Source organism: Bactrocera dorsalis, chromosome 2 (genome assembly GCF_023373825.1).
Source record: "Bactrocera dorsalis isolate Fly_Bdor chromosome 2, ASM2337382v1, whole genome shotgun sequence".
Taxonomy (NCBI): domain Eukaryota; kingdom Metazoa; phylum Arthropoda; class Insecta; order Diptera; family Tephritidae; genus Bactrocera; species Bactrocera dorsalis.
This window is the reverse complement of record NC_064304.1, coordinates 22,573,616-22,822,840: the sequence shown is the minus strand read 5'-3', so window position 1 is coordinate 22,822,840 and position 249,225 is coordinate 22,573,616. Positions and strand designations below refer to the sequence as shown.

At 35.5% G+C, this 249,225-nt stretch overlaps 1 protein-coding gene across 4 annotated transcripts; it reads right to left on the bottom strand.

Moving 5' to 3' along the window:
- Positions 1 to 78,801: 78,801 nt before the first annotated feature.
- Positions 78,802 to 208,671, bottom strand: LOC105231100 (GATA-binding factor C). 4 transcript variants are annotated; one of them, XM_049447244.1, is made up of 9 exons: positions 207,543 to 208,671; positions 197,282 to 198,010; positions 147,992 to 148,272; positions 145,551 to 146,538; positions 123,889 to 124,034; positions 95,271 to 95,414; positions 82,421 to 82,607; positions 81,849 to 82,036; positions 78,802 to 80,120 (listed from the first exon to the last, which is right to left on the bottom strand). In XM_049447244.1, the coding sequence occupies exons 2-9, from the start codon at positions 197,571 to 197,573 to the stop codon at positions 80,094 to 80,096; spliced, it is 2,253 nt and encodes a 750-aa protein (XP_049303201.1). In that variant the 5' UTR covers positions 197,574 to 198,010; positions 207,543 to 208,671; the 3' UTR covers positions 78,802 to 80,093. The 4 variants fall into 4 exon arrangements, with proteins under 4 accessions (XP_049303201.1, XP_049303202.1, XP_049303204.1 ...); XM_049447245.1 differs by having other exon boundaries at positions 208,127 to 208,671; XM_049447247.1 differs by having other exon boundaries at positions 146,376 to 146,538; positions 207,543 to 208,663.
- Between the last annotated feature and the right edge of the window lie 40,554 nt (positions 208,672 to 249,225).

The window sequence follows — 249,225 nt, the reverse complement described above, 5'->3', positions numbered from 1 at the left end:
GGTTTTTACGATGAGCGAAATTATTCAACAGAGAAATTCCATTAAATGTTGTATGCGGTATCAAATCTCAGGTGCCGAAATGTCCAAATTGTTGGAAAACGCCTTCGGTGATAATTGATTGTCGAGTACAAGGGGTTTTGATTGGTACAAATTATTCAAGGAGGGTCGAGAACGCGTTGACGACGAACCACGTCAATAAAATAAAAGAATAGGTGCTTGATAATCGACGATAACAGACAAAGATACTGCTGGCGTTGTTGGAATATCGGAAGGATCCGTGAAAACCATTTTAGGGGGGTATTCTAGTCTCGAAATCAAATTTTGGGCAGTTTTTTGAATTTTATTAAAAAAAAAACAAAAAATATTTTTACATTTAATTTTTTATGGTGTTTTTACTGATATCTTAAGAATACAGAAAAAAAATTTTACAAAAAAATATTAAAAATTAAAATAATTAGAGGGGGAGGGGAGAGACAGGTGTAAAAAAAATGGGGCATCCTGGTGACATTGATCGTGGCTCTCGTGGTGGTCTGAAAAAAATCGAAAGAAATTCTTAATCATTAAGGATGCTGTCGTAGTCCCTACCTCAGTGAACACGAAAAAAAAAATTTGAAAAATGGCGACTGCCTGAAAATAAAAATAATTTTTTACGCTTTTTTTCAAATTCCTGAATTTTTTTAAATATTAAAAACACAAATTTTGACACGATGCTGGTATGAACGATAAAGGATTATATAAAGAAGGTTGACACAGGTAAATCGGTTGTATAGAACTTGAGATAATGCCGGTACCGTGTGGAAAAAAGTAGTTTCGAGAAAAACGCGTTTAAAAAAGTGAGTCTATCTACCTACCGGGCTAGGGACTGCGTCACTAAAGTAACTGTAGCTCTTAAAATAATTTTAATTTTTAAAAATCCTTTGGACGATAAGTTCTTAAGGGTCTAAACTTTAAATATATGAAAAAAATCGATTTTTTTTAAATTCTAGAGTAGAATACCCCCTTAAAAGATCATTTGTGCCTAAGAAATTTGAAAACACGATTGGTCCAAAAATCATTAAATTTTTCGAAAAACAGCGTCGCGTTAACATCTGGTAAACATTGCTTTCCGGCTACCAGGTGTTATGAAAGTTATTAATACTGACGATAAATCTTGGATTTATGCTTACGTCCCGGAAAAAGACGATCAATCGGCCGAATATGGTGGCAAAGTTGAATCGAAGCCGAAAAAACTAAGTAAAAGCAGGTCAAAAATAATTGATTATGTTGACAGTTTTCTTTGATTATCGAGGTGTGCTGCACTCCGGATTCCTTCCGACTGGCCAAACTGTCAACAAGGAATACTATTTGAGTGTTATGCGTCGTTTGCGCGAAGCTATTCGTAAAAAGCGGTCGGAATTGTCGGCCGAAAAATATCATTTGATACCTTCCTCCACAAGTGCAATAGCGGCTTCGGTGCGTAGTGTAAGGCGTCTCAGAGCATTGCGCATCATCCAATAGAGTAAAAATGTTGCGACTGCTATCCATGGTTGCGCCAATTAACGACTCTGCTGGGCGACCGAACCGAAGCATTATTTTGGTAAGAAAATTTCACCATTTGCAATCGTTGTTTCAGAATAATTCTGTTCATTATGAAATGGCTATCCAAAGGGTCTATAAATCAAGTAATAATCAAGTAATAACCCGTAAAAAGACCAACTCCGAAAAAACTATTGTCTCACTGAAAAACACACGTGAAAAAAACACCCACTATTTGAAGCTGGATTTCAAGTAGGTTAGAAAAGATAAAATTACGAATATACGCATTGTGAGTATGACTAAAAATTATGGGTCTTTTTATAAACTTTTTTTGGAGAAAATAAACTTTTTATAAATGATTTTGAGTATTTACACAACGCCTGCCGGCGTAAGAAAATTTAAACTAAAAATTAAAATGCTATTTTATTTAAGAAAAGCACAGACTTTGCCAAAAAGCCTCGTTAGCTTACTTATGGACATACAGACTCTTATGTAGCTGTAGATGTCCTTCCGTATAATTGTGTCCTAAAAATATATTGATGTTTCCTTTTATCGCGTTGCTTCTGTTTGTTGGCTACTGCAGTTAACAACATGCCAAACAGCACAACACTCGTACAAACAAGTGCCATACGAGTACGTTCCAGCAAAGCACTTGCCAGCGAACAATACATGACAACAAAATACTCACGTACATACATACATACATACATACATACATCGGGACGAGAACATGAATATGCTGATATAACATGCAATGCGAACAAACGAAAAGCACCTTGTTAACTAATTAAAATCGAAATATATGCAAATCAAATAGAGTAAAAGCAACTCCAAATCGCCAGACTTTCAACAACCAGTTGCTGGACGGGACAACAACGCGAGTTCGCGATCCGTAAACGTTAATCGCGCGCAAAATTTTCGCTTCAGCCGCTTGCAGTGGGAGCTGAGGATATTGTGGCTATTGTTGTTATTGCTGTTGCATTTGCAGAGGTTTCCTGTGCCCTGTGCACGAGACTGCGCTCGCGATGTGACAAAGATATTCAATCGCACGCCTGCGCAGTGCGCAGCCTATCCGCTTGTTCTTGTTGGGAAGTAGCGAAGGCGCTGTTTGCCAGATCGAAATCCGATCAATTAAGGATACCTGCATCTCTTTAGTTAAAGTCCTCATTGTATCTGCTTATTTATTTATTTATTTTATATTTCGCTTCTTTATTTCCACAGTTTGCCAACGTTCAAGTTGTTTATTTATTTTTTTGGGAAAATATTTTTTTTCTGGTTTCAAATACCAGGAATTCGGTTCATTGTCTTAATTCAAGTGCTGTGCGATAGGTCAGGTGTATCTCAAAGAAATTTTGCATTATATACATGCATACATATGTATATAGAGACGTGTAAATAAGTTAGGTTATGTTTGTGTAAAAGCGTTTGCAAATTTTTATAAATTTAATATTTTCTATTGCGCTCGGATGACTAAAAATGTCAATTATTAGGTTAGATTACTGATCTACATATGGAGATCATACCTAGACTGATAGACTGTAGTCTTTTTTGAAGCCATAGAATAGAAGAACTCCTGTGTTCGAACTAATCAATTAGCAAAAGGCTTAGTGGGAAATAAATAAATAAATTAATAAATTTGCACAGGCTTAATTTCCACTACCGCCAGTTGAATGGGATGTTTGAAGTTATGCGATCTCAAGTTTTAAAGTCTTGAACTCCCAAACGCGGGACAGTCAAGAAGAAAGTCTTGTTTCCACTTCATCTTCTCCCATATAGCTTCTGCATGTGGCATCTGGTAACATTCTCAACCTTACAGCATGGACGCCAATACCGCAAGGGCCTGTTAAAAGCTCCACAACTAGGGAGAGGCTAGCCTTACTGAGCAAAGAGATCACTTGATCTCTACCGATCGATCTTGGACCAAAATCTTTTGCGACAGTAGTAAAACATAAAATGATACGGTAGCACCGACCCGCTCCCATTTTACCGATAGTGGTGCTAGGGTGCTTTTCTTTGCTAGCTCATGAGTGACAATTTCCTGCTCTTCCGTTGTGGCCTGGCACCCGGACCAGTCGTATCACCAGACGCTATTGAAAGCGATGTTAAGCACTCCTTGACCAACCCTGAATACACTTTTAATGAGTTCAAGGCTGGTATCGTGTCCCGAGTGGATGGTCACTTCTCTGAAGGAAGCTACAATCCGGAGCAGTAAATCTACTGTTACTCTAATGACTGCAACCTCGGCTGGGAAGACAGCACAAAAGTCAGGAAGTCTGAAGCTGGATTTGATAAAGAGCTCTTGACACTAAACACCTCCAGCAACCTTCCCTCCTAGTATGTAACGGGTGATTTTTTTGAGGTTAGGATTTTCATGCATTAGTATTTGACAGATCACGTGGGATTTCAGACATGGTGTCAAAGAGAAAGATGCTCAGTATGCTTTGACATTTCATCATGAATAGACTTACTAACGAGCAACGCTTGCAAATCATTGAATTTTATTACCAAAATCAGTGTTCGGTTCGAAATGTGTTTCGCGCGCGTGTTTTGTTCAGCGATGAGGCTCATTTCTGGTTGAATGGCTACGTAAATAAGCAAAATTGCCGCATTTGGGGTGAAGAGCAACCAGAAGCCGTTCAAGAACTGCCCATGCATCCCGAAAAATGCACTGTTTGGTGTGGTTTGTACGCTGGTGGAATCATTGGACCGTATTTTTCAAAGATGCTGTTGGACGCAACGTTACGGTGAATGGCGATCGCTATCGTTCGATGCTAACAAACTTTTTGTTGCCAAAAATGGAAGAACTGAACTTGGTTGACATGTGGTTTCAACAAGATGGCGCTACATGCCACACAGCTCGCGATTCTATGGCCATTTTGAGGGAAAACTTCGGACAACAATTCATCTCAAGAAATGGACCCGTAAGTTGGCCACCAAGATCATGCGATTTAACGCCTTTAGACTATTTTTTGTGGGGCTACGTCAAGTCTAAAGTCTACAGAAATAAGCCAGCAACTATTCCAGCTTTGGAAGACAACATTTCCGAAGAAATTCGGGCTATTCCGGCCGAAATGCTCGAAAAAGTTGCCCAAAATTGGACTTTCCGAATGGACCACCTAAGACGCAGCCGCGGTCAACATTTAAATGAAATTATCTTCAAAAAGTAAATGTCATGAACCAATCTAACGTTTCAAATAAAGAACCGATGAGATTTTGCAAATTTTATGCGTTTTTTTTTTTAAAAAAGTTATCAAGCTCTTAAAAAATCACCCTATATTATAACATAGTATATCATCATTATCTCCGTCATTTGCAGTTTTTATATACTTTTGTGTCGCAGAGCGTAAAAAAAAAAATACCCGAATGAGTCTAACCACCATTCCGCGCAAAAACTGAAGCTATGCCCATTCATTTTATGGAAGATTTTGCGGAAGGATCTTGGTTTGTGGGCTTGCAAAATTCAATTCTTGCAAGAATTGAAGCCGAACGATCATCAAGCATGTCGTATGTTCGGTGACCAGGCCCTGAGCAAGATGACCCGATTTTCACAAGAATATCTTGTTTAGGATTCAGGTTCATTTTTGGTTGAATAGGTACGTTAATAAATAAAATTGTGACACTTAGAGTGACGATAATCCACAAGCCATTGTTAAGACGCCGTTACATCGTCAAAAAGTCACTGCTTGGATTTCTCTATAAGCAGAGGGAATCACTGGTCCATATTTCTTCAGAAAAGAACAGTCCATGGAGTACACTATAGAGCCATGATTAATGTTTTTCTTACACCTGAATTGGACGATGTTGATGTGGACGACCTTTGATGAAGAAAACTTTTGGGCTTGTAGGGTGGCCCCCCAGTTATGTGTATCGCTGGACTAATTTTTGTAGGCTTATGTGAAGTCGGTCATTACAACTGAGCTGTTTGTTCTGCTTTCTCCTGGTTGGACAAAGAAGCGAAGTAAATGGATTCGGAAATGAACGAGGGTAAGACGAAATTTCTCCGGTCATCAAACAGTCGTAGATTTCGACTATCTTGGAACCAGCAGCAAAAAATGAAATACCGACCGATATTGTTCGTTCCCAATTGCGAAAAACTCAAGACCGATTCGGTTAAAAGTAACTCAAAAAGAAAGTAAAAAAATTCAATAGGACATAGACAGATTCATTGCTTATAAAAATTTGCTTTTTGTGCAAATTTTTGATAGTGCATCAGAGGTCAGGCATTGCGAACCGAAACTGGCTTAATTTGGTCTAATTAGTTCGGATCTCACATCAAGAGACAATCAGTTGAAGTATGGAGCGTAAGAGCTTTTCTCATATCACCAAGAACTATACAAAATCTTGTCCTCCCCCTACTTGGGGATCCACCATGTAATCTAACCTAACCTAGTTATAGCGCACATTCGCTTCCATCAAATTAGGGCGCCGAACATGGTGCTATTGATCTGCGAGACCACCTGAAAATCGAAATGTCGCGCAGATAATTACGTTCGTGTGGTCCCATCACCTTCCGTACACCGAGTACCATATCGAGTTAATACGCGTGCATTTCGAAGAAACCATTGTTCGAGGCACAAACGTATGAATATTGTCTAAAGCGAATGAATAGCTGTTGGGACTACCACAGTCAATAAAAGGGCAGCAAGTTATTCTTCTCCTTTTGGCTTAGCAATGCCTGCCTTTTTAAGGGATTCATTTAAGTTATTGCCCGCGTCTCTGGGGAAAGTGCGGTCAGTGGAGGCGACGCCATCAGCGTACCATTCGGCCTATTGTTATATTGTTTTGCATAGAGACGAGCGTTGAACGCGGCGCGACACGATCGCGTGGTGCGTACACATGTAAAACAAGCAGAAATACGCGCATGCGCATGCGCACCAGCATATGAAAGAAATATCGCACAAGTAAATACAAATAAACACATGGAAATGCAGCGCGACACTGTGATTAGGAAGTGAAATATATTGAATTTTGCATATCGGAGTTCAACGACGCTGCGGCTGCGCAGTCAAGAGCAACGGTTGTTGGGCAAAATAACCTTTTTTCCGTGTCGAGGGCCGCGTTGTGCTGCAAGTGCCTTTGTTTTCGGCTGCCTCATTTCTGTTTACTCCACTGCATGTGGCAACACTTTACCCAAAAAACTCGGACCCTGTGGGATCTTATTGTTTTGTGGGTAAATGATGCTCATGGGAATGTGCGCACCACCAGCATATATCAATCGCGCTGCAGCTGAAACGCTGCAAGTCAAAGTAGACAATTTCGCACAGCGCGCAGTAAAAGGAGGTAGAAAAGAAGTAAAAAAAAAAACTTTCGACGTTTCATTGTGCGTTTCAGGAAGGAGTGTCCTTTTGGCTGTGCTTTGTCTTCTCGCGATAGCCACGGGAAATTATCCAATTTTCTGTGCGTATTCAAATTGAGTTCGCGAGCGCTCGTATTGTCTTCGCTTTGCTTGCAATTGCTATTGTTTTTGTTGTACTTTTTATTATATTTCACATATACATATATATGTAAATACATATATAAAAGTGTGGAATCATTTCGTTTGTGTGTCGGTATTCGTTCGCTGTCAATTTACTGTTCGTACGCACATATAAATAAAATCGACGAGATCCGCCGAGTTGCTTTATTGCCGTGACGTTCGCAACAAGCTGTCAACATGAGCGATTCAGTGTAGATCACAGCTGATGGGTGGTCACAAGTGATGTGCGCTGATGAACCTTCACTGCAGTTGCGCAGCACTTACTACACATAAACATATCACACACTTACATACATGTATATATGTATGTAGATATATGCATGTGTTGTGGCGCATTGTGGGTGAGCCTTTTGAAGCATATGCAAATGCAGTAATGAGCTAAGCGGACATCGACATCGCGTTTGACATCAATTTATTAGAACTGCGACATATGTTTTATTTTTTATCTCTTCAAATGTCAGACTTGGACTCTATCCAAATTAGGAATTCAAATGTATAAGATGTAAGTGTGTGTATAGGCCATAGAGAAATACATACCTAATTATATATATATGTAGATATTGAAGCTTTAGCCGCCTAACTATTTGATGGTGTTGTTGAGTGATTTTTAGAGAAATCCGTTTTTTTTTGTTTAAAGTTGGTTTTAGGGCTCTAAAAATATGCTTCTTCTACTTTATTAGCGGAGACACCGATTACGCGGTTTTAGCCGAGTTTATAACGGCGCGCCAGTCGTTCTTGCTTTTCACTGTTTGGCACCAGTTGGAGATTCCAAGTGTAGTCGGGTCCTTCACCACTTGTGCTTTCCGATGGAGTGGAGGTCTTCTTCTTCCTCTGCTTCTCTCAGGGAGTACTGCGTCGAATACTCTCAGAGCTGGGGTATTTTCATCCATTCGGACGTTATGGCCTAGCCAGCGTAGTCCCTGTTCTCTTAATTCGCAGAACTACATGTATGTATGTAAATGTTCATCGTACTCATCGTCCCACCGACTGCAGTATTCGCCTTTGCCAGTGCACAAAGAACCATTAATTTCCCATAGAACCTTTCTCTTGAAAACTCGTAACGCCGACTCATCAGATGTTGTTATAGTCCATGCCTCTGCACCATATACAAGGACGGAGCTGATGAGTGACTTGTACAATTTGGTCTTTGTTCGTCGAGAGAGGATTTTACTTCTCAATAGCCTATGCAGTCCGAAGTAGCACCTGTTGGCAAGAGTTATTGGCAAGAGTTGGTTTTCGAGGCTGACGTTGTTGTTGGAGTTAATGCTGGTTCCAAGATAGACGAAATTGTCTACGACTTCGAAGTTATGTCTGTCAACAGGGACGTCGAAGCCAAGGCGCGAGTTCGACGACTGTTTGTTTGATGACTTACTCTCGTTCACGGGATGGTCCGCAGAGACTTTACATATCCTACATCTCTCAATAAATCCATTCATTGATGCGATGTGGGGAAAGTGTCGCCGCCTTATTGAAACCAAATGTCGCCGAGATCACGAGCTTTAATTTTAGGCAGCAAATAGTCGGTTATTATGGCGCGATAACGATCGCCTTTGACGGTTACGTTCTCACTGCCATTACTTTTGAAGAAATATGAACCGATAATTCCACCGGCCCACAAAGCAAACCAAACAGTTGTTTTGTTTGGATGAAATGGCAGCTCTTGAACTTTTCAGGCGGCTTCAGTTCCTACACAAGCTATATTTTGAACGCTTTTCCGAATCGACTCTTCAAGGTATTCGTGTACACTCTCAGCTACGGTTGCTATATTTTTTCCACTGCGTGCCGGATGTGGACCGTTCGGTCAAATATTACTCAATAATTAACGCTGGGTCTCAAGATGGGTGATGGTGTTGCGGATAGTACGCTCAGTAGGCCGATTATGTTGATTTTTCGTAATAAAGTTGAACGATTTGTAAACGTTATTCAGGTGGAAGACTTTCCATGTTGGTATGCCAAACAAACGGAATAAAAGTAACATGACAGCTTGACATAACTCACGCATGTCAAAACGACTATTAAAAACTACTACTTCACCCATCATAAAGAACTTTGCTTTCTCTAACATCTGTTTGCAATCTCAATCTCTCTTTCTCATCTGAGGTCATTGTACGCCACGTTTCAGCCGAGTGATTTCTATATGGAAAATCAGCCTACTCTATACAAATTTCGAAAATTTCTATCGCCGCTAATATGTGGTTCACATGCGAAATTCGATAATACAATTACAGATAATCAGCAAAAAGTTTTTATAATACCAAAAATATGATATGTGCATTTCAAACATACTTTAATACGTAAGTGAGCCCTTTGGACATAGCATTTCCGCATAAATACGTGTATATATGTATGTACATATGATCGTATCCTCCAATAAAAACAAAACTATTTAGTGTTCGTACAAACGTTTATTGGCCATCGGTAGCCCGTAGCAGATTGATTAAAATTATGAGCGATCAGCCGTTAAGTTTTCGTTAATTTCAAACATAACATCAGAATTGTTGCTGTCGATCGGAAAGTTGCGATCATCTGGGCAACGAGCGAACGCTTGTTGGCCGCTAATACCCAGGCGTCTGAGTGTGTGTGTGCATGAGTGTGTGGAGGCAGTAACAATAAAAGATACAAATCTAGTTTTAAGCATTTAATACTCATATATAACCATAAGACTTAAGTATTGTGTATGTGTGTGTGTGCGCGCCTGCGCCCTAAAACGGGCCATTCAACTTGCGGCTTGTTCGATCAGGATATTGAACTGTGAGAGGCGAAGCCGCGAAGGCAAATACTCATTAGCGAAAATTTACTTACAAATATACCTACATACTTATACACATACAAAAGATGTTAAGCTGAACCGACGTACTCCTTCCCTCACCTGCCAACTTTCATAATTTTTCAAAATTTTTTAACGCCACATAAAAGTTGAGCGTCCATTTTGTTGCAAGGGTCCCACATAGCATACTTAAGTGCATTCATGTAGATGAATATATGTATGTATGTGTGTGTGTGAAGGCGAGTGGAGGCGCGTACGCCACTTTCATGCACTGCCCAACACAGATCACTTTGAGCGATTGCAAAGCCAACGATCGTTGAGCGCAGCAAGCCACACCACAGCCGCAGCCGCAGCGACGAACTGACTTATGGTTGAGCGGCCCAGCGGCGCAATTATGAGGTTACAACTTGTAAAGTTCTCGCTCTGCCCCCGTTTGCCGGTCATAGGTGGTGTCAGCAGCGTGGCAGCGGCGTCAATCGATAATAATGACGGCGATGATCTCGATGCAATTAATAACTGCCGCTGTTGGCGTGCAACATATACACACACACACACACAAACACGCTAGGAAATCGCAAAAAATATCGAAATATTGTATGTACGAGGACGCAACAAAATGTGCAACAAACGCTCTCTGCAATGTGTTGTGGGATTGAGATCAAGATTTTGAATCTCCGGAAGCGCAATGAACGCTTGAAGGTGGGCAAATCGTAATTGGGCGCTCAATGAGCGTATAAAAATGCAACAACACCAACAAAACAGGCCAATAACACCAAAGGCATTAACACAATAACAACAACAACAACAAAATGTTGATGTTCAATGTTAATAAACTGTTTGATAATCATGCCAAGTTCAGCGCGTCGCTGAAGCGGCGATTAAAAAATACCACAGAACCGCACGTAGAACGAACCGTGTGCGTGTGTGAAGTTTGTTGTGTTTGTCTGTGTATGTGTGGACATTTTCATGAATATTCTGTGCAATATGGCAGCACATTTGTAGCCTGCAATGTCAATCGGTTCCGACGAGACACTAATTAGTTGCGCAGTCTATGCAACAGTGCTGAAAAAGGGCTTAACATATTTCAAAACAGTCGGGTGTATATTATCGGAATGGACACCGATATACTATATATCCGACCATAAATTATAAACTTAGTATTAAAAAGGACGAAAAGCGTGCTGGGATATCAGTCCGTTCCGTCCGTTGATAACTGCTACTACTGGCAAGCATAGTGCGTCTACTTGAAGTTCATAGAGGTTGCAATGTTACTGCCAAGCCAGAGGTGCCACGGTCAATGAAGCCTCGCACCTCGAAAGTATTGGAGGCGTTAACACGATGGAAGAAAAAGCTTTACTACGCTCTTCGGGGATGCCAAGGATGATGGTTCGACATTAAAGTCCAGGCCCAGAGCAAAACCCAGCAAGCAGGGGTTGATGGAGAAATCTAAGCTATATACAAAGTGGCGGTGAAAGTCGATGATAGACTGAGCCGCAAGTCCAACTGGCTTGGGCTAAAGTAAAAATAGAGCTAGGTCGATCTTACTTCGCATCGCGACCACAATTGTCATCGAAAGGATCTGAAATTGCGAACTGCATCGAGGATGCGATTGCGGCCAAAAGGCAGTTGTCTATTGACTGCGATATAGCAGAGCCAGTCAAATGGCCGAAGTGAAAGGATGAAACTGTAAAGCTTAACGCCAAGCGAGACCAGGAGGTACCGTCAACCTCAAGAGCGACAGCAGCGGTCAGTGAGATAGCCAAGAGACACTTAATCATAGCGCTCATTGGCCAGAATAATCCCCTTGAGCAAATCACATAGGGGCAGTGAAACTGAAGTTGCTAGATGCACTTTTCCCGAAAATGAATATACACCTATGGCAACCTTTGTTGGTGTGAATTGCCCGAACGGAGTCAAAATCCTGAAATGTAAAGACGACCTCTCTATACTATGGGTAAAAACAGTTTGGTAAAGCTTCAAGGCCTGTGGGGGGAACCGTTCTCGAGACAGTGGACTGGAGCTGCATCGCGACCATTCCGAAAGCGAAGGTGCTTATACCTTGCGTACTGCGACTCCATCCAAAGCAAAATCCTGATTTGGCGACGGTAGATGGGAGAGTGTTGAAGGTCACCAACTCGGGCAAGAACGATGGCAGTCAAAACTACATCCTCTAAATAAAAAAGGCGGCCGACGATATGTTGTCTGGTTGATTCTGGAAGATGTTATGTACCTTCGTCTCAAAAAGCGCAATCCGCCCAATATTAACGTAAACACGCAGGAGGAGCGAGAGGTCGAGAAGGATCTGAGAGATATCCTAAAAGCCACCTTGAATCTCTAAGATGCAGAAGCGGGTGACCCGGAAATGCAACCTGACCTCGAGAGAAGAACGATCTTAGCAGTGAAGATTTTTCAAATAAACTTGTATGAAAGCAACTCCTTCTAAATTGAGTGGGAATCGGCTACGATGTGGCTTTAGTTTAAGAACCTTGGTTAGCTGAGGAAAGCATAGTATCGGAACTAAAGCCGCCGTTATACTACACACACATCTTGAGTGAAACAAAGAAAGTAAGGTTTATTTTACTGGTAAGGAAAAGTATACATCCATATATTAAGTAAAATTTCTACTCAGATGACCTGACGGTAGTGGCTGCAAAGGATTGCTAGAATGAAACAATACTGTTTGCATCGTGTTACATGCGTCATGATGATGAAGCGCTGCCAACGAAACTCCAGAAGTGGATAGATGCGGCTGAGAAAGCGAAAAGATCCCTGGTGCTAGGCGCTGATGCCAATGCGCAAAATACGGTATGGGTAGCAACGAAACCAAAGACAGGAGTGAGTTATTACTAAACTTTATTCTGATAAGCAATCTTACTCTAGCTAACAGAGGAGAGGAATCAACATATAGTATACATACATATGGGTCATACGTCGAACAACGTTCTAGATGTAGCTGTACACACTAACACAACAATCAATGGTGAAGATTGGGACGTGCTTCGAACACACTTCTTTTCTGACCATAGGCATGAAGGATTTCAAGTGAAATTCTTGGCTCTCAATAAATGTGAAACATTCCGAAATCGTGAGGACACTAACTGCTTTTGAATGGGAAAATGGTAACAGGGAATTTAACTAGACTGAAGGCATATGATTCAACCTCTAAATTGGAGGTGGGGACCATCGTACTTAAACTAATATTCCCAATAAAGCATGTTGACTTAACATGATTTACATCTCATGCCTTTTATCATATTCAAAGTATGGTTCGAAGTCGTCTTTCTGAAGCAGGAAGCCCAGTATTCAGAAATTCTTCAATCTGGCCAAATCAGCCGATGAGTAGCCCCCCTGGAGCAAATATAAAGATGTCCTAAAGGAATATAAAGAAGATTCGCAAAGTCAAGAGGGAGTCGTGGCAGAGCTTCTGTGGTAAGTTAGAAAAGACAACCGAAGTATCTAGGCTTAGGAAACTACTATTCCAGCACCTGACTCTGCTGAGGCTAATAAGTAAAAAATTGGAGAGGGGACTGATTACAGTGAGAAACCTCTGGAGAACTTACTGAATACGCGTTTTCCAAGGTGTAAAGGTGGTACTAACTTCCAACTTGTGGCATATATCGTAGAAAATATCTTGTTATACTTTGATGAATCTTTAAACCCTAGTTTCCAACTTTCGGGTATATTACCGAGATTAAAATTCGTTAGAAATTCCAAGGCGTTATTCAAAGTAAAATAAAGACATTTCTTTGTCAGAAAAGTGCTAAATTATTACAAAATAAATATTTCATTATAACAATATGAGTGTCTTATCAGATTTTTTTGTTGTAAATTTCGTTGCAAATTACGGTTTAGGAAAACTTTTTTCCAGCGAACAGTACATAGCTGTTAAAAAAATCACTGCCATAAATGAAATATTCAAAAATAATCCACGCGTCCACCCAATAATTTGCTACCATATATTTGACCCTTGATTACTTGCGTAAATTTTTGCAGTTGAGTGAGGTAATAACATTTCTTAATGCAAGACAATCCGTTACCTTGTCTTTAAATGCCGCCATTGAACCCTATCATTTGCTTGCTGCCGTCCATGTGTCCCGCTGAAGATAACTAATAATGGTGCGCACAGCTTGAAAATGTCAAAGTAATAAACATAAGAGAAATTGCATTCACTCAACCTGAAGAATTCTTATTTATTTTATAGCGCATTTGACAGAAAATCCACAAAAATAAAGCAAAATCGATTTGTGAGCATATAAAGTGGACAATTTGCCGTAACGTAAGCACACCAATCGCCAATGTGTGAGAGTGTGTGGGTATAACAGCGCAGTGTGTCCAGCGGCGATGTGTCACCCAATCTCGATGGGCAGCTGGCCATTGGAATTTATGTGGCGCACACAAATTGCCAATTGAAAAGTAAAATTCACTCGTAATCCCGACCAGCGAGCGAATTTACTTTATTTATAAACAACAACAGCAATAACAGCGCTTAACGGCATTTACTTTTAGTTACAACCACCTACAATACGAGTAACTGTGCCCTCAAGCGTGTGCGAGTTGCTGGTCAAAGTTGTTTCGTTGGACATTTGCTGCTGTCGCAAATCCCGAACCGCTTTGGCATCCTTTCGCTAGCGTTTTATTGCTTGGGATTAGCGCAGGATTCATGTGAAGAAGTTTGCTTACTTTTCCGTTCAATGCGCAGATAAATGCCGTACGATTTGCAGCATCCGAAGTGGCCGTTGACCAATGACCGTTAGTTAGCCGATTTGCTGTGCTTAGTCGCCGATTCGTCAAAGGGTTGACAATTCGATTTTGTTTTCATCTTTTTTTTCCAGCTTAGTCTTTGGCGTTCTTTGCTTTTCTTGTTAAATTTGTGTTATTGCTGCTTTGCGTTGGCGGGTATCAATGTGTTTGTGTGGGTAATTGAATATTGTAATGCAATATCTTTGCACGTGCGCAACTAATTTGCTTTGATGTCTTTGCTGGATTTAGCAGTTTGTGTTAATGTGACACAAATGTGGCATTATCCTTGGCACCTTGTAGCTTATTTTTATATTTTTATTAAGTCCTATATCGAATTATAATAAAATTTCATTAAATGGTAAAAAGGATAAATAGATTTCTTGTACTTTTATGACGAATCTTTGCATGTCAACAGTAAGAAATAGTAAATGTTATTATTGTCCTGAAAAAAGTGGATTTTTATACTCTGAACAGGGTACATTAAGTTTGCCACAATGTTTGTAGCACCCAAAACGAGACGTCGAAGACTTTATAAAGTGTATATAAATGATCAGCGTGACGAGGAAAGTCGATTTAGCCATGTCCTTCGGTCTGGCTGTTTGTCCGTCTGTATATATACAAATTAGCTCCTTAGATTTTGAGATCATCTTCTTCTTCTTTACAACAGCGCGCCAGTCGTTCGTTCTTTTCGTCGTTTGGCGACAATTAGAGATTCTAAGTTCAGCCAGGTTCTTCTCCACCAGGTCTTTCCAACGGAGTGCAGGTCTTCCGCTTACTCTGCTGATCCCGGCGGGATTGTTTTCATCCATTCGGACGACATGATGTCGTCAATGTCGTTGTATATTTCGTACATAAATCTTCCGCAGAACCTCTCTGTCGAAAACTCGTAATGTCGACTCATAAGATGTCCTCATCGTTTATGAATCTGCACCATATAGCAGGACGGGAATAATGAGTGACTTATAGAGTTTACTCTTTACGACTGGTGGTCTCTATGCCAGTTATGAGAAGAAGAAGAAACAGTTGTTAAAGTCAATTTCCGGAATAGTCTTCAATGCGCGTAGCGATTCACGTTTAATGACTTCAATGGGCTTAAAGCGGTTTCCCCGAAGCGGTCGTTTGAGTTTGCTGAATAGTTAGAAGACACTTGCAGCTAAATCAGACGAATACGGTGATTATGGCACAATATTGGTTGAAAATTTGCGAAAAACTCACGAAGAATCAATGTATGGTGGTGCAAAAATCGAGAGTTGTCGGTCCATAATTCACGCAAACGACGTATAACACACAAATAGTATTTCTTGTTGACAGTTTGGCCTATCGGAAGGCATTCGGAGTGCAGCACATTTCGATAACGCCAACATTTTCTTGATTTTTGACCTGCTTCGACGTAGTTTTTCGGCTTCGGGCCACCTTTGCTACGATATTCCGCCGATGATCGTCTGTTTCAGGGCCGTAAGCATGGATCCAGGACTCATCGTCAGTAATAAAAAGCTTCATGACACTCTGGCAGTCGAAAAGTTTCTTTCACAGACGTTAACCAACAGCGTCGGTTCGGTTTCGAGAAAATGTAGTAAACTTTAGTACCAATCGTGGTTTAACTTTTATTAGGCCTAAATGAACTTGGAATGGTTTTCACTGATCCTTCCGATATACCAAAGATGCCAGTAAGATCTTTCCCCTATTAGTCGTGAGAAATTGGAAGATATTCACTAATTACTAATTAATTTCCCTATTCAATTACCATTAATCCAAAATGCTGATTTCCAGTTGATCCCTTTGAATTATTGATATTGCCAACTAATGTATAGCGCACAATTTTATTAATTACTCAATTTGCTGTAAGTAGGTTAACGATTAGATATCTGTGTGTGTATGTGTGTGTGAGTGTATTTTACACAATTAATAGAACCACTCACTATAATCGAACTAATCAATCTGAATGTATGCAGCGCCACTAATTAAATAATCTATCAACTTTTTCATTTCAACTGAGAATGACATTTATTTGACGTGTGTGTTAGACGTAATGACAAATCTGCGAATGCGATAAAACTATGCAAAGTATCAAATCATCAATGCTGCAAGCGCTCAGTGCACACAACCACACACACACAAGTGAACATTTATCCATATAAGCTGGTTGTGTTACAACAACAAATAGTTATAGCACCAATTGTGGCGCTGCATTTTCGCCATATTTCAAAGCAAATTAATTTCAATTACAATAATAGCCGAAGCGGTTTGACACAAACGCACTCGAGTGTATATTCACATCAGATCCACTGGCAATAACAATTAATTCTTAATTAATATAACAAATGCAGTGGCAGTGCGAAATAAATGCGTATAAATATTGATATTTTTAACACTAAACATTATATACATACATACATACATATATGAACATAACTGTTAATGGGTTAACAAACACCACCAAGCAAAACGCGATGGTTTCAAAAACAAATGTTTGAAGATTTAGATTTGACAGCTTTGATGTACCATCTGAACAAATCCGACCCGGGCAAGTAAATTGATGAATGCAAGGTCCTCAGCTACGTTCTCAAGCATCTACTGTTAAGGTTTTTTATTATCTCTCTGATGCCAAAACAACAATTTTTAAGCCTCTTGTATTTAAATTTTCGATTTATCGTCATATACAGAAGTGGATGGACGGCACCAAAATACTTCTGCAGAATTTTCAATGATCCCGTAGCCGTGATTCTATTACAAAAAAACTTGTTGCTTAATTTTTTTCATGGTAAAAATCACTAGAAAACCTTTTACGTCGTAAACAGACTGTTGTCAAACGCTCACTAATTGAAACATGAAGATCAAACTTCACACGAACAAAAACAAAGTTGTACAGAACAAGTTTTTATCTATTAGCTTAAATGGTGGTTCGAGGATAATCTTTTCAGATTTTATATCCATATCTACAATATAGGATCCTCAGGGGGCGTCAATTCAGCGCTGTAAGCGCGATTTCCAAGCATTGAAAGAGTCACGGAAGGCATTCTCCGAAACAGCCTTGCGAATCGAGGTGCGTGCTGCTTGGATCCCCTTCATCGGCCATTTCAAATAAGGAAACCAAAAAGTTCCAGGGGTCACATCCGGGCTGTAGGGCGGCTGCGGAAGCGTTGCGTATATATTACTCTATAAACGTGCATTCAAGAAGCGCTTGCAGAACCTGTCGGAGTCACCCAAGCAGCTATTATAAAAGGTCTCAAAGCAGGGGGTTTGATGGGGTAGTGTTATGCTTTCGGTTAAGCAGTTGTGAGACTATACCCTATTCTTTCTCTTGCGTTCTCGTCGTGCACCCTGGAAATGCACCCTTGTGTAAGATGTGGTAGCTAACCTGTTTGGAGCCTGGGGTCACGGCTAAAAGAGAGGGAGCTTCAGTGGAGCCATTCTGACATAACCGGTTTAAAGGTTTGCTGAAGTATGTTCATCGAGGTACGGCTGCGAGCGGGCGTCGGTCTTAAAACAAGCGGCTCGTGTATAAAGCTTTAAACTACTCAGCTAGCGGGGTTGTGCACTGAGCTTGGGATCCACCATATACCTACTATTCCAATGAAAAGGAAATAAATTCCGATGCCCAGCTGGTTGATGTCCCTGTAAAAGTTAAGACTGAATCACTCTTGCTAAAAGGTGGTACTTTCGACTGAGTAGCCAATAGAAAAATAAAGTCATCATCATCAAAGTGACATCATTGGATGAGTCAGCCTTAGGAGTGTTCGAGAAAAAAGTTTTGCGAAAGATTTATAGTCCTTTGCGCATTGGCAACGGCGAGTAAGAAGAGTAAGAAGTGAAGAGAAGTTAAGACTGGCGCGCTGTTGTTAACCTGGCTATAACCGTGTAAGCGGTGTCTACGCCAGTAAAGAAGTAGAAGAAATCTTTTCAACTAGCCAAATCAACAACGAAGTCGAAAACTCCCAAGGCAATCCTGTGTACTTGGTGAGATCAAGCGCTTGCTGGATTATTATCTTCTCAAACCTGGTGAAACTATTAGTGGAGGACGTTACCGTCAACCCCCCATCACATTTACGCGAGTGATTGGCGAAACGCGCCCGGAATTAGCGACTAGATGCGAGGCAATGGTTTTCCACATTGAAAACGTTCGGCCTCATGTTGTAAGACCGTTTAAAAATTATTTGGAAAACAATTTCGGAGAAGTTTTGCCTCACTTATCCAATCTCTGAGCTAATGAAGCTTCTGGCAAGTATTTTTTCCGGTAGATGTAGAACGCACTCACTGACTTATGGTTCACAATAGAGTAACAAAAATTTGCTTTGATTCATTCTTGACCGACAAGCCAGAGCAATTCTTTTAGGATGGGTTCCACAAATTGTCAGAAAGGAAAGAAAAGTGAAGGCACGATTGGTTCCAAAATCGCTAACATTTTTCAAAAAACAGCGTCGCGTTAACGTCCTTGAAACTATGCTTTCCGACTACCAAGATGTCATGAAACGTATTATTACTGGCGATGAGTCTTAAATCTATGTTTACGACCCGGAAACAGACGATCAATCGGCCGAAAATTGTGGCAAAGGCGAGCCGAAGCGGAGAAAACCACATCAAAGCAGGTCAAAACTCAAAGTTATGTTGACAGTTTTCTTCGATTATCGGTGTGGTGTGCTTCGAGTTCTTTTCGATCAGCCAAACTGTCCAGAAGGAATACTACTTGAATATTATGCGTCATTTGCGTGAAGCAATTCGTAAAAACAGGGTGGAATAATTGGTCGATAGCTCTTGGTTTTTGAACCACGATAACGCACCGTCACATAGGGCATTGATTCTCCGAGAGTTTTTCGCTAAATTTTCACCGTATTCACACGACTGCTCCGGGGAAACCGTTTTGAGCCAATTGAAGATATTGAACGTGAATCGCTACGCGCATTGAAGTCTGTTCCGGAGAGTGTAGTCATTTAACTATTTCTAGAATTGGATTGTGTATTGGGGCTAAGGAGAATTAGTTTTAGGGAACGACGTAGATTTCGAAAAATAAATTAAAATTTCAAAATTATATGCAAAGTCTTACTATTTTTTGCTCATATTCGGTAAATATGTTAACTGGGTGTCTCTCAATACGTGTATGGGTGGGAGTTGTTGCACATATGTATGTATTTAACAACAAATGTTGATATAAAATAAAAAAGCAAAGTGATCGAAAATAATAAATAAAAATAAAAAGCAGCTGTGCCAACAAATTTATGAGCACACTTCGCTGGACATAAAGATCGTATCGCGAAAGCTGTGCTCGCTGCCAATGAATAATGAAACATAAAAATCGATACTAATTAAAATTTATGGCAAGTATTAATTTAGAAACGCATACAACTACACAAATCTGAATGCAAACATATGTACACATATAAAAAAGTATATAAACTGTACATATATAAATAATTTACTTATTTATTAAGTGAGTGAAAAGCGAGTTAGCGCGACATAACCGTAAAATGAATATTTGTTTTGACAAAAAATAAAAAACAAAGACAGAAATGCATTAGCGATTCGGCGTAAAATTGTTAGTTCATAACCATAAAAGCGTTTGGAAATTTTATTCCGCGCAAAAGCAATTGTCAAGCTGTCGCCAAGCAATGCGCAAAGCAAAAATGTCGTATTGACAAAAAGGAAAATCGAAATCCAATTCCAATTCCAAAATGCGATTTGCCAATTGAAAGAGCGACGAAAAAACAAATAAAACCGCTATTGATACAAATAATTGTTAAATTGTTTTGCAAATCCGATCAGTGCGGTTGAACGATTCCGGCGGCGATCAGTTACATTTGCGGTTGCCAGCGCCAAATCCGATGCAACGTTGTTTGGATGCGGCGCATTGTTGCGCATGCGCGACGGTGACGGCGCCGGCGAAGCGTAAAATCACCGAACAGGGAATACGGCATTTACTTAGTTGCGCATGTGTGGCAATCCCACGTATGTATGTGTGTATGTGTGTACAAATGTACTTATGCGTTTGTTTTGCGCCAGCTTGTGTTTCGCATGCCTCTTCAATCGCATTCTCATGCCCCATTGCAGTTCGGTTGCAAGCCACTTTTGATTTACCTTTGTTTGGTATAACAGTCTAGGCGACTATTGCAGTCGATTGTGTGACAATTTCAAAAGCGTTTTTGGGTTTTTTCGCGGCATTGTTTCTATTATAGTTGTTGTAGCTGCTCAAATTGTGTGTTGACATCAACTGAAGCGCAAGCGTTTCTGAAATCGACACTTAAGCTGATGAGGCGCCTAGGATTAGCTGGCGTTTTCATTTCCAATTTGGCGCATCAATTTCAATTGCCGACGGCTGTTGGATATTAAGTGCATACATATGTATGTATATATGTATGCATATGGTATATGACAATTGTTTTACATGTGATTATTTGTAGTACGTACTTATATAAGCGTTATATAATTAAATAAGTTACATGTTTGAGAGATAAATATCTTTTCTTTTTGCTTGCTTTTCACGCTCTAACTGCCCGAAATATTTGGAACGTTGCCACCTGATCTTTAACAATTAATCATCTAAATCGGAATTCCTCTTATTCTGCTATCATCAGTGGGTTAGTTGGAAACTGTAAAGCTTCAGTTATTTAAAAAAAAATCGAAGCGAGATTGTCTGGATAGACTTTACAAGGAATGTTCCAAAGTAAACAGGACTTTTTGAATCTGGCGCCCCTGGTGGCGGCCATACCGGCCAACGAGCAAAAACACTCGTTCGACATGCTTTTCGACCGTGCAAAAAGCTATATTGAAGCAGAAGGAGACTATTTTGAATAAAATAAATTGATTTTACCGAAAAAATCATTTGTTCTGTTTTTTTTTAAGTCCTGTTTACTTTGGAACGCACCTTGTAATCTTCACATATCCACACAGGAAAAACTCTAACGGTGTGATATCATACGAACTTAGTGCCCAATCGGTCGTCTGAAAGTGTGAAGTTATCTGCTCACCGAAGTCTGTACTCAATAAATGCATTGATGGTTGCAATGTCTAGGAAGTGGCGCCGTTTTGTTGAAACCAAATGTCGCCGCGATCACGAGCTTCAATTTCAGGCATCAAATAGTCGGTTATCATGTCGCGAAAGCGTTCGCCATTTACGGTTACGTTCTCACTGACATCTTTTTTGAAGAAATATGGACCTCTGATTCGGCCAACCCCATTTCTGGATGAAATGACAGCTCTTGAATCTCTTTACGTTGCTCTTCATTCCAAGTGCGTTAATTTTGCTTGTTTACATACTCATTGATAATTTGGCTCGAAAACGTCGGATCTTCATGGAACTTTTCAAGAGTCCGTCGCCATAGAGCAAAGCGATATCGCTTGGGAAGGCCGCACGACTGCAGTTTTTGCAAAATCTGTACTTAGTACATTTTCAATTTAAGATCTCGAGTCGTTCCATACGTCAGTACGAGTTGCTGCGAACGGCGCCGAATCGATTCTCCACGTTCTTCGCGTACACTCTCAGTTACGGCTGTATGTATTCTTCACTGCGTGCTGGACGTGACCTATTCGTTCGAATATTATCCTATTATGAATGCTAGGTCTCAAAATGAGAGATGACGTTGTGAATAGTACTCCCAATAGGCCGATAATGTAGACCATAAGTTGAGCGAAGCACGCAAAACATTTTCATTACAGAACGTGAATTTTCGTAATAAAGTTGAAAAATTCGGAAAAGTTGTTCAGGCGAAGGACTTTCCATGATGAAAAGCCAAACTATACTGAACAAAAACGTCTCAAGCGTGATCTGTCTTTTGACAGAAGAAAGCAGATTGAAGAAAATTCCTCTACTTGGATCACCACGTTATTAAATTTGTCACGAGATGTGTAACGTTCAGAGGGAAGAGTTGGATACCCCATCAAATATGTATACATATAAAAGATCAGCGTGACGAGCTAAGTCGATTAAGCCCTGTCCATCTGTCTGTATGTCTGTCTTTAGTTTGTTTATGTAGTTCCTTGGTTGATATGACACCGATATCGATCTAACATTTTGCACACGTCCTCTTCGATCCAAGATCATTCTCATTTGTTGGACCCACCGTTATCCGCCACTTAAATGCTAAAGGCGGCTGCTAAGCAAACTGAAGGATCAAAATCAATCCCTTGAATCAAAAACGTTTCTATTTAGCTAGGTGTTAGTCCATTTTAATAAACTGACAGTAATTTCGGTCAATATTGTATATACTTATATGATATTGAGAAAAGCGTATGATGCTTTGTGTCCTACTCGAAACCGGTTTAAGAACCTTACACTCTCAGATAAAGTTAAGTTCAGAAAGTTGCATATTTCCTGCATATCCAATTTTCCCTGTTTTTGGCTGCCTCTAAATCAACCCACTCTATGTTCGTACCGAACATACTCTTCGCCTATATTACAATGAATAACTTTTTAATTGGTCAAGACGTAAGCAATTGTGACGTTTCGAAATTAATGGAAAATTTTTACCAATATCTTGTTGAACAATGTTTTGCATACATTTACATGTTGTTAACCCATTCGGTTGCCAATCGCAACTATTTTTAGTTTTTTTCTCGCTTATTGTACTTAATATCATTACATATAAGCAATTTGCGTACGCTGTTGTTGCTGTCATTGCCATTGTTGTACAAGTACTTACTTTGTTGCTACATACATATGTGTGTACGAGTATGCATTTGAAATTGCAACAATGCAATTTGACCGCATCTGCCAAGTCGGGCGCGCTTCTCCAGCCGCCGGACGCTGAGACGCACAACGTCGCGATAGATGGACGCGTCTGACACATGCTGATGCGATGTGCGGCAGTGTGACATGTTTATTACCAAACGTGCCACATCGCATAAATAGTACGAGCACTTACATGTGCACCTACATACACACACACACATACATACATACGTGCATACCTAGTGGCGACGGTGCGCGCGATGGCATATCGTACACAAATTCAATTAAAATTGACATTTCGTTGCTTGTTGGCGCGATAGCAAGCAGCGGCGGGCAAGACGCCTATACTTATACTACATACTTGCATACTTATGTAATATGTAAATATGTACATGTGTAAGTCAGCAAACGAAGATTAATGTCGTGTATTTGCTTTTGCAATAAATCGCATGCATCTTATTATGTCTAACAATTAATTTATGCAAACAAACTTTTATAAAATAACAATAAAATTGAATAAATAACAAATACTTAATCGGCTAGCTAAACAATGAAAATACAAGCAAACATTTATGTGTATACATTACCGACTCGGTTCAGGTAACGCTGCGAAGAAAAATATATTTTTTCAATTTTTTATGGACCCGAGATCCAACGAGTTTCGCAGGCGATAAAAAGCAACTCTCACAAATTATATGAGTAGCGTTCAAAATTAAGGGGTTACATGGGCTTACGAGTTTCAAAAAGTCGATCTTTTTATTGTCTTATTAAATTCTACAACACGTCTAGAATATTGTCCTAAATTTTGAAGTTGTTCTGAGTATTAGTTTCAGAGATACAGTCTTGAGAACTTGTTCGCTCGAGGCTAGCTAGGCTAAGTGCGCCGTCTCTAAGCCCATTTTGCTCGAGACTGTGAGACTTTTGAAGTTGGTTGACAAGATTTTTTTAAACTACTCCACCGTTCTTCATGGAAAGTTACACAGGACTATTAGATACAATTCCTAAAGACTGGGATGAAGGATTTTTCTCGATTACAACTATTTGAAAAAAAAAATCTCATGAAATTTTTGCTGACATTTTAATTTTTTTGTAAAAATGTTTGCCAAATATCCACTTTTCAGTTTTTTTCCTTCGTCCAGGTTCTAAGTTAAGGTTTTAACTAAAATGCAAATTTTCTTCAGTTTAGATGATCCTTTAAGGAGTTATGCTACCAAAGTGGGCGCATCTTTTTTCCGAGGGGTCACCGGAAATGGCGTCGCAATGCCCGAGTTTGAAATATTTTTTTTTTTTTGAATTTCAGAATTTCTTTGCGAAAAGTGTAAATTTGTAACAACAAAAAATTCTAATAAAACATTTCATTTTTTATACGAGTGAAAATTTGTTGAAAAAAGCCCGTTTTTTACACGAGGAAACCTATGTAATACCTCAGTGACACATATCCCTTCCAAATATAAGTTTTATAAGTCCTCATACATTCGCAAATTTGAACCCAACAGACAAAAATTGCTAGATTTTCAAATGTGTTCGATGACAGTGCGGCTTTCTATATTGCCAAGTATCTCTTTTGCGACTTCTGCTCGACGTTGGTTTTACAAAAAATGCGGGTCTTTTGATACGAGTCTAGCATTGAAACACATAAGAAATAAAGCATTCACCAAAATGTGCTGAATCGACCCATAAGTAATGTTGAGATCTTCTGCTATATCTTTGATGTCAACACGATATCTTTCAAGTCTTGTTTCTTTAACTGTTTCGATGTTATCGTCATTAACAGAGATCGATGGACTACTCTCATTAGTTTTGCATGACTTCACGACCTTTAGATACTGCTTTGTGCCACTCAATTAGTTGTGTTCGTGATAAAATGGACTGCGGAAAAAAACTTTTTCAACATTTTTCACAATTCTGTAGCACTAATTTCATTGGAAACACAAAATTTCAAGAAACCTCTTTGTTTAGTTTAAAGGGACCAGTCATGAAGTCAGACTGAAGGTTTTTGATCATCTAATTGCCAGCGTGCTTTCAGTCAGGTCACTCATTTGCGCATTTTACCCTTCGGGACTATCGTTAGGGATTAAAGATCTCGAACCAAACTTTATCTCGAAAGATATAGTTTTAATTGGTATATTGGAAAGAGTGTTTACTGTAGAATGATAGCATTATAATTCTGCAATTGTTTTTCTGTGAATAACGTCGAATGATACTACAAATGGTTAAGACCGTGGCGAAATCTCCTCCATTTGGCAGAAATGCAATTTTTTTCAGACTTCACTTTGCATTAATTGGCTGCATTTCCTAAAGGTATGCAAAATCTTCATGTAGATATTGGTAGTCGAAAAAGTATTCTCGTATTTCTAATCAAACTTCAATTTATTTATTTTTTATTATATTTATAATGAACTTTAATGAACCAAATATGTACCGTTTTGGTCGAGCAATTTTTGCCATTTTTACGCTAGAGACATTATTCCATCAGTGCAAAATTTGTCTGCTTTCTTGGCGGAAAACTGCTACAAGTAATTTTCACAGGCTTCTCTTGAAGCCAACGTTACTCCATTAAGGGGGTTCTGCATAGACTGAAACGAGTCATCAAAGAAGTGCGTGGTCTAGCGTTGCCCTGATGGAAAACGATCACGATTCTTGTGATCAGTTCTGGTAGTTTGTGTCGATTGCTTGCTTCAATCTTATCAATTGTTGACAGTAGAATCAATCGTTCGACCAGGCTGGAGCAGCTCATAATGGATGATTCCTTCCAATCCCACTAAAAACTCATCTTAATTTTTCGAGGCGTCAATCCTGGCTTTGCGACCATTTGTTGAGCTACACCACGCTTGGAGCATGCTCTTCTTCGCACATTATTGTCGTATTTAGTCCACTTTTTGTCTCCTGTTACCATTCGCTTCAGAAGTGGTTCGATTTCATTTCATTTCGTCAAAGAATCGCAGATGTTAATTCGATCCATTAAATTTTTCACAGACAATTCATATAATAGGTACCCAAACATCGATCTTCTTTTTGTAACCAGCCTTTTTTAAATGGTTCAAAACCGTTTGAAGATGAATGCTAAGTTCCTTAGCGATGTCATGACTGCTTATGTGATGGTCTTGGTCAATCTTTTTCATAATTTCATCGATTTTTTCGATGATAGGTCGAATAGAGCGAGGTGCATCTTTCACATCGGAATTTCCAAAACGGAAGCGAGCGAACCATTGTTGTGCTACACGAACTGATGCAGCATCGTCTCCGTAAACTTCAAAAATTTCATTGCTGGCTTGCGTGGCAATCTTCTCATTTTTATACAAAAAATCAAAATATAGCGAATTTCTTCATTATTTTCACGCATTTTTGAATGCCTGTGACTTTTTTTCAACTTCACCGAATTTAATTTTTTTTTTATTAAATGAAGCTTAGAATCTCACCTTTCCAACACTATATAGTATGACACAATGTGATTGGTAGCACTGGAGATATACGACTGCAACGACATCTATTAACAAAATACGAAAAGACTTTTACTACCCATTATACAATATTATAAATCAGTATATGTATGTATGTATGTATATTTAAGTACGTTTATCCGTATCTGAATTTTATTTTGTACTTACCGTTAAAAAGTAAGCAATAAGTTAACAAAGGAATGCTATAATCATAACGTTTTTTCTTCTTTCGGTATTCGTTTATTTAATATACATATACACATGTATATATAATATGCTTTGTGATTTTCTTATATAAACCCTCCGTTGATAAATATTTGCTTCGATCACCTCTACACACACACATAATCGTACAAGATACAAGCAATATAAGATCAACTGCTGCTGTCATAGGTGGGATTCTACATGCATATGTGCATATGTAACGGGTGATTTTTTTGAGGTTAGGATTTTCATGCATTAGTATTTGACAGATCACGTGGGATTTCAGACATGGTGTCAAAGAGAAAGATGCTCAGTATGCTTTGACATTTCATCATGAATAGACTTACTAACGAGCAACGCTTGCAAATCATTGAATTTTATTACCAAAATCAGTGTTCGGTTCGAAATGTGTTTATCGACAAATTTTGTTCAGCGATGAGGCTCATTTCTGGTTGAATGGCTACGTAAATAAGCAAAATTGCCGCATTTGGGGTGAAGAGCAACCAGAAGCCGTTCAAGAACTGCCCATGCATCCCGAAAAATGCACTGTTTGGTGTGGTTTGTACGCTGGTGGAATCATTGGACCGTATTTTTTCAAAGATGCTGTTGGACGCAACGTTACGGTGAATGGCGATCGCTATCGTTCGATGCTAACAAACTTTTTGTTGCCAAAAATGGAAGAACTGAACTTGGTTGACATGTGGTTTCAACAAGATGGCGCTACATGCCACACAGCTCGCGATTCTATGGCCATTTTGAGGGAAAACTTCGGACAACAATTCATCTCAAGAAATGGACCCGTAAGTTGGCCACCAAGATCATGCGATTTAACGCCTTTAGACTATTTTTTGTGGGCTACGTCAAGTCTAAAGTCTACAGAAATAAGCCAGCAACTATTCCAGCTTTGGAAGACAACATTTCCGAAGAAATTCGGGCTATTCCGGCCGAAATGCTCGAAAAAGTTGCCCAAAATTGGACTTTCCGAATGGACCACCTAAGACGCAGCCGCGGTCAACATTTAAATGAAATTATCTTCAAAAAGTAAATGTCATGAACCAATCTAACGTTTCAAATAAAGAACCGATGAGATTTTGCAAATTTTATGCGTTTTTTTTTTAAAAAAAGTTATCAAGCTCTTAAAAAATTACCCTTTATATACATACATGTATACATAATACGTGATATGCATAGTATGTATGTACCACAAATGTCTGATCGTTAACGAATATCCCATACACACCCGTTTACAGCCAATAATATCCCAGAGTGCCGCTTCACATGCAACTTAAATCATAATTTATGCAAGCGGCGCATTTTTGTTGTTGTTCCGATGCTCCGCCTTAACAAATCAGGTGCTCTCACATCCCAGCATCGCTACAGATACTGGGGCATTCGCTTTAATAGTTTGCGTTTGTTATTGTGGGATATTGCTTCCAACTAAAATCAAATACGCTGACTAAATTAACTAGTGATGTTGGTATATACATATGTTTTATAGACTTTAACCGAAAATCTTCAAATAATCTGTTTCACACGAAGTTTTTGAAAGCCACATTGATTAACTCGCAGCCGTACTACTATGAGCAAAAAATAATAAGACTTTGTTTACAATTTAAAAAAATATGAAATCAAAGTCAATCCCCCATGACCCCAGGACACTTGGGCTAACGTTTCTTCCAATCCTTGAAACAGTTGTTAAAGTCAATTTTCGGAATAGTCTTCAATTCAAAGCGCGCATCGATTCACGTTTAATGCCTTCAAATGACTCAAAACGGTTTCCCCAGAGCGCTCGCTTGAGTTTTGCTGAATAGCCAGAAGTCACACAGGGCTAAATGAGGCAAATACGGCAGTTGCGGCATGATATTGGTTGAAAATTTGGCGAAAAAATCACGAACAATCGATGCAGTATGTGACGGTGCTTTATCGTGGTGCAAAAACTAAGAGTTGTCGGCCCATAATTCCAGCCTCTTTTTTAGTTTTGCGCCAACGACGCATAACACTCAAATAGTATTCCTTCTGGACAGTGTTGCCGATCGGAAGGAATTCGGAGTGCAGCACACCTCGTTAAACGAAGAGAAATGTCAACATAATCTTGATTTTTGACCTGCTTTTACGTGTTTTTTTTCGGCTTCAATTCAACTTTGCCTCGACAGTCGGACGATTGACCGTCTGTTTCGGAGTTGTAAGCATAGATCCAAGATTCGTCACCAAAAATAATACGTTTCATGACCTCTTGCACGCTACAAACAATTGTCATCGGGTTTCGCGCGAAAGTTATATTAAAAAGTCAAATAATATTTTGTTTTCTTCCACACAGCTTCTGCAGGTGGCGCCTGGTAAGATTCCCAGTATTACAGCATAGACATCAGTAGGGCAAAGACTTGTTAAAACTTCCATACCTGACAGTAAACCCCTCCACCAATCTTCCCTCCAGGCTGTGACCAATCGGTAAAGAAGCTCACTCCGTTTTTCCTCCAACGGCTTCTTCCCACCCACAACTCCATCGCCGGTATATGGGCAGTGAAGGAGTCGCTAGAGTTAGGTTTGGTAAATTCATGATCCAAGTGAGCTGGTATGAAGTCAATGTGTGTGAGGATTTCCGAGTGTTCATTTAGAATTCTCTGAGACTGATAGCAGGTTTCGCAGTGGTACACCTTCCGACGATGTCTACGGGCACCATGTTCAAAATGGGGTTAAGTGCTATGGTTGGAGTGGACCTTAGTGCACCACACATGCTGATGAGCGCCATCCGTTGAACGTTCTCACGTTTCTTTCCAAGTGTAGTATTTTCTAGAGCTCTCCACCATATAAAGACTACATAGAACACAATGGGCTTGACTATGGTCTCGTAAAGCCAGTGGACCACTTTCGGTGACCCCACCCCCACCTTTTGCCAATGGCTCCTTTACAGTGGTATAAGGCAATCGATGTCTTTTTTGGTTTCCCTTGATATTCAGCTTCCATGGAAGCTTTCTATCCAGGATGAGCCCTAGATATTTCACTGTATCCGCCGGTTGTAGACGGATGCCTCCGAATGGCCTTATTATCAATAACATCGCGCCACCGTTATCTTGTATCCGTACCTTCTAGAGAAGTTTAATTCTCATAAATGTGTGTTTTGGCTTCGTTGTATTTCTTCTGATAGGACAGGGTGACTGGAAATTGATTGAACAGCTACTTTCCACGATTTGCCCCATCGATGAAAGCTTATGCCAGTCTATTTCTTTTATACCGGATGTTTGTCGATGTTGATAACTCAGTTAATATTCAAGCTTCTGGTATGCTTTCAAAACGATATTAAACCCTTAGATGAGATCTTTTATAAATTTTCCGGAAATAGACCAGACATAATTTGATTTTCATTCATTGTCACAATATTTATACTCGTATACCAACAAAGCAATTTATGAATAAAAATGCAAATTTGTATGTATGGAGGAAAGTGCGTGGAGTAGTCTTAATTATTATACATATGTTAAATGTAATTAAGTACTTAGATAAAGTAATACATAGCACTGATTCTATATTTACAACTTATAATATACACATAAACAGCAAATGGGCATGCAACAGTTATTCGATGTTTATCGGCCGGTAAATAGGCATTCCGGACGAAGTTTTTAATAAAAGCAAAAATGACACGTTAAACACAAAATATTAGAGCATTAATTATGAACATTACAACATAATGAAATACATAATAATTTATGGAAAAATGCATACCAAAGAATGCGGCACACACACACATAGTCATATGTGTGCATGTGTGTATTGTGTAACAGTTTAACAGTGCATGTTAATGTTGCAAAGGTTGGCGCACTGACAGTTAATTGTTTTGCTAGCAACTGCTCGCCGGACATTGACAACACGAGAATGTAATTATGTTGTTGCGTCGGTGGCGCAGGCGCATTGTAATGACATGTGAAGGTGAATATATAGAACTATGTGACTAGAAAAATGTCCGAATGCCCTGTAGGAAAGCAAGAATTCGGTTGCGTCTTTTTTCTTATGGTTAGGTTATGTCAGGTTGGATTAAAAGGTCGTAAGATCATTTCTATAAACTCCTAAATATTAGATCATAAGACCTTTATAGTCCTTATTTCGTTTGCGATGGTCGTCATCAAAAGTAGGGTCTCTCATCCGAGGCTGTCGTTTAGTTTTCATTGGTACTGTTTTTTACGCGGCGTGTCCCAAACCCGCACACAATCCTGTGGAGGTGATGTTCTCTTCTCACTTTACCTCGCCTTCAAACGGATGTTCTTAGGCTACTCTGAGGTTACTTGGTCAAAGATCGGAAGTCGTGAGCTGCTTGAGTCATATGTAAAATAATCATCACTGGTCACTCCCAAGTGAATGGCGATCACAGAACTTTCCTCACTTGCGTGAACTTTTACACCTGACTCCAGCCCCCAGCGCTATGAACTTGCCACAAATTTATTGAGACGGCTAATATCAGTTTCGGCTATGTCTCCTGGTCCACCGAAGGGCAGATTACCGACATGTTTCAGCCTCAGTTACAAAGCTTGTTTAGTTGAGAAGAAAGTGTCTGGATTTTTGCACCTCATCCTCCTTCATAAAACTTTGACAACTAGCGTCCGACAAGATTTTAAGCGTAAGACAAGATTTACTGCATGAATGGCTATTGGACTGTGTCTAGTAAAAACTTCTATATATCGGCAAGATGAACTTTGTTCAGAGAAAGTAGTTCAGAGGATCTCTTGCGTTATACTCTAGGCCAGCAGAACTTCGCAGTCGCACAAGAACTGGGCGTCGAGCAGCGCCTGCTAAACGCACGCGAGGTCCAGTGCTAGAACGCAGGACGCCAGAGGAGATCCAACTCGGTTCCATTCCGATGTGAGTGGTGCTAGGGTGCCGCCTCTGGTTAGCTCAACGGCTTTGCAGTTGCCAAACAAGCCTGATTTTGAAGTTTGATGTTATTGTTAGTGGGGAAAGACACACCTTGACTAGCTTTGAACGCACATTCAGCGAGCTCAGCGCAATATAAGGCAACCGATTCCTTTCCTTATACTCTTATCAATATTTGAACTGCATGAAAGCTTTCTATCAAGGATAAGCTCTAGGTATTTAACCTTTTTAATAGAAAACAAACAGGTTAAAGACTCGAAGTCCAGAAAGAGAGGAGAGAACCCATTTCTGTTTTACTGTTTTACTCTAATTCGCCTAGGGTTATATCTGTCCATTTGGATACCACGTTGAGGTACTCTTCAGCTAGTACGCAGACGGTATTTAAAAATTTTCCTTTAATCGTAAGTATACCATACAGGTGCGGATCCACGGATCCCCCCAAAAGTTAAAAGTTATACATTATTTCCATGATAAGTGACACTACGCGAAGAAAAGGACTTTGAGTCGGAGTTTAAAATTATATAGTATAATGGATTCAAGTGCTTATGAAGTTAAATAATCTTGAAATTTCATGATATATAGTCAGAAATGACTTGGAAGTTTACCGAACTCCTTAGGACCAAAACGCTTATTCATAGTGGGGACCCAAACCATTAAGGAAGAGATCTGGAAAGAAAAAAGAGCGAAAGCATGATGAAAAAGAGGCAGAAATTGGCTACAAACTATCGGTCTGCATCATTCTGTCAGACTATAACTGAACCCTGAGCACCTACTAGTTAACAGTGTAGAACTAAAAAGGTTTAAAAACCTTGGTTGCATAAATCAAAGCAGAACAATTCATTCACGTTAGCAGAATTTACCCGGATTTCATCCGAGATAGGGCGTGTATTTTAGTGCACTAATCCTGTTGTAAACTCCGCTATAACCGCGTAAGATGTGTCTACGCCAATAAAGAAGAAGAATAATCCTGTTAGCGGTACGGTCAGTAGTATTAATAGCAAAGAGCGCATGGTCTCAGGACCAAGCACAATTTTTAAACTTATTAGACTGCTATGGCTGGACCTCTCTCAGTTATATACAATATTACAATCTATTCTATTCAGATGGTGGCGAGGATCTCATTTTAGCTGTCAGTTCAGGTGTTGACTGCGTGTAACCTAAAGCGCTCAGCTGTAATATTAGACTTTCCTTTAGGGTACAAGCGTTATCGAGCGATCTTAAATATTTTTCTATATGTAGTTGCATGTATATACAATAAAAATAACAACAACATACTACTGAAAATAATACATACAATATTAGAATAAAAAGTAAAAAAAAATAATATTTTTACTTATTCGTAGGAATGTGTAGAAATATTGTAAACGCATGAAATGCAATGGAATTTGATGCATTATACTATATGTATATATGTATATAGTATATATATTTATACGTTTCGTACATACAAGTACAAACGATGACACTGGCTGTTGTCTCTGCTAGCGGACAAAGCCTCGAATCACGCGCACAGGCGCTAATGATAGTGTGGCATGAGCTGCTACTAAGGGGCATACACTTTATAGTCTGCTGGACTCGCATGCAGTTCACTGGCTGTCAGCGACATAATTACACGTATTATTTGTAATGCGAGCGCGCGATCTGCGCAGAAGCAACAACGCTCCTGAAGGCAGTATATACTGGCTGCCGGACATAATTTAGGCGCAATGAATGCCAACGAGCGAAATGGAGGGGGTGTTTAGGAAAAAAATAAATAAATAAAAAAATTGGTAACCCAAAGCGATCCTGCAGGATTAATTATGTAGCGGTCGCTAAACTGCGCTCGGTTATATACACATATGTGCGCGCTTACCTGGCATGCATTTTTGCCCAAAATAAATTGTGGGTTACAATTGCAGCTTTGTCTCCTGTCTCTATAATTTCACAACACTTAATTGTATTTTAGACTTTACTCTTTTAATTGTTTGCATTTTCTACCACATGCATATACATATATGTATATATTTAACACATCATATGCATATATGTATGTATGTATATATACTTGCCTTTAGCTGTGCCATTCGCTGCCTTTGGCCTCACTCACGTTTTCTCGTTGAGTTTCCTCGCTTTTCTTTGCCTTCTTATTTGTTGTTGTCAGCGTTGTCGTTTTGGTGTACTGTTTAGTTTTAGCTTCTGGCCGTTTTCTGTCGTATTAAAGCAATTAAAAAAGGCCGCGTGTAGCCAAGTATGAAGATTACAACAGATAAGCGATTCACCGCGCGTTCTGTTTGCCACAGTGTCCCTGCACCGATGCACAGAAATATATCCAATGCAATATATGTATATATATATATATATATAAATATGTATGTAATGCACTCGCACCCGAAAGCGTCGTGTGAGCTACCTTTGCTTTTTTCCCAAACTCACGCACACATACATATACATACAATGTGTGTGCACTTACAATTTAGCAGATATATGGAAGTCGCCTATTAAATTCTACATTGAATGCAATTTTGACGTGTTGTCAAGTCGAAATTCTTATGTGTACTTATTGTATTTTGAGCAAGGTCATACTTAATTCCAATATACTTTCAATTTATGTAAGTAAATTTGGTTTGATCAAAATAATCGCTCTGAAAAGCAGTTAAATTGGGGAGAATATCGATTTGTTTAGACCATTTGGTAAAGGTTCTGTTAATTCTCCGACGGTAGTGTGAAGAATTGGGGTTTTTCAAATAGTTAGGCAGAAGTTTTACAGTGTACGAGGTGTGTTCAGAACAAAACGTAGGTTTTTAAATTTAAAATCTTGTGGGTTTGGAAAGTCCTATAATAAATTTTTTTTTATCATGTTGATAAAGAGTGATCCATTTCAAAGCTCCCTACGTTTTAAAGAAAAAAAAAACACACAGAAACTTCAAAATTAATTGGAGATGTTCATTATATTCGAAAGAAAAATTTTGGGATTTTTTTGACGATTATATCTCTTAAATGTTGACCGCAGCTACGTCTCAGACGGTCCATCCGTTGAGTCCAATTTTCGATGACTTGATCGAGCAGTTCAACTGGTAATTGGCGAATGACACGCGTAATGTTTTGTTCTAAGGCCTGAATCGAAGCGGGATTATCTGCAAGAACTTTAGACTTTACATATTCCCACAGGAAAGAGTATAATAGTGTGATATCACACGAATATGGTGGACAATAAACCGGCCTTAAATGTGACATTATCTGCTCACCGAGGTGTAAATAAATCCATTGATTGGTTCTAAGCATGGGAAGTGGCACCGTTTTGTTAAAACCAAATGTCGCCGCGTTCACGAGCTTCAAATTTAGGCAGCAAATAGTCGGTTAACATGTGACGATAACCATCACCATTTTGGAAGAAATATGGACTAATGATTCCACAGGCCCACAAACCACACCAAGCAGTTGTTTTTTTCTGGATGAAATGGCAGCTCTTGAAACTCTTCCGGTTGTTCTTCGTTCCAAATGCAAACAAAATCCTCATAGATCGACGAAGCGATTTTAAACCGTTACTACTGAAGCTTTCACTTCATTACTAAAGCTAACCTTATTGGGTTCTGGTGAGTACCTATCTATGTGTGTAAATTGGCATTGTTGTGATGGAATAAAAAAGCTCCTCTATTGGTCAAAATGGTTGTTTATGGGTGATTGCACCCTTCAAACGGTCCCGTTGTTGATAGTATAGGCCCTAGACAGTGGTGGACCATCTCATAGGAGATAATTCACTGTTAACCCTGCCAAGTACATAGCTAAATCTTTCTGACCGTTTGCTTCGGCTTGAAAACGTATTCCACCTTACCCTTTTCAACTGACTTTGTTGTAAGTGATTCACTATTCATCATAAGTAACTATCTGAATTTTGAAATTAGATCGGTTTTCTTACAAATCAGCAGCATTTTACAGATGGAAATTCGTCCATACATCGTTCTTTGTTTTGTATTAAGCAAAATTTAATTTGGTTTCAAACGGGTGTTTGAGTAGACGCACAGTATTTTCTAGACTATTTCCATTATTGTAGTAATTTTCTCGACCATCCAGTGACATATCTTGGACAACAAAATTACCAGAAGGAATCAATGAAATGAAAAACCATTAAAGCAAAGTAAATTATTTCGACATATTTTGATATTACTATTAAACATTGCCACTGAAGACTATCTACCGTTTATAGCAATATACAAACGTTTCGATAACTTTTAAGTAGAAGGTTTTTTTCTTTAGTCTTGGGGACTACTTCTTTATTGTCGCGAAATTTCAGAGGTTTGAGGACAAAACAAAGTCGCTGTAGGTCAAGTCCAAAGAATGCGATGAATGGAAACTTCAAGTGATATGTCTAGATTAAACAGTATTTTCTTCTTCTACACATGGGGTGAATTCGCCACGTTTTCGTTCCTCAAGGTAGTCACAGCCGAGAGCTATCCACACAAATAAGAGCTTGAAATACACAAATATTCGCAAACTATTTGCCAAATCTCATCTTTCGATATCTTTGGTGTAAGTAATTTCGATCAGTCAACCGTATAGTCCATATCCCGTTTTTTACGTTCATGTGTTCATCGTCTTCCGCTTACGAAGGATAGTTTTGTCTAAATCTGGAATCGGATAATACTCACAAAGCCACTTTATTGTTAAGAGCAGAATTATTTTCCAAAACTAATATTTCATTTTTATTTCATTCATTCGATTTTTTGACATACTGAAATTTTAGTCGAACTAAATGCCCGATAGCTTTAAAATTTATAACTGTCTTTATTTGAATATTAGTTCTGGCTAATCATCAATCTAGAGACGCTCTCTATGAATTCACCAAATAAAGAAGAATATGGACTTTTGAGATACAATTTTTTAATCGCGGAAAGACTATAGCGAAAACAGATACGAATAAACATATTGGGACGTTGATGATCGTTTTTCGGGATTAGACAACAAAACAAAAACTATTATTATCGAAAAAAGGCTTTATTTCTTGTTTTTTTTTTAATATACTCCAATAGGATCTATACAGTATTAATGTGTTTGAACCAATTGTCGAAGAACGTTTGCTACTTTGATTGAGGTATCTCCAAAACATGCATTCTGAACGCATCAACCGTCTCCCTAATAAAAAGCAGCCATTTGACGATTTATCAGCTGTCACAATGTTAAAGACGAGTTTCGAGGCAATGCAATCGTATTCTTTAACTTTCTCTCGACCAACGGATACGAGCCTTTTTCGAGCATTTGACACATTTTGTGGGATCCCACGCGAAAATTTTTTTTTCGCGGTCAAATATTCGTTCAATGTTGAACATATGCTGGTCCCACTAAATCCTATAGTTGCCTTGATCTCACGAAATGTCACTTGGCAATCTTGCAATAGTTTTTGGAACAACAACTGATATTGGCCACCTTCACGAAAGGCGTCTTGGAGTGATCTACGACTTCGATTCAATTTACCATAACATCGATACACACTAGCTCTTGATGGAGCTTCACGCAAAAATCACACTTAAGTTCTTGGATGCACTGTTGCTGAGTTAATCCATGTCGCAAGTTGTAAAAAATTGTCGTGCGAAAATGTTCCCGATTTTATTTCATTTTTTGGCCCAAATGAATATTTTAAGTTACTGTTAATAACACAAATTGTGCAAAAATGTCAATCTTTACGATAAAGTTGTCAGTTGCCAGATTGCCACACTAGGGTTGCCAAATCACGCCAAATAAAAACCAACCTTAGTATGTCTTAAAAAGTTTTAAACTCAAAATACTCGTATTTTCAAAAATCGATAAAAACTTTAAATTTCGACAACCAATCAGTTGCCGTTACACAAGCAGTACATTCATACATATATACGCTGCAATTGGCGATTATTGCTCTGGAAAAATTCTCAAAAATTTTACCGTTGCCAGCTAGCGCGCAATGAAATTTTGAAATAATGACACTTCAGCACTCATGTACAAATATTTCTATGCAGTTAGCGGTGGTAAGGACCTTCATTGGTCCGTAGCAAGAATGTTGGCACACTATTGAAATGAGTGTGAAACACAATCGGCCATGTTGATCTAATAAAATGTTAACAATTGCGGCAATAAGCCAGCAATTTTTCTATTTTCTACACAAGTTTTTATTACAATTATCTGCGCATAAGCATATACATGTGTATGTGTGTATGTGTGTGAGCACTTTCAACGATTATGCGGCTTGTTGCGCAGACGTTTGGTCATGACTCGTGCAGCGCATGGAATTAAGGGCCCCCCACAACAACAAGCTGCCACCGCTGCTGCAACAATTACAATAAAGATAACAACAAAAACAATAATGGCTTTATAGCAACAACAAATAAAATGCATAATAGCAGTAACAACAATAGCAATGGAGAAGGCAAATACAACAAAAACAAAACCAGTAAACCAGGTGAGGTAGGAGTAGAGCAAAGTCGCGTTGACGACTCGCCACAACAACCGAGCGCATTGCTGACGACTTCCAAATAATCATACGCCTGACTGCTAGATTCCATAGAATTTGCAATTCTGCGAATTTAAATTGCAGAAATATTCAGTATTTGGCTTAAATAGCAGCGCGGTGCTGCGATTGGACTGAAGGGCGCTGCGCTGGGTGGGCGGTCGTTTAGCTTGTGAGCTCGGTAGTCCCATCAATGGTTTCGTTGCGATCTAAGTTGAAATGCCAGGATCGCTGCAGCAGACAGACGATCACGCCAACAACAACAACAACAATATTAATTGCAATGGAGCAGCTGGCGCAACAGCAACAGCATCAGCAGCAATTGCGTGGTTGCAACGTCAACGTTGCAATTGCTGATCGCCGTTGTGGCGGTGGCTAGTTGGCTTGCCTACGTTGGTAATGATAAGCCAGCGTGCAACTGTTGTTGGCTTGTTTGTGCAACAGTTTGGTTTTGTGGCAGTAACCAGCAGCAGGCAAGTTGCTACGCTTATCTGTCGTTGTTGGGATCAAGTCTACAGGTCGCCAGCGTAGTTGCATAGTGGGTATAAAGTACCCCTTTTTGCAAGTTTGTGAATTTTAATTTATTGTGCGGTTGTCTTATTTTATCAGTAGTAAATAATAAAAAGTCCAACTAATAAAAGCGTATTAAAAATAGTGTCTTTTCCCAATTGGTTATTGGGATGTCAATATATCGAGAAAACAGTTGCATGACATCTACTGCTAACCTCAATCAGATTGACGTATCTGAAAGTAAGAGAAGCTAGTTCAATCTAACCCATGGAGCTGATAGTTAAAGCTTCTCCGGATAGTCGGGTCTACGAAATCGGATTAGATCTGGGTTTATTTTCAATGAAAGTATTTCGGGTGTTCTTAATAGTCGGGTTTACGAAAATCGGATTGGATCCGGATTTATATTGGAAGAAAATAGTTCGGGAATTCTCCCAATAATCGGGTCTATTGGAATAGATTCGGGTTTATTCGATGGAATAAGTAAGAAATTCTCCCAATAATCGGGTCTATGAAATCGGAATGGATCAGGACTTAACTTTGATTAATATAGCTCTAGTTTTCCGCTGATAGTCAGGTTTGTTCGATGAAGGATAATAGCATTTCGAGGTTCCCTGCATAAAATGAAGACACATAACTTCAATATTAATAGGGAATGTTTACTATCACTCGAAAGAGAATTCTTTGGCATTACTTCTTAGATGATCCATCCGTTGAGTCCAATTTTCGATGACTCCTTAGATAATTTCGATTGGTAACAAGGAATGACATGTTTGTTGCTTGATAAAGCGGGATTGTGGGCATAGACTTTAGATTTTACATATCCCCACAGGATAAAGTATAACAGTGTGTTATCACACGATCTTGGTGGCCAATCGACCGGCCCTAAACGTGAAACTATCTGCTCACCGAAGTATTCTCTCAATAAAATCATTGATTGATGATATGTATGGGATGAGACGCCGTCTTGTTGAAACCAAATGTCGCCGAGATCACGAGCTTCAGTTTGAGGCCTAAAAATAGTCGTTTATTATGCTGTGATAATGGTCGCCACTGACGGTTACGTTCTCACCGGCATCATGTTTGAAGAAATATGGAGCGATAAATCCACTGGCCCATAAACCACACCGAATCGTCCCAAATGTGGCAATTTTGCTTGTTTATATACCCATTGAGCTAGAAATGGACCTCATCGCTGAACAAAATTTGGCTCGAAAACGTGGGATCTTCTTAGAGCTTTCAAGAACCTATAGAGCGCAGCGATGTCGCTTGGGAAGATCGAGCGACTTAAGTTCTTGCACAAGCTATATTTTGTACACTTTCCATTGAAGATCTTGATGTAAAATGCGCCAAGTCGTTCCATACGTCAGTCCGAGTTGGTGTGAACGCCACCGAATCTCCACGGTCTTCGTGCACGAGTATTATACACTATCAGCTACGGCTACTATATTTTCTTCACTGATTGTAGGTCGTGATCTATTCGGTCGAATATTATCTAGTAATGAATGCTGGGTCTCAAGATAGATGAGGGTATAATACGCTCAGTAGACCGTTTGAAATTAGAACATGCTTCACAAAATGAAATGGCTGGAATTGATATTAGCCCCTCTTTCAAAGGATATCGTAAGGTTTTCACCAGGATTTGGAACATACATATGTGGGAATTTCAGCTTTGAGGTAGAGAACACAAAAACAGTGGAAACAGTTATGCAATCGCTTCAAAATGTTTTGGATAAATTCGCATGAAAACTTGGCCTTTTCGCACACTGTGCACGAGTGACGACGGACTGGCTGCTTGGACCATCTTCTCGTTGCTAGCCACATAACACGTAGAATTGCATTGCAGCTTGTTTGAAACTTGCTGCGTGCTTCTTGTTGTTGCTTTTATAGTCGCTTAGTTGTTGCAGATCGCTGTGGCACTGATCTCTGTTGGCTGTTTGTTTGTTGGATTGTCTGCTGGGTAGATGGTTAACAATTGTTGCAACTAGGCACTCGATTTCCAAGGAAACGTAGATCGCCAAGCTTTTGCCTTTATTTTTTATTATTTTAATTTCCTTCGACTATATTCTTATTTTTTTTTATTTATTTTTCGCTATAAAAGCAAAAGCCAAATGAGTCTTGCAGCGTACACCGGAGACAACGCGGCAGACAAACGGGTCAGCGTAGCAGCTCCTTGGACATTTGAGCCGTTGAGCCGCGCCACATACTCCAAAGCTTGGACTGTGGCAAGCGCAGGCGCTCGCCGGAATTTAATAGAGACCCCAAGCAGTCTGCGCGCACCATACTACACCAACAACTACAACAACAAAATACAAATATTTATACTTTTTGTATGGCCATGCGAGTTGCCAGGAGCCAGGAATGCCCGCATCGGATGCCAACTTGGCTAACGAAATGCGCTGTGAGTGGACGTCGCGCGGCGGAGCGACAAGCGCAATTGTCGAAAAACGCATGGCAATTGTAGTTATGAGTCTTGGGTTGCAATTTTGAGGCAGGCGCATGAAATGAATCATCGTTGGCACTCGCGGCACCGCCCCGCCGTGCCACCACACTGGCAGATGCCTGCTTTCCGGCTTCATTGGCGTTGGATTTTGGTCAACAATGTCGTCGTGCTGGCTGGCTGGTTGGGCATGCGCGTTTCGGCCACACGTTTTCACCCTTTCACATGGCAGTGCTCACTTGGTCTTTGTTTTTGTTGTTATTATTTTAATAATTTTTTATTGCAGACGGTTGGCGCAGCGTTGGCTCGTCGTTTAGTTGGAATTTGGTTGCGCTGTAAACGTGGTTGTTATTCCGCCCGCGCCGCTTTAATTTCTTCTGCAGCAAATTCTTGTTGTTATTGTTTTTGTTTGACTGCGTGGCGAAAGAAAAAGAATTTATGGCATTGTGGGCGCGCATAATTCACAGCGTCTATGTTTGGTGTTGTTGTTTATGTTGGCGTTTTGTCACAACGACCGCCTTCAGGTCAGCGGGTTAATTCGGCTTTGTGTCTCTTTGAATGAAGAGAAGACAACACGTTTGTCCTTTGTTATAAAGAGTGCTGTTGTTAGAGGTGTGAGTCAATAAATTACAATAAAATATTAATTTTGGGATATTCGAGTACAAGTATGTCTTAAAGAATTGTCGGAGAAAATGGGATATAGTACATCTCAATCAAAGAATTTTCAACACCGAGGAATATATACATATATATACGATCCTTAATCTTTTTTAACCCCTAAATTTTCCAGAGTCTTTTTTAATATTCCTTAAGTGGACATAATCTTAAGGGGTCTAACACCAAAATCAATTGTTGCTTTGAATACTTGTCTCATACCAAGGTTACCGTTAAGAACCAATCATGGTTCTGAGAGAAGAGGCATGTATGTTAGGTCAGAAAGAGAAGAAGCCACGGAAAAACTCGATATCTCGAGTGCGCAGCCTAATGATTATTTTCTAATATTCCGATCAAGAGTCGACCAACAGATATGAAAGTAGCATGCATTGCCAAAATTTCTATTAATTCTCCAATTCTGCAAGCCTTTAGTACATACATATATACTTTGTGGAATGCAGTCAAGGTCGTCTACGAGTTAGTTCATCCCGGTTCACGCTAAATGAACTGCGGCTTTTACGTCCTTTAGGTCCTGGAATTGCATAATGAGTAGGAGCAGCCCCGGTATCAGTATAAAGAGTACGGGTCAGTGTTCTCCTCTTATCGTGGACTACAAGCAGCCTATATAGTAGCCTAAGTGCGATCTTTGGATAAGCCATCAAACTTAATCTAACTTAGTATAGAAGGCAGGGTTGGATGTTGCCGCATTCTGCCACCTGAGTATGATAGAGGTAATATTGTAAAGCTCTCCGTGCCATTAAAACCCTGGTAGGCCTCTTAGCACGTTTCCTGCCGGTTGTCATTAAGTTGAGTTGACTACTATTTTATATCCTCAAAAGTGAATGCGTCAACTATGTACATATATATTTCTCTCGTGATTGAGATAACCGTGGGAGCATTGAAAACGACTACCTCTTTGGAAGACGGATAAAGGCCATGAGTGGGGACTGAATTATTATGAATAAGCAAACGAAAAAATAATAACAGTACAAATGATGACAGAAAGTAGAAGGGTCGGAAACCGATTCTGGTCCCAACTAGAAGTACTAAGTTCTTTCTTGTGAATTTTGTATTCTTATACTTCTTTATGGGCGTAGACACTGCTTACGCCGTTATAGCCGAGTTTACAACAGCACAGCAGTCGTTTCCTTTTCGATGTTTTGCGCCAATTGAAGATTCCAAGCGAAGTCAGGTCCTTCTCCACCTGGTCTTTTCAACGGAGTGATGGTCTTCCTCTTCCTCTGCTTCCCCCGCCGGGTACCGCGTTGAATACTCTCAGAGCTGGAGCGTTTTCATCCACTCGGACGACATGACTAAGTCTGCTTTGTCACTGTCTCTAAATTCGCTGAAATATGTCAATATCGTCTTAAATTTCTTCCATCGACTACGGTATTCGCCGTATCCAAATCGCAAAAAACCATAAATCTTCCGCAGAATGTTGTCTCTATTTCTCAGCACCATACAGCAGGACGGAAATGATGAGAGACTTGTAAAGTTTGGTCGTTTTTCGTCGAGAGAAAACTTTACTTCTCAATTACCTACTCAGTCCGAAGCAGCACCTGTGGGCAAGAGTTATCCTGCGTTGGATTTCCAGGCTGACATTGTTGGTGGTGTTTACACTGGTTCCAAGATAGACGTAATTATCTACGACTTCAAAGTTATGACTGTCAACATTGACGTGGCAGTCAAGTCGCGAGTGTCTGTTTGATGACAGGAGATATTTTGTCTTACGTCTATGTTAAGGGTTCCAAAATTGACACCAATTAAAGGTAGTAAAATAGTCGTAACGTCCCGAGTCTTAGAAATTTCGACAGCGGCTCTTCGAAGGACGAAAGTTTGGGTGAAGTCGGCGGAAAAATGCAAAGTGAGTTGAGAAGAGATGCGGCGGAGTCATCAAATTTAGTAAAGGACCCTCTGCTAAGTTCACGAGAGGTTCTACAGAGACAAGACTATGACAACACCAAAGGGCACAAGAAAAGATGATATTTGCTCGGAAGCACGGGTGAAGAGGATAGTGCTGTTCCATGTGGACAAATGGGATTTGTGTGATTTACGTTTACAATTTTTCCTCGCCTGTCATTTGTCGTTCCCATAACTGAAGGAATAGCTCAGGGGTTGTGTGAATATAAAGAAAAAGTTAACTCTATAATATAAATCTGTCCAGAGAACGTTAGCTGGAGAGAGTTTTGGGATAAGCTAATACATATTAGAACATTTTTGAGTTTCATTTTCGTAATTATTTCTTCAAAAAACTTAAATTTATATGCGTCTTTTGCAGACAAGTTTCTATCCGAATCCAAAGCATACTTATGATTAAAAATAGTATGAGAGATTCTCATATTTCACGGATTAAAACTAATTTTTTTCATTATAGCAAACTTTTCGCGATAACTTTTTTGATCTTATCCCTCAGCCTCACACTTTTATCGCAATTTTTACGAACAGCTTCTCGTATTAAATTATCACTTTCAACATAATTACAACAAAACATACAAATCTGTACATAATTTACATGAAAACATTGCAACTCAAGTTAACAACACGCAAACCCACACACACACACGCACGTCGCGCACGCACTGCAACCGAGAATGCAACTATGGCATCAAATTCTGCGAATGCAAATGCCCACCAAATAACTCGGATTGCCCAACGGAACGCAGTGCAAAGCGATTCGCGTTTATCGCACGCCATCAATGCGTCGATGCGACCAACTGTGCGAGCGAAGGATCACGGCGTCGAGTGCGAAACAGCCAACGACGATCGGCTGCACACTGACAAAAGGGCAACAGCAGCAACAACAAGCGATGGTCAGCAGTCAAGCAAATGGCAACATTTCATAATATTTACAACAAACAAGCAACTGTTGCCATTGCTTTATTGGTGTCTCTGTGTCTGCGACAGTTGAACGCTGCTACATGCAATGACAATAACAACAAAACAACAACATTTCTTATTTTTTGGTGGCCTTTTGCTTCGGCGTTGCTGTTATTGTACGCGGCAGCGAGCATTCATTGGTGTTGAGTGGTGTCCGCCAATCTCGGCGATACGCAGAATTCAGGTGAAACTTGACACCTCTACTGTAATGTCAGTTGGTGCTGTGGAACGGGTTTTATGTGGAAGTGTACATATAAATATGTTTGTTCATATATCATTTCAGTATAGTGACATTTCTAAATATATTTAATGTGAAGGACGTTACCAAGGCTGAAGGAAGGAAACAGTAAGTTGCCTCCTATTTTTAGAGTGATATTAGGTCCAAACGCGCATTATCACAGAAGGTGGAAGGAAAGAAAGTAAATATATGGAGGGTTTTGATAGTAACTAGACTTTCATTCGAATAACATAGCCCAGCCAGCATAACCGCGAATATATTTTATGCGGTTTTTGCGCTGCCAATGAGTGAGACCCAATCAATCTCCCACTGAATTTGTATCGAAAAACTGCTCGAACTCTAATTTTGGGTTAACCTTTAGGTCCTTCAGCGAAAAGCATCTATCTTGTATAACGAAGATCCAGATCCGTTAATGCTCCCTTTATTTTTGGAAATAGGAAAAAGTCACACGGAGTCATGCCTTTTAAACACGGAAGCTGGAGTATTGTCACAGTACTCTTTTTGGCCAATAATTTACGAAAAAACAAGGAAGTGTCATAGAACAGGTCTAACTTTAATGGGTGCTAAAGATAAAGTAAAGAAATAGGGAGACTCCATAATCTGAGCCAACTACCATGAGATAAGTCTCCTAAACAACGCTTATAAGGTTCTATCGAGGGTATTGTGTGAAAGATTAAAGCCCACTGTCAACAAACTTTATCAGTGTGGCTTTACACCTCGAAAATCAACAACCGACTAGATATTCGCCATGTGCCAAGTCTTGGAAAAGACCCGTGGAAAGAGAATCGACACACACCATTTCTTCGTCGATTTCAAAGCTGCTTTTGACAGCTCGAAAAGGAGCTGCCTTTATGCCGCAATGTCTGAATTTGGCATCCCCGCAAAACTAATACGGCTGTGTAAGCTGACGTTTAGCAATACTAAAGGTCCCTCAGAATCGGGTAGGACTTCTCCGAGCCGTTCGATACGAGGTTTAAGACAAGGCGACTCTTTATCGCGCGACTTCTGCTGGAGAAAATAATTCGAGCTGCAGAGCCGAGTCGAAACGAGAAGCTACAATCTTTTATAAGACTGTATAGCTGCTGGCGTACGGTCATGATATTGATATCATTGGCCTTAATACCTGCACCGTTAGTTCTGCTTTCTCCAGACTGGATAAGAAAGCAAAACAAATGTGTCTGGTGGTGAACGAGGACAAGACGAAATATCTCCTGTCATCAAACAAACAGTTGTCGCACTCGCGACTTGGCTCCCACGCAACTGTTGACGGTGCTTTGAAGCGTTGATCGGCGCAGATTGGTGTAAACTCCAAGGTCTAAATGCTCCCCGTGGTACCAGGTTAAAGCCTTTGGTAAGACCTTGTAGCTTTTGCTACTACCAATAGAGCCTCTAGAACTCAATGACTGATGACATTTGTTTCGTAAAATTAATGCCTTATACCGGGAATAAATATTATAGCACTATTTCTGACAAAGACTACATATGCTGACATTTCATGACAAGCCCAGAAAAAAAGTGCAGATGGGTTTTAGTCGCCTCTTACCTTTCGTAAGCCAAGGGTCTTACCAAGGGTAAATTATAACCCCTACCCACAGGGCGAGTAACTGTTAACAGTCATACCTTACAAGTTGTAGATAATTTCGTCTATCTTGGAACCAGCATTAACAGCAACAACAATGTCAGCCTCGAAATTCAACGCAGAAAAACTCGTGCTTCAAACTGAGTAGGCAGTTGAGTATGGTTCTTTGCCCATTGGCGAACGGCGAATACCGACGACATGGACATGGTTCAGCGAATTAAAAGACAGCGGCTACACTGGCTAGGTCATGTCGTCGGAATGGATGAAAACACTACAGCTCTGAGAGTATTCGACACCGTACCCGCTGGGGGAAGCAGAGGAAGAGAAAGACCTCCAGTCGGTTGGTAAGACCATTCATTTATTATACCCTGAACAGGGTATATAAAGTTTGTCACGAAGTTTGTAACAGTCAGAAAGAAGCGTCGGGGACCCTATAAAGTATATATACATATAAATGATCACTATGTTGAGCTGAGTCGATTTAGTCATGTCCGTCTGCCTCTCTGTCCGTCTGTTCGTGTCTCTCCGACTGTCTGTATATATACGAACTAGTCCCTCAGTTTTTAAGATATCGTTTTGAAATTTTGTAAACGTCATTTTCTCTTCAAGAAGCTGCTCATTTGTCGGAACTGCCAATATCGGACCACTATAACATATAGCTCCCATACAAACTGAACGATCGGAATCAAGTTCTTGTATGGAAAACTCTATCATCTGACAATGTACTACTGTACTCAAAAGGTGTAAGGTGACATTTGAACTTAAACTGCAGCGTCGAAGGATTTGGAGAATTATTTTTTTTTAAGGTTGGTAGTACTAGTCACATTTATGTCAAAATAGCGATGTCGATTTACGGAATACTATGTCTAAAAAAATGTTTACAAGTGGTATAGTGCCTCAACCGACGAATTAGAGACCTTGCTGATGAAGTTGGCATATCGAAAGGCTCAGCCAATACCATTTTGAAGGATGTTTTGGGCCTCAAGCGCGTCAAATCTCGACTGGTACCGAAAACATTAAATTTTGGAGGCGTCGCGTTGAAGTATGTGAAACGATGCTTTCCGACTACCAGGGTGTCATGAAATTCATTATAACTGCCGATGAGACTTGGATCTATGCTTACGACCCCAAAACAACCGATCAATCGAGCGAATATCGTAGAGCCGAGACTACAACCAGTGTTTCGAAGATTGGAAGGGGATTGCTTTGAAGGGGATGAAATTGATTTGGAACAATAAATAAAGAATTTTCAAAACAAATACAATTTCACCTTATTTTTGGGTACAGTTGGCACAGGTTATTTTCTAAGATAATAATGTAATATATGAAGAAATGGTTCAGATCGGTTTGCTATAGCATATAGCTTCCATACAAACTGGACGCATAGTTACTAAAAGAAATGCATCTATGAAGGATATATTAGCTTCGGCGTAGCCGAAGTTAACGTTTTTCTTGCTTATATTTATTTCAAATGTTGATGAATTCTATAAATTTCAATTTATTCTTGACATCTTGGCCTGCACTGAAAATTTTTGTTTGGTAATGAGAGATATACAAGTTAATAGATAACAGCTACATATAATGTATACTCTGTGTAGATATTTAAACTCCATTGCAATTCCAATTTGTTTATCAATTTGCAATCGCTTTGATATTTGTAATTAGTCGATGGCTTTTATTCAAACCGATGGCACCGAAATAAATTTTCATGCAACCGAATTATTTATTTACATTAGTATTAGTGCGAGTGTGCGTGTGTTTGCATGTTTGTGTTATTATTAATTTCCTAATGTGAATTAATGTAAAACAAATACCAGCACAAATGGAGAAAACCGCAATGGAAGCTACGGTACACAGAAGGCCGAAGGGGGGAATGGCAGAAGAGCAGAGCAGAGAGGACGATAACGGCTTTAGAGGTGTGTGGATAAAATGCTGTCAATGCATTAGTCGAACAAAAGCAGAGATAGGCAATCGAGAGTAAATACGCACACAAAATGCATTAGCATTTATATATACTAGATGTGTCTGTGTGTGTATGTAATTATGTAGGAGTGTTGTGTTTGTGTGTATGTGCCGCTGAGCTTACCAACCAGCACACAGACACCTGTTTCATTAACCCACCACATTAATTTTATAATGACTTTCAGTGAATCCAGCGAGGACATTCGCTCACACACACACACACGCATGCACACTCGAAATATTTGATATATACACATACATTCGCTTTTATTTATACATTATTACGTAAGTATGCAAAGTTAATACACAGTTGTAATTCTGTATTTGCCGTTATCAGCACACGCACACACATACACACATACACTTATACATATACAGTCATATAATGGTACACATATGTTGGTATTTGTTAATGGTTTCGCTATTGTTCCTTTGGTTTGGCTGAATGTTCGCCTATTTGTTGGCAGTCCAGCAGCGATTGTCCATCGGCGATAAGCCAACAGCGCAGCCATCATTCTAATTACAATAATTCTAATTAAATTCTAATGAAATTAAATTGCCAAACGCTTGAATGCCCTCACACATACACACACACATGTTTGCTTCATTTGTATTAGTTATGCGTGTGTGTGTGAGTGGCTTGTCGCTTCAATGTTTGCTTGACTAGTTGGTTATTAACGCAATAATGCAGCTAAATATAAAGTAATGTGCTGGCATTTATTTTAATTTTATTTTTCATTTTCATTTTCATTTTTACTTGTAATTGTGTTTTGTTTGCACAGCTATTAATTAACGAAATTGCATTTCAGCTGCATATGGATTTTTAGAATAATTACAAAACTCACCACAACACGAATATATCTCATATGTTGGCTGTCACAATTTCATGCAGCGTTTTTCATAATTTTCCACTTCATTCGCATTGAAGTGAATTATAAAATCTAAGTTGTGGAATCGCATTTAGAATGCAGCGCTGCAAGGTCATTCGAAAATTGAATTAAATTCTCAATAAAAATTGAAAACAAATATAAATTTGTGATAGAACAAAAATAGAGGTGAACTAAAGGGATAGAATAGCGTGGAATTTATATTATGAAGATTATCTTTTTCAAATGTTGGCCGCGGCTGCGTCTCCGATGGTCCATCTGTTGAGTTCAATTTTCGATGATTCGTTCGAGCATTTGGAGTGGTAACTGGCGAGCGACACGCGTGATGTTTTCCTCCAAGACCTGAATCGAAGCGGCATTGTCCGTATAGACTTTAGATTTTACATATCCCCGCAGAAAAAGTCCAATGATGCGATATCACACGGTCTTAGTGGCCAATCGATCGACCCAAAACGTGAAATTATCTGCTCACCGTAGTGTTCTCTCAATAAATACGAGGGCTGATATATATATTTCTGGCCTAATAATGAAAATAGGCATATTTATCAACGAAAATGTTTTTTTTTTTCGTTGGATTTGGCTCGTCTTGGAAGACCCACACGGTCGATTGCTGTTTTGTTTCGGGCTCATACGCATAAATCCATGATTCGTCACCTGTGACGATCTTATAAACGTCTTTTGAAGCACCGCGATCGTATTTTTTCAGCATTTCTTTACACTAATCCACACGAGCCTTTTTTGAACGATTGTCAAATTGGCCGGGATCCAACGAGAACAAAACATTTTTACCGCCAGGTGTTAATGCAATATCGAATGTATGCTGGTGGGAGAAATGCATAGGCATGCCTCTATCTGAAGGTATGTTACATGACGGTCTTGCATTATCAGTTCACGTACGGCATCGATGTTTTCTGGCACAACGGCTGTTTTTGGACGACCTTCACGGAATTCGTCTTTAAGCGAGCGTCGGCCACGATTGAATTCGTTGTACCAGTTTTTCACAGTGCTATAGGATGGTGCTTCATAGCCATACAAAGATTTTAGTTCATCGATGCACTCTTGTCGTGATAATCCACGTCGAAAGTTGTGGAAAATGATCGCACGAAAATGTTCACGAGTTAATTCCATTTTTGGGCCGAGATGCATTTTTTAATTCCCTGTAAATAAAACAATTCACGATTAAATGACAAAACGTTCTGAGTGATGTTATGCTAAAAAATGTCAAACTTTCCAAAGGAAATGTCAGATTGCACCTGGCAACGCTTAGTGTTCCCTAGGCCAGAAATATACACTGGTCGGCATATATATTTTGTCATAGCATTCATTTGACCTTTAGACTCTTGAACTAAGTACCGGTGCATTATTAGAACCGAAAATGATGATGAAAGAGAAGTGCAAATTAATAACTGTAAATATGCGAAATATTTCGTCAATTGTCTTTTGTTTTTTCGTTCTGCTGATAAGAATGCCGGCAAGCAACGATTTTTGCAGCGGCATATATATTTTGTCATTGCGTAATTTAGTTGTTTCTAGGCAAGCTGAAAGTGTGGTTCAAGAATATTATTACAAGTTTTCATTAACATTGCATAAAGTTGATCTTTTAATATTTAAAATGGTTAAAACATCTGAGCTGAGCACCAAAATAAGATCAGAAATTGTGATCAAATACAACTTGGGTTTTTCCGTAATAAACATCGCTAGGGAATATAATTTGTCTCGTCAGACCATTTACTATCAAATCAATAAATATAGAAAATGTAACGATGTCACCAATGTTCGCCGTAAAGGCAGAAATCGAAAGACAGGAGCTGATGCCGACCGTCTTATCGTCCGTGCTTTTAAGAAGGACCCTCTAAAAACACCAAAGGCTGTGTCCTTGGAATGGAATGAGACTGCATCCACTTCCATAAGTGAGAGAACAATACGCAGGCGTTTGATTGAAGCAGATATGAAAACATATATTGCAAAGCCAATACCTTTCATCACCCTAAAAAATAGACTAAAGCGTTTGGAGTTCGCGAAAAGGTACATCACCAAGTCCCCTTCATTTTGGTGTAAAATCCTGTGGACGGATGAGAGTAGTTTTGAATTCCACGCATCTAAAAATAAAGTTTTTGTAAGAATTAACAAGAATTATCGTAAAAAAATTGCTTCTGTGTGTCAAAGAGTAAGCCATGGGGGTGGGAGCGTAATGTTCTGGGGCGCAGTTTCATACAATGGTGTGGGAGACTTGGTTCCCATAGACGGATCCATGAACCAGAACCGATATTTAGAAACCTTAAACAATTATGCACTTCCTTCCGGCGACAGATTAATAGGAAAAGAATTTATTCTCCAACAGGACAATGCTCCATGCCATAAGGTGAGATTAATTACTAGGTTTTTAAGAGATGTTGGGGTGGAAACCCTCGATTGGCCACCACAAAGTCCTGACTTAAACATTATTGAAAATGTGTGGTCGCTAATAAAGCGAAATAGAAGCACTGATCTGACCAGGACAAAACCAGAAACCATCACTGAGGTCACAATGAATTGGAAAGAGATTCCTTTGAAATACCTCCAAACCTTGGTCGATTCCGTCCCGAATCGCCTCCAAAAGGTCATAGACACCAAAGGAGGTTATATTTTTTATTAATTTCCAGTTTAAAATAGATTTATAAAACAAAATAGTGAATTAAGATAAAAAAAATTTTTGTCAAAATACTTATGCCACCCATGAAAGTACTTTGTTTTTAGTTTTAATTAAATAAAAAATCTAAATCAATGTTAAACATGAAAAATTGTTATATTTATAATTTAATATATTGTAACTAAATGAACTATGTACAATCCATAAATACTTTTCTCTTTAAAATAAATAAAATTTCAAACCGAAACTGAGGCATCGCCATGTCAAAATATATATGCCGACCAGTGTATATAGCAGCCTATGTACATTGATTAAGGCGATGTGAGGGAAATAGCGCCGTTTTGTTGAAACGAAAAGCCGCCGAGATCACGAGCTTTAATTAAAGGCATCAAATACTCGGGTATCATGGCGCGATAACGGTCACCCTTGACGGTTATGTTTTCTCCGGCATTATTTTTGAAGAAATGTTTATCGGCGATTACCGGCTCACAAATCATATCAAACGGTTTTTTTTTCTGGACGAAATGTCAGCTCTTGAATCTCTTCAGCTTGATCTTTGTCCCAAATGCGCTAATTTTGCTTGTATATATACCCATTGAGCCAGAAGTGGGACTCATCGCTGAACAAAATTTGGCTAGAAAAGGTCGGTTCTTCTTGGATCTTTTTAAGTACCCATAGAGCGAAGCGATGTCGTTTGGGACGGTCAAGCGGCTTCAGTTCTGTATTTTGTACGCGTTCAACTTAAGATCTCGATGTAAAATGCGTTCCATACGTCAGTCCGAGTTGATGTGAACGGAGCCAAAAACAAGTATTCGCGGTCTTCGTGCTATATTTTCTTCACTGCGTGCTGGACTTGGTCTATCCGGTCGATGAACTTAGTTCAGCCTGTGTTAATTTATTGTTTGGTGAATTCAATTGAGGTCGTCCAAAATCAGTTGTTGCTCTAGAAACTATTGATGCCGTGGCTAAGCAATATTGCCTGAACGTATCGCAACCATATCACTAGCACAACGCAGAATAGTAAATTGTGGTCACAAACATTTTTTTGCCATTTGTCTTTCACAAAATCAGGAAAACCAACCGTCGAAGACGGGTCACTTTTCACCATGATAATGTGAGCTCCCAAAGATCGGCTGAAACAATTTCATTTTTAAGCACTCAAACCATCACCATATAGTCCTGACTTAAATAAGAGTTCAACGAGATGGAATTTAAAATAGGAAGTAAGCGTGACATGAGAATGCCAAATTATGTACCGAATTTGGTTGAAATTGGTCGAGTAAGTCATGAGATATACGATTTTGTCTAACTGTGAGCGGTGTCACGTCCATTGTCCAATAGAATTATTTGAGCCTTGTGAGCCGGAGTGAGTAAAAGTGGCACGCATCTCGCCGACAATTTACTCATGCCAAATATATCATATGGTATGTGATCCACTATTTAGCGTGTATTCAATGATCAATCCATCAAAGGCGAGCTCATCAATGCGAGCTCATGGACTTTTGCCACATTATATGCTCAAAAATTGTCGCAAGTTGAAACTCGTTAAGTTAATTTTTGACAATGGTTATCGAAGGAGCTGTGTCGGCGTATACTGCATTAAAGTGCAGTTTGATTTCTCTCATGATTTTCAATCCTAGAATTAATAGAAACATTGAACGTTATTTTCCCATTTCAAACCAAAAAATTGCGTCCAATTCGGCTTAATGATTTTGAGGTGAAATCACGATCAACTTAACGGATGACAGTGAAAATGAATAAAGAACTCACTGGAATAGAACTTTAGGGAAATGAAGACCAAAGCGAGATTATATCAGACTGATATTGAATGAAACTGGTAGTATTAGCCTCCTCAGCAAATTTTGGCAGGCTCAATGCTTGCGTCGTTATGCAACGGTTGTTTTGATCCACGTCACAACTAACCGGCGCTCCTCCGTTTTTAGTTGTCTAAGTATTACTATGATTACCTAACCTATCCTACTATTATATAAAACCGACTTTAAGCAAAAAAAGAAATATCAAATCAATATGAATTTTTATACACTTAAATCTGACATTTGATATCCATCAAAAAATTTTGTTTAAAAGTGGTCAAAATCAAAATCTTTTTGGATGATAAACTCCGTTATTTGGAATTATTTAATGCATAAATATTATACAGCGGCTGGGTCATCGTGTTCGAATGGATGAAAGGACTCCAGCTTTGAGAGTATTCGATGCAGTAGTTGCCGGGTGAAACAGAAGAAAATGAAAACCTTCATTCCGTTAGAAAGACCAGGTGGAGTACGACCTGGCTACACTTGTAAACTCCAATCGGCGCCAAACAGCGAAAAGAGAGAACAGTGCGTGAGCGGTGTCTACCCCCTAAAAAAGAAAGAAAAAGAATAATATATAAAGGGTTTGAACGGGAAGTAATAGGACTGAGTCGATTTAAAGAAATTTATTGAACCAATCGTTACTATTCTGTAAAAACTTTCAAAATACGCTCGGTCTGCGTCGATGCAGCGCTGCCAGCGCGATTTTCAAGCATTGAAACGTAACGGAAGGCATTCTCTGGAACAGTCTTGAGAGACGAGATGCATACTGCTTGAATCCCCTCTCTCTTTTCTCAAAATGCTTGCCTTTTATCGGCCTTTTCAGGCAAGAAAACAAAAAAAAGTCCGTGGGGGACAACTGGGCTGAAGGGCGTTGAGATGGCGACCTTGGTTAGGTAACTGTTCACAAGAAAGACGTTGTGAGCCGAAGCGTTGTCGTGGTGCAACTTGCATTCAGCTGCGATGACTTGTCGGACCCGATTACATTTCGTTTGAGTCTCCTGAGGACTTCCAACTGAAACTTGGCGTTGAAAGTTTGTCCAGGAGGAACAAATTCATTGTGGACGATGCCTTTGATGTCAAAAAAAGCCAATGGGTATCGTTTTCATCACGAAACATGTCGCGCGAAAATGTTTGTCCTGACTCTCTAGTTGCTCGGAGACAACTGAACAGTCACTCGGTCGTTAACTAGGAACGCCCTCTACCGAATCCTCTCCCCTCCGTTTTCTCGATCCCAGGTTGGTCGTAAATTATTTTTCTGAATATTGTTTGTTATTTTGTCTTTCGTTTGCAATAGGTTTCATCATACTAGATTTTTACCTATTTTCAATAATAATTTACCTAGGCTTAATATGTTTTTGAAAATTAATAATAAATAAATTAAATTATATATATATATATTATAATTATTTCCGCTCACATACTTTAATTGGAGACCCAACAACTTTTATGGATATTTTTTTATGAAGTAGGTTCAGAAAGCTATAACCCATATAAAAAAAAAATTATTACATAATATACATATATAAAAGCGACCAAATTTTCCTCATGCGTACCAAAACAATTTAAAGCACACGCAGTCGTCCGAACACAATTGTCTCGCATTTATGGCAATTTAAGCACAATTTCAGTTTAGCATTTCTAAAATTTGCAAATTGACAGCATTTACTTAGTTACTGCATTGATATACTTGGACATAGTAGTTTGACTCCAAACCACACACAAGCACGCAAACACTCCAAGCCGAAATTAATTCGATAGCACAGAGCCTGACCAAACCGGCCTCTACTCAACTTTCAAAGCAATTGCTGTCAACAAAGTCCAAGACTGCCCATGAACCGCGGCACACTTCTGCAGCCCAATGTAGCGGACTGCGTATCATTGCTCGTATTACCGCTGTCATTGCACGGACGCAGCGTCGCTTAGCCGCCGATTCCGAGTTCCATAAATGCACCGCAATCTATGTCAAAACCGGAGTTTTCCTCTTGCACTCCTTGCACCGACCGCAGTGTGTAGATCCTTTTTCGTTCTTTTTTGGTTGGTGCTCGCTCAGCTCCGATTGTAATGAATTCTGTGGAGTTTGGCTGACCGGCCAGCCAGTGTTCCGCGATCATTTGTTATTGCGTTTTGTATGCAAAATACTTACTAAGCATTTGGTGCGTTATGCCAACAACAAATCAAGCTAACCATTTATGCGCTTGCGTTGAGCATTATTTTCCGTTTTTCTATTTTCCGTAAACAAGCTTTAACTTGTCATTCGTGGAATATTTAATGGAAACTATCTTTGGAGTACGCATTCGGGCATTTTGTGGAGGGCGAATTTTTGCTATTGTTGTATTATTTACATGCTATTATTATTGGGGTATGTATTACGCGGGCAATTACGTGTTTAACAATAAGTTTGTATGTTTGTTTGTGAAAATATTAAACGAGCCTATCCACAGATTTAATCTCATTTCCATACAAATGGTATGTACATATGTGTTTCTTAAATTAAGCCGCCATCGTAACATAGTGGGAGTAGTAAGAGTTAACCACTGGGTGGGTGGGAGTATTTTGAAACCGTCATAATCAGACATAGAAAGAATAGAGAGGAAAAAAACTGGACTTATGGTGACTAGAGAATATTGGCTGAGAGAGTTTCTTATGGTAAGTACACTAGTTGCAACAAAATGTATGAGATATTCCATAATGTGCCCCTGTTAACGAGGGATTTCTATCATATTTCAATCAGCGGTTCAAAGATTTTAGCTGACTAAATGCCACTAAACACGTTCCGAGGATTTCACTTTCCTCGAGGTTCTGCTAACGGTACAGCAAACATTTTTTGTATACACAATTCATGTATTTAGTACGTGGCGCCAATTGGAAATTCCAAGCGAAGCCAGGTTCAACGGAGTGAAAGTCTTCCTTTGCTTCCCCGCCGGGTACTGCGTCGAATACTCACAGAGCTGGAGTACTTTCGTCCATACATACGACATGACTTAGCCAGCGTATTCCCTGTTCTCTTAATTCGCTGAACTTTGTTAATGCCGTCGTATATCGCATACTGCCCATCGTTCCAACAAAAGCGATATTCGCCGTGGCCAACGCCCAAAGGACAATAAATCTTTTGCAGAACCTTTCTCTCGAAAACTCGAAACGTAGACTTATCAGATGTTGTCATCGTCTATGCCTTTGCACCATATGGCATGACGGGAATAATGAGTGACTTATAGAGTTTTGTTTGAACCTCGGAAAGGTCTTCCCGATTCTGACGGAGCTTTTGGTATTACTCAACAAGATAGACGAAATTATCTGCAACTTCGAAGTTCTGATTATTATGTGCGATGACTGTTTGTATGATGACAGAAGATATCTCGTCTTGCCCTCGTTCACAACCAGACCAATACGCTTCGCTTGCTTATCCAGTCTAGAGAAAGGAGAACTAAAGGCGCGGTTGCTGAGGTCAATGATACCAATATCATCGGCGTACGCCAGCAATTGTACACCCTTATAGAAAAATATACCTGCTCGATTAAGCTCTGTAGCTCGAATTATTTTCTCCAGCAGTAGATTGAAGAAGTTACACGATAGAGAGTCGCCTCGTCTTAAACCTCGGATCGAACGGCTCGGATTCTCCCTCCGATTCTGACGGAGCTTTTGGTATTACTCAACGTCAGTTTACACAGCCGTATTAGCGGGATACCAAATTCAGGCATCCCGCCTGAAGGCAGCTCGTTTTCGTGCTGTCAAAAGCAGCTTTGAAATCGGCGAAGAGGTGGTGAGTCGATTTTCTTTTCATGGGTCTTTTTCAAGATTTGGCGATCTGGTCAGTAGTTGATTACCCACATCTAAAGCTACACTGGTAAGATCCAATCAATTTGTTGACGTTGAGCTTTAATCTTTAACAGAGTACGCTCGATAGGAAATGATGACGATGTTGAGCAGGCTGATCCCATGGTAGTTGGCGCAGATTGTGAGGGTCTCCGTTTGTTGTGGAGGGGGCAGAGGCCACACTAATTCCAATAGTCGGTAAGTATAAACACCACTATGACCGTCTATTGTCATATTATTTCTTGAACAAGTCGAAGTAAGAGAGGTGGGATATGTCGTTTCAACATCAAGATTACGTTACGTAATGAGTAACTATCACAATTCAATTCGCCTGAGGCCTGAGTATTCCAACGAACCGCTTGGAGCTGTCGTATATGCTTAAAATAAACACATAAGCGTTAGTTGAGGAAGTTCGCAAAACTTTTCATCGGCCATCAGTATTACAAATTACTATCATATCACATCCTAAGTATCACTGAAACTCCACTATAATTTGTAGACTTAATGCTTGTCGTCATAAGAATTAACCAATTAATAATTTGTAATGAAAATTCATGTAGAAATTTTACCCCAAACATTAAATAATCTAAAGATATATAATATAAATTATAAATACAGTCATACGTACATATATACCAACTAACTCATTGACGTCCCCACACAATTTTTTAGCTAAAAGTAATACCAATAAACATTTAAATCACCGTATTCATTTTTTTATACCCAATGACAAAACATGCCACAACGGAATAATAACCCGCAACAAATTTTGGTTAATGTTTCTGGTACAAAACGTGTCAATGCTAGACTCGTACCAAAATATGTAACTAAATCTTTCACTTAAGAACCAATTTTGAAGGAAACAATCAAGATTTGTATTAAAATACGTAAAACTGGAGATTTTTTTGTCAGGTTGTGCTACATTTCGGAGTAAATCCCCGTGATCTCCGTCGCTTGGACAGTTCACACGACCGATGTCATTTGTGATGCCAAAACTCCTAGATAAAGGACTTTTTTATAACGACGAAGAGAAGAAAGTATGACATTCAGGGCTGTTAATAACAATCTGATGAAAGCTGGAACGATCGGAATGAAAGTGCCACTGTGAAGGTTATCCAAAATTAATTTCTTTGCATATGTATGTATTGGATAATGTTCCTTCGTACGATCTCTCAGGGATGAAGCCCTGACGTAAGCGAAGCGTGTAACTCCGACTGGAAAAGTTAGGAAGAAAGTCCCCTTTTTCGGAAGATCAACGGACTTACAATTTTCGTGAATTTTGATGCGGACTAATGCCCATACAAGTCTAAGCATGAACACAGAAACCCACAGACGCAACACCATCCCCCTTCTTGAAACCCGACATTCATTACTGGACAATATTCGATCGAATAGACCACGTCCAGCACGCAGTGAAGAAAATATAGTAGCCGTAGTTGAGAGTGTATGCGAAGACCGTAGAGAGTCGATTCGGCGCCGTTCGCAGCAATTTGGACTTAAGTACGGACCGACTTGGCGCATTTTACTGCGAGATCTTAAATGGAAAGCCTACCAAATGCAGTTGGTGCAAGAACTGAAGTCGCTCTACCTTTCCAAGCGACATCGCTTCGCTCGATGGGCTTTTGAAAAGTCCCAGAAGATACGACGTTTCCGATCCAATTTTTATCCCACGATGAGTCCCTTTTCCTGGCTGAACGGGAATGTAAATAAGCAAAATTACCGCATTTGTGACGAAGAGCAACCTGAAGGGATTCCAAAGCTGCCATTTCATCCAGAAAAATTAACGGTTTGGTGTGGTTGGTACGTGATCTGGCAAAATTTGGTTTCAACAAGACTGCCCACACATCGCATCAATTAATGAATTTATTGAGAGTTCACTTCGGGGAGCAGATAATTCCGGTAGATTGACTACCAAGATCGTGAGATATCACACCGTTCGACTTTTCTCTGGGTATATGTAAAGTCTAAGTGCGGATAATCCCGCTGCGATTCAGGTCTAGCAAAAAATTACGTGTCTCATTCGCCAGTTACCAATCGTAAGGCTCGAACGAATCGTCGAATATTGGACTTAACGGATGAACTATCTGAGACGTAGCTGAGAGCAACATTTTTACAAGAACTAATCTTCAAAAAACAAATGCCAAAGAATGCTGTCTTTCTGTCCATATATGTGAACTAGACCATAGGTTTTTGAGATATCTATCTGAAATTATGCTCTGATCTTTTTCTCGCCTAGAAGCTGCTCATTTCTCGGAACCGCTGATATCGGATGATTATAGCATTGCCTTACAAACATTCCGATGAAAATTTATATTATCACGTGAAGGTTGAAAACGTGTACGCTGCCTATAACTGTGTATATTGGAACTCTAACATTTCCTCGTTTTCCTCCCGAATTTAGCTTGCCCTTACGCTATCTTTACTATCGTATAATTAGTTCTACAAGCAAGCGTATATCGTATATACATAGATATATTTAGTAGTAAGTAACGATTAAGTAACAATTTTGGGCGCCATGTTACAATGTATATATATTTGATTATATTACATTTCGATCTAATCAGAAGAAAACTAAAATAAATATTAAAGCAGCGCCCCTCATTGCAAGCCACAATGCCCAACGAGAAGCATTCAGAACCACATTAAACCATGGAACTTTTTTTTATTGATTTTTAATTGCTTACATATGCATTGTAACTGTTTAGTAACTGTAGAAATTATTACAAGCATACTTACTTATGTACATATTTCCATCTCTGTTTAGATTTACCTGTAGGTACATATGTATGTATGTTTATTTTATGTAAGCATGTAAAACTAACCGCAGGCAGCCACTCACTCCTAGACCCTCTCTGCTTAGACGCTCGCGCTGTCATTTTGTTGGACATAATTTATTTATTACTAATTCGAAGGCTCGCGTCGCGCTACGATTGCTGCCCTTTACCTACATACACCTACAAATATAAACATACATAAATATCTTTGGGTATGGGTTTGGCTTTTAGGGTTGCCTTTCTTATGAAGCATAACGGTCGCTGGTGTAGTCTTTCTGCATGTCGGCCTAGCGAAGTGGTTGTGGCATGGCTTGCCTACTGCTGCCACCTTTTGTGGCCACCGTGATGGTGGCGGTTATTGTTTTGTTATTTGTACATTAATCAATACATCGGCAATAGAATATGCATTTACATGCAGGGCTATTTAAATATACATACATACATACATATGTACGTACTTAAATACATGTCATTATATGTAAGTTGATATTTATATATGCAGATAGAGACCATTTGTTGTTTTTATGTTTGTACTCGTATGTACATATGTGTGCTTGCTTTAGGCCATTGACGAACAGTAGTCGTTCGATAATTGGCTGTGGTTGATTATTGTAGGCACATGTACTGACATTTATTTACAACTATTATTGACGAAAAGCATGAGAGACAATATACACACATATGTATATTCTCATATATACATATACTTTTATATAAATAGGTATAGTGAATGTTTAGTATCACTCGCTTAGGCCATTGGAAATTAATTTTGCTGCTCAATCATGTGGAAATTTTTCGTCTAAGCTTTAGTGGTAGTAATAAAATGGTGTGCAAGTAAAATGGTCTCCTATGCAATAATATAAAAGCAATGTAATTAAGCTCTAGTATGTAGCCTTAACAAGTCATTATTGGGATTATTGAGCTTCAAATGTCTCGCTAAACTTTTTTAAATCCAGCAAATAGGTTCGGAGGTAGGAGCGCATTTACTACTATGAGCAAAAAATAATAAGACTTTGTTCATAAAATTATTAATTTATTCTTCAAAATCTACATATATTATCCTCCGTAAAGTAATCCTCCTTGTGCCAACGGTTTTCCCACACCTCGAAACAGTTGTTAAAGTCAATTTCCGGAACAGACTTTAATGCACGTAGTGATTCACGTTTAATGACTTCAAGTGACTCTAAAAGGTTTCCCCGGAGCGATAGTTTGAGTTTGCTGAATAGCCAGAAGTCACATAGAGCTAATTCAGGCGAATACGGTGGCTGCGGCACGATATTGGTTGAAGTGGTGGAGCTGAAAAAACCAAAAGTTGTCGGCCGATTTATTCCGACCTTTTTATACTCTCGCAACAAAGTTGCTAAGGAGAGTATTATAGTTGTGTTCACATAACGGTTGTTTGTAAGTCCTAAAACTAAAAGAGTCAGATATAGGGTTATATATACCAAAGTGATCAGGGTGACGTGTAGAGTTGAAATCCGGATGTCTGTCTGTCCGTCCGTCCGTGCAAGCTGTAACTTGAGTAAAAATTGAGATATCATGATGAAACTTGGTACACGTATTTCTTGGCTCCATAAGAAGTGTTAAGTTCGAAAGATAGATAAAATCGGCCCACTGCCACGCCCACAAAATGGCGGAAACCGAAAACCTATAAAGTGTCTGGTAACTAAACCATAAATAAAGATATTAAGTGAAATTTGGCTCAAAGGATTGCAATTAAGGAGGGTCATATTTGCCTAATTTTTTTGGAAAAAGTGGGCGTGGCCTCGCCCCCTACTAAGTTTTTTGTACATATCTCGGAAACTACTATCCAAACTCTATAGAGTCGTTTCCTTCAGGCATTTCCATACACAGTTCAAAATGGAAGAAATGGGATAAAATCCACGCCATCTCCCATACAAAGGTTAATGTTGAAATCACTAAAAGTGCGTTAACCGACTACAAAAAACGTCAGAAAACACTAAATTTTTACGGAAGAAATGACAAAAGGAAGCTGCACCCAGGCTTTTTATTAAAATTGACTTATGGACCAAAAACCATATCTCAGGAAAACTACTCTACCGATTTCAATGAAATTCGGTATATAATATTTTTCTTAACACCTTGATTGACATGTACGAAATATGGGTGAAAATCGGTTCACAACCACGCCTTCTTCCAATATAACGCTATTTTGAATTCCATCTGATGCCTTCTCTGTATAATATATACATTAGGAACCAATGATGATAGTGGAATAAAACTTTACACCAAATACGGTAGTTCGAGCTGAGGTATCCCTTGTGGAAAAATTGTCGTGATCCCAAATATAACTTTTCAAGGTCCACCTGATATCGAACACGAAGAACTCAGTGCCTAACCTAACCTAACTTAATTTTCACCGAAAATATCGGTAAATCTCTCAGAATTTAATTCTAATTAATTTTACAGCAAATAAAAAATATGTCAATGACGGATAATGAAATCTCGATTATCACTTTATCATGCGAAAGTATAAAATGTTCAGTGACACGCCGAACTTAGCCCTTCCTTACTTGTTTACGAACAGCTTCACGCAAATCACGCATAACACTCAAATAGTATTCTTTCTGGACAGTTTGACCGGTTGGAAGAAATTCGAAGTGCACCACACCTCGATAATCGAAGAAAACTGTCAACATAACCTTAATTTTTGACCTGCTTTTACATGGTTTTTTCGGGTTCGGCTCACCTTTGCCACGATATTCTGCCGCTGATCGTCTGTTTTCGGGTCGTAAGCATAGATCCAAGACTCATTGCCATGACATCCTGGTAGTCGGAAAGTATTGTTTCACACATGTTAATGCGACGCCGAAAAAAATTAAGCAATTTTGAAACCAATCGTGCTTTCACTTTTCTTATTCCCAAATGATTTTCTAAAGGGTTTTTCACTGATCCTTTCGATGTTCCAAAGATGCCAGTAATCGTCGATTCTCAAATTCATTTATTTTATTGACTTAGTGATCATCAGTTCATGTTGATAACCATTCTGAACGTGGTTCGTTGTCATCCATATTATGGCATATTGATTTAGATATAGTACTATAATAAAATCTCGAAGTAAAATCTTACTTCCACTTAACCCTACATACAACACTCTAAGGTTTTATTTTTGAGAAGCAGATTAGGCTTGATTGGGTTGTGTGGCAGGCTATTGATAGACAGGATTCTACTTGGACGCACTTCTTAGCGCACATCTCATGTGATGCCAAGAACTCTTTCGCTTTCTACTTACATACATACATACATATCTTAACTTCAGCCTAGCAAAAACTGGGTAATGGAAGAATAATACTCTAGGTTTTTCCACCTCGTATTCTCATATTAAACTAGGGCAATTTTGGTATGTATGTACATACATATATCTATTGGATACTGTCCAGTTTTAAAACTAATAATTGCAGCAAGATAAATCCTACTAAGAGGAACTACGTTCCACTTTTCTGCCAAAAAGGTCTTGCAACTGTCAGCTTTATAATGTTATAAAAGTCTCTGTTGCGGGTGTTTCAGAGCTTTCGCATATTCAAGTATTTTTGAACCACTTATCAAACATATCTAGAGCATCAGTATTTCGATCAACTTCATTTTACGGTTTGTGGAATTTTAGACTTTTGGAATAACCATAAAGTCCACTGAGTTCATCTTTACGGTGGTTTGTCTCGAATTTAGCGAATTACTTATGAATAAATGCTTTCTTAAGTGAACTAGTCCTTTTGTTTTTGATATCAGAATCTGGAATTTTGAACACGTTCTTTTCTTCCCAAAAAGCTTGCCATTTTTTGGGACCGCTGATATTGGACCCTATGGCGTATAGTTGCCTAAATCTCAAGCCCTATTGTATGAAAAACTTTTTGTATTATACACGAAATTTGGTACGAATTATTATCCAATACAAGAGCCAAACAAACTGTCCCATAAAATCAAGTTTTTGTATAGAATATTTTGTAAAAGGTGATTTATTTCAAAGTTCCTCAATTTTTTTTAAAGAAAAATTACAGAAACTTCAAATATAATTGGGAATGTTTATTATCATTCGAAAGAAGGTTTCTTGGTATTTATTTTTTAAAGATTATCTCTTTAAAATGTTGGCCGGGCTACGTCTCAGATGGTCCATCCGTTGGGTCCAATTTTTGATAGCTCGTTCGGTCGAACTCCAAGGCCTGAATCGCAACGGAAACAAGTCTAACAGTGGGATATTATCTGCTCACCGAAGTAATCTCTCAATAAATCCATTGACTGATTCGATGTGTGAGAAGTGGCGCCGACTTGTTGAAACCAAATGTCGCCGAGATCATGAGCTTCAATTGAAGATATCAAATAGTCGTTTGTCATGGTGCGATAACGGTCGCCATTGACTGTTACATTCTCATCACATCATTTTTTAAGAAATATGTATCCTGGGCCACAAACCACACCAAATGTTTGTTGGGTCTCATAATGAGCGACGGTGTTGCGGATAGTACGAGTACGCTCAGTAGGCCGATTATATTGACCATAAGCATCGCTCAAGCGCGAGACTTTACAGAACGTGAATTTTCGTAATAAGTAAGTCTTTCCATGATTAAATGCCAAACTGAACGAAAATATCATGACAGCTTGACACGACTCACAGGTAATTTGTCAAAAAAGGCAACCGAAAAAAGTACCTTTACTTGGATCGCCCGTTATTTGAGAAACGTATTCTTGAGATGCGCCCGGTATTGGCTTCGCTGCAACGGAAGTTTCTTCTTCTTTTTAGCAGTAGAAATAAAATGTGTTGTTGGTAAACGAAATTGAAATTATAAAAAGTTGAATATAAGACGAAACCGGTTCCAAAGCTTTCTTTTAAAGCCACAACAATTGCACTAACTTACAAATAAATATTAAAGAGCTCAGCTAATTAGGTGATTTTAAAATGAAAAAAGAAACAAAACGAATAGAGAAGCAATTAGTTTATGGTACTTTTTGCGCCGATTGCCGTTTCGCGGTGTCAAACTAGTAATTTGAGTATTATAATTTAATGCATGCAATGTAATGCCAACAACAACAACAACAACAACACGCAACGGTACGAGCAATGACAACACGAGTGCAGGCAGTGTCATTAAAGTGATGGCAACAACATGGACACAGCCGGCCGGGAAAGGCCAGCATCATCGGCAATTACAACAAAAATTGTGTGCTCATGTATTTATTATGTTTGTAAAAGCATTAATTTTAGCAAGCAATTTTGTTGTTTTTGTGCCAAAGCGACAGCTAATTATTTCTCCAATTTGCGATTTTTCAAAATGCATTTCTCTCGTGCAACTAATACTACAGCAACAACACAGTAATTGGACAATTTAGCTGATTTTTTTAATTATATTGTATATTTAAAATTACTATTGAGTGCCGGCGAGAAGGTGCTGCAGGGCCAAGGGGGCAGCTTAAATTATTGCTTGCCGCTATTCAAGGCAGATAGTTTGCGCGTTTTGTTTAATTTTCTCTGAGACCCCAAAAGCTCGTGCATATTACACGTGCTCGTTGTTGGAAAAAAACCAACAAAAAATAAAAATAGCAACAAAAATGAAAATGGCAACAAAAAATGAAAATTGCAACAAAAAAATAAAATTGCAACAAAAAATAAAAATAGCGACAACAACAACGCTAACAGCAGCAACAGCTGCTGCCTGCCACTCATTACCGCCAACATTTCACATATTTTTAACTTTCGACTTATTCGCTTATTTACTCAGAATTAGCAGGTATTTGCCTTTTTGTAGTACCACATTGTTGTTGTATTTGACAAATTGATTTATCTGTTGGCATGCAAGCCTAATAAATACATTTTTCGAAAATACTCACTTTTAACTACTGGAATAACGACTATTATTCCTGTGTGTGTGTGTGTGTATGAGCGTGTATGTGTGTGTGTAGCTGTGTGTGTGCTTGCGTGTGTAAGCCTGTAAACAGATTTTAACAACAAGTTAGCTGCTCCGCCAACTAGAATTGCTACGTTAACAGTGATTGCAGTCAAAACGGAAACGGATATGGGCGCATTCAGTTGAATATTTAGACTGATTAGAAACGCGATACACCGACACATGCAAAGCATTTCCACAGCTGACCGAAGGTGAAGGTATAGCAATCATATGATTTTTTTTTATATATTTCGAACATATTAACAGTGGCATACTTTTTAAGGGGGGTACAGGCAGTTTTGCAGTGCAAAACTAACAATGCTTTCACTCAGAAACTTTTTTATTAAGAATTGAACGTTTGATGTTCCGTCCGGAAAATCCCTTTTGAGACTTTTAAAAGCTCCTTCGACCTTTAAGCTTTCCCTCATTTAACTATTTAGCAAGAAATATAGGGTGGACCATATAAAATTTTAAATTTCGAAGATAGGGCATAAAAGATTGAGTGTAGCGTTTCCTGTATGGCACGTAGCGCCGTCCTGCAGGAACCAAATGTTGTCCAAGTCTTCCCATTCAATTTGCTTGAAGAAAAATTCGGTTAACATTGCGCGATATCGCTCACCATTGATGGTTACGGCGGTTGCTTCTTCATTTCGAATCAGACCAAAATCCCCACCATACAGTGATTCGTGCGGGGTGCATTGGTTTCTCGACGATTACGTGCGGGTTTTCTGTGCCAAAAAGGCGACAATTCTGCTTGTTAACGTAACCATCGAGGTGAAAATGAGCCTTGTTCGAAAAGATGATTTTTCGGTAAAATTGACCATCCTCGGTCAAACGATCATATTCCCAATCTGCAAACTGTTGAATAGTGAATAGCGACCCATTTCGTAAATTTTAGACTTTTTACTGAATATCTGTCACTTTCCGAATGGTATTTGATGTTTCCAATGTCGAAATATAGATAGTTCAAATTTAAAGCGTTAGTTGGCCCACCCCTTTACCAGGAATATAACTATTCGACAACTAATTCTGGTCCTTTGAATTCGCAGAGTAAAACAAGAAAACTCGTAAACTTCGGTTACATCGAAGCCAGAATACCCTTCATAAAAAACAAGCTTCTATACAAGGACTTGATTCTGATCGTTCAGTTTGTATGACTGCTTTATGCTGGTCCTCCCATCTGAAAAAAGATATTCAGATGTTTTAGCATTGCTTTGTATGCCAAATTTTAAGAATATATCTTGTCAAATAAGTTAATTTTCCATACAGAAAGTCGTTTGTATGACAATTATGTGTGAACCATATCGAGGTTCTAGCGAAAGACCCCTGTGATGTTTTGCCCCAAGGCCTGAATCGAAGCTGGATTGCCAGTATTATTGCTTTCAAATATAATTTTATAAGGTTTTGATAGGTGTTTATACATAATCCATTATAATTTTAGATTTTCATATTTCCGTCGAAACCCCTCCGAAAATCCATCTGCTTAGAGTCTCTGTCACCACGAAATGAATACAAAACACACAGCTATGCTTTATTTACTTTTTGTTTGTGTGCGTGCTAAATATTTCGCTTGCAATTTGCCATTTTTGCCATTGACATAAATCAAAGGAGTTTTTATTTAGTCTAAACACGAACTTTGCCAATTTAATTAGGCGTCAGTTGTGGACTTTTGCAAAAATCACATTGCCGTTCAGCTACAAGCACGAGCAGTTTATTTAATTTGTATTTACCAAACGTCTGTGTATTGGATTCAAGAGCATTTTTCCTTAAATACTCATTAGCGATTAGAATAGACCTTGTTGAAGGGTAGAAGCGGAAGGTATCGAGGATTGGATTAATATATGCAAATACTCAATCCTTATAAATGCTTTCGATTAATATAAGAAAGTCACAAAGAAATTAATTTCAAACACTTACAAATACTTCTGATTGTATTTAAGCAAATATGTATATACTTAGGTAACTAATTACTTAATTTGTTAGGTTATTGACTGTATTTAATTTCTTTCGTCATTAATTGTGTACGAAAATATTTATTTATTGAATATTGAATATTTAGTATTTAATATTTATTTATTATTATTATTTTTGAAGTTGTTTAAGGTATTAAAATTTCGAATAATATCCATTATCTCTTACGCATATGAATAATGGCGAAATGAAGTTGAACTTGAGAGAGCTAAGATTACAGTATACCAGCACAGGTCAATTGAAAAATCTTTCACCTGACAAGAGAATTAAATCTAAATGACTGCCGTCAATTCATTAGCTTGTAAATTATATCCTTTTGAGTGAAGCTATATATACTCGTACTTTTGTTCTGTGAAAAAAATGTATAAAGAGGAATTTTGGCGCTGATAAAATATAGCTTTTCGAAGAAAAAAAAAACACAGTTGGTTTAAAGACAAGTTTCCGTATACTGCCACAGGGAAATCCACCGAGGAAAAGTCGGTTGCTAAGTTTACAGGAGGCGAAATCTGCACCGAGACCGATGAATGGAGTGGACGGCTAAAAGAAATAGTTACCGACGAAAACACAGAAAAAATCCACAAAATGATGTTCAAGGACCGTAAATTAAAATAAAATAAAAGATACTCCAAAGATATCTACATTTTTAACGTGTATATCATATCATTCACGAATATTTGGTTAAGAGAAAGCTGTGTGCTAAGTGGGTGCCGCGAGAGCCCACTTTGTACCAAAAACAACGACGAGTTCGGATTCGGAGCAGTGTTTAGAGCCGTTCAAGCTTAATAAACACGAGTTTCTGTATCGATATGTGAATTTGCATAAAATATGGCTCCCTCATTTCACTCTGAAGCTCAATCTACAGTCATTCGAATGGACTGCACAGGATGAACCAGCACCAAAGCGTGGAAAAACGTAACAGTCGGCTGGCTAGATTATGTTGTCTGTATTTTGGGCTGCGCATGAAATCATTTTTATTGACTGCCTTTAAAAATGAAGAATCATCGGCTAATACATAATCTTATTGGACCGTTTGAAGAACGAAATGGCCTAAACACATTCGCAATTGAAGAAAAAGAAAGTGCTGTTTCGCCAAGACTAGCTATTTCCTGTTTTCGAATCTCAAAAAAAAAGATCACTGGGAAGAAATTTGCGTCGAATGAAGTGGTAATCGCCGAAATCATTGATGCAAAGAACAAATCATACTACAAAAATGGTATCAAAAAATTGGAAGTTAGCTATAGTCAGTGTATCACATTGAAGGGAACTATGTTGAATGAAAAAATAACAAATTTTGCTAAAAACTTGTGCTTTACTATGGTTCAATTGATCTATTTTTACTTTGCGGGACCAAAATGAATTTTCATGCCTGCAAGACTCTGATAATCTAACTTGAATAATATTGCTGAATAAAAGTATTGGTATTTCTCCTACGGCTATGGTTACATTTATTAAGGACTGTGATGTTTGCTCCTTGTTTTTGATAGAGAAGAATATTTTTAGTTACTGTAATCAACGCAAATAGCGCTCATACGTTAAAAAATTCTCATACCATCAAAAATGTATACATACATATGTATATACATACGAGGGCTGTCTGATAAATAACCGACCTCAACGTGAAGCTAGCGGCACATCTGAAAATAAGTTTCTACTTCAAATTGTGCATATTATAATAGCTACTCGCCAAAATTTCAGAAATTTATCTTGCGCAATTATCTATTGACAGTCGTTTTTGTGAGTCTATTTCGGTGATTTCTCCAAAATGGAAAAAATTGAATATCGAGCTGTAATTAAATTTTTATTTTTGAAAGGCAATACGCCTTCATAAATCAAAGATGAGTTGGACTCTGTGTATGGTGACTCTGCACCATCGTTTACCACCGTAAAATTTTGGGCAGCTGAATTTAAACATGGTCGCAGGAGCTTGGAAGATGATGAACGTCCTGGGCGTCCAAAAACTGTAACCACTAACGATAACATCGCTAAAGTTCATTAATTGGTACTAGACGACCGCCGGATTAAAGTTAGGGAAATAGCTGAGATTATGAAGATGTCAAAAGAAACTGTTTGTCACATATTAAACCAAGATTTGGGCATGAGAAAGCTGTCCGCGCGTTGGGTGCCGCGTTTGCTTACGCTAGACCACAAACGTGCGCGCATGAACATTTCCAGCGCTCTGTTGGCTCAGTTTAGAGGCAATAAGACCGAGTTTTGGCGCCGATTGATAACTGTAGACAAAACTTGGATTCATCATTATATGCCCAAAACAAAAATCCAATCTAAACAATGGATTGAAAAGGGGGAACCAGCCCCAAAAAACCTAAAGCTGTGTATTCGGCGAGTATGATGGCGAGTGTTTTTTGGGACAGCCATGGAATTATTTTTATCGACTATCTTGAAAAAGGAAAAACTATAACAGGAGCATATTACGCATCATTATTGGACAAGCTAAAGGAAGAAATTTTGAAAAATCGGCCACATTTGCAAAAAAAGAAAGTCTTGATCCACCAAGTCAACGCACCATCTCACACCTCAACAGTCGCCATGGCGAAAATCCACGAATTGCGGTTCGAACTCGTATTTTGCAGACAAAGACGCCAAGTACTATTTGGAAGGGTTGCAGAGATGGGAGCATCGCTGGGAGAAGTGTGTGGAGTTACAAGGAAACTATGTAGAAAAATAAAAAAAAAACTTTTGAAAAAGTCGCGTGCATCATGGTTAGGTCGGTTATTTATCGGACAGCCCTCGTATATATAGCAACCTCTTAGTATGCTCCATAAGAAAACAAAAAAATTTTTCAACTAAGGTCTGTTTATAGGACCTTAAGATAGGGGCATAGATGAATGATTCTTTGCATAAAAGCAATTGGAATGATAATATGAACTTATCAATTATACAAGGTGCGTTCCAAAGTAAACAGGACTTAAAAAAAAAAAACAGAACAAATTGGTTTTTTTTGGCAAAATCAATTTATTTTATTCAGAATAGTCTCCTTCTGCTTCAATACAGCTTTTTGCATGATCCAAAAGCATGTCGAACGAGTGTTTTAGCTCGTTGGCCGGTATGGCCGCCAGTATGCCGGTGCAAGCCTTTTGAATGGCCTCTATGTCTGCATAACACTTTCCTTTCATGGGCAAACGCATTTTTCCAAAAAGGAAGAAGTCGCACGGTGCCATATCAGGTGAATACGGGGAGTGGTTAATGGTTAAAATGTGATTTTTGGTCAAATAATCGGTCACAAGCGTCCTTCGAATGTTGGGTTCTAAGCAATTTTTGGTCGTCAATTTTAGTTTTTGCGGAACAAACCGTGCACACACCTTTCGTAAGCCCAAATGTTCGGTAAAAATACGATAAATCGATGTTTTGGAGATGTTCAATTCCATTTCCATGAATTTCAATGATGATTTCGGCTGATTTTTGATGAATTCACGCACAGTTTCGATGGAATTTCCGGTGATCACGGATTTTTATTGGCCCACATGTCGATCGTCATTTATGTCCACACGACCACTTTGAAAACATTGAAACTCCTCGTGCACTCTGCTACGGGAAGGCAATCATCGCCATAAAGTCGTTTCATCAATTGAAACCTTTCGAAAGTTGAAAGTTTTACCAATTTTAAAACAAAATTTAATGTTGGCTCTTTGTTCGAAGCTCATTTTCGCACCGATCACACGAACATACTGACACTTAAAACGCAATAACTTCACTTCCAATCAGTGAAATGTCATAAAATTCTCACTTGACAATCGATAAAGATAGCAGATTCTAACGCACCAGTCGACATATAGATGGCGCCACCAGGCTGCGCTTGATTCAAAATGTCCTGTTTACTTTGAAATATAATAACCTCTCAACCAAGCCTAGGTTCCTAGGAACCTTCTCGTTTGTCGGAACGTCGATATCAGATCATTATAAAATATAGCTACAAACTGACTGAAAACCTTTTGATTTGGCAACATATCTTCCTCAAATTTGACATAAATTATTGTCTAAGTCAATGGTGCAATATCCGAAAAAATTATTCAGATCGGACCACTTCAGCATATAATTGCTATATAAACTGAAAGATCAATATCAAATTATTGTATGGAAATTTTTTTTATTTGAAATACTATATTCACGAAATTTGGCACAGATTATTATCAAGCAGTTCTATAATCTCCGAAAAAATTGTTCTGATCGGACAACTATAACTTAAGGCTGCCATACAAAACGGCCGACCAAAATCAAGACGAAACTTTTTTCTAAGCTTTTATGCTATAAAAAAGCACATGTGAAATGTGTACAACCACAGTGCAGCTAAAGTTAACGTCTTTTCTTGTTATATTATATAATAAAAATAATAAATAAGTATAATTGTAATAACAATTATTATTATTGCTATATTACGGTGTCATTTCTAGCGCCTTGCAACTTTACTACAGCGCATAAATAAAGTGGACATAAACACCGTTAATTTGTGCTTAGAATTACACGAATATGCATTACCATTAACTGCAACAACAACAACCCGTATATACTTATGTATAATTGTCCACGATATTGTCGTAAGTCAATTGTCGTTTGTAATTTGTAATCATAAATCCGTAATAAAAATCCAACGTTCAATGCATATTGATTGACTCAGCCGCTCATGAGCAACACACACATACAAATCGCTCACATACACACCTTTTAATGGTTAATTTTAATTCATGCACACTGGTTCGAAACACAGAAATGCACGTAGAGGCATTTTTATGATAATTCTGTAAAAGTAATTCGAAAGGCAATACATTTCTACGCTTAAGCATGGTTACTAATACATGCCTATACAAACAAACATATTTATGCTTGGGTCTACGGTTGTTGGCTACTGGCATGTGCTTGTTAAGTCTGACCACTGTTTGCCGTCAACCTGTGCTTTCCATCTTTTCACCATTTACACCTCACATTAATCCTGCACTCGTGTTTATTTATTATTCTTATTAGTTACTCATGTTCACAGGTGTGATTATTGCCATTTTATTGATACTTAATGTTATTCATTTCAATTTGTTCATTTCATTCATTTCTTTGGTGCTTTCAACATTGTTTGGGTGGCTGCTGGAAATTTAGCAAATTAACGAGTAAGGAAGGCCTCAGTTTGAGTCTAACCGTAGATTTCATACTATTGCAACTTGTAGGATCAAAGACGGAGACATACCTCCAGGCGCTGTCCAAACTTCATGTTAAAATATGTTGCGAAAGAATTCAAAAATCGTTATTCGACGAAATCGCAAATTAATTACTAACAAATTTTGTAAATTGTTAGGTTATATTTTAGGTCAAAGACTCAATTAGTTTCATAACTACAAGGTGCTTTCCAAAGTAAACAGGACTTTTTCAATCTAGCGCCCTCAGGTGGCGCCATCTGTATGTCGATTGGTGCGTTAGAATCTGCTATCTTTATCGATTGTCCAGTGAGAATTTTATGACATATCATTGATTGGAAGTGAAGTTATTGCATTTTAAGTGTCAGTATGTTTGTGTTATCGGTGTGGAAATGACCTTCGAACAAAGAGCCAACATTAAATTTGGTTTTAAAATTCGTAAAACTTTTGCCGAAACGTTTCAATTGACGAAATAAGTTTATGGCGATGATTGCCTATTCCGTAGCAGAGTGCACGAGTGGTTTCAACTTTTTCAAAGTGGTCGTGAGGACATAAATGACGATCGTAATCTGGACCAATCAATATCCGTGGAAATTCCATCGAAACTGTGCGTGAATTCATCAAAAATCAGTCGAAATCATCATTGAAATTCATGGAAATGGAATTGAGCATCTACAAAACATCGATTTATCGTATTTTGACCGAACATTTGGGCTTACGAAAGGTGTGTGCACGGTTTGTTCCGCAAAAACTAAAATTGACGACCAAAAATTGCTTAGAATCCAACATTCGAAGGACGCTTGTGACCGATTATTTGACCAAAAATCACATTTTAACCATTAACCACTCCCCGTATTCACCTGGTATAACACCGTACGACTTCTTTTTTTCGAAAAAATGCATTTTTCCATGAAAGGAAAGCGTTATGCAGACGTAGAGGCCATTCAAAAGGCTTACACCGGCATATTGGCGGCCACACGGGCTAACGAGCTAAAATACTCGTTCGAAATGCTTTTGAACCGTGCGAAAAGCTGTATTGAAGCAGAAGGAGACTATTTTGATTAAAATAAATTGATTTTGCCGAGAACACCATTTGTTCTGTTTTTTTTTTTTTAAGTCCTGTTTACTTTGGAACGCACCTTGTATCTCACATATGTTGTGTGAGAGACCTGTTTACGGTAGTCTTAAAAAAAAAATCAGCTTTATCGGGACGAGTCGAGCAAGAATGAATGTTAAAAGTGTATAATGATTGTTCACCTACAATTAGAACAGTAGATAGATGGATTGCTGAATTTAAACGTGGTCGTACAAGCCTTGAAGACGATCCACGTGAATTACGTCTAAAAACCGTATCAACACCTGAAATCATGGTCAAAATACAGAGTATGGTTTGGAAGATCGTCGACTGACTGAGAGAGTTTTAGTAGAAGCTCTACATGTCTCATTAGGCAGTGTGAGCCTTATTTTAAGTGAAATTTTGGGTTTTAGAAAGTTGTGTGGACAATGGATGCCGGATTCGCTAATAATTGAACAAAAACACATTCGAATGCGACTTTCTCAGCAACATTTGGTGCCTTGTGTCTATCCCCATGATCCTGAATCAAAACAAGAGGCTAAAGAGTGGTGTGAACCAGATTGTTCGGGTTCGAAACAAGTTCTTGTCCGGAAATCGGCCAAGAAGGTTATTGCATCCGTTTTTTGGCTTGCGACAGGAATTTTATTTGTGGATAATTTGCAAAAAGGTAAAACAATTAATTCTAAACATTATTGCAACCTTTTGGACCAGTTGAAGGAAGAAATTCGTGAAAGAAGACCCGGTTTGCAGAAGCAAAAAATGCTTTTTCATCAGGACAATGCACCGTGTCCCAATAGCATTTTGACAATGGCTAAAATCCATGAATTAAAGTTCGAATTGTTGGAGCATCCAACATATTCACCAGATTTGGCCACCAGTGTTTTCAGAACTCAAAATATGTATGCGTGGCAAGTGTTTTTCATCAAAAGAAGAGGTCATAATGCCTGTTGAAGCGTATTTTGCAGACCTTCCGGATTCTCAGTCCAGGGATAGGATCTACATATTTGAGGATCGTTGCAGCAAGTGTATTAATGTTCAGGGAGATTATACTGAATAATAAAGTGTATTTTGAATCGTAAAAATGTGTTTTTCTTATCAAACGATCAAACTTATTGAACAAACTGGTATATAAATGAACCAATATCCGCAGTAAATAAGAAGTCATTCGTTTAAATTTTTCATACATGATTTTTATTATTTTTTTGTGATTTCTTTTTCTTTGTTTTATTATTTAATTATATCTTTTAAATTACTTTACTTAAATTTTGTCACATTTTCATCGCATTTGTGATTGCCATTAAATTTAATATTAATCAAAAATAATAATAATGATTTTCACTTACACGCTATTTCACATTTCATATTTCTTGAATTACATTTAATTTTTTTTAGTTTATAATTTTTAATTTTAGCTCTAAATTTAATTTAATTTAATTGTTTAATAATAGATTTTCGACTTTTTAACTATGAATATGGCCAATTACACTTATACATACATATAGCGTATTAATTACATACAAGTTTACAGTTATGTGCATAATTAACACACACACACACTACCTTAGCATAATATACAGACACAGCTATTTTAGCTTTGCGTAATATTTTAATACATACAGTTATTTAAATTAGTAAAATATATTAATTTTTTAATTGGCGGAAAATGTTCATAAATTAATTACAACTAAAAATGCTATTAATAAATAATACTAAATTTGCATAACACTGAATTAAATTTGGGGGCAAATAAAAATGATGTGTTATTTATCAGTTGGTTTTTCGACTTAAAGAAAAAATAATTTTTATTTACAAAAATATTAATTTTTATTTTTTTTGCAATTTTACAAAAGTTCACATTAATTGAAAACCAAGTTGTATTGCTGCCTATATGTTTTTTTTTTTATCTATTTACAAATTTTATTTTGTTTTATTTTTTTATTTGAAATTTATCTGCTAATTTTAATTTGCTTTAAAAACTAGTTTTTTTTACCACTTAAGCGCTTTTTACACTAACAATAATTTTTACAAGACTTACACTTTTTCGGCTTTTCTTCGTTTTACTCGAATTTAACCGCTTCTGATTTGCTTAGTAACTGATTTTTGACTTTTTTCAACACATTGTTAGCTTAAAATAACATATTTATAGCATTTTTTAAATTATAGATATTTTTACTAATTTTTAGTTTTAGTTTTCTTTCGCTTCTTATTCAGTGCAGTTTTCATTTTTTCATTTGTGCTATCACTCCACAGTTTAGTTTTGTCCGCATTATTCTTTATTCTATAAATTATTTTTTACATTTTTCTTATTTTTTTAAATATGAATATTTTTATTTTTTTACTTATTTTTTATGCATTTATTTACAATTTCTTATTTTAATAAATTTAGTTTTGTTAAAATGTTTTTTTTTGCAATTTCAAATTGCAGTGCGTTAACAAATTTTGCTTTGTTGTTGTTGTTTTTACAATATAAAATTTTTACTTCTACTTTTTTGGACGTTTATTTGCGCTTTGTCGAGCTTTCGTTACAGAGCTTTCATCATATTTCAGTTTGGCGCTGTTAAGTTTTTTGTTTTTGTAGCTAAAACGTTGGTTCTCATTTAAAAAATGAAGGAGTTTTGAAACAAATTGAAAAACAACAAAAATTAAAAAAAAAACAAATTAAAAAATAAAGAATATATAAAAAAAAAAAATTATGATGTTAAATTTTTTATTACTTGTTAATTTAAATAAATAATAAATTCAAAAAAATTCAAAAAACTTTCAAAAACAATTTTTAGTATGAAGCTTTCACAATGCTTTCAGTAGAGTCGTATTGCCGAATGTACTTGTACGTCAGCAAAACTAATTAAGAATAGAGCACCTTTTTTAATTTTAGGGTGTTTCCATTCCTTGAGTGCATAAAATATACTTTTTGATGAAAAGAAAGCTTTTTTATTTTTTATGAGCTTTGTGTGGTTGTTATACTTAAAGCTTAATTTATTAAGTACGAAATGGTGCTGAAGAAATTTAAGATTGAAGATTGTTTGAAACTTTAAATAAAAAACTCATTTATTTTTCATCAACACTTTTAGTTGGTTTTGGTGAAAGCTCTCATCAAAATGAAACATAATCAAGAAAACGACACCAAAAATTTCAAAACTTTAATTGCTAATAATGAAATTGTTTTATAATAACAAAAAATTAGCAATATTTAGTCAAATTGAAGTTTCGAAAATAGTATGATGAAAGCTTCAATGTCTTAGAAAGCTTTTTTGAAAGTTTTTGCTTTGAGAGTTTTGTTTTGACTGGGAAAGTTTTCATAAGTTTGAAGGGCCAATAAAATTTTAATTTGAAGAAAATTGTGAAAGCTTTATTGCGCTTTTGCAGCTCTCATATAAAAATGTTTGTTTTGAAGAGGTTTCTTGAGGGTTTCTGAACTGAATTGCGCTTGTGTTCGTATTTATATATTTTTGCGTAAATATTATATATTTTACCGTTGTATATATGTACAGTTAGCACTATTTATCGTAAGCTATTAAAAGGTACTAAAATAAATAAGAATTGCACGCGATGCTGAATAGCTAAAATTCCACTAAAACTATTATTACTCTTTTGCAAATGGAAATAAGTTGTGTGTACTCAAACGAAAGAAAAAAATAATAAAATAAAATAAACAAAAATAAATAACTAATAAATAAAACAGTAAATAAAGAGTGAGTAAAATAATTAAAAAAAAAATAATTCACAAAAGTAACCAAAAAATAATAATAAATAAAAATAAAAAAATTAAAAAAAAAAAAATAAAAATAATACAAATAATATCAACCAAAAAATAAAGTCGTATTTAATTAATTTTTTAAATTATTTTTCTCAAGCATTTTTCCGATTTATTTATTTATTTTTATAAAAAACTAATAAAACCGAATGGATTAATTTAGTTATTTTAATTTATTAATTAACTTTTTATTTATTTCTTTTTATTTTTGAATTAATTAATTTTTTTATTAACAATTAATTATTTTTTGATTAAGTCGTTAATTTTAATTTTTAAAATTATTTTTCTCACTCTTTTTCGTTTTATTTATTTCTTTTTAATTAATATAAATTATAAAATAATTAATAAAAAATTAACAAAATCGAATGAATTAATTTAATTAATTAATTAAATTTTTATAAAATGCTTTTATTTTTTAATTAATAGTTAATAATTTTCTAATTAATTAAGAAATAAAAAAAAATTAATAATTAATTACAATAATTAAATTAATTCATTCGATTTTTTTTTTAGTTTTTTATAAAAAGAAAAAAAATAAATCGAAAAAATGCGTGAGAAAAATAATTTAAAAAATTAATTAAATAAGAATTATAATAAAAAAAGATAAATAAATATATAAAAAAAAATAAATAAAAAATAAAAACAATTTTAGTAATTATACATATGTGTTAACTATGAAAACTGCTAAAACTATGATATAAATATTTCTCCGCATAAATAAATTACAATAGGTACCCAGCAGGACTTCTCTCAGTTAGCAACAACATGTACAATATACTGTATGCATTCATACTTCTTTTCTTCAAAACTGCATTTACGAACACTCCAAAGCGCATCTGATTCCAAGTAGGCAAAATGCCACATAATACAACTCTAACATTATGCTAAATAAACTGGCGCCAAGCACTTGTCTGTTCACCTCAAATTCTTCACATAACAACGACACATACACACACAGCCACGCCTCAAACATTCGTGTACACACCAACAACACAAATCCGCACTTGAGTTAATCCTTTGGCTAAGCCACACAACGCTGCGGTTTAAACAGTAGCTCAGACCGATCAGCGACTAAGCCGTTCGAGAAAACGTTCGTTGAATGCAAAACACTCGAGAAGGTAAAGTACGAGTCCAAGCAGACGAAGCGCAATTAGCCGGGCTTAGCTCATGGCAACAAGTGCAGCGCACTGCTGAGAAGTGGTCAAGTCCAAATTATGTTTTTGCAATATTCTACGGTTTTTTGCTTTTGTTGTAGGCAATCTCACGCTCAATTGAGTAAGTCTTGGTTGCAGACGAAACTCGGTATTCGGCATGCCGATTTGCTGTTGATCCTTTGTGTGGTTGCTTTGAGGGTTCGGTGTTGGTCACTAATGATGTTGCACACCACTTGAACAACCACTTCAGTTGCACTCATTAATGTTGGCGGCGACAGGATAATCCCGGTGTTATCAACCAAAACCAAAACGCATTGCAGTAAAGCCATGCACTGTGGTTGCGTATGTGTAGGAGAGTGCGTGTGAGAGAGAGAGCGCGCGTAAGAATTTGCAAAAATTTTTTTGGTGAAATCAAAAAATTCTGTGTGCAAATATTTTCAAGTTCCTGTGTTGTTTGTTGTTCCTGGGTTAGTTGGTTGTAGTCAGTTGTAGTTTAATGTTTGTTGTAACTAGTATATTATTGCTGTTGGCTCAAGTTGTAGGCGTAGGCGCTCGGTTACGGCTTTTACGTTCCGTTTGGCTGCTCTTAGTCGCGTGTTGTTGTTGTTGTTCTTGTTGTACAGCTAATTTATTTTACTTAAAGACTTTTTTGGTTCACTGGTATATTTTGTGTTTGGTATTTGCGCATGTTGTTGTAGTGCGGTTTACCGTTAAACGCGTTGGTTGCGTGCAGTGTATGATTTGCATTACCGTTTTTGCCTTGTTTACTTTCAATTGAATAAATTATTATTCAAATTGTTCCCGCTCCATCACGTATAATCCGTACGCCAGGTGCCCTGCGAATGAGAAAGCGGTGCAAAATGCATGAATTAGTATGGTTTTATGCAGGTTTTGTTGTAGTAGCTGGGTTATAATTTATAGATATGCTGATGTTGTTGTTGTAGCTAAGTAATAATTGAGAGCTATGGCAGAGAGCATGCTTTGGTTCTAGTTATTAGAAGAAGTTGGTGAAAATATTAGTAATATATTCGTATAAAGGGCAAAAAAAATTATTTTCCAAAAACAATTATAATTAAAAATTTTATTTTCATAAACAAATAATATGAAATATTTTAACTTAAGGAAATTTAATATTTTTAAGAAAATTATATATATATTTTTTATTATGTTTGTAAAAAAATTTTTTAATTGCTACTTTTGCACAAAAAGTATGTAAAAAGTTGTATACAATTTTTTCAAAAATAATAATAAAATATATTTTATGTATTAAAAAAATTAACTTTTTAAGTATGTTATATATTTTTGTCAATAAAATGTTTAATAATTTTTAATAATTTTTTTTTCAGACAAATTTTTCAAATATATTCTAATTTATTAAACATTTTAAGAATGAAAAAAAAAATTTGGAAAAAGCCGTCAGAAAAAAATTATTTCATAAATACTAAGTACTTTATATTTTGAATATTTTTTTAAAGACATTTTTTAACAATTTTTCAGAAAACACTAATTAAAAAAATTCAAAATATTTTTTAAAAAATTGTCCGAAAAATGTATTTTCATAAAAAAAATAAATAATATTTTACATATTTTTTAAATAAAAAATTTAAGTTTTTAAGAAAATTTATTTTTTATTTAATTTTTCTAATAAAATATAAATAAAATATTTTTTTAATTTGTATTTGTCAAAAATTTTGAACAAAAAATATTTTTGAAAAAAAGCTGTTTTGAAAATATTTAAAAATTAATCAAATAAATTTTGCATATATTTTAAGAAAAATTTTGTTTATAATTTATATTATTACTATTTTGACATTATTATTAACAAAAACCAAAAAAAAAATTGGGAAAGAGTTGTTTTGAAAATATTTTTATTTTCTAAAAATAAATTAGACAAATATTTTAAGAAAATTTTATTTTTTAATGTTTCGCAATATGTTTTTGTAGCTTTTTAATTACTTCAAATGTATCAAAATTTTTAAACAAAACAAAATAATATTTTCGAAAAAAGTTGTTTTGAAAAAAATTGTATTTTCTAAAAAAAATTTTAATTTAAATTTGACATTTATTTAAAAAAAACTTTTTTTTTTCAATTTAAATTTTTAATATTCTAAAATATGTTTTTTATAGATTTTTAATATTTTGAAGTTTATAGGAAGTTTTAAACAAAACATAATAATAAAAAATTTCAAAAATATTTTTGAAAAAAGTAGTTTTGAAAAAACTATAATTTTCATAAAAAAAATTAAATTGTACATATTTTATAGAATTTTTTAAAAACATAAGTTTTATTTTAAATATAAAATTATATTTAAGATTTATTTTTTTATTCAATTTGTTTTTTTTTTTTTTTAATAAATACATTTCTAAATTGTTTTCAAACAACCCTATGGCTAACCATACCAGCTGTGTATCAAATTCTACAACTCTTGTAGTTTGCGAAAATTTCTCTTTAAATTAACTTTCTCTTGGCGCTTGCTCTTATTCATTTACATAATATATAAATAACACAGTAATAACCAACAACTGCTCTCTGCAATTATTTGGTGAAAATTTCTTCAACTCACCATCGAACCCAAACCAAGATGGTAAGGCTGCGAGTGTGGCACCACACCGCCACCCAGTGAACCGGCCGTCGAGAAGCCGCTCTGCAAGCCACCAGAAGCACCCAAAGCGCCCATACCGCCAGTATACCAGCCTCCATGCATATGCGCATGTGCGGGATGTAAACCACTGGAAAGATGGCCATGTTGCGCTGGAAATCAAAGAACAAAATAATACAAATTAAATACATATTGACAAATAAACGGCCATTACAATGCGTGTATTAGAATATGTGTGGCCTATGTATGCCTTTATGTATGTATGTATGTTTTTATTTATATACTATGGCATAAACTTATGTATTGTCGGTTGTTATGACAACAATGATTACATTTAATTTAATTTAATATAAAATAATTTAATTTTGTTTAATTTAATTTAATTTTTTTTTTATTTATTTATCATTTTTTTGTACTTAATTTCATTTCTTTTATTTTATGTTTTGAAATTTTTATCTTTATATTTTATTATTATTTTTAATTATACTGAGTTTTGCTTAGCTCGAGCTTTTTAAGTAAAATACTGCTTTACTCACCCATTGATGCTGGGAAACCGCCACCGAAACCTTTCGATGGATCGAGTGGCTTGAAATCGCCCATACCCAAGTGACTGCCAATGGGTAGACATGGACCACCCAAACCCTTCTTCTTTTTCGATTTCGACGATAATTTGCGATTACGCGTTTGAATGCCTTCCTTTTTCATCGTTAGTGGGCGATTCACCTGGAAGGAAAAGAGAAAAAAGTTAATTACTAAAATTCGAAGCCATAATGCCATAAATAATAGCAATAAAATATAACAAAAAATTAAAATAGAAAAAAATAAAAATAAAAAAAAGGAAAAAATAAAAAAAAAATTAAAAAAATAATTTAAAAAAAAAAATAATTAAATAAAATTGAAATCATAAAAACTATTATAAAACCTTTTTATTGCTACTATCGAATTCGTATAATATTTTTTATATTCCTATAGTTTTTAATTTAAGAGTACATATATTAAGCTTACTTGACCTTGAAAATTGTGTGCAGAGAGCTATACACCCTCAGTTTATAGTAGGAAAGGCCAGTAATGTATACTGTTATATGCATAATATACATAAAAAAGAAATTTTTTGCCGCAAGTGTTCAATTCCATTTAGATTTATACATATGTATGTATGTCTGAACGCATTTATTTGCATTTGCAGCCACCGCGAGCACTTCCGCTCTTGTCATTCTAACTTGCAATTGCACTGTACGCAAAGCTTACTTGCCACATTACATTGCGATATTTGCATATATACATATATATGTATGTATATACGCAAATACATATATATATCTACATAAGTACCTATGACAATCTCCCTAAGCTACCCACTGTCGCTGTCGTCGCTGCTGCTGAATTCTAGTAAACCATGCAATTCGCACTATGTGTAACCGGGGAAAAAATGAAACATTACAATATTTTTACATGATCAGATAAGCGACGCAGTGTGCGATTATTTTGACTGATATCGCTTTCAGACGCTCTTACGCGGCTGCGGCGCAACCATAAGTACTACGCCCTTAACGGCAAATAACTGGTAGGTAGGTATACCTTAATGTAGTGAGCGCTACGCATATACCTACACAAATACATACATATATATCAGCCAACCAACCAACCAGCCGGTCGAGCCGTGCGCTCGCCTCGCCTCTGCTGCTTGTGAACGCACCAACCAACGAACCGTTGCAGCAACCACCTTTGCCGCCACTACTAACTACTTTGCTACTATTTTATTTAATTCTTCTTTTCATTTTATATTATTCCATTTTTTCTGCTGCTTCCTCTTCTACAACGCTTAGCTTCTAGTGTGTCGCTGCAGGACGATTGTACTACGCTACGTGTCTGTATATGGCTGTGTGTGTGTTTAGTGCGTTTGCATTTGTGTTTAAGTGTCTGCATATGTTACGCTATAGGCTTATCATTAGCGAAAAATCAGCGCTGATGTTAGAAATGCGCTTCATTGCGCTACAATTACAGTATTAAGTTACTCTTTATCAGTGGCAGCCATTGCGGCAGGGCAGGAGCGTTAGCAGGCTGTAGGGCGCACAAAAAAGTGCTCGCTTTTGCGTTGAGCGCCTTAGTGAGGCGGTTTACTGGCCGTCCACCAACCAAACAACCAGTTAAATGTGTAATGGAAAAAATCAGCGTATTTTTCAAGTACCAGGGCGTGAATTACGTTGTTAAGTGGGTTTCAAGCTGCGATACTCATATATCGTTGCACAGTGGGTTGTTTTGTATCAAAAATTAAAATTTTTATTTCGAAAAATTATTTTTAGCGAATATTAAATAAAAAACAAAAATTAAAACTAAATGCAAAAAATAATTGTTATCGTCGAGTTGTATAAAACAAACAAACAATATGAAGAATAAATAATATTTGATATCAGTTTTATTTAAGAAAACATTCCATGTTACAAAATTCAGAAATTATGATAAATTTAACTTATCGAGAGAATTTTGAAAAATTTAAGCGTTTGTTCTATAATTTTTTATTTAAATTAAAATTTAAATTTTACAAATTAAACAAATTTAATTTAAAAAACAAAATAAATAAAAAATTTTAAGTAAAAAAATTTAAAATAAACTATTAAAAACTAATATATTTTTGTTTTAATTTAAATTTAAAAAATTAATATATTTTCAATCAAAAATTTGATAAAGTATTGTTTTTCATGATAAAAAATGTTAAAGATAAAAAAAAAAATAAAAAAGAAATAATTTAAAATTAAAAAAATAAAAATAAGCTAATAGAAATTAAAAAAAAAAAAAAAGTTTTTTGACATTAAAAAAAAGGTTATAGATAAAAAAATAATTAAAAAATAACAAAATAATAATAATTTAAATAAAAAAAAAAATAAAAATAAACTAATCGAAATTAAATATTTGTGTTAATTTAAATTTAAAAAATTAAAAATTAAATATAAAAATAAAATATAAAATTTTAAACATAACTTTAAAAATTTATTTTTTTTAGGTTTAATATAATATACTTAAATTTAAAACATTTTTAGTTTATGAAATTAATTTTTTTCTACAAAATAAATTTTATAACACTTGCTCTGCAGTGCAACGCAATGGTTTTACAAAATCCTAACTATTTCACCACTCTGCATTTGAGTATTTGAGCAATTGTTGTTGCTGCTGTACTAACAAGCAACTTTGCTGAATTTCTGCTCGTATTTACATACATACGTTGTTGTAATTTATGTAAAGCTACCGCATAGCATTGCAGTGAGCAACAACATGCGTTGTTGCAATATTTTTCAAATGGCATAAATTTCTTATACAACAACAACAATAAAACAAAACCAGCAACAACTAACACTAGACATTTCAACTACTTTTCAATACTTCCCTTTCAAATGGCAACAATTTCGCAGCCAACGCGGCAATTTGCTTTGTAACTAATACACAGTAAACAAGCAACAAAAATTATGTAAAGTCCTTGCTTGTTGTTGTAGTTGAAAACTATCACTCAGTCGCAAATAAATTGTATACAACGGAGTACAAGAGAAAACTACAGAAAAATCGAAATAAAAGTGGAATCCGAAAAATATCAAAGTATCATTTACATAAACTCGCTGTCGCCCCTCGAGCCCATCGAGACCGTTGAGTGGCAGGGGCAGGAAATAAGTAATAGTTGCTTCTTACTTCCGCACCATTACCAGCAGCAGTAGCTGCATATACGCAACAAATGGACTGCTTGCCGCATGCCGCTGCTCGGATGATGACAATTATTAGGGGCTCTTCAGCGGCACGGCTTTGTTGTATTGTGCGCATTGTTGCCCCGCTTATTGTTGCAATAAAAAGCGAAAGAGATTTGCGAAAAGGTAAATAATTGTTTGGGTAATTGATACTCTCTTTCAGAGGTAGTTGCGCGTATATGGGCGAGCTGAGGCACGCCGATCGCCGAGTGAGGCTTCGCCGCTAAGTGGGCTGTTGGTGCGCATACATGTAGCAAAATCTACGGCAGGATCAGCAGGAGTGGCGGTAAATGTGTATACATATGTATATATGCTTAAGTGTGTGTGTGTGTATGATGGTGCTTGGCGCGTTGACAGTTGAAATTGTTACAATTTTCTGCTTAAACAATGCGAAGATCAAGCGGTAAACTGAAGAGCGGATTACTGGTAGATCTCAAATACACACATACATATGTATATAGTGTAAGTTGCTGTGTGAGTATGCGTAAGTGTATTCACGCATTTAGAAGATTGAGTAAAAGCAATATTGGCTAAGATTCTTTGGCTACCAGCTGTTTGTTGCTGCATTTCAGCATTTTTTTCCTTGCCATCAACACTCAATTTTTCCACCATTAATGCACTAATGTTATCAGCTATTATGTTACGCTGTTATGCTACAGTTTCATGTTTGTTTTTATGTTCGCTGCATTTTTTTGCTTTGCTTAATTTTTTCGCCCGCCTTTTTTAACGTGTATGCTATCATTAACACTTTTAAGTAATTTGTAAGTAATTTACACGCGATTTCTTGTACGGCACGAAGATGAGGGCGATGGAGAAATGCACTCTACATATGTGCACACATACATTTATACATGAATCGTGTGAAGCATATATGCTAATATATTTTTATGATACATTTTTGATTAACATTGATAAGAAAGTTGTGTCTGAAGCTAAAAATAATGTGCGCTTAATGATTGATAGCAAGGTTAAGGGTTAAACGTTTGTTGAATTTGCTTCAAAAGCATTTAGTTAATGAAAAAATTATGCAAACTTACACTTATATATTTTGAGGCTTTAATATTCTCCACATGTGCATCTTTTCAGAACAGAAAAGGTTACAAAAAAGATCGTTTTCTTAATTTTTACCGATCATTTTGTATGGCAGCTATATGTTTTAGGTGTGTGATTTTAACAATTTGTTGGGAGATTATAGCGCTACCTTAGATAATAATTTATGCCAAATTTCGTAAAGATATCTTCTGAAATAAAAAAGCTTTTCATACAAGGACTTGAGTTCGATCGGTCAGTTTCTATGGCAGCTATATGCTATAGTTGTCCGATATTGGTGATTCTGACAAATAAGTAGCTCTTTAAAGAAAAAATGGCATGTGAAAAGTTTCAACCTTAAACGTTGCCCTTGTACTTGTAAATTTGTAGTCTAAAGAACAAGAGAGGATACAGTTCAAGCAAGTTGATATGGGCGGTTTAAAAAATCTAAAATATATTATATTGATTGGCAAAAAAAAAAATTGGCAGAACTCTAAAGGTTGTAAATTGTATCCAATATATTTAAGGTTCTTCTTTATAGGCGGAGACAACGCTTACGTGGTTATTTTAGGTTAGAGTTATCTTTTTTTTACAGTAAGAAAATTCTCCAAATACTAAAACGGACACTATAAATCAAAACTATCGCAAAAATGAACAAAGAAAGAACACTTCATTCTTTATGTACTACCCATCCCCTGAACGTATTTTTTACTTCGGTTGAGAAGTGCTTTTGTAAAGCAAAGGGAAAGAGAGAATTGTCGCTCACAGCATATAAACAAATATTGTCGACATAAAAGCAGAATTAAAAAAGCAAAGCTAATTTCAACAAAAAAAAAACATATTTTTGATTTTTTATTGGAAACAACAAATTTACAATACAACAACAACAAATAAATAATGCGCTAATTTGTCGAACATTATGTCAGCAAGCCACGGTTGCACTTCATTTACCGATCGCTACATTTCTGCCACGCACACGCACACACACATACACATTTGCAAGCAAAGGCGACATAAATTGCAGCTTCATTTTGCTTGCCAATGCGCCCGAGTGACGGCCAGCGATGCGCATTGCATGCAGCCTCATTAATAAATTAAAGCGAATTCTTAATCGTTCAGCGCGTTACACACATAAACAGCTACATATACATAAGCTAAATGAGAACATAAAGCTCTGCCATGCGATGCGGCGGCGCAAAAGTAGATCTGTTGCCGATTGCCGCAGGCCGCAACGCCGGGCTGCGTGATGGCGTTCGACACAGTTGAGGCCGTCAAAAAGATTTATGCATAAATTAAATGGCGCAAGCAGTGCAGTGAGAACACAACAACAACAACAATAAGTAACCAGGAGGCCTACAGCGGTGCAGCAGCAACAGCTGGAGTGCGACCGCTCGATGACTTGATCGAGCGCGATAGTTGGGTTAGTAGTTGGCTCGGGCGGTTAGCTGTTGACTGTCAAGTTAATTTTTGACAGCCATACACGCGACGGCATGCAGCATGTGTTTATGCGTGTAGCAAGTGGCAAGTGGCAAGTGGGAAGTGGCAGTTTTATATACAAGCGCTACCGCAATGTTTTCTTAAGTGCCTCATGTTGTTGTTGCCGCTACTGCTGTTGTCACTGGGTGGCATTTAGCAGCGTTCAGCGCATCCTACATTTACCATAAACGCTTTGTAAGCGTGCATGTTGCAACAACACAATTGGCTATAACAGCGCTAATTGAGCGCGACCTTCGCATAACTTAAAAGAAAATAAATATATTTTTTAAGAAAAAAGTTTTTTAATTAAATATTTGCTTAACAAATAACGGTGTTTTTCCCCTACATTTGCGCTGATCGCTTTTTTACACGCCCGCTGGTGTTGGCGTTAGGAGTATGAGCATGCGCCTCGTGCTATGGTGAGCTAAGTAGCTTGTTCGTACAATAGAAATGAATGAAGTCAATAAGAAATTATTTTCACATACACTTGTATGTATATATGTATGTATGTAGGTGTTCGAATGGTCTTACTCATGCCCAAAAGCACGCAAATCCTCTAATAATAAATCGATTGTGTGTTAAGTGGATTTTTGTTTTTGTGAAATTAATATTTATTAATGATTTCATGGCCATTTAATTGACAAAAATTTGAAGAAAAGGGAAATGAAAACTAATTGAAGTTGAAAAAGTGCTTGAATTATTTATTTGAAAAAAAAAGTAGCTTAGCGCCCAGCTACCGCTACACAAAGCAATAATGACATAATCTCCAAATCTGCTCAGGCAATTCAACAACTTAAATTAAATTTTTGGTACACTCATGCACTTATTTGCCAGCCAATGTCGAGTATGGGCTTGCAAAAATATTTATTCAAAATTATAAATATAGATATTAACTCACACAAACATACATAAGTAAAAATTGATACTTTCCTAAAGCCGCATTGCGCCGCATATTCGGCAATTTCTTATCTAATATCGGCTATCGAATTGTAATAACACGGTGTGATTAGCCGTGCAGATCATTATCAATATACACATACACATATAAGTAGTATGGATACATTATATATTCTCTTACAACGATTTTTACATGCTCCGCACGCACGCCTCTCTACCCTCATCTTCTTAAAGTATGCCAATAACACCAACAACTGTGACAATAACTAGATATAATAATCGTTTGTCATTGTGACGCCATTGTAACCGTCTACGACACCGCCGCCGCCACCGCCGACAAGCTGTGTGACACTCGCTAACGCAACAGGACATGTGAGACAGGATCGTTCTGCTGCAAAACATTTTCAAACAAGTTATAAGCACTTTATACCTTTTACAGCTATACCTTGTATGGCATGGTTGTGTATGTCATGTAAAAGAGCTGCGTGTGCACAAAAAATATACAGTTATTTGAGACAGTCGCGCAGCAGGAGTTCAATTTGGCAGCAAGGTGTTGGGATATTTTCTTTTTTATTTCCACATTCTTTCTCAATTTCTATTATTACACGAAAAAGGATCTCATGCTCATTGTTTTTATTGTTGTTGTGTATAATCCAATAAAATGATATGTTTATTTTTCTTCAAAATAACAGAAAAGGTATTATATTTATTAACGGTTGCTTGCTTACAGGTGTAAATTTTATGACAAACCCTACACATATACATATTTACATATATATGTATTTGGATATACATACTATATAACATAAATATGTATAAGTACACATGTAACGTAAGGACACCTGAGCGCCTTCAAAGATCTACTTAGCTTGTTTCGCTTGTTTGTATTCTGGACGGATTGATTAATAATTATCAATAAAATAATAATAAACAGTTTTCGGGAATTAACTGTTAATATTCATAACTGATGAACGAATTAATTAATAATAAACGAAAAACAAAAACATGTTTAAAAATTATTTTCGATGTTGGCGGGACTGCTTTCTATGTTAACTGTTAATATGTATAACTGATAACGGATTATTTAGGAATAACCAAAAAACAAAACAAATGTGAAGGAATAATTTTCGGGATTGTTGGGACTACTTTCGGGATTAATTACAAATTAACTTTTCATATTAATAATTGATGAACGGATTAATTAATAATTAACGAAAAATAAAAAAAAAAATTTTAAATAAATTTCGGGATTAGCGGAACTGCTTTCGCTTTTAACTGTTAATATGTATAACTGATGAACGGCTTAATTATGAATTACCGTAAAACAAAAAATATTTAATTAATAATTTTCGGGATTGTCGGGACTGCTTTCGGGATTAATTGTAAATATTAATTACGGTTGAATGAATTAATGAAGAATTGTCAAAAAGTAAAAATAATGATATGAATATTTTTCGGGATTGGATTAACGGGTCTGTCATTTGGAATGATAGTTAATATATGGACATACTCATAAGAAAAATTGTTAAAGCATCTACTTCAGGAAATTATAAGATTGTCGGTTATTAATGTCGGGATTCGAAAGCGGGATTGATTGGACTTTAAAAATGTTAAACAAAATTTAAAAATCAGTGTTATATACATACATACATACATACATACATATATGTACTATGTACATGTACATAAATATGTAACTCTTGTTTTTAAAAATATTCATTTTTAATTAGAAAAAAATAAATACCCTTGAGGTAAATTTTTTAGGAAATGATACGTAAAAAATTTCATTCTAAACGGTTGAAAAGTTAAGGCAAATAATTTAATAAAAAACATATTTGTCACATGTTCTTTATATTAATCTAAAACTTTGAATGGGGACCAACACCTTTTAAAAAATCTTCGTTAGACGAAAACACTTCATCTGTCCTCGTTAACCCATGAATATGATAGGCTAGTTTTTGGCTCAGTCTAATGTAACTATGTATGTACATACAAAAGCTCGTTTGTGAATATTATGAACGCATACATACGTATGTATAAGTATATACGAAAAGACTGTTTCGACCACTAATGTGCACATATCTACTGTTATATACAATATATGTACATATGTATATATTTCGTATATGGCTGCAAAACAACAAAAAACAACAAATTTATTGGACTATATATTTAAATTGCCAGAAATTTAAAATTACATAAAGAAATGTTTGCTTCCTCAATACTCTTTATAAATATTAAAGCCAAATATACTGCCGCACAATGTGTCTTTGGGCACTTCGGCAGACTGTCTATGCGCGTTATCAGATTGAAAATTGATTTGCAAAAATGTTAGCCAGGAATTGAAAATAGTCAACATGCATGTCTGTATATATTCCTATAACATATCTATGTACATATGTATATAAATACATACAAAAACCTACAAATAAATAGCGTAAACTGCAGCGGCAAGCCGAGCGACGATTTGGGTGGTTTGCAGCCAACGCATTTTTTGCCTTAATGATGTGACATGCAACCAAAATGTGCATTTGCTTTAATTTTATACACAAGGCAGTGCACATACATTTAAAATACAAGGCACATAAAAATGTACATGCCTACATATGTACATGTGTTTGGCTTATCAGTTTTTTGCGATGAACATATTTCAATGTAAAAATATAATTTATATGAGAGCAGTGTTTGGCAGTTTGCCGCTCGCAGCGTGTACATCAAATGCGCAGAAGAAGTGGCAAATATTCAAATATATGCATTTCTCCAACTACTATTTCTTGCCTTTCAATTGGCCACCAGCCCATCTTGATTAGATGCCAATCAGCAGCATAGCAAATACCAAACGACACATTTCACTCGCAGTTCGTGAGTTCGTGTGTGTGTGTGTGACTGCCATGCTTTTGGCGCGCACAAATGGGTGGGCCACCGCTGTGCCACCTACCCACAAATGCACTTGTGTTTCTCTTTACAAAAATATACTATAGATTGAATTAATGTGTGTTAGCTGTCGTTTTGTTTGTATGGGCGCATATCAGGCGGCAGCAATCCATCTGTTTCGCATCAAAATGTGTACAGCCATACATTAATACATAAATACTTGTATTTGGATATGTATGCATGTATACATTACATCCGTGCGCCCTTTTAAATAAGCGCTTAGCATTCGTTCCCCCCTTTCGGTAGCGCGGGCGTATATTTTTGCGCTCGTAAATTGTCAGCTGTGTGTGGGCTCACACGTCTAATGCCTAATCTGATTGGCGATTTATGGAAATTTTGTTGCCTGCTAACTTATTAGTCACACATGCCCACATGTACACATATAAATACACCATACATATGTATGTGTATGCATTTATTTATCTATCAGTACATGCTTTTGCATGTCCGTTTGCTGAAGTCACTCGTCTGCAGCGCACTGTTATAATTCAGTTCTAATGCACTCACACAAACACTCACACTCGCGTGTGCTCATATGGCCGACACGAGTGCAGTGAGTTTCGCTCTGCGTGGTCATTAGTATGTTGGACATCATTTGATGTTGTTGGCTTTAACGACGAATCAACTAACGAATGGACATTGGTTTAGCGTTGATGGCGTTGCCGATGAAGTATGTGAATTGACGATGGGTGTTAGTTATTGGCTACTCACTTACGTATGTACATGCATGCCTACGGTTTGTGGGTGTGAATTTATGTGTTGGTTTGATTTATTTTAAATTGTGCGCTGTGGTGAAAAAAAAAACAAATGTTGCGATTTATGGACATGTGAGGTGTTTGCAAGTAGAAAAGCTAATGAAGTGTCGTTGAAGTTTAGAATATCTATTGTTTCACCATTTTAAAGCGTTGATTTTATATGTATGTATATCTCATAAAAATTAAAGTTATGTAAAAATGTTTCAAATAGAGTTTGTAAGTTTTAATGCGTTTTGTATTGAAAAATTAAGAAAATTATTTAATTTAGCTTAAGAATTATTAAAAAATTAGGAATTGAGTTAGTTTTTATAACTAATTTTTAAAAATAATAGTCGCAAATATTCTTTTATTATTATTAATTATATAATCATGAAAAAGAAAATATTTAACTTTTGCCACACCCAACAAACAAATATGATCATGAAAAGATAATAAAATAATATAAAAATGCCTACAGCATACTTAAAACACTTTAGAGCCAACGGTAGGCAGATAGAATATTGAAGAAAAAATTACAAAAATCAAGTAAAAATAGGAAAAGTGAAAGCTAAAAAAAATGTAAAAATGTCACTTGTAAACTTTTTCACCACGAAAGCGGTTGCTGAAATTTTTTTGGCGCCATGTAATAACTCAACGAACTTTTTAGCCACCCCTAAGCCGTTGGTAGGTTGTTGCTACTAATTTCTTGTTTTGTTTTTCTTTTCAGCTAATGAATTTTTAATGTGCACTGATGCGAAAAACTTTCTGTTTGTTGTCGTGTTTTTCGTGCTTTTTTATTAACACAACGACGACGTAAGCAGGTACTAGCATGTACATACATGTATGTATATCTACTAACGCGTATTTTTGTTTTATAAATGCTCATTTAACATTCATGAGCGGTTTCAAAAAGAAAAAAGAAAAATATATGCATTTTCATCATTATCCACTTTATGAAAATTGAATTTCGCTTCCACATCATTGGCGCAACAAAAACCTCAAACACTGCCATCTACACCTCCGCAGCGCTACCAGCATGCGACGCAGTCAATGCTATTACACATAAATTACCCCAATTTAGCCGGTAAGCGATTTCTTCCCCATTTATTTTCCAACGCGCGCCGCTTATCGCATCTTCACAGGCCGCGCAGTGCACGCGGCATCCCGTTGTTCGCCGCTTATCTTATCGTCAAACAGCAAACGTTGTACACGAGAAGGTATTAAACGCACACACACACCTATACAAATATATGCCGTAAAAAGCAACAATAACAAGAACAATGCCACTTAATGCACAGCATCTTTAAATAATCATCAACAATTCATCAAAACGTTTAAGCGCCACGCCAAAAGCGTCAAGGGTTGCGGCAAGGTCGCATGATTGACTGCACATCGTAGGCGGAGTACCGTTATATGAATAGAATGACTGACCACGTTTGTTGTGTTTGCCACAAGAACACTGCACCCGCCTGACTGAAGTGCAAATCTGATTTCCGTTTAAGCGATTTACTTCACACGCACGCCGGTCGCTGGCAAGCACCCCAACCGCGTTGGCCACGGCGTTCATCTTAGCGCTGCAACCCTAAGCGCATGTACACATAATATAGTAGGCATATTTGTGTGTACGTGTGTATGAGTGTCACTTTTAATCTCATCACATTTCCGTTACCCTGCACTTGATTTCCTGCAGTTAGAGCTAAAGCGCGTTGGCAACGCAAAATTTGGGGTTGGCGTAGCCACTTGCTCTACACAGTCATGTATACATGTACATATGTGTATGTAGATATGTAATATGGGAAAGCTCAATGCAAGTATCGGTTTCAAACAAAAATGCACAGACACTCATACATACATACCAGCTTACCCGCTAAATGGTGTGTGAAATCGCTGCCGCACTTAACGAGGGTTAAGCGCGCCACGCCATACAGTTTGACTTACCGCTACCCAAACTTATATATGTGTATGTGTGAAACTTTTTGGCGATTTATTTCGTCGCTTTGTCTTTGTTTTTGTAGTTGCGCTTGTAGTTACTTCCATTGGCATTATAAACGATTTAAACGCTTATATCATTAAACTATCATCAGCGCACCCGCTGTGCCGCACCACTAACCGGCGCTGATACCGGAATTGCAGCCCCCTTCCGCTGCCGTTTGGGCGTGTGACTTTAGAGAATTTGTTAGCATTTCAGCGTTGTTGGGCAAATAAATTCTGACAGGATTAGCATACTAATAAACACATGTAACGGCGCCTGTGTGCTTGCTGCGGCTGAGCGCTGTCATTTTTATTGCCGCAGCGCGCACTGATGCAGTCGAAAGCATATGCGGCGCGGATTAGCTTAGTGTATTAGCAGCTACTTGTAACGGACTTAGCTCCCACGAGAGCGTAAATGTCCAATGTTGGAAATAAACTTTTCGCTTTGCAGGAAATAAAGTGCGGAAGTCATTTATGTTGACAGTGCGCGCGTGTGGATGCGCCAAAGTGTTGCCAACTGCATATGTATGTAGATATGTTTGAGCCTTTTGCATAAAGTCATTTATAACTTATCTGTTTTACTATTTTTAAATAAATTTGATTTCTGCACTTACATTATGCAACTTGTAGTAGAGTCCGCAGGCATTACACACGGGTTCGCCGCTGGCGTTCCGCCGCCAAAGTGTTGTCGTTGTGGTTTTGCAATTCGCGCATGATGTCCCCGCTCGCTTCGCGGCGCTTTGTAACGACTGTAGTGTCTGCAAGAGAAAGACAAATGTAAAAGTTGGTGTGAGTGCGTGTTTTTCAGAGGGTTTTGTTTGTAGCAAAAGGGTTAAATCGCTAAGTCTATTTTGTTGGCTATAAATTAAGTTTTTGTGTAATTTTCTGTGGCTGCATAAGCGAAAGAAACTCACAACAAACCACGATTGTGGTTGATTAAGCAATTCGCTGTATTATTTATTTGCACAAGGGAGTCATACGAAATTAGTTATGTACGTTGGCATACACATACATATGCCTTTGTGTATACTATATGTATATGACAATTTTATATGATGAAGTTGTTTACTCGCTTAATTCTAAGTGAATTTTTACTGAATCGCAAATATGAACAATGCGTAATTTATTTGTATTATTGTTTAAATATGAAAAAAGTCGAACTTAACAGTTTTTGAAATGAAAAATTTTTTTTTAAATGTTTTATAAGCACTTTTTTTTTAATTTTAAAAACTGTTCAGTTATTGAGAGTACCATGCAATATGCATATTTTTATAATTTTTTTACTGCAGAAAATTTTTATGAACCAATCTAAATATCTTTTTGTTATTTTTTATATTAAATTTTTTTTTATATACCATCTACATATTAAAAATATATTTTAATTTAAGTAATACATTTTTACTATGAAGATGGTTTATAAATCAATTTTAAATATAAAAAATAAAATTATTGAAATTCATTATTTTTTCTATAAAATCAAGTGTAGATAGGATAGCCAAAAACTATCCATTTGAAGGCGAGTTAAAGTGAGAAGGCGAAACATCCCTCCTTAGGTTTGTGCGCTGGGTTTGGCACCCACCCTCCAAAAAAAACACTCCCAATGAAATGTAGAAAGCAGCCTCGGAAGAGAGACCCTCTTTTGTTGACGAAAAATTTTATCGTTTACAATTAAAAGATTATTTTGTTTATAAAAAAATACTAATTGCAATTTTTGCTTTACCAATAAAATAATTCATATTGAAAAATAATACAATTTTACTTAAAAATATATAAATTTTTACATAAACTATATGTTATAAAAATCAGTGTTGGGAAAAAAATTTTTCAAATAATCAAAATAATTATTCAATTTTTTTACTTTCCAATCGCAAATTTTTAAAACATTTTCAATTTGAAATGTACGAATAATTCACTAACAAAATATAAAAAAAAAACATTATGCAACTCTGCGTCCTCTACATTCACATCATCATTGTTCTGCAAGTGACACAAAATATTTAAAATTCTAAAGAACTTTGCGAAGCCAGTGTTGGCATTTACGGAGCTTCCATATGCATAAATATATATTTGAATGTTTATACATACATATCTATTATATGTATGTGTGTCGACTCGTGTTTGCACACCAAAAATATGCCAAAAGACGCATTCTCAAATAAATACCAACAAGTGTGAGCTCGCATGCGTAGTACACAAATCAATATGGAATCGTGTTTTTTAATCTTTTGTGCACGAAAGCACACACAAACAACATGCAAAGGCACACTCGTGTGACCTGTCGCTTAATTTTATGCCCAACCAATGCAATCGTAATCGGCGCGCGAACTCGCACTGCTTTAATAGGCCACTGCACGCCAGAGAGCACATACGCAAGCACATACCTATTTATGTGCGTGAGTATATATGAGAGTATTTGTTGCTATGTAGGTGTGTTCAGCAGTGTGACAAGTATGGAGGAGTTGGCGAAATCTGCTGCTGTGAACAGGATAGGTGGATAAGAGTGAAATGTATTGCAGTGCGTTGGTGTTGTTGCAGCTTCGTGGCGCGGTGTTGCAGAGTGAACCGTGGTGTAGTAATGTTGCTTAGTGTTTCGAATTCATTAAAATGGACCTTGTTAGCATTAAAATGTTATTTTCATTAATTTTGCTTTACACTTTTATTTTATTGCTGTCGCTGTTGTTGTTGTTGTGTCCGATGTTGTTGGAGAGGTGTGAAGTTTGTTGCAACAACGTCGTAAGACGCAAACAGCTATTAATGGGCAAAACGGTGAAAAAGTTAACAAAAGCAACAACAACAACAATAATAATGTCAACAACATCAATACCAGAGACCAGAGAGTTTTGTCGAATTGTCATGTTAACAACTTAATTTATACTGTTTGATGCGAATTGTAAAGAAAAGCACGTGATTGCTATAAATGTATGTATATATGTACATATGTATGTATATGTGAGTGGCTTGGTCATGGTTACCAACTGCATTTTTTTATTGTTGTAGTTTTATTTAGCATTCACAACTTAATTTGCATGTGTGTTTGTATGTACGTACTACTCTTGCTGCTGATTTTTGCATGACGTTTTAGTATAACGGTTAATAGTCGTTTCTTAATTTGGCGGTAACAAGGATGTGGCAGTTGCAAGTGTGGCACTTCATGGCTTGTATATACGTATGTATATATACATATGTATATACTATATATAAGTATATATGTATATTTATATGTATATACATATGTATGTATGTATATATTTTTTATAAAACTTAAAAAAGTCAGCGTATTTGTGGCAAGTGATTTGTGCAACAACAAAACTAACACACAGCCACAAACTTGTGCCATCACATGTGCTTCCTCACCATACAGCTCCACACAAAACACAGGTACACTTGTGGGCGTTGCAATTAATTTCGATTTTCGCACATTTTGCAAAAAGTTAAACGGCTTGTGGATTTCCGTTGCTGCCCCAAAACTGAATGCGGACAAGTCATGTTGCATATGTATGTTGTCTGCAATTGTATTGCCAGTATATTGTTTTTGCTGTTGCCTCAATTGAAGTGTAAAATTATGTAAGCAAAAATTGTGGCAAGTTCGTTAGGCATGTGGCACAAGTGGCACGGTGCAACGGATCGTAGTTACGCCTGAAAAGCAGGCAACAACCACAATGCTCGTGGCGAAATTTATGCGCTTCACAAAGAAATATACGTTTTTATGTGTGCCACAACCTTCCAAACGTGGCCGGAACAGGTGGTGGCAAGTGCGACGCAAGCCGTGATATGCTGACCGTTGAACATGCAACTGCGATTGAAAAAACATCAATTAAAAGTGCATCGTCAAACATGATCAATAGCAGACAGTGAACACAACGCGCCACAGAGCGCATATACAACAACAACAACTACAGTGAAGTGAAAAAAAATTGTTGGAATTGAAAAAAAAACGCAGCATTTAGTGCCGTAACTGGCTTTCGAGGCGAGAAACGCAAACGTTTCAGCGTGTTGCATGAACATGATCACGTGCAAAGCCAGCGGAGGCAAGAAAGGTACATAGTATATCGGAAAAGAGGCGAGTTAAAGTGTGGCTCAGCCGGAGTGCCAACTAACTAGGCGTGTGCGCCTTATCGAATGCAGCGCTGACTATATTGGTTGCTTGGTGGCAACTTAGCGTTGCACTTGCGTACAGCATTTTTAAGCAAAACGTCACACACACACACATTGGCGCGCTTAAAAAGTGTGTTTTTAATATAAATTCGAAATTAAAAGAGTCGAACTCCACGCTTAAGACCTGGATTTGCTGCTGCAGCAATCTAGTCCGGCCAAGGCGAGTGCGAGCAGCATTTAAGTTTGTTAAACCGAAAAAATTAAGCATCAGCAACAACAGCAAGTAAAGCAGCAGCAGCAGCAGTTAGTGTGGCATGTCGCATTGCAACGCAGCAAAAAAGTACGCGCTCATGTTGCAGGCAATTCGTGGAAATCTCGGAAGGACAAGAGGAAATCAACAACGAAAGCAATGAGAAGTGAATAAAGTTTAAAAAGGCAGAGCAGCGCAGTAGAAGCAGTAGAATAAAACAACAAAAAGTACTGGTGAAAAAACATGCGAAGAAGTGTTTTTTTCACTCACTGCTTACAACAACCACGGGTGTCATGAAGAAGTGCATTGGCTGACCGTGTGTAATAATGCATTTTTATATGTGTGTGTGTGTGCCAAGTAGCTGCTGCTCGTCATGTGAGTTTCGTAAAATTGTCAGTTTAATGAATTGTTGTTGTTGTTCAATAAAGTTCTTGCGAAGCTCAAATTTTTCAATGCGATTTCAGTGTGGTTTAAAGGAAAGTTGCAGCGAAGTTGAAGTTATTTTAGCGAGTAAATTAGAGAAGAGAGTTTTTTGAATAAAATTTTATATTATTATCTTTTACATTGTTATTATTTTTTTTTTTAATATTTACTTATGATTATTTTTTCTTTTTAAATATCCATTTATAGCATCTGATCAAATTTGACCCGGACTGATCCGTTAAACTTGCGCGGACAAACCGAATAGAAAAAAAAATAACCCCTCTAACATTGCCCAATCCTTACTTTTTTACCTTATACACCTTCCTCTTCCACTTCCTTTGATGCATACGCTTTACCTTACTTCTCTTGCAATCGCTGCAATGCGCTCACTTTAAAACGCTAATAAAAATTAATGAAGTGTGAGCATTAACACCAGCGACGGCAGAGTGATTGCACGCACACCTAACTCACAGCCGTGCTTTAAACGCCTGCAAGTGCCGCACAAATCATATATCGACTTTTATGCATGTGAACGCATGTGCCTCAGCATTTAATTATATGTAAGTAGGTGTGACAGTGTGCGCATACAAGTAAACACTGTTGGCGAATAAACGTAATAAATCAAGAATATAGAAATGACAAACTGTCAAATATTGACAAGATTAATTGAAAGGCGCGCAGCCAAGCAAGTGTGGATGTGTTACACATATCAAACAAATATGTATACATATATACATACCAACAGATATAGATAGTTACATATACATACATAGTTACATATACACTTGCGTCTGCGTAGGCTGTCTTAAGCGCCAAGAAAACTCACTTGTGGTTGTTTAAAGAATTGAGAAAAAATATGTGGCTTAATTATCTTATGTATAGGCATAACAACAATAGCAACAATAACAATACACTTGAACGGTAAGCGTTGCAGCAGAGATTTTCGAATGAAATTATTATGTTAGAATAATAAAACAAAAGCCAAATTCTCAAAAAACAAAAAAAAAAACAACAACAATGGTCTATATACGAATACATCTGTTTCGCAGCCATGTTCGCTCGCCATAGGCTGGCGCGTACCTATGAACACTTGCAAAAGCAAACAAGATGGCGTATTATGCGGAAATATTTGTTTGTGTGTGTACTCGTTTGTTTGTGTATGCAAATATACTAGCTGTTTGTTTTCATTTGACCGTGTGACAGACGGTCTTTTGGGGCGAAGAGTTATTTTTGATACAGTATTCACACACTCATATACATACATGTTAAACAGTCACATGCATGTGCATACATACATACATGCATACCTGTATATTTATGATGTGTGCGCATTTTTTGCGTTTGCTAACTGGCATACAGGTACGAAATTGAAATATGCGCTTAATAAGCGACAGCTGAAAGCAAAATTTAGCTTTTGATTGAGATTATAGGTAAAAAGCTAAATAAAAATGGCGATTGATTCAATTAAGACGTAAATTAAAATTTAGTCGAATTCGTGAAGTTTATAATTTTTTATTGAAAAATCTGTTGTTTTAATATTTTTGTCTATTTTTTTATATGTTTTTATATATACATATTTTTTTAATTTATATTTAATATATTTTTTATCATTTTTTTTATTAAAATTTTTTTATTATAATTTAGTTTTTAATGAAATGAAAATTTTGTTTTATGGAAAATTCGTTAAGTTTTAATTTTTTAAATCACTTTTTTTATATATTTTTTTAAATTTATTTTTAATTTTTATTTATTTTTTTATTATTATTTTTTTTATTATTATTTTTTTTTTTTAATGAAAGGAAAATTGTGTTTTATCGAAAAATATGTTAAGTTTCAAGTTCTAATCAATTTATTTTATTATTATTTTTAATATTTTCTATTTCTATTTTTATTTTTATTTATTTTTTATATATTCATTATTTGGTTTTTAATGAAATTAATATTTTGGCTTATTGAAAAATCTGTTAAGTTTTGGTTTTTTAAATTATTTTTTTTTTTCAATATTTTTGTCTTAAATTTTTTAATATTTTTCTGCTTTTAACGAAAAATGTTTTATGTTTTTTTTTATTATTATCAATTTTGTTGTTTAGATTTTGAAATGTATAAGAAAAATAAAAAAATTTAAAGCAAAATAATTTTTTATTATCATTAAAATAATATACAACATATAATTATTGGTTAAAAAATAAAATAATTTTTTTCTTTCACAATCGCTCGTATTATAATTATAAAAAATTTAAATTATTTAAATAATGCTTAAAATTTATCAAAAAAAACTTAAAAAATATAAAAATCGAATATTTCTTCTATTCCAAAGCAAAATAATTTTTAAATATTTTTTTGAGTTTATTAATTTTTTTTGGTTTCTTTTAGGGTGATAGCCTATGCAAAGGTAATTTTTTGTATTTTTTAAAAGCAAACTACTGCAAAATGCTTAAAATTTAAGATAAATATATTTTTTCACAATTAGTGAATATTTTGAAAAAAAAAAATAATAACTTTTAGTCAAAATATGCAAACAAATTTTATTTTTAAATTTTTACACTAGCTGTGGAACATTTAATATATTTCTATCGAAAATATTGAATTCATGAATAAAGTGCGTAATCAAAATAATATTTTTTTTTAATTTTTAATTTTATTTTTTATATATTTTTAATTTTTTTATGTTTTTAATTTTTTTATTTTTAAGTGTTGGTGGCTCAATAGCAGCACACATACATAACATACATATGCACATCTAAAGTCAAATAAACCATAATCGGAAACTACTTTTTACTTATATTAGCCATTTTTCTTAATTTTTTGTTACTGCGACGTGCAAAATTTATGACTTGTACCTGAGGTCAACGCAAGGTGCATGCCATGCAGCAGCTGCAAATCGAAGGCGGTGTGAGAGCTTGGAGCTTTCTTGAATTATTTTATTGCTGGAAGCCGGAAATACAAAGTTTGCAGTGAATTGTTGCTGTTATTTAAGCTGGTGGAAGAAAATTTTGTAATTCTACAAATATACGAAAATTTTCAAAAATCCACATTTTATATAATAATTTTTTTTTGTTATTTTCAGTTTTTATTTGTTTTTGGGTAACAAGGAAATTTAACATGGAATTTTTTAGCATATTTTTAAATAATATTTATTACTTTTCCATTTTGCAAACAATTTTATTTAAGAGATTTGATTAAGAGAAATCAAGTTGTTGCGCCAAAAATGCAAACTATTAAATTTATTACCTCTTCGAAGCATTAAATAATGCATTTTGTATTGTTTGTTTTATTTACGCTTACTTTATTTGCAAGCTGTCAGCACTAATTAATTAATTAATGCGTGCCACAAAAAAGAACACGAAAAGACAATTCATTGACTTAAACAGATTACTTTGATTACAAATTGAAACACAAAATTAAGCAGCTATTGTTTGCCTAAGACTTTGGCAAAACAACACTTTTGTATAAAGAAAATAGTTGTGTGTACATATGTATGTATGTATGTATATGTGTATATGCGGGTTATATGTGGTTCGTTTGTTGACCTTGCAATTTCGTTAAGAAACCTTAATTTTTGTATATATTGTTAATGTGTATGCTTCTGTAAATATTTACCGTTTTTAGCCCCATGACAATTACGAATTAACGTTTATTTGCTTTGGTTTCAGGCATGAAATTTATTATAAGCAATCATTGCCAAATATCAGGAGCGAAAATTATGAAACTGAAAGCACACATATCCATACACACTTATATATAACAATTAACTTGCCTATATATACTAGTTAACATACCTATATATAACAGTTAACTCACCTATATATATCAGTTAACTCACCTATATATATCAGTTAACATACCTATATACAACAGTTAACTCACCTGTATACTATATCGGTTACACTAAATACATACAATAGTAATCTTGCACCCAATTTCCACCTATTTTCTGTACATATCTTGCTTATTCATTTGTATCTAATCGATGTGTCTTTTTTAGCATTGCCCCACATGCTACGCTGATAAGATATGCTGTTATGTCCATAAGACAATGCAATAACACGAAATGTTGCTTTCGTAATTACATAAATGTAAGACAAAAGCTTGAGACGTCACTCATCAAGGCCCAGCTGGCGCCACGCGAGTTAAGCCAATTGTCAATAAAATTATTTCCCTTCACTAATTCTAAGGAATTAAGGTATTTTTGTGGGTTTTTCTCACGCGCCCAATTTTATTTGCTTTCAATATTATTTATCAATTTTTAATACCACTTTTGTTTACACAATTTTTAATGTATTGCTTGTTGGCGATTTGCTGTGTTTACTCGCAAGTATTAATTTAAATATATTTAAACAAGTGCTTAAGTTAATTTTGATTAAATATGTTTGCGCAAAGCGAGTGGTTTTCCCAAATCGCATATGAAAAATGTAAGGGTACTTTTATTTTTTTCAAGTTTGCTATTTTTTTATTTTCTTTCACTTGAAAGCGGTGACGTTTTGATCATTTTGGTGATAAGATATTTTTCAAAAATTTTTGAGGTTTCAGTGCCATAACTATAAATTTTGGTATGAAAAAGTAAGATTTCGAAGCAATGTCAATAAATTTTGAAACGTATTAAAAAAAATTGGTATATAAAATTTTTTCACCAAATATTTGATATACAAAATATATATAATATATATTTTTATTTAAAAAACTATTAAAAAAAACAAAATTTTTGCTACAAAAATATAAAATTTAGATGTTAACCCAATGTTTTATATGAATTTAAAAGTTTGCCACATAAAAATATATTATAGACAATTTTAAAAAATTGAAAGCTTTTATTTTTTTGTTTTTTTTTATAAATGTTGTTTAAAAAAAATACATTTTACTTGAAATTTAATTTAAAAAACACAAAAATAAGCAAAATCTCTAGTTAGTACTCTCTACTCTAAAAAGCAACTCTAAAAAGCAACTAGCAAGATTTAAAAAAAAATTTTAAATATTGTAAATTTTGTTTTGAAAATATTTTTTATTTCAAAAATAACTAAAAAAAATTTAAAATGTGGCAAATTTTGTTTGGAAAATATTTTTTATTTTAAAAAATAACTAAAAAAAAATTGAAAATATTGCAAATTTTGTTTGGAAACTATTTTTTATTTGAAAAATAACTTAAAAATATGAGCTTTAGAAATTTCTCAAATATTTGAAGCTCAAAAGCGTGCAATAGACGTAAATTTCTTCTTTGAAAAATAAGTTAAAAAACTCGAACTTTGATACAAATATACGAAAAAGTTGAAATAAATAATGAAATTCGGCACAACGAAATCACAAATAAAATTTAAAAATCAAAAACATTGTAGATTTTGTTCTAAAAATATTTTAGTTCCAACAAATTTTTCAAGCAAAAAATATTTTCAAACCCACCGAAATGCCGAGCAAAATCAATATTTACAACAAAATTATGAAATTCGATACATATAAAATGCAACAACAATTTTACCGACGGCAATTTGGCTCATTTGACGCACTTTAAGCTCAATCGCCACATTTTCGAATATTTTCGGAAAATCCACAGGCAGCATACATGTGGCTATTTGAGTTTCTTTAAAGTCAACAAGAACGACAGAAGACAAACAAAAACGATAAAGCAAACAGTTACAGACTGACTCACTGAATAATGTAGACACAAACGTATATGTGTATGTATGTATGTGTGAGTGGTGAAGAAAAATACATTTTCTAAGCACAACGCAAATGGCAATGCCCTTTTCGATCTGAGATAAAAATGCGCGTACGCTTCAGTAAATATGTACCGAGCATTACTTATATAGCGCTAAAACATGCATACTCGTATACTGTTATATAGAAACAAGCTATGTACACAAACTAATCCTACATTCGCGTATGTGTGTTTGTGTTTGTGATGGAAAAGGACTCGGCAAAAGCTCTGGAGATGCTGAATGGAGGGCGAACAAACAAAGAGCGTAAAGATAAGCACAAGGGTTGTACATTTTGCTGGGCGGGGTGAGGGGCGGCAGCATGAATGGCGCACGAAGTTAGATGTTGCACAACTTTATGTAATACACGCACACACAAAGCAGTAAAAGTAAATAAATGTGGCAGCTCGTTGAACTGACCCCACTTCAAAGTAGCAGAAACATACATACACACATATACATACATTAATATATCTATATGTATATTTGTGTCGTATATACAAAAAGCGTCTGGTTTGGGGTGTTATAATAACACTGCCATATCTTGATGCTGTGCAAACAAATAAATATAAAAATCTAAAAGTAACCGAATTGGGGCGTGCCACAGCGCGGAGAGCGGGTGGCGGAGCTGTATTTGTAGACATTATCTCCCTTAGAAAAAGCATGCCACATTACATTTGGCAAAAAGTCATTTGGGGTAGCAATAAAATGTTGCACAAACGCCAGGAGACACGCGCACAAACATATATACATACATATGTACATATATACAGCATTCAAGTGCCTGGCTGCGACAGACAAAAGCTTAGAAAGAGAAATGTTTATATGGCTTACAGCTTCTAATAACAAGCGTCGCAGCGCACCAAACGCTGGCGGCAGTTGCAGGAAAATTTCTTTATTTTGTAGCACGTTGCATGAAAATGTAATGAAACGAAATAAACTAAAATAAAGGGAAATTGCTATACTTATGCATTTGTTTTTGTTGTTATTGGTACTATTGCGCAGGAAACAGCACTCAAATAGAGCAGTGAAGTGGAGCGCACAGCCAGCGATGGCGGCGGTTACAACGGCAAGTTAAGTGGCAATACAATGAACGGAGCAACGGAGCTTGCAACACATATACACTAGTATATACATGTATATATGTTTAACTAAATGGTATATATGTATATATGCCTTAGTATGTATATTTGTGTCGCATAAATAACAGTTTAGTGTCAGGATTTGTGCAGCATTTCGCCTTTGTATTTGCGCCTTTCTGTCTGTGTGGCATACAAACGAGCGTTGGTAGCAAAATGGACGGTTTTCGTGTGGAAATGGCACGTATCTGGCGCAAAAATTTTCTCTATCAGATTTTACGTGGGTATCAGCTAGCATCTACTTTTGCATAATATGAGATAGCATAGAGATGTGCGCGACAGAGATAAGATGTTTATTTTATGGACGCGATTCAGTGTATGTGTGTGTGTGTGTGTGTGTGGGTACAAGGGAAGTACTTACTACATAAATTAACTACAAACACTGGAGAAAAATTGGGTGGCTGCACATATACATATATACTAGAAACATATATACGGAATATATAATATACTCTATCTTTGCATGTATTTACTATTTTGTATATATTTGCAGCGTATATAGTGTGATACTTTGTCTAAAGACGCAGTGGACTTAGAATCTGAGTTTTGTAGGATTTTTGTTTTTTGGTATGTAATGATTTTTGTGCTTTCTTAGTGTGTGTAAGCTTAACATTTTATTAGTCACAGTGGTGGCAGTAAATTGCTTATATTTGGCAATTTTATATTTATTTGTTGGCAAAGCGAATGGACGCGCTTATATATGACAATTTTATTCTAGACATTGTCACTTTTTGTGAGATAGTTTGTTGTGCGCGCAATAAGCACCCAAGTTATTTATAATCGAGAAATATTTTACAACATTTTTAGTTAAAATTACCTTAAATGAGATAACTTCAGCTGCACCGAAGCTGTTAGGCTCCTCTCAGGTGCATTTTTTACAGCATAAAAGTTTATAAAATATCTTTTTCTGATTTTGATAAGACAGTTTGTATTGCAGTTAATTGTTATACTGGTACGATCTGAGAAATATATACGGAGATTGTAGCGTTGCCTTGGATAATAATTTGTGCCAAATTTTGTGAAGATATTTTGTCAAAAAAAGAGTTTTTCATACAAGAACTTGAGTTTGATCGGCCAGTTTGTATGACAGCTATATGCTATAGTCGTCCGATCAATACAATTTCTTCGGAGATTGTAGCGTCGTTCTAAGCAATAATTTGAGCCAAATTTTGTCAAGATATCTTTCCAAATAAACAAGTTTTTAATACAAGAACTTGAGTTTGATCGGTCTGTTTGTATGACAGCTATATGCTATAGTCGTCCTATCAGCGCCATTTCTTCGAAGATTGTAGCGCTATTTTAGGTAATAATCTGAGCTAAATTTCGTCAAGATATCTTGTAAAATAAAAGAGTTTTTCATACAAGGACTTGAGTTTATTCAGCCAGTTTGTGTGGCAGCTTTATGCTATAGTTATCCGTTCTGAACAATTTCTTCAGAGATTGTAGCGCTATCTTGGATATTAATGTGAGCCAAATTTCGTCAAGATATCTTGTAAAATAAAAGAGTTTTTCATACAAGAACCTGAGTTTTATCAGCCAGTTTGTATGGGAGCTGTATGCTATGGTGATCCATTCTGAACAATTTCTGCGCAGACTGCAGCATTGCTTTAGGAAATAATCTATGCCGAATTTCATGAAGATATCACTTCAAATAAAAACTTTTCCATACAATAGCTTGGTTTTGACCTGGCAGTTTACATGACAGCTATACGCTATATGAAATTTACAAAACAAAATACTTTTTTTGCAATTTTATCTTTCGTTTGCTATGGGTTTCATTTTACCATGTTTCTAATTGCTTTAACAGTTATCTAACCTATAATCTATCTTATACTCTAACCTATACTCTATTGCATCAGATATCTATTTTCATAAATTATCTAACCTATACTCTATCTTATACTCTGACCTATACTATACCCTAACCTATACTCTATTGAATCAGAGATCTATATTTCCATAAATTTTGTATATTGTTAAAAAATCGAAAAATAGCTTCAAAAAACAGTTTTTATTTACATTTTTGACACAAATCTAAAATTCTTACTCGATAATCACTGCAAATTCAATATTTATTACTTTTAACTCCCTCTAAACCCCTAAAAAGAAGTCCAATAACTTTTATCGATTTCTCTACATTTTCTTTGGTGACCTTGAATCTAAAGTTTCACACAAAAAAATTAAGAAAAAACTATTTATTATCAAAAGCTTGATGCTAGCATATCCTGCCAACGCCAAACAGGATACATTCAAAGCCATTCAGCAAGCGCACAATTACGCAAGCGACAGGCGCAAAGTAACGGTGCACACAAACGACGAAGGCAACAAAGTAATCAACGAACTTTGAGCAATTCAAGCGAATTTATATAGTTAAGCGCATTTAATATGCACAAAATGCCTATAATTTTATGCGGACATTTGCATTTAGTGGCCGTTGCAGCGAGGCAGGAGTAAATGAAGTACGCAGATATGCAGACAAAGCACTTACCAACATACTAAGTTTCTACGAGCGCACGAAGGCGCAATGAAGGGTTCACCTGCTGCAAACGGTTATGAAAGGACCTCTCTCAGCCTGTTACACAAATGCACATGTGTTTGTGTGTGTGCGCGCGCAGGCGAGCATGTCCTGCCGTCGTGTAAATGTTATGCGAAAATTAATGCCAAACAACAAAAGCCAACGCTTTGTGTTACATGATAGTCTAAATTCATATACATACATACATATATGTGTGCTGGACTTTAATGTTGCATTTGTGAGTGTGTGTTTCGAAAACAATGCGAGCGTGCCTGGCAGACATCCATTTCCCAGTCAGTCGTAATAGAAAAGAGTGCAAAACAAAGAAATCAAATGAAATATTTACAGCAAAGTTGCTAAGGCACACTAAAAACAGTTACTAAAACAAAAAAACAACAACAACAAACATAAAAGCTTTACAAAAACGGCAGCGTATAAAATTAGTGGCAGCAGAAATGATGAAAAACGAAAACTTGGCAGGAAATTTATTTAGTTTTAGTAGCCGCTGGTCGCCAACAATATAATAAATTGCGTGTTTGTCGTTGTTTTAGTGTGGTTGTTGAGCTGCGCGTGCGATTTCAGCAGCTTTGGCAGCAGCGACAAATATTAATGACAATTTTCATAGCTTCACAACAGCACGCAGGCATGAAAAAATCACAAAAAAAATACACGCATATATAAATATAGATATATATATGCATATATATTTATATGAAATGTGCATAAATATGTAAGCATAAATGCGAATATGCCAACTGCAAACGAAATTGCTTGATGTAGCGTATTGTGGCTGCCACATGCGTGCGTTGCGTAAAGGTGTTGCATGTTGGCGTGTATGCCACACATTCAGCGCAACTATTCGATTCGATTTTTGTTGTTTTGTTTTTGTAATTTTCTATTTTTACAAATTTCTTTTTTTTTGTGTTCGCACCCTCCAAACATCAATCGCTGGCCGTCTTATGGCACCTCCTATAACCCTTTTATATAATTTATGTGACACACACATACAACTTTTCACCATACATACATATAAACAGCGCTATATACAGATATATCGACATGACCATGTTCATTTCTAGCACTCATTGACCACACTTTTAATGTGCGACATTTGTTTCATTGATTTCACCTTAATTTTATATGCGTGCGATGGCGCTGCATTTCTTCGATACTCATGCTATTTGTTCTTGTATGCTTGTATGTATGTTTGGCGGGTGTGTTAAGGTGTATTTTTAGCGCTTGGCATGATTTGTAGGCGTGTGCTGTGTAAGTTGGCAAGGTGTCGGTGGACTTATGACATTTGTGGTGTGGGTAAGGTGTGCTTTAATCAATACAATAACTCACAATACTTATATAAAAATAATTGTGTATGTGTGCATAAGTGTATGTGGAAGTGTTGTGTAACTGTGGTAGCTGGAAATCAATTCATTAAATGGCGCTTATAGCATGCTTTGAGTCACTTTCTGCATATTAATGGGCTTAGCGAGAGCGGGAGGCTTAACGGGAAAATAAGTATTTATTGTATATTTTATATACTTGTATATCGTTACATAAAATGCAAAACCATGTATCAGAAAAACTCCGAAAATCGCTGTCAGTTGTAATAACCAATATATAACCATTTTATTTATTTATTATAGTGTATGATAACCAATATATCGCCATTTTATAACCGAAACTCAAATTTTGTTTCAATTTGAGTGGTTTCTAATATCCTTTTTCCTTCGTCTGTGAACTTATGGAAAGTGATGTTACGTTATTTTGCATTTTAGGCGATGATATATACTTATATTGGGTAGTCGAAAAAGTCTTTTCGTATTTCTACTATATTAATTCTATATTTATACTAATAAATCAATAAACAAACTCATTTTGGTCGACTATTTTTTGTCAGGCCGCTAGAGACATTATTCCATCAGTGTAAATCGAAAGAACGAAATTTCCAAAATGGAAGTAGCAAACCATTGTTCTGCTACACGAACTGAAACATAATCGTCACCGTAAATTTCAAAATTCCATTGGTGACTTGAGTGGCATTCTTTCCTTTTTTATACAAAAATTTCAAAATATAGCGAGTTTCTTCATTATTTTCACTCCTTTTTGAACAGCTGTAGCTTTTTTTTTCAACATCCCCGAATTCCATACCTTTTTTTTGGTTAAATGAAGCTTAAAATCTCACCTTTCTAACACTATATAGTATGACACAATGTGATTGGTAGCACTGGAGATATACGACTGCAACGACATCTACTGACAAAATACGAAAATACTTTTTCGACAACCCAATATATCTGTTAAAGTTATGGGCAAATGTCTAGCCGATCGGTTTATCCCTTTCGAAGGCATTTTTTCATAGACTCTGAAAGCAGTTTTTCGAGAAAAAAGCGTTTAAAGTTTTGGAATCCCAATTCACCCTTATTACAAATTCACTCATATCTCTCAAACTATTCGCCGAATCAACGAGAAATTTCTCGAATATTCTCAAATATATGTCCACTCGATAGTTATGCGAAAAATATGTTGATAATTCGCAGGCGCATATAACCCCTTAGTCACTCTTTTTAGTTAAAAATTTTAAACACTTTATATTTACAAAAAACGCTATAAATTATTGCCGCATTAGCACATGTCTTTAAAATTTATTGCTTCATCGGTAAATTGCACTAAATTCACTACTTAACTGCCTTGAAACAAGTGCTCAATATTCCATTATTTTTACTGAAACGCCTCTCTTAAGGTAAACAAAGCGAACAAAGCTAAGGAAAACAAGGAGAATCGTTATGAGGGCAAAATGCGCCGCTTAAATGAAGCAAATGGAAAAAATAAAGAAGGAAAAAAACAGGACATAAAAAACTAAAACAAAAAAAAAACGAGAAAAGAAAAGAAAACGAAAACCAAAATAAAATAATTAAGAATCAAAAAAAAAAAATAATAATAAAAAAAAGAGGATACTCAAAACTAAAAAGCACAAAAGGAAAATAAAAAGTTCGAAAGGAAAAATAAAAAAGTAAAAAAATTTTATCAAAATATGAAAAATTAAAACAACAGCAGCAAAAAATGCTAACTCTTACATATATATAATATTTAGCCACGCAACGGCTGCAAAACGAACGTGAGGAATAACGAATGATGCAGCCAACCGCCACCGGTATCGTTAATTTTTAATTGATCTTTCATAAAGTGGCGTTATTGCGTCCTATTTGGTTGTTGTTGCATTTGTTTTGGTTTATTTGCTTATAAACTTAATTTGGTTGTTGTTGTTTTTGCTTTTGAATTTTTGAAAAAAATATTGTTGTTGTTGTTTTTGCTTTTGGAATTTTTAAAATTTATTATTGTTGTTGTTTATTACTGGAATGTTTAAAAGAATTTTGTTGTTGCTGCTTTTGCTTTTGACATTTTTTAAATTTATTATTGTTGTTATTTGCTATTGGAATGTTTAAAAGAAATTTGTAGTTGTTGTCTTTGCTTTCGGAATTTTTAAAATTTCATATTGTTGTTTTTGTTTTGATACAGTTTTTAGTTGCTGTTGTATTTTTTTATATTGTTAAAAAATATTTGTTGTTGTTGTTTTGCGATTTTTTTTAATTTATTATGTTTTTAAATTTATTATTTTTCTTTGTTTTGATAACTTTTTGTTGTTGTTGCTGCTTTTTAAATATATACTACATCGTAAATCTTCAACAAATGCTTCAAGCGCCTCCGATCTGATTATTTTCCCTTACTGCATTCCTGCCTGAGGATCAGCGCCAACAACATATACAAAAACAATTGGCCAAATTATTTTGTCTTAACGAGATCTATCGTCAGCTGTGCTTGCTGCTGCTGACTTGTCGCGTCGGCTCGTCATTCGCGGCACATGGTCGCTGGAATATTGACAGACGCGCTGCTTTGCGGGCGAAACTCAATTTTGAAGCTACGAAAATGTAGCGCAAATGTATGTATGTATGTGTATGTGTATGTGTATATGCACATCATGTATGTGCATCTATTTGTTCGCTTGTGCACTTTTCGGCGCAATAACGCCCCACATGTTGCGGCGGCGGCGTGGCGTTCAGTCTGTCGCCTGCTCACTGTTGGCGTTTCGCGTTTTGCCGCGTGCAACGAACCCTTTCACGGCTGTGGCTAAATATTTAAAGATTTTTGATTTTAATTCGCTGCAACCTGTTCGCCTGAGCGCGCTGGCATTGATTGTGAATTTTTGATTTATTACAAGCGAATGCCTGCATTAGGGCGGCGAATCCTTTATCGTCGTCGCTGGTTGCTAGCTCCGTCATGCGCGTTTCTTTTCACTTCAGCTTACGCGTTATTCAGCATATTCTGATTAAGTGCGCGCTATTGATGTTCATCGATTTTTATTTCAGAAACTGTTTTTTTTTAATTTTTTCGTTTTCATTTTAATGCCTGTTAATGCAGACAGTTAATTTTTGGCGTTACTGCCCACATTTGGTCCGTCGTGGTTTTATGCCAATATATTAGTGGCTGCTTAAGAGCCTCACCTCGCATATTCCCACGGTTTTTGAGTGAGGCAGCATACAATAACAACAAGAGTGAAGGCAAGGAAGCCGCAGCGCAGGCATATGACATGCTATGCTGTGCCATGCGGCGTCTGAGATGTGTTAATTTCCAGTTTAATTTGTTGTTAAATCCAAGTTAAGCGACACATAGCTGCGGTTGTCTGCTTATAGGATTCTTTTTCTTCTTTTCTAATTTTTTTTGTTTATATAGATTTTTTTAAATTTTTTTCCGCGTCAACTTCGTGTAAATTATAACACATTCCGCGCCATCTCTTTAATCACATGGCATATAAATCCTCAATATCACCACTCAAATATTCTTATATGCCCAATGTTAATATGCCGCATGCGCGCGCCGTAATTCGATATACAAGTTCGCTGCTTAAGTCTTTTGTTTGCGCAGCGCGTTCGACAAATGCAGCGTTTAGAAGCGCGCCGCGCGTGATAAGACAAAATTTGTTATGATTTCACGCCACATAACAGCTCTTTTAACACATATCAGCGGCAACAAAGGCGCGCAGTGATTTGAAAAATATCGATAGAGAAAAAAATTATGCCGAAATGATATGGAAAATTACTGATTGGCCTGCGCGCGTTTGCCAATGATTGCGCGCGCGCGCGCTCCTATAAGCAAACAAACAAACAAGCAAGCAGGAAAAAGGAGTTTAATAAGCCATTTACCATTTTTTATTTTTTAGTAATATTTTATGGGTGCATGTGTTTGTGTGTGGACATGAAGTGGCATGTTAGAAAGCATTTGAGCGCAAGCGCTTTGTGCACCTTCGCCATGACGTTTCAAAATTTTACACACAACTCTTATTTATTAGCGTCTTTTTTCGGGTGAATTTTTGGAGCGTCAAACGCGGCGCATGAAACACAGCTGGAGCTGGAGCGTGTTTCGGTTAGGCGTTTTTGGTACATCTTTGTAGTATGCTTATTAGAACAGTGGGGGTGCATAAAAAGCACGTGTTTAATTAACACTTGGGCTAAGCATGTTCAGGCGTACGACTTCATCATTGCTAGTCACAGAGTTATAAAGCTATGGCTGTAATTTGTATATATAAATAAAAACAAAAGTTTGTAGTTGTTGTTGTGGAATGCGGGATGATTCGCGAAATTAAGTATGGCAAGCCATTGACCAGCAGAAAAACGAAACAAAGATTTATTTTTTACATACAAAATATGTATGCTCAAATCGCATGTCTGTTAATTTTCATATAATGAAAGCTTTGAATTATACTTGTAGTCAACATAAAAGTGAAAGCTTTGTAGTGTTCATAAATAGCTTTGGAGCTTTCATATATGGCTTTCATATATGGCTTTTTTAGAGTCCTTTATTAATAGTTGGTAAATGCTTGGAATGAAAAATCCTTTAGAGCTTTCATATCTTTTGAACTTTCATATATAAGTTTTATTAAAGGCTTTCAGAAGCAGTTGGAAAAAGCTTAGAATCCTTTTAGAGATTTTGTATATCTAAAGCTTCGACTTATAATTGGCATGGAAAGTGAAATATTTTGAGTTTTCATATATACTTTTAATTGCTGTCTTTCATTTACAATTGGCAAAAGTTTGGAATGGCAATCCTTTCAGAGCTTTATTATCGAATATATTTTGAGCTTTCACGTATGGTCTATTTTAAGTTATTATTGCCTTTCAGAAACTTTGGAGCTTTCATGTGGTAAAATTTTTAGAGCTTTCATACATTTAAAGCTTGTTATTATGGAAGCTTTCATTATTATTTACAAAACGCACGGGGAAATTTTGGTATACGTAAATTTAAAGCTTTGACTTAAATTTGGCACGATTGAGAAAGTCTTTATAGATTTGTGTATGCTTAAGTATACATTGAAACAATAATTAGGAAATATTTGCTTTTAAAATTAACATAGTAGCCGAAAACACCTCCATAAGTGGCTCTATTAATAACAGCGCAGCTTTCACATACGAAAGCTCAATACAAAAAAGCTGCAATATGCATTTAAAGAGTCAATTAAAAAAAATCGGTATTAAAATTACAATAAAATTCAAAAAATATTTTTAAGTAGTACCATTATTGAGAGCAAAGCTTTCATGCATGAAAGCTCAATACGAAAAGCTTAAATATGCATTTTACTAGTCAATTTAAACAAAATAACGGTATTAAAATTACAAAAAAAGCTCAACATCTATTTATAAAAGTGGCCATAAATAAAACAAAGCTTTTCTACGTGAAAGCGTAATACGAAAAAGCTTAAATATGCATTGAACTAGTCAATTTAAACGAAAAAAAAAACAGTATTAAAATTACAAAAAAAGTGCTGAAAATATAGCTGTAAGAGGGACCAATAATAAAACAAAGCTTTCATGCATGAAAGCTCAATAGGAAAAAGCATAATTATTCATTCTACTAGTCAATTTAAACAAAAATCGCTATTAAAATTACAAAAAAATGCTCAAAATATAATTGCAGGTCGGACGATTTTTAAAAAACATAGCTTCTACACATGAAAGCTCAATACAAATTTTATTAGTTTTTCTTAAGCCGTTTTTTCTTGTCATATTTATTACTTCGATTACTTAATATCTCAAGCGCTAGACATTAGCATATGCCATTGACAAGCGTTTTCCGCTCACGTTTAGGCAAGAAACATAGCCGCTTGCAAAAAAAAAACAAGTATAGCAATTCTGCTAAATGAGCGTTTAAGACAGCATTAACTATGTGAAAATGTGCAGTTCAAACAACAATATACGTTTGTTGTATTTACTAATTGTTGTTGGTGTTGTTGTTGGCAAAATTCATTCATCGCAGCTGTGCAGCTGCATGTCGGCGCGGCTGCCGCGGCATTCAGTTTTTTCCAGTTATTATTTCAAAGAAATCTTTTAATTCATTATTGTTTATTGCTGGCTGCTTATTGTAAATTTGTTCAGCGTTTACAGCATAAGTCACGAATTTAATTTGCTTGCTGAGTTTTAGTAATTTATGGGTTTTGTAAAAATAAACAAGGCATAAGAGATTCAAATTGTTAAGAAAAAAATCGCCGTCATTGTTTTATAAATTATAAACAGCTTAAGATGCGTCAGCGGCAATAAAAATTTGCATATTTCTTCAAATGTATATACTATATGTGTGTGTAATTGAGTTTTGTTTCGACGGTTAAATGCTTTGAAGCGAATTTGTTGCGTTGAATTAACGGGAAGTTTAATTGAAGTATGCACATGAAGGCCGCAGTGGAGGAGTGCATTTGTGATATTTACTTTATTGTCTGGTAAATTTATAGTTTTTTTTTGGATTATGAAAATATATATATTTTTTATATTTATTATTACAACAAAAAAGGGGGAAAAAAACCTTTTTTCTTAAATAAATCGAAATTTTTTTTTTCTTTATTTAAAGTCATGGAATTATAAAAATGTTTATTATTTTAATGCATATTTAATATTAAAAAATATTTTTATTACTTTTAGCGTGAAATTATTTAAGATTTAACTAATATTATTTGTTTTTGGAACACTGATTTTGAAATATTTAGTTATTGCTGTACAAAATTATTGAGATTAAAAAACAAAAAAATATATATTATTTATTAAAATTTTTTTGAAGAATTATTTATTTATTATTAATAATTATTTATTTTATTTTAATTTTTTGGCATTTAAAATTCAATTTTTTTATAAAATTATTAAATTTGTATTTAAAGAAATATTTTTTACTTGCACTAAAATTTTTGTTCAAAATAATTATTTATTAAAAATTTATTTTTATAATTTATTTATTATATATAATACGTCATTTTAATTAATTATTAAAATTTTAATTTTTTTAACATTTAAAATTAAAACTTAGAGTAAAATTATTGTTCATTATTAATTTTTTTTTAATTTGTGAAATTTACGAAAAAATATTTAATGTTTTAAATTTAAAAATTTTAACCTTTTTTTGTATATTTAGTTTTTAAGCGTTATTTTTGTATTTTTTTTCAATTTACAGTTAGATCTTCCTCACCTTGACCGCCTACAGAGAAAAATGTCGAAAATTTTTTGTTCTCAATTTCACAGCACACCACTCGCCAACAATAAATTTGAAACTTTTGAGCAAAAAAAATTCAGAACTTTGCACATTTACAAATCACTAGCGCACTTAGCTGTCCGAAGAGTGCGCCTAAGGGCCGAAAACGCCAAAGTTTTTCCGCAGAAAAAACAAAAATTTTGTTTGCAAGTGTTTGTAACGTTTTATATACACACACACATCAACACATTCGCACACCAATCGAGTGTTGGTCAAGCGAGTCAAGGTAAGCGCACAGTTCACCTTCTAAGTCATGCTAAAAATCAATTGTTTACGCGCATACCGACAAGCGTGCTGCCTGCCTACGGCCAATTTCCGCCCCAAAAGCTCTAAACACAATGCGAGAGCAAAAAAGAAGGCAATAACAAAATCTATAACACTGCATATATTTATATATATGTATATATGTGTATATTTTTTTTTTTAGTTGTGGAGAAGTATGCAAAATACTCTCGCTTTTCTCTCGGCGCGACGCTGGCAGCAGCAGCGCGCATAGCTAAGCTTGACTGGCGTTAAGTGTAATTACAACAATTTACCTTTGAAAATATTCTAAGCTAAATGTAAGCACACACAGTTATATACATATGTATGTGTGTGTAAGTCGCCGAGGTCAGTTAAGTCAGCTGTGTGGGTAAGGCTAAGGCAATTGCTATTCCGGCCGGACGTTTGTGCTATTTTTTTCTTCTTTTTTCACAATTTTTTTGCGGCCACAAAGTTAAGCGAGTAAAATCTATGCATATGTGCATATGTTTGAGTGTAAAAGTGAAAAAATATCGAAAAAGCAAAAAATCTTCGTGAAAATGCATTTTTGCCTCACAATTAAACGCAATTATTGAACAGCTTGCCGCTAAGTACGTAGTTGTTGTAATATTCCTCACTGCCTGCCACATTTTGCATATGCAAATCGATAAGCGCAGATAAATGTGCAAAAAAAAAAACAGTGAATAGCAACAACAATAAATGATTTAGCGGCACAATGCCACACAGAACCGAACAATGCGAATGTTTGTTGTCAAGTTTTTCTGATTTTTTGTTGTTGTTGTCTGCATTTTAATTTATGTATTTCTGCCTTAAGTCAAAACACATTGGCGAGTCTAAGGAAAATTGGAACAATAAGCAACGATGCATAATTATACTATACTATATATGTATGCATGTATGTATGTATTTTTCCCAGTGTGAACATTGTTGCTTGCAGATTTCTTGAAAAAAGCATTGAAAGCTTAAGAAGTGCAGCGCTTTCGGCACTTTATAGCATTCTTCGACAATGTAAAACCGGTGCATAATTTTGGGTGTGGCTGCGGCGTGGTCAGCAAACTGAAACAAGTTAAGTGTTAATGCAAAAATAATTAAATAATTGTTCAATAATACTGTATTTGAAATGGAAAGCTATGCAAGGGCGGTTTGCTTGAGTTTAAGTTGAAATATAAGTACACATTATTTTTTTTAAACAATTAAAAATATTGTATTAAAAAATAAAGCTCGTGCTGGTGTTAGATAATTTGAAACACTTCAAAGCTTTTGAAAATCAGTTGAAGCAAGTTTTCTATAACTATCTTATAATTCAATTTAAGAAAGAAAAAACAAAATAAGCTTTCGAAAGCTTCTAGGGCGTGTTATTTTACATGAAACTAAATTGTAATCTTGGTACATATATATGTTTCAAAACCATTACAAATAAAATATTTACTAATGAAAGCTCGGACATGCTTAAAAGCTTTTTTAAAGCTTTTTTAAAGCTTTTTGTAAAGCTTTTTTAAAGCTTTGGAAACTCATTAAAAAAAGGTTTTAATTACTTAAATGTAGGAAAAAAATTAAGCGTTCGAAAGCTTTTAAGGAATTTAGAAATTTAAGGCACCAATTGCATTGCAAACTTTCAGAAAGAAAAACTGTATCAAAATTAAAATAAAATAAAATAAAATTGAGGGTACACAATAGTAATATAAACTCTTTACGAAAACTGTATAAAAGCTCTAGAAATACTAAGTTGTTAGTTATATAAAAAATCAATTTCAAAGAGTTTTTATTTTTATGTACAAAAAAATTATTTTTTTAAAGTTATAATAAGCTTTCATGAAAAATCTGAAGGAGAACTAAGCTTTCATTCCGAAAACAGAGTAGAGCTTTTTTACAGATTTCACAAATAGTTTATATAATGGGGCTTTTTGCGACCATAATTATAATAAGCTTCCATGGAAAATCTGAAGGAGAACTTGTAAGCTTTCATTCCGAAATAGAGTAGAGCGTTTTTTACAGATTTCACATATATTCAAGAAAAAATAGTTTATATGATGGGGCTTTTTGAGACCGTAAAAATGTTCAATTTAATATTATAAGCTTTCGTAAAAAATTCAAAAAGTAGTCCTTCTGAGAGATGATTAAATTGCCTAAAACAGGGTAGAGCTTTTTAAAGCTTTCTTTAATAATCAGTAGTATATAAATGCGGTTTTCCAAAACCGCAACCGCGTTCAATAGATTGCCATTAGCCCTCAAAAAGTTTCGGAAAGTAGAGCCTCTGAACTTTCATTAAAATTCCGAAAAAGAGTGCAGCTTTTTGAAGCTTTCACCCGTACTCAACAAGTAACAGTTTGTGTAATGAGACTTTTTGAGACTAAGAAAGCTTTCAACACATAATCATTAGCTTTCATTAAAAATCCGGAAAGTGGACAGGGTGGAGCTTTTTGTAGTTGTCAGTAATATTCAAGAAAAAACGTAGTTTGAAGGATTGATTTTAATTTTTAACACCAAAAGCTTTTTAGAGCTTTAATATCAAAAATTAATTAAATTTAGCAGTCAACTAGATTATAGTTATACATACATTCCAACTTATGGTATTTAGACAAAACTCTGGCAAACACGAACCCTAAGTCACTTCATACTTTCAAGCGGTAAAAACACGTGCTCACATTGCGGCAGCAGGACCACACGGATGTGAAGCAGTCGAGTTTGCTGCTTAAAAACTTGTTAGCTATGGCTGCCACATACAACACACTCACACGTATGTACATGTACATATGTATATAAGAATTTATTTAAATTTTCATTGAACTTATTTTTTCACTTCAATTGTAATGTTTTTATTGTCGCGCTTCACCTTAGATATATTGCCTTTTCGGCGTTTTTGCTGCCACAGCATTTCAAGTTCAGCGGCAACAAAGTGCCGCCTTGACTTTTCAGCTTCCTCTGCCTTTGCATAAATACCTGTATGTATGTATGTATGTATGCATGTATATGTGGTTTGTGGTGTAGGTTGAACGCTGCGATCAATACAATGCCAGTCAAATATGTAGTCAGCTTGACCATTTGCCTCGCCTGGTGGCAGTTTAGTGGGGTCCACACCACAACTGGATGGCTGGCTAGCTGAATGGCTTGGCTTGGCTTGCCACCCAGACTCTACAAGCTTTTTATTTATAAGCTCAAGTGTTTATACTAAACATCCGTAAGTACGTGTATGTGTGTGTTTGTGTTTGTGCGCAGTTATGCTGAGCAAGCGAACAATTGAATTGCATATCAAATTGACTTAACGACATGACAGTAGTGTGGCCATTGATGTGGAGCATCCTGTTGTGGCACAATAAACCAGCACGCCACACACAAATATACATATATGCAAAAGTTTATATATGTATATACATATTTTTAGTGGCCACAAGCAGTCGGTAGTGACAATAGCAAGTCGCAAGAGTCACGCAGTTGCAGTTAGGCGCAGTTTGGGGCAAGTGAATCTGGAAGTGGGCCCGGCGCGTTTAATGCTAATGATGTGCAGTTGACATTCGGCTGGAGTTCATTTAGTATTTATAGGAGAAGAGTAGTGTTAGAGACGCAGTACACATGTATATGCGCATACATACTAATATATACACAAACATATGTATGTACATATAAGCATACTTAAACCGCTGCATGACTTAATTTACATACAAAAACAAATTGAAAAGGCTGAAAAAAAATTAAAAAAGTTTTTAAAACAATTAAGCGCTTACTCCTACAGCCCCAAATACAAGTCGCACAGCTCTGCACCCCGCTCACCCAAGACTTGTGGCATTCCGTTGCACATAAAAATCACAGCATAAATTTTAATTTGTTGCATATTTTGTCAACAGCATTAAAAATGTCAACAAAAATCAACAAACCCTAAATATCCAGCTGTGAATTTCTTGGGAATTCCCTCATAAGCATAATGCGAGCAGCGCACGGCCGACCGAAGAGACGACGAACGACGCAACGAGCAGAGAAGAAACTGATAGGCGGTGTTACAGTGCATGTATGTGTGTCTGTGTGTGCGAGGAGACGTGGAAGATGAGCTGGGTAAGGAATTATGTTGCAGAAGGTGAAGCTGAAGATCGGCCGTTGACGCCAACGCGCATGCGCGCCATTCAGCGCCAGCATTTAACGTAGAAGGTACGTTGTGTTGTTGTTTTTGTTATTTTTTATTGATGGTAGATATATGTTAATGTAATGCAATCAAATGCGTACAATTTAAATGCCAATAACAGGAGAATCAACGCTGCATAGAATGCTAAGCGCAAGCACATACCCCATACATACACCTATACATATGTATATGTGGAAATGTGTGTATGTAGAAATGTGAAAAAATATAAATATGTAGCCATAAACATATTAATATTCGTTGCTTGCGGTGCAGCATGCAACAAGGTGGGAAAGTGTACCTCCTGCGCGAGCGTGAAGCTGTCGATTGCTGACTAACGCCCAGCGCGCTCACACATACAAAAAGATGCATGCATATGCACATAAAAACACTTACTCACATACATACATACATACAGGTACATGCGTGCACACGCTAATAGACCAATTTATGTTATTTTGATAGCCTTAAAATTTTTACTCACATACCAGCTGGGCTCCACTCACCTCCAAGCTGCATGCAGCAGTTGGTGGCGCAGCATCCCTGCAGCCAGGGCCATTGCCACAATTTCAAGTAGCAGCAAGGGCGCTCAGGCACCGCTTAGTGAGAAGATTGCTGTTTTATAAAGGTATTGTGTATTGTGTTGTTGTTGTGCTTGTTGTTGTTGTAATGCTGATTTGGTGCATTGATTTTGTGATTGCAGTGGTTTTTGATGTAGTTGGCGCCACTGGTCGAGTAGGCAGCACTGTGGCGCGCTTATCGCTGATCGCAGCTAGGCGATAATGTCTGGATCTGTTAGAAGGCATGTACTGTCAAGTAGATGTGGCTTAAATGAGTGCAGTCGTCTTACTGCCTTACTTGGTGCGTGTATGTGTTTGTGCGTATCCCACTCATTTTACAGATGTAAATGGCAGATATTAAGACTTCTACGACTTGCTGACTTTTTGGGTTTTAGTTTTTTCTTTTATATTTTTATATATTTCTTGTATTTTTACAGATATCAGGCTATTACTGCTGCTGTGTTGTTGTTGTTTATGTTCGTGTTTCGCTGCTGTTGACATTGTGCAGCTCAGTCTTTTATGTTTGTTGTGATTTTCTTTACTTTTTGTCTCTTTTATTTTTAATGTTTTATTGTGTTACTCGATTTGTTGTTGTAATTTGCCTGTGCGTAACAGTAAATGAGCGCGTAATGATTGCGACAGCGTTTTTTTTCTCCTTGTGTTTTCTTCTAGACAGCGCACAAGTCCATAAATTGTAAATTGAGTACTTATTATTAAATTTTGGAATTTCTGAGAAATTTGTTCAAACGCGCATACATATACACATGTATATGTATGTATGTATTACATTTCGTGTTTTGGAATTTGTAGACGATTTATGAGCATTTAAACTAATAATTATTGATATTTTTTTGAAGGTGAGTGTATTAAAGTGAGGTTAAGAAAAGGTTACTTGGAAATGGTTAACGGTTATTAGTTCGCTTTTATCTCAGCTTTTCAGCTATTTTCATCGCTTACCATATTTTTGGACAATAAAATCTAAATGCTAAATTTGCTGCCAAGCTAAAATTGTTTACTTAAATTTTTTTTTTATAATAAATAATAAGAACTTAATTAATTTAAATTAAATTAAATAAAATTAATTAATATTACTTATTTTAATTAAAATAATTTTTTAAATAAAAATTTGGATGCTGTATAATAGTTTCTGAAAAAAAATAAATTAAATAAAAAAAAAAAATAAATTAAAATTAATTTTTTAAATTAAAAAATTGGTTTTAATAGCAATTATTAATAATTTATAAAAAAAATTAATTAAATTAAAATTATTAAATATAGAATTATTAAAGCATAAATTAAATTAAAATAATCTTACTTATGAAATTAAAAAACAATTGCTTTATTTTGAATTTTTTAAATTAAAAATTAATTTATTAATTAGAATAAAGAGATAAAGCTTTTTTCTTTCATAAGATATTTATCGATAACCTACCTAATTTTTTTAAAGTGGTATGTATGTGTTTTTGCGCAGAACTTTTATCAATCAAATTTATTTTCAGTGAAAAAAAAAAATTTCTTATGTCTTATTTTTTAGCATGTTATTTTGTGATAAATTTTTCGAAATTCGATAAAATTTTTTACGTGAATATATGTATATGTATGTAGGCATGTGTAATATTTTTCTCAACTCACCAGTCTTCGCTTTGGTTTGATAAGTGGTCGATTCTGTCCATTCATTTTATAGTAGAGACCACAGGCATTGCACAAATAGTGGCCGGTGCCATCGCGTCGCCATAATGGCGTTGATGTAGCACCGCAGTTGACGCATTCGCGACCCTCTGTAATAGAAGAAGATATTTGTGGTATTAAATGGAGACTATTTTTAAGCTTAAAAGGCATGCAAAGTGAAATTTGAGAAATATATCAGAAGGTTTTAAATTTTGTTAATATAATTGTAAATTATTAAATTTGGTAAAATTTTAATTATTAAGAAAAAAAACATTAATTTAATTTAAATAAAAAAAATTATTTGAAAAATATATTTAAATATTCATTTGTTTCAATTTCTTCTTAGTAAAAAAATATTATATTAATTTAAATGATTAATTAAAAAATTAATAATTAATTTTAATCATTATATTTTTACTCATTATAATCTTGTTTTTATTAAATATTCAATATTTTTATAGATTCAAAATTTTACTTATCTATTAATTTTATTTAAATCATTAATTAAAAAAATATTAATTTAATTTTAGTCAATAATTTGTTTAATAATTAGAATATATTTTTTTATTAAATATTCAATATTTTTATAGATTTAAAATTTTATTTTTAATTTAATTTACAAAATTAATTAAAAAACCTATTAATTTAATTTTAATCATTAATTTTTTTAATAATTAGAATAATTTTTTTATTATTAATTTCATATTTTTTATAAATTTCAAATTTTATTTATATGATTAATTAAAAAAACTATTAATTTCATTTTAATAATTAATTTTTTTTTTATTAGAATATTTCTTAAATAAATATTTAATTTTTTTATTAATATAAAACTTAATTTTTTAATTAAACTTATGCCATCAATTAAAAAATTATTAATTTAATTTAAATAACCAATTTTTTTATTAATTTTAACATATATATTTTTTAATTAGTAATAATTGCCAAAAAATCAAGAAGCTTAGGAAAGATATTTGAAGTTTTTTTTATTAATATTTTTTTTTACTAATTAAAAAAATAATTAATGAAATTTAAATTAAAAAACATGTATTTGATAATGATCTTTGCAGACTTTAAAGTTTTTTTACAATTTTTATCCATTATTAAAAGAGTTATTAATTTTATTTAATTTAATTTATATATGTATATTTAAAAATAAAAAAAAGTATTTCTTACAGTTTTTTTTTTAATTATTTTTTTTTATAATTTAGAATATTCAAATATCTTTCTCAAATTTCTTGTTTAAATCAAATAAAAAAATACAAAAATAATTTTTTTTATTAATTAAAAAAATAGTTAATGTAGTTCAAATCAATTAAAATCAGATATTTGATAATGATACTTTAATAATTTAAAGTTTTTTTCATTTTTTTTTTAATTAGTAACAAAAATTATTAATTTAATTTAAATGAAATATACATCTTTATATTCAAAATTTTTTTTATAACTTTGTAATAAAAATATTTTTTTATTATGTAGCTAACTGGATCAAATTTGTGTGTTGCAACAACAGCTTAAATGCCCAAAAAAATATTGCATAGGAATTTAGACATTTTCCAAGGCATTAAACATTATTACCCACAAAAATGTATGCACAAATATGTACACACATACATAAAAATATTTATAAAATTCCAAATTAGTATGTTTGCACATAAAAAGCCTATAAACTGCAGTATGCTTATGTTTTCCATACACAACTACACGCACATACATATGTATGAATGTATGTATTTCTGCTGTTGAAAATGCGCCTGCGTCTGCGCTGTGGCGAGCAAAACGCATGGAAGCGGAAATGATGGATTTGGCGGGCGGCGCATTTTTTGACTTTTATTGTACGCAAACCCCAATACACGTAGACATTTATATACATACAAGTAAATAAGTATGTATATATTATATATGCCACATAAGAGTGCTCTTGCTGCCTATGCCGCAAACTAAACGAGTGAAGTAGACACCAGCCGGCCAGCAAACGGCATACCAATACATATGTAAATAAGTTTACAAAAATGTATGTGAACTGACTTGGCTTGTTTGTTTGACGATATTTAATGCGAGCATTTACAACAACTACTAGGTTTTATGTTTTATTGAATTACTTTTTTTCGGGTGTTTCGCTTTGCATTTGCGTACTGCAACATTTTCACAAATTTTAATTAAGCAAAAGTCTGGCTTTACCTCATAAAAGTGGGCAGGAATGTGTAACGAGGAAGAAGCGGAATTACAGTGCACCTGAAGTAGTGCTGAGTCCACCAGCGCATAGGTGGTAAAGGTGGTGCCAATGGTCAGTGGTCAGTGGTGGCAAAGCAGGGGTCCGCCAGTGGCAAGTACAAGCCAACAAGCCAACAAACATACAAGCCAACAAATGTAAGTACAAATTTCGTTAAGTACAAATGTAAGTGGTTGTAGGCGCGCATAGACACCGTTGCAGGCACTTGAAAACACTTGCATGTGTGTAGTTGTGTGTTGGGCACTTTAATGTCTGTATTGCTGTCGCTAATGCGGCTTGCTGTAAATTCATTTTTCTTATTGCCTGTGAAAATTCATGTTTTTCGTATTTTTTTTTTTTGGTTTTTGGCTGACCACCACCACCGCACTCAACAGCAACGCACTGTCTTACCGTTTGTGGCAGCAAAAGTCAAGCAATTAAAACCGTTGTACAGCTTGAACGGCGGTCAGCGTGTATATAAATGCTAGTACCTGTGTACCTATGGCTGTGTATGTGTGCAAATAATTTTAGCTCATTTAAATAGCGCTGCCTGTCATTTATCCCGGCCGCGCATGTGTTCACTCCCGTAGCCAGTGCCATTAGTGTGGCACAGACAAATCCAACGGCTGAGGTGAGTCAGTAAAGCGGTAAAAATGTGGTAAAAATATGCCACAATGCAGACATAGACACACATACACATATGTACATATAGTATATGTGTTCACCTGTGTTGGCATGCAAAATGGGTTTAGTATAGCGCTCCCGCTATTAACGCGCTTTTTGTACTATTAAATTTTTAGTTAATTTTAATTGTTATACCAACAACAGTGTACTTTGAGTTAGCCACGAAGTTTACAATATCCATTAGGAAACGTTGAAGGTCGTATAAAACATATTATATACATGATCAGACGAACTGAATCAATTTGGTCACGTCTCTCTCTCTGTCTGCATATACGTGTATTAGTCCGTCAGTTTTGGAGATGTGGTCCTGAAATTTTGCACACGTTCTTTTTTTCTCAAAAATCATTTAATTTGTCAGAACTATCGATTTCGGACCACTATAGCATATAGCTGTCATACAAACTGTACGATCAAAATAAAGTCTTTGTATGGAAAACTTTTTTAGTGGACGAGATATCGTTACGAAATTTGGCTCGAATTATTACCTACAGCAGCGCTACAATCTCTGAAGAAATTGTTCAAATCGGACCACTATAGCATATAGCTGTCATACAAACTGAACGATCAAAATCAAGTCTTTGTTTAGAAACTGTTTTATTTGTGCAGGGTATTATAGCTACTATGCAAACGAAGTTTACGATTTTCCTTTTTCCATTTTCTAGTTTTGTATTCTCCCCCACACGCTTTGGCTCACTTTTCGTTTTACATTAGTTGCAGTATCATTTTTAAATGCGGCTTTTATTGCTTGTTTGTGTACTGATATTTTTACTCTAATCACTTTGCTTGTTATTGTTTTAGTTGTTGTTATTATTGTTGTACCTATTTTGACTTCTTAATGATGCCACTAAATATGGCTGATTATTATTTAAGAGTTTTCCATTCCTGCTTTTCATATTTTTTGTTGCGTTTTGGGTTAAACTTTCAGTTCACTGCCCCGTTTCTGTGCATAAGCATACATACATATATCTATTATCTATATATGTATATGCAAATTAGTTAACCTAGAATTTGTGGAAATTTAGTCATAAACTCACAACGGCATATTTTTTTGTTAGTTTTTCCGCTACGCTGCCATTTTGAGCGTTTACAAATTAATTAGGCGCTTTTAGAATTACCGTTATTATTTTTAAATGTGAATTTACAATGCTCTGGTACTAATTTCAAATATTATTTTTTTGGGGTAAATTAATTTGTGGGTATCTAGTACATGGTTTTCGTGTTTTATGATTTTTAATTGTTGATGAGGTAAGTTGATTGACCGGCTGCTGCCTAATTTGCTTCGATCTACGAGTATTTGCTTCGTATTTTTTTTTGATAAAAACGCAAAAACAAAGTTTTTAAATAAAATATATTTCCTCTACAATATTTTTTTTTAAATATTTCAATTTTTAATTATTTTTTGTTTAATTCGTTAATATACTTTTTCTGCAAGTTGCGCTCAAAACCAAGCTTTCACTTGAGATTTCATTGAAACTTTCATAGTATTCTAAACAAAAATTTTCAAAATCGAGCTTTCACCAGAGCTTTCATGAAATCTTCACAGTATTTTAAATAAAACTAAAAAAAAATCGAGCTTTCACTAGAGCTTTCATGAAACTTTCACAGTATTCTAAAAAAAATTGTTAAAATATCGCTTTCCTTGAAACTTTCATAGTATACTAAATAAAAAATTTCAAAACCGAGCTTCTACTAGAGCTTTCAACGAAACATTCATAATATATTACATAATTAAAAATTGTTAAAACCCTGCTTTCTTTGAAACTTCCCAGTACTCTAAATAAAAGGTTTGAAAACCAAGTGTTTAAAACCGAGCTTTCACTAGAGCTTTCATCAAAACTTTCAAAGTTTTCTAAATAAAAATTGGTAAAATCCCACTCTCATTCCATAGTATTTAAAAAAAATTTTTTAAATCATGCTTCCTTTAAAACTTTCGTAGTATTAAAAAAAACTTCAAAATCGAGCTTTCACCAGAGCTTTCATAGATAACAGTTATCGCCAAAAGATTAAAACAAAATATTAAGTCATTAAACTGTGAAAGCTACTAAACTTATCCAAGAAGCTTTGAATAAAGCTTTCGCAGCAAAACTCACATCATTAAGTACCAGTTATCATTATCGTAAGGAGCATATTATATTTCGTTTAAAAATGTATCCCCAGCAATTTCCTTTCTTAAAATAATACATACATATTATATAAGTATGTATGTATATAATAGTCGCCCTTATTCCACACCTTTGCGTCACAATTCCTTGTAAATCGTTTTACAACCGGCACAAACCGACTACAAAATGAAAGCGTAAAAACGCGCTTAACTACCTTTTATTGCTACTTTCCACCACATTTCCCAGAGCACAGAATTTATTACGTTTTTTTGAGTGCATTTTGGAGATTTTCGTGGAAATCTTCAATTTAGTTTTACGAGTGCACATTAAGAATATTCTACGTGCGCGCATTTTTCACATTTTCTCCACATTTGTATATTTTATGTTTATAACTTTTATACGTTTTTCGGTTTAGCGAGGGTGTGAAGGGTCTAGAAAGGTCGCACGCTCACACAAACACAAATGAGTACAAATGAGAATATTTAGGGCGAATTTGTTGTAAGACAGTTGACCGCAGTTATGACTAACGGCTCTATGTTGTTCTTGCAATTGTATAACGACATCATATTATGTGTTCAAAGCTTTCAAAGAAATGAATTTAAGCGTTTTGCGTGTTTGCCATTCAACGCAAGTGAAAACAGAAGAATTTCCAGTGGCGACTTGTGCGAAGAGCATACTCCCTTCGAGCAGCAGTCACTCCCTTCAAACTGACGCACATTCGCTCACACGACGTGCGTTTTTCGTGCGCATTTTTGTCAGCCAAATGGATTGTTAAATAAACAGTTCATTTGTTTGCTACGCGCTTCGCCCATTCGCGATGTCATTGTGACATGACATTTTTGTTGCGCGGTTTTTGGTGAGCTTTTGGCAATTACATAATACCATTTTTGGGCACTTTTAATTGCCACACATTTAATTATCGCTTTTTCTTCGTACTACAATTTGTTGTTGTAGTGTTGTAGTCTTGTGGCGCTGTTAACACCTGAGCATTAAGCCCATCTATTTACATAAGTAGGATTGGTGTTCCTAATCTATTTGCTGTTACGAGACGTCACCAGCTGATTTGCTTTGATTTGATGACGTTTTCGCTTCACTTTTTGTTGTTTTCGGTTTTTATGCGTGTGCTCATTGTTATTAGCGCTAACAAGCGACTTTTTGATGTTGATAACAACTGGTGTTTGCTGTTGTTGTATTGATTGTGTTTGACGTAAATTACGTTTCTTTGTTGTTGTAGAGTTCTTGCACTTATCAAAGATACAAATAGCAATAAAATTGCTGCGGTAGAAAGTTGTTTAGAGTTTCCACTAAAAGCTTATCATTGTTTACGGAATTCATACGATATATACTTAGGTATATATATATATTTATATTGTATATAGACTACCCTATATAACTTATATGTATGTTCCTTGTATTACTGTTATTCTGAATTTGTGCTGCTTTTGGGTTCATTTAGAAGTGCCGCACTAGCAACATTCAAGTACTTTGCTCGTTTTTAACTTTAAAATTATTGTTTTTCAAAGCTTTTCACAAAACTTGTGAGCTTTCGCGAAAGTTTATGAAAGCGTTTTTCTTCAAAGTGCTCTCAGTTTCTTCAAAAAATTATTGTTTTTCAAAAGCTTTTCGCAAAACTTGCGAGCTTTTTCGAGCGTTTAAGAAAGCTTTTTTGTTTAAAGTGCTCTCCGCGCTAAGTAAATTTATTTTGGACTATAGTACTTATTTTTTGAGGACTGTAAATTTATTATTCTTTAAATTTTAACACCTAACTATTATCATGCATATCATGTAATTTTCATTAACTCAAAAAGCTTTTTATGTAAGTTTTTTGTGTAAGCTTTTCTAACACTTCCATTGAATTAAATTCTACTCTTTCTAGAATATCCAAGTTTTCAGTTTCCTTGAAAAAATTAGTGATTTTTAAAAGCTTCCCATAAAACTTGAGAGCTTTTTCAAAATTCTATGAAAGTCGTATTTTTAAAGTGCCTTTTGAACTAGGTAAATTAATTTTTGAGTAAAGTAAGTTAGTAATGATGTAAATAGAGACATTCTCGTGATAATATTGGGCATTTCATATAAATATCATTAGCTCAGAAAGCTTTTTATGTAAGCTTTTCTAACACTTCTTTTGAATTAAATATGATTTATTATAAAATATTCAAGTTTCCAGTATATCTGAAAAAGTTAGTGATTTTCAAAAATTTTTCGCAAAACTTGTGAGCTTTTGGGAAAGTTTATGAAAGCTTTTATCTTTAAAGTACGTTTTGAGCGAACTAACTAAGCTTTTATAAAGTAAGCGCGTAATAATTATGAATATCTTTGGTTTTGGGAACGTTTATAAGATTTTCACTTTAAAAAACTGAGAAAGCTTTAGCTTTTAAAGAATTTACTGTTTTTTGAATGCTATAGAAATTGTAGAAAGACTAAGTTTTCGAAGTGTTGATTGTTGTTTTTAAAGTTTAGTTTTTTAGTTTTAAAAAATATGTAATTTTTGTAACAGCACTTGGGAGTTTGCAGCTTTTAATGCTGTTTATATTGTATAAGCTGAGCACATTTTCGTAATCCTTAATAAGTTTTGAATGTGGCAATATATTTCCAATATTAATGAATTGCAGTTTTCAGTTCCTTAATTTAGTGGTGAATTTGTTTTGTTCGTATTAAAATGGTATTTTCGAAAAAATATTTATTTAGTACCCAAAAACTCGGTGTTATAGCTGTTTTCTTTTTTTCTTGTTTGCTATTTGCCGCTCAGCGCTTTAAACCGAACTGCCGAAAATTATATGGAGTCAACTAATGAAAAGGCAACACCCACAAAATTAAATATGCATAAATTTTAATTACTAGCTGCCGCTAAGTGGCATTTAAGATCAACAACAAGTATGCAAATAAATTATTGCTTATTAGTTGGCGCAAAGTATGGCCGTTTCGAAAACGAAAGAAGACTACATATAAAAAAATTTAAAAATTGTTTCGCCATTTGTGAATGAATTTTTTTTTTTTTTAATTTTTTTTTTAATTGTTTTTTTTTTAATTTTTGTTAATTTTTTTGTATTTTTTTATTGCACTTTGAACTGTGCGCGTTTCGAAAAAAAAAAACAGAAAAAATGTTTCGGCTGCTTTGCTTTTACTGCTGGTGTTATTAATATTTCAGCGACACAGTAGCTGTTCAATAAATTAGCATTATAAAAATTTATAAATCATCATAAAATGAAGTGCGAAGGCAGAAAATGGGCACAAGCGAGAGGCGATGGTGTTGACAGCCGAAATATTATACTCTCACGCACACAGGGAAGTTTGTGCGAAAAAAAGGTTTTAAGAAGATGGTATATGTATGTATATGTACGAGTATATAACAAACTTGTATAGTCTACATACATATGTATGTATGTAATTATTTATATATATACATATTTTATTGAAATTCTTATATCATTTATATAATTTATTCATTGTGATTGGAAATGTATTATATATCGTCACCTAAAATGCAAACAAACGTAACATCAATTTTTATAAGTTTATAGGCGAAGGAAAAATGATATAAAAGAAACCAATTATTTTGAAACAATTGGTTATAAAATGGTTATGTATGCGTTATATATTGGTTATATAATGGTTAAATATTAGTTATGTATTGGTTATATAATGGTTACATATTGGTTATATAATGGTTATAAAATGGTTATATATTGGTTTTTTCTGACAGTTTCAGGTGAAATTTTATGCTACTTAAATATAGTATGATCTAGTGAATCGTAAGCAATAAAAAAATAGTTTAGATTTTTTGATGATAGGTTGTCTTACATTTTAGGTGACGATATATACAAGTATATTATATACATAGATATGTATATGACTTTAAAATTTTTTGCTGTTTTAAAAATAGAACAAAAACCATTCAAAAAATAAAATTGATTTTAAAATCCAATAAAAGATCTTTTCCGGCTTGCCAGCACATTGTCACGCTGACACATAATCTAACTGGTTGAAACCTCAATTATATTGACCGCAAAAATAAAACTCAGCTAATGAAATACAAATTTTCAACACAGCATTCGGATTGGATTTTGTTTTTTTCCAAAACTTTTTGCGACATTTGCCGCACGCACAAGTATAACACCATAATCACGCAGCAAGAGCGAGCTCTCAATGTGTCCTAGCGCGGTTTATTTGCTTAGCAAAAATTTTTATGGCAAAACGTGCGTTAAAATAGCAAACAATAAAAAAAAATTATAAATTAAAATAAAATATAATAAAAAAAAATAAAAAATTATAAATTTTTTTTAATAAAAAATAAAAAATTGAGCAGCCTAAAGTACTTTTGCTAGCCGCTGTGCGGTTACCACCTTATTGCTCATAAACTTTATTAAAATTACTGTTTAGCTGGTGTGTCATCAATGCTGCGGTTGACATGCTTGTAAAAGCGAGTGAAACATCATTAAAAATCACAAAACAGCAAAGAAACACCAAAAGTACAATAACAAAAATCACGTGCGCGCGCACACAGCAACATTTATGTATGTGCATATATATGTGTGTGTTTGTGCGTTTGTATTTTTGTTGGCGTATAATAAAAATTAAGCAATATTTGCTTTGTTGTTAACAAGCTGACAATATACGGTCATCACCGTTGTTGTATATGTGTGCATATATGTGTGTGCCTGTGTGAGTATGTGCGGTTATGTGGCATTGTGGTGCACAAAAGGTTCAGTGAAAGACAAAAGGTAACGCAAAAAGTGAAAAAATCCAGTAAAAAATTTCTTGAAAAAAAAATTGGTTGGAAGGCGCAAGCGCAGACGGAGGCTGAAACTGTCATGAAGAAAATTCCACCGAATTGAGCCAATGCAGACAGACGGACAGTCCAAAAAAAAACGCGTAGAGTTGTATTTAAAAACTTTGTTTTTGTTTGTTTTAATTTTTTCCTTCAGTTTCTCCCGGGGTTGTCACAGCCGACGAGGCTCGGCGACGTTTTGGTAGCACTGCTGCTAGCCCTAACCGAGCGACGGACCGACCGGCGGACCGCATTGTCGCCGTGCTGGACCATAGCTAATAAATCAGTGAGTTAATGATGTTTATACCTTTGCACACAGCAGCCAGTCAGTCAGTAAGCCGGCCAGTTAGTCAGTTGACTGGTCGTTCAGCCTCTCAGCCAACCGCAGCAACTCACTCACACGCTGACTGACCGCCCGGTTGTGTGATCATGGACGTTAAGCGCTTGTTGTTGTTGTTGTTTTCATTGTTTTTTGGAGTTTGTTTGTTGTTGTTTTGCTTGTTTATGTTGTTATTGTTGTTCTTTTTTACTGTTTGTTTTTGTTGTTATTTTTATTCTTTTTTACTGTTTGTTGTTGTTATTGTTATTTTCACTGTTTTTTGATAGTTGTTGTTGTTTTGGTTTCATTGTTTTCGGGCACTACGCTTACTACCGTTTTGCGACTAACTAGTATGAGCATGCTCCTCACTTACTTGCTCTCTGTGGCACGTAATTTTATTAAGAATTTTGTCGACACCACGCGCCTCCGGATTCCAGCGCCGATGAGTCGAATGAGGGCGGCGCACGGGCTCAACGCTAGGTGTGTGTGTGTTTCTTGTTATTGTTGTTGTTGTTTTTATTGCTGTTGCTTGCAGACTGTTCACTATTTCTACGTAGAATTTTGATATGCCACACTCTTGGTAGTAAGTCCACATGAACCGCTGGATGCTGCTGCCACATTGTTATACAAGCTTTCATGTGTGTGTGTGTGTTTGTGTGCTTGTATTTGTATTTTATGACCATTAAATATTTTTTATATAATTTTACGTTCTTTTGGCTTTTGTTTTGATTTCAATTTGCCTTCAACAAAATGTTGTCGTTTTTGTTTTTTTTCTTCAAGCCAATTGTTGTTGCTGTGGCTGCTATGTTTAGCCGTGTGATATTTATTTGTGGGCAAGCAGTGACAGTTTTTATATTTATATACATATTTTTTATTCCCATTTTTGTGTTGTTATTGTTGTTGCTGGTTGTAATAATTTTTCTCTCTTCACTTGCCACTTACGGTTCTTACTCGTATTGTTGTTGTAGCTCTGAAAATAATATTTAACTTCGGCATTTTTTCATTTCTTATAATAAATAAAAATATGTATATGTTGCTATATATGGGTATGTCTGCGTGCGTGAGGGTACGCCTTGGCCCTTCTTGGGGGCTCCTGCCACTATGATTTAGTAGTTATAACTGTAATTCTTGCTTACAAATATCGGCTAGTTGTTGTCCCTTTGCTACATGGCATAGTGATTTCTAGGAAATATGTGCACACTTCGGTATGAGGCTGCGTCTTCGGTTCCATCTGTAAGTACGTGTGTGTGTGTGTGTTTGTGCGTGAATGCGAACCCAACCTGTTCGTAGGGTCAGTGGCGTGCAACGCAAGTATTTTAGTGGCAATTGGCGTTGTGATCGCTGTCTAACTACACATACACACATACATATTATTATTGTTGTTGTTGTTGTTGTTTTCTGAAAGTGTTGACTGTCGTTTTAGTAGGTTTTAGCTGTCTTCCTTCACATTTTTATTTTAGCCATTTATTTGACACTTGGCGTCTGCCCTCAGCAACTATTACACACGCACACACACACAGCTACGCATTTACAGCGGTTTGTTGGCATTGTCGCCTGTCTGTTTAATTGATAAGATGATCTGTCTTGATTCTGTATAATTTTCTATGCTTGCTTTGATTTGTTCTCACCGATACGTGGGCAATAAAATGTCTGTTGATTACTTTTTCTTGCGATTTTCATTTTTATTAAGAATTTTTTAATAGCTGTCTTGCTAGTAATTGGTGTCGTATTTGCTTTGGGTTGGCTTGTGGTGTGTGTGTTTGAGTTTAAACGTCTACGTTTATTGGAGTACTAAAGAGATGAAGTTATTCTTATGAGAATATGAATTATGAGCCAAGGGTGAAAGTTTGGGAAACCAAGTGTGCGTGCATTTAACGGATTTTTGAGAGAGATTTGAGCGAAGATAATTATTACTGTTGGGGTGGGCAATGAGCTGTTAATTAGGGGAAATTTTACTATAATAAAATAAAGAAAAATAAAATAAAATAAAATAAAATAAAATAAAATAAAATAAAATAAAATAAAATAAAATAAAATAAAATAAAATAAAATAAAATAAAATAAAATAAAATAAAATAAAATAAAATAAAATAAAATAAAATAAAATAAAATAAAGTAAAATAAGTAAAATAAAACAAAATAAAATTATTTTTGTTAATAAAAATTTTGTATTTTAAAATTTTTTCAAAAATGGAAAAATATTTTTTTTAATTAATTAAGGTAATCTTGCAATATAATTCTAATATTTGGAACATTTTTAATAACAAAAAACTGTTTTGTTTCGAAAAAGCGTTCACTCTTGTAACAAAGCAAAATGCTTCTAAGCCCCTACCCTCATAAATAAATTTTTGAAAAATTTTTCTTGTGTTATACTTTTTATCAAAAATGTTAACTTAGTTTCGTGTTTCAATATTTTGCATAATCTTTCTTTGGAACTACTCAGCTATGATTTTTAGTTACGACATTGGAGCATTTCTCAATATAATTGGTTTTAACAGTAAGAGAATTGGTTTTTGTGAAAGTCAAGACACAAAGAACTCTAAAAATGGACATAGAAGTTAATGCAGAGGTTGAAAAAGCACATTAATATATTGGAAACTATATTTACATATTTCTTACGAAAGCCTTACTTCTTATAGAAAGATTAAAGCAGTGAACTCAAAAAGTAAGCGTCTTGCAAGATAACAGGGGATAATAAGAGAAGCTTCAGAGGTTAAACGAAAATTCAAACAAAAATATATTTAAACTTAAATAAATTATTTTTTGTAGAAATTTTCAAAAAAAGTTTTAAAATCTCTTTTTTTAAGAAAATTTCAAAATCTTTCTTGCAGAAATTTTAAAAAAAATTTAAGGCACATTTTTTTATATTTTAAAGAAATTTAAGACAATTTTTTTTTTTTCAAAGAAATTAATTTTCTTAAGAAAATTTCAATATTTTTTTTGTATTTTTTCAAAAAATTATATAAAATCTTTTCTTTTTTTAATTTCAATATTTTTTTTTTAATTTTTTAAGGAAATTTTCACACAATTTTTTCAAATCTTTTTTTTTTTTAAGAAAATTTCAGAATTTTTTCAGCCGAATTTCAAAAAGATCTGAGATATATTTTTATATTTTTTTTTAAGAAATTTTCAAAAAATATTTTAATAATTTTTTTTTTTATAAATTGTGTTTAGCTGAAATATATGATGCGGAATTTTCCTGTTTGCATCACTCTCTCAAAGTTTGCTTTTTTGAGGTATTTTCCTGATATGATATTTTTTTAAATGTAAGCTTCCGTTCTAAATTTTATCATTTTAATAAACAAATTTAATATATTTGTGTATGTAAGTAAGTCAATAATACACCTATGTATATATGTATGTATGTGTATACATATCGTTCACACTGACACAGAATTTGTGGTGCTTCAGCACATGCTTACAGAACAACAACAACAGCAGCAGCAATTTTGCTATCTTATTAGTTGTATGAGTGCAGAGCTACAATAAATATTATGTTATGTTAATATTTTACAATGTTGCATAAACAGTTATGTATGATTCGGCACATTTAACACAAAGAACACGGTGCTTTTATTTATTTTTTTGATAATTTTCTATAATTTTCTTTAATTTTATTTTGTTTTTGCTTTGGTGAACAAGACAAAAAACACATGATGTGAGCAAATACATATTGTATAGTATAATGTTATTTGAGAAACAAAAACCAACCAAATGAGGTATGTATAAAAAAGTAAACAAACAAGCGTTGAAAATTAACAAAAAGCAACGAAATGCAAAAAATCAAAGAAAACACACATATACGCATGATAAAAATAAGTATAAATGAACGAAGGTATACTTAAAAAGCCAAAACGGAAATATTGCTTTGCGCATGCGCAAAAATAAAATGCATATCTAAGCTGAAATGGTAAAAAATAGCGCCAGAAAAACAAAACAAGGAGTTAGCAAGGGCAATAATATACTAGCGCGTTGTCTAAATGTATAAAACTAAGCCACCCAGTCCACAGCCGCACCATAAAACCCAGTCTCATTTGCCTAAATATCTGCAGGAATGCATTTGAAAGCGTGCCAGCGCGCTTCGGGCTTGTCAAATCGGCCAAACGTAATGCGCAGGCGCACACGCATGCGCACAAATATGCCATTTAGCAAACAATTGCAAGCTGCCAAAGTGAATTTGAGCGAAAAGTGAGCGCAAAATAAAGTCAGGCCACCAAAAACAATGTACCACAAGCCATATCAATTACTTAACTTCATTCAAGGCATGCTTTATTTTCACCTGTGACAAAGGGCCAGGTAGACAATGAAAGCAAGCAAGAGCAAAAAAACAAAAAAACTAGCACACACACACTTAAATGCTGTCTGCGATTGTAGAGAAGCAGCAACACATCTTGACGCCGCGCGCCAGTTAAATCCAGCGTCAAAAGCAATCATTAAAGTCACTTTTTTGCGGCAAGCAAAAAAAAAAGGCAAAAACTCAGGCGATGAAAAGTGAAATATAAAATTGTTGTAAGGAAAAAAGGCAGATCGCCTTGTATCGCACAAATGTATCTCTGGCAAACTGCAACTGCACACAAGCGTACAACACATGTTCTTGCGCCTTCGCAAACTTATCTCGCCGCGAAGCGATAACAAAATGTTTAAATGCTTAAATGGTTGCACGGCTAACCGGTGGCATGGCGACACCGGCTGGTTGGCCGATGACTCGCTGACTGGCTGGCTATAGCTGTTGTTGTTGTTGTTGAGGGTGGCTACTGCCGCACGGCTCGGTCGCAGGCAAAGCAGAAGCGCGCAATCAACGGCTGCAATAATAGTCGTCGCAGCCATAAAATCAGCCAATAATGACAAGACTAGCAGCCGGCGGTGGCGGTGGCGGTGGCAGTGGCGCAACAACAAGTTGAGTGAGACAAGCGCGAAACAATAGCGCACAATGAAGACTTGGATGGCTTGAATTGGCGCTATCGCAAGCAACGCTGCGACGGCGGTGGCTGTGGCTTTTTGTGCATTTCAGTTGTGTGCTTGCGTCTGTGAGTAAGAGTTTTTTTTTGTATTTTTTTTTTTATAAATTTTTTTTTAAATTTTTTTATATTTTTTTGATGTCATTTATGCATTTTTTGATTCCTTTTATATGATTTTTTAATATTTAATTTTTTTAATTTTTTTAATTTATTATATATTTTTTTTACTTTTTATATTAGAATGCTATAAGATGCAGTGTGGCAAGAAACCTGTGACGCAGCGAAAACTGTCAAGCTACAGTCACAAACGTTCAGCAAATGAAAAATTGCAAAGAAATAAAACAAAAATGTAACTATTAAAAAAAGTGAAATAAAAAAACAACACAAAATTGGCAAAAAAAAAATCAAGAAAAGCAAAGTTTATAAGTTAAAAACCTGCAGCCTACGTTGCAACAACCTTTAGCTGGCCTTCACTCGGTTTATATTTATAACACATGCTTTATTGTTGAACTTTACTTTTTTCCTGCTGCTCGCTTGGCTACTTTTCTCTTCATTTTTACTGCCTGCCTGTTGGTGACAATGAGTTTGATGGTGATTTTGATGTCTGTCGTTTAGCGCAGCGCCGACTAAATGCGACACGGTGGGCCAGGCGTGCACTTTAGACACTCGCTTACATACACACGCACACACACATATATACAAGCATTTTGTTTTTTTTTTTTGGCTACCTCAGTTTAATTTTATGGTTTGCAACTTGCTTTAGCGCTTCTTCTGCTTCAACAGCTTTTCATTTGCGCCATTGTCTTGTCACTTTATTGACTTTTTGCCAATTTTCTACGCTTTGAGTCACTTGTTGCACGCCTCGTGGTTGTTTAGCAACAATTTTGCAGTATACAAATGTATACAATGAAGCAACTAAAGAGTTAAGCATCGAACTTGAGCCGAAATGCTTATTTTGTAAAGCTCTGGTTTGTTTGTCAACAATTTTTGGTGTAAAAATGTAGTTTCGAGAAATTGGTTTTTATATGCTAAATTATTTTTAGGAAGTGTTCAGAGTTGATTTCTGGCCGAAAATATGACGCTTTTGTTGCTCGAAACATATGATTTACTCTGTGAGTATAGTTCATAAGAGGGAGTGGCGGTTATTTAAGAATAATGCACTTGCTAGTAGAAAACATAGTGTAATGCTTGACAATTTATGTTTGATTCTTAGCTTACGAAACGCCAATCGGTGCTTTAGTTGGCATATTTTTCGACTAACAAAAGACTTAAGCTACAAACTTCGAGAGCAAAAGCTGACTGTAGCACATTTGGAATCATTATTGTTCTATTCATGTAAAAACTTCATATTTGAAGAAACAGTTATTTGATAGACACTTAGAATGCAAGCGAGTACTCGAGGGTACTCATATAAAGTGTTATAGTTTTATTATAGGAAACAAAGATATCTATTTGTTTACACCAGAGTATGTGCTCTTCACAAGCTATTTATTCGATTGTTTACATTCAAAAGTGTGCTAGAACGGAGCCAAGAAATAAATTATACAATAATTTGCTGTTTAACGATTAACCTCAATATTTAGTAAATACAAACTTTAATTTTTTCTCTAAATCTTTTCATTTTCATTCTATAAAAAATGGAGGATTTTGAAATCTAAAATGTATTTATTCAAATTTTTCTACAGGAACCGTGCTGGTGCAATGTGCTTTTCACAATTTGTGCGACATTTAACGGAAAGTGTGCAACGCTTTAAGCCGGATACGGGGTGTGACAGGACACAGCACAAAAAATTAATATACAAAACTCAATTAAACTAAAGTAAAATAAATAATAGATATTGAAGAAAACGCAGTAAGAGAATATACTTTTAAAAACAAACGTCGGATGTGGGTGAAAATGAAGTTTAACTAGCAATTAAGTCCTAACACAATGATATCTAATTTAATTTAAATAAAATTAAGTTTAGAAATAATTTTTGTTTTGAAAAAAAAATTTCTAATATTTTTTTATTTTTTTTTTAATATCTTGAAAATTAGCTTATGGGGATAATAGTAAAATATATATGTATGAACATACATATAGTTATTGGAAAGAGTATGTTGTTTTGTTTCAAATTTTTTTTTTTTAATATTTTGAAAATTAGAAATTAGATTACAAAACGGTTGTACAATTCTTATAAAGTTTTCATAAGCAATATATCAAAAATTTTGTTTGAAAAATATTTTCTGAAAAATTTCAAAATGTTGCCTTATTTTTTTCTTGTTGATAAAATGTTTCTTTGAAATTATTGTAGAAGATGGCTGTAAAATTTTTATGATTATTTTTAAATTAATTTTTTCAAATTTTTTTTTTTTTAATATTTTTTAGCAGTTTTAAATTCTTTTAATTAAAATCTGTATTCGAAAGATGAATGCACGAAATTTTCAAATTTCTTTTTCAACATATTTTTTGAAAAACATTTTCTAAATTATTTCAAATTTAGCGTAATTTTTGTTTGTTTACTCACTTTTCTAAAAAAAATTTTTGAAAAATATTTTCTAGCAGTTTTCAATTTTTTAATGTACATATGTCACACAATTTCAACAATAGTTTCCAATATCTAATTTCAACATATTTTTCTGAAAAATATTTTTTAAAAATTTTCAATATATTGCCTAATTTAGTTTTGCTTATCAAATGTTCCTTTGAAAATATTGTAAAATTATTTACACCAAAATTTGCAAAAAGCTTTTTTCATTGCTTCAATATGTCGTATTGAAAAGAATTTCGAATTCGAATAAATATATATGTAAAGGGTGATTTTTTAAGAGCTTGATAACTTTTTTTAAAAAAAAACGCATAAAATTTGCAAAATCTCATCGGTTCTTTATTTGAAACGTTAGATTGGTTCATGACATTTACTTTTTGAAGATAATTTCATTTAAATGTTGACCGCGGCTGCGTCTTAGGTGGTCCATTCGGAAAGTCCAATTTTGGGCAACTTTTTCGAGCATTTCGGCCGGAATAGCCCGAATTTCTTCGGAAATGTTGTCTTCCAAAGCTGGAATAGTTGCTGGCTTATTTCTGTAGACTTTAGACTTGACGTAGCCCCACAAAAAAATAGTCTAAAGGCGTTAAATCGCATGATCTTGGTGGCCAACTTACGGGTCCATTTCTTGAGATGAATTGTTGTCCGAAGTTTTTCCTCAAAATGGCCATAGAATCGCGAGCTGTGTGGCATGTAGCGCCATCTTGTTGAAACCACATGTCAACCAAGTTCAGTTCTTCCATTTTTGGCAACAAAAAGTTTGTTAGCATCGAACGATAGCGATCGCCATTCACCGTAACGTTGCGTCCAACAGCATCTTTGAAAAAATACGGTCCAATGATTCCACCAGCGTACAAACCACACCAAACAGTGCATTTTTCGGGATGCATGGGCAGTTCTTGAACGGCTTCTGGTTGCTCTTCACCCCAAATGCGGCAATTTTGCTTATTTACGTAGCCATTCAACCAGAAATGAGCCTCATCGCTGAACAAAATTAAAGCGCGAAACACATTTCGAACCGAACACTGATTTTGGTAATAAAATTCAATGATTTGCAAGCGTTGCTCGTTAGTAAGTCTATTCACGATGAAATGTCAAAGCATACTGAGCATCTTTCTCTTTGACACCATGTCTGAAATCCCACGTGATCTGTCAAATACTAATGCATGAAAATCCTAACCTCAAAAAAATCACCCGTTATATACATACATATCTACCCACATTTTTTACTTTTGACTCCAGCTTAGCATTGCATATCTAATAAAATCGTAATATTTAGTGATGAAACCGTTTAACAGAAAAAAGTCAATATGTTCACGAAAAGAATGCCTCCCGGCTATTAGAAACTCCCAAAAAATATTTTTTTTCTTCATTCAAAAGCCTTTTTTTTAACGATTTTAGAAGATTCCTGTACACAAATACACTTATACATACTCTATACTGACAAAAACAAATTTTCAACCAAAATGAGCGTAAATTTGTATTTTTTAATTATTAAGAGGAAATTGCGTACATTTGACCAAATATTAAATTTAACTTAGCAAAAATGTCCATTAAAAAGAGGATGCCGCGCAAAGGAGCAAAAAGTGAGCACGCATAAATGCACCTAAACATGTAGAGCTATCAGATGCATGTGTGCCAAAAAACTGACAAGTGCTCAAACACAGCCGAAGAAGAGCAAAAAGGTATGCTAGGACAAACAAGATACAAAAAAGTGAGTGAAGAATAAAAAAGACAGCGGAAAGAGCCTCAATGGCGGAGGAGTTTCAGCAATAATGAAATGCAGCTGAACTTACAGCGCACTACACACACATGTACATATGTATGTAGTATGGACAACCACACATTTGAGGGCAAGCGAAAGTTATGCATAAAAGAGACGTCACTGGCAAAAACAAAAACAAAAAAATTGTAGCAGAATACTAGCAAAGCTGTTTAAGGCGGCAGGTGCAGCGGAATTGCGACGCGCCACCGCGAACGCACCGTCAAAGACAAAGATGTGGCACACAAAAATACAACAACAACAAGTACAACTAGTAAAATGAAGTGAAAAAGCAGTAGCTGCGGCGGTATGCAATGGAATAGCCGGCATACAGGGAGTTGCAACAGTAATGAGCAATGCGTTGAGTGCATTTGTTGCAAGGGCCAACTGAAGAGACATTAATTTATAAAACAATAACAACAACGATTTGTAGTGGGAAAGTATGCAAGAAATGCAGTTTTCATTGTTAACAACACAGCGTCAAAATGCTCGCATGCAAATAAGCGCACAGCTGAAATGGGGGAGGCCTGAAGCTGCAGCAGCAGAAAACACACAAGTGCTTGGCGTGTAGGAAAGCGAGCCTAAAGTGAAACATGTGTTTGCATTGACATTGCAAATTTTCGCACGCGCATAAAAATCGTCGCCTAACAAAAGCAACAACAACAACAACATAATTAAAATAAAACATTATGTGGCAAGTGAAAGCCATTTGCATAAGCGCAGCTTGACTGCAGCGCCGTACAACGCTTTGTTGGCTGGCATGCGGAAGCGCGTAGGTGAAGGGTTGACGCACACATCTACCAACCGCACGAGCGCTAACTGAGAGCGGGCGCGAACGCATGCGATTTATTGTGCATGTTTAAGTGCGGGAAAAATTGTTCGCATTTCCTCTGCGCTGAAGCTGAGTGCCATTGCTGGGGCGTAGAAATGGAACGGAAACCGGCATGAGTAGACAAGTGGCGTGGCGTGTAAGATAAGCGCGACTGCGTACAGCAAATAGTTGAGATGCTTTTCTGAAGGGGTTTTCTTTTTTGGCACTGTTTTGAAAAGGCACCACTTGAAAGGAGCTAAAAGTTAAGTGCGTGAAATTCTCACGAAAAATCACGAACGCGGGTGGAGATGATTGATTTGTAATAAATTTTTTTGTTAAAATCAAGTGCCCTTAATATTTCAATATTTTGCTTAATAGGGTAACGAAACATACACAGTTATTATTTCATGTTTGCTTATTTGTGATTATTTTTTATAATTATGTATATGGATGGCTGTCACATAAAATCGCTTTCAAATGAATTTTTTAAGTTTAAGCGAAAATTTTTCCGAATTTATTTATATATTTTTTAATTTCGCAGTTTTTTTGCAGTGTATTTCTTACTTTTTCATTTCCACCAAACTAAACGTTTGCGAAATTAACCCTTTAGTGCCTTGAAAATATTTGTTTTTAATATATACATATGAATAATACTAAAATATAATTAAAAAATATTAAAAAATTAAATACACTGTAAAAAATAATATTAACTTAAAAATATTTGTGTTAGTTAAAACATTTACTGAATAACAAAAGGGGTAACGGTATTAATAATGAATGTTCTGAGCATAGTAGTGCCTATGATTACACTGATTACTTGATTAACAATACTTTTTCGATTACAATTGAAAAAAAATTGTATAATAGAACATTGTCTGTTCCAATTACAATTTCACCACCATTAAACATTTGAATTACTAAAAAAACTACATTGTAATCATTACAATTACTTGAACAATTACTAATAATTGTAATGATTACAAAACTATGTAATTCAAAAATTTTGATTATTTTTTCAAATAAACTAAATTTAGTAGTAATTTTTTGTTCCGGTTACATTACCATTACCATTAAATATTTCAATTACCTAGCTAGTAATGTACTTTAAAATTTTTGTTCTTAATTACGATGGGTTTTTCCGTAATAACATATAACTATATTGTAATCATTACAATTATTAGTAATCATTGAAGTAATTGTAATGATTTCAAAACAATGTAATGTAAAAAAGTAATATTTTTTCAAACACAATATTAATTTTCAAATTCGTAGCAAGTAATGAATACCAAAATGTATTTATTTATTGTAATTTAAATACTAGTATTCCATTACACCTAATAAAAAACTTATTATTCTAGACTAGTTTGATTTTCAATAAAGTAATCATAGGCACAACGCCGCCCCTGTTTGACAAATACAAATATTATTCACCCACACCATCACATTTGCATATGAAATGGGTCAGTTTTTTGTCTTGCTTACCCGCACTGGTTCTCGGTTTCGTACGCGCCGGCTTCACATCCTGACTATGGCTGTGCGCATGGCCGTGCGTATGATGGCTATGACCATGCCCATGTCCATGACCGTGACTAGCCGACATATTGCCGCCCAAACTGCCACCGCTCAGGCCGCCTAAGCCAAGGCTGCCACCGCCACTACTGCCGCCGCCGCCACTCATACCACTAGCACCACCACCACCAATACCACCATGACTTTGCCCCAGACCGGACGACACACCCGCCGACGCGCCACCACCCATCATATGATGATGCGTGTGATGACCGCCCGACATGCTGTGTCGTGCTGCAGCCGCCGCTGCCATTGAGGAACTTTGAAACATACCCGCCGCTGCAGCAGCGGCCGCCTGATGATGCGCCACCGCCGCCGAAGTGTTGGCCAAATGATGATGCGCCGCATATGAGGCATATGTGCCATCATAGCCACCCATAGCACTTGCGCTGCTGCCGGCGCTGCCCAGCGACGAATTCGCTGTGAGTCCATTACCGCCGAGACCCACACCGAGACCACTACTGCTGCTGCTATTGCCTAAGCTGTTGGCGTAGTGCGCTTGCGCGGTGCCATCGAATAGGCTGGAGCCGTTCAGGGCGGAGATGGTATTGGCGCTGGAGGAGTGTGCGTGTACATTATGACTGCTGTTATTCGCAGAGGACGCGGAGTTGTTGTTATTGTTATTATTATTGTTCGCGTTACTGTTGTTATTGCTGCTGCCGTTGTTGTTGTTGTGCGAACTACTCGCTGTATTATTGTTGTTGTTATTTGTGTTATTATTATTATTGTTGTTGGTACCTTCACGTTGCTTTGGCGCTGCCGACGATTGCTGGCTGCCGTTGTGCGTCAGGCTGCCGAGGCCGTTCTGTATGGCGGGTTTTATGTCCAGCGCACAACTCGTGTCCGCTATTGAGGTAGTGCCGGTCGATTGCGCTTGGTGCATGAATGCGTTCACAACGGCCTGTTGAAGAGAAAGAGAGGTTGAGTTTGGAATCTCAATGAAATTGAAAAAATATTTTTTTCTAATATTTGCTAAGTATTTTTATATATTATTTAGTATTACTATAAGTTTGACTAGATTTTTTATTGTTTTATTTGAGACAAAATTCATGGGAAAAGTTAATGAACTTTTTTTAAATTCAATATTTACAAATTAATTTTAAAATTTTGTTTGAAAACCAATATATTTAATAGCAATACTTTATTTTATTAATTCTTTTTAGTTTCTTAATTAATACTACTTATTTTTTTAGTTTTTGTGTATATATGTTTTAATTAATTTTAATTTAATTTAATTATATTTTTATATTTATGTTCTTAATTTTTTAAATTTAATTTTCAACTATATGCTCCTTAAATTTTTTGTGAATGTTTTTAATTAATTTTAATTTAATTTAACTATTTTTTTTTAATATTTATGTTCCTAATTTTTTTTTTTTAATTTCTTAATTATTACCAAATTTTTACTAAATGTTTTTTATAAATTTTAATGTAATTTAATTATTTTTTTTAATATTTATGTTCTTAATTTTTTCTGAATTTCGTAATTATTGCTAATTTTAATTTTTTAATTTGTAATTATGCAATTAATTTTAATTTAATTTCATTATTTTTTTATATTTTTGTTCTCATTTTTTTTTAATTTCCTAATTATAACTAATTCTTATTTTAATTTTTTCTCAATGTTTTGTAATTAATTTTAATTTAATTTCATTATTTTTCTATATTTTTGTTCTTAATTTTCAACTAAATTTAATTTTAATTTTTTGAGAATGGTTTTAATGAATTTTAATCGAATTTAATTAATTCTTTTAATATTTATGTTCTTAATTTTTCTTCATTTCTTAATTAATACTCATTTTTATTTTAATTTTATCGGAATTTTTTAAATTAATTTTAATTTAATTATTTTTTTATATTTATGTTCTTAATTTTTTTTAATTTTCAAGTTATAACTAATTTTTATTTTAGTTTTTTGTGAATATATTTAATTAATTTTTATTTAATTTAATTCTTTGATATATTTTTCTTACTTTTTTTAAGGTCTTGATTAAAACTAGTTTCCATTTTAATTTTTTCTGAAAAATTTTAATTAATTTTAATTTAATTTAATTCTTTTATATTTTTTCTTACTTGTTTAATTTCTTAATTTTAACTAAGTTTTATTTTAATTTTATTTAATTTTAGTTGAATTTATTTTTTTTTATATTTATGTTCTTATTTTTTTATTTAATTTTCGACTAATTTTATGTGCGTAAGCTAATTTTCTATATTTTTATTATTTTTAAATTTTTTAAATTAAGTTCTAAATTTTCGAATATTTTCATTTACCTATTTTTTCAATAAATCTCTTCCCTAAATAATAATCTCAATCATCGACAATTATTCTTCGACATTACTTTGATTGCGCTTACCTGATACTCCGATGGACCGGTTTGTACTGAATCGGGTGTGGAATCCTTTGGCGGTGTCGGTGGGAATGGAAATGAATGTTGGCCCGCCGTCGTCTGATGGCTTTGGCCAATTTGGCCGACCTTATGGTCCACTTGTGGATCTTGGGGGCATGCAAACGGACTGCCCCATGGGCTGGCGGGTGCGAATGATTTATGCTCGCTGGTAAGCCACGAACCGAGAGGCGGATGAAAGTGCGGCCGACACACTTGCGGTGATGTATGGGACGATGGCATACGGGATGCTGCAAAGACAACGCAAAAACAAAAACAACGATTATAGATTCAATATTACAAAAACAGCACCTAAAATACAACGACAACAATGCAGAATTACGAAATTTAATCAAGAAAAAAAACTGCCGCTGCAATTATTTTGCATAACTGTAGCAATGTGTTTACATAAATTAAAGATAATCGCGCACATTAAATCAATTATGGGAAAATTTATTTAAAAAGTAACGCCAAAAAGTCGGCTTGATAATAAAATTACGCGCGAAAAATTACAAAACAGTTGTGGCCAAGCGGCGCAGGCGCAATGCAAGCGTTGGAGGCGGGTCGCCGAAGTGCGAGACCAGAAGCGATAAAATTTCTATAATAAATGACGTTTTAAAAATTTGTGGCAACAGCGCGACCACACATACATGCACACACACGTATGTGTGCAATAAATAATTTATAGCCTTGGCTGTATGGCACCGTCCAATTGTTGTACGCTGCGCGTCGAGCAATGCAAAGCTGCCACAGCCCATATAGCGACAGCGGCAAAGCCATCGATCGTGCGATCGGCCGATCGTTCGATTGATCGCACCACACAGCATAAATACGCCTGAAGCTTCTGTGTGCTGTGTTGGTATGCTGCCACCGAACGTCATGCAACACAATGCCGTGTGCCGTGCACCACTTGCGTCTGCGCGCTGTTTTGCATACAAAGGCGCTGCGGCGGCGGCGGCAAGTGTTGCGGAGACAAACACACGCTCTGTATTAAGGTGAATTTTGTGTTTGTTGCTATTTTTATGCCGCGCTGCTATGCGGCGTGTGCATTGTCATAAATTGTTTAATTTGTATCATAAACAATCGCGTTAAACTTTATCCCTAAGCCATGCGGAGATCGATCAAGCCGCCGTTGCCGCCAATACACACATACACACTGCGCGCTGCACTTGCATCATTTGTGTGGCAAGTGAGGCGTTGTTGTTGTACGGCGGTAGTGTGCGCGTTAATGCGTCCACAACAACAAAGCTGCCACCGCGTGTTGTCAAGAACTGCCGCCAATTGCAGCTTCTGCTGTCCGGCCGAGCGGCCAAGCGGCGATGTGGCAGGCACTTCGAATGATTCATGCCGCATTTGCTCCCATTTCTACTTTGATTTTTTCTTGCACCTCAGCAAGGCTTTTTACGCAAGCGCACACGCTTTGTACCTGGTAGCGTTGCAAGCTAATGCTTTTTGAAATGTATAATTTAGCAGACACCAAGTGAGATTTATGTGGCATGCTGTTGGCGCTTTGCGTTGCATTATATATTTGGATTATGCTTATTTTTCGCTTTTTAATGTTATTTAATTTTTGTTTTGCCACAGTTTGGTGTGTGCAAATTATTAATGCAAAGTATATGGCATGCGCAGCTGTGCCAGCAACTTGCAACAATATGGTTTTCCGCATCAGCTGTCCTGTTATGGCAATTTGCCGCGATCCTGTCGTGCAACACACCACAAACGTTTGACTGCCAAGCGAAATGCAATGTTATTATCATTATTATCATTGATTCTAAGCCGCAAGCGGCAAATAATAACTTCAATTCATATGTGTGGAGCACACGTGTGTGTATGTGTGTGGAGGCAAGGCGAGTAGCATGGCAAATGAAGTGGATTGCGCAGAGTTAAGCGCTGCTGTGCACTTTTCAAAAGTGTATTGCTGCATATGTACTTAGGCGTATATAAGTATGTATACTATAGTAATCTTATTGAAATGTGTTGGAGCCTTGTGTGATAAAAATGACAGTAAATGCTTACGAAATAAGTAGTACGTTTTTATAATAACTTTTAAATGCAAGTTTTGGTTTTATAACAAAAATAGTTGATGAGATACTGATATAAATTTAATAGATAACCAGCCTCATCAAATAGTAGTAGAAAAGGGAGTAGAAAAAGTAGTAGAAATTTAGTAGAAACGCACACAAAAATTGTTAGGAAGATAGATAAGCATAAATATAACCTAAACAAAAAAGTAGTAGAAAAAGTAGTGGAAAATGGTGTCGAAAAATTAGTAGAAAATACGGTATAACGGCACATAAAAATTGATAAACGGAAAGATAGATAAAAAGAGATAACAAAATAGTAGTAGAATATGGAGTAGAAAAAGTAGTAGAAAATTTTTATATTTAAGAATTTTCAGTATTTCTGTTTTTTTGTTGCAAAAACGAGAGGAAATTTGAATTTTTGTATCTTAATATTTATGGAGGCGCTTTTTATTTCTTTTTTTTTTTTTAAATACATATGTATCAAATTTATACTACTATATACATATATCTGTACGTATACCCTTTTATATCACATTACAACAACAATTATGCGCAACTTTCTACGAATTTCAATTGCCTTGCTGCCACTTGTAATTTATATTAGCCTCTACACTGCAACACATACACACTACTGGCTTTGTGGCACAATCATTACAAGAGCCTTAACTTACAACACAACAGATCGTGATGGATTATGCGCTTGTGATTGATTATGTGCTTGCTGGTGGAGTACGATAAAGGCAAAATACATACAAAAAAAAAATTTAATAACATTTAATATTGGCCATAAAACAGCGGCAAAGCAATAATATCGGCACAACATCGACGCATTTCAACACAGATCGCGAAAAAGATGAGCCACTGTCAAGACGGCAGCCGGTAATAGCGAAAGCAACGGCAGCCAAGCGGACAGCAGCAGCATTATTCATCTAAGTGGCCGCATACATAGCTGCTGAAGCGGCAGCATGCGTGGTTACTACCGATGCGACGACGGCGGCTGCTGCTGATTGCTGCTGCTGTGAGTGCTGTTCTTGCTCGTGTTGCTGCTGTTGTTTGTGGTGAGTGCCGTTGCGCGATCTTGTCGATCGTTGCGCTTGATAATTCCCATTTGATTATCCTAATAACAGTTCTTTAGCCAATATTATATGTACGTGTGCCTGATTATAGATATTATGTGGCAGCAATTGCGGCATGGCCGTGCTGCCTCTGCAGCGATGAGCGACGAGCGCCTGGTCTCTAAGTGGCTTCAGGTGCTTTGCGCGTAAGAGGCATTTTTTCGATTTTATTTTCCCTTGCAGCAGCGCACATTTTCGCATTTTTTTGTCTCGCATTTTGTGTTAGGGCCGCGGCCGCGAGTGTGTGCGTTTGCGGCGAGCGCAGCTGAACGGCAGTGAAAATGATTATTGAATTAAAATACACGTACGATTGCAAGCTGTGTGGACCTGCCATTGTGTTTTGTTGTTTCTGTTGTGGTAGTTATTGCGCTTGTCAAAATATTAAAGCAGCAGACGGACAAACAAACAAACGGATTTATGGCAGTTGCTTGCCTGATCAATCGCTGGGCGCGAGCGCAAGATCACGTGATCACAACACGTTCAGCGCTAGTCAACGCATCCGTGAAAGCATTAATTTTTCATATATTTATATAATTTTGTTTTTATTTGTTTTTTTATTTTTTCTTGTGCCACAACTATTGATTTGCGCCCATTGATGGCTTAACAATTGGCTCATTGTGCGAAGTGATCTTGTGATCAGTGAATAATCTACAAAACAATAATAAAAAATATAAATAAAAATGCCCGAAATCTGAGCACATAATTTGTTGCACTCAAAACGCGTACTCGTGTTGGCACACTTGCCACAACACTTGCCACATTCGCGCGTCAACTGTATGCGCATCAAGGAAATCAGTGCAAAACACTTGATTTTAAGCATGGAGAAGACGTTCAAGAAAAAACCGTATATTCAAGAATTGTTTCGATGTTTCGACGTGCAAAGGGCGGCGCCTGAACAAGCTTGCCACAGACGTGTGCGTCATTAATGCAATAATACGCTATATAATTTGTTTTGGTTTCAAGTTGAAAATTATAGGTTGATTGTGAGCAAAAAAATATTTTTTTTTACAAATAGCAAAAAACAAAAACCAAAATAAAATTGAAATAGTACATGTTGTGAGTTGCTGTTGCGGAATGTGCAAAAATATACAACTTTGTTGTATTTTATTGTTATTTTTTATTCTAGTTTGTAACTTTTTTTTCTGCACTGCCACTTTAATTGCATACACATCTCAGCATACATACACACACAAACAGACACCAACCGCCGCACAACGTGCGAATTGTTACGGCAATTTTTGCCGCGCATGCGCAATTGCCCATACGCACGCATACACACACATGCATATTCATCGCCTCACACATATGCATTTGTATGTATGTATGTGTATTTTTTTCACAGCCGCAAATTAATAAGGTGTCAATTTATGATGTGTGCGATGCTGTGCCGATAAGCGCGCTGGTGAGAAATTAAGTCATAACTGTGCGCGCAGCGGTTGTGCGTGTGGCATGCTGCATAGCGCAGTGATTGCATATTACTTTTTGCTTGTGTGTAATTGTATACCGAAATATATACTTAGAGCGCGCAAAGAAATTGCTTTTTCCATATTTTATTAGTTTTTCCAGCCATTGGTGCGTGTGCGCGCCGCGTACAATTTGTAATTTTCGCGGCAAATTAGCGGTTTGCGGCGCGTGAAAACCCGCTAAGCAAAAGCCAAACTGGGTGTTGGGTATTTAATCACTGGAAAATTTCTTTCACACTTTGGATATGTAGACAAATATGTATTCAAACGAATATGCTTGAATGTCATTGCAGTTTGAAGGAAAAACTGGAAATTGTTGCAATTTGTTGTGCTATGAATATTATTCAATATTAAGTTGGTTGTTGTAGAAAAGAATTTTGTTAAGCAAAAAACCTAACATACGCTCATAATATGAGTTTTCAAATACTGCTTGTGGATCTCACAAAGCTTTCATAATTAAAACTAGTAGATATTGCAAAAGCTTTCAAGTCTTCCAAAGAGCTTTCATATATTTCAAATATTTAAAATGCATTAAAATTAACAAATTTGTCCTTTTTGATCTCATAAAGCTTTCACAATTAAAACTAGTAGTGATTATAAAAGCTTTTAAGTTTTCCAAAGAGCTTTCATATATTTGAAATATATTAAAATGTATAAAAATTAATAAAATTGCCGTTTTAGATATCATAAACCTTTACTAGTCAAAACTAGTTGATATGGTAAAAGCTTTTAACTTTCACAAAGAGCTTACATATATTTTAAATATATTAAAATGCCTAAAAATTATTTAATAGTGTTGATTTGAAAAGCGTTTACCATTTTAAGGAAAGTTTTCATTTTTATAGGAAGCTTCTGAGCTTTCACATGTATTGAAGTATTGTACTTGTAATATTTAATGTAGCTTTTTGCTAGGTATTCAAGTATTCAGGCTTTATTTAATACTGTTGAATTGAAAAGCGTTTACCATTTTGAAGAAGCTTTCACTTCAAAAAATGTTTAAAGAAAGCTTTTGAGTTTCTACGTTTATTGTAATATAATTATTGTTATTTTTAATACAATTTTTTTGATATGTGCATATATTAAGAATACCGGAGAGTGTAAATATTGTACACAAAAGCTTTCATAAATATAAGAACTCAAACAAAAATGTGTGTGCAAAAACTTTCGTCACGTAGCGAAGAGAAGAAACGACTGGCGCGCTGTTGTTGACTCGACTATAATCGCGTAAGCGGTGTCTACGCCAGTAAAGAAGAAGAAGTGCAAAAACTTTCACTTCAAGCTTTCATACATTGTTGAGGTTTTACAAAAAGCTCATTTTAAGTGCTTTAGAGACTTTAGACTACACGAGAGTATTGCTATTCAGTGTGCTTTCAGCGTTGTTAAACTAAAGCTTTCACGTTCAGAAACAATCTATTTCTATTTGAGCAAAACAAGAGCAATGCTTAGGGAAATTTTTCACTGTGAGCTTTCATATACACAAGCTTTCACAAGGTGTTTATTTCAACATGTTTTTAGCTAATTTTGACTTCATAGGAACATTGTAGGTGCGTTTATATATATCTCTGTTGAGAGCTTTCATCATTTTCGAATTGAAGCTTTCATGTCAAAAAGTAACTTATTGGCTTTCATCATTTTATGTTCATAAACAATTTTTTTCGTCTGATTTAGCTGTTTTAAACAAGACAAGAGAAGTGTCAAAACTCACTTTAGTTAGGGAAGATATATCTCTGTGAGCTTTCATACAAGCGAGCTTTCACAAGATATTTGTTTCAACATGTTTTGAGCAAATTTTGACGTCATAGGACCATTGGTGGTGCGTTTATATCATTTTAGTGAGCGTTCATCATTTTCGAATTGAAGCTTTTATGCCAAAAAGTAAGCAATTGGCTTTCATCATTATCGAGCTGAAGTTTTCATGTTAAGCAATAATCTATTACCACAATTTTTTAGTAACTTTACATTGCACAAAAATAGCGTAAATACATATGAATCCAAAGAAAGCTTTCACTAATATTAAGCTTCGGTTTTCATGCTAATTTTGCGTATAAGTATGACACTGAAACGTCTGTTTCCCACAAATATAATTATGTGATTTTTAAATTCGAAATATTTGCAGTTGGAAATAATATTTGAAATCTTCCGTTAATGCGTTATCTCATACGCCGCATTCTTTGAGAATAATACACTCAACACTCATAGATATAATATAAATATATTAAATTAAAACAATTACGCATAATCACACTTAGTATTATACGCTCCATATAACTCACATTCGTGTCTTTTGTCTGCAATTAATCTCAACCTTTCCGACCCACTTTCATCGTCGCTCACCACAAGTATTCATTTAACGCTTAAATACACGATATTATTTATCCAACTAATTCGCAAGTAATTTGAATTGTATAAATCATGTTCAACGCTAGTAACACCCTCAACACACACACACATATACACACAGGCGCGCGTTCGTACGTGTGGCTAACAAATCAAAGTAAATTAATGCAAATACTTAGATATGTATGTATGTGTAACGTGTGAGTGAGGCGGATTGAATTATCATAAATGCGATTGACATGCGCAGATAGCGGGACATGCGATTGCACTTGAACGGCATTAAAGGTGCGATTATTATTAATGTGTGGCAAGCAGCCAAACATGCATACAAACATACACACTGTTGCAGGCAGCAGCTTATAGCGAACAAAGAAGATAAAAAAAGTTGCTGAAATGCGCTGGCAACTGCAGTAGCGGCAGGAATTTAACGCATGTAAATGATAAACAATTAAATATTTATGCAAAAATGTGTGGCAATAAATTCAAACTACAGGCGATAAACAACAATTTCGCACATTCAATTGAAATAGTTCTTTTATGATTAAATATAATTTATGTGATTATGAATGCCAGGCCGCTGCTTAGTATGCGCAGGCGTGCCGCGCGCATAACTCAATACTGCTGTGCAACGCGCTTAGGAAGACACTTGCAACAAGAGCGTCGCGGATATATGTATATATGTAAGGGTGTGTTTGTGTAGATTTTTTAGTGCCGCCGTTAACAATAAAAATGGGCAATATTTATATTATTTGCAACAAGACAGTGGCACGCAAAGCGCGCCGCCTACAAACATACAAACCAGGAGCGCCGCTAAGAAGTGCAACCAAACAAAATGCAACAAGGTGTGCGGCAGCAACGAAAAAAAGTCTACCAGTGAATAATAGCAATAATTAAAACAAACAAGCCGGAAGTAAGGCTACACATACACTACACATATATATTAGTATGTGTGCGTGCGCGCTGAAAGTCAAGGTGTCCGCGCGCTGACCTGGCGAACAAGTGCGCGCGGTTTTGTGGCAGCTACGCGATACTTTTGCGGCACGCCGTTGCATGCCACCAACAAGAAACCGTTATACTTTATAGCTACTACACTTTAGTAGTGCTGCCACAGCATACACCTACATGGCCGCATACGGGCTGCGCGTTTGGGGTGCATAACCTGCGACTAACTTAGTCATAAAAGGAAAAAAAAACAACAATAAAATATATATATGAGACTGCCGAAGCCTGCAGCGTGCGGTTGCAGCATTGAAGCGTTTTTAATTTGGAGCAGGTGTAATATTTGCCTCGCTTGCTGGGGATTAGCGGTTGTCGGCCGGTAAGCAGACACTCAAGACCGACATGAAGTCAGAGTCGTCGCTTACAGCTGCAGTTGTGGCATGAATGGAGCAACGCGCACTTGTCTGCGTAAACTATGTGGCACGCGCCGAAAAATAAGCATTTTAAATACATTTTCTTCAATATTTCTTTTATTATTTTTTTTTTGTAAGATGGCTCTACTGAAAGTACAGTTATGTGCACAAACATTTTTTGTTAGTAAAAATTTATAAAGTCATTTGTTCATTAGTTTAGTTTTTGCATATATTTTTAATATTTTTTTTTTAGTTTGCTGAAAGTACAGTTATGTGAAAAAAATTTTTTGTTAATAAAAATTTATAAAATCATTAATTAATAAGTTAACCTTTTAAATAATTTTTTTGTTATTTTTTGAGTTTGCTAAAAGTACAGTTATGTGAAAAAAATTTTTCTAAGTAAAAATTTATAAAACAATTAAATAATTAGCTAAGTTAAAAATTTTTTTTTTTATTATTTGTAGTTTTTGGCTCTAGTGAAAGTACAGTAATGTGCCATAAAAATTTTGTTAGTAAACATTTAAAAAACAATTCAATAATTTGCTAAGTTTTTAAATATTTTTGTTTGTAATATTTATAGTTTTTGGCCCTACTGAAAGTACAGTTATGTGCAAAAAATTTCTCTTAGTACAACTTTATAAAGTAATTCAATAATAATAAATTTTTAGTAAATTTTTTTAAATTAATTTTGTTCAAGCCTCCATTAAAAATACAGTTATGTGCAAAAAAAATGTTGCTAATAAAAATTTATAAAACTGTTCAATAACTCTTTAACATAATTTTAGTGAAATTACAGCATTCGGAGAATGTATGTATGAAGTATAACGGTAAATTTTATTAAAATTTAATTTTTTTGAATTACATAAAATTTTATAGAATTGTTAAACAAATTTACAAGAAACATTCTTTACATCCTTTAGGGTCTTTAAAAATGTGTGTGGCACGCAATGCAAACAATATTTTAAATTTTACCGTTATTTTATTTCTAAAAATAACTTTTCGACAAAATGTATGCCATTTTAACGCACATTACTGTACACACATATAAAAAAACACAGTTCTTTTTTCAAGTATATTGTGGCATCATCGCCCCGGGAAGCAAAACCTAACAACCATTAAGTATATTATGCAAGTGTCTAGAAGAGCGAAGTGAGCGGCAATCAGCAGTCGGCTGCAGCGAGTATCACCTACAACTCATTTGGCGCAAGCGAGCAGGTGAAACCACTTTTTTGCTACGACTTCTTCCTTACGCTTTGTTATCCTGCGTAGCGATTAGTGCCGGCAAGGAGCTATACAGCGGCAGGTTATAAATTTCGAAAACAAGAAAAACGGACTATCATATACAAAACTGTGCTTGTATGAGTGTATTGTGTGCGTGTGCAAATAAAAAATATTTCATTACAATTCGTTACGATTCAATTTGTGTGAGGGTCAAGTGAGTGCATTTGTCTTGTGTTTAAGGAAATATTTGACAGAAAAATGAGTTAGCCGGCTAAGCAGATGCATAGCGCTGGGGCGAAGTAGTATGCTTGAAAGGTGCTTGGCAGACAAGGTGATGTAAAGTGCATTTTAGGTCAACACTTTTTGTTGTACTCATTCACTATTTCTTAGGCACGCAGTTGCTTTATGATTGATTACAGTTGGCTGACAGCGGATACAGCTGAACTTTGACCCAATGCGCTAAGAAGCAGTAAGGGAAGGTAGAAGAAAAAAATATAAATATACATATATAATACACACATGTATATATGTATAACTATAACTATGGAAGGCTTGAGTTGTGCGTCTCGTCGCAATACAATTAGTTGTTATCCTTGCTGCAATCGCCTCACAGCGCTGCCGCTCTAATCAACTTGGCTTGTTACCAGCAAATCTCGCCCGATAAGCATCGCACATTTGCGGCGACAATGACACGCTCATCTCATTCGTTTCTGTTGTTTTTTTTCTCACAACTCATCAACACATTTCGTTGATTGTCGAGCGGTTTTATATTCCTTTCTCGCCATTCGTTACATTTCGCTACAATGACACTTTAATCCTTTGCTTAGCGCATTTGATTTGTGCGCGCTGATAACGGTAGCTGGCTGGCTGGCGTGCGATTGAGCGTTGAGACTGCTGCCATTATAAACTCGTATTATTTGGAACAAAAGCGTTGGCTATAATAAAGAATAACAACAAAAATAACACTAAAGTGAAATAAAATGCGATAATGGAAACCAAAGTGTGAATTTAATTTGCGAAAAAGCATCCCTTTCTACTTTTGTTTTTGTCTCTCTCTCTTGCTATCACCATCTCCCTCCGCTTTGACGCTGTCACGCTGCTGCTGCATGTCCCTGCCGCTGCTTCAGTTCGCTTTTCCACAGCATTTATACGCCTTATCGCCTCATACTCGCATTGTTGTTGTTGCTGTTTTTGTTACATATATATATACATACAAAATGCAATCCTTTTAGTGATTTTTAATTTTTTTCCGCTCATCTTTCTCTGCCAGTGTACGGTAAGCAACATTTTCCTGCTTTCCTACACTGCGAACGCCCTTTCTCGCACTAACGCTAACGCCGCTCCCTGCTCACTTTTCAATTGCATTTGACGCTGCCACGGCTGAGCTGCCACAATTTCATTTACGCCTTATCGCGATTCGCTCGCTTTCGGTTACAATTTTGTTTCAGCCAACTGATTTTGTGCACCGCCAGGATTTCGTTTTCAGCGCTTGCGATGCCTTTCCTTAATGTTTTTTAGGTATGTGTGTGTATATATTGCCGCATGTGTGTTTATCCTCATGCGGCATAGTCTAATCTATCTTATATTCGTTTGTGCGCTCTATCACATTCAAATGAGATCCCATCAAATAGATTAAAAAGGCTTTTGTACGCCACTCTGCCGCGCCTCGCTTTGCAATTGCGCGCTGTTATATATGTGTGTGTGTGTTGTTATATACATATGTTGTTGGGTTTTTTGTATGCCATGGTGTCCGAAAAGGTTCCACTTCACACTTTACCCATTATACAGCTCGTATTTCGGTGCTCATCACAGCCTCTACAAATCCATTTCATTTACTAACTGCTTTATTTCTTTTGCGCTCCCATTTGCGGATTCCATTTGAAAAACTGTCAGCGTTTTTTCGCCATTTTCAAGCATGAAGTTTACTTTTGTAAGGTTTTTGCCGCTCGCTTTGTCAGTTGGCGCGCTCGTAAAGCATCGATTTTTTTTAAACACATTCATCTATTCATCTCGTCAGTCTTTCGCTTTGCAGCGCTCCCGCTTCCGCTCTCTCTCGTCCATTTACGGTCTTACTTTATCTGCGCGCTGATTATGTGTCGACTTCATTTCACTAATTGAAATGCATTTGCTGGATTTGTGCACCGCCTTTGATGGCGCGCGCGAACAGGCTTTTTGTCGCTGAGCGTTTGGTCCGTTTATCTGGAAGCAGTTGGAAGTGTTTGATGACACCTTTTAACCAAATTAAATGATGCGTTGATATATGCTTTCTCTATGTCGAGCCGATCGCTTTGCGATAATCAAATAGTGCGCAGTGTAATGGAGCTCTTCATATTATGTAATGTATGTAATTAGAGTAATTAAATAATTTAAGTTCGTTTTATTTTTAGTGCGGATTAAATATATTTTTTCCATCAAAAATATGTTTAAATTTTTGTGTTTATATTTTATATTAGTATTTTTTAGGTTTTTGAAATTTTTTTTTTTTGAATTACAAGGGATTTTGTGATTTTTAGTGTTCTAATATTCATACTATTGAAGCTTTTTTTATTAAAATAAAATTTTTACACAAAAAATATTTAAAAATAAATTAAAAATTTTATAATATTAAAAAATATTAAAAATTCCAAAAAAAAAAAGTTGTATACAATTTAATTACATTTTTTTTGTAATAAATTTATTATTTAAAAATTGTATACAAAAAAAAATATTTGCAAAAAAAATATAAAATTGCATTAGATTAAAAAAAAACTAAAATTATTTAAAATTCCAAAAAAAAGTATTAAATATTATTAAATACTATTAATTTTTTTTTGTATTACATTTAATTTTTTTTTCAGTTAATATTTGTTTCACATGTTTGTTAATTTTTTTTTTTTTTAACTTTATACAAAATAAAATATTTGCAAAAAAATTATAAAATTGTATCAAATAAAAAAACTAAAATTATTTAAAATTCCAAAAAAATTAATAATATTTAATAATTTTTTTTGTATTAAATTTAATTTTTTTTCAGTTAAAATTTGTTTCACATGTTTGTTCATTTTTTTTTTAATTTTTACTAAATGTTAAAAAATTTTTAACTATTTTTAAATTTTATTATTTATTATTTTAAGAATTTTAACAACATACGTCGGTGCGAAAAATCCTAAGAAATGTATTTTAATTTTTGTTTTTAAATAGCACACATCTTTCAAAACTTTAAAATTAGATTTTCAATAAACTCTTATGATTTTTTTAAATTACTTAAAGAAATTTTCACCTGAAAATTTATAAATTTTTTGTATTTTAAGTAATTTTAAACCAATTTTTAACAATTTGTGAAACTTAAAAACATACTTAAGTTTTGGTTTTCATTTTCTAATAATTTTAATAATTTTTGTTTTTAAATTTTTTAACAGTTTTATAGATTTGAAAATTTTTGTGTTTGATTTTTGAAATTTGTTTACTTGAAAATAAATGTTTTAATATCGAAAATTTTTTTTAATTTCGAAAAATTTTTTTTATTGTAATTTAGTTTTTTTTTAATTTTAATTTTTTAAATTTTTATTTTAATTTATTTTTTTTTTTTAATATTAGTTTTGGAAATTTAAATATTTCAATTTTCAACAGCCTGTATTGTTTCTGTTACTAAAAACTATCACATGTATTTTACTTTTGGTTTTTTTTAATTTTAAAAATTAAATGTTCACTCCAAGAAAATTCCAATTTTTAATTTTGTTTTTTTTTTAGTTTTAATGGTTTATTTTACGTTATTGTCAGCTTTTAACATAATTTTTCGAAATTTGTGATTTTTTAAATTTTTTTCATTTTAATATTTATATTTTCAAAAACTAAATTTTTTAATTTTTATTTTAAATTTTTTTTATTTTATTTTTAATTATGAACATTTTTTTAATTTTACTAATTATTTACATTTTTTTAATTTTTTTTTTTAATTTTATTGTTAATTTTTAAGATTTTCAAGCAGTAACAGAAAAAGAATCATTTATATTTCTAATTTAATTTTTGTACGATTTTTTTATTTGCATTTGCTAATTTCGAAACATCAAGTGTTTCAACAAATCTAATTAATTTTTTAATTTTTGACATTTTATTGCCACAAGCCCTAAATCGAGGCACGCCTAGGCGGCAAAAAAAATACTTCCAACGAATGCCAAGCTCTACATTTAAGAAGTCAGCCACACATGCTCGTATTAACGACAAAAAATTAAAAGCAACAAAAAATCAAAAATTAAATTAAATTATAACAACAACGAAAATTACGAAAAACAATAACTAAGCGACTACCAAATAAAGTGAGCAATAAAAACAATTGTTATTAGCTTTTATTGTTTGTTACGATTACGCTTTTGTTATTGCTAATCAGTTGGCTGTTGTTGCTGCTGTTGTTGTAACACTGCACTTAAAAATCAGTGAGCGCACAGCGAACGCTTTAAAAGACAGATCAAAGCGATTTTGCCGCAAGCGTACGGCAACACACACACTCATACATAACTACATATGAATAAATGGCTGTTTGTGCGTATGTGTGACCACAGCTGGAATATTTATGAGTAGCTTCGAACAAATAAATTTTTTAGAGAGTTGTAAATAAGTGAATTTGCAAATAAATAAAATTTTATATATGTTTGTACACAAGTGGTGTGATATATATACATACATATGTATATGTATACCTATATATACAACATTAGCTAGCGCGCCAATCGAACTGCAAATTTGCGGAAAAACTAAATAACTAGATACTAGATTTACTGCCTGACCAGACGCTCTCGATTTGCATTGTTGTTGTCGCTTTTGCTTTGTGTTATTCACTTTTTCTCAATTTTCTGCGGCCATGCTGACATTTTAAAAGCATTTGACAGCCAAGCGTTCCAAAGCTTTGACAACGTCATCTTGTGTATGCGCTGTTGTTGTTGGCTAGCGAATAAGTAGCGCACTTTAAGACGTCGTAACGCCGCCCATCGAGGCTCTAAAATTTTATAAAGAAAAAGAAAAAGAAAAAGAAAAAGAAACTTAAATTCAGCGCCGATAAGTGGCACTCAGCACAGCGGCAGTAGAAAGCTGCGGCCGGTCCGTCGGCCACCGCTCGCCGCATGTGGTAGCTAAAAGGGGCTGACAGCTGGCAGCCGGCAGCCAGCGTACAGTTCGGCCATTGAGGCACTGAGACACTTTGGTAGCCGCTGAAAAAGGGAGTGAAGCGCCTTTTAATTGCCACATTCGACGCTTTTCTACGAAGGAAATGCAGCTTAGCTTTGATTTTAGGCTTCTTGTGCCGTCGAGTGCGCTTTGAAGTGCTTGTTGTTGTTTTTTTCTTCTTCTCTGCACACCGTGAGTGACATAATTAATTGAGTTTGTTGGAAAAAGCGATGGCCACTGTCACTGATAATGCACTCACACTCGCTGTTAAACACATACATATGTATGTATGTGTGTATGTCTGTATGTACTTATATATTTATCTTTCTTATATGTAATATATACGTATATGTATTTATATACACAAACATATAACTGTTACATGTGTATGTACTTGTGCCCGCAACTAAGTAAGCTGGTATCAAAGGCGGCTCTGCTTTACTTAGCTTGCTATTGAAGATATGACATTTGAAAGACAGATTCTAGACGTGCGACGCTGCTGATCGTCGGACATGCACGTCAACATGGAAATACGCGTACGAAGTAAATGCATACACACATATATAATTAAATACACACATATGTATGTATGTATGTATGTATGATTGGTATGCACGCGCGCTTCCGACAGGACAGGTGAGAGAACTCAAATAATTGTTGAACCTGTGCCTTTGACAGCGCCGACAGCGGCAACTGTAGTTAATGAGCTCGTCGTATAATGTACTCAGAGCATGGGGTGTGACATAGAAGAGGGGCTTATAAGCGGTTTATAAGCAATGTATTTGAGGGAGAAGTGTAAATAGATAATTCAGATATTTTCAGGAGCTTGATTACTTTTTATATCAAAATATTTATTCAAAAAAATATAAATTTTTTTTTATATTACACACATATATATACATATATATGTATATTTTTTTTTAGAAAAGTTTAAAATATTTGTTTATTAAAAATCTTATATTTAATCGTTATTTTTTTATGTTTATTCTTAAAATTTAAGAAAAACTTCAAAAAAATATTTTCATTTAAAAAACTTAAAAAAAAATATTTTTTCATTACCCGATAAAAAGATAAAAATATTGTTTTTTAATTATTTTTAATTAAAATATTATTTTTTCATTAAATTATTTCTAAACCAGTTTAAACAAATTATTAAATTTGAAAAATCTTGTATTTTTGTGTTAATTTTTTGTGGTTTGACTTATAATTTAAGATAAGCATAAAAAATATTTTAATAAAAAAAAATATTTTTATTAAGAAATTAAAAAAAACATAGTTTTTTTTTATCCAAAAAACATTTTTTTGTAATTTTTTTTTATTTTTTTTTTTAATTAAAATTATTTTCAGCATTCTACATCAAAAATTTGTTATAATTATGAAGAAAATCTATAGCCAAAGCTATAAAATGATCATTATTGAAAAACATTGAACAAATGGACAATTTTTTATATGTATTTGTGGCCGTGTACAGGACCAAGCCAAATTTTACAACCAAATATCTACACTAAATTTCCAACCGGCAAAACTCGAATAACTGTCTACTACGCTGAAATCGCGAATAAATAGCATTATAACAATACGAGTACAACAACAACAATAAAATTGAAATTCTAAGCAAATTCTCGCAGCAGATAAAGTTAACAAGTCACTAGACAACGCATGCGCAACGTAATGATGATGCAAACTGTCTTATTATTTATTATCTGCATCTCATAAAACTAACTGCAGCCATTTATAAATATATATACAAACACATACATACATATGTGCCGAGAGAAAGGCAGACTAACTTAGAAGACAATCGCAAGTGCTGAGAACAATGCCGCGGCGCAAGCGTAAAAGTTCAAACAAAGTTCAGGCAGATGTGCAGCACTGCCACAATAGGTGGCAACCGACCACTTTACTACAGTGGTGAGAATTAAAAGCGGTTGGAAAAGTAAAATGCCAAATGCTATATAGAAATTTATAGCACTTCAAAGAACGCTTAAGGAAAAGTCAGTAAAATATGGAAATCGGCGAATGGCCGCACAAGTGATGCCAAGTACACGTGGTGCTGTTGTGTGAAGTAGTGTCTGTATGCCTGGTTTACAGCTGTACCCCATGGCTTACCTATTTTGTGCGGCAGCTCAGTAAATCATGGCAGACACCTAAAAAGTTCGCCATATAAAGCCACATTTGCCCGCATTGTGTCAAGCCCGGCGCATTTGCAAGGCACATGTGTGTGTGTGTGTTTGTAGGCTTGTATGTGTAGCAGCGGTCGTTTATGCTGGAGCGTGTTTGCATTTTGTCTCATTCTAAACATGTTGTTAGTTTGCTTGGCATGTTGCATTAGCAGCGCGTTAGCGTCTGTGTTGGTGTGCCAAAATGTCAACAACTTTGCAAACTTTATTTGCAGTAATTTTTTGTTGATGCAATTTTTTTGTTGCTTTGCGCATGTAGATACGTTTTTATGTGTATGTACGGTGTTACATATATTTATTAAGTACACATACATATGTATATATACATATATGTTGCACGTGCGTATGTATATTCGTTTTTTGTATACATGTTGTCTAGCTTTTTATTAGCTTGCCACATTTTGCATTCGCTGTTGTTGCAATGTAAATTTACTTAAAACGAAGCGTTGACTCAATCGCTATAGTGGGTTTCTGAATGAAACCACAGTTAAATACATACATACTATATATGCAAATATTCTCATATATGTATATAAATCATTATATGCTATTATATATGTATGTAGTTACATACATATGTGCCCGTAATTAATCTCTGTGTATAACCCGTAATTAATCCCCAGTTCGTTAGAGAAATCTACTGTTTCTTTCCTACACCCTTAATTTTGTCTATAATAATCTGTCGCTAAATATTTATTTTTATTTTTGCGATATTAAAATAAAAATAAGGAAAAAGTATTATTTAAAAAAATCAGCACTAGTTAATAACTAGTTCCAAATGAACCACTTTCAGTAAATTTTTGTAACGCAAAATAAAGTAAAGAAAATTTAGTATTTTTTTAATTATTTTCAGCACTATTTACTAACTGGTTCCAAATGGACCAGTTTGCTTAAAGTAAATATTTGTTTTGCAGCATTTAAAAACAAGGTGAGAACAAATTTCTAAGTATTTTTTTTTAATTATTTTCTACACTAGTTAAGGACTACTTCCAAATAAACCAGTTTTTATAAGCATGTTTCTTTTACAACATTAAAAATTAAATATAAAAATATTTTCGAAGTAGTTTTTTTAAATTTTTTAAATTTTTTTTTACATTTTTTTTTAATTTTTTTCAATGCGTGTGGTGCACTAGTTCCAAATGGACCAGCTTGACTTACGTATAATTCGTGTTGCAACTTTTTAAAAATAAAATAATAATATTTTCGAAGTAAAATTTTTTACATAAAATTAGTTTTAGTTTAGTCATCACTAGTTAAAAACTAGTTCCAAGTGGACCAGTTAGTGTTTTCGTTTAAATAAATCAAAATAATAATTTCAAAGTGGAAAAGTTAAAAATCAATTAGCGTCAGCATAACACTTAAATTATAACTCGTTATAAACTAGTTCCATACGGACTACTTTGAGTTACGTAAGCTTCCTTTTTAACATATTGATATATGCAAACACTATAACTATCGATGTTAAAAATTAAAAAAATTTTTAAAGTTTTTCAAATAAAAAAGATTCCTCTAGGTTGTTGACCATTAAATCAAAATCTGGTAATTTAATAGCAATTTTACCGCTATATACTTTACAGCTAGTCGAAATTAGCAGTGCACTACCCAAACGTGTATTTTTACTCGCCTGCCAACATTTGCATATAACGCTATACATTCAAATGCACATACCTTACACCAATAGTTTTTTGCCCCCTTTGCTGGGCATGGCCAACGGCAGTTTTCACATTGTGCGACATGTTGTATTTTTCTCTGTGCGAATTTTTTTCCATTTTTTCTGCTTTGCATACATATTATATACACACATACAAAAAGTACATATGTACATTGTGCAAAAACACAGTGAAATAGCAAATAGAGGGACAGCAACAATAACAACAAGCATACAAAAACGACAACAATTTTGCCAGCAGCATGACAACATCGTCGCAAACAAAACGTTGGCGAATGAGTTCGAGCGAGAAAAAATTTCAAGCGGAGGGAGAAGAAACGGTAAATGGGAAATATCAACTGAAAATAAGCGTTTGTTGCAAGCAAATGCCATGCAAAGTAGTTGTGGCAAAGGAACTGGAAGCGCAAAGAAGGCAGCCGTAGTGAATGGGTTGGCGTTATTCATGGGGATGTAAGACTGGCATGTATGAATGTGTGTATGTATGTGTTTATTAGTGTGTGTGTGTATTTGTTTGCTGTGCGTTGCTTTTATTTTATTGTGTGTAATTTTTTGCTGACACTAGTCTAGCCGAGTTGCATAGCAAGCGAATGCGCCATTTTTGTGGCCATTTTGTATGCAGTGACATATGTATGAAGGCATATGCATGTATATAACTTTGGTTCTATATTAATATCGGAATTTCTACACTTTTATTTATATTTTGTTATGTCTTTTGCGCGGAGTTCATATTTATTTTTGTACTTCTTCGTAAATACTACAATTGAAGTAATAAATTCTTGTGTATATATAGTAAACATTTACCGTTGTAAGCGCTTCCAAACTTTACTATAACATAAAGTCTTTAACTTATCACCATAAGTTGTGTATGTCTTGAGTATAGCAAGCTTACATTGCTATTTATATTGAACTCAGCTCCTAAATGTAGGCAATAGTGGTAAATGTTGCCTACATTTGTGTGCTAATAATCGTCTAAACCACCAGCAGGATAACTTCGAGGTCAAAAATAATAGTTTTGAACCAAAAACTAGTAGTAAGACAAGTAAGCCGTGTACGTCTTGAGTACAAAAGGCATACATTACCATATCTATTAAACTAAGCTCCTAAATGTAGGCAATAGTTGTAAATATTGCCTACATTTGTGCGCTAGTTAAGGTAAAAATAAACAAAATAGCTAACTTCGAGTTAAAATTTTTTTTTAACAAAGGGCTCGTACTGAGACGAGTAAAAGCAGTAGAGAGCTGTTCATAGCGCAATATAGGCGGGCTGATTTCACGAAGGTGCGCTGATTTCACGACGGTGGTATCTACGTAAGCGGAATGGACCAGGATTTTTTTTGTACAAGAACAACTCAACTCGACAGCTTTCCTAAATATTTGGTGAGAAATATTTTTTTCTATGTAACATCATATTTTATGACGCGAGGCTTTTAAGCCTTCCGTATTATTTTATATATTTCGTCGAATATATTTCAAATTTTTTATATCAGATCTCAACGTATGGTAACTATAATGATAGCCAACACTTTTACAACAACAATATTCAATAATTTTTACAACAACAATATACAACATTTTTTAAAACAATAAAATTCAATGATTTACAACAACTATATGATCATTTATATAAATTAGAAACTCAAATAAAAAAAAACAACAAATATTTGCAAGCTAAATTCCAAATCAATACCAAGAGAATATATTCTTTCCGTCACTGCTAATCAACACTGCGATAGTCAAACAATATATTTCCCAAACAAATTTGTCAACAGTATTGCATACGGCTACTCAGCAAACATGTTTATATGCAAATTTGTGCTTTTGAAGTGTGACAAGTTGACAGCTGACAACTCCAATGGACAAGTCTTAAATCAACTTGTGGCAATATGTTGGCAGTGACCACCAAGAACGCTTGCGAACATTGCAAACAATAGAAACCAAAGGCAACTGATAGCAAAGTCAACATAGTGTAAATTATTGTCATAGAAATTTGTGACCATGACTCGTATGGCTCCGGGTGGACTTGGCAAGATTTAACGCTACTCAAATGAGCAGCAAATCATTGTCAGCTGAAGAGCCGAACGCCATTTTGTGATTGAAAAGCGGACAGCATTTCGCATTGGTCACTATTGGGTGGCGTAATGGATGAAGTAAAGGAAGAAGACACAAAAGAAGAAAAAGAAATATCAAAAGATGTGAAAAATATTTGTATATATGAAAGAATGCTGTTGAGGATAAAATGACACTCATACATTCTCAGCCATTAATTGTTGCCACAAACACAGCAACAGCAAACAACATATATAGCAACGAAGAAACTGTGGCATAAACTTGTAAAATATAGCATACAAATGCATTACACACACATGCACACTTATATTTAGCGATTGCAGCAAAGTGAGCTGTTGCACTGCCGCGACCGGGTGTCTGACGCGCACTCAAATGACGGCAGGCGCGCACAAATCATAGCAATGCCACAGCAATCGCTAGCGCAATCAGCTAGCAAAGCAACAGTAACAACAACAATTACCACAGGGAGTTGCCACAACATGGCATGCCAGCAGGCAGGCGTGCGTTGCAAGGCTGTCCACACCAGTCGGTTGTGCCTGCGATTGCCAAGCGCTACTGAGCCTCGTTAAGCTGACGATGATGGCTTCCTCAGCAGTCATATATGTATGTATGTGTGCGTATACAAATGTAGCAGTTGCAATATGCCATCTTCAATGCCTGCGCCTGTTGTCGCTGTTTTGTATTATTGTTTGTGGCATGTTTGCGCAGCAATCGATGACACGAGTGCGTGCAACGCATCAATAATTGCCGGCAATAACTGCGAAAACACACGCTTAGCTGCATATATGTAGGGCTGTGTCAGTGTTGCACATGTTGCAACAATATTTTGCGTGTGCATATTTCAAAAATGTAATCGTACATGGCGATCGTCATTTTTCATGGCGTTAAATATTACGCGTTGCAGCAACTTGTTAAACACAGCGCGGTAAGCGCGTGTGTGCAACTCACCGAAAAAGCGCTCCGCTAACAACCACAACTGGCAGTACTACTAATAATGAGCAACAAGAAATAATAAATTTTATGTGTGTTTTTTTGCACACATTGCTTCATTTGTGAAGCTTGTTACTGCTACTTACGTGCCACAAATGCCACACACACGCGGAGCATGGCCGGCGCGGTACGATTTGACAGTTCAAGCGTCAGCGAAATCATTAAAATTGACAAGTTTTTGATGTGTAGACGCCTGCAGATGCCACCGGCGTTGCCAAATTTGGCAGAAAAACATGCCACAAGAGCGGCCGGTGGCAGCCGTATGCGCCAGCTAAGCAAACAAGCAAAGGTTGCAAGGAAGCTGTGTTGAACAGCAGAGCCACGGCGAAAAAAACCGTTGACAAGTCGCTGAAATGTAGCGCCTACGTGAAATGCCTTTAGAATGCCCGCCAGCCAGCCAGCCTGCTAGCCGCGCTGGTGACTGGAAGTGGACCACAAGAATGTCATAAAATAAATAACTATGCTGTGACATTTATCACAATCGGTGGCAAGCAAGCGGCGCACACAAAACCCCAACTATGCGAATGTGAAACGGAAAAAATTGGGCAACACACGCATATGAAGAAGCAAGCAACAACATACGGCGACAAATTTCATTGTGAAGAGCAACGCATGAGAACTGACGAGCAATGCGCCGTCTACAACAATACTAAATGTATGCGCGCGCATTTCAACAAACGCGCAACCGCACCGTGCGCAATGCATAAATTCATAAGTTGAAGTTGCGCATGCGCATGCGCACGCATTGCTAAGGCGAACACGCACGCCCAGCATTTCGGCTGATGCTGAGAATTTTCGGGCGCATATTTTGCGAAATTCGATTGTTTGTCGTGCAAGCAAGACACGCACACTCACACACATACAACAAAATGTGGCACACAAATATGCTTTATGACGAATATGAGCATTGTAGTGCGACTGCGTCGGCTTTGCGGCGATTTGCCGCTTTTTTGTGCGTCGCACATTATCAATATTATTTATTAAATAATGCGCATCACGCCGCCGCCAAGCGCTCGTACGACGAAGCGGCCGGTTGTCCGTGCCACACAACGACGTGCCTTTGTCAGCGGCAGCAACACCGTACGACACAGGAAATTATGCTAAATAGCGGTCCAAAAATGTGCAAAATCGTGGAGGTCCTGTCCATTCACATCGCACATTGTGCGCAGGCGCGCGCTTTGCGGCAAGTACAAATTTTCGGCGGCGGCTACTTCAACACACGCATATGACATTTGTTCTCTGGCATATTTGTTGTTGTTGTTTTTTTTTTTTTAAGATTTATTTCCGTTTCTCAAACGTGTAGGCAACCTCCCGCTACTCGCTGTTCACAAGTTGTTGCAACACATTGCTGTTGTACAGCGCTTTTTATAACGCTGTTCTTTACTTGCGTTGCTCTTTCCTGCATTTGTCCGCTTCTGCCGTCCGTTGCGCTTTAGTATGTCGTTAGGCTGTTGCATATTTTATTAGCAATATGCCGTGCCGCGCTGTCTCCTTGTTGCATATGTAAAGTGTTATTGTTTTATTGCTACCGCCTTTTATCATTATTGTGTTGTTGCCGCAGTTGTTATTAGTGTAGTTAGTTGCTGGGCAATGAAACGCGCGCACGTTCGCACTTTTATTGGCTGGCGCGTTGTGGCAACATACTGTGACATGCACAAAATCGTGAGATGCGCTATTTTTTTTTGTTGTTATTTTTATTGTTGTTAATATGCACACTCACTTTAAGCATTTACAATGATAAATTCCAACCTGGCAGACTGTTGCACATCAGTTGCAGCGACGAAATGTCTGCTATTGCAGCGCACAGCTTTTGTTGCAAGCGCGCTTCTTTCTAACGATTTCGTTTCGACCATTTTCTTACTTTCCACACGCGCTAGTCATTGTGCGCACTGATATTTTTATTGCTGTCAGCTCCAACTTAAGCTCCAACTGTTTGATTTCCAAGAACGAGCGCCGCCAAACGCCTGTCATGACTTGCAACAGCGGCAAGCTAGGCGCTCGTCGCTCGTCTGCAATTCATAGAATCAAAGCAGTGTCTACAATGGCCTTAGCAATTGTTGCTGTTGTTGGTTGCTTTATACTACGTACTATGTGTGCGTGTGCCGCTTTTTAGTTGTTGCCACTTGGTGCAGACGGTTTGATACTGCTGAGCTAATTTGTCAAATTTATGATTTTTCATTGAGATTCCTTTCGCTCGTATGAAGCACAAACAAATATACTATTTTATTTGTAAAATTTGTTTGGGAAAGTCTTCAGTTATTCCTGTATTCTTGCTACTTGCTGCAACAGCCACAAAATTATGCTACTCTTCATACAGTTCCTGCAACCTAGTGCCCCAAAAAGCAATGCAACTGCCCACAACTATTTTAAAAATATTTCTACAACAACAACAACCACTAACGCGTAACTAAAAACATTGCTACACAAGCGCTGATTGACGGCCTGCCACGACAAGCCTACCAACTTGCCCCGATTGAGAGTGGAATATCAATCGTGCCACAGACGGTTGGTAATATGATTGTCAGAAGGCAATTTATAAGCGCTTCATCAGCGCAAAACAAGATTTATAAACGCATGGACAAACACACACACACACACACATAAATAGAAAGAAAAGGCAAAACGCAGCGCCAAAAAAATATTCTCAGCCATGACCAAAAGGCCTCCATAAAGCGCGCAACTGCCACTGCACACTTGCTGCTCTTGCTGTCAGCTGGGAGTTGCTGACTTGAGTGCTTGGGAGCTGCTGTCAGCGCGCGCAGTGCCGCCGCCGCAACGCCTGCGCCACCGACGCGGTAGCATGCAACTCGCAGTGCGTCAAGAGTTATGACATGTTTGCACTGGGGACGAGCGGCTGTCAGTTGGACAAATGCATCATATTTCTGTTATATACATGCTATGTATGTGTGAATGTAATTTTTTGTGGCAGTTACATGCAATATTTTGCTGTGCTTTGAGCAATTCTATGTTGTTGCTCGCTTTTGCAGCGATTTTGTGCTTAGAAATATTTGAAACACACAAATTTTAATGTTATTGTTGTAGAAATAATTGAAACATACAGTTTCAATGCTTTTGTTGTTATAGGCATTACAAACCGCCAAATGCGCAACATTTATATTCAGTTTGTTTGTTGTAGGTAATCGCTTTGGCAAATTACTTCGAGAGAAACCCGTTTGTATATTCAAATGCTGCGTTGATTACCGTATAATATATTCTAATACCACAAAAAACAATCATATGAGTATATCTATCGGAGTAAATAACACACACACACTTCTGTACATATGTACCTCAATATTCGACTCTACACTTTTTATTGCTTATCCGCTAACTGCTTGCTTGTCAGCAACACACAGCCAGAAACTAGCGAGCGCCTCGATTTTAAGCATCGTTTTGTCGATTACCGCAATCACCGTTAGTGACTTTGACAAACGTTAATTAGTCGCAGACTATTAAATCATTGTTTGATTGCCAAGATTTTACAAGACATTTTATTCAAGCTAATTTTTTTAGTATTTTTTTTTTATAATATTAAATAGCTATTTTTATTTATTTTATTTTAATATTATTTTTTTTGTGGGGTTTACACAGTTCATTGCCACTATTTCTTATGCAAATTCGCGTTTCTAGGAAGGTGCTGATTTGGACGTTTAAAAATCACCTGAAATTCATGATTGATTCCACCATTTGGCTAATAAGTGTTAATGTGCTAATTTGTCTAAGCTAAGTGTGTGGGCCATCTGATTAACTAATTTGGTTGCCATTTAGTGCTGAAATTTGAACCGACATTTATTTCTTGGAAATATTTGATAGTTGTTGAAAATTGCAGTTATTTTTAGCCAATCATTATATGTTATATGATTTTTCTATGTTTGAAGCATAAATTTACGTAACTAAACTTAAAATTGATACATTTATTAGGTGATTAATATAATTTAGTCATAAGAAATTTAATTTTTATTTTTTAACCTCAAAAAGCCCTCCTCAGCTTGTAGCAATTCTTTATATAGTACTCATATATGGTGTAGTAATTACTAAGTAATTGTTTATGCTTATATTGCACACTGGTTTCATATGTTTACTATGCTTAATTACTCGTCAATTACTTCAAGATTAAATTTTTGCAAATTTTGTTAGTTATGAAATGCTTGTATTTTCAATTATTGCATTGAAATCAATTAATATTCAAGCACGTAATGAAATATTACTTAATAATTATTTAACAGTCATTTCAGGTCACATTGTACACTTGTATCATATGTTTACTATGCTTAATTACTTGTCAATTACTTCAAGATTACATTTTTGCTAATTTTATTGGTTTCGAATTGCGTCTATTTTCAATGATTACATTAAAATCACTTCATATCCAAACACGTAATGCAAATTATTACTGACTAACAATACTATATAATGATTACTTCAAAATAATTACTTGAAAATACGCTAGAATTACTTATTTCTTAAAAAAATGTGAAGCCTATGATATATATTAAATTGTCATGTATTTTTCGTCACTATAAATGTTGAACTTCCGTTAATTAATATGTTTTTATAAGTCATTACTTTATATTTGAAACTACAAATACTATTTTTACAATTTATTTTACTATTTCATTGCTTACAATATTAATAAACACGTTGAAAACTCTTGATATTTATTACACTATAAATGGCTTAGAAGCAAAAATAATGATTACTTCAAAATAATTACTTGAGATTACACGATATGATTACACTATAATTACTTAAACCTAAAAATGAAATTTTAACTTGCTGATATATTTTAGAATATCATTAATTTTTCATTACTTTTAACAATACAACTTAATGTAATTATTATATTTTGTATAAGCAATTACTTTATGTTACTTTTTAAATGTTTTTATGTGTAAATCAACAAAATTGAAAGAAAATTGTCTCTGGATTTCAGTGTTTTAAAACACTTGACTATTTTATTGTGCCTCTTTTTAAGCAATTACTTGAGATTACCTCACAATTACATGAAATTTCTACTTCAATAAATTGAATCTTTTAATTAGAACTTGTATTTTGAATAATACATAACATAATAAATTCGAAATAAAGTAAAAAAATTGACAATAATCCAACTTGATTACTTGTAATTAAAATGTTAAACTCAGCATAAAAAGTAGAATTATTTGTTGAGATGAATGATGGCAATACCTCATTATATAATTAAGTAAATCCAATACTCGGAAATACGTACAACTTCATTTTTAATTTAACTACGCACTATTTTATGATTACTTTATTACTAATAAGATAATTTTATCTATATAATAAGTTATTGGCTAAAACTGCAATTTTTGAGAATTTTTGTAAGTGGAAATACTTTGATTACTAAATTAATTACTAAAAACGTTGCGATTACTTTATGATTACATTATAATTATTTATTCGCCAAAACCGTGTTTCTGAAAATTTACGTAAGTACACATACTTCGATTATTGTTTGAATTACTAATTACTTTATGATTACATTATAATTACTTTATTACAAATTATTTATTAATTTGTTTTCATTAGTTTTTGAATTTATGTAAGCACAAATGCTTTGATTATTATTGTAATTACTAATTACTTAATAATTACATTGCAATTACTTTCTAATTAATTATGTATTGTCCAAAACTGAAATTTCTGAGAACTAGCTGGATAATATTATTCGAATATTTTCTGATTACTTAAGATTCATTCACTTTGTAATGCCTATTTCATTAATTAATGAAGCTTTTTAAGATATACATACATACATACTTATGTATGTGTAGACATTTTTGTGAATTTCCATTGAAAAATTCCACTTGTCAGTTAGCTCTGTGTGAAAATTTTCACCTAAGCGTCTGCAGTTAAGCTGTTTTCCACTGAATTCCATGAAAATGAAATTCCATTTTATCAAGTACACATTTCACTCCATATTCCTAGGCAATCACACACAGAGATATATACAAATGCCTCATACAAAATGTATGCCATTAAAATGCGCTCTGGTGTGAAATTCACAATGTCATTGCCAACGATTGGTGAAATTTGTTGCAACACAGAATGTGACAATAAGAGTAGTAGCAATAATAGCAATGAAAATTACAACAAAAACAACAACAGCAACAATCATAGTTGGCGTACAAAAGGCCAACAAACCAAGTGCAACGTTATAAAATCAGGCAAAAACAAATGTAACAAGCACTTTTACTACACCAGCAAAAAAAATGTATATGCAACAACAATGCAGCAACAACGGCAACAGCAGCAGTTTGGCAAGCAACAACTCTAACTATGCAACTCATTTGTAAACCAAACAGCGTGGACACAAAGCAAACAGGCTGTTCAGAGCGCAGGAGTAGCAATAATTTGTGTGTTTTTGTTGCTGTTGTTGTGCGGCGCTGTATTGTGGCAGCTATGAAATGCGATGCAGTGCCACACAACTTTTATAGCCATGCATAAGTATGTGTGAGTGTGGATTGCCAAAAGGCCACCAGAAGCTGCTGCTGCTTCGGCGAACGCGCGCTTTGGTTTATGGGCACACACCGACACACACGTAACTCGCGCGCATACAATATTGCTTGTGTGTGCGCGCCTATGGGCGCGTTCAGCAACCAAATTGCCAACAATTTATCATGCGTCGTGCGCTTTTGCACTCAAAGAAATTACAGCTAGTGAACATATGTACCTACATTATACATGCATAGCTACATATAAATATACATATATACAGATGTATAATATAGGTATATGTATGTGTGTACATATGTAAGCGCGTAGCATGCTTGCCGGGCCAAACGTGCCAGCGTCTAAACTTTTCACAACAACAACAACAAATACATATAACCGCGCGCATGTACTGCTTATAGCTATCTGGCGAGCGTTTACTGTTGCATGCCACCCACCCGCGCCAGCACTCACCTTACAACAACAATAATAACAACAAACCACTTGATTGCCAATTCACCCAGAAGACTGTGGAGTGCACTTGATAGTCAAGGTAATTTTGTTGCAAAACACAGTTGCCACAATACCATAATAATGGCAACAACAATGATTACAACAACAACTGTAACAATAAACAGATGGTAAAAGTGCTAATAAAAATCACGAAAATTTTAGTAGTGACAATATAAATGTTGTTAACAACAACAACAATAACAAATACAACAACAACAACAACAACAAAAATGTTGTAGGTGCATGAGTCTTCATATTTGCATGTGCCACATGCATATGTATGCAGTTCGAATCTCTGTTGTGGCTTGTTGTTGCCACTCGTATTGATAGCAATAGCCAATATGCCAAATATGCATGGTCTAACCAGCCGCGCCGCCTGCTCTTCGCGCTCCTCACGCTCACCGCTTTGCCGCATTTCCAGTAGTGCCTATCATTATAGCCGTTGCCTGCCACTGCTGCTGCGTTTCTTGCTGACGCTGCAGCTGTAAATTGCAAATTGCTCACGCTTTATTGTCGCTTATTTGTTGTTGTTGTTGTCGTGCAATTTCATTGCCAATGTCGCTGCCGCTGTTGGAAAATTAATGAGCGCTGTCACATTTGCGGTTATTGTCGCCCGGCCGCACCGTTGCTGGCTACCACACTTGCGTTGCTTATTAACTGACCACTTGCTGTGTTAGATGGAAAAGCGCGCCGTCAGCAACAACAACAACACAAGTGTCGTATAATAATAATTACAAGAGCACGTTGTGCGCGCACTGTCAAATGCGTCGTCTTTGATTGCATGCATATGTATGTGCGCGTACACGCTTTTGTTGCTGCGTGGCTGCTGTTTGACTGCTGCTCGTTGTTGTTGTTGGTGTTGTTGTTGACGCGCTGGCTGCTTTTGCGCGGCAAGCAAGCATTTACCAAATGACAAATCACAACAAGCGCGCACAAGTGTCAAATGTAATGAGCCACAGTGAGACGCGAAGCGACATGCCACATGTCGCATGCCACCTCAATGCGCGGCAGTCATTCGTTTTTCGTTTCTTTCGCTTTTTTGAATATTCTTTAATTTTTTTTTGTTTTTGTCAAAGCTTTTACAGCTGTTTTGGTGTCGTTCGTCTCGGCGTACTGTCCGTCTGTCGCTTCTGCTCAAAATGCAAGTGGTTGTTGCTTTATACTTTGCATACGCTTTGGCCCGTCTTTGCTTCTGTCCAATTTGTTATTTTCGCTGAATCACTGGCGCGCATTGGCTTTGGTCGCTTGAGCGCTTCCCTTTGCTCGGCTTGCAGCGCAGACGTTGCGCCGGTTTGCTGGCTGGTGGCTCATTGTGTGCCCGTTATTAATGCATTTGCTGAACAATTTTGATATCGCAAATTAATATGGAAACAATATGTGGCATATGAGCTTTTATGTGCTTACAAATATGCGTACAGGCGCACAAATACATACATATGTATGAATGTACATGCGCAGCTACTCTTGCAGTTGCCACACTTTGTGCTGCGCATTTTTATCGCATATTTTATTGCAAGTGTTTTCGTTGTTGTTGTTACTGTCTGTTGTAACCGTCATTGTTATTGTTGTTAATAGCAATAGTTATCGTTATCGTTGTTGTTGTTGTTGTTGTTGTTGTAACTGGTGGTTGCAATCGTCATTGTTGTTGTTGTTCTTGCAACTATTGTTGTTGTTCTTATTATTGTTGTTGTTGCTGTTGTTGTTGTCGTTGTTGTTGGTAGTAATCATTATATGTATTTGTTATTGTTGTTGCTACTACAACTGCTTTATTTGCTTCCGTCTGTCTCCGTTTCGTGATTATTGATGATGTTCGTTATGTGGCGCGCTGGCAACAAACACACACACACATACACCAACCATTGCATACACATTTGCTTGCAACAAACCGCGCATTTATTTTTATGTCCTTATTTGTGGTGTGTTAGTCGCTGGCCAAGCGCTAAATTGAATGACCAGCCCATTGCATAAGCTTGCTCACACACATGCAGACGTATATAAATGATAATACATACATATACATACATACTCTTATATTTAGTACCTTCTATTGAAGGTAGGAAATTCTTGGAACTCATCAAATTGACAATGTCAAAGCAGCATAATATATGAGGAAACACAGGCATACATATACTTGCATACATATGTATGTATATGCATGCATACATAATACATATTTCTTCATTTCTTTGACAAATGATAGTTGATTTTCGGGTGGTAGCTTGTTGTTGTAATTATTAACAGACAAAACTGCTGCATATATGTATGTATATATATTTTTAATATTGCGTGTGTTTAATTAAATATAATTCCGTACTAAATTCTGTCATAAAAACTACGTTAACGTTTTGGTGAAATGCAACCCTTCAAATTTTTTTGCATGACATTTTGGTGGCAACTATTCCAAAGTTGTACATTTCTACGAAGCTTATTATAATTTTCTAATTTAGTAGTGTTTTATTTTTAATCTTTTCAACTCTAACCTCAAAATAAATGTTCTCAGCTTGTCTGCAGGCTTGAATATCCATTATATTAAAATTTCGCCTGAGCAGACCCCAATTAAAATTTTGCGACAAACAACTTTCTAGTACATTTGAACCCACTAGCGGCCACCAAAATTAATTTAATTTGAAAATTTAAAAAATCAGGTTCAAAAAATCATTTTCGGAGGAGTGTTTGTGGATTAAAAAGCCCGATAAAGTTTAATGGAGCCTTATTGTATAGAAAAGGTTTTAGTAAAAACATGTACTGGCTTTAACATAACCTCAAAAAAATTTCTCGGTCTTATAGAGGCTTTCTTGACTGTATATAAAAGTTTCTTATAAGAAAAGCTATGCTAAAATTTTACGGAGAACAAATTGCTATAACATTTTAACACGATTTATTTAATGGAGACTGCAAAAAACCCTAGTCATTTGCTTCACCCTAACCCTACAATATTTTTTTTCCGCTAAATCTATAGCCTCTCTTGATCTATATAAAGAATGTTGTATAAGCAAAGCCATTTTACGAAGAATATTCTAGAATATTTTAAACCTATTTAATTAATTTTACCAAAAAAAGTTAGGAACATTGTTGTTAAAGATTTTTGGTTAAGAAACTTTTCAGAGTTACAATGAAATTTAAAAAATTTTTTGTGAAGATAATTTTTCGTGTAAAAAATATCTTTTTCCACTTTTATCACCTTAACCCCAAAATAACGATTAGATATTAGTCTCTAGGCTTCCGCTTTTTCATATAAGAATTTCGTATAAAAAGACCCATAGTGAAATTTTACGTGAAATAAATCTTCAGAACATTTTAACCCTCTACCGGCTACGCAATTCGATTTTTAACCTTTACCTCAAAATAAAGATTATATACTTGTCTCTAAGCTTCCGCGTTTTTTATATTAGAATTTTGTCTAAGGAGACCCCTAGTAAAATTTTACGGCGGATAACTTTCTAGAATATTTTAACCCTCTAACGGCTGTCAAAATTTATTTAAATGAAACTTTTGAAAAATCATGCTCAAAATGGACCCTTGAAAAAACTGCTGGAGGGTTTATATGTTCCGCAAAAACTTTATTCTTATAGTTTTATACTTCCTTCTTATAAGCCCATAACCATTTTTTGTTTTGTAAAGGCGTCTGTTTCGAAAATGAAAAAAATATTTAACTTCCACCGCCTAAATGGTCTTACGTGCCAGCTAGGTATTCTTGCACTGCTTGACAGTGACCCTGAATTCCTGAAGTAGCCTACCGCTGCATGAAGCTATAAATACACATATACTATTATATCACTATATACTATATGTATATACATATATGTATAACCCTTTATACATACTTATATGTACACACTCGCCTGGAACAAATGTCACTTAGGAGATTGACACTTGATAGGCGATATTGACTGACAGACAGATTCGATAGACAGAATTCTCGATGTCCGGCTACACTCTTGCCGCTCATTTTCACACCATTTGCATGACTCACACAGGTGAGCAGAGCAACAAAGCAAAATGTGCAAAACACAAAGTGACAGCCAAAAAGCACGCGGCAGAAGACACGGACGCCGCGATTCGCGCGCGCAAATACAAGAGAAGTAAGCATATAAAAGACAATAACAACAACAAACAGTATGTACTACCGCTGTCAAATTAGAATGCAAAGTTTGTCAGCAACAATAACAATAACAAAAAACATATGAAATTGTCTGCTAACAGCTATAAAAGCAATAATACACGCAGTAAAGCTGATTTAGGCGGCGCTGATGAAAGGCAGCTTACATTGAAAAATTTCCAAATCGTTTGCATTACGACGAATGGATTTCACTTGCGCGAGCCACACGCCGTTGGCTACATAACGAATCACATACACACACACACACTCGCACACATATGTACATGCGCGTGGATTTTCGCATGCAAAATGCCAGTTAAGCGACAAAGGCGGAAAGTGAATGATAACGCAGAATAGAGAGCGGTAGGGGGAGGGAGGCGTTTGGAGCGCATGTGATGGGAAAGGAGTTGCACGTTCTTTTTTCGCGTTTTCGCGCGCCGGCAGGTTAAGCGAATGGTGTTCGCAATGAATTAATTGAAGCGATGATTGTCAACAGCGCGCAAGAAATGTCACGTATTCTAGGGAGAATACACGCAAAATTATATATGGTATATATACATACATATACACACACTTTTTCACATTTATATACATATGAAAGAACAATTGTTGTTGTGTTTATGCGCGTATCAAGCGAAATAATCAACAATATGCTCTGCGACATAACAACTGCATACGGTTGTGGAACATGCAACATGCAACATAGTGTAAAAATGACAGAGTGCAGTGTGTTTGTAGTTGTAGGGCGAGCTGAAGTTGAATGAAATGATTTTTGTTGTCGTTGCATGCATTATGCTGTTGTTGTTGCTGTTGGATGTGTTTATTGTTGCTGTCGCTGCCGGATAGTTAATTTCAACATTGTGCTTGCACTTCATGACTACGTTTTGGTTACTCAACATTGTTGTTATTGCTTGTTTTTATTGTTATTGTTGTTGTAAATATGATTTTCACATATTTTCGTCATTGTTCTGCTCAATGTGCGCTTGCAACGCCGTTTAAATGTTGTCATTTTTGCTGCTTCGCTTTCTTCAACTCCATTCAATTATTGCTGTAGTTGTTGTTATTGATGTTGTTGTTGTCATACTTCATTTTTTTCCACTACACTTTTGTGGCAGCCACCGCTCGCCAACAACGCGAATTGAAGTAATTATGTCATTTAATTACGCGGACAGGCAGGCCAACGATGGCAGCTGGCAATAAGTGTGTGCAACATACTTGCAACAATAACAAATATGCGATGCTTGCAGCAGCCGAAGCAAATTGCCAGCACTTGTGCGGCGCCCCCACGCATGTGTGCTGCTTGCGGTGTGTCAGTGTTGTGACAGCAACAAGTGAGCGGCCTTCTGTGGAAGGGAGCGGGCGAGAGAGGCTGCGCGGAGGGTACGTTTGCGCGGAGATGTGCGGTTATTAGCTGCAGTTGAAGCAATTGAAAGGAGTTATGTTTAAGCGCATGCGCCAATTTGACTCGTTGCAACTTATTTGTTGTTGTTGTTTCCATATTTAATTTGCAATGAGCTGCTGAAATGCCACAAGCGACAGCTGACAATATTGCTAAAGAATGTTCTGGCTTTCTAAGTTGCGCTTGTTGTTGTTGTTATGAATGTTGTTTATTTTTTGTTGTTGTTGTACTTTTTTGCCCTGCGCAAAGATGAAGCAAAGTTGCCGCCACACAGTTGGAGCTAATAAATGAATAAATGTGCCTCAACTAATTAAAACATCGCACGATGTAGGAGGTGGCTGTCGGTGGCACAACTTTTACGCAACACATACATACATACAAACACGTATGTATATTAATAATGAAAAAACGTTGCTAATGTCAACGGCGAGCTTGCGGCATGAACAACATGCCAACATGCGAACAGTGGCGATCAGTGTAATAATGTGTTGTTTTTGTTGTTGTCATTGTTGTTGCTGCTGTCATTATTACATGTGCGGTTTTTATGCGCACTAACTCGCTTATTGCAACTGGACAGATGATTTAGCAATTGCAATGCGCTGTGCATACACGCACATTTGCATGCACACATACTTACATATTCATATATATATATACATATATGTATGTATGTACATTCAGTTACAAACAAACATCTGTTCAGTGACTCGTTGTCGGTGGCATGAATGAACCACCACTGTGTGTGCGCTTCGCATTCAAAACACGCGTTGCTGTCAATGCACGATCAACAACAACAACACTAAAAGGCAGCAACAAATAACAACAAGCAGCAAACATAAGTTAAAAATGCAAAAAGCATTGCCGCATTGTTAGAGTCGTACGATATGAGAATTTTCCAAGAATTTGGGCCATAATTAATGTGGCATGATTTTTTTTGTTGCTTTTGCATAACGCTTTACACTTTTTCTTGTTGCAATTTTTTTGCTTGCTGCTGGAAATATTTTAATCAAAAGAAATTGTGATGTTGCAACAAGCGCTTTAGCAGCAATTGAGTTGCAAATGTTGTGTGGCAAGTGTGCAGTATGTAATTGATGTTTGAAGGGGCAGCATTAGTGTGTGTTGCATGTGTGAAGTTATGTATGTATGTATGTTGGCATATCATTGCTACTGCATTTATGATTTAATTAGCGGGCATATTGACGCTCATGTGTATCTGTGCGTATTGGTATGATGTTATGTAGGCACAGTTTTCAATATCTGAATGACTTTTAATAGAAAATATTTTTTTAATTAAATATAACATGCATTTTTAATAAAAAAAAATAAAAATATTTTACATTAAAAGTCATTCAGAAAAAAAATTTTAAAAATTACAAAAAAAAGTATTGAAATAATAAAAAAATATTTAAAAAAAATTTAAAAAAAATTAAAAATAAAAATTCCTAAAAATAAAAAAATTGATTTATAAAAATAAAAATAAAAAAATTTATTTTCAAAAATCAGTTTTTTGTTTATAAAAAAGGTAAGTAATTAACTTTTTTTAATAATTATTTTTTTTAAAGTTTTCCAATTTTTGCAAAAGCAAAAATTTTTATAGATTTTTATTAACAAAATATTAAAGTAGTACAAATTTAATTTTTCGAATTTAAGTATTATTTTTAATTATTATTTCTTATCAATTTTTATTGAAAAGTTTCAGTTTTTTGTTTATAAGAAATACATATACTTCTTTTTAATAAATTTTTTATATAGTTTTTTTTTAATTAATTTTTTTTAAATTAAATTAAATTTTTTAATCTAATTAATTAATTAATTTAATTTAATTAATTTAATTTAATTTAATTTAATTTAATTTAATTTAATTTAATTAATTTAATTTAATTAATTAATTTTTATAAATTTTTTTAACTATTTCTCTTTTTTTTTTTAATTTTAACAGCACTCATATTTTTCCACATACCCTGCCCAGACTCATTCATGTGCTGCCAACTACAAAGCAGCGCAACAAAAGAGCACTCCTCAAACCCAACAAAAACAGTGTCACAAAAGCATTTCGCCAACAAAAAGATAATAATAATAATGTCCCATCAAATTAAAATACAATAACATATTTAAAATCTCATCAATCATACTTCCACACTTAATCCTTTACACGTTGCATTAGTTGCACAGCGACAAAGCGAAAGGCAGTAGTGGAGGCAGCAGCAAAGGTAGAAGAGTAAAAATTGAATATCACCGTTTATTTGCCTTCAAGAAATATTTGCTGTGCATTTGGGCGCTCAGTTCAATAGCAGCAATTCAATACTCAGCTCGTAATTCATTTTGTGGCACACTAGTTAGCTTTGTGCTGCACGCTTGGTCAGCCGTTGCGGCTACCCCCAACCGTTTCGACGCACATTTCGTTGAAAACTTGCGCTCCGGGATGGAGATTTGTGTGCGTTTGTTAGATACCACACACACACACATATATATACTCACGAAAATTGTTATATGCAACAGCAGCAACAGTATCGATTGCCAGCTGCTCGCAGCTGAAAGTAATAAATACATGCATATGTATGTGTGTAGCTGCGCTTAAATGGCTAAGTAAATCTTCACTTTGTGTCCGCTAAGCAACAATTGCTGCTGGTTTAATAAAGTATTTAGCTTTTTTTGGCGCGCTGCCGCAAATCTTGAGGCATCCAGTGCACCAGCAACAACAACTCTTATAACTGCTATACTTTACAACAACTATTAGGAGGTGTTTCCTATTCTATCTTATGTTGCATCCTTTTATGCGTTGTAAAATTGTGTTGTTGTTGGCCTCAGCTACTCTTGCTGGCAGCCGAAGTGAGTTTGTCGCTTAAGTCTTTTCTTCATTTTTTCGTAGTTTCTGTGCATATGACTCCACGCACACACATATTCTTTTTTGTTTTTATTTTCTTCTGCGCGCACATTTTAGCCTTCTCGCCGGGTTAGCCAGCAAGCCAGCGCGCCAGCAAAATTCTAGGAAATCCATGCTGCATAATTTATTGCTTGTTATGATATGGTGACGATATGCTGCTCTGCTGCTGCTAGTGGTTGTTGTTATTTTTCGTCTTACTCGTTGTTATTGTTATTGTTAGGTGTTATTGTTTTTGTTATAGCCGACTGCTGTTAATATATGAGCTTAGATCTCGTTGTTGTTGTTCCTTTGCCATTTGTTGTTGCTTGCTGCTGTCGTTGGTCAACACCTGGTGTTGTTTCTACCTTTGCCTTGGCATTCTTCATCTGCGTTTGCATCGTTTGGTCACTGGCGCAGTATGCGCGTGTGTGTAAGGGTTAAGAGCGGTAGCGCGTGGGTAATCTGAGATCGCTTCTATGCGTAATATATGGGTATGCAAATAATGAGCGTGCGGTGAGGGCCGCATTGAGCGAGTGAAAATTATTTCAAAGCTCGTAGCAGACTTTGTTATTTCAATGTTCAAAAAAAAGTTGGTTTGATAAAAACAAAAAAAAAAACATTCGGATAAGTTAATTACAGAACGTTATTGTTGGAAGCATGTATATAGTTACTATCGCTATTTTAGATTTTTATGCTATATAGAATAAGTTAAGTTGGAGCATTTAATAATTTTAAATTGTTTTTCTGTTTTTAGTTTTAAATTATTTAAAATTTAAATAAAATAAAAAAAAAAATAGTAAATAACAACAAAATAAATAATGAAAATATTTTTTTTTTCAAATATTTTTTTTTTTAATTGAAAACTAAAAATTAATAATTAAAAATATATTTTTTTAATTTACAACATTATCTAATTTTTTTTTTATATTTTCAAAATCGGAAAATTGAAAAATTGGAAAACTTAAATTTTATTTTTTTGTTATTGAGATAGCAAAAAATTGGAATTAGTTGAATTTTTTTATATTTAAAATTTGTAAATAAAAAAATAGAAACATTAAGAATTTAACTGGAAAAAATTTTTTCAAACTGGAAAACAATTTTCAAAACTGAAAATTTTTCAAAACTGAATTTTTTTTATATTTTCGAAATGAAAAATTAAAAATAAAATTTGTAAACCTTAAAAAAGATATATACTTTTTTGAAAATTAAATAAAAAAATTAATTGGAAAAATTAATAATTTAACTTAAAAATTTTTTATTTTTTTTTAATTTTTTTTTCAAAACTGGAAAAATTTTTAAAACTGAAATCTTTTCAAGTTGTTTTGACTAAACAAATTGTATATTTCTATCTAATATATAAATTTAAAATATTTTTATTTATTTGATTATTTTGTGATTTATTTCATTTTTCATTCACACAGTTGTGGTACAACTCCAGCTAAACGTGCGCGGAATTCGGGCGCGCAAGTGTAGCGCACTAAATAGCAACAACAAAAACATATCGTACAGCAATAAAATAAAGCATATTGCTCTGATTCTGGCTTGAAGCAACCAATTCAAGTCAATCTTAACAGCATTTTATGCGTCTGAGCCAGAATTATGCATAAGCATATACATATGTATTGAGGAATGTGTATACATATACATATGTACTATATATGCATGTATGTGTGTTTGTGCTAGTAGTTTTTGTGTCGCAATCGTTTGCAATATTAATCGCGCGCTTTTATGGCATTTTGATTGTTTGAATTGACAATTAATTTGCAAATTGTTGTTGAAATGTGTTGAGAGGTGGGTATTTTTATTCAAATTTATGGTCTTTCTCACTTTTTCGAATTTTTCTGCTTTATATGAGTAAACAGCAAAGTGAAAGGGTTGGAATTTTTAAAAGCAAAATAAATTAACGGTTACGTGGAGTTGGAATTAGTGACAAGTATAAGTTTTAGCCAGCAAGAAACGCTGCTTTCGGATTCGGAACAGTTTTCGGAGTTGTTCGAAATTATGAGAAACTGAACTAGCGTTTAATGTCTACCAATTTTTATTGAGTTAAAGGTAAATTTAAAACAGTGCTTTGAGTTATATATAAGTTCTGAAACAATTATATTTAACGAAAGTCTGGCAGCACTCATTCGCATTAAATTTTTCTATTCACTTCATTTAATTTAAGAGCAAAATATTGTTTAAATACATATTTAACATTTTTGTTTAGTATGAAAAAAAATGTATGCAAAGATTTTTATAAAAATTTTATAAAAAAAAATTAATGAAAAAATATAAAAAATTATTAAAAAAAATATTAAAGAAATAATAATTCAGTTATTAAGTTATGATTATTTTTTTAAATAACTATTTTTTGATACTAGGAGCCAAACAGAGTGCCACAAAATTTATATAAAAATTTTATTAAAAAAAATTAAACAAAAAATATTAAAAAATAATAAAAAAAAATATTTAAAAAATCTGTTAAATCAAAATTATTTTTTAAATAAATATTTTTAGGTATTAGAAGCCAAAAAAAATTTAACGAAATTTATATACAAATTTTATAAAAAAAAGTTAATAAAAAAAATATCAAAAATTAATAAAAGAAAGATTTAAATAAAAAAAACATTTGGAAAGGAAATTAAAAGAAACCAAAAAGTACACAGAAAAACTATTTAAATAATTTTTAAATAAATAAATAATTAAAAAAAAAATAAAATTTATATAAAAAATTATTAAAAAAAATTTTTGAAAGGATAAGTAAAGGGTTAATTTTTACTTTTAACAAACAATCTTAAACTCAATAAATATTTTAAAAATTTCCAAAATACTTTTAAAAACTTTATTTAATAAGTTTTGAGCTCAGAAAAAAATTATTTTCTGAAAATTTTAAAACATACATACAAGTACATATATAAACAAAATTAAAAAAATAAATATCAGAAAACATTAAAAAAAGGCTGAAAACCTTGCCACGGCGTAACTTAATCGTTGATTATTTAAAATGCTGTCGCTGCTGTTCAAGCCAAAGCGAACTTTACATGCACTTATTTGTTGTAGTTGTTGTTGCAATTGTAACTCAATAACTCAGCTGCACTAGCGCGGCAACACCGTTACCAAATTGAGCTCACCGCTTGCCACTGCCACGCCGGCTGTCCTGCTGAAAGCCATAATTGTGTGCAAGTTCACGTGGACATGCGGCAGCGTGCGCTATGTGGCATGCAAAATAGTAGGCACACACTCACACACCCACACACATGCACGCACGTATGCATGCGCGAGTACTTTGTCAGCAGTATATAAATATGCTTTTGGGGGCCAAACAAAAATGCCTGCTTGTCACGCAAGGCTCGCGTATGCGGCCAGTTGAGCGGCCTTTAACGCCGTTCGTCCTTTGCGCCTGAGCTTAGCGCTCAGCTCAACTTTAGCCGTGACATGAACTGGCAGGGAATTAATGAATTAAAACATTTTCACGTGCTGCAAGTTGCGCGGCGCGTAGTTTCGCGCAGGATTATGCAAATTTCGCTTGCGCGTACATGCAAGCTGGCATGTATGTATGTGTGTGGGAGTGTTTGTGTGGATGAGGAATGGCATGACATGGAATGCAGTGTGTGCATGAAAAGGACATGAACATTACGTTTTATGTAGTCAGAGGCGCGTCGGACGTGCACATTAGTACGTGTGTGTGTGTGTTGGCATACTTCATATATGTATGTACAGCATATATCAATGTACCATATGTATGTATGTGTGGTATGTGTGCTGATTGCTGGTTGGCTTTGCTCCAGCTGGACAATGTGACATGAAACGCTTAATTTTTATTTTATAGTTTTATTGCGCTTTAAATGGAGCTTATTAGTGTTTTATAGCAGGGTTAAGCGCAAGTGTGATATTGACGACTTGGGTGTACATTTAAGATCGGTTTATTTTCTAATAAGCTACTATTTTATGTTAAATGCAGTTTTGACGGATTTGAGTGTGGTCAGAAGTGGCGTAAAATTAATTATGTTAATTTTGTGGGGTCACTTCGTATGACAGCTATATGCTATAGTGTTCCGATCTGAGCAATATATACGTAAACTGTAGAACTGCTTTGGTTAATATTTTATGACAAATTTGTTGAAGATCCGTTATCAAATAAAAAAGTTTTGCATACAAAAACTTAATTTTGAAGGATAAGTTTGTATGGCAGCTATATGCTATAGTATTCCGATCTTAACGATTTCTGCGCAGATTATAGAACTATATTGGAGAATAATATGTGTCCAATTTCATAAAGATATATTGTCAAACAAAAAAGTTTTTCATACAAAGACTTGATTTTGATTGGTCAGTTTCTATGGTAGCTATATGCTATAGTGCTCCGATATCGACGATTCCGATAACTGAGTAGTCGCTTGAGGTGAAAAAAGCTGGTGCAAAATTTGAAGGCGATATCTGAAAAAGTGAGCGACTAATTGGCGTATATACAAAGAACAAAGCTAACTTGACTCAGCACCATACGCTGATTTATTATATACATACATACATACATATGTATATATGCACCCGTGCATTACCTGCTCAGGTTATAAAAACTATACATTCATCATCCATCAACTCACATCACCCAATACTTGCATTAACAACTCAATCGATATCAAAAATATATTCATAAAATTTCAAAATTTGTTTCTGTAATAAGGTATAAAGACGTACAACAACCACAGTTGAATACAACAACAACGCTGTCAAAGCAAACATTTTATTCTGAACAGCATAAGCGTCAGTGTCAATGTCAAGAGAGCAGGCAACGGCAGTCAACTGGCCATTTGCGGCAAGCACAAGCATCCCAGCAACAACAACAACAACACCAACACTTACATGAAAGCACGTGAATATGCTAATATGCGGCAAATATCAGCATCATCAATAATAACATCAAAATCAATTTTTGACATTTCTTGCGCTTTCAATCAGGCTCAGTGCGAGACAGACAGACAGGCAACAACAACAGCAACCAGGCCAGTAACAAAATGCCAACCACCAGCTACACGGGCAAGCAAATGACATATGTGGACTAATGAATTTTAAAATCCATGCGCATATGATTCTCAGCATCACTCATCGTGGCACCACGCCACCGCACCTCCCCCCTCTCCCCTCTCAATAAGTAAAAAGCAGCAATTCAACCGAAATCGGTTGAAATGCAAAACAAACAGTTAACCAGCGACCGAGACAAGTGAAGCGGCGCACAGGCTATGTGGCTATGGCCAAGCAACGCTTGCGGCTGATCGATTTGACAGGCGCGCCGGCAATAAGAAGCGACAGGCGGCGGTGACTTAGCGGGCAGCGAGATATGCTGAATGGCAGCCGGCAGTCGGCAGACGGCAGCCACCAGCAGCCAACATGTCTGTCAAAGCTTTTGCGGTGGATACGAAAGCAACAACAACAAGGCACGCACAATGCCAATTGCTAGCATCAACTGTTAAATAAAACCAAAAACAACAATAACGCCAGCATTGTAAAATATGTAAGCAAATACTATTGTTGTAGTGTTGTTGTTGTTGTTGTTATAAAAGCATATGCAATTGTTGGATTGTCGATTGTGAGCAACTTGAGCGATCCGTTTTGAATGATTTTGAATGAAAACGCGCGCATGAATGAATTACGTTGGTATAAAGAATAAATGAAGCTGATACGAATGTGTGCGAGGAGCGAATGCCGGTAGTAAATTTGCATTTTTTCGCTGTGACCGTAAACCAAATTGTACGAAATGTGGCGTGAAAGTTTGCTGCTGGAGATAAAAGTGAAAGCTGCGCACGAAAGCTTTCGGGGAAGAAATATTTCGAAGCGATATATTTGAAGGCAATTCACAGCGCTCAGCTGGAAGAGTTGAATAATGATATAATTCGATATGAAAGCTTGCGAGGCCGATTTTAGCGATGAAAGCTCTGCTAGCATGTTCAGAAATTTGAAATATATTGGTGGTAAAGTAATTATTTTATATAATCGCAAGTAAATTGTAATAAAAATGTGAAATTATGCCATTATGAATATTTTCAAATATAGGACTATGTGAAAGCTTCATTTATATTGCCGAAAATCCGTTAAAAACGGGTAAAGCTTTCTTATATAAGTTCAAAACAAATTATATATGCATAAAAAGTATAGTTAATTGCTTAGAAAAGAATTTTATTACAACATTGCAGCTAAAAAAGCTCTTAATTAAGAGTGAAAGCTCTTTGTAGAAAAGTAAAAGCACAAATACCACTGAATTTCCGCAAAAATTTGCTTAAGTCACTATTAAAGAATTCAAGAGGATGGTTTATTTTATTTTCATTATATAAAATTTAAAAAGCTTCCATTTTCATCATTTGATTAACTGGGTTGAAAGCGTTCTTTTCGACTAAAAAGCTGCGCATGCATTACACATAGTATATGCGCATGCGCCAAACGCACTGATTGATCATTTTAATGGTATAAAATCGAAAACAACAACAAACAACAAAGAGCCATTATTTTCGTAACCTGCAAAGCGGTAACTGGAAATCAATATAAAACTGCCAATTTAAGGGGAATTCCTTGCGCGGTAAGTGTAGCAAAATATGCGAAAATATTTAAAAAGTATAACGATAATAAAAAATAAGGAGGAATTTCAAAATTGCAAGACATTTCCATGTCTGCTTTCGTGTGAAGTGCGAAGTAGAGGTACTTAAGTGGCATTGCTGGATTAACGGTAAATTAAAGCAAATTTTATTGCGCTTAAAAATAAGAACAAATTAAAACAAGCTCAAAGTGACGTTTCTTTCCGAACTTTTCAGTTCGCTCTCGTCATTTTGTTGCAGTGTTGTCAAGAAGCAGCGGACGCAGAAGGAAGTTGCAGGCACTTGTTATTGTGGGAGCCACTGGCAGTGCGAGTGAAGTCCAACACCGTAACTCAACAACGTGACAGTGTTATTTTTACGGTTGCTGAAGCAGAAGGCAGCGAGCGAATATGAATGCAAAAATGATGCGGAAAATAAATGGCAAAGCCGCACAATGCAAATCACGTCGGGAAAAAGGTGAAACAAATGAGTTGGCATTTCGGTAACTGATGGGCGTACATATACATACATACATATACTACGACCATACATACATATACGACCATACATACATATACAACCATACATTATATATACATATATTATATTTGCCAAGAAACGTTTGTCATCAACATTTTTATATATTTGCGTCGCCGCCGCGCACTCAAGCGCGTATACCTTGACTTTTCCACGCCAGTGAATGCGCCAGCGAACGCTAAATTTTCAAGCCAGCTTATTTGTATTACTATTTTTTATACATGCCATTAAATTATATACATATATACATACATATATTTTTTAGGTTATGCTATTGCTTTGGAAAGTGAAAAATTGCTGCCCGTTTAACGGTACGGCAACAGCAATGACAACAATTACAATTATATTACCGTGCGCGTTGTTGCCAATTGAATATTTATGCCTCTTTTCCGCACTTCACTTTTTTGTTGTTATTTTTTTCAATGAAAAATTCTGTTAACGCCAGCATGAAAGGCGGCGGGTTAGCCAGTAGCGCCCACTTTTTCCGCTTCACTGCTATTTTGCCCGCCACAAAGCAAAGCGTTTGCGCGCTCTGTAGCTGTTAATTTCGGGTGGCGCTCTTTAATTTGCCGAAAAAAATATTTTCATAAGTTAAATATAAAATTTGTACTAATAAATTTTTTTACACATTTGTAATTTAACTGGGCAAATGTTTCCTTAGCTTAATGCAGAGTATTTTCAATATTTTTTTAATATAAATATTAAATTATTTTTTAATCATTTTTCACAATTTTGTATTTATTTAAATTTTTTATACATTTTTTAAATTTTTTAATAAATATTTGAAAATTTCTTATGAATTATTGCATTTTATTTTACTCTTTTTAATTTTCTTTTCTTATTTTGAACGAATACATGTTTTTTTTTTAATAATTTTCAGACTTATTTTTATAATTAAATTTTTTTTTACAGTTTTTAATACTTTTTATAAATATTTGAAAATTTTCTATGAATTATTGCATATTTTTTTATTCTTATTAATAATTTTTTTTTTTAATGAATATTTGATTTTTTTTAAATAAATTTAAGACTTATTTTTACAATTAAATATTTTTTTTTTTAAGTTTTTAAGAATTTTTGTAAATATTTGAAAATTTTTTATGGATTCTTGCACATTTTTTTATTCGTTTTAATGTTTTTTTTTTTCTTATTTTGAGTAAATTTCAGACTTATTTTTATAATTTTTTATTTTGCATATTAATTGGTATTTATTTATAATATTTTTTTACATATTTTCGAATATATTTATTTTTATAAGTCTTTTTTAAAATAAAAGATTATTTGAAAATTTTTTATTAATTTTTCACTATTTTTTAAATACATTTTTTTACAAATATTTAATACTTTTCATAATTATTATTTGAATTTTTTACGGATTATTGAATAATTTTATATTATTATTTTTATAACTTTTTTAATAATATCTATTTTTTATTAATTCTGCAATTTTTTATTAATTACTGAATATTTTTTTATAAATTTTTTATTATTTTTTGTTGTATTTTTACATATTAATGTATAAATATTTGGCAATTTTTTATAAAATTAGAATTTTTTTTTACATATTTTGGAATATATGTACATACATACATACACATTTTTATAAATTTTGGCATCTTATTTTCAATAAATATTTGAGTTTTGTTTTTATAGATTTCAGAGCTCTCATAGCTCCTGCAAACCTAATATGAGGATTTTCGAACTTCCATATGACTTTGTACCGCATACATCGGCCAATATGTGACTTATCCAAATTCAATTAAGAAAACGTGTTTTCCTTATAACGGCGCACATTTGAGATTAGAATGAATAAACTCGTATGAAAACTCGCCCTAGACCCCATATAACTTAAAAGCCTTGTGTACTTCTCTGGCTTTCTTGCAAGTTGAAAGCGTACTGAACATTTCAGTTATTCCCGAGCTTAGCTCTCGTTTTTTACTATTTTTCTGCAAGCACCAACACAAAATATTTGTTTTTGTACTCTAAATGCAGTAGCGGCGCCATTATGGCCGCCATATTAATAGAAATATGCAATAGAATGCTTACAGTGCAACATTTACATGTACATGTGTATGTATTTATGTAAATATGCACGCACTTATAGACAAATATGTTCAAATATGGATGTGCATAAGTAGCAGACATGCTTTATTATACAATAACGGCATTTTTAGGCACATACATACATGACAAGCAGAACAAACCCTTAAACATACAATATACAACTTACATACATACATACATATGTACATAATGCATATACAAGTATGTATGGACATATAAAAATATGCAAGTGACATATACATACATATGTACGTATGTAAATGTGTGTAATGACGCAGTATGACATTTGAAAACAAAGAAAAAATTCTAGTACGCCGCTGCATTGCTTTCAAGTATTTTTCCAAGTGTCAAAAAAATTGACACACAACAATAATAGCAACAAGAACAAAACACTAAAAAAGTTTACATAATGCAAATGGAAATATGTACATAATGAAATACATATTTTTCTATGCATGTGTTGGTAGCGAAAATCTGTATTAAAAATAAAGGAAAGTAAATGTGTGTGTATGTGCTTGTGTGTGTACGCTTTGTGGCGCTATTGGAAAATACTTAAAATATTATAAATATGTTTGTATGCATGTACTCGTAATATTTACCGAAATAGCATGCGCTCGCTGGCACAGTGATGGCGTCAACGACAATAACAACAAAAACAACAAAACAAGTGTTTTTGTGGCAACAAAACAATACGAAAAACGCCATTAAAAATGGAAAATAAAAACGCGGCTTGTTGTATGGACAAAAAAAAAATAACTTCTGCTGGTTTTTGTGTGCCACACACACACACACAAACATGCAAGTGTTTACAGATGCTAGGAAACTTTTTGCTTAGGCATTATATTGTATAAGCTGCGTTAGTATATAATGAAAAGCATATTGGAAAACGATAAAAATAATGAAAAAGCAAAACAAAATGCGAGTAAGAAGCAGCAGAGAAAGCAAAAGGTAAGAAATAAGGACAACAACAAAGTTAGGGGTAAGAAAGCATGGAAGGATAAACCTCAGCCAGGAGTTAGTTACATATGTATGTATAAAACGAAATAGGTGTCAACATGTCGATTTGAGCTTTGAGTATGAATGTTTACACATATGCATATACATACATAAGTATATAAATATATATTATATATTCGAACAGCATGCCTACAAGCTGCTTAGCGTCGGCAATATCAATTTTTAACGGCATTAAGCATAATTTTTGCACGCATTGCAGTAGCAAATACCGTGAAAGCAATATGCTTAGCTATTTTAGGCGCTAAATTTTGTTGATTACATAATTATTTATGAAATAAATTCCAATATTAGTTGAACTGATCAAAGAAATGTCGCTCGTGGTAGATATAGTGTTGCTTTTCTACGCAAAAAATACATATATATAGCCTTATATTATATAATACATAAATGCATTACATATTATACACATATGTACATATACATATGTATATGCACTCCTGTATGGCTGCAACTGCGCGACGTTCCCACCAATCGAAACGCAGTCTCCGTGCCTACATTTTGGCGGTAAGTGGCACGCATCATTGTCGTCGCTGACGTCGTCATTGACGTTGGCATCGTTGCGCATTGGCTGCGCGTCAGCTTTTCTTGCGCTGAGCAATAGCGCCATCATTGGCGCCGCCAACAACACCGCCAACGCCATTAAAAACTCATTAGGATTGCGCCCATAATGAGCGCTGTTTTACTATTCTATATCAAATGTATGCACAGACGTATGCAAATGTTTACAAAAATATATACACCTGAGTTTATATGTATGTATGTGTAGTACATGTGATGATGCATGTAAGCAAATACAATTATGGCAGCGCTTGCGTTGGAAAGGGCGCGTAGAACTTTTCCATTTACATAAACAAATTTTGTATTTACTTTTGCATGCGCGTGTGCGTGTGTGTGTGAGCAATCCTGTAGCACTCCAGCTGTCTGTCATTTGATGACGCAGCAGATAGGCGGAGTGAGGGAATGTCTAATACATACATATGTGCATATGTACATATGTGTATGTATACTATGTATGAGAAATATGATGACTAAAATTATTTTTCAAGGAAGTAACGCCTAGTTTTTATGTGAAATGCTTTTAACAAAAATTAATATGAAATTTAATTAATTTAAAAAAATAAAATAATAATATTGGCGGTAAATAAAAAAAAATAAAATTTTACTTAAACAAAAATTGGTTATTTAAAATAAAAATTGTGTTAAGTCACTTTTCAGGCAAATTTGGTTTATAGAAATGTTAATTTTTTTATTTTATTTTAATAAGTAAAATTTTTTTTATTAAAAAGTGATTTCCCAAAAAATAAATATTATAGCTAATTAAAACAATTTTGGAATTTTGAACATATAATACATACATATACATATATGCTACTTGTGATTTTAGATTAAAAGTTAATAATTAAACATTTAAATCATTAATACATAATTAATTATTAAAAATTTAATTATTAATTAATTTCTAATCATTGATAAATTGTTTACATAAAAATTAATTATTAATTATTAATGATTTTAGTAAAATTGTTTATAAAAATCAAACATAAAAAATTAATCATCAATTAATTGAGGTTTTAAATTAATAATTAAAATGTTAATCATTAATTAATTGTGATTTTTGATAACAATTAATTAATTTTTAATAATTTAATAATAAATTTTCAATAATTTAATACTTAAATTTTAATAATTATTTCAAATTAAATTTAAAAAATTATCATTAATTAACTAAAAAATTATTAAATTAAGTTTTTTATAAAAAATAGTTATTAGTTAATAATGAACTTAAGAAATTTTTTCATAAAAAAATTAAGCTTAAAAAAATCAGTAATTAATTATTAGTTATAAATTAATTGTTTTAGTCAAAACAAAGTAAAAATAATTTAATAGAGTGTAATTTTCACATATTTCAAATTTTTTCTTATTTGTAGTAAACTAAAATAATTAATTTCTGATTAATTAATGTTTTTTAAGTTTAATTTTTTCCGACTTCCACAAAAATATAGAAATTTGAAAAAATTGTCTGCTACAGATTTGAAATTAAAAGCAATTCCTGTGCAAAATGTGGTTGGCTTGTGCAAGCAATGGAATGTTTTCAATATAAATAGCGAGAGGTTCAGAAGTTCCGCGGAAACTTAAAACATGTTACAAACCCGCCAGTTAGCAAATAATCACTTAAATAGAATACATATGTATTAATCAAATTCCACTTACTGTGCTGATGATAGCTCGGATAGTAGCGTCTGTGATGGCCGTTGCTTTCCAGCGCGTAGAAGGCGCTCATATCGGTGGTGTCCAGGCCGCCGAGACCGCCTCCACCGCCACCGCCGCCGCCTCCGCCTAGGCCAGCGCCACCGCCCATCGCTGTGCTGCCAGCGGCTGTGAGGGCGTGATGTCCCAAGCCGGCGCCGGCGCCGCCCAGGCCATTCGCTTGCGGAGAGCTGCCCAAACGCGGATTGTCATACCAGCTGCGGGCGGCAGCTTCCGCTGTTGAAGTCATGTCCATTTCGAGAATAATTTTGAAGGTTTTTTATGAACAACGAGGGCGAAGAAAAATTTCCTATTTATTGTTTTTTATTTTATTTATTTTTTTTTTTTGTTTCTTAGTTTGTTTATTAGTATTTTTGTTTTTGCTTGTGGGTGGTGTTGGCTTATTTGCTACCAATTAAAGACGACCACGCGCAATTTTTCGCTAACTTTAATATTTTTGATTTATTTCAACACTTTTCACTGCACACTCTGACGAAAAAGCACACATTTTGTTTTTGTTGTTATTTTTTTGTTAATATATTTCGCACTTATGTGTGTAAATCAATTTGTTTGCTTGGTTTTTCACTGTTTTTATATTTTATTAGTTTCTTGTTTTTATTTACTTTTTGTTTTTGTTATTATTATTTATTTGCTTGGCTTGGCATTAACTTCTGTTCGGTTGATTGATTTGTGCTGTTGAGAAATGAAAATGGAAATAAAAAATGCATTAATAAATATTTATAAATTCGTTATTATAAAATTTGAAAATTTATTGCATATTTATGGCTGCGGCGTCGGCACAATTCGATAAGATTTGCTTTGCTTGACGAACCGTCACAGTTAACCATCGACAGCGGAATAACGGCACTTTGTATTGTGGCAAAAAAAATATTGATTTCGATTTCTTTGTAATCAAGCGATTTTTATCATCGCCATTAAATTTTCGGACAGTAGCCGCTGATGAGCGCAGCGGTGGCTTATCACGCCGCGCGGCAGCAACAACAAATAATAATAAAAATTTTAACAACAAAATCTCAATAAGCACCTAAAAGCGCTAACATAAATTTTTATCTGCATCAATTTTTTTTTATTTTCTTTTTTGGAGTTTTTTTGTATTGATTTCTGTGCTTTTTCTCGCTTGCAAGCGCTGCGCTGTAAATTTCAAATGCTTTCGTGTATTTTCTTGTTAAAATCTTGTTTTGGGTAATAAGACACTTTTATGGCCTCCTTTAGCGCACTTCATCAATATTTAATAAAATAAATTTCAAATACAAACATATATGTATAATGCAGATATGTGTGCTCAGCGCCCTTGGTAAGCGCGTCTTTGGCGCTCGGCAAATAGAAAGTGATAATATTGACTGCTTTGGCGTCGTAAAATGAGATTTATGACCTGACAGTCTTCTGCAGTGAGCGCTAGTTATATATTTACAATCTTCTCTAAGTATATACATACATACATATGTATTTAAATGCCGCTATATTAGTAATTATTGCAGCATATCTATTCACACCTGCACCCCCAAAATTTGTATACTTTTATCACCACTTCTTTACTTTTCAGTTCGTCAACAACAACAATAAAAATCTTACTAACAAACACACTAGCTCCAAAAAGTCTGTTTGTTGTCTGTCACTACCTCAATATTTGTATTATAAATAGGAAATCAATAAAACTGTGTTTTTGTTGCTATTTACTCGCGATAAGCGTCTGAGCACTAAATTGATTTGTAAAAGTGACTCAACAAATTGTGTGTGCTTCATGTGTTGAGCAATGTCTACACACCTGATCTCTAAGTAAATTTGACAAACAATTTCTTCGAAGACGGTTTATTCGACTCGTCACTCGCTAGTTTAAATTTTGCTCTCTTAGCACCAAGTTTACGAATCTTCTCTCTAAATAATTTGACTAACAATTTCTTCCTAAACAGTTTTTAATCCGCCATTTTGCATCTCAATAAAATTAAGATTTGCTCTTTTATCACTGAGTTTACAAATCTTCTCTCATAAGCATTTAAATCGAAAATTTTTGAATTGCTAAGTCTTTAAATAATTGTGGCAAACAATTTCTTCCTAAACCATCTTCGATTTGTCACTCGCTAGTATAAGTTTCGCTCGCTTAACACCAAGTCTACGAATCTTCTATCTAAACAATTTTAAAAGACAATTTCTGAAGTAACTAATTTTACAAATCTTCTCTCTTAGTAATTTTGACTAACAATTTCCGCCTAAAAAGTTTTCGATTCACCACTTCGCCGCTCGCTAGTTTAAGTTTTGCTCTCTTTTCCACTTCTCATATACAATTATAGGCGGATTAAGAGCCCTTTCACTCTCTTTTATGTCTAAAAGTTTGATTACATGTACAAATTTCGTAGTCACTGTATTAGTTTAAGTCTTGCCACAATAAAAATGTCATTTATAAACGAAGTCTTAAGTGCATTTGAAGATATTTAGGTAAATATTGGTATATCAGCATGTAAAATAAATTAATAATTCGAAGACTCACTTCTAATTGAAGAGCAGAAAGCAGAAGAATAAGAGAAAAATTTTAAGTTTAAACTCTAGAAAATATTTTTTGGGCATTTGTAAGTTTAAATAGTTATATTATAGTACTTTAGACAAAACTCGAGGCTTTGCATGTAGCTTTTGAAGCTCGTATTTACAGCAAATATCGGAGAAATATGTGGTGAGCGCTCTTTTAGGACTACAACAACTAGATATCATCTGAAATTTTACAGAAAATTCATATTTTGAAGTCGTAAGGCTCTCGTTCTTACCCAAACCTCTTCCTAAAATTCGAAAATGAGACATTTAAAAACTTTCCGAAACGGCTTAACTGCCGAGGCGTGCTAAATATTTCCCTTGGCATAATTTATAACTTATTTAAAAGCAGTCCAACACCTTGATATCCTGTTATTGCTACTAATTATGCATTACAGGCAGGTGGTATTGACATTGAAGACGCATTACACATTTTTTAAGTGCGTCATACTTGCGCTAATTGCTTCCAATTGCTGGTGGTTGCTACTTTTCATTGGCGCACACGAAATTTTCTTGTTATTTATAAGCATTAGCGGGAAAATGTGAAAAATATATTGGGTAGTCGGCTAATTTGCGGTCAATTGCCTGCGCAATGAAGTGTGGCATTCATTATCGAGCTGTATCGGTTTGGGGTTTGATAAATGGAGATGTCAGGCAGAAAAGGCACTTGCTTCATGAATATCATGAAATTATGAATTTTGAATAAATATAAGCAAAAAATGGTAATTTTATAAGAAATTTTTTCTAACGTGATGAGATTTTCACTACAAAAAATTATAAATATTTTATACATAATTACATAATTGCATATTAGATCATTATTTCAATATCGTTGTTTATTTTAGTGCTGCAAAAATCTGTTGCATTTCTGGAAAATATATTTTTCATTCCATTTCCTTTAAAATTTTACAAAAAAGTACCTGTGGGCGTGCGAAATATTTTTTTTTCATTGCTTTTCTTTCAATTAAATTCTTTACCGCAACATCACATGACATTTCATTGTTTTTGTTTTATTTTGACTGCTATATACTAATGATCCTCAAGCATACACTCACTTTAAGGCCATTGATACACGCATAAATGCATGCGAAACTGCTTAAGTGCTCATACATATGTACATACACACGTATATAAGTCGTATATACACATACTCGTATATTTGCGTCTAATTGTCACTTGTGCATTGCACATTTCACATTGGCAGCTAAAAATGATTAATTGTGCAGCGCCACATTTGTGGATTGTGCTCAAAAACAAAGGTAAGAGTACTCCAATGTACTACAAACACAAACAAACACCTTTAAGCATACATGCAAACATACATATGCACAATGACACTTCACTCTCGCCATTGTCTGTTTTGTGTATATTTGCTCAGCTTGTTGGCTTTGAGATTTTTCAGAAATTTCGCCAAATTAGAAAACATTTTGTTGCACTGCCTGCAGCGCGTTGCAATAACTTGTGAAGTGTTGGTCTTTAGAATCCTTTTTCTGTTTGATTTCCTTTTTTCTTTGAAAGTAAAAATGCTTGCTGTGACACCAGCTCTTGTGCCGCACAGTTGCTACACCGTTATGTGACTTCGGTTGCTTGCCTTCTTTTGACCGGTTAATAAAATTGGTAACAATTATTTTTGTTTACTGTCAGTAGTGCTTAGACAATTGCAAATTAGCCCATTTTTCTCTGTGTGTCTTTAATGGCACTGAACATTGACAAGCATTTTTGCTATTGTTTGCTGAAGTGATGCTGTCTGCGGTTTGCTGGTGTGGCAACTTGAGTGCTCTATCAACTGCATGAGGTGTTTTGTGTGTGAGAGTGTGTGTGGAATGGTGAGAAAACGGAAAGGCGTGAGAATGCTATACGCAATGTGTGAGGCCTCAATTTGACAGGTTCATTTGCTTTTAATTGTTGTTGCATGGAAAGTAAATGAAAATCAAAAAATTGGGGCAGCGATTTGCTAGTCTAAAACAAAAAAAATTTCCCTCAGCACTACAAAAATGCAAAATAAATTGATTTTCTAAAAAGTGTTTTGAAAATTGTCATAGGTCATACTTGTTAGGCATAATCCTATAAGCTCCGTGGCAATGTTGCCTCAAAGTCTCCCAAATTTTTAAAATTGATTATTCGTTTCCGCTTGCTTTAAACGGTATATTTAATCACTTTGCTTGTTTATCTAAGTAATATAGCACTCGACTTAATCATAAATAGCAGAGATTAGCAAATAAAGCGGATGTGGCATGTGCACAAACAAATGTGGACTTTGTTTTGGTTTGATAAGGTAAATATTACCTTAGAGTGGGAGTAACGTTTGGTTAATGCAAAATCGATTTTATGCATTTTGAAACCAACATTTTTTTATGAAAGTAAAAATTGCGTTTTCTTTTTAAATTCCGGAAAAAATAAATTTGCAAAAAAAATTTAAAATATTTTATTGAATTAAAAAAAAATATTTTATTAAAAAATAAATATTTAAGAAATATATAAATTTGGAAAAAAATAAATATTAAATGGATAAAAAAAACACAAAAATATTTTATTCAGAAATTATAACTAATAAATAAAAAAACACCGAAAAATTTACTAATTTGCAAAAAAAAAAATATTTTATTAAAAAATAAATTTAAAAAAATTAAATAAATCTGAAAAACCACAAAAAAATTAAATGAACTAAAGACAAAAAATTATTTTATTCACAAATTATAAATAATTAATAAAAAAGTATAAAAATCTTCAAAATGACACCGCAAAATTTACTACTTTGCAAAAATCATTTTAAATATTTTGTGAAATTAATAAAAAAAAAAAATAGTTTAGTAAAAAAACATAAATATTCAAAAGTTATATAAATCTGAAAAAAGCGAAAAAAATTTAAAAAAAAAATATTTTATTCAAAAATTATCAATATTAAGAAAAGTATCTGCAAAAAAAAATCTACAGAAAGCAACCGTCAAATGTACAGCTTACAAAAAATATTAACATATTTGAAGCAATTGAGATTTGAAAATCTTGTAGATTTTACTCACAAAAAGTAACAATAAAATATATTTATAGATACTATTGTACTTAGTTGGAAATTAAAGTAAACCATATTTTATTCAAACAATGATACCAATAATTTGTAATTATTATTCAAAACTGTTACAAATGAAGCTAGACTTTTACAATTTTTATATGAAAAATTATGATAATTTATTATATTACAAATACGTGTATATCAAAATTAAAAAAAAAAAATCTACATAAAAAATATTAAAAAAATCGTTTGCTCAATATTTTGTAGCAAAAATGATTTGACCAATATTTAAAATAAAATGTTTCTCAAAACTGAAAGCTTTCAAGCGGCAAATAGGCAATATAAAAAAAAAGTTATCAAAAAATGTTTCTAAACTATTTTTCGCATTAAAAAATATTTAAAAAATAATAATCATTTTTTACTTATATACATATGTAAATGTACATAAATGTGTTAAGAAGCAAAAATGATTTTATCTATATTTAAATTTACTCAAAACTGTAAGCTTTCAAAATATTTTCCAATTAAATTTAAAGCAAATTTTATATCAAAAAATTCAATATTCATATTCTATATTCAATATCTTTAAATAATCAAAATAAATGTTCAGAAAGCTCATGTCTTCCGACCGCACCACAAGCTTCTTCATTTTTTGACGCTATCACCCTTTCCGCTACCGTACAATTAATACTATTGTCTCATTATCGATCATCGACAATTTTATCAGCGCCCAAAACTCGTTAAGCCAAATCAATCAGTGATGAAAAATTTAATTTGATAAAAATGTCTTGGCATTCCTGTGTATGTACATACATACATATGTACATATGTATGTGTGGCATGAAAACAGCAAGTGTTGCAGTAAAGCAGCTAATTTATTTACACAAAAAAGTTTATCAGTTATCAGTAAATACTCAGACGCTAACTAGATATACGCAAGAAGCGGGCAACAGGTTTTAAAATTTCGTCAAAGCAAGGTACAGGTGCCACAAACGCACTTATATTTATATTTGTATATATGTACATATCTTATATAACGCACAGCGCAGCAAAAGTCCACTAATCAAATATGAGAACAGGTAGCCAAATTGACAGTGACAAGAAGTGTAAGTTTATCAACACTAACACAAGCACATCAAAGTTGAAAGTAAAGAAATCATACAAAAATGCTTCAAAAAATCATAAATATATGTACATATATACCATATTCCATATATAAGTATATATTTATTTTTGTAAATGGCACTGCTTGCGCAAATTCATGTCTTCAAATTGACACTTGAGCGTGATTCAATGATTATGTATTTGTTGTAGAAGAATTGCTAGAATTCAAAATTCTACAATATTTCTCCGGCTTGTTTGCGCACACATGAGCACACATGTTGTTGTTGTTGTTTGTCTAACTCGAAACATACTATTGCTGTTGTAGCTGTCGCCTATATGCTGACACGCAGTAAATGTCACCTACTTATCGCTAGTGTCAATAGTAATGTTCCCAACAAGGGTGACGAGCAAGAAGAAGCGGCACAGTTTACTTTTGATAAGTTTTTCGCCTTCAATTTGGGAATTTTCAATTTTCAATTTTGTAGGCACACAGGTATGTATATTTGCCTTCCAATGAATTGCTCCACCAATTTGTGCGCATTGCACTCGATATTTGTCAACGCCAAGCAATTTATCAACGAATCGTCTGCATTTGGTTTCTTATCAATGTTTTTTGGTGTTGCTTTGCTTGTTTATTTTTTGTTTTTTTTTTTGGTGGAAATGCGTCAGCAGCAACATTCTTTAATAGTCTCTCAAAAATAGCGCATTTATAGTATAGCTTTTATGGAAGTCCATCGCTGTCTTGGCAGCTTTAAGATGGACTCATCGACTGACAGGCCGATCAGGACGAGTTGGAATGGCTTAAGTACTTGCAGGAGCGCCAAGATCATGTGCAAGCGACCCTAAGGAGCACTCGCTTGCTTCTTACTAACACGAAATGACTGCCGGGCAGCTGTTGGCCTCTTGAGAGCTCACAACCTACTAGCATTACATGCGGTTCGACAAAAGTGATAACGATACATGCAGAAATTGCAGAGAAGTTAACACGAGAGAGACGCTGGAACACCTCTTATGCCTTTGTTTAGCACTATCCAGAAGTCGACTCAAGTATCTAGGCGCTTCACAGTTCAAAGGACTGTAGGAAGTGTCAGACGTAGACATCAAATCACTTTTAAAATTGGCAAAAAAAAAGTTGACGTCCTGTGTGACGAATTCATCACTTCAAATTCAACTGAAACTCCATCAGTCATTACTAAGGACCAGTAGGTTTATGTAAGGCGTGATAGCCGGCCGGTATAACCTAACCGAAACTTATAACTCATATCATTTGCTGCAAAAATTGAGGAAGTTTTTTATTTCAGAAATATTTTGAGAAATTTTGGTTTGTATCTGTTTTTGACTACTAAAATTGTGTTTGTTATTGTTGTTGTAACACTAAAACTCTTTACGCAAATAGTTTAAGCAATATGGCTGGGTTCAGAGTGATTACCCGAATAAGTCTGATTGACACTACCGTTATAAAAACTGTACTCAGTTTTACTTTTAGTAAAACCTAAATACTTTTTCCAATTAGTATTTGGTGCGAAAATACGAAAATTTTTGTTGGAAAAATTATTTTAAAAAACTTCGGATTGACAATTTTTTAGTACTGAAATTATGCCTTTTTTGTTTTAGCTTAGAAAAACTTTAGCATTTGCTACAGAAGTTATGAAACTATGTTTTCGGTTCGTTATTGTTTCTTACAACTTTATGAGACTACATATAAGCCCAATATATCTTTTTCGAAAAAAAAAAAATATTATACTTGGTCAATATATTTGCTAGGCTTAGTGTGGCTTCATATACTTCACCATTGTTAAAAATATAACATATTAAGAGTTAGTAGACTATTTTAAGACTTGAATATCAATGCACATGTACTGGATATATTACTAGATTGACTTCTCAACTCTATTTCTAAGTAATATAGCATATCCATGAATATCCACTTTTTCATATATATATCATTATGTAAGAACAAAATAAATTATATCAGTATAGCAGCTACATGCTATAGTCGTCCGAACTAAACAATTGCTTGGGAGATTATACCCTGGTCTTGGACATTAAGCTATGCTAAATTTCGTGAATATATCTTGACGAATAAAAAAGTTTCCGAAGAAGGATTGAATTTCGAGCGTTCAGTTTGTATGGCAGCTATATGCTATAGTCGTCCGATCTAAACAATTTCTTCAGAGCTTGTACGGTTGCCTTAAACAATAATTCGAGCCAAATTTCGTCAAGATATCTGGACAAATAAAAAAGTTTTCATAAAAAAACTTAATTTTGAACGTTCACTTTGTATGGCAGCCATATGCTGTATTGGTCAGATATGAAAAATTTCTTCAAGGATATAGCATTGACACGATACATGATTCGAGCCGAATTTCGTGCAAATATCTCCTTAAGCAAAAAAGTTTCACATAGAATGACATGATTTTAAAAGTTCATTTTGTATGGCAGCTATAGGCTATAGTAGTCCGATATTGATGATTCTGTCGAATAAGTAGCTGTTTGAGAAGCAAAAGACGTGTGCAAGAATTCAGCACAATATCTCAAAAATTTTGTGACTTGTTCGTGCTATTTTGAGTGAAAAAATTTTAATTAGATAGCAAAGCACCATAAAGACCACATAAAAGTCATCAACACATTGTTGTAGCTGAGGAAAACCAATCATCCGCACATTATGGCAAACAAGAAAAACTAACAAAGTATCTAAGTCCGCAAAGTGTAGACAGCTTTGAAGTCTTGAAACACGGGTTCTACTTACTCTCTTCAAAATATTTTTTTAGTTTAAATGAGAATTATTTCGGAAAAGCCATTTTAGACAGTTTTGATTTGCAGTGACACACGCTGAGTGTACTTTAGACGGCTGCTGTGCCGATTATGGCTGCATTGGGAATTTTTTGTGAATGCTGAGTTAAAAAAAAACTTTTTTATAAACACTCAAAATCGCAATTTTAATAAATTCTGTCTGTATAGTGTTTTTATACACAAGCATATGTAGATACAGTGCTCCGCAGATATGATATAAACAAGCAATGCAATATTTTTGGTTAAAAAAAGTGTTGCTTTTTGGTTTTTTATTATAAAAAATTTTTTTTTTCTTATTATGAAAAAGTTTAGTTTTTTATTTAAAAAAAAGTGTTGTTTTCGGCTGTTTTCCTAACAAAAAAATTGGTTTTTTCGGCGCGCCATCTTACCAAATTGTGCCATGAGCGCTAGTTTGAGTTTAAATTGAGTTTAAACAGAATTATATCGACACAAAATGCTTACTCTTGAGCGGAGTAAATCGTTCGTTTTGTAAGCAAATGATTTTCACTAAATTGTTGTTGCCAAAAAATAAGTCACTTCTAATTTATTAATGTAGTTTATTATTTTTTATGCATTTCTTTAACTATAAAAATTTGAATCAAATAATTTTCTGCTGTATTAGTCCGCTTAATTGTCACTTTTCTTTGAGCAATCTAAAAACAATTTAAGAGCTTGCATTAGTCTTGAAGCCGACACTCTTACAAGTGTGTCCACACAATATTATTTATAAAAAATTAAATTTAGTTTTTTTATTTTTTTGCTTTGCTATACACTTACTTCAAATTAGCAGCTAATTGGCGATTTTATTTTCAAAATTTGTTTCTGCTTTTACACTGCACATTTCCTACGTAACATTATTTAACTTGTATTTATTTATTTGTCACTTAGCGCTTTCTTTAGATTTTTTCGCTTTTTTAATTATAATTTTTTTTTTCAAATTTTCATATTTTTTTGCTCAATAATTTTCACTTTGTTTTTCTTAATTAGTTACTCTGTTTGTGGCAGATTTCCGTTAGCAGTCACACATTTACGTAACACTGATAGGCATAATCGGCCAGCTATCGCTATGCGCTTTTATCGCTCCGCTGTTAGCTTGTGTCCGTATCCGGTGCAATTATGTCCAAAAATATCGTCAAATTTGCGTAGATAAACTGCGGCAATTGTGCGCGCGCAAATACACCTACACAACCGTACACTGACACCTACACACACACACCTTGGGACGCGTGTGTATGGCTTTTAAGCAGAAAATAAAATACGCGCAATCCTTAAACGCGCGCACAAAAGTTATCTTTTTCGCGCTAATATCCGCAGCGTAACGTTGCGCTCGACGCGACAATACGCGTTCTTATTTTACTTACAACAAATCGAAGCAATACGCAGCGAACGAAATACCGTCGTTGGCTTTGCGGGCGCAATGTGAGCTTTCTGCCGACGCATTTGGCTAAAAAGAATTACCAGCTAGCGCCAATTAAGCTTTGTTTCGGCCAACCTTATTGTTATTATTCACTTTTTGTGCACACTTTGCGGTAAGCTAAGAGAGAGCGCGGGGGGGCGCGCGCGGTTTGTGTCACTATGTGTAATGTTGGAGCAAAAGCTTTTAGCCGCTTGGCGGACAATAGTAATGCACGCGTTAGCAGCGGAAAATGTAAATGTAAAACGCACGCACGCACGAATTCGACGACGCAAAACGGTTCAAATGATTTTCGAGCGCCACACACACGCCAATAACACGCTAGTAAACACGTCAACGGTCGCAGACCAACTGAATTCAGGAAAAACACGAGACGGCACGAAAGAGATGACAAACAAAACCTGCCGTCGCGGCAACAGCAACGCACACATACAGCGACGCTTGTGTGAGTGCAGCGACAATAAGAAATGGTGTGTGTTGAAGTGAATGCCGTTGTTGGCTGGCTGGCTCGCTGACTGACAGCTATAGCGACAACAAGCGCGCGCCTGGCTTGCCCAACGGACGGTGGTGGGCTGGGTTGCCCGCGTGAATTCATTGAGTGCGCGCGTGTGTGCGCCTGTTCTAGTCTGCTCTGCGCGTTAATGGTTGCTCGCTGAGCGAAAGCGACGTTATGCTGGCGCGCTCACAGGCGCGCTGCAGTGCGAGTGCGAGTGAGTAGCCGCTAATTGGCACGGAAGTAGTGCGCGCTTCTCACACAGAGCGCCAATGTTACCGAGTGAGTGGCATGCACTGTTGTGGGTTTTTTATTCGCTCTGACTCATATGGCTGGCGTGGGGCGTAGACGAAAAACTTGCTACTTCGGAGAAACCGGTTGAGGCGCATTGTTGAGTGTTTGCCTGCGGTTTTCGCAGTTGGCAATGCTGTTGGAGGAATTTTCTGAGTGGAATGAGCTGAGCGTGGAAAAAGAAATTAAAGTGAGTGAATGAGTGTTGATGGAGTTGTGCGGCTGCAACTGCACTCGCGTTGCAATAATGCGAAGAGTGCGCACAATTTTGCATGCATTGATCATGGAATGTAGGATTGATTTTTTTTGTTAGCAGTTATGTGCACCTACACATACATACATACATATGTGCATACATACATACTATGTATATATGTATGTATACAAATATTGAGATGTATTTTGATACTACGAGTATATGGTAGATCACAATATCAGTACGACTAGGAGTACGACAAATTCAGGATAATGTATGTAAATGTGTTTGTAATATTTTTTTAAGAACGATTTTTATACAATTATATCTTCTTAAGACGATTACTTCCGAATTACACGAATAGCCCGTTTAACTTTTGACCTCGAAACGGCTTTTAGTGAAAGGGTAATAAACAGAAAACCGTTCTCGGAGGTGATTGTAGTAAATTGTTGGAGAAAACATCTACAAAACTTGGTTGCAATGCACTACACACCCTGAGAACTCCCTGCCCCGGGAGGAATTGTCCTTGCGAAGAATTGCCTCTTCTCCTCTTTGGCTGCGTGTAGCAATAACATTTTTCAAGTTTCAAAGTTTTAATAGTTGTCTCAAAGCTTTATTTTCAGCTGAATATTTTTGGAATATAAATTATTTTTATCGAAAATGCGAGTTCGATAGCATATTGTAACTGTTATAAAAGTTTGACCAAAGTATTTCATACACGATTGATATAAGAAGAGTACATAGATTCCATCTATCATTTTAAATTTTTAATAACTTCCTATAACAGTTTTTTTAATAACACTCGTTTTGAACTCCGAGGTAAAATATTTCGATTTAGGCTCCGGTTAACTTTGAAAATGGAAATTTTCAATTAACCTAGTTTCGAACTTGAAAAAATATTCGATTTTCAAAAACGAAATCAATCTCTCGAAAAAAACACGGAGAAAAAAATTGTATTTGTTTCATATTGTGGCCATTACTACATACGAAAATGTCGGTAAGGATGATTTTACTGCTTTAAGCTATCTCTAATTCGAAACCCATAATATTCATTTTTACAGGTCTTGATCGAAGGACCAGTCAACATACATTTTTTTCGACAAAATGTTGGCTTGCCAAAAATTTGGTTTTTGTGAAAAAATTTACATTTGAGTTATTTTAAAAAACGAAATTTTCAAAAATATTATTCCCTCGATTATTACCTGAAAAATATATCTGAGAAGGTCATCTGAATTTTTCAAGTCTGCGCCAACAGTAGTTTCGGAGAAATTTTTCTAATCGACTCTGAAAACAGGGTTTCGAGAAACTCAATCGACTCCGAAAACAGTGTTTCGAGAAACACATGTTTAAATTTCGAGAAGCGATTACACTGAATGTTAAAATTTTGCGAATATGCTCTTCGAAATTATTTGTCGGATTAACTTCAAAAATTCGTAGACTGTTTTAAATAAAATTTTATGTATCTATACATATGTAAATGTATAAATACAGACATATTAATATTCTAGAAATTATTCGAATAACCTGAAAACCGATTATTCGAATATCCGAGTTGTTCCCGTTCATATGAATATTAACCGATTAATATTATTCCAATACTCGTAATGTTACAAATCGCGTCCTATTGCGACTATTCCAATAGTTGTTCTGCTGGGTGAAAAAAAAAATTTTAAGAAATGAAACCCTTACTATTCGAATAGTCGACAACGAACGGTTAATTTAATAGTCGCCGACTTACGACTCTCCGGATACTGCAAACCGAATATTATTATTCGAATAATGCCCTATTCAGTTAATCCGGTTAATCGATTAGTCGAATATGAGGAGTTCTGATATACATATGTACATATGTATATATTCGAATAAAAATAGAATTTTTTGAAATTCACAAAGTGATCTAACCACTTACATAAGTTATACATTTATCAGGACTAATTTTAAAAAATTGGGGTTCAATTACAAATAAACTGATATTATAAATTTTTACATGCAACATTTGTTATACGAGTAGAACATGCTTTCAAAGAAATACATTTTTTTCTCTGGAATGGAATAATGGGATTCAAAAACATAATTCTTTATTTGCATTGGTAACAACTCAAAATATTTTTTGTCTACTAATAATTAAAAATAAAAAATTTGCTACTTAAGGATATTTCTAATAAAAATTATGTATCGAGTTGATATACATACATACATATGTATATTATTTATGAAATACATTTACATTCACATATGTACATATACCACACTCACAAGCCTCCACCAAGCCGAAAATCGCTGATCATTTGCAATATGCATCAATACCAACCAAATGCAACTTGATCGCACTGTCCGAAAGTTAGAATATTTGTTTCTTATTTTCTTTCAGCATTTTTGCTGCATTCCAGCCCATGCAGCATGCGCCACATATTTTGATTTGTTATGGTTTTTTATTCTTTACTCTCTTGGCTACATATCACTACCTCTCCGCTTTAATTTCCGCTGCATATTACGCCTGCATCGAAATTGGTCACTCACCGGCAATAGTCGTCTGCAGCCGATTGTCTCTTTCTGACACCTTAGCAATGTCACTACGCTCGTTAACTGCATTCGCTTGCATGCGGCCCCCAATAACTTTGCTATTGTTCTTACTTTTGTTTATGAAGAATTTACTTATTTCACTTTTTGACTCAAAACTCACTCACTTCCGCACTCACTCAATGGCCGGCGCATATATTTGTGCGCCTCTCTTTTGCTGGCATGTCGCGCGCACCCTTTCGTTGCGATTGCGTTGCCTTCGCGTATTACTCAATGTTTTGCCGTAACGGCAGATCTCTCACAGCTCTCATTGTTGTTAGTGCTTGCCATGAGAATGTAATATATATAAAATAACAAATAATAAACAAGCATAAGAACAACAACAACATGCACCAATGCAACTGCAACTGGCACTTCACTTCGTGCACACAGCCGCACACACACACACGCATACTGCGATGTTTACACATATTTACGCTGTCATGGCAGTGACAACAATCGATCGTTCCGTTCGGCGATTATTCGGTTTATTTATGGCCTTAACATGTGCAGATTTGTCTTTGCTGCTGCTGCTGCCTCTAAATGTTGTTACTATTGTTTTTGCTTTTGTTTTTGCTCTTATGTTTGTTGCAGTCATTCATTTTGACTTACGCGCAAGCGAGATGGCTTCATGCATGTCGTCGTCGCTGCAGCTAGTTGGCTGTATAGTGGGCCCCCGGCGCGCCACTCCACCACATACACACATATGCATGCAAAGACACACACTTGCAATCTTACATATGCATGCATATAAGCTGTGCATTTACATGCATTTGGCAGCTTCCTCCTCCATTGCTGCTGCCATTGACCAGTTGGTGGGTTCGGCTCAGCTTGGCTTGGCCCAGCCACACAGTATCTGTTCGAGGAAACGACATATGTGTCGTCACAGTGACTTTTTGCTTTTGTCTTTACTATGCGTACGAGTATGTGCATGTTTTTTGTTGTTGCCTATGTTGGTCGCCGCTGTCTGGATTTTTTTGCGTTTTTGCATACTTTTTACGCTTTATTGTTTTTGCTTGGGTTTGCATTTGCTTTGTTCGCCTATTTCTAGTCTTACACATAATTCTACATATTCTTGCTGCTGGGTTTTTGGTTGCTTTTCTGCAAGTTTTTCGCACAAAGTGTCCATTTTGCCTAGCAGCGTTCAAATGTTGGCTGTAAAATGCGACATGAAAGTGTGTTGCACAGTGTACGAAATTTCTTTGGCACAAACACATTTTTTAATGCGAGAATACTATTTTGAGTCGTACTGGTATCTAAAAAATACTTACCTATAATTTTTAATGTTATTATATTAAACCTACAATGATGACTGAAATTATTCAACAAAGGAGTTCCATTAATTTTTGTGAGTGAAATCAAATTGCTGGTGCTGAAACGTTCAGAACGTGGAAAAGATCTTCGGTAATAATTGTTTGTTGGAGGCATGTGTTTTTGACTAGTACAAGTTATTCAAAGTTGAGAACGCGTTGACAACGAACTACGTCCAGGGCGGCCATCAACATGAACTGATGATCAACACGTCAATAAAATAAAGGAATTGGTGCTTGAGAATCAACGATTAACAGTCAGAGATCTTATTGGCATCGTTGGAATATCGAAAGGATCAGTGAAAACCATTTTGAAAGATCATTTGGCTCTAAGAAAAGTGAAAGCGCGATTGATGTCAAAATCACTGATTTTTTTCGAAAAACAGCCGTCGCTTTAACGTCTGTGAAACAATGCTTTCCGACTAACAGGATGCCATGAAGCATATTATTACTGGCGATGAGTCTTGGATCTATGCTTTTGACCCGGAAACAGACAATCAATCGGTCGAATATCTAGGCAAAAGTGAGTCGAAACCGAAAAAAAACACGACAAAGCAGGTCAAAAATTAAGGTTATGCTGATAGTTTTCTTCGATTATCGAAGTGTGGCGCACTTCGAAGTCCTTCCGACCAGCCAAACTGTCAACAAGAAATATTATTTAGATGTTATGTGTCGTTTGCGCGAAGCTATTCGTAAAAAGAGACCGGAATAAAGGACCGACAACTCTTGGTTTTTGCAACACGATAATGCACCGACGTATACGGCATTGATTCTTCGTCAGTTTTTCGCAAAAATTTCAACTAATATCGCGCCACAACCACCGTATTAAACTGATTTGGCTCGATGTGACTTCTGGCTTTTCAGCAAACTGAAACGACCGCTCTCGGGAAACCGTTTTGAGTCAATTGAAGACATTTCCCAAAAATCGCTTCACGCATTGAAAGCTGTTCCGAAAATTCACTATAACAACTGTTTCTAAGATTAGAAAAAAACATTATCACAAGTGTATTGAGGTCAGAGTTTTAAAATAATGAACAAAGTCTTACTATTTTTTGCCCACAGTAATACTTGTTTTTACAGTTTACATTTTACTTTCAATACTAACATATCACGCCATTTTGCCATCCCACTTAGGGGAAGGGGACCTTATATAGACAAGGGGATATGAGCTTCGAACTTCGAATTTATTTATCCCATTCCGATATTATTTATATTCAATAACACACGACATCTTCATAGAGCGCCAACTGGGCAAGTGAGTTATACACTTTATTTCAAGGTATGACTCCCCTCCCGTGCGCCAATGACGTAGGTATACATACAGATTATCCTGATGTGAGCTCGACTTTCTTCTAATACATACATTTTTAAATTAGTGATATCTTTTGAATGGAATGACCAAATCGAACTCAAATTATGTAAAGGTATTGAAAGAGTCTTGAATATGAAGTGATTAATTTTGTTAAGTTTTAATACCAAGTTCCAAAGGACATTTTAGATTTTTTCAACAGTAACTTCTTTAATTAATAATTTAACGTTACATACATTTGTTTTAAGTAATAGCCATTAAAATTATGCTTTTCGTATGAATTATTTGAATTATAAAAATTACGTAACTTTTCGTTTTCTTTGAAAAAAATATTCTCGACACAAATGTTGTCGCCTTCGAAATATTCATTATTCAATACTATGCACTTATGGCAGTTCTTCTTCCAATCGTCGAAACACTGTTCAAACTCGATTGCTGCTATAAGTATATCCTTTAGCTCCTTCAGCAATGCGCTTAACGTCAACTATGCTTGCGAAGCGACGGGCTTTTAAGGTTCTCTATATTTTTGGAAATAGGATAAAGTCACATGGAGCAATGTCTTGTGAATATAGAGGAAGCATGTTTTGCACTATATTGTTTTTGGCTAAGAATTCACGAACCAGCAACGAAATGTGAGTTTTTAATAAGCGAAAATCACCAAGCTCATAAAACAAACGCATTTGGCTGCTACAAACAACAGTAAAATATGAATAGAGCTGAATGATAAAAAAAGTTTCACATTAGACTTTCCAAACAAGTGAAATTTTACTATTAAAATTGCTGTTATTTCTTGAAAACACGTCGTAGACTTTGGATGAATATATATATTTTCCCGTAGTTCCTAGGTGGAACATAGGATGAATAGAATATTAAAATAATGTTATGTACCGCATTTGGTTGAAATCGATCGAGCAAATCCTGTGATATGTGAATTCACCTAAAAGTGGATGATGCCACGTCCATCGTTAAATTTTGTCACTAGCTCCCATAAAGCCCTTTTCTGCTGAATGTCTTCGAAGGAAAGAGTTAATGATTGATCTCACTTTTAGTGGTTTTTATAAAAAAACCTCTATATGGGCAGTGGGTGGGGTTATCATCCGATAAAGCCTATTTTCACACTATCATAAGAAACCTTAAAAAGGTTTGTCAAGTGTAAACTTTGGTGATTTTAAAGATAAAACTTCGTAGAGGACCACGCCCCCTTTTTAAAAATTTTCAAATCACAGGTGCCCCTACTAAATGTGACTGGTTGTGCCAAAGTTGAGTTATTTGTCTCAAAGCTTAAACACAGCGATCAGAGTAGTGGCGAATCGGCTGTTTTTCCAGACTCTAATTTTCCTCATTGGTTCAAGAATACTGTATGAGAAAGCAAGCAATTTACTTTCATAAAATTTGAAGAACTGCAGACGTCACATTTAACTAGACATATTATTCAATGATGAAAACATTTACTGAAGATAATCATTATTTAAAACTTGTTTATGTCCAAAAATTAATTCTAAAAAAATATATTTAAAATTAATATTTAAAAAAAAAATATTAAAAAAATGTATTTACTGAAGGGCCTGCAATATGAAGTATATTATCTTTCGAATTAGTTTTCTTGATCTTGTTTCTGAATCAAAGAGTTGATAGTCAAACTAATTTCTACTAGTAAATAATTCATATCTACCTCTATAAGTTTATAGCTTATACATTAGGGTACTTCAAAAAAAAATTTTAATTTTTTTTTTTCAACTCTTATCCCCTCAAATGTTAGTGATTGACAAACAAAAAATCCTCCCTCAAGCCAGGCGCTGTAGATTAACTCTAAGGGGTCGCTATTTTTTTAGGTTCCCATACATTTTACATAGGACTTTTAGTTTTTTCACCAACTAAATTTCGTTTCTTAGAATTAACCATCAGATATTCATAAAGTTCACTTTTCAAACTTTAAAATTTTCTACGAAAACGTTTGATTATCTCAATTAGACGATTAAATATAGTGATTGAAATTTGGAATTTTTTCAATAAAAATAAAAAAAGTTTCTGAAAATAACAATTTTGTAGCGGGAATATTTAAAGTTTTATACACATTCATATATATAAATATCATTCGTTTAATCTTCTGATCGATTATGATCATAAACTAGAACCAAAAGTTTAAATGGAAGACAATATTACACATCTGAAAATTCATATTTGACTTCACTCACACACTCACCACTTGACACACCACTTCACTCACACTAGAGTGCTGTGCATATTTGTACATACACTATACTTATATGTGAGCACACATTTACAGTTACACCAAATCGCCATTGCCATCGATATTCGTTGCCATCGTCGCCATTATTTTCGCGAAGCGCATCCTTTTTGGGAAATTCCACCATCAGCCAGCAGTTGTAAGTGAAGCTACTAGCCAACCGCAGTGTGAAACATTTCTTCCTTCCTTCCTGCTGCGCAGCGGCTCGTTCGTCCGTCCGCACAATAACCTTCCGTTTCACGCTCATAGCTCTACGTTGTTGTTTTTTTTTTAATTTTTTTTTTTGGTTTTGGCAGATTTTGCCGCTCCATGTTTTATTGCCGTCGCTATTCTGGCAGTTATTCAAGTTGTTGTTGTTGCTACTGTTTTTGCATTGTTTTAATCCTTTTTTCGCCATTGTGGCATAGCGTTGGCGTTTTTACGTTTTTTTCCGGCACTCTGAGCATTTCTCACATTTCACACTTGCGGAATTGTTTCATTCTTTTAAATCATTATTTTGGCCGTTCGTCGAGAGTTCTGCTCATTTTGCATTGATTTTCGCATTGTTTGCTTTGTTAAATATCCTTTTCATTGTGAATAGCAACTTCCGTGTTTTTACGAATTATTTTTTATCTTGATAGATTTTGTACTACTCTTATTGCTTTGCTGATTTTAATGTTTGATTTAGTATTTTAGTATGAAAACAACCGTTCAGGCGTAGTAGCTAGATTGGAAATCAATTAACTTTGGATATTTTTCAGATTCACCACAGACGTTCCGACAGGGGAGCAGTCATTATATGTGTAGCCAAACCTATGTATATTAAGGCTTTGAAATATATTTATAAGTAATTTTTTTCCTCACAGTTGCGGAACTCTAATGGAATGACATTTTAAAGAACACAAGCAAAACTCTTCTTGCCCTTTTACTAAGGTCACGCAGCTAAAAACCAGCCAAAAGACCAAAAATCATCTGAATGTTACGGAAAAACAAAAAATTTGTTTTATAATTTATCGTAATTTTAAAACTTTTTTCTGATCTTAGAACCAAACCAATTTTCTCGAGTGATTGAGTCATAAATAAAAAAATTTCTCGTTTTGGGCAGTTACCTCCGAAATCGAAATGTTTGCCTTTGAATCTCAAAATTACGCTTTTTGAAAAGAGTATTATTCATAATTTGAGGTGGTTATGTCCTTTTCGTTACGGGAGTTTTTCTACGTGGCGGGTTGGAACTCGGTTTAGAAACCCTGCGCACAACCCTGGGGAGGGATGATTCTTCTTCACACCATAGCTCACCTTCAAACGGATATTTTTTGGCTACCCAGAGGATACTTGTCCTAAGACCGGAAGTCGTGGGCTGCTTGATCCATATCTAAAAAAAATCGTTTCTGGTGGCTCCCAAGTAAATGGCGTTCAGAGAACTTTCTTCTTCTTCTTGGCTCTAACCTGCAGATTTATCGTCTTTTGGCAACGATGAATACTTCAGTTGATGGAACGATGAGTTGTACGAGATATAGGATGACATTGACATAGTTCAGGGAAGTAAGAGCCAGCGGCTAGGCTGGTAAGATCATGTCGTCCGAATGGATGAAAACACTCCAGCTCTGAGATTATTCGACGCAGTAAGCGCCGTGAGAGGCAGAGGAAGGGGAAGACGCGCACTCCGTTGGAAGGCCCACGCAGAGAAGGAACTGGTTAAAGTTGGAATCTCTTTCTTCGAAAAGGAAGAACAACTGGTGCACTGGTATAAACTCGGCTATAACCGTATAAGCGTTTTCTGCGCCAGTAAAGAAGAAGAATACTATTTATTATTGTAAGTAATCACTAAAACAGCAAAAATATAGACGTAAACTAGCTTATTGTCTTATTTTGAAAGCTTGCAAAATTGTTCGGTCCAAATTATATGATAGTCGCTATATGATGTCTAAATCTATTTTTTCTATTTTAAAATGAAATTTTCATTTTGGCCACTCTCCACATTTTTTTGCTTCTATTTCGCAGAACTAGTACACTAGACATTTTGAATTCGAATTGACTAACTTTTCCTTAAATATGTCAGATATAAATTGGGGGGTAGAGATTTCGGTTAGGTTGTAATAGAAAACGCGATTTTTTAAAGAGGGTATGTGGTAACGGGGTTTATAGCCATTTACTTATATGACAAGCAGTTCCATTCATATAAAAGGAACGGAATTTTTTTTTTATATAAAATGAGGTCTCTCGATTTCTAAAAAGCTCTAGTAGTGAAGAGGATTCTTTGCATAGGATGGTATACAGAGGCGACCCGAGACAATTTTTCGCCCTAGGCAAATGCCAAATTCGTGAGCTTATCCCAAAACTCTGTTTTCAGAGTCGGCAAAAAAATGTGTTCCCCATTTTAAAGATATTTCACAGGTAATGTTCGAAGTAATATAATTGTTGATAATAATTCATAATTTTCACAGACTGTTTTTTAAAAAACGGCGATTTTGTTATATATCAAAATTTAGCCTCTTTATCATTACTTAAATGCATTTACAGTAATTATATTTTATTTTTTGGGGCATTTGAAATAATTTTAGCAAAAAAATCGTCTGACCGCAAGATACTTTTTTGGAGGTCCTTCTGGAACTCGGCTACGGCATCAAAGAAATCTAAAAATTTTCAAAATCAGGCGTTGATTATTAAAGTTCATGCATTAAATTCTGTAAATGTTCTTTCATTTATTTAAAAAAAAAGTACTTAAAAAAAAACTCAAAAAAAAAAATTATGAAAATAGTTCTACATACATAGGCACATATCTATTTAAAGGGTGATTTTTTTAAGAGCTTGATAACTTTTTTTTTAAAAAAAAACGCATAAAATTTGCAAAATCTCATCGGTTCTTTATTTGAAACGTTAGATTGGTTCATGACATTTACTTTTTGAAGATAATTTCATTTTAAATGTTGACCGCGGCGGCTGCGTCTTAGGTGGTCCATTCGGAAAGTCCAATTTTGGGCAACTTTTTCGAGCATTTCGGCCGGAATAGCCCGAATTTCTTCGGAAATGTTGTCTTCCAAAGCTGGAATAGTTGCTGGCTTATTTCTGTAGACTTTAGACTTGACGTAGCCCCACAAAAAATAGTCTAAAGGCGTTAAATCGCATGATCTTGGTGGCCAACTTACGGGTCCATTTCTTGAGATGAATTGTTGTCCGAAGTTTTCCCTCAAAATGGCCATAGAATCGCGAGCTGTGTGGCATGTAGCGCCATCTTGTTGAAACCACATGTCAACCAAGTTCAGTTCTTCCATTTTTGGCAACAAAAAGTTTGTTAGCATCGAACGATAGCGATCGCCATTCACCGTAACGTTGCGTCCAACAGCATCTTTGAAAAAATACGGTCCAATGATTCCACCAGCGTACAAACCACACCAAACAGTGCATTTTTCGGGATGCAAGGGCAGTTCTTGAACGGCTTCTGGTTGCTCTTCACCCCAAATGCGGCAATTTTGCTTATTTACGTAGCCATTCAACCAGAAATGAGCCTCATCGCTGAACAAAATTTGTCGATAAAAAAGCATTTCGAACCGAACACTGATTTTGGTAATAAAATTCAATGATTTGCAAGCGTTGCTCGTTAGTAAGTCTATTCATGATGAATGTCAAAGCATACTGAGCATCTTTCTCTTTGACACCATGTCTGAAATCCCACGTGATCTGTCAAATACTAATGCATGAAAATCCTAACCTCAAAAAAATCACCCGTTACTGAGATCTCATTATCTTTTTATAGGAAAAATATCTAAAAATTTGCGAAAATAGCAATTAAAATGTTGAAATTAAAAATTTGATATATGAAATTTTGATTAAAGTTTGAAATTTCAATTAAAAAATATTCTATTTAAATTTTTTTACAAATAATTTTTTATTCGCCATAATAAAAATTGCGGTTAGCGAACACAAGATCTTACTCAAGCTAACCAGCTTGTCGATACACAAACAGAAAGAAACATTTATAAAAGCAAGCTTGAATGCTCACACACACACACGCACAGTCATGAATATTGCAGAAAATGCACTCGAACACGAAGCAACAACTACTCAACGTGCATAAGCAACGACAACGACGCAGCAAACGACGACGACGATGACGATCCGAGAAACAGCATTACAAGCCATATCTAGATACAAATTATTTATATCGACCTCATATTTTGTGCGCAACTCGCGAAAATTGCACATCTGCTGCGAAGGCAGAGCCACAATAACAACAACACAAAAAAACAACAGCAACATACACTTAGAAGCAACAAAAACAACATAAACAGCAATGCATGTGATATTTCAACATTGTTGTTGTAGTTGTTGTTTTTTTGTGATGCTGTTGCAGCATGCTGCAAATCGCCAAAGCAACTCAAAGGAGTTTTTTCGCCCACCTCTCGCCCTCTCACTTCGCTTCCGCTGGTTTGCGGCTGCCACTTCTTTATTGCCTCTTGTGCTTGCCACAACTTTTGCTGTGCAGCAGTTGCTGCTCAACAGCATCTCCTTTTGTTTTTAAGTGGCTGCTTTGTATGTGAATTGCCAGAGAAGTATGCAGGGAAGCTGTGTAAAACAACAACAGCAACAACAACGAAAAAACAAGAGACTAAAAAGTTATCGACTGCCTTGCGTTGTCTTTTTCCCATGTTTCGAGCACACCTGAATGTGCACAAGTGCCATGTTGCATGCAACATAAGCACTAACACACACTCACACGCTTGGCCAGAAAAAACAAAGTGCGTGCTTAAGCTAGTGCTGTCGCCGAGCGTTCGCATATGGAACGTTGTACATGCTTGTGTGTGTAAATGTATCTATACGTGTATATGTGTATGCTTGTTTGCTTACCTGTGCTTGTGGTGTGTCTCTTAATATGCTACAGATGCTGCAGCACTCACCTTTGCTGCATGGCTATGTGGCATGTTGCAAGCAGCAGCTAGCTATCCGTATGCCACGTAGAAAAAGAAAGAACAACAACAGCTTCGCGTTGAAATTATGTACAAACACTTTGTTGCTGTTGCACTATGTCTTAGCTTTTGCAACAACTTGCCTCCAAATACTGCACATACACAGTTAAGCACAATGTTGCATGCACAAGATTGCATATCGCCCTCATCTTGAATACGATATTCGATTTTGCTGCCGCTGCTGCTACCGCGAACGCTACGCTACAACGTCTTCGGTACCGCTCGACGTCCCCACCATCTTTCTGTATATCTGCTGTCGTTTAAGCGCAGCAAAAGCGTTTGTGGTAAATAATGTGTATATGCTCTCATTTAACCCTTTCAAGATATTAACTGCAGGGCATATTGCATTACACTTTGCTTGCGCCCTTCCCCATCTGCGCCGACCTGGCTCGGAACGGCAAGTAAACGTATTGTGGGCTTTAAAATGATGTTGGCTATTTGGGTTCCTGCAACAATTAATTTAAGAATCTGAGTAAAATATAATACATTTTTAGCATTATTCAATATAAGTGACGTTTGCTGTCCTAGGCGCTTCTTATCGACCTTAAAAAGCTTTGTACGCTTTAAAAATCCACTTTTGATACTCGTATGCCTAAGTTGAAAGCTAAAGCTAAAATTTCAGTTTTTTTCAACATTTTCTGTTTCCAAAAAGGAGTCGCTAGATACTGTAATACCGAACCTTTTAATATTCCAAATATTTTGGATGCCTAAAAAGCTATATCGCAAGACCCTCAAACCCCAAATTCGACCAATGAAATTAATGAAAAGTCTTTACAAATTTGTATATTAGTAGAATCCGGAGAAATAGAAAAGTCTTAAGGAGATTTTCAATTTTGTTTATACTTATTTACTTGTAACAGGGATTGACTCCATATTCCAAGACATGAGCTTTCATTCCACCAAATACACTGGATACTCCACAGTCGTGCGTTGCGATTTTTACAACGGATAAAAATATCAAACAAAGAATTTGTCTCATATTTAGTATTTCTAATAAATTTTCGTGTGCGGATTCGTTACGATTGTTGGAAAATGCTCACGGTGATTCGGTTTTATCAAAAACACAAGCCTACGAATGATACAAATCTTTCTGCGACCTATTCTGCTGATGAAAATATTCAAAATTGGATATGGTGCTTGAAAGTCGTTAGGCAAGTATTAGAAAGATGGGAAGATGATATTTTGATTGATTCGTACCGATAAAACTGATTTTTTCAAAAAAAGTATCGTAAACAGATCTCTTTGGACATGCTTGATGGCGCGAATTTCGATCTCACATTCATGAAGAGCACTAACTGCCGATGAGACATGGGTTTATGAGTTTGACACGCAAACAAATCAACAATCATTCGAATGAACCAAAAAAAGCCGCTCAAAAATCAAGGTGATGCTCATTGTTTTTTTTCGATATTCGTGTTGTGGATCATAGGGAAGAGGCTCAATAAGGAGTTTGAGGAATTTTTATTTGCGTGATATTTGTGGAAGAAAAATTTATTTTCGATATTATACCATGTTGTTTGTATGGCAATCGAATTCGTATAGCCATATGGCAATCCGTGGTGAAAGAGCTGTAAAAAAAAAGAACGCTACCGACAACAACTCAAAAAAAAATGAAGCGAACGATTGCCAAAAAATGAGCGGAATCTGCATCTAGACACCAAACAATAACTTTCCATGATGCCATCGGCCCTTGTTGCGAGATCGGTTACCACTAACTAACTATCTAAAAAAAAGAGCGCCTGGTAAATTTTGTTTCATCCGCCGTATAGCCCGAACTTTTCCTCTTCTGACTATCATTGTTTCTGGTCGAAGTCGAACGCCCTCACTGAAATACAATTCACGACAGAACACGGTATCAAAAATTGGCTTGAATTATTCTTTGGTACCAGTTTTTTTGGTATAGCTTAAAACCACACTGATAAGGTCCAATCAGTTTTTTGACAGTGGACTTTAGTCTTTCACACAATACGCTCGATAGAACCTTATATGCGATGTTGAGGAGGCTTATCCAACGGTAGGTGGCGCAGATTGTGTGGTCCCTCATTTTGTGGGTTGGGAAAAGGACACTTAAATTCCAATCGTCATCGATTGGAGAATCGGGTTCACCATCTCTTGATGTTATGTCTTCACTGCCATTCAGCAGACTGGAGAAGTATTCCCTCAATAATTGTAGTATGCTTTGGGCATCAGTTGCGGAGCGGAGAGTTCCCTGGTTGCTGATGAGTGCTCTCAGAGAGCAGGAGTGCAGGGCAAAAGCCGATCAACTTCAACCCATATGGGGATGTTTCATCATGGAGACTGTGCCAATTTAGCGCTCCAAGCCCTGATAGAAGGCATCTTCACCCACCGGGCGCAAATCATCGATATATTGAAGAAATTCGCTTCGTTGCGGATTGTGGCTAGACTTTCATGCACCGGGGTGAATACCAGAACTCGACGACGGAGTCTCTCGCCCACCACGAATCCCACACCGAATTTGCGCTCTTTTATGTGCCCACTGTAGTAAATGCCACCATATACCAGACCACCACCAGAGCATATAGCTGCCATCAAAATCAAGATAAAGCTAATTTTTTCAATAACTAAAGTTTACATACATATATACCTACAAAGCTTAGAATGAATAGGCATACTAGAATTTCATTATTTCAAATTCTATTGCATAATTTTCACTATCAGAGCTTCTTCATACGCTAATGATCACAAATTGTGAATATGCTCATATCGCATTTCATGCTTGAATTCTTCATTTAACAAAACAAACCAGAATAGAATAATAAAATTAATCACAGCATTTAAACGAATAACGGTTTAATTTACAGCATATGAAAATAGTAGAATATACTTACATTTTATATACCTACATATGTATGTATGTATGTTGTGTATGTGTGCTTTGAACTATTTAATTTTTATGAAAGTTCCGCTCGCCTTGTTTTGCTTTTGTTGTTGGGTAATATAATAAATGGGTAATTAAATAAATAGCGTTCTTAATGCTTAGTAATATGTGAGTGTAAACTGAGGGTTTCATATATAAATATAAAAAATATGTATTATATTCTATTGAAGCATAAACTTGGAGGTAAGACTGTTTTTATACACCCCGCAACATTCTGCACAAGAGTATTATAGATTTTGTTCAATTATTTATGAACTTTTAGTAAATAACTAATTTAGTCAATGACTTTCTTTTATCTTCACATTGATAAATTGACCATCAATTAAACAAAGAAACAGCTCCTCTGAGACTACTCTTTTCAAAAATCTGCGATTTCCTTTATACTGTACGGATTCTCATACACTTTCATTAGACAATATTTTTAAGTATTCGAAAATATTTCCTCAAAAGACAAAAAGCAAGAAAAATCTTTAACTTCGGCTGAAGCAAAGCAGTAGAACCCTTCACAGGTGCATTTTTAGTAGCAAAAAAGGTAGTTTATCTGGATTTTAATTGTTCAGTTCTGTATGGCAACTATATGCTATAGTGGTTCGTTATCGGTGATTTCGACACATAAGTAACTCCTTGGGAAGAGAAGGACGTGTGCAAAATTTCAGACTGATATCAAATTGTGTATCAAAAACTGGTATGCAATAAGGACCACTATTGTGGAGCACATCATCTGAAATTCAGATAAAATACTCAATACTAAGTACACTGCAGAAGAAATATACTGCAATTACTGTCAAATTTTCCGCCGAATCGTTTCATTTATTTCGATTTAGGTATGAGAAGGCTAGTGGCGTCATGGTTGCGGTCCTCACTCTCGAAGGCAAGCTTAACTGTGAGACCGAAAGAGTATTGGTGTTGTTTCGTGATCATCAACGAAACGTGGTTCTGCTGGTACACAAGGACATCTAGTCAAGCAAAAGCTGAAACAGTAGGTTCCACTGGCGAACTTTCCTTCAAAATTTTTAAAGCCAGATATGTTTGCAAGAATTTCAAAGCGAGTATTTGAAAACTGTAAGACGGAGGACCTTGCTTTTAGAATTAAGAGCGCATACTTGCAGAGAGAGAGAGAGAGAGAGATTTTCTAGGTGGCATCTAAGTACCTACTATTCATAATACTAAGCGAAAATAATAATGTTTTGTTTTGCCCACCCTAAGTTGTGTATACATTGTGACAAAAAAGTACCCGTAAATTGTAAAAAAAACGCAAAATATTTAGTTATTCAACAATATTTATTTTGTCGCTTCAATGCAAATCCCAAAACACATATGCCAACAATTTTTCCAGTTCTTGAAACACTTTTCATAAGCACCTTTGGCTCCTTTAGCGAATTTGGTTTTATCTCTTCGATCGACTGAAAACGGGTTCGACGGAGCGGCGATTTCAGTTTGGGGAATATGAAAAAAATAGTAGCCAAATCTGGTGGTTGATTGATGCGCTTTTGGCTTTAAATTTGGTCACAATCAAGGCTCGATGCGAGCGCACATTAGCATCGTGTAAAATCCATGAATCATTTGTTTACAATTCCTGCCGTTTTCGGTGGATGTTCTCACGCAAATCCCTCAATATGGCCAAATAGAACTCCTTATTTAGCGTCTGTCTCTCCGGAATCAATTCATAAAGCACCAAACATTGAATATCGAATATAACAATGAGCATTGCATTGATTTTTGAGCGGCTTTGGAGTGTTTTTTTTTTTTGGTTTCGGTATGTTTTTTCCCCTCCATTTCGATGATTGTGGACTTGTTTACAAACCTATGCCTCATCGGTAGTTATAATGCTCTCCATGACTATGGGATCGGAGTTTGCATGATTAAGCATGTCGAAAGAGTTCTGTTTACGATATTCTTTTTGAAAAAATGCAGCTTTATCAGGACGAGTCGAGCAAGAACGCGTTTCATATCCAAAACAGCCACTAAAATTATTCGAACGGACTTGTGAAAGATTTCGAGCTATATTGCTAGCTCTCTAATACTAGTCTGAAGATTTTTAAGCACCTTACCTTTCATTTCTTTTAATATTTTCATCAGCTGAAGAGGTCGACGGTCGTCTGGAACCTAGCATGTCTTCAACGATCTCTTGACCGTATTTGAACGCTTTGTACCACTCGTAGGCTTGTGGTTTTGATAAAACTGAATCTTTTCCAGCATTCTCAATGATTTTGCACATGAATTTCGGTTAGAAACACAAAATTTGAGACAAATTCTTTGCCTGATATTTTTATCCATTGAAAAAATCGCGACGCACTACTGAGGTGTACCGTCTGAATTGGCTACTATAAACAAACTTGTTGAGAGACCGCTCACATACTTGGCAAAGCAATTAAGAACAGTTTTACCCACTTAGCAAAATAATTTTTTGACTTATTATTTATTCGAGGATTTTAAGTTACAATTTCCGGGTGATTTTTTGTCACAATGTATAATACATATTAATTACGGTGTTTAAAATCGCGTTTATGCGCATAACTCTTACAAATCCGCATAGTCCCAAGCCAGCACATTCATAAATACATATCAACATAATATGTATGTATGTACTATATATATATATATAACATAACAAATACAAATGTTTATGTGTGACTTTATGGAGGCCTGACTAAATGCCGCATAAACAAATAAATTACACTCTATTTAAATGCTGTAAAAATGAATTTGATTTATATCAATGCGCATGAGAGCTAACACACTACTACTTACAACAACAATAACAACTATCATATATAGACAAATAACAACAGCATATATAATATGTGGCACACAATGGTTACAACAATTATGGCAATAATAAAGCACTAACTGCAGCGATGGCAACAACAACAACAACTATAAATACTGTATAAGTATTACAGCTTATAAGCTCTAAATACAATATATGCACATATTTGTGTATGTATGTAGTTAGATATGCCTTTAATGGCGCAACAACAAATTTGTAGAAGAATATTAGAGAAGCATAGCTAAGCATGTATTTGTAGAAATGTTGCACAATGTATTTTGTTGTTGTTGTTTTTTGTTCATGTGTGTGTGTGTGTGTGCTCACTCGAACAATTTAATACAACATTTAATTGTTGCCTGTAATTTGCTGCTTCAGTTAAATTTAGTTAGCGCAACAACAAGATAAACAACAACAACGTGCATTTGTGTATTGTACAAACTGACGCACACGCATACATATGTACACACTTGCGGTATGTGGCATGTGCATGTGTATATCGGTTTTGTTTTGATTTTTTTCCACGGCTGTGCCTGGAGCATGGCGGCTTGGGGCAGAAAAAAAGCCTAAACGCTAGAACTATTACAGTAAATAACATAATCTAAATAGTAAATACAAGTGTAACAAAATTGTAGTGGCAGCCACAAACAACAAGAACAGCAATAACAACAATGCAAACGTACATAGCTTTGCTTGTAGTCATAAATAAAACATTTTGAGAAGATTAAAATCAAAATTACACGCAACATGCGTTTATGCCCGTCAACAACAACAACAACAACACACCAGTGCACATACCAGCGTATAAATGCTGTAAAGCCCCCTGGGCTCGAAAAGTTCGTGGTATTTAGAAAATCTGTGCACCAAATATATCTTTTCTAATAATTTTCCGCATGAAAATTACTTTCATTAAACAAATTCAATGTTCATTAACATAATTATTAAAAAAAATTAATAATAACTTTTAGAAATTGATTGTGTGCTCAAGTAAAACATATTTGAAATATTTTGTATTAATAAAAATTAAATTATTGTTTGGATCTAAATTTGAAAGCCTTTTTAATAGAGTAAGATTAGACTCAATTGGCCCATAATTGTTATTATATCGTTAACAGGGTATAATAACCTTAAAATAAAGTTATTAACACTAAAAATGAGGTCCTATAAAATATATATAGTATGTACATATGTACATATCGCTCATTTGCTGCAAGACCATTGACTCCAACCTTACCCCTCTTCTCAAGCGGAGCATATAAGAGGTATTCATATGAATTTTTCACTCAACATGAAGTATGATATAACGAACACTTCTGCAGCATTAAATCAAAAATCACGTTTTTTGATTTATGCCGGTCTTGCAGCAAATGAGCGATATACAAACAGCCTGCATGGCGAGAAGCGCCTCAGCTTTCGACTACCAGGATGTCATGAAACGTATTATTACTGGCGATGAATCTTGGATCCATGCTTACGACCCGGAAACAGACGTTCAATCGCACGAATATCGCGACAAAGGTGAGCCGACGCCGAAAAAACCGCGTCAAAGTAGGTCGAAAATCTCGATTATCGAAGTGTGATGCACTTCGAATTTTCTTCTCACCGACCAAACTGTCAACAAAGAATACTGTTTGAGTACTATGCGTCATTTGCGCGAAGCTATTCCTAAAAAGAGGATGACAAGTCTTGGGTTTTTCACCACGATAATGCACCCACGCATGCGGCATTGAGTCTTCGTGAGTTTTTCGCCAATATCATGCCGCAACCAACTTATTCGCCTGTTTTAGCTCCGTTTGACTTCTGGCTATTCAGCAAACTCAAACGACTCTTCGTGGGAAACTGTTTTAAGTCAATCGAAGAATTAAACGTGAATCACTAGGACTGTAGACTGTAGGAACTAACTAACTAACTGTTCACTGTTTCGTGGCGACACTCGCCCGCAGAATGGAGCTGACAGACCGAGAAATGTGCAGGAAATGTCTAGAGCAGGGCGCCAGAAAAAAAATGGAGAATCTGTTGTGTACTTGTCCCACATTGGCAAGACGACAATATAAGCATCTGGGCTCCCCACGGTATGGTACACTGAAGGAGGTATCGATGGTGAGGCTACATAGTCTGTTAAAATTCGCGTCAAGCGCAAGCATCCTAAAGAATGACTACTCCTTATGGACCTAGTAACCGAACCTAACCTAACCTATTGCCCAAACCTTTCTCCTTCTAACTATTATTCGTTCCGAATGATGAGAACGGCCCTGACTGGAATGCGGCCCACAACAGATCAGCATCAAAAATTGAAATGGAATATAGACCCAATATATACATATGTAGAAATATATATTCATATACATATGTATATGTATGTATATATATTAAAGATACATACATATACATATGTATAGGTTATTTATAAGTTAGTCTATAAATTCAAGATATTTATGTAAAATAAAACAAAATAATTTTAATTCTGAATGATATATGTAGATACATATAATATATATGTATGTATATGCACATGGCCAGTGAAGTATGTACCTAGATATACCACTGCTTCTAGGGTTAAATGCCCTTTAATTGCTACACTATTCTTTTTTCCAATTATCTGCCGTTGACACTACTGCTGCTGCTGCTGCTATCAATTCCAAATTGTAAAGGGCTCTCTATAAAACAGCGAGCAGCAATCGCTACAACAAAACCATTGTACACAAATATATGTATGTACATACATATACATACTCACGTATGTATGTATGTGTATTGGCATCGCTCATCGCTTATTGTCCATTTTTGGTTATTTATTTGTTGATGCATGCAACAAATTTATGTGCTGCTGCTGTTGCTGCCACTCTGCGCTGCCCAATGAGGCTCTTGCATGCGCATATTTTCCACGGAAATCATTTTCATAAATATCTGATTTTATATTATTTAGAAAATCATGTTCAATATTTTATTTTGAACTTTTTTCGTTTGTGTTGTCAGTGTTTAGATTGTCCACAATCAGCCACATGTACATAAATGCATACAAACTTACATGAATAAAGCATGAACGAAGTAAAACCAAGTGTATGTGTATAAGTGCGCGCATGTTTGTTGCTTTTCGCCTGACAGTGCTGCGCATGCGCATACGCACCAGACATTCGGCTGTTGACAATATCAGTTTGGCTTATTAGTTGTGTTCGTGGGCAATGCGCCTGACACTATTGCTTACAGCATTGATTTCATTTAAATTTTGTTGTTTTTGCTGCGCCCTCTTTGCCCCAACCGCTGCTCCGGCTGGTTCGATCTGATTCTGTGGGTGCTCGCTCTCGCGTGTGTATCTGATGGCGTCGTACAAGTCATGTTCGTTGACTGCTGCTGTCGTTGTAAAAGAGCTTTTTTGTTTTTGTTTTTGTTTTTGTAACATACTACTGTTCGATTAAGTGGTGAACAGCATAAAATCATCAGCCGTGCGGCCACAATGGTAATGTCACAACAACAACACAATAGCACAGCAGTAAGCTTATCGCGATCGAAAACTCACAATTATTAGTTGTGACGTTAATATTCGATTTGAGTGTCTATAATATTGTAAAAAAAACATTATAATAATAATTTGTAGAATCAAACAGAACCCACATTAATTACGCTTGGACATACATATGTATGTATGTATGTACATATATATAACATAAGTGCGTCTTCGTTTTTAGATTTTTACAAAGCTTTTCTTGAGGCGAATGTCACCAACAAAATCAATCAATAATTACTTGATATAAGGTCTGCACTTTAAGATGGATGCGTAGGAACCTGCCTACCAAGCTCCTAACTCTCATAGCAGATTACTAACTGCCAAAGGTATAAAAAATCCTTCCCGACTACGACCGTTTTCGCCTAGAATCGTCGTAAGTGACGACATGTTGATCATCAGTAATCACCCCCTTTAGAAAAGCATCGATTTTGTTGAGATCCAACGGTGATTTGTACATGAAAACCCATTCCATGAATATTTTTTATGCGTTAAATCATATGGCACTCACAATACTAAGACCAGCAATCATATGACGGTCTGAAGAGTTTTTTTATAATGACTCTTTTCCTTCTAATTTTAACAAGATCATAATTATAAGAGGTGATCAATTTCGTGGTTCCCTATTTTTTAATGTAAGGTTACAGAAACTCCAAATTTAATAATAATAATTTTGGACCGTGCAAAAAGCTTTATTCAGGCAGAAGGAGACTATTTGGAATAAAATAAATAGATTTTGCGAAATAACCATTTGTTCTGTGTTTCTTTTTTAAGTCCGGTTTACTTTGGAACGCACCTTGTATATGAAGTAAATATCTATACGAAACCGCCTATATCTACATTTTATTTTATTTTTTTCTTATCTAAATAGAAGCCATAACTCATATTTGCTCTGCAGTCGCAATGCAGCCATTTTATTTCAGTTTTCTCAATGTTAATCAGAGGCGTATTTTCAGCGGATTGTCCCGCAAGGCACAATATGAAAATAAATATATACATACATATGTATTCGAATATATTATTAGCTATATACTATTAACATGCGCACATATTATATTTGCTAAAAGCAGGTAACCCAAATTGGAAAAGCAAACAAATTTAGCGAAATAATTGCCACGGTAACTGTTCTTGTCTACAAGCAACTTGCAAGAATCGAAGCCAGAAAAATACGTTAATATGTAAAACATCAACCAGAGGATCGGAATCTAAGCAATATAATACGAGTATTTTATATAAATGTACTATATGTTACTCCTATGTTGACAGACACATAAGGTGTTAGAAAAGCGAAAATCAATATATATACAAGGTATATGGTAGTTGAGGTAGTATCGACCCGATTTTAGGTTTTTTTCCCAATAACACATACCAACATACCAATCATATAGAGTAAAGTCAGCCGGATGTTCGGAAATCCTGATATAAGTTGTATAGGGACTAGGCCAACTTTTCCACCAATTTCCTTTTGGCACAAGGATACACTGTTATAAGTAAAACACGTTCTTTCTTTTTCATTGAGATAACTCAACTCTTGGCCGATATATGCAGCATAAAGTCACCCTGAATTTCGCAAATGTTTATACTAGGTATATGGGGGCTAACGGAATTATTGACCCGACTCAACCCATTTTTTATACACAGAATAACTATACTCCGGAAAGGTTTTTGTCTGATGTCTGATGAAAATATAATATTAAACAAATGAAGGATATGGAGCTCGTCAAGGAAGTGTTAGAGAGAGAGAGCAAGAGAGCCGACATCCTTGCAAGTTTGTATGAAACGCGTTCTTGCTCGACTCGTCCCTATAAAGCTGAGATTTTTCAAAAAGTTTATCGAAAAAAAGGTCTCTTTGGACATGCTTGATCGTACGAATTCCGATCCCACATTCATCAAGTCCAAAACCAAAAGCAAACACTCCAAAGGCATTCAAAAATCAAGGTGAAGGTCATGTTTGATGTAGTATCTAATTGCCCGTATTGAGGGGTTTGTGTGAGAACATCCGTCGAAAACAGCCGAAATTGTTGAAGAACGATTCATGCTAATTTAACTTTGCATCGAACCTCGATTGTGAACGAATTTAAAGCCAAAAACACAATAAATACCATCGATCAACCACCATATTTAACTACATATATGTATGTGATTTTTTCTAATTCCTCAAACTAAAATCGCCTCTTCGTCGAATTCGTTTTCAGTGGTGGGGATTGCATTGGAGCCCACAATATAAATTAATCCAAAAAGCCGTGTCCACATAACAAGCGTAATAATTTATCCAAATACTTAATATTTCATATTTTCCAACGTATGCTCGCCTCTGCCTGCAACGCTCATAAGCTGTGCGTGTCCTTGCACACTTTAAAGCACATACATTCATACACCAACAACGCCCACGCATCAGCTCATGTAAGTTACCGCCTGCATAGGAGCTGCATATTGTGCATGTCCTAATTTTAGTTTGCAATATTGCACTTGCAGTTGCCCGCCAAAAATACGGTTAATCCGAGTCCTTCGCACGCTTCCATGTTGCAGCAAAATATTTGCAAATGACCATCGCCCCAAGTGAAAACGAGTGCTCATACAGAAACAAAAACACAAACACATACATACGCATATGCGAAAACTGTCAAAAAGCGTGGAGTCGCGGCAGCTCGGGTGCTCGGCAGCGTCACTCATAAATTGAGACAGCCCACAAAGCCAAGCAACAACAAACTTTGATATATTGCGCCTGTATGCTTGTTTATTGCATTGTGTGTATGTATGTATGTATATGCCGCATTGAGTGCATCGCTGTGGCGTCATAGCCGTCGGCCACCCGCCTTCGTGCGGTTCGTTGTTCGCTTGCCTACGACTTAGTCTGCGCGCACAATATGCTAATTTCAATTGCAACTCCTCCCCCTTGGGCAGCACCAACAACAACAACAATGCACCTCCACCAATATTCGGTTGAGAGTCAAAATGTTTAACTGACTTCAAATTTGTTGCGGCTGTGATTTTAGTGGTCATTGCGCATCCACTCGCCGCTGCCGCGTTGGCTTCGATGTTGGTGGCCAATTATGCAAATTAACAATTTGCATGTGTTCACGATGTGTGCAGATGCGCGGAGAGCGCACACTCACATGCATATGCAGATATACATATACATATATGTGAATATATTGATTTGTATGTGTGTAGATGTAAATGTGATTGCGGTGAAAGTGAAATATGAAAGCGCTTGCTTATTTGTGAGTGTCCTTATGGAAGTTTCAAATACTGAAAACTGTATATTTCCGTTTCTAAAAATTATTTTGTGTAAATTCTAGGGGAAATAACTTGGAGAGTACTATCAGTGTCACAAAAAATATTTTATAAGAATTAAAGTGAAAGGATCGACTTTACTAGGAAGGACGGGAAAAAAACTTCGGTTGCACCAAAGCAATAATCATTTACATAACAAAAATATTCCATACAAAAACTTGGTTTTGATCGGTCCGTTTGTATAGCGGTATTTACTATTTTGATCCCATCTGAATGGTTTCTTCCGAGATTGTACCGTTGTGTTGGATAGAGTCGATTAAAAAAAAGTTTATTGAACCTGTCGTTTCAAAATGCTTGTCTTTCATCGACCTTTTCAGGCACGGAAACCAAAAACGCCAAGGGGCCACATCTGGCCTGTAGGGCGGCTGCGTAAGCATTAGAATGCCGGCCTTGGTTAGGTAGCTGTTCATAAGAAAGGCGGTGTGAGCCGGGTCGTCGTCGCGGTGTAAATTTCAATCTTCTGCGCTGGCTTGTTGGACCGGATTGACTCTTTGTTGGAGTCTCTTGAGGACTTCCACGCAAAACTTGACGTTGAGGGTTTGTCCAGGAGAAACAAATTCATGGTTGATTTCAAAAAAGATAATAAGCATTGTTTTCACTTTGGATTTGCTCATTCATGAGCGACCTCTTCCCGGCCCTCCAAAAAGGCCTGGTGCCAATGAAACACACCACTTCTTGCTAAAGCAAAATCTGGTAAGTCTGCTTGATCATATCAAAAACCTCTGTCGCAGATTTACCAAGTTTCACACAGAATTTAATCGCGTACTTCTGCTCTAACGAACGCTGTCTTTTCGGCTTGCACCACTCACAGAAACACGTCGCACGAAAATGTTTGTCCTGACTCTCCAGATGCTCGAAGACAACTGTCCAGCCGCTCGTTCGTTAGCTAGGAACGCCTTCTACCGAGTTCAGTCGGTGCGTGCACGATCCGAAGTACAGTCGCCGAAGAAGAAAATCCTACTACTTTCCGGACAAGCCCAGTACTATCGAGATTCGGAGTCTGCAGCCTCAACTATAAGAGCGCTCCGTCCTGTCCTGTTCCCGTGCCAGGGAGACAAAGAAGTACCCGTAGTGTCGAGAATATTGCCGATGCATCAACTGAGGACGACAAGATCAAATTGACGTAAAAACTGATGCCTGATGCTTGAGCACCAGCATCGTCGTATGTTCATAAATTGCGCTGATCTTGAAATGGTCTTGAAATGATCCGGATCACAATCGACTTATTGAAAACCAAGTTTGGTGAACATATTATCTCACTAAATGGCCCAGTCACTTAGCCGCCTCGGTCGTGCGATTTGACGACGTTAGACTATTTCCTGTGGGGCTACGTCAAGTCTATAGTCTATGCCAATAAGCCAGCGACGATTGATGAATATCGTACGAATATCGAATGTGAAATTGCAGCAGTATTGGCCGATTTATGCTTGAAAACCATCGAAAATTGGGTTCAGTCTTTGGACTTCTGCGAGCGTGCTCGTGATGATCATGCAAAAGAAATCGAGTTCCATACATAATAGCATCGAATGTATTTCGTAGCGCCCTTATTGAAAAACCCGTTGCCCAAAAGCAGTGAAAGGCCCTGAAAATGCGGCCCATGACCATTTCGGCCAAATGGATAGTATCCGTCTTCTAAGGAGAAGTTTGACTTGTGACGTCACTTCGCTACTGCTTCGATTGCTCCTCGGTCTCTGAGGATTACCAGTAAATTCTTGAACTATAAACTGCCACGAGATGACGCAGAAACTCCTTTGTCATATATTTTTAAGGCCTGATATGCCGGCTTGTTTAATGCTAAGCTAAGTTCTCAAGCGACATCAGTTTAAGAGGTCTATATAGTTCCAATCATGTTCCATCAGCGAACTTCGAAATATTCAAATGCATAGTTACTAACAAGTTAAGAGTAGTTAAGCCAAGGGCCAGCATAAACCTGTAGATCCATGTGAATTAGGCGCACTACGAACTTTATTCCTGCACACAAATTACCAAAATTTTGCCACAATTTTCACCTGAATCGAACTCTTAAATCTTTAGTCAGTATTTGCGCTTTCATTTTCAATACATACATGTACATGTATGTATGTATGTATGTATGTATATAGAGGAAAGCTTAGACTCATGGAATACCACATTCTCATAAATTCCATACAATGACACATTTGTAATTGTCCTCTCGTACGAATACGAAACGTTTTCCATAGTCCAACCAGAGCGTGACCACTCACAATACCTCAAACTGAATTTGGTTCAAGCTCGAACAACAACAGCAGCAACAATCATATGCTGGCGCTGAGGTGAAAGCATGCGGAGGACGAAATTGTAGACCAAATATGGCAAAAGGCTCGTCATTGTTTGCCCATCGTCTGCACGAGTTTTTCATTTCCACGTTGCCAGCAGACATATGTGTGTGTGTGTGTATATAGTATGTGTGAATATGTGTCTAGGAATGTGTGTTTAAATGTGCAGAAAGTTGGCTGAAAAGGCACGAAGCGTATGAGTCGGACAGTTTGGCAAATCACATGTGGAAAATGAACACATGGCTTGCCTAGGAAGCAGCAGACATTTGTTTGGATGTATGTATGTATGTATGACTTGATGAACAAGGTTGGACTAGGAATTCGGTGTTCAGTATTTGTTAGGCTTTAATTTTATCGGATATTTTCTGTTTCAATATTTGGAAACCAATATAGTTTATCCGAAATATTGGTTTCCGTCTCTCTGTATATATGCTAACGAGTGCCTTAGTTTTTGAGATATAGATCTGAAATTGTGCCTACATCCTTTTCTCTCAAAGAAACTACTTATACCGCCGATATCGAAGGATGGAGCCATGTGTTCGTGTAAGCGAGGAAAGTTCTCTGAGCGCCATTCACTTGGAAGCGGCCAGAAACGATACTTTTGCATATGGCTCGAGAAGCTCACGACTTCCGGTCTTAGACCAAGTATCCTCCGGATAGCCACAAACATCTGTACATCCCTCGCCAGGGCTGTGCAGTGGGATTGGGATGCACCACGTAAAAAATACATCCAGTGTGCAGCTGCCGGCGTACCGATGAAGTCGATACCATTGGCCATAACAACCCCGTCTTTAGTTTGGTTTCTCCAGGTTGGACAAAGAAGCGAAATAAATGGGTCTGGTAGTCAACGAGGGCAAGACGAAATATCCTCTGTCATGAAATAAACAGTCGTCGAACTCTAGCCTTGGGTTCCACGTCACTGTTGACAGTCATAACTTCGAAGTCGAAAATAATTGCGCCTATCTTTGAACCAGCAAAAACAATTTCGAGATAGTGGCTACTCTATCACTCTATTCGACTCAGTATCCGCCGGGGAGTCAGCGGGGAGAGGACCTCCACTTCGCTGGAAAGACCAAGTGGACCAGATGGACCTGGCTACACTTGGAATTATAACAAAAAATGCTTCTTCTTCTTCTTATGAGAAAAATTGCCAACCTCACTTGTTTTCGAACTTTGCTCTCCATAACTTGCTTTTCGATTGGATTCTAAGGATTTGTTCAAATAGTACTCGTACAGGATTCGCAACTTTTTTCTGTAACAGACGGACGTTAAATTTTTGGACAAAAATAAAATTTAGCAACAAAACTTGAATTTCATCGCGCAGCCAGGCGGAAAACTGAATCCACAATTTTTCCCACAAACCCCAACGAGCGCCTCCTAGCAACCCCTATTTATACACACACACACACACACATATGCACCAGCAGAAATTCTGTTTGCAATTTTTCATTTTTCCCGCTATTTCATTTTGTTTCCTTTTTACATATTTTGCTTCGTTGCGTTATTCATGTGCGCTTTCCGCTCTTTGCAGCACTAACGAATAAAAAGCACGCACCGCCAACACGGCGATGTGGGTGCATGCAAAAATAACGGTATAGTAGTCGACTTGCCGCAACGACAGCCACTTCCGCCTGACATTGGCGGACGGGGAAGCGAGGTTCAATTTATGTTTGGCTGCAAATTCACATTCATTCACGCGCTTGCCGATGTTGTTGTTAACGTACTTGTGTAGTTGTTGTCAGCTTAGACATTCGCATTGTTCGCGAGCGCGTCAAGGTTACACACTCACACACGTACAGGGTTTCTTGTATACCCACTTTCCGCCATCCTTTGCTCATGTGCGCCCACTTGTGTGCACCGCCTCGCTGCTTCTCAGCTACCCACCTAATTCTACTACGCTTTGCACTGCTGTTTGCTTGTGAAGATTCTTGCCTTTGTTCTGGCGGCAACCTCGTGTTCCTCGTGGCCGCCTGCAAGTCGCTTTGCTCTATTGGCTAAATTACGACGTGTCTGCCAGGATAATTTTACGATTTCCTTGAATGCAAATGTCCTGCTTTGGCCGCAACCAATGTGCCGCAGGCCGCAGGTCACAGCGCAATGCAAGGAGCAGGAGGCAGTCAAACGTTCTCGTTGAATACCTAAGCGCTCATGAGTGCTTCCCGGTTCGACTTAAGCTTTACTGCCTGCCTGCCCGACACTCATACTCCTCCATATTTAATCTATATGCTCCTTGCTTTCTTTTTTTTTACTTTTGTGGCACAAAATGGAACTTTCAAGTGCTGTGTCTCATACGAAGCGCGCGGAGAATGTGAAGTGGGTGCTGTTTTGGTTGCTGTTGCTGTCGTCGACCAATGGTTCGCTTTGTTCTCGAGATTCGCAAGGGTTCCTTGGCATTCCTGTGTGTTATGTGTTGTATTTGTTGTTGGTTTCATACAATTATTTTCCATGTTGTTGCGCACTTTCATTTGCAATTGCGGCACATAATGCGCACATAACGCTTTTTTTATTTCCTTGTCTACAAAGCTTCGGTTTTCGGATGGCGAATATTTGAGAGTAAGCTTACTTAAACTTGTTTAGTTCTTAAAATAATTTCAGTTTTATGTGGCTGTGGTTTAGAAGAGGAACCTTTCGAAGTCGAATTTAAGAAAAGTGTATTTAAAAGTTAATCAATATTTTTTGAAGAGACAGAGAGTATCAGAAGCTTTCAATAGTAATTTAAGGCAAAAGGAAACCAGCTGATTATTCTGAAATGAGAGCCTTATGTATCATCCTATTAACCACAGCAATAGTTGGGTGTTCTTTATTCCCGAGGTTTTCTTCTTTACTGTTGAATCACCAATTTCAGTCGAAATAACCACACTGCGAAATTAGAGCGAGAGCGACATCATGGTTAAGCCATGTCGTTCTCCAGTTAGTCTTTCCCACACAAGGTAAGCATAGTTTCCTTTAGACTAGATTCCACAGGTGATTCCCAAAACAAGCGTCTACAATCGTCCAAAAATATGAATAACAATTTTTAATCTTACCTTGATCGAACAATGAACAGTTAAATCTTTACAACCAGAAGAAGCGTAACTTGGTTGAGAATGAAGTGCTCTCTAAATCTCTTACGATTTAGCTCAAGTTTGTAGGGTCTTGCGTCTGTGCATAAACTGCTGTTGGGCGCTTATCAAGCTGGACGGGGGTCCAATAGCACTCAAACTGGTCCAATCATGAATAACTGAATACTAGTGAAAGTGAGGGTAAGCATTCCTTTAACACATTCAAACACACGGTCAGCGAGCTCAAGACTCTACTACTACTACATTAATGACAGACATGTCTGTTTGAAAAACCCAGACGAAGAAATCAGACAATCAAACTTTGATTCATCCGTAAAGCCTTCACCGTCCATCTCCTCCAACGACTTTTCTCAACCATATCTCCCTGAAAGGTATGAGAACGGGGGAATATATCTCCAAAGCTGATATTGATTTTTTGGATTTTCAAATACTTCTGAATGAGGTGCGCGAGCTCTCTGACCAGCTCGTCCACATTTACATCTAGTTAGCAACTTTCTGCTATGATCCCGAATGCCTTAATGTCATATGTGAAGTGACATCAATCACCAATGACTTATGTGACATCGCGCTCAACAATTGGAGTTGGGCCCATCCAATTTAGACAAGATTTGTAAGAAGCAGCATGATTTGAGAGCTTACAAAATCCAACTCATACAAAATTTGAAGCCGAACGGCCATCAAATGGGACACACGTTCGCTGAAATGGCCAAAGGTCCTGATTTTCACAAGAAAATTTTGTTTAGCGATGAAGCTCAATTTTGATCCTTTGATTGAATGAGTACATTAATAAAACAAATTTCCGGATTTTGTCTTGTGATGATCCACAAGTGTTGAGACACCGTTACATCTCAAAAAGTCAATTTGGTGATGAGGAGAGAAAATCATTGATCCATATTTCTTCAAAAATGAAGCCGGCCAATCAATACGAAACGCTTTAGAGGCATGTATTATGACTTTTACGTGCCTGAATTGAGGGTGTTGAGATGGTTAACGATCCAAAAAATCAATTTATTGAAGAAAACTTTTCGTGAAGGCATTATCTAGCATTGTGAGTCTGTGACGAGGCCTCCAAGGTGAGCTAGTGACGGATTTCTAGAGCATACTAAAATTATGGAAGCAACATTTCTCAAACCTGCTGAATGGCAGTAAAAGCATAACAACAGAAGATGATGAACGATCACGAAGAAGTTCGAATATCAATTACCCCTCTGAAGAACAAGAAAGCAGCGGAGCATATTTAAATACGGCGACGAAGAACTGATATTAAGCATGTATCAGCTTCTTAGCAGAATATGGTCGGACGAAACCATGACGGACGATTGGAATTTAATTGTCCTCTACTCAATCCACAAACGGGAACGCCACAATCTGAGGCTACTACCTTGGGATAACATTAACGCAACCATTTTAATGAACTCAGTCCCGAAACTTATTTGTAAAAATTTGCACGAAGAAGAACCATTTTCGTAACATACATACATATGTACAAATAAATATGTATGTATGTGTATTTGTAAATACACTCATATATAGCATAAATATATATTATATACGTATTATATTAAATAAATAGGTAGGTATATACCTAACCGAGTTGTAACCGAATGTCTTTCGAATCGGCTAACATCAAAGCAATGGAACGAGCATATCATTAAATATATTTTAACACCTACAACAATAAAAATTTAATTTGTTTTTTACTGCGACGAAATAATAAAAGCGACTGACATGACAGTTAGGGACTATAAGACGCTTTAAGAAAAATTTTGCAAATTACTTAAGGAAAAAAGGCAAACAAAATTAAAAACCTTACAAAATTAGGACAATAAGCCATAAGCAGAAAATTAATAGCTATAGCAAGCGGGAAGAAGCACAGAGGGGCGCACAAAGCCGGTAAGTGGCAGCGATGGAAGATGCTTTGACAGTGATTACGTTTACGGTAAGTCATACGCCGTGCCACAAGGAAGGAATGTGCTCTACATAACATAAACACACATACAAACACATCACACATACAAGCAAACAAACAAACAAACGCAGTCACACACCCGCCCCTTAACGAATGCGGCTCCTGTGAGTTCATTTGTGTGCGTACTGTTTTCTTTGATTGTTATAGTTGTTGTTGTCGACTAAGCGCGCACGCTTCAGTATTCAGCAACGTTTGCGATGCGATGCGATGCGATATGCGATATGTCCAAAAGATACTCAAACGCAGAATGCCAGCAAGTTAGACAAACAAATGCAGAGGTAAGCAAACAGACAGACAGACAGACGGAAGGACGGACGGGTAAGCGCAAAGGCAGGCAACGCTTGTTGTGTCGTCTCAATGGCTGCGCGCGGCTGCTTCACTTGCACGGACGACATTAAATAAAGTTGGAGGCGGAGGCCAAGTGCGAGCGAGTAAGTAAGTAAGTAATTTGATGTCATATTGTGTCACATGGCGAGGCGGCGGCAACGCGCTCGTTGCGTTGCTTAGCTGGCGGCGCGTTTTGTCATCATCGACATAATTTTGCTTGAATCTCCGATCTGCTTGCCAACATCAGCGGTGTCAATGAGCAACGACATTTTCGGGCGTTTTTGTTTTTGTTATTTTTGTTTTCTTCTGATTTTTTTTGTTTTTGGTTTTCTTGTTTGTGTTTTTTTTTTTAGTTTTTCAGAGATTATTCGTTTTGTTTTTTAATGCGTTTGGTTTTTGGCATTGCGTTTTGCTTAATGCCAGTGTTTTACGTGTTTTATTGTTGTTGTTTTTGTTTTGGTTTACTTAATTTAAACTGAAAAAAGTTGTTTGTTAATGGATTACCCACACTCATTGTCATGATTAGTTTTATTGTTGTTGTTGCTCTTTTGTTGTTCTCATGCGGGAGGACTTTAACCGTAATTCATCGTTTCAATAAAGTAAATATATATGTATGCAGGTAAATTAATAATATTACAAATGCTAAGTATAAGGAAGTAGAAACTGTGCTTGCAGATTCTCTATATAGAACCCTGAGCATTAACACCTATTTATCTAAAATAGTATTTAAAGATATTTGAGCTTAAGGAACATGAGAATTGATTCGATATTTTAACTAAGTGCTGATCGGGTGCCTATTTGGATTGACCGGTATTCTAATAGCTTTTAATGCTACCATGATATATTTAAAAGTTCTCATAAACCTCCATTTAACGTCTTCGTTAAAGGTTGGTTTTACTTTTCGTACCAAGATCTATGAGAATACTTGTATATTAGAATTCTTACATTTTTTTTAGTTTAGAAAGTCTAAACCATCGTATACCAGTAACTGACTTTCAAGCGATTGAGCTGCATATATACAATATTCATAGAATACAATAGACAATATCAATCGATGATCCAGACGTTCCATTGCTCAACCATGAAGAAGTTCGAATATCAATTACCAGTCTGAAGAACAACAAAGTGGCTTGAGCTGATGGATTGCCGGCCGAGCTAATCAAATACCTCGGCGACGAACTGATGAGAAGCATGCATTAGCTGCTTTGTAGAATATGATCGGACGAAAGCATGCCCGATGATTGGAATTTAAGTGTGCAATGCCCAATTCCCAAAAAGGAAGACCCCACAATCTGCGCCAACTACCGTGGGATAAGTCTCCTCAACATCTAAGTCTCATCATAAGGTTCTATCTAGCGTATTGTGTGAAAGATCACCTTATCAGTGTGGCTTCAGGAGCAAAAACTGTCCATATAACCGATTTTTTTTCGAATAGCTTCGCGCAAATGGCGCATAACACTCAGATAGTGGTCCTTGTTAACAGTTTAGCCGGTTAGAAGAAATTTGGAGTGCACCATATCTCGATAATGGTAATGATAAGATCCACCTCGCACTGCTCGACCTGTCGTTGAAAAAGTCGATGAAATTATAGAAAAGATTGACCAGGAAAGTCACATAAGCAACTATGACATCACTGAGGAACTTAACATCCATCATTAAATAGGTTAGGTTAGGTTAGATGGCTGATCAAGAGATCGCACATGGACTAGTAGAATTAGTCCTTTGTGAAGCCATTGAAAAACGAACTCCCGTGTTCGGACTTAGATATCGACAAACCGTTTAGTATCCAATACAAATCTGCAGAGGCGCTCAATTTCTATGCCCGCCAGGTCGGCGGGTGTTCTGAAGCTATGTGCCCCCAAGTGTCTAAGTCCATCCATCATTAAATAGTTTTGAACCATATAAAAATGACTGGATACAAAAAGAAGCTCGATGTTCGAATACCACATGAATTGTCTGTGAAAAATTTAATGGACCGAATTAACATCTGCGATTCTCTGCTGAAACGAAATGAAATCGACAAATTTCTGAAGCGAGTGGTAACAGGAGACGAAAAATGGATCAAGTACGACAATAATGTACGAAAAAAATTATGGTCCAAGCGTGGTGAAGCTCAACAAATGGTCGCAAAGCCACAATTGACGCCTCGAAAAGTTATGCTGAGTGTTTGGTGGGATTGGAAAGGGATCATCCACGATGAGCTGCTCCAACCTGGTCGAACGATTGATTCTATAGTTTACTGTCAACAACTGTTAAGATTGAAGCAAACAATCGAAGAAAAACGGCCAGACCTGATCAAGGAAAGGGCTTCGTCTTCTAAAAGGACAACGCTAGACCACACACATCTTTTATGACTCGGCAAAAACTGGGATAGCTTGGCTGGGAAGTTTCGATACATCCACCATATAGCCCTGACCTTGCACCATCGGACTACCATTTGTTTCGATCAATGCAGAACTCCATTAATGGAGTAAAGTTGGCTTCAAGAAAAGTCTGTGAAAATTACTAGTCGCAGTTTTTCGCAGAGAAACCAGACAAGTTCTACACTGAATAATGTCTCCAGCGGAAAAATGGCAAAAAGTGGGCGACCAAAATGGTATATACTAATGGTATAATACTAATGGTATATACGAAAAGACTTCTTAGACCACTCAATATATTAATATTAACCAAGCTTTACATTAGCAAATATTACTAACTGCTGGTCCATGAAACCAATTACCAATTTAAATCAGCGTTTCAGCGTTTATGCACTTAACGCTCAGAGCATAACTAATTCGACAGCATTTATGAAATTCGCTTTTGATATTTTTGCGCTATTTTCCGCTCCGTTTTTTTAAACTAAAGGCAGATATTTTTACTCTCGTGAATCCGAAGATTTTATGAGGCTCTTCGGGCAAGCACGCGCCCACTATAATTATTAAGATATGCTGTCACAATCAAAATACATACTTACATAAAGAATGCCTCGCGATTTGGTTATACTAATGTATGTATGTATGTTTGTATGTTTATGTGGATTCTTGTGAGATATGAGTTCGTTGGGTAGAAACATACCTTTTAGGCGGTAATTGCGGCTGATTTCCTTTGTTGTCGCGGACGGACACTGGACACTGTTTTGTACGCTACCGCTGTGCTATATTATATTTATTTAGTTGTTGTTGGTACTGCTCTTATTTTCATTGTCATTCTGGTTATTTGTTAGGATGATTGTTACTGTTGGTTATGTTGTTGTTGTTGCTGCTGCTGTTGCTTTTATTGACACTGCTCGGATTACACTTGCTCTTAATGTTGGTGTTTTTGTTTTTGTATTTGGTTTTTTTCGATTTTTTTGTGATTGCTGTGCGGCTGCGTGCAGATCTTTAATGGAATTGCGTTTAACGACTTGTACTTCGTTACTTTAACGATCCGATTCGTTGTGCATACAAATGATTTTATTAGCCGATTGAGTTGTTGTTGTAATTTCTTGAACGACAGCATTACCTCGTGCACAGGCCATTCGCCGCTGCTGCCGTCGACGCCGCCGTCCGCAATCATTGATGCTTTCGGCTTGATTTTTAGGTTTGTATGCATGTATATCATTTTATTCCGGTGGTTTTTGTTAGTTTTGTTGTTTTTGTACGCCGTACATTCGCCTCACTTTGCTCCAGTTCGCTAATGTCAATTAAATTCCTCGCGAGCTATTTTATCATTTTATGCGTTTTTCTGGGAAATTTTTTTCTCTCCAACTATCTTTCTTGCACTGTCCGTCCATGAGCAGCATTTTCTAATTGCTCAGTTCACTTCGTGCGCCTTCGCATTAACATATTTACACATACATATGTATGTATGTATGTGTTATGTGTGTTTGGCTTGTGACTCAATGAATCGGCGTTAAAATTTGATTTTTAGTGTTGCTTTTAGCTTCACTTTAACTTAACTGTTTTTAGTGTGTTTTTTCCTGAGTCTTTTGACTTCTTCTATTTTGCCTCCGAGGCATTAGCAGCGAAAGGCTCTTTCGCTTATCTGAAATTGATATGAAAATTTGTGAGTTTAATGAGTTCATTTGAACGTATTACGCCGATCGCTGAAATTAAACGAAATCAAATAAAAAAACTTGTTAAAAAAATCTTTGAAGCTTGAAGAGAAAAGTCAAAGTTTGTTTAACAAAAAGACTTTAACTTCGGGTCGGGAAGCTCGAATGCCCTTCAGAGATTCAAGAGATTATTACATACATGATATTAATCGGTTACATTCATGATACCAATTGGTTGCAAGCAAGACATCGATCGGTTACTTACAAGTTATAAATCGGTTACTTACAAGATATCGATCGGTTACATACAAGATATCAAGCGGTTACATACAAGACATCGATCGGGTTACACAGAAGACATCAATCGGTTACATACAAGATATCGATCGGTTACAAACAAGATATCAATCGGTTACATACAAGACATCGATCGGGTTTCACAGAAGACATCAATCGGTTACATACAAGATATCGATCGGTTACAAACAAGATATCAATCGGTTACATTCAAGATGCCAATCGGTTGCATACAAGATATCGATCGGTTACATACAATATATCAATCGGTTACTTACAAGATATCGATCGGTTAAAAACAAGATATCGATCGGGTTACATACAAGATATCAATCGATTACTTACAAGATATCAATCGGTTACATACAAGATATCGATCGGTTACAAACAAGATATCAATCGGTTAGTTTGTATGGCAGCTATAGAATATAGTGGTCCGATCTAAAATATTTCTTCACACATTATGTCCATGTCGAGTTCTGAGAAGATATCTTGCAAAATAAAAATAAAAAAAAATCTATATCAGGACTTGAGTTGGATCGATTGGTGTGTGTGGTAGCTATAGTTTTCCGATATGGGTAGTTCCGACAAATGAGCAGCTTCTTGTTGAGAAAATGAAGTGTGGAAAATTAAAGGTATATAGTATATCTCAAAAACTGAGATTCGTCAGCTGATCAATTTTTATAGAATTATTTAATAAGGCTTCCGAAATTTCCTTCTGGGTCTTACCGATTTCATGATAAATTAAATATACCCTGACTTGGGTATACAAATCTGAAGATAGTTGGAGTAAGGCGATTCTTGCGGCAAGGTACGATGTTTGTATTCTTTTGGATACGTATTTCCGCCCATACCTGTATACATATGTATATAAAACATGTGTAAGAACATTCCAACCAAGCTCACGGAGTCACTATCGTTGTGCGTGGCTTGACATTGTCCTTTTGAACCCACAATTTCCTTCCCATTACGCGTTTCTGATCACTTATGGTGATTACTTCCTTTGGGCGCTATAATTGTTGACAGTGTAGGTACGAATTTAAAGTTTGGCCGTAGCTCAGCAGCTCATAGTTGAAGATTCCCTGCCAATCCCCCCATGTGTACATAGCAATAGAAGTTTTCTACCGTCAATCTTGGCTTGGCCACCATTTGCGTCGGTTAATGAACGACAAAAGGAGGGGAGGAAGTTCGAGGACATTTTCTCACTCTACCGGAGCTCATGCTCCACAACATTTTTTACTGATTGTTTTCTCCAATAACACACTAATATTATGTCCGGGTACCGGTTTTTTCTCTACATTCTTGCCGCCAGCTCATCTCCGAATCGGCTGGAACGGTTTTCGTTTGACGTTGTTGTAAGGTGCACAATTTTCATGATCAGCAACCATCCGCTTCTGAAATGGATCTATTTGGTTGAGATTCAGCAAAGGTACGCAGATGGAAAGTAGGTTCATGAGTTGTCTCTGCATTAACTCGTGTATCAACATAAAGTAATGGATTAGTAGATCTGTGTCTGAAAAATCAACAACTGACCAGATATTCATCATGCGACAAGTCTTAGAAAACACGCGTGAAAAAAAGATCAACACACACCACCTCTTCGTCGATTTCAAAGCCGCTTTGGACAGCACGAGCGTATTCGACACAGTATCTGCGAGGGGAAACAGAGGAAGTGGAAGATCTCCTCTCCGTTGGAAAAACCAGATGGAGAAGGTCCTGACTACACGTGGAATCTGCAATTTGTGCCAAACAGTGAAAAGGAAGATCATCTGGCGCGCTGTCGTAAACTCGGCTCGGCCGTAAGCGGTGTCTACGCCAATAAAGAGATGGATTCTGTTAACTCTAACTTTCACTCACCAAATAACTTGCATTTGAACCACCCTTTTTATGCCTAAGTTAAGTTAAGTTAGATAATGTTTTTTCAGACTTCCCACCACATGATTGGTTTGCACTTCGCGTAGGTGTCAAATGCAAATTTCGTAATTATCACCACAAACATCAAATAAAAACCGCGTTTGGTTTAACACGGAATAAATGATGCATGAAGTGAATTCCACTCATGGGAAGTGGGGCGTGTGAAAAAGTCAGCTATAACCAAGTTAATAGTTTTTAACAAATTAAAAAGTGCATAAAAATAAATAAAAAACCTTACGTTATTTTTAAAACATGTACAAATTGTTTCAAATACAATGTGAGTGGGGAAAGTGTAACATAAATTCTGAAATCTAACACTAATACAACACTTTTTGTGTTCAATGTGCTAACTGTTAGTTTTCTTGTCTGGTATTGCACTTACTATCTATGACACCTATATGTTACCGAATAAAACACAACAAACAATAGTTAAGCGGTAAGAATTGAAGATTAAAAAACTTTTTTTTCATATGATACTTTTGTTAATGTTCTAAAAGTTCATATAATATCAAAGAATATTAATCCTGGGTATCGGGAAAACGATATTATGAAAATATTTTGGTGGTTAAAGGATGATTCATTTCGAGGTTCCCTTTTTTGAAGAAAAACTACAGAACTTCAGATTTAATGGGGAATGTGTATTATCATTTTTTTTTTAAGGGAGTACATATATTCTACTCTAGAAATCAAATTGTGGGCAGTTTTTTGAATTTTATTTAAAAAAAAACCAAAAATATTTTTAGTATCCCTTTTTTATGGTGTTTTTATTGATATCTTAAGAAAACAGAAAAAAAATTTACAAAAAAATATTTAAAATTAAAATAATTAGAGGAGGGGAGAGACAGGTATAAAAAAAAATGGCGCATCCTGGTGACATTGATCCTGACTCTCCTGGTGGTCTGAAAAAAAAAAATCAAAAGAAATTCTTAATCAGTAAGGATGCTGTTATAGTCCCTACCTCAGGGAACACGAAAATTTTTTTTTTTGAAAAATGGCGACTGCCTGAAAATAAAAATCATTTTTTACGCTTTTTTTTGAAATTCCTGAATCTTTTTAAAATATTAAAAACAAAGGATTAAGGATTATATAAAGAAGGTTCACACAAAATTTCAAGTAAATCGGTTGTATAGAACTTGAGATAATGCCGGTACCGTGTGGAAAAAAGTAGTTTCGAGAAAAACGCATTTAAAAAGTGAGTCTACCGGGCTAGGTACTGCGTCACTAAAGTAACTGTAGCTCTTAAAATAATTTTAATTTTTAAAAATCCTTTGGAGGATATGTTCTTAAGGGTCTAAACTTTAAATATATGAAAAAAATAGAATTTTTCAAAATTCTTGATTAGAATACCCCC

Bases quoted from the DNA above. Each gene is read 5' to 3' on its own strand.
- LOC105231100 (XM_049447244.1), bottom strand. From the start codon at position 197,573: ATGGACATGACTTCAACAGCGGAAGCTGCCGCCCGCAGCTGGTATGAC. The intron at 82,037-82,420 runs GTGAGTAAAGCA...TTTGATTTCCAG, and splicing joins CGGTTTCCCAGCATCAATGG to CGCAACATGGCCATCTTTCC. The intron at 80,121-81,848 runs GTGAGTTGAAGA...TCTCATTCGCAG, and splicing joins ATCTTGGTTTGGGTTCGATG to GGCACCTGGCGTACGGATTA.